At 37.8% G+C, this 273,590-nt stretch overlaps 1 protein-coding gene and 1 long non-coding RNA gene across 2 annotated transcripts; both read left to right on the top strand.

The window, feature by feature from the left end:
• The first annotated feature begins 69,184 nt into the window (after positions 1-69,184).
• Positions 69,185-219,576, top strand: crhr1 (corticotropin releasing hormone receptor 1). The gene is made up of 14 exons (XM_065252717.1): positions 69,185-70,110; positions 104,433-104,520; positions 119,276-119,326; positions 120,607-120,726; positions 142,710-142,795; positions 174,833-174,939; positions 197,637-197,757; positions 205,273-205,426; positions 205,771-205,831; positions 208,410-208,482; positions 208,696-208,781; positions 209,841-209,976; positions 212,681-212,722; positions 218,631-219,576. Exons 1-14 carry the CDS (start codon positions 70,087-70,089, stop codon positions 218,769-218,771), a joined length of 1,290 nt encoding a protein of 429 aa, XP_065108789.1. The 5' UTR covers positions 69,185-70,086; the 3' UTR covers positions 218,772-219,576.
• On the top strand, positions 135,707-140,040 carry LOC135733921 (uncharacterized). Its single transcript, XR_010527057.2, has 5 exons — positions 135,707-136,027; positions 136,687-136,814; positions 137,021-137,163; positions 137,255-137,351; positions 139,451-140,040. It is a non-coding gene; the product is annotated as an uncharacterized lncRNA (long non-coding RNA).
• Positions 219,577-273,590: the final 54,014 nt, after the last annotated feature.

The raw sequence follows: 273,590 nt of genomic DNA, 5'->3' as shown, positions 1-273,590 counted from the left end.
TATGAATGCAGAGGTGAAAAGAGTAATACAATTTTCTACTTAAGTAATAGTAAAGTTACTTTAATAATATTTTACTTAAGTAAAAGTAAAGTTACTGGTCTAAAAATCTACTCAAGTAAAAAGTCATTTTAATTTTAAGAGTTACTTTTTTACAGCGGGGAGAGGTTTCTAGTATAGTTCACAAAGGAAGGATATATACATCTCAAACTATGTTTTTAATTGTAAACATCTCTACAATTAAAGTGCAATAACAAATGTTAATAAAATAAAAAGCTTTTTATAACTAAGAAACATTTATGGAATTATTTAATGATTTTTACAGGTGAGTTATGCACTTTTGAAGCAAAAATAATATGAGGTCAGCAGCTAGTAAATACAATCATTATATGAAGGTTGTAATTGATGTATTGCTGGTAACATACATTGTTATTAAACTATATACATAAATGAACATATAATGAGATGAGTGCCATGGCTATACACTATACATCCTTTACACGTTTATTAGCTCCCAGACCTGTGTACCTGATGTCTTTCAATCTATCTCTCTCGCGCTCTCTCTCTCTCTGCAATGTCTAATGATCTGCGCATTCTCGAGGACGTTCTCAAGTTGTTTGACTTGACGCGAAGCTGCTAGACCTCGGAAGATAATGCGCATGTATTAAAAATGCATCGTGCAAATTAGCGGTTAAACACGGTCGGCAATTCTCAAACTCCGTACTCAAGAGCATGAACCCTACCTGAATGAAACAATCGCTTTGCGTCAATGGCCAGGGGTTTCTTTCGTAAGAATTGAATTGAGGGTCTGCATTAGCCTGCGCCTGTCTCGTCCCTCTCCATGGTTCTTTTTGCGCGTTCCCCCGCCCATCAATCAATCATCCGACCGTGGCGCGTCTTTATCACCTTACTTTTTTATTTATTTTTACTCAGTAACGGATATGATTTAACATGTAGCGAAGTAACCAACAATACTTTAAACATACTTAAGTAAAAGTAAAGTACAGATTTTAAAAACTACTCAAAGTAAAAGTACACAAAAAACTCAGTTACAGCAAGGTGAGTAAATGTAATTTGTTACTTTCAGCTCTGCCTCACCTCTGCATGAATGCATAAAAATGTTTTCTTGATCGTTTATCTGCTTCTGTTCTCAGAAAACGAAATATGTTCATGTTTATATGTCAAAATAGTCCAGTTTTAAAACATATGAGGATAAACTGATAAGTGATGGGAAACGTTGTATTGTATATAGCTTATTAACGCGTCGGCTCCGTACACTTCTCTACCACCGGAATGTGTGGTGGTGGGGTAAAAGGGGCGTGGGCAGTGGACCAAACCACTGTGAGGCAAGGGAGGGGGAATCCAAATATTTAAAAAGTTTTTTTGTTGTTGCTCCGTTTGCATTTGTATTGTTTCACTTCTTACACAACTAGTTTAAGTATTATAAATCATTAAATTATTTTCAATACACATATTCTAATGATAATTTAGGGGGGACAACCCTCAGATAGGGGGGGTCCTGTCCCCCCCGACCCCCCCGGGATTTCCGCCCATGTAGCCGCGACGGCGTAGGTTCCGCGTCGGTTTTCATTTATACTTGTGCGTCGCCGTCCGCGTCGACGTGCAAACACACGCGAAACCGCTGGTTGGCAGTAATCACGCGTGTAACCACAGTAGTCGTCAGAGAAGAAGAAGCTAAGCAAGTTAACCCACAAACGAAAAAGAAATAGCAACTTGTTGTGTATAATTTGAGAAGACCAGCATTGATGGAAGTAAATAAACAGCGACTTATGTTGCAGTTTGAGTTAAATCACTCCTCAACTTGGCTCATCTTTGTTTTCACCGTCTCAACCGGAAATACCTATGACGCAGTTTTTTTTACCTGACGGGAGGGGTTCTGGTGGACCAATCACAGAGCTTGTGGTCCGCGTAGAGCCGACGCGCTGTTAGGAATTTTGTGAGGTGCGCGTCAGGCTACGCAGAGCTACGCACAGGCTACGGATAGCCTACGCCGTAGCTACGGCGTAGCACCTACGCACGACTATAAATCGCCCTTAAAGATGTGTTCTTGACTACCCATGACTTAATGGGTAGTGCATTGCATTAGCATGCAAAGGTTAAGGGTTTAATGCAAGGGATAGACCGATTGAAGTCACATTAAAAAAATCAGTAAATCTATTTCATTAGATTATGCTAGTCAACACAATCTCAGGGCAATTTGTAACAATAAAAATAAATTCACCCCAGTGACAGTCATGTTTGAGGTGAACCTTCATGATTGTTTTTTTAATAATCATACATTTTTGTACAATTTGCATCATATTCACTGTAAAAGATTTATTGGTTCAACTTAAAAAGTAAGTGTTCATGCTGCCTTAAAATTTTGAAAACTGATAGTTGACTCAACATTTTTACTAGGTTAACTGTTTTTATAAGTTGAATTAACTCAAAATTTTAAGTTGAACGTGCAAATCTTTATAATTAGGCCTGTCACGGTACACTGAAAAAAATTATTAATTCAATTTACTCAATTTCAAGTGGTTGCAATCAATTTATTTAAGCTACATTTAAACAAAAGTGTTTTGGTTTTGTGTTGTATTCCCAATTTTTTGTTTAAATGTAGCTTAATTAAATTGATTGCAACCACTTACCTTAAAAAAATTGAGTAAATTGAATTAATCATTTTGTTCATGTTTTTTCAGTTACTTTTTTTTATTATGTCACAGATATAATAATAAAATAGCATAATAATGCAAGAACATCCTTTCTAAGAACACAACTTTGATTTTTAAGAATATTAAGATCAAAAAAATATTAAATATTAATCTGCTATTGGAATGCAAGAAAAAAACAATATTCTAAATATTTGAAATAAATATTTTAAAATATGCATTTCAATTTTAAACCGCTAATAGACTGTTCAGTATAAATCCTAGCCTCACAGGGTTAATTGCTTTAGAGCAATGCGCCATAATGCAGCTATTGTACACCTCAGATCTAAACACTGGATGTTATGGTCATGTTTCAGATGACTTTTATTTTGTATAGCTCTTTTCATTGCCTCAGTTTTTGAACAATAGATGCTGGCTTGTTTACGCTAATTTCCTCTCCTCATGTCGGAGATGATTCACCATAAAAACATGAAGCAGAAATAAAATTTCGCAATCGTCTAAAATGCTAATTACACAAAGAAACACACTTGTAAACACTCTGGTAATTTATCACCTAACGTTATGTTCACCTATCACTTGATAAGTCGATATAATCATTATCACGACAGGCTTACTCATAATGTATAGATATAGGCTCATTGGAATTATAGCAGAATAACATCATACTCCAGTAACTAAATGACTAACTAACTAGCTCAGGTGCTATATATATGTCTGCACTGTAAAAAAATCTTACTATTAAAGTCTTAAACTTACTATTATTTATCTTGACTAGAGATGAGTTGCTATAACTTATAAAAATGAGGTTTACTTTTTTCAGCTATATTTTATAAAATAATCATCTCTAGTCAAGATAAACAATAGTTAAATAGTGAAATAACTTGTAAATCTCGTAGAGTTGATTCAGCAAAAATATTTGAGGCCTTCAATGAGGACATATTGCGCACAGCCCTCTTAAAAGATCTACAAAAGTTTTATATTTAAAGATGCATTTTTTCTTTATTTATATCTTTGTATCCCTTTTAATCAAAAAGATTTTGTAATATAAACATCTACATTAAATCTAGTCCAGATGCCTTGACATCTGTTACACACAAAACAACAATTACAACCAGTCTACAATAAAATAAATGTTGTGATTTTCTCAACATGTGCTCCAGGGACATTTTGTACACTAAATACATTCAACGTACCATTGCAGTATTTGTCTTTTTATTCAGTTTATCTTTCTTTTTCAAATCAAAATAATTATTTTGTGTTCGTCTGTTTGAATATTTTTCAACCATTTGAGCTTGAAAATGACAGCAGGTGGTCTACATGAGAACATGATGTCCTGCAAGATACACAGCATAATCGCAGCATGTTATAATGCTGTGTGTCTACTCTTTTATTCCTTATCTAAAAGATAAAGAGAATGCTTTTCACAGTTTTTTGTCAATACCACAATCGCCTAAAGCTGTCAAGCTAAAAATAAAGTCATAAAAGCACCATAGTGGTCCAGTGGACTCTTGTAAAAAACAAAAACAAATGTAAAGCATACAGGTTTGTAATAACACAGGCTACATAAATATTGACTGAATTGATTTTTTTGAGGTGAACATCATCTGTTATTTCACATATTTTACCATATAGTTGCTTAAATCATGTGTATGTTTAAAACTCTGAGATGCCTACCTAAACAACTGGATCTAGATGTGTTAAAATTAAAAATTTATATTTAAAGATCAACAGTTTGAACACTTATAAACACCTGTGAAGACTGAATAGGCAGCTCATAGGTTTTGAAACGCAGCCGTTGTATGTGTGTATTCTGGGACGTTTGACTCAGTCTATTTTTGTGTGTGCGTTCCACTGGGGATTTTGTTTAGCATCAGGAGCTGTTGAATAAGATTGCGAAAGTCCATTGAGACCGCACAAACCAACGTTCCAACACAAACCAAGATGTGTATTTTTCAAATAATATAACCATTTGTGGCCATAGTGTAATGGGATTTATTTGTTTACACTTGTCACAGTGTCTTAAAATAACCACTTTGTTCTTGAATATTATGGAAAAAAAGTTACTGTGAGAAAACCCTGGGAAAGTGTTGTGAGACTGATGAACTGCTTGTGTCCCAGATTTAGTGTGTTAGAGTATGACATCACCGGATTGCTCAGTGTGTCTCAAAGTGTGAGTCTGAGTGTTGTGTTTGTGTATGCATCTCCAGTGTTTTTGTTTCTAACACATAACACATACACAAAAGTTTTAGATGCAGTTATGTAAACATTGTATTTTTTAGTGTGTGTATGTCATTTTGTGTGACCTTTTGGCCGACCCCTTTTCAAGCATTAAACTGGTATGAATTAACAGCCAAATTTATTACTACTGACAACCAGTCTTACATTCTCCATAAATATTTCAGTCTATATCAAAAACCTCTTTGATCATTCTCCGCCTTGTTGATAGATTTTAGTGTTATTGTCAGGGTTATTAGTATTTACGTTAAATTTGTGTTTGTGTGTGTGTGTGTGTGTGTGTGTGTGTGTGTGTGTGTGTGTGTGTGTGTGTGTGTGTGTGTGTGTGTGTGTGTGTGTGTGGACAAATGTGTTGGCCATGTGTTGCTGCAGGGTTCTGCCCAAAAACTGTATACAGTAAATATGCCTTTATCTGAAAAGTTCATTTCTGTACTCTGTAAACAAAGCGTCCACATTTCACCACAGGTTCAAATCAATACAACCATCATTGATTCATACAAGGGTGTGACCGCAGAAGGCCACTTACAATTTTTCTAATTAAGGATAGAAAACAAACGATGTAATATGTGAGGAACACAATACAATATTTTAACTAGCAATACTGCTTTTGGTAAAATAAATTATGATCCCGTAAATGCATTTTAATATGCAGGCTAATTTAACCACAAAGACTAAGGGCTCTATCTTACACCCGGCACAATGCAGCACAATGCGCGACGCAAGTGTCTTTTGCTAGTTTCAACCCAGCGCAATTATCATTTTCACGTTTAAATAGCAAATGCATTTGCGCCCAATTTTGCGCCTATGGGCGTTCTGGTCTGAAAACAAGGTGTGTTCAGGCGCATTGTTGGCCCGTTGCTATTTTGAGGCAACTAAAATAGACTATGCCATTGACCAACTAAAACCTGGTCTAAAGTCAATGGCGCAATATGTTTTTTTGTTATTTAAAATTAGTAAATATGTTAGTAATATGCGCCTATAAACGGGACGACATTAAGGGTTTGCTTATCACATACATGAATGCGCAGCAGCACAAAAACGCTTTTAAATATGAAAGATTAAAGAATTGAATGTAAAAGATTATTATTGAGTCTCTTGGACATAAATGAGGATCGATTATGAGACGTTAGAAGGCGCAAAGAGCTGCTTCACCTGCAGCCTGGTAAGTAAATAAATGCTTTGCTTTAAAAAAATGCATCTGTTTTAAAATGTTTTTTTAATTGCTACCCTACGGATTTATTGTATATGATGACACTGTACCTGTGGATATGGTGAGATGAGAAACATTTTAGGTAATGCTTTTAAAAATCCCATGGCGCTGTCCGAGTGCTGAAACTCTTCGGCTCTCCGGACGTTAATAAATTCTTTATCTCTTGTTTGTATTTTTAGACAAACCTTTTCTTGCATATTTGCAAATTATTTAATGAGATTACAATGATTATGTAGAATATCAATACATTTACAACAATTAAGAGCCTGCTATTTGTACTTCTGACTGAAAGAAAAAGACTTTTAAAGGTTTTAAATCCCAAAAAATGTATTTCCTTACTTACGTAACATGAAATAAATTGTAAAACACAAAAGACCAAAATAGAAAAACCTCACCAATACTACACTGTCATTTTTTTTTGCTTTAGTTATTCAGCTGTTTGCCAGTAACTTACTGTAGATTTAAATGTAGGTTATTTCCTGGCAACAGTTTGTTCAAAGTTAAATGAACATTATATATTATGGTGTGGTTTCCTGGACAGTAATTAGCTAAGTCAGGACTATGCCTTAATTAGGCCTCAGTTAGGAAATATAACTTGTTTAAAAAACATGCCTTACTAAAAACATTACTGGCTTGCATTTCAAGGCAAATATGCTTATATACCAAAATAGTGTTTACAGGACAAGGTCGTCAAAGAACATACTATTCATAGAACATACATTCCATCAACAAGAACAGCCCTTGGTAAAAAAAAAACTTTCTTAGCATATATTTCCAAAAGTCAGGAATGAAATCCAAAACACCTTAAATCTAGTATAACTTCCATCTTTTAATACTTTTATAAACCTTTTAAAGTCAACTCTGAAAATTGCTTTTAATAAGGTGTAAACAGGGAACCAGAAATCCTCATCAACCCTTTTCAGTTTTTTTCTTCAGATTTTGGTTTGCAGAATGCTTGCATGAGGCTGTTATTTTAGTTTTATTCTGTAAAGGTAAATATTTTTTAATGTTTAATGTTCATTTAACTTTAAACAAACTGTTACCAGTAAATAATATAAATATATATATAGTAAGTTACTAGCAATTACCAATTACTAGCAGCCAGAAATAATAAGACTGGATTTTAAACAGTCAACTTTGAGTTTGTTTATGGAGAGACATTGTAAAACAATAAATCTGCGGTTGGTGCCATTCATTAACATTTGACCCCCAAGTGGGGCTGTTGACCCTCAGGTGAGGCTGTTGACCCTCAGTTGGGGCTGTTGACATGCATTCGACCCCTTTGATCTCAACTCAGATCCTCTCAGCCTAAATCTTCCCCCAAGCCTTCAGGCTCACATCATTGGGTATTTGCTGAATATATAGGATCTTATGTATAAATTTTGTTCTGAGAATGTTGTTCTGTTGTTCATGAATTTTATATTCATGTGTGGTATCTTTTTAAAATTCATGGTGCGATGGGTAAAAGGTCTAATCTGTTATTCTAAGACAGGGGCAGGCAACATCAGTCCTGGAGTGCCGATGTGCAGCAGATTTTAGCTCCAACCCTGATAAAACCTACCTGTTGTTTTATGGTGACTTTTTAGACCTTGATTAGCTTGTTCATGTGTGCTTGATTAGAGCTGGAGCTAAACTCTGCAGGACAATTGCGCTCCAAGGGTGTGTTTCCCAAAAGGATCGTTAGCCAACTACTGTCGTAAGTTAGGTCGTTACTGACGAAGGTTAAGGATTTGGTGTTTACCGAAACATAGTTCAAACAAACATTCCCAAGCTGCATCGCAAACTTCTGTGGTTTAAACGACAGCTCTTCACCCGTCGTTAAAAGCATAGTTCCTTGTTATTTTAATATGTAGACTTACGTTGATCATGCTTTTGAACAAAATAAGCAAAAAAACATGTAGAACATTGTATATCCATCATTCTAAATATATATAAATGTATTTTACATCTTTAAGTTTGTAAACAGAATTAAAGCGCTGCATTTGAAAACTGCGCATGTGCACAGTCATACGAGCTTTAAGACCCTGGGGAATCCCTGGGAGGAGTTACGTAAGAGGGAACTTGTGCATTAATAAAAAATCTTGAAAAATAAACAACAGATAACTAAACCACGATAACAAAATCTGCAGTCTTCCAATGCAATATATGTTATTTACAGCAATAATCTGACATTAAATCGATTTGCACAGATTAATTAGTACTTCACCTCCCATGTGACATCATCAATGTTGTTAAACCAGCATGGTTTAAACGACGAATGTGCGACAGAGTTACTATGCTTTTGGGAAATAGTCGTGACAAAGTAGTTAGTTTCTCCAACTTTGCATCGTACTATGTTGGTTCAGCAGCGAGTTACGACGTTGTTCGGGAAACGCACCCCTGGACCGACGTTGGAGATCTAGTTTACTAGTCTGTGATTTAGTTTGGTGCCTCTGGTCAATAGAACCTGACCAACCAAATCCTGATTTGGGAGTATTATGATTTCTTTGTGTATATAAGGTGGCCTGGCAAAATAGTCTGGTAAGCATTCTTTAGCAAGAATCTTCCCCACACTTTATGTGTGTATTAAAACATAATGGAAGAAATCTTTAACAAGAATCTTCCTAGACCACTTTGTGTGTCTTTGATTACCAGGTATGATTTTGACTTTGTGACCGTTTATTTTCTATGCTGATCTTTTTAGCATAGGTGTCATTTACACTGGGGACGCTGGGGACATGTCCCCACCACTTTTTGAAATGGCTGATTTTGTCCCCATCACTTTTTAAAAGCATTTGGTTAAACTGTTCTGAAAAATCAAGCAATACCTGTGCGACTTACACTGCAAAAATGACTTTCTTGCTTAGTTTTTTTGTCTTGTTTTTAGTAGAAATATCTAAAAATTCTTAAATTAAGATGCTTTTTCTTGATAAACAAAATGACCTAAGAAAATAAGTCTAGTTTTTAGACTAAAAATATAAAATTTAAGTGAATTTGTAATTAAAACAAGCAAAAATATCTGCCAATGCGGTGAGAAAAAAATCTTAAAAAAAGATTAATTTAATTTAAGCAAAAATGTCTCACCCCATTGGCAGATAATTTTGCTCATTTTAACTAGCCTTATTTTCTTACATCGTTTTCTTACATTTAAGAATTTTTAGATATTTCTACTGAAAAAAAGACAAAAATAATGAGTAAGAAAGTCTTTTTTCAAAAAAAAAAAATTATTTTCAAGAAAAAAAATTCTTAGTATTTTTGTCTTGTTTTCAGTAAAAATATCTAAAAATTCTTAAAGTAAGATAAATTAAGAATAGTTTTTAGACCACAAATATCACATTTAAGTATGGAGGACAGTCCCGCATAGCTAAACACTTACATCCAAATCCTATTACAATGTATTTAAATATAGTTCGAGGTTGGTAAAGAAAATGTTTTATAGGAAGAAAGAAAAGAAAAAGAAAGAAAGAAAGGAAAAAAGAAAAACGATCAGCCAATAGAAACAAGTAATCTTTATTTTCCTGCACAAAGTCTCTCCTGTTCTTTATTAAAGAGAAATGTTGGCTTATGTCATCTGCTCTTGACAGTGATGACTGAACTGGTCCCTTCAGTCCATATACAGAACATGATCAGCCAGCAGGCGAACACTTCATTTGTCCACATAGTTTAAAAAGAGCCATTTTGTCAAATTGTGCTAAAAGGACTTTGGGGGCAATATATATATTTTTTAATTCTCTCCTTTCACACAGTCTTCGATTGTTGTCACTCTGTAATGGCAAAAGATCCTGGAGCACAATTTTAATCTCATTGGAAATTACTGCAGCAGTAAAAGGAGCTGGGCAGATTTCCTAAACTCAGCTTAAATAAACAGATATGCTGCAATGTTCATGTTTTACAATAGATTTATTTGCATTTACATCTTTCCACTTTAGCTATTTAGAAACCTGCCAAATATGTAATAATGATATAATAAAATATATTTAAAAACATACAGCACGTTTTCACAATTGACCTACATGGTGGACAAAAAGTTTTTTATCAGGGAGTGGTTACAGTTTAGGTGAGGTTATTGACTTAATGCATTCTATTTATTTAATAATTTTTCAAGCAAAGATGCTTTGAGACATTGCAACATTGTAAACAAAAGAAAATAAATATAACATGAATAAAACTGAGGTGAGGATGCACATGCAAAATAGTTGCTATATTTCTTTATGAGATGGTCTTGACATCCATCATACATCAAACAGTCTCTTTATACAACCAAATGCATTCATACAAAGCCTTATACTGTATTGTGGAGAGAAATAAGTCTCATTGAAAAGAGCATCATAATTAAAGTACAAAGCAAAGGGATCTCAGCAGCCCCCAATGATCAGTCAATATTATTGGAGTTTTAGGAACAGACATTTTGAAAATCTGAAACCCCTAAAGGCCAGATGAAAGGAGAAGAGACACAACAAAGCTTCCTCTGAACTACTACCCTCTGTTAAGATAGCAGATCCTCCATCTATGACAACAGAAGAGTTTGCAACAAAAAACTTCATTATATTTCATAATGAAGTTTTTGTAGATCTCTGTGAACTTGAGGACCATGCTGCCAATAATCATGTTTTAACTCCGCTTTACTTTGTATCTTAACACCATTCAGCCTTGATTTATTTAGGACACAGCACTAGCCTCAAATACATTATTGCTTTTATAAAGTGGTTATCTCACAATACAAATATTGAAGCAAAACAAATAACATAAGTGTTATTGTGTCAACATAACTTTCATAAAGTAAAATCACTAAAAGCATTCCTTTCACTGAAAAAAGAATCACTGACTGACTCAAACAGCAACAGAATGTTTCACATTTATTTACGTTGCTTAGCATGACAGTGGCGCTCAAATGGGGGGTGCTCAGGCCCCGCCCCCTTAAAGTTGGCCAGAGAGGAAAGCTGCTTTAAAATGTTACCATAAAGTTAAACATATGTGACCCGTCACGGAAACCAGGGACTCAAGTCGGCAGCACAAGTTTCGAGAAAATGAGAAACAAAGTTTTTTTTTCGAAATTTGTGATTTTCGTTTTATTGCAGAATCTGTTAGTTGAGATCACGAAGAAGCCTCTCCATGTTTGAGATAGCAGTTTTTGTATATTTAAAAGCGTACATTTTGCGGTTAAAATAGGCTTGTTTTTCCGGAGATTCTAGCGTGCAGCGGGGGCGTCATTGTCTGTGTGTATATTTACATACTGTATAAGCTTGTGTTTTCGCCTCCGCCCCCAAAGGGAACAGCGTGACTACTAAATAAGGATAGTTCGCCCAAAAATGAAAATAATGTAAGTAATGACTCACCCTTATGTCGTTCTAAACTCGGAAGACCTCCGTTCATCTTCGGAACACAGTTTAAGATGTTTTATCGTTAGATTTAGTCCGAGAGCTTTCCCCTTCATTGAAAATCTATGTATGGTTTCCATGTCCAGAAAGTTAATAAAAACATCATCAAAGTAGTCCATGTAACATCAGTGGGTCAGTAAGATTGTGTTGATGCATCGAAAATACAGTTTGGTCCAAAAATAGCAGAATTACGACTTTATTCAGCATTGTCTTCTCTTCCGGCTCGAGCGTGAAGTCACGTGACTGTAGTGACGCGCTGCCCTGTTCCTCAGATATGTTTGCCAAGTTTTTTTTTTTTTTTCAAACTTATAGCCTGCGTCTCCCCAGACTGTAAAGCTCGGGCGCACAAAACAAAAGAAAAATAAAAGAAGCTGGGGCGGAACAAATAACAGTCAGCCGCATCGTACGTCAGCCGCGTCACTGACTTTATGCGGCGCCGCAGTCAAGACGTCAAAGTACCGCGAGAGCTCTTCAAGAAATCTTACGGAGTAGTTTAATTTCGACTCGCTCTCGCGGTACTTTGACGTCATCTGTATGTCAGTTCTTGCAGCGCAGCATGAGTCCAAACACACAGAAGTTACACAGATATCGTTGTATTCTTCATATAATTGGCTACATGTTTTGTCTATCAATATTTTCCATGAAGTCATTGGCTGATGGAGGAACGAGCGAGCCATTGGTAACCTCTCTAAAGGATGTCACGTTTTCGACGGCGCTGTTTGGATGATCTATTATACTACTTCCCTATTTTAAATACAAACTTTGAAGGCGGGTTCATGTGTTTAACGGAGTGTAAGCTCATATACCCTTACATGTTACGATTTAAATAGTCTTCAGATTATATATTATATTGTATTACCAGACATTCATGCGAAATCTGATGTAAACAATCTATATTTCACGGATTATACGCATTTGTGGACAAATATGGTCATTGGATAATCTGAAACAGACTGGATTCGACTTGTGATCCCCACAAAGGTAAAAGAGTCATGTTTATTTTTGCGGGTTGTCATTTGGTCATAAAATACTACATATGATGCTAGAACATCTCAAAAAGGGTTTTACAGGGGGCATGGCTTAGCTAAATGAGATGTAAATGAGCCCTATTGTCTCCCCCAGCTGAAAAGAAGAGTCCCTTTCGTCTCGATTTTCTCGGTTTGAGTATTTCTGAGTTCCTATATTCAAATGGCCACAACTTCTCCAAATCTTATCAGATTTCCATGTGTTACACATCGTTGGAAAGCTTAGAAACTGCACTTTCAGAATCTGTGAATAACTCAAAATGCCCAGATCCGACTTGTGTCCCTACTTTCCGTGACTGGTCAAATATAGTGCAAAGTAATACAAAAGAAAATAATTTAGTTGTACTATTTCACGGTTCATGTTATCTTTTATTAAAAAAAATCAAAACTAAGTTTGTTGTGTGTGTGTCATGTGTGTGTGTCTGGGGCACCACCCAAACGAGTATGTACTGTAGGTCAGTAAATTTGTTAAAAGCATGTGACTTGAGGCTAAGCTCTAATTGGCTGGTTTCAGATCTGCCTTGGGGCGCAGCACTGTGCACCCCAAACCCTCCCACATTTATTTTTAGCAGATCAATATTTTTTTTTTTTTTGACCTCATGTGATTGGATCGTTCTCAGAGTCTCATAAATGCTTTGCAGAGTGTCATGTTTGTGATTTTATCCTTACAAAATCATACTTTAAAAGGCGTTCAGTTGAAGAATAAATAAAGGATTAAGAGTCAAATGATTGCAGTCTGTGTGCTTCCACCACTTCTTATGGCAAACAGACTTGGCTAGCTGGATACGATGTAAGTCATGCCTTTTATTGTTTTCTATGTTTGCTGTTTTAAAGTTTGAATGTGTGATAGACTGCACAAAATTGTATTTTGCGTTTGAGCTGGCTTTGCGTGGACATAATGAGAGCGAGAGCTCAGATAATACAGCATAATCCATGGCTTGGTCGACATTGTTGCATATGGAGTTTAAAAGAGCACCCATGAGAATGCCAGTTAATTTAAGGGTGTTTTCAGACCTGACCATTTGCACCTGTTCCTTATAAAATGTCTTCTAATTGCTCTTCTTCGCAATAGGTATATGGTAAGAAAGTTGTCATACCTAAGTTTTGATTCCTGCTCACAATAATGAAGTAGTATAACCACATTTACCCAAAAAGGCCTGTCTCAAAACTCTCTTGCGATACTTTGATGTCATGATCATATGCTGATAGGTCTGTGCATCACTGCTACAGTTAAACACTACAGTGTAATGTAGGAGCGCGAGATCATTCTCAAAAACTAAAGTAAAACTGTAACTGTCTGATGTAAAGACACAAAATCTAATGCAGATAGAGTCTGCAGTAATCTGCCTTCATGCATTTAATACACAAGATGGTTTCAGATACATTGTCATTAGGTTAGTTCAATTCAAAGTTCAAATATTTTAATCGCAATATTATTTTGTGATTTGATTTCTTCATATTTTTCTCTTCAGCACAGAGTCATTGTGTTTTATTGCCTCCGCTGTCACTGCGAGAAAAATTATTTATTCATCTGCTTCATGTGATGTTAAACATGTAAAGTGATGCACAGTCTCTGTTCATCTGTTCTCTTCACAAATAAATAAAAACATTTCAACTAATATGCTCGTCTTGTAAGTTCATGATTAGAAATTAAAGGGGACAGAGAATGAAAAACCATTTTACCTTGTCTTTGTTGAATAATGGCAGTCTACCCACATTCACAAACATACAAAAAGTGCTAAACATGCTAAACATCTCAGTCTCATAGTAATTCCTCTTTTAGAAATGTCAGCTAGAAAACAGCCCAATCTGAAAAACTGATGCTTATGACATCACAGGCATCTCACTGCCTACATTTTTTGAGTGGCAGCAAAGTCAGCCAATCAGTAATGAGATTGCAAATTAAGCCAGTAGGGGGAGCCAAATAGGTGCAAAACCACTTGTTTAAAATCCCCCACCCTAATAGAGCTATCTGAGAGAGGTTTTTAGGAAGCTTCTAAGGCATTACAGACCCAAACAAAAAAAAATTGTCTACATGTCACATCACAGAACAAGGATAAATACTCTGTTCAATCATTCTATGTCACCTTTAACATGTGAACAAAAACAATTAGTCTCTGGTAGTCTCTGGAGTGGTTTTCTTCTTATTTGTGTGACAGATCCTTTTGTGTGTCTGCAAATAATATTCTGTCCGAGTTGACCCTATTGTTATGTGGAGTACCTCAAGGCTCAGTTTTAGGTCCTATATTGTTTTTTACTGTACATTACTCCCCTTGGTATAATAATTTGTGGTTTTAAAAATGTGTCGTATCTCTTTTACGCTGACGACATTGTTGTATTGCAGTTTTAACGAGTTAGAGTTTGGGAAGATAACTGACCTATTGAAATGCCTGTCATCTATTAAGACTTGGTTAAACAATAACTGCTACAATTAAACCCAAACTAGACTGAAACCCTAATTATTGTTCCAGACCAAAAGATACCTTTAATGAAAAAACACCTCTGCTCTTTAAAATCATCTGTCAAACCGAGCCTAAGAAACCTTGGTGTATTGTTTAACCAATGTCGTTAGATGGTCATTCTAGACTGATGGTCAGAAATAGTTTTTATCAGCTGAGAAATATCTTAAAATTGAGATCATTGCTGCCTAAAGCTACTTTGGAACTGATTATCCATGCTTTTATTTGCTCTCCCCTCGATTATTGTAACACTATTTTTACCTGTTTTAACAAATCCTCCCTAAATCGCTTCCAACTTGTGCAAAATGCTGCTGCTAGGCTTTTGACAGGAACAAACAGAAGGGCACATATCACACCAATTCTATACACACTCCATTGGCTTCCAGTCAATTTAGAATTGATTTTAAAATTTTAGTTTTTACTTTTAGAGCGCTAAATGGACAGACCCCTCAATATATCACAGATTTGCTGACCCCGAACTCTTTAACTCGCACTCTTCGCTCCTCGAATCAAAACCTTCTTAGAGTCCCCAAAAACATCTAAAAACCCAGGGAGACCTGTCCTTTCAGACAGTTGCACCAAAGCTTTGGAATGCTCTGCCCTTATTGCTACGTGAAGCTAAATCCATTGAGTATTTTAAAAAGCAACTGAAGACATTTCTATTTAAACAATTTTTTTTTAATTCTCTGTGTATTATTTTTCTTCCATTTTGTAAAGCACCTTGTGATATTGGGTGCTATATAAATGAACCTTACTTACTCACTCATTATTATCATTAAAACATGAAATGACGTATAATAATTGACTATGACGGAATCTTTAAGACTCAAAAAATTACGGAGATTGAAAAAGTATTGTGCAACCTCTGGTGTGTGTGTGTTTGAAAGATTACCTTGGTTAGTTTTATTGTAAATAAAACACAGCTTTTGGCCGACCAGAATCAAGGAATGGAACTAACTAACTGATTAAAAAATGCACATGCGGCATTAAAAAAAAATATATAAAAAAAAAAACATTTGCCAAAAATATATAGCAAAATATGTAAAAAAAAAAAAACAACAACATACAGGTATACAGTATTAACCCTAATAAACAATAAATACAACTATTAACATCATACTTTGTGAGAAATAAGAACACCAGTTAGTCAGCCTGAAAGTCATGTGAATATTAATAGCACAAGGTTGATGTTTGAATCTTGGCCAGAAATGCTGCAAAACTATACGTCTTCATTCCCGTCTCTCAGCTTGCTATAAAAGCTTCCGTCCCTGAATCTTGGGCTAGATTCCCAGGCTCAAAGACTGCTGAACAGGGAGAAAATGGCTGCTATATTTAGCCCACCTGGCAAGCCTTGAAACATCAAGGATGGGGGACGAGAGAGAGAGAGAAAGAGAGGAAAGAGAGAGTGTTTTGTCACAGGAGCCATTCCATGGATGGACTGTTTTATATTCGTAATTTACTCAAGCTCCTTCAGAAGTCTTAAGGAGGTTCTTTAGAGAAGCAAATTGCTCTGCAGGTTGATTCACCTGTATGCACCATAAATTTTGCAGATTAACCTGGTCTGCCTCTTAATGAATGCCACATGGTGGCTAATTTTAGAGCAAGACATTTCTCTAAGAATGTCATGTTGTTCATTTGTTCGTGATGTTGAGGTTCAAACAGATGTTTTCTTCAAACTAAAAAAGTATAGGATCGTCTTTGTATAGGATGAGCTGTTGCAATTACAAAAATCATCTTTCACATAAAAAGCAAGCTGGCATTGTTCAGAAGGTCATGGTGAAAGACTGCTGTCAACGTTCTCACCATGTTTATGAGATGTAGAGCAGCCATGTATTATTTAGTTAGATCTTTGACCTTTCATACCCTAAAAGGCTCCTGGCTAAGATCATAAAATCAATAAAAACAAAGGAATGGGATATTTATGTTTGACGGCTTTGAAAAACCAATACTAATTTCTAAAGTAATAACGTTAACCAGTATAGTAGACATTCACAACCCATGAGTTATTACGATTGTAACGTAGAGCACATGCATTTATTTTAAGACAGCGCTGGTGCGCACCAACAGGTAGACAGCATGATTATAGGGCTACCCGATTATGGGCACAATCATAATCACGTTTTTTTTTGGGGGGGGGCATAATTGTGATTATTTAATATGATTACTTTGTGACTTTGAAAACATGCATTTATTTAACCTTTTATTAGGTAAATGTTGCAATAGGCTACACGGGTGGTGTCTTCGAAGGGCCTTACATTTATCCAGCAGCATGCAATTTATATTTTAATTGTGCAACAATTATCTTATGCTACGTACACACCAAATGCGGGGCATCGCGTTACTCGCTCTAGATTACTCACGGGATTTAACTTCGTGTCATGCGAATTTTTCACTATAGTTGAATATTTTCAACTTGGGCGAAGATGCGTTTGAGGTGAAAAGCACGTGTTTTTGCAGCAAACGCGCCGTCCATATCGCGTCATTAGCATTGCCCCAGGCGAGGAAGCGTCTGATCGCGTCTTTGCATTGACTTTGTATGTAATTTACTCGCGCAAATCGTTGAACTCCACTGGTGCGAACCCACAGATACTTCGATTATCTTGTTTCTATAATTGTTTAAATCAAAAATTGAAATTGAAAAAACAATTAATTGCACAGCCCTACATGATCATGTGTTCTTAATGTATTAAGAAGCGTAGAACAAAGTATGAATGCTACTAGATGTTGTTTGTCATTTTTATTTGTATAACTGTTTAAAGCCGTTTTACAGGAACTCACTCCCTGCAGTGTCTTGATTAAAAAGAGTCCCTGTTGAGCAAGTTAACATTATTACCTCAATGCTTTTGTCTTTTGTATCTACTGTTGTGTGGTGTATGTAGAGTCTTTTACAAGCCTACAGGTGTGGTATTGAGATCATTTAATTTTACTTCATTTGGCTCGTTCTGTTGCAGACAGCCCCATGCACACGTATGTTCCTCCTAAGAAATCTGCAATGAGGCCAGATGCCTTACTCAAGAGTTAATGACCTCAAAGGCCACTTGACAGCAGGCCACACTTCCAATTAGCTGGTGATGAATTCGGTTAATGATACGTGCTGTGACTGCGTGAAGAAATTAGGTTTCAAGAAAATATGGCACGAGGAAGGTGAAGAAAAGGGAAATAAGTCCCGTGAACCATGAACCAGGCTGACCGCAGGGAGCATCTATTCTTCTAGCCCAGTCAATAGCTGTCTGTGATTAGTCACCAGTTAAATAGTGGCCACCCTGAGGACATGAGCTTCTTATCTCCAGAGAGATGAGCCAGAAATGATTCCAGACCACTGCAAGATGAGCGATTGTCAGCCTGGTTCCAGTCAGGAATGTTTAACCCTTCCGAATGCTGAAAATGTCAGCTAATAAAAGGCTGTTTTTGTCCGTATTCCTCGATGATGAATATGCTGAAGACAAGTGATCGCTCTTCTGAGCAAAGTGCTTGTTTTCTTATCATCTTTATAACTGTTAAATCTCAAGGTTAGGCACATGTGCTTATGCATTGAATGAATCAATAAGGAGCATCTGCATGAAATGAATGCGACTGTTACAAAAGAAATGGCTGCCTTCAAAAGCATCTATCTGTATAAAAAAACATTGCATGTTTTCTTTACAGGAGATGCAATCCCATAAGACATTGCGTTTGGATCGGTGAATAAAAGCAATCCAAGGTAGACAATGAAGTGAGAGAACTTACACTTAAAATGCATTTATTGAAAAGCATTGATTTGACAAAACAGTTGAATCTAATTTAAAATGGACTACTTAACTCAATATTTGTGTGAGCTATTTTGTGGCCATTATACTCTATACTCTAATTTAATCTATTGAACTCACACCTTATTGAAATCAATTGGGAATCTAATTTTCCATGCGCTTCATGTAAGCAATGTTATTTGTATCACCAATAGAGCTGCTGCCTATGTTAAATCGAAAAACAAATGGTCGCTCATTACGTTTCCAGTTAAAATAGAAGATAGTTGCCTGTGTAGATAGAAAACACATTTTTTATAGAGAAAATTTTTAAAAAATCAGAATCACCTTATTTTATTTAAACATGTAATTTTGAAGACAAGTCCGATACTCAACGCAATCTCATGGCAATTCTTATTAATTTGTTTGAAAACATTCGCTTTCGTCACTGTGCCGTTAGGGTTGAAGTTGATTGTTTTTATAATAATCATATGTTTTTGTACAATATGCTTTGTAAGAATTCGTATAAATTAAAATTCAAATGACGAATTAGTTCAGACAAATTGTAAAATACATACAAATTTCTGTGAGATCTGGATTAGGCTGGTCATCCGGTCCTCCATGATTCTGTAAAAAAAACCATAGACTGGAAAAAATATGTACTGTCTGTGTCTGTGATGTCACCCAGAGGTTTGTGAAGAGCACCTTTTAAGCCTAACGTAGACAGCAAGTTGTTTCTATCTTGACCGCTCATCACTGCATGTCACTCACGGATAACAAAATATTGCCAAAAAGGTGGGATATGGGTGGACCTAAGGTGACTTCTTTCTGAAACCACGCCTCTGCCTAGCTCAACGAGCAATTCACCTGTCACTCAAGTAATCACGCCCCTTAATTATGCAGAACTTTAACGTTGAAATGAAAAACTGTCATTTGTTTTTAAATATTGTGGTTTTTTACAAATGACTTATATGTAGCCTCATTTTTTTTATTCATATGGCCTCATAATCTTTAATCAAAATCGCAAATCTCCTCCCTCCTCGAAACGATCTCTCTTACGGTCATAAATTATGGCAGATGGGCGAAATCTGGAATAAGACCGCAACAATTAGCAATAGGCTTTATGCCCAGCTGCACTACTTCCTGAACTTCAGCCAGCTCCTTGTTTCCTGTCTTCCATTATTGGACAAACTGATTAATTCAAGTGTGCCTGACCTCAGTAGTCACAACAACCATAATCAGACACACCTGGATTAATCAGTTTGTCCAATAATGTCAGACAGGAAACAAGGAGCTGGCTGAAGTTCAGGAAGTATTGCAGCTGGGCATAAAACCTATTAGATACATGACCCAACTTCAAACGATCCAATCAGTTCTCGATGGACGAATTCAAGTCAAATTTTTAAGTTCAAGTTTTTCTTCATTTCAGAAGCTTTTTTACTTGAATATACGTTATCAAGGCGAAAATAAGACAATCGCTATTTACGTTTCATGGCGAAGTTAACACTTAAAGCAACACTATGTAGTTTCCATGTAAAAATGACTTACATCTCCCCCATGTGGTTGAAAAGCACAACAGTGCCTGGTATCAGACACTCTTCTGCAGGCAGGGGGAGGGGCGGGGCTGTGTGCTCTACCCTCCACCACCACTTTCAGAGTGTGCTTGTAGCAGCTAGGAGGCTGCTCAGGTTGCAGCAACAGTACAATTTGTCCAGTTAAAAGTTGTTCTATCACTGAAATAATTTTAGAGACATTGTTTAAAGGTAAAAAAACTACATAGTGTTGCTTTAATATAATAATAAAAAAAATAAAAAAATGACCCCCTCAGTTGTCATGAAGGGCAAAATTTGCTATATCCACACTATTCCTAATGTAAATGCGGGCGACGACATCTTTGAGCTCAGATGGGTAAAGCTTCCGGTGAGCCACTACAGCTAATGGTAGTCATATTGCGAGGGATAAGAGTCTGCCGTTTTGACTGGCATTTTAATGCTTATTATGAAATCCAGGAAGACCGGCATAACTTGTGCAGTTAGGGGTGTCCATAATAGATGATACAAACACAGTAAATCTCTACAAAACATTTGTTTTAACTATAATACATGCACAAGAACTAAATGTGTATGTGGTGCACGTTCATCTATTATCCACACATCCATCCAGTAAAACCTTTCATAGAAACTGACAGTGAACAATAAATACAATAATTATTCAAAAACAACTAATATTATGCTGATAAAATTATGCTGATTTATTTATTCTGCTACTATATATTATTACAAAAATTAGATTACAGTACAGAATATATAGCCTACGGCATTTATTGCTTATTTAATGTTTATAATAGTTTGTGATGTGTTTACGCGTAACGTTCCTTTTGTTATGTTTTAAATGATTTTTAAAAATAAGCAAATCATTTCATAAGCTCGTCTTATCTACTGCATAATAATATTTTCATAAAACGAAAACAATGCTGAAAACATGTTATAGTAGTTTAATATGTTTATTATGGTTTGTTTCAATAACTTACAATGTGTTGAATGAGAAGAATATTGATGCTGTCGGATCACGTGAAGCTTGATGTGTCGCCATAAAAATTCACGTTGATTAAAAATTGCCGTTTAAAAAAAACTCACACCAGGGACAGTTGTAACATTTTAAACCATCACCTGAAAAGGTTAAAAACAAGAAGTCTTTGTATATTCCATGTATTAAACACTCCACTGACCGTCCCACTGTAGAGATACTGGCATGTCTCTGTGCTTTTACATTTGCGCATTGAAGACCCGTCACCCCTGAGGAACAACATGAAACGATTGAATATATCTTCATATGATGTATCAGGACACTTCTTAATTTTATTCTCACACTGGCTCATACATGAAATTATGACCGTAATCATCATGGAAAACGTCGGCTCTGGTTCAGTGACAGTACACGCCGGAAGTCGCACCCATAATTCGCGCAAAGCGTCATGGGGCCTAGGAATAGTGTGGATAGACAAAATCATATAGCAGTGAATGGACGGACAAGAAGCAGATACTTAACAGTAACTTAAATAATTATTTTAATCAATTCAAGTTTTATTTTATTTTTTGTAGAAATCCAATCTATGATCAGCTTACAACTTTAGGCTATTTTAAACAATGTCACACATTACCCATATTACAGTACATGATGCCCTCCTCTAGATATGAGTATTTTGCATTGGGCAGAAGAGAGACAATGGGCCCTATCTTGCACCCAGCGCAATTGACTTTGTCAGTGACGCATGTATCATTCGTATTTTGCGCCGGCGCACAGCGGGGTTTTTCCCTCCACAGATGCACGTCAGCAAACTAGGGAATGAACTTGCGCTCCCTGGGCGGTTCAGCGCAAAAAGGAGGCGTGTTGTGGCGCAAACCATCTCTTATGCTATTTTGCAGTTTCAAAAAACAATTGCGCTACTAACCAAAAAAAACTAGTCTAAAGTCAGTGGCGCGTTGCGCGTGGTTCATTATGCTATTTTAAGGGCGCATGCTTGACCATAATGTATAGCGTGCACAACGCACACACACTTTGCTTATCTAATCTACACAGATGCAACAGTTATTTTTGCAAATCATAAATTGTTACACTTAAAAATATTAATACACGAGATAAGGGGAATCATAGTGGTGAGCATTGTGGTGATAGTTTTTATTTATTCTCATGCAAATAACGATTAAAATATTTTCATAACTTTGTTGTGTGGCTGTATTACGTTTATTTTATGTAAATAATAGTTAAAATGTTTTCATAAGAAACCTTAATGTATATGAACTTGATTTGTAAGAGTACTTTGGGGTTGGACCTTGCTTGCGTTTCTTGGGTCCGATTTCAAAGCCCCCAAACCCTTTCAGCGGTGAGGGTGGACGCAGCGATGTCCTCTGCTGGCGTCAAGTCCTGAGGCAGATCCACCTCCCGTTACACGGCGTGCCCGATTTATGCTGGCAAGCGTGCGATTCCCCCGTACAAGGACGTCGGTCTCCTCGGCTGTGAACCGCTCCTGGCGTGCGCCTGGTAAATCCGTCATAATAATAGCAACCCGCCATGGAACTTGCGCCCTTGCGTTTAAAGGGAATGTTGGCTAGCGTTCTGATTGGTTTATTTGACGTTACGCCCAAACCACACCTATGAATAATGAACCTACTTCAGACCAACCCCTTATTGATTTGCGCCCGGCACAAGAGTTATTTCTCACGCCGGGAAAATAGCAACAGCGCCCAAGATCCGCCCACAAACTCACTTGCGCGTTGCGCTTCGCACTTGCGTTTCAGATCGTTAAAATAGAGCCCAATGTGTTCACAGATCTTCACCATGAGAAGACATTTCTATTTGTCCTTTGACCTTGAGAGTAACAGGGAGAACTGTTTCACCCTTGGGCCAAGCAATAACCCCAGTTTGTCCCAGTGGACTGTGCTTTCATTTTCTGTATTGTAAGTTGTTTCCGATAAAAAGAGGACATTGTAAAGGCATGTATCTGAAGTATAATTACATCAAGACTTACATTACATACATGCACATACCTCTTAGGTATTATTACATTAACCTTTGAGTATTAAGTAATTGTGTGACCTAAGGGAACAGGATAACTCTAACCTTAATTCCTTGGTTTAATTTAAAGATTAATGTGTTTTGATGTCAAAGCCATTTTGAGAATGGCTTGTAGTTATTAATGGTAATATTAGACTTAAAATGAGTCATGTAATGTTTAGGGTTACATGCTATGGACTGAATCCTGAGGTTAGATATAAACGTGGCCTTGCAGGAGGATTTCTTTCTGAGTATACAGATTTGGATGCTTTTGAAAGAATTTGGTTACAAATCACTCAAGAAACCAGAGCAATTTCCTGAAATAGTTGAATTCTCAATGTTGTCATTTATTGCTGAAGACTTGGATACTCAGTGAATTCCAAATGTACTTCAGAATTTACTATGATATCCAACAGTTCATCATCACAACGTCTTACTGTACCATATAATTCAGACATCTGCATTGTTGGTCAAAGACATTTTTGTTTATCTCACTTTGAGTGTTTCTCAACGCGAGGCAGCTTTCTAGCAAGGCTGCTCAGCTGCTACTCATCATGCTTCATCCTCCAAGCCATCCAAGTTACACATGTCCATTATTTTTCATACAAACACATATTCAGATATTTTTGAAATTACCAATACATATGATACTGGTACAGAGATTAAATGCATAGTTTTTTTTATTTTATGGAAAATAGGTCCTAGCTCTTCCTATCTTTATAATGGATGACTAAGGGGTCTACCTCCTTCAAGACCAAAGAATGTGCATTCATCCTTCGCAAAAAATAATCCAAACGGGTCCAGGGGGGTAAGTAAAGGCCTTCTGGAGGTAATCAATGCGATTTTGTTATGGAAATATCCATATTGAAAACTTTACAAAGAAAATAACTAGCTGCCATCTTAGACTTCTCTGCATTAGGGAGAAAGTATCAGCGTAGTGTCAATAATGGTTCTTATGACATCTTTGTAAAAACCTTTTGAGACCCTTTATTTATTTTTATGAGTGTACTTTATATGTATGATCAATAAATTATGATATAGCAGGGGTGTCCAGTACATCGATCGCAAAGGAAATGCCGGTGGATGGCATATAAGTTAACTGTGTATGCTGCTCCACGAACTTCGGAAAACAGCGCGCGAAATTGGCATTATGGTCTGTGCCTTTCTTCTCAAATGTGTTTTTATAAATCGTATACCTGCCCTCTGCAGCTCAGTCGTCTAACTTCCGAAATTTACCAGGATGCACATTCTTGCCTTTATGCAGGAGCTGATCCGAGCGCACGGTGTGTGTGTGTGTGTGTGTGTGTGTGTGTGTGCGCGCGTGCGAGTGAGCAAACGAACGAGAGAGAGAGAAAGAGAGATAGATATACTGTTGTCATTTTCTAGTTTGTTTCACTAAACCGCATCTCCGCTATTTAAAGGAGTACTTGGCATGTACTCAAGGATTTTTCAAAAAGAATGGATTAATGGTGACAGCCCTAAATTCAATGTAGAGATATGCAGTATTGTCCTAACACGCATTTAACTGTGTTTTTAGCAGGTAGATCTTGTCGACTTTATCATTTTAAAAGTAGATCACCACACAAAAAAGTCTGGAAACCCCTGTGATATAGTATCATTTCAGAAATACTGTGCATTACACATACACCAAAAGAACTAATGTGTCATTGGTTAGCCGCCAGTGTCCCTGATATGGCGCTGACATCTTGGGTCTTGAGTCTGCGCAGTAGTGATTTTGGGACCAGTCCTGCGCAGTAGTGAGCAGGAAGTAAAGCCGCAAAATCAAGGCCCCGCCCTCGCAGAATGCACATATCACAGCTGTCAGTCATGACATGACACCACTGTTTTTATAGCATAACTAAAAACAAACTTATTTTAAAAATGAACACTTGAATGTACAACGGTGATAAAAACTACAGTAAATGACAGAAACCAGCTTCGTAAAAAAGATAACTGAAGTGTAATTAAATTGTTTAGTTGGTCTAAAAAATTATATGGGGGAGTCGGTGTTTATGACCTATACTGGGACCAGTCACTGGGGGGCGATCAAGGAGTTTGGGCTTCACTTTTCAGGGCTTCCACCCTTGGTATTAAAGACACACTCCACTTTTTTAAAAATATGCTTATTTTTCAGCTCCCCTTGAGTTAAACATTAAATTTTTACCATTTTGGAATCCATTCAGCTGATCTCCGGGTATGGCTGTACCACTTTTGGCATAGCTTAGCATAATCCATTGAATCTGATTAGACCATTAGCATCACAATAAAAAATAACCAAATAGTTTCGATATTTCTCCTATTTAGAAATTGACTCTTCTGTAATTACATTGTGTACTAAGACCGAGTGAAAATTAAAAGTTGCGATTTTCTAGGCAGATATGGCTAGGAACTATACTCAAGGACTGCACAATGATATTATGCACTGCCCGATAATAGTCCCCTGCTATTGACGTTACCAAAGTGGAGTGTCCCTTTAAGAAAGAAATTATTATATTTTGAATGGTTTTTCAGAATAGACCATTCATTTGCTGCATAATGCAGACTGTATTTAAACCTTATTTGAAATCAATTATCTGACATTCAGCTTTCTCAGAGAGGGGAACATTTTAGCAAAGAGTGGCTCTTTGTGCTAAAAAAGGACGGGACTCGCTTACTTTGTGTATTGTGTCACCTTCTTTAATCTAGAAAATAAGTAAAAATGAATACAAAAAAACTAATACCATAATGAAACTGAAACACAATCTTTTATATGAAACTGTATCTTACTGTATAACATCCTACAATAAAACAGATTACAACAGAAAAGATATCTGTTCACCTGCACACCAAACTGGGTTTATTTACGACTGCTGTGTTGACCCTTTCAGAGGTGGTTTTGTTATAAATACTACAGGGGTGACAGCAGAAACCCAACCGTGCTATCCTCCGAATGTGAGTTATGTCTCAACCTGTCTCAACTCTTGTGTGGGAATTCAATTATCTCTATGCACAAAACAGCAGCCCTGCAAAAATGGTCAGTAGCTCTTGATTAAAAATGGGATGCGGTGAGTCACAGGGTTAACTAGGTGTTATTTTTGACACGCAGGCACCTTCACTCTACTTCCCGAATTTAAATAACACTGGCTGTGCTCACACAGCATATAAATATGGCTATCAGTCTTATTTCAGGCTACATACATAATATATGGCTGCATTCACCCACAGCTAAGTAAGTATTGAGAATGACAACATATTATATAACCGAACAGATGCCCTACCAGAGAATAAAAAAGGACTTACTTCGCTTCTTTCATTCATACAGACAGTAATCGATCTGATCCTGTAAGGTGCTGTACTGTATGAAAAAGACAATTCAAGAGTCACATCGAGAAGCTTGAGAGCCATAGACTCTAACAAGACACTTTAAGAAACAAGATAAGTGCTTTAGATGTCTGAGCATTCACTGGAAGTTAGCACAGTTACAGAAATGACAAAGTCATCATCCATAATCGCGTTACATTGTGAACGCTGACACTGCATAACACCCACAGCAAGAGCGCTGAACTTGTAAAGACATCAATCGGACAAAACAAGATGTTAGAGCAGAGCACGACCGGTGAGCTTTTAAAATGCTAATCGAATTCAAATAGGTTTGTATGAGATCAATAGAGTTAGAGATGGCAAGGATCACATTCGTAAACAATCGGACGAGATTCATTTACATGTTAAGTGGTTCCTAGCAAAACAGCAAACATGGTCGTAGGAACTAATGCATTTTATTCATGGACATCAGACACTAATGCTGCACCCCCATACGGAAATGTAATATATGACATATATGTCCCTATATCAAAACCGATCTTGGCATATATGTTACATATATATGCAATATATTAATATCACATATATAGATCCTCTGGATATATGAATATATAGGTTTAAAACATATATGAAATACTCATATTAAAATGTATATTAATACATATATTAATATCACATATATAGATACTCTTGATATATGAAGATATATGTTTTAAACCTATATGAAATACTCATATTAAAATGTATATAAATACATATATGAATATCACATATATAAATAATCTTGATATATGAGATATATTTTTTAAACCTATATGAAATACTCATATTAAAATGTATATAAATACATATATTAATATCACATATATAGATACTCTTGATATATGAAGATATATGTTTTAAACCTATATGAAATACTCATATTAAAATGTATATAAATACATATATTAATATCACATATATAGATACTCTTGATATATGAAGATATATGTTTTAAACCTATATGGAATACTCATATTAAAATGTATTTAAATACATATATTTAAAATATGTATATGTATGAATTCTTATATGGGTTTGTATTTTACAACCATATAAGATGGATTTTTACATGATACTGTATGCTCCAACCATATGATATCAATATGTTTTATGTCTAGATTTCTAAAACAACATAGCCTATATAGGTCTGTAAATATATTGTTTAAAAATTATTAGGGTCATAACATTATAACCCTGCCTAGTTTCAAACTGCATGCATTTGGCACAATACTATACTTTTATTATGGAGTTATACTCCATGGGGGCGGTTTCCCGGACAGATAGACTAGTCCTAGACTAAAACATTTTTAAGAGCTGTCCAAACTGAAAACAACTTGCACTGACATATCTTAAAATACATCAGGGCCCTTTGTTTTGCCTCAAAATGCATACAGGTAATGTTTTTAGTAAGGCATGTTTGTTAAAACTAGTTATATTTCCTAATTAAACTAAGGCCTAGTCCTGGATTAAGATAATCCCTGTCCGGGAAACCGCCCCCATATTACTCAATGTACAAGCTAGAAATTAAGCTCTGCACAGCACAGGTCTACTAAAGGGTTAATGGTGCCACATGGTGATCAACAGTAAAAATGACAAATTTGACCTCTTTGCAAAAGGAAAAACCACCAACATTAAAAAATGCATGATAACAAGGTGTCATTGCTCTGCAATCAAAAAATGTGGTTATAATGGAAGTCAATGGGGCAAAAACAGCCACTAACAATAAATGAGGAAGAAAACAATAATCAAAAGCCAATGTTTTTACTTTATATTTGACATGCCCAAGACTGCGAAAAAGGTTAAAAAAATCCAGTCTACAATCACTTTTTGTATTTAAAATTTGTCATTTAGATTTTCCCCAAATCCACTTATGAACTTGGCAATTAAAGAGTTAAAATCATGGAATTTTTGTAAAAATTTGGTAGTTTTGATCAGAACTGACTAACAAATTTATGCAAAAAAAGTGAAAAAATAATCTGATACATTTTTACAGATGTTTAATTTAGTGGATGTATTAAATTTGAACAATGCACAAGGGTTAAATTTGCACTGTGTACCCCGCATAAAATAAAAACAGGAGGAATAATAAAACGAACACTGTAAAATACAAGCTAAACAGCGCCTACTTCAGTAACACACAAATAGCTTAAGTTGTTTACCACTCCCATCCAACTGCTGGGTGGATCAGTGGATAGCGTGGACGACTTTCAACGTGAGGACCCGGGTTCGAGGCCCGACTGGACTCATCAGGTACATTACAAATTATAAATTGTGTTTGTGTGTTAAGTTGTGTGAATGGGTTGTACGGCCTACCTGTGGTCTGAAACATGCGAAAAATAGATAAAAACCACAGTTCAAATTTAATTATTTTATGATATATGATAAGTATATGTATGCAACATATATTAGACATATATGTGAAGTCATGTATGTCACATATATAAATAATTATATAGATGACATATATGTCTATGTATGTTTTTTGCACACATAGACATATATTTGTATGGGATAGACATATATGTCAATATATGAAATTGTTCCATTTTCGAATAGGTGTCATATATGGTTGTACATATATGTACATATATGTTTCTACTTTATATTACCATATATTTCATATAGGGATATTTCATATATTCACATATATTACATTTCCGTATGGGCCTGGAGGACGAAATGCACTAAAAGGAATTTGCCATAAACATTGTGTTCAGAGCTAAAAAATACCAACTTGTTATTTACTCACATAATGGACTGGCGACCAAATACTTGTAGACCTGTTGCAGTTCATTTAAATTGTAATCTCACCAGAGTAAATTACTTTACCAGCTCTGCAAAATTCTAATGAAAGCATCGTATTTACATACGCCTGAAGTCTGAGTGGTTTTGAATGAATGCAGGACAGTGAATCGTGAAGGCCAAATATATGAGAAGCGCTGACCTGCACATTAAATGTTGATAGTGATATACATGCTGTTATGAGCTCCCTTTAATGAACCTCTGTATGCTCCCTACAGTATATGCGATTCTATAAAATGGCTTCTACTATTATCATAAAAAAATGTAGATTAAAGGAATAGTTCAGCCAAAAATGAAAATTGCCCATGATTAACTTACCCTAAAGCCATCCTCGGTGTATATAATTATCTTTTTCAGATTAACACAATCAGAGTTATATACGAAAATGTTGTGGCCGTTCCAAGTTTTATAATGATATTAAATGGTGCTTCTGATTTGAAGCCTAAAAAAACCTGATAATTTACTCACCACCATGTCATCCAAAATGTTGATGTGTTTCTTTTTTCAGTCAAAAAGAAATGAGGTTTTATAAGGAAATATTCCAGGATTTTTCTCAATTTAATACACTTTATTGGATCTCAACAGTTTATAGTTTCAATGCAGATTAAAATGGCAGTTTCAGCGCAGCTTCAAAGGGCTCTAAACATTCCCAACCGAGGCATAATGCGGCTTTCACATAGGACGCGGTGTGCGCTGCGCTATGAAACCCATTCATTTCAATGGCTTGCGCCGCGCGAGGGCGTTTTTTTGTTTTGTCGAGCCAGGCGCGAGCGATCACGTCGCGGTCAAATTCAAAATAGTTTAACTTTTGCGCTGCGCTCTGTGATGATTACCCGCGTGGCCAATAAAAACAGGGCATCCAAACAAGTAAAATGGACGGAAAGCTTATACTCGGAATTCCCAGAGCTTTATAATACAAGTTTCTGCTCCTACAGAGACATCGGAAGGAAAGCCGTGTCTTGGAAACACGTTGCAATTCAAGTTGGCATGTCAGGTGTGTTTTAAGTCAAGTAGCTTGTTGTAGGTAGGCAGCTTAAAGTTACATGAAATGGAGATGGGCAACATCAGTCTCTGTATTCCTCATCGACTATTTAATGCAAATATAAACACTGTAGTAATTTATTGAAAGCCCCGCCTACTTTGGTCTGGCCATCAGAAGATAAATCGCTTGGCTGCGCTGAACACAGTGGCGTGCGCAGCGCACACCTCATCCTATGTGAAAGCCGCATAAGGGTTTTACCGAGCAAAACAATTGCCATTTTCCACGTAAAGAAAAGAAAAAAGAAAGAAAAAGAAAAATATTCACTTTTAAACCACAACTTCTCGTCTTGCACTAGCCGTGTGATGCGCCAGCACGACCTTACGTATTGTGTAAGCACGTCCACGCATGACGTATGTGTGGAGAAAGAGGATCGTTTCCATGTTGTTGTATATAGATTGATACTAATTAATGTCTTTGTGTCAGTTTATTGTTTAAAATGGTCCACAAAAGTGTGTTTCACGTATGTGACGCGTGACCTTTCAACGTGCTTATGCAATAGATATATATATAAAAATTTTGCTGGCACGTCACACAGCTGGTGCAAGACGAGAAGCTGTGGTTTAGAAGTACTATTTTTTATTTTTCTTACAGAAAATGACAAACGTTTTGCTAGAAAAGACTCTTATGCCTCGGTTTAGAGCCCTTTGAAGCTGCAATTTTAAACTGCATTGTTGGGGTCCAATAAAGTCTATTAAATTGAGAAAAAACCTGTAATGTATAAAACTGAATTTCTTCTCAACTAAACAAATAAAGACATAAACAACCTGGATGACACAGAGGAGAGTAAATTATCTGGATTTCATTTTTATGAAAGTAGAATATTCCTTTAATCCTTAACAGAAGTAATCCACACGGATCCAGAAGGTAAATAAAATCTGTCGAGACAATCAATGTGATTTTGTAAGAAAAATATAAATATTTAAAACTTTACAAAAAAAACTAGCTTCTCGTAACAACCAACGCACGTTCACAAGATAATTTTTTTCAGCATATGACATAGGATGTAGCGTACAAGATGTACAAAGAGCTGCTTCACCTGCAGCCTGGTAAGTAAATAAATGCTTTGCTTTAAACAAATGCATCTCAAATTTTCTTAAATGCTACCCCACGGATTTATTGTATATGATGACTCTGTAACTGTGGATATGCTGAGATGAGAAACATTTTTAAGTAATGCTTTAAAAAAACTCATGGCGCTGTTCCGGTGCTGAAACGGTTCGGATCTCCGTACGTTTGTAAATTCTTTATCTCCTGTTTGTTACAAATAAAGCATTTTTAGAGTGCTAACCTTTTCTTACATACTTCCAAATTATTTTTTTATTATATTGGATAGCCATACATTTACAGCAATAAAAAGCCTGCTATTTTTACTTAAATGACTAAAAAAAGTTTTTAAAGGTTTTAATAAAAAAAAGAACAATGTCAATACAAGTGAAAAACAACACAATTATTTAACATTAATCTTAAACTGGGGGTGTTCTTCCTCTGCTTAGTTTTTCAGTTTACAAAGTCCGTCATCTAAATAGGGATTAGACATAGTGCCAGCGCGATTGGCTTTTAAAGGGGATGAGAGATTAGACTCTCATCACAGCAAAATCACCAGTGTTAAACCTACACTGCTGGTGTTTATATGTACATTTAACACTGGTGATTTTGCTGTGATTGGTTTATTGCACGTTACGCCCAAAACACTCCCATTACTCATTAAAAGAAAATGAACAACCCTGTTCTACCGTGTGCTCAGCGCACAAACCATTTTCCCGTCGTTAAATTAGCAAAAGTGGATTCGGACACGCCCATTTAGACCGTGCGCAGTGCGCTTTAGACAATGCGCTTAGATCGTTAAAAGAGGGCCGGATATGAGATGAGAGAGATGAGACACTACGTCCTGTACGTCATACTCTTGTAAACATGCGGCTGTCGTTACCAAAAGCACCATTTACTACCATTATAAAGCTTGGAACTATTTTTTAACTATTCGAAAAAAGATAATCACATACATCGATATGGTAAATTTGGCTGAACTATCCCTTTCACTAGACTTACATAGCCAGAAAATCAGGTGCTCAAGAAAATAAACCAGAATAGTTGTTCTTTTGGCTGGTCGAATTGATGGAATCTGCTCATTCTACTAACCAAACGTGAGGTAATTTTGATAATACACTGTAACATGAATTGAACACTAATAAACAAGATACTATCAGGACTGTTCTGTAGTGTTAATAATAACATCACAATTATAACATAACATCTTCCTCTTTCTCTTCCTCATGCAAACACATACAGATTATCATGTGCCGTGCTTCGATTTCACAATGGGCTCTCACACAAAACATTAATATCTTTTTCACTATCCTTGTAGACTTTAGCAAACCATTTCTTTCTTATATGTGGCCGTAATAATAACCCTTACATGAACGCTTTTACCAAGCTAACTGATAAACCCGCACACACTGCAGCCAATGTTCTTGCAGTAATCTTGTAATCTTGCAGTTACACTTACAACAAAAACTGAAAACAAATGATTTCCTCCTCCTTTAACACTGGGGGCTTCTGTTACTTACATACAAAATTATCATTTGCAAATATAAATCCTTTACTTAAATATCATTTTTTTTTAGTACATAGCATAGGGATTCATCTGAAAGTGATATTGTTAACAAAACTAAAAAAATATAATTATTATAATGACGGCATAATCAGAAGTGATTGTAAGCAATTTGCATTCATTCATTATAAAAAGCCATAATGAAAGTAAATATAAAATAAAACTGCAAACAGTGCCTTGTAGCACTGTGTGTTGTTTTGTAAGCAGGTGCAATATGATTGCAATTTAAAGAAAGTCTACTCTGTCTCTTACGTGAACTCCAGATCTTTCAGTTATGTAATTGCTTATAGCTTCACATGCTGAGGTTAACCCAGAAGTTGACTTACCAGCTGTAACCAGAGAGATACAAGGTGAAACAGCATGCAGAGGACAGTGGAGAGATTGAGCTGCATGCATGGAGGAACAGATCTAAATGGTTCTGTACATCCCATACATAAAGTACAAGGCTACATCATTGCCTTACATTACATCCAGCGAATGAGGCAATATATTACAGATGCACTATAAAGTATGAAGATAGCATGCAGTAGATCATGTGTATAATACTAATAATAATAATAGTCAGCCACGTTGGGAGAAAGTGAATTAGCTATCAGTAAGATATACTGTGGATGTATGGGCTACAAGATTATGTTTGAACAAAGGTACTTGATTTAACAAGATTGAGTACTCCTATTACAATGGGTGCATCCTAATTCGAAGGCTGGATCCTTTAAAGGACGGGACCACCTTAAGCGGGACCACCTTATGAAAGGACTTTAATTTTGTACACTTATAGAAAACATTTATATGAGGTAAACAAAACAACAATGACTCATGGTTCCTGTGTAGCATACATAAATTCTGATACATTTCTTGAAGAAAAGATTATGTAAAATCTTTTTTAAACATTTTGGACATTTTTAAAATCATATAAAACTGAACAAAAATGCTCACATGTAAATAGCACAAAGTTTTCAAAAAACAATAGCAAAAAACTGAAGAACAGATGGCACACCGCAGCTCCAAAAAATCATTCTTTAATACATGTTTTCACCACAGGTGACGTTTCAAGCCGAATGGCTCTTCATCAGACTGATTCGGCTCGAAACGTCACCTGTGGTGAGAACATGTACTAAATAATGAATGAATATCAATCCTGATGGTATGATTATATGTGTTCTTGCTATAAATAATCAATCCATATAATCAAGAAATGTCAAGCATTCCAACACTACAGACATTGTTTCTGCTTATTCGTTTGGAAAATGTAGAGGCAAATCTCTCAAAAGCACTGGTATTTACCGGTACTGGTAGGTATTTCTGCACATCACTCCCTAATGACTATAATCCATAACAAACAGCGAGAAGATCGGCATTATTACTACCTCACCGGTGTTAATCTGACTCACAAGGGGCCAGAGCCACTCCTGTTTAATCTGCCTGACATTAGCACAAATGACTTCATTCATCTTTGTTACGTAAGAGGTTTCCTTCTATTTCTTGTTTGTTTATGAAAATACTAGATAGATTTACCAAAAACGTTTGTGATGTACACCCTTTTGAATGCAGAGATGCAAATTACAGACAAATTATATTTGAAGCTGAATCAGAATCGCTGTGCTGAGCTGGTTAGGATAGACAAACAGAGCCACCGTGTTTACACTTTTTAAGGAAATCAATCAAAAACGCTTTGTGGGTTGCTTTTGCATATTATGTAGAGAAGAAAGCAAAATGTTACTCATTTTCTCCTTACTTTTTGGCCCCAAAAATGGATTTGATGCAAAACTCTTTAAGAAATACTCCTCAGATTCCAGCCTTATCTTTGGCGGCCAGTCTCTGGTTTTTCACCGTAAATTACAATGCTAGCATTCCTTACATCAGAAGCTCTATTATCTGGATTTGACATAAGCTGCATTAGGGATGAATCTTCTCTTGTGTGTGGGAAAAGCTAATGAGATTCTACACTGATCTTGAATTTGTACACAATGGGACTATACAATACACACTATACTGGACAGTAACCCTTTTATGGTAATTTAAGCTCATATTATATATTATATTATGAGTCAGATTTACTAAACTGAAAAATTAGCGCAAGAGCGAAATTCCAAAAAAGCAAAGATGGGTGTGGTAATATCTGTAGGTACATTTACTTAAAAGGTGCAAATTTCCAAAATGACCAACGCAATCTACCAAGATCAGCGCAAATTAGTTCAGGGTCGTGAATAAGCAGAGCTGATGAGTCGAGTTCAGCACCACGGACATCCCAGCTAATGAAGCCATAGTACACCCAGAAAGAACTGGAGGACAAAAAGATGAAGGTTTATAAGTTTTAAAACACCTGCTATTGTGTGACTTTTCCTAGTGACTCCTCTTTTATTTCATCCAGCAGAAATAACATGGCTTGGCAAACAATATTTTAAAATTATATGTTCCTCTGGCATTGCAAATAAACTGTTACATGTGGAAAAAATCCCCTGCATTGTTCCAAGCGCTCTTTGATCTCTGTAAAGCCTTCTCCTATTAACTACAATTGCTGCAATTTCTAAGCGGAAAATGATTTTTTCGTGTGTTAAATAACGGCGCAAATACCTGCAATATCACATGCGCAATCCTTAGTAAATCGTGTTGTGTGAATCATTTAAATAATCTCGTTCTATACATTTTGAGTGTGAAAGGAAAACAAAAAATGCATATGCAATAAGGTCAGTTGCAAAAATAACTAGGCCACACCTTTTTAACTCTAATTATCCATTGCGCGTCTAAATCTCGACAGTCGTTATTTAACGCCAAAAGTACGGTTTGCGGTGGTGCAAACTTTAGTAAATCTGACCATAAATATCTAAACATTAGCATTTTGTCCATAACTGCACAAATACTCGTAGTTTAGCTATCATTTCATCAACTCAAAAATTCATTTAAGCTCTCAAGCGGTTTCTGATCTTCTGATTTTTAACAAGGCAGAAACTACACTCACCTACTGTAAAGGATTATTGTTCAATTTCTCATTAATGCAATTATCTAATCAACCAATCACATGGCAGTTGCTTCAATGCATTTAGGGGTATGGTCCTGGTCAAGACAATCTCCTGAACTCCAAACTGAATTTCAGAATGGGAAAGGTGATTTAAGCAATTTTGAGCGTGGCATGGTGGTTGGTGCAAGACAGGCCGGTCTGAGTATTTCACAATCTGGTCAGTTACTGGGATTTTCATGCACAACCAAAGAATGGTGTGAAAAGAGAATGGGAACAGGACTGTATGCGGCAGTCCTGTGGACGAAAATGCCTTGTTGATGCTAGAGGTCAGAGGAGAATGGGCCGACTGATTCAAGCTGATAGAAAAGCAACTTTGAGTGAAATAACCACTCGTTACAACCGAGGTATGCAGCAAAGCATTTGTGAAGCCACAATACGCACAACCTTGAGGTGGATGGGCTACAACAGCAGAAGACCCCACTGGGTACCACTCATCTCCACTACAAATATGAAAAAGAGGCTACAATTTGCATAAGCTCACCAAAATTGGACAGTTGAAGACTGGAATCTGATGAGTCTCAATTTCTGCTGAGACATTCAGATGGTAGAGACAGAATTTGGCGTAAACAGAATGAGAACATGGATCCATCATGCCTTGTTGGCACTGTGCAGGCTGCTGGTGGTGGTGTAATGGTGTGGGGGATGTTTTCTTTGCACAGTTTTGTCCCCTTAGTGCCAATTGGGCAGCGTTTAAATGCCACGGCCTACCTGAGCATTGTTTCTGACCATGTCCATCCCTTTATGACCACCATGTACCCATCCTATGATTGCTACTTCCAGCAGGATAATGCACCATGTCACAAAGCTCGAATCATTTCAAATTGGTTTCTTGAACATGACAATGAGTTCACTGTACTAAAATGGCCCCCACAGTCACCAGATCCCAACCAAATAGAGCATCTTTGGGATGTGGTGGAACGGGAGCTTCGTGCCCTGAATGTTCATCCCAAATCTCCATCAACTGCAATATGCTATCCTATCAATATGTGACCAGTCACGGAAAGTAGGGACACAAGTCGGATCTGGGCATTTTGAGTTATTCACAGATTCTGAAAGTGCAGTTTCTAAGCTTTCCAACGATGTGTAACACATGGAAATCTGATAAGATTTGGAGAAGTTGTGGCCATTTGAATATAGGAACTCAGAAATACTCAAACCGAGAAAATCGAGACGAAAGGGACTCTTCTTTTCAGCTGGGGGAGACAATAGGGCTCATTTACATCTCATTTAGCTAAGCCATGCCCCCTGTAAAACCCTTTTTGAGATGTTCTAGCATCAAATGTAGTATTTTATGACCAAATGACAACCCGCAAAAATAAACATGACTCTTTTACCTTTGTGGGGATCACAAGTCGAATCCAGTCTGTTTCAGATTATCCAATGACCACATTTGTCCACAAATGCGTATAATCCGTGAAATATAGATTGTTTACATCAGATTTCGCATGAATGTCTGGTAATACAATATAATATATAATCTGAAGACTATTTAAATCGTAACATGTAAGGGTATATGAGCTTACACTCCGTTAAACACATGAACCCGCCTTCAAAGTTTGTATTTAAAATAGGGAAGTAGTATAATAGATCATCCAAACAGCGCCGTCGAAAACGTGACATCCTTTAGAGAGGTTACCAATGGCTCGCTCGTTCCTCCATCAGCCAATGACTTCATGGAAAATATTGATAGACAAAACATGTAGCCAATTATATGAAGAATACAACGATATCTGTGTAACTTCTGTGTGTTTGGACTCATGCTGCGCTGCAAGAACTGACATACAGATGACGTCAAAGTACCGCGAGAGCGAGTCGAAATTAAACTACTCCGTAAGATTTCTTGAAGAGCTCTCGCGGTACTTTGACGTCTTCCGACTGCGGCGCCGCATAAAGTCAGTGACGCGGCTGACGTACGATGCGGCTGACTGTTGTTTGTTCCGCCCCAGCTTCTTTTATTTTTCTTTTGTTTTGTGCGCCCGAGCTTTACAGTCTGGGGAGACGCAGGCTATAAGTTTGAAAAAAAAAAAAAAAACTTAGCAAACATATCTGAGGAACAGGGCAGCGCGTCACTACAGTCACGTGACTTCACGCTCGAGCCGGAAGAGAAGACAATGCTGAATAAAGTCGTAATTCTGCTATTTTTGGACCAAACTGTATTTTCGATGCATCAACACAATCTTACTGACCCACTGATGTCACATGGACTACTTTGATGATGTTTTTATTAACTTTCTGGACATGGAAACCATACATAGATTTTCAATGAAGGGGAAAGCTCTCGGACTAAATCTAACGATAAAACATCTTAAACTGTGTTCCGAAGATGAACGGAGGTCTTCCGAGTTTAGAACGACATAAGGGTGAGTCATTACTTACATTATTTTCATTTTTGGGCGAACTATCCTTATTTAGTAGTCACGCTGTTCCCTTTGGGGGCGGAGGCGAAAACACAAGCTTATACAGTATGTAAATATACACACAGACAATGACGCCCCCCGCTGCACGCTAGAATCTCCGGAAAAACAAGCCTATTTTAACCGCAAAATGTACGCTTTTAAATATACAAAAACTGCTATCTCAAACATGGAGAGGCTTCTTCGTGATCTCAACTAACAGATTCTGCAATAAAACGAAAATCACAAATTTCGAAAAAAAAACTTTGTTTCTCATTTTCTCGAAACTTGTGCTGCCGACTTGAGTCCCTGGTTTCCGTGACGGGTCACATATGGGCCAACATTTCTAAAGAATGTTTTAGCACCTTGTTGAATCAATGCCACGTAGAATTAAGGCAGTTCTGAAGGCGAAAGGGGGTCAAACACAGTATTAGTATGGTGTTCCTAATAATCCTTTAGGTGAGTGTATATTATATTATTTGTATTTTTATTTGATTGTAAAGGCTACAACAGTCTAGCATTCAAATACAATATTAACAACATGTACAAACCACAAATTGTATTGCCATGTTTACATGCATGTAAAGGAATCACTGTAAAAAGATTTGTTGGTTCTACTTAAAAAAGTAAGTTACCTGGTTGCTGCTAAATTTTGGGGTTAATTACACATAAAATATTAGTTTACACAACAGTTTTTCCACAACTTTTTTGAGGCAATTAGTTGAACTCAAACTTTTAAAACAACCAGGTAACTTACTTTTTTAAGTTGAACCAACTAATCTTTTTACAGTATATCCTTATGCCACTAAGAGGAAAAGACATCAAGTAAATAAAAAAATGGGTTAGGGTTTTTAAAATGCAGGGATGAATATATTTATTAAATAAAACTGAGGTGTCACAGAAAGAAATGTAATGTAATTAAAAATTGATATACTTGATATACATGCACATGTTTTTCACCCAGTCTTTTTGTCATGCATAAATATGTACAGTACATTGTTAAACTAAAATATTATTCACTTTTTCCTCATACATACAGTATTCACGGTCTAGAGAAAAACTATCAAACAGGGATTGGCTTACTTAACTGAAAAGCCAGACATTCATTCAGGTAGATCTGAAGTTTATTTTCTCAGAAATATAATCAAATGAATCTGACTCAATATGTAGGCTACTTACTGACATTGTTGACATGTAGAGTATACATGTAATCTTTTTTTGGAAGACTTTGAATATTACTTTTTGAAATACCTATATGTAGCTGATGATGAAATAGGAAAGAAGTCCTTCTTCTCAGCCATCCACTTGAATAATGTGGTATGGCCATATTTCTTGCTCCCTGATTTCTCACATGTCAGATTAAGGAAAAGCTTTCTCTGGGAGAAATGAGGCAGATTTCAGCTAAAGGTGACTCTCCATTGGAATTGCACACCATTTGAAGGAGTCCTTCATTATTATTGAGCTATACACCCTATAACCTGTCAGCCTGATTGAATGTAGTATTCGGACGGCAGGTATTCAGTTCAATGAACCCGAGTCTTATTCGTATTCAGCTTGCGGCATGATGTTTTTTTTTATTTCTGAAAGCTAATAGACAATCTGGTTTGATTTTATTTATTTCATTTTTGTTTATTATTTATTTCAGTCTTCCTGGAAGCGGCTTTCTGCTCACGTACTGTACGATGATAAACAATTCTGTGGAAGTCGGTTGATAATATTCACCTACCAAAAAAGCCTTTGTTAAATTGGGATTGGGAAGTATACAAATACAAATGAAAAGCTTTCGGATTGAATTTTCTAATTTAATGCAAAAAAAGTGCCAGAATTAAAGTGCCAAGAAAACATGGGGTATAACATGAAGTGTTATTTGCTATATGGCCACAATACAGAGGCGTCCTTCACATTTATTCAAGTGATTTATGCAGAAACAAGTGTTTAAATATGAAGGTGAGGCAGTCACATCAAAGAGATCATTTAAAGGGCACGTGAATCATGTTTAAAACTCTCCTCTCCTCCTGTTCTCTGGGCTGCTGTGGAGGAACAAGCAAATAAGAGGGTTTCAATGTCATTTAAAGTGGGGATTTGTGTATCTCCCATTATCATATTAATTGCAGAGCATTACTCATTCATTTTCCCACGCGCCCATTTAGTTTTTCTCGATCCCCTGATAACAAGGTAAAATATATATGTGAACAAATAGATTTCTCTCGCATGCAACAGAAGGTTAAGTGATAGTTGAACACAATAGATAAACACACCACACATTAAGGCTCCTGTCATGCACAAAGCACGATGCAAAGATCATGCAGCATTTGCCATTTAATTCATGTTCATTAGCATTCTGAATGAACCATGGGCTTTTAGGAGATGCCTGTTCATTTAATTCTATTACCGAGCCATCTGCATAACTCAATAATGAGTATTTTTGGTTTGTTTTCCAGTAAAAAACTGAAACGTTTTTAACAATACAATGGTTAAAGTAAAATTAAAATATGTGTTCATTTGACAAAAATGCTGCATTTTTACAGTGTATAAACTGTGTACCTTGTAAATTTTTTGTACTTTTTTCTATGTTGGCAAATGTTTCTTGTTTAAAAAAAATGTTCAACTTAAAATGAAGAGCTCTTTTCCAAAACGCTATAAATCCTTTTCAATAGTTTTCATTTTGTGAATATTCAATTTATTAATGAATAAGTTAATTATTCAGATAATTACTACACAGAAAGACCTCCCAACCAAGGGCCTTCTTTCTCTTTTATGCACTGAGCCATTGAGATGACCCCCCCCCAAAATGAAAACGTTGTCATCATTTACTTATATTTATTCTTCTACACTCCATGAAAGGATGGTAATTTTTAACACATTTTTTGTGTTATCCTATTTAAAGAGCACCTATTTCATTGCTAAAAACTATGTTATTTTGTGTATTTGTTATAATACAATGTGTTTACGTGGTTTATGGCAAAACACACATTATACCGTAAATTTTTGTAACTCCAGATTTCCCTCTCTTCCTAAAACGCACGGATTTGAAAAGCTTGGTGTCCCTGATTGGCCAGCTAATCTGTACGTTGTGATTGGCCTGTATACCTCTGACGTCGTCTCGAAATGTGACGCTCCTTACCATGTTTAAATGATTTGTCACAATGCGATGCTAACAGGGGTTAATTTACAGGCTATGAGACAAAGCGGGAGAAATTATAATAATGTCGGTCTTGTCTACATCATCAACCTCAGGAAGTAAACTGTTGCCTACAATCCGTGTGATTAAAGAGATTTACGTTGGAGACAGTAACTCATGTCATCGTTTACTTTGGGGTTTGTAGCCTACCTTTTGCATATCGCTAACATGTACTAAAACACACTTACAAAGCAAAGGCACAAGATGTGTTGTTTTAACACATTCATTTTAAGAGTGTAAACTCAAAGAAAGATATTTTGACCAGTGCTGTTTTGGAGCACCATTAACTTCCATAGTATTTTTTTCTTACTATTGAGGTCAATGGTGCTCGAAAACTGCTTGATTACAAACATTCTTAAAAATATTTTCCTTTGTGTTCAGCAGGACAAAGAAATGTATATAGATTTGTAACAACATGAGGGTGAGTAAATGATGACCAAAATTTCATTTTTGGGTGAACTGTCCCTTTAAGATAAAAGAAATTGTATCATAATGAAATGGTACCACATTGTTGAAATATACAGTATATATTTATATTTGTCAATGAGACATTTTGCAATAAAAAAAAAATGATTCAAGCCCTTCTTAGAAATGACACATTAAAATTGTGTTCAATAAATGTAAAATACCTCATTAAGAGCAATAAGTATATATATTTAATTAGTATAACACAAAATAAATATGTACTATAATTTATTGATTTCTTTTTTATTGCGTTAACACAATTAGTTTGAGTTTGGGTTCTGGAAAAAGAATTTCCCAGCATGCTTTGCATGCAACTGCTTTTGGAGAGTAATTTTTTTAATTAAGTGTTATTTTATGCATTTTTAGGTATAGAGAAAGAATTCATAGTGTCTAATGTCCGTTTATCTTATTGATTTAGAAGCGTTTGTGTTATATTTTTTCAAATTGTTTGATAACCATCGTGCAGAAGAGTGGGGCTTGCGGTTAGGTTGTGGATGTGACATATTTCTCTCAATGAGCACTGACTGTGTTAATGCCTGTTTGGAGATCAGTCTCTTCTCACATGCTCATCCAAAGTATCATATGTTATTATTATTAGCATGCTAACATGTGCTTATGCTAATTAGTATGATATAAAAACGTTATATAAAATAACAGAATTGAGTTCTTCAGACTACACTACATTGAGTTATTCAAACTATGCTTAATTAAGTTATTCAGACTACACTAAATTGAGTTGAGGCAACTAATTGAGTCTTGCCATTTTCTTTAAATTGAGTTGGATCAACTCAATATATTTTATTGTGTAAAGCAGTTTTTTATGAGTTAGGGGTACACATTCATATTGGATGGAAATTCTGCCCACAATTTTATTGAGTTAATCCAATGAATATTTTTTTTTTGTGATGTTTGCTTCATGTTTCATGGTAATGGTGTAACTGTCTTCATGGCAATCATCCCTGGTTTTTGTGTACTATAAGCTGTTTAACCTGTTGGCATACATCAGCTTTGTTACGACCTATTAAAATCCCTATAATGGCAAAGCACACAGATAAGTCTAAAATCTGCGGTGGCTACTAAAGCGTTTAAACTGTCTAAAGCTGTACCTACCCACATGTAGCGCTCGTATTTTCTTATTAAGCCCACACTGTTAGCTGCATCTCTCCTGTGGGTCTTATCATCATGGAAACAGTTGGCATGGCTTTTGTGCCCTGTTGTCCCTTCCCCCATCTGTATTTAGACAAGCAAAGAATTTGGCAACAAGAATGCCCAGTAAATAAAAAGCGTTTACAGTATCTCTCAGCTCTTGTATGCTTTATGACCCACAGTTGTCATTCTGGGAAAGAAGGTTTGAAGGGGAACGGCATATTGGGTGCCAGGCTGTCGTAAAAAAGATCAAACAGGAAACGAGTGAGGTTTGCCTGAAGTTTACCATCACCATGACCTTGTTAAATCCAGCCATGTCACAGCTCAGAAGCTTTGCTGACCCTTAATCTGCATGTCATTGTTACGTGATGATGAAATGTCTAGAAGAGCAATGCATGGTAACTTGTTTAGAAGGAAGGCTCAACAATTCAGAAATCTGTGTTTTTTTGGTAACACTGAAGGGGTGTTCATAAAACTGACATGATACCTTCATAATCATGAAATGACACGTGTCATGAGTGCACTGTCGAAAGGGGTTGTTCCTATTCTTTTAATGAGTAATGGGAGTATTTTGGGTGTAACGTGCAATAAAACAATGAGAGTCTCAGCTCTCATCTCCTTTAAAATCCCGTTGCGCTGGCGCTATGTCTAATCCCTATCTAGAAAGCAGAATTTGGAGAATGAAAACCTAAGCGGAGGAAGAAGACCCACAGTTTAAGAATAATGTTAAATAATGTTGTTGTCTTTCACAAGTATTGAAATTGTTATTTCTTTATTAAAACCTTTAAAACCCTTTTTGTTTTAGATGTTAAAAATAAAAACGTCTCATAATCAGTCCTCATTTATGTGCAAGAGACTCAATAATAATCTTTTACATGAATGGTTTACTTTTTCATATTTAAAAGCGTTTTTGTGCTGCTGCGCATCTATGTATGTGATAAGCAAACCCGCTTTGTCGTCCCGTTTATAGGCGCATATTTCTAACGCGCTCAATAAATAACAAAAACACTATTGCGCCGTAGAGTTTAGACGAGGTTTTAGTTGGTCAATGGCGTAGTCTATTTCAGTTGCCTCAAAATATCAAAGCGCCAAAAATGTCCCTGAACAAAGCTCGTTTTTAAATCAGAACGCCCACTGGCGCAAAAATGGACACAAATGCATTTGCTATTTAAACAACGTGGCGCTAAACGTGAAAATGATAATTGCGCCGGGTTGAAACTAGGGCTGTCACTTTTGAGAAAAATCAAATTCGAACGGATTTCGAATATCATGCAATGTATCCGAATATATTTGAATATCTAGGTGCCCCCCCCACGCGCATCAAAAAATCTCACCGTAATGGAGATTCAATCACAAAATTATTAAAGGAGCATTTCACCCGTAGAAACATTCATCTTTATTAAAAGTGGATCATATTTGTAGTTGAAATGTAACATACATTTAGAATTTTGTGCCTATTTGACCAAGTAAAGGGGTGTTTGTAGTCTCATTCCCTCAACAAAGATATTGGACTTCCTTCTTTCAATGATGCAAAATGATGATTTTTACATCATTGAAAAAGGAAGTGCAACACTGAAATCTGTATTTCTCCTGTCTCAGCGACAACCGAGAAAATTATGCATGACCATTCAAAAACATGACTGGGGTTCTAACTATACAAAGCTTAATGCAAATGGGTGAAGTGTCCCTTTAACAGTGACAGTCATAAACAGGGTTGTCTGGATTACTTTTTTACTTAATGTTTGAAACAGCAGGTTATCAACTTATGAATAACAAACTTATATATATATATATATATATATATAAATGATTCAGAACAGTTACAAACAATAACGTGACAACTTAAATAACTGCAGGAGTATATAGGCAGACGCAAACGGAATTCGCGCACGCAGATTTCGGCAGAAAACTCCGCGGAATTCTGCGGATTTAATGCCCGTCATTGACAAGCACACATATCCCGCGCTTGAGCGTGTTGGTGACCAGAACTGTCATTGACAACAAGCACACATACAAAGCCTATTTCACGCGTTTGTGAGCCGTCATTCACAAGTACATTAACCCTGTGCGTGCTGTTTGCTTGCCCTTTTTCAATGATAGAGAGCACAAACCCTTTGATACTTGGGATGAAATTAAACTTATAGATTAGTTAAGCAGATCTCACTTGACCCTGTCGTCAATGTGACGCGCAGTAGTCAGCATATTATCATTTCAAATCCGTTTACAAGACAAATGCTGTTGTTGTTTAATATAAAGTTTACATTGCATTGTAAAAATGATGAAATTATCTTCATACATGCTAATTTCATAATGCGAACGTATTAACACAAGCTTTTTATTCTGCTATAATATTTAACACTATAAACAATATGTCATTTTATATACAAACTGTAATTCTATCTTGACATGCACATGAGGTTCATTTTGGTCCCATTTGATTCCCTCTCTTGCGCACAGTTGTCATCGTCGGTCTCACTCTCAAGCCGCCTTTCCACTGCACACGACAAACGACGGCCGTTAAGCCGGAAGTCATTCATTTCCTATGGAGAGTCGCAAAGGGTCTGCGTGAAGTGCCGACCATCTGCGGATGCGTAAATATCGGATCCGTTTTGAGCGTTGGATCCGTTAAAAAATTTGAACTTGCGCGACTAAACCGCATGCGATATTCCGACCGGAAGTTATGTATTTCATTGTATTCCAATCATAAACTGTTTGTGAGGTAAAAATGATTAATCCTTTTTATTTAACTTTATAAGTAACACTTAAATCCTTTAAAAAAAAAAACTTTTGATTACTGATAATAAATACATTATTCATTTAATTTGTGTATGTAATTATTTTAATCTTGTCTTCATATGTTCTTTTAAAAAATATTGGCAATCTTTGTCATATATGCATAGCTGTTTATTGTTTCATTCATTTGCATTAATTTATTTATTCCACCATGGTAAATATATTAGAATGAAGCCTCTTGCGCTGGAATGAGCTTTCCTCCCATATACGATTAAACTGAAACTTCATTATGACTGCCACTAGGGGGAGAACTCCGACTGTCGTTTCCGTATGTCGTGTGCAGTGGAAAGGCGGCTTCAGTCTCCTTCCTATTACGAGGTGTAACTGTAAAAAATGCGCTACACGTGGCATTTAAAAAAACGGATGGTTTATTTATAGTTCGAATACGGATATTTCACGTCATGTTCGAATGCATATTCGAATATCGAATAAAAAGTGACAACCCTAGTTGAAACTAGCAAAAGACACTTGCATTGCGCTGCATTGTGCTGGGTGTATGATAGAGCCCTAAGTGTCATTTGTTCAATTATGTAATTTTAATGCAAAGATGACGTTGTATGAGATGTCTTTGTTATGACAACTTGACACAAACTAGTACATCATAACTCGTCATAAATCTGTCATTAACATGACATGGCAGAAGTATCATCAAACTTAAGAAACTACATAGCTTTATAGGTTAATATATATATATATATATATATATATATATATATATATATATATATATATATACTATATATATATACTATATATATATATATATATATATATATATATATATATATATATATATATATATATATACTATATATATATATATATATATATATATATATATATATATATATATATATATATATATATATATATATATATAAATATATTTTATAATACTGTCAAATTATTTGAAATTCCTTAACAAAATGTAACAGACACGTCAAAATAGTACTTAACTTTATGTATGTGCACAATACATTGACAACTAACAGAACTTGTTCTTCCTCACACAGAGAGTTCTGAAATTCTCTGACATAGAAGAACAAAACATTTAATCAATTTAATTTAATGTAATTAACTTATTTAATGTAACGTGGCTTAACCCATTATTGTACTGTTTTCATTTAACTTTAGGTAAATCGGTCTCCAAATGCAATAAAATATAATTTTATCAATTTACATTATTATTATTATTATTATTGTTATTATTATTGAATGATTTATTTTTATTTTTTATTTTTTTATTAAAAAAACATTATGAACAGAAGAATATTCATCACATTGTTATAAAATACAAGGTATAAACACTCAATGACATTTTAATGATAAATTATATTTTTACCACTGTAGTTGAAGTAAAAAATTGCGCAAAAATTAAATACTAAAAATCATCCAAAATGTAAAATCCACCCATTAACTAAAATTTCCCAACACACTTCTATAAACTACGTCACTTATGGAGAAACATCCATTAGACAATTTCAACTTGAATGTCATCTCTAGGACTTTGCATTAGATGACTGAATAATGAAGATGCCTGACTGAATATGAATGTGTCTGACAGCCATTCATGATTATTCAAAGAATTAAGATCTTCTCTGTTCTATAAGGGAAAGCAAATGAAGTTTGACAGAGCTCAGGTTCAGACATTAAATGACTGGACAAGGATTCCCACTGGCCACCAAGCAACTGAAATGTGTGCACCTGGTCGAAAAACAGAAATTGTCATAAGTTATTATAGTCATGTTTCAGATGGGAATATATAGTGTCAAGATGTCCAGGAACAAAGCCTTCAAAGATTTCCGTCAGGCGTGATTTAATATTCATATCTGTGATGATAAATTAACCTTTGGTGACTTAGAACGTGCTCGCTCCTCCTCAGATATTTAATTATTTATGCGCATTTCAAATCTTGTTCAGCTCTTCAGAACGTATATTGTGACCTAGATAGTATAGCTGTAAAATTTGACTTGGCTTTTTACACTAAAGCATTTTGTTTGGTAACTGTTCAGTTCCCCTCACCACCGTCTGCAATTCAAACATTTCATCCATGATTTAAAGGGGACATATGATGAAAATCAGATATTTTTCAATTTTAAGTGCTATAATTGGGTCCCCAGTGCTTCTATCAAACTAGAAAATGTGAAAAAGATCAACTCTGTAACTTAGTTTTGGTAAACCATTCTCTGCAAGCATGTGGAAAAATAGGTCATTAAAATTTTGCTCCCCTTGTGATGTCAGAAAGAGATAATACCACCCCTTAATCTGCACTATCCAATCACGGCACTGTACATACGTACTCTGGGGAGATCTTAAAGAAGTCTTGTGAAATGTCCCCTTTAAAATGTTTTATACAAAATAGGACAATACGTTTTTGATAGGTTACAAGGGCAACTGGGAAGCCTTCTCCTCATAGAGGGCCATATCAGGTTCTTCATGACAATGCTCCCAAGATACGTTGACTAACTTTAAAATCATGTTTAAAAACCAACTTTGTCATAAAGCAAGAGGATAAGTATGTACTGTAGCTTTACAAGTGTATGTGTTTGTACAGTAAAACTTTCCTTGTCCGAGAGGCTCAATTAGTGCATCCTTGAGTAACTGAAATCAATGAAATCCAAAGCAGAACATTTTATATTATCTGGACGACAGACTCATTACAGTGTGAATAAGAGCCTGCAGGTCACATCATCTCAGTGCTTGCTGGCGCACCGAGACTACAGTCACATTCTAACCAGCTAGGAGGTCTTCAATGAGAGGCGATTTGTTAAGCTTTGACTGTAAAATCACTGCGAACAATAAGGACCTACTTCAACGCAAAACAAAACGATCAATCCCAAATTCAATGCTGGGAGAACAGTTGGTGTGTTGATTCACTAGGTGCTTAATAATTAAGCAATAATACGCAAGTATTTTACAGACTAAGGTCCCAATTTACCAAATGAGGCAAATAAGCGTGAAATTACAAAAAAGTACCAGTGGGAGTGGTAATATCTGTGGGTATTTACTAAAAATTACACTGCCGCAACAGCTGATTTTCATAATGACCAACGCAATTTACTAAGAGTAGTACAAATTAGTTCAGGGTCGCAAATAAGCAGAGCTTATGCTCCTGCAGGTGATCTACTAATGCACTTGTTTTATGTTTAGCACCAGAACATCGCAACTAAAAATGTGTGTTGTGAAATCACAGCTAACAAAGCCATTGTACACTGAAAAGAACCGAAGGACAAAAAATAACAAAGAATTTTGTACTTATGGAAAAAATCCTCTGCCTTGTACCCTGCACTCTCTGATCTCTGTAACCCCCAATTTCCACCGACTGCGGAAAGGCTACGGATCTGCTGCAGAACGGCGGCGGAGTCAATAGGTTTCCATTCAAGTCTATGTGTGTATTTTCACTGACTGCGTTCCGAATCCATCACAGCTCCGGCCATTCGCAGCCCTCTGGCACAAATATGCAGAGCTACTATTTTGGCCGGATGCTGGACAGCTCCGCAGGGCGGAGCCATGACTTTATCCCGTGATCATACCTGAATTCGCAAGATCTCGTGTTGTGATCTGGGCTGGTAATATCCCAAAATGTCTTCTATTGAAACTACTGTTAACTTTTTTATTTTATATGCTTAATTCTTCATCCACAAACAAAAATCTCCTCTGTAATAAGATCCATTGTCTCATCTCTAATAAAAAACAAAAAAATTATGCTATTTTTGAAATGTTATGATGATTTATTTAAAGATGTGGCATAAATTATGCACTTTTTCTTACCCATGTATTGAATTTACGACGGTATAGCTTAACCTCATGCAAACCAATTACTGATTGTGATGTTTAATTTATCTTTTATATTTTTGTATTGTTACTTGAATTGTCTGTAATTAAGTGTGCTTGCAAAAGCACACTTATTGTTCTTCTTAAGTTTTATTATTATTTTTCCCGGGTAGATTTTTTTGGCCAGCCCTAGCGACTAGACCATTTGACACAGAGACACCGTTCAAACTTTAAAATGTTCGGGCAGTACCGGTGTAAGTTGCTTGAGAAGATGACGTCACGGATCCATGTCGTTCTTTCCCCATATTGGATAGAACAGAAAACCTTAAAAAAGTTTCACAGGTCACAAATTTTTTCCAAACTTCACGAAATTTGACGTACATGATCCTTGTACCAAGCCTCACAAAAGTTACTAGAAGGATTTCTGATTTTCGGAAGCGTTTGCCCGTCACAGCCCAAACTAAATGTGCTAAATTTTACGCCGCCAAACAGGAAGTACTTCATATCTCAGGAACGCTTTCACGTATTGAAACCAAACTTTGTACATGAATTTGGGTCTCCAATGTGAGGATTCACAACATCAAAAGAACATTTTTTTTTTCTAAAATTTTACGCCGCCAAACAGGAAGTACTTCATATCTCAGGAACGCTTCCATGTATTGAAACCAAACTTTGTACATGAACTTGGGACTCCAATGTGAGGATGCACAAACTAAATCGCTGCACCAGAGCAAGCACACTTTTGCAGTTCGTCCCGAAATGCATTTTCTAGTTTAACAATGATTTTCTTTCCCTGAATGTATTTGTACTCTTTATATCCGTAAATAAAAAAAAATAACAAAACAAAAATCTGGGCTGGTCCAACAAAACGTCATAATTTAACGTCATAATGGGCGGAGACAGATCTAGATATCGCGCGATCATCATGTGAATTTGCGAGACCTCATGGGTCCTCGTCACTTCAGCATGCAGGCAGAGCCGTAACGCAGCTGAGCCGATCTGCAGCCGCCCCACAGTTGGTGGAAATCCGGCGTAATACCTCCTCCTATCTGCAACAGTTGCAGACATTTCAAGCGCAAAATGGTTTAAGACATGCTTTTTCCAGCGTTAAATAATGGCACAAATAGCTCTGCTCCTGGCCTTTTAAAAACCACAACTGGGTCAGCAGCACCCCCTTACCTGCAATCGCTTATACAGACTTATGTACTCTCTAGATCCCTGTGCTCTGCTGCAAAGCGACAGCTTGTGGTGCCATCCCAAAAAGGGGGAAAAAATCACTACTACTACCATGAATCTTCTCTGGTTCTGTGTAATGATCTGCCTGGTTGCGTCAAGATCTGCAGACTCTGTAGCAGTCTTTAAGAATCAGCTTAAACCCCACCTATTCCGCCAACACCAAACTTGCTTATAATGTATCTTTTCTTTTTATTATATTTATCTTCTCTGTAAAAAAAATTAAATAAATACTAACATTTGGCTATGTATACTGTGTTAGACTTGATGTGCCTAGTTTTAGTGCACTTATGTATTGCTGTTCTTGTGTTGCTTTAATTGCTCGGTTTAAAAAAATCTCCGCCTACACGAAAATGCATAAACACGCTACCTTTGACCAAAAGGTTCATTGATGAACCCCATACATTTTTAAATTATACCTGTATCTGTCGAAAACTCTTGCAAAATCCCACAACTTCACTCAGCACAAACAGGCAGACTATGAGTTATCCTACTGTTGGTATTTTATATAAAAGTACACTTGCAATTCTCCATGTCAAAAAAAAAAGAAAGGACCTTAACTGTTGTATAATAAATAACATCACTGTGGGCAGCAGCTTAACCATCAGAGAAGGCAACTAAGTAACTGCTGGACAGCCAGTGGGGATATTGGAGACAAGTGAATGGAGAATACAACCAGAACAGCTCATTACCAAACACTCGAAGGTATGCAGTGACAAGGACCCTAAAATAGGATATTTCTACAGGCCTTTCTGAAAATGTTTCATTGTACTGCCACATGCAGAGTTTAACAACTAACATAAATGACTCCATAATGCCGCAGGCCTGTCCTCAGGTGACTGTGAAGAATTAATAGACAGGAAGTACTAACAGCTATAACGTTTTCATACTACCAGAACCCTGCAGGAAGAGCATGAGCAGTAAACCTTTCAGGCTGAAACCATTTAAAGCTGTATGTCTGCTGGAATAAGCTTAGACATTCCTGTCAGACAGTACATTTTGATATCCGTAACTTAAAAAATGAATAGTCCTATGCCTGTTTTATAATTTAAGGAAGTGTATTAAGGAAGTAAGCACATATTAAAAGTATTTTTACAGTATAAGTCTCAAGCGTGCCTAGAATGTGTCTGTGAAGTTTCGGCTCAAAATACCCCAGATTATTTGTTATACAGTAGCATGTCCAAAATGCCCCAATTTGGGTGGGATTCATGTGTGTACCTTTAAATGCAAATAAGCTACTGCCCTCACTCCCTCTTGATTCCTGTGAAAACAGTCTGAGACAATAGTATAGACAGTTTCAGCAGTAACAACATAAACAAGCGGCTTTCGTGGAACACACGTATATTTTTATAGTTTTATCTTATTTTAAATCTTGTTTCTTCTTATTTAAAAGGCCTCTATCTACTTTAAAAGTTTGTTGAGTCATATCCCCTGTTTGAGCAACACTGTTTTAAAGAGACAGTAAGTATAGGGTTTAAAATGTGTTTTATAAATCAAAACCAATGTCTTTATTCATAAATATGTCCTCATTGGTGTTAAATGACCTCTGCCAGTGATCTGACTTTTCTTTGTAAGCTTAGAATTTCTCCTCTTAACTTACATTGAACGGGTAAGTCCAAGGAGGCTTCCATGTCGTTCCGCCGTATTGATAAACTATAATAGCAGAGAGGGACAAAAAGCACTAGCCTACCAACACGTTTCCACAACGCGTTTTTATTCAGAACACGTGAACCAGCTGAAACCAACAAGGAGATCAGTGATTACATAACGGCTACCGTAGTTGCAACACGCATTTGGAAAAGCGAGGCGCTAGAGAGCACTGTTCGTTTGAGTGCAAAATTTCACCACTAGATGGGGGTAAATCCTACTTATACCCCTTTAAAGGAACAAACATTTAATTAATTGTAATGAAGCAAAAAGCAGATGCACCATTGACATCCATATTAGGAAAAATACTACCAGTGGCAACCGGTGACTTCTCTCCTGAGGGGCGTGAATTCATAATGTGTGTTTGGAGTGAACCATGTGCATCATGCGTCTTGTCAAAATACGAGCCTGCTGCACACGCGTCGAAAGGATTTATGTTCATAAAATACTGGCAAGACACTAACTTAACACTAAACTCAGATTACACATGAGATTAAGCGAGTATCTGGTAAACACGTGCATCTCTTTTATCATAAACCCTTTAGACACGTCTGGAGCTTATTTTGACACCACATGTGACACACATAAGTTTACATGACGCGGCAAACGCATATTTTGAAATGAGGAGCCACACACGTGACGGGCTACATACATGTTGTGACGAGCTTTGCATCGTGCGCTCTCGAAAAGAAGTCACCGGCCACCAGTGAATGCTTCTGTGGAAGTCAATGGTGCTTAAACATTATTTTAATAATTTTATCTTCCTTTATGTTTAGCAAAAAAATAAAAAATAATTAATACAGGTTAATAACAACGTGAGGGTGAGTAAATAATGACAGAATTTTTGTTTTTTGGGTGAACTATTCATTTAGTTCATTCTTAGTTCCTTTCAGACCTGAATGATTTTGCATCCCTCTTTTACATTGTAAATGGAGAATGTACTGTCAGTCTCAGTCTCCATTTAAAAAGCACTGTCAACTTTCTTTAGAATTGCTCTGCGTGTGTCTCACAGAAGAAACTCAGTCATATGGGTTTGTAACAGCAGGAGGGCGAGTAAATGATGTTTGTGACAAATGACAACATTTTCATCTTTGTGTGAATTACTCCTTTAGGACGTATATGATAGGGACATGAAAATGTACCACACGAATAACCCAGCTGGTCTCCATCTACAGTGGCAGTAACAAACTGATTGACTGATGTGTTGCAGAGCTCTGCACTTCATTTCAGGTAGAGTACATCTGCATTGTCTTTACTCTTCAATCCTTCGGCATCTTTTTAAATTAGCTTTGGCGTTTTGTATGGAGCTGTAAGGAAAATCAGTTTTCTTTGATTGTAGAGGCCAACATTTTTTATCCATTGTTGGAATGTGATTGCATTTTGATGACTGCTATGTTTTTGCCCCATTTCTGACTCCAATTCCAACCCTGTAACCTTTTTCCAGACGCATAGTACAGTATGATAGATAGGACCGATCACTGTGATTGCCACAAATCTCTTGGGGGTGGGAACTGTGTCAGGGGTTGGTTTTGTATGTCAGTCTATAGCCCGCTCATGTTACGCTGTGGTGCATAAAACGGGGTAATTGAATTGCACAACGTTGAATAAATCAGCAGAAACCCGATACTAAAATGTGTGCGGTGGGCAATTAGTCACAGAAGAGTTTATTGTATAAACATGCTCTTTGTTTTTCCACTTTGTTATGATGGATCATACAGATAAGATGTTGGGATGTGTTTTTGATGTAATTGTACACAAAGAAAAAAATCAGATGTATTAACACTAATCTATGCAAATTAAATGTTTAAGTCAGATTTGTCTCTAGACACAAAGGAGATGAGACAATTGAGGAGCTCAGAAGCAAATGCAAAAATCTGAAAATGATATTGACCGAATGCTAATCAGTTTAATCCCGTTGTTAAGCTTTTACTATGGGCTTTTACTCAGGAAGAAAATATGAGTAGTCAGAAACCTGAATAGTTGTCATTCACTGTCAATTACTGTAAATCTCATCATCATCTTTGTATACAGTACGTCATTGTATTTCTGATAACAAAGAACTCACTTTTGAAGTTCAGCGTGGTCACTGCCATATTTTGCACATTGGCGTAACAATGCGTGAATATAATAAGTCTTGCATTGTTGTGTTTTTTATGATTTTTTGTGTGTTTCATGTAAGCAGTGAAAGTTGAGTAAAAATGCCTCCCATGAAAGGCATGTAAATATTGTGCACAAAGCCTTGCATCTTTTTACAGAGGATGTTTGCAGTATCTATGACTGAATGGTTTACACTGTTGGAGACTCTGTTGTAATATAGCAAGCAAAACACTTCATTGTATTGATGTTAATGAAAGTTTTAAAGAAATTATTTTAACAGATATAGAGGGTTTCATCGGACGCACGTGCGGTACACGGTTAGGCTCTCGATTTTGCCAAGTGCCAACATTATGTTGACCCTGGGACAACATTTCAATCAACCAATCAGATTTCAGAAATAAGTTTACAGTTTGTTTTAAGTTTAAGCTTACAACCAGGATTAGCTGTTTCTAGACCATTGTTTTTGACTTATCATGTCCCTCTGATTTTAGTGTTTGATTATGGTTAGGGTGGGGGTTTGGGGTGGGTTTAGGTTTTATTTAGAAAAATTTTGTCCTTGGGTCAACACATTATGTTGACCTGAGGACATCATCCACTTGGCAAAATAAGTTCGAGCTACACAGTTACGCGTCTGGTCGGAACTTTACTTCTGGTTTCTGTTTGTTTAATGATCTAAATAGTTGTTGAAACAGAACTCTTAAACAAATACCTCGTTGAAAATAACAAATGTTTTGGTTTCCTAGGTAATCTACGTGTTGTTTATTTTGTTTGTTATATTAATAAACTACTTTAAAATGACTTTGTTGTTATTTATTATTTACGGAGTTTACCGGAAGTTACGTGTTTTCCACAAAAGCCGCTTCTTTATATTTAAATCTGAGATCTAATATTGCCACACAAAACTTAACCTTATTCTTTATTATTACACGGCTCTCTGGAATGCTTGATTCTGATTGGTCGGTTGAGACATTTGCAGGTTCATTCTTTTCAAATAATAACCGCTCCAAAGTAATAACGCATAGCCGGTACTAGAGCTGTAATCGGGCCTTAAAAGTTAGGCCCGAAATGTCCGGAGCCCGACAGAATGCAGCCCGAACCCGAACGTACATTTAGATTGACAGCTTTTTAAAAGCCCGAACCCGTTTACAGCCCGACATTATTTAAATGTGCGCACACACACAGCTATTGTCAAGAATGAGAAATTTACACAGGTTTTAACATTATTTATTCATGACTAATAATCTACACGCCACTTGGAAGTTGAAACAAAGAAATAAGTAATCTGTAACATTGTAACATCTCATTCTAAATAGGCTTATGCAATACACTATAAATATGCCAATAAAATTATTATTTCTTAACGAATTAAATTAAGATAATACATTCTGAATTAAGATGGGTATTTGGCAATAACGAAATTAAGAGGCAGGCTCCGCGGGATTTGCGTCGGCACTTCTCTCCATTACTGCCAACATTAGTCTATATCCTCTGTCTAATTTATGTAAGACTCGATTCATATTTAGTTATACATTGAAAAACCTACTCACCAAGATTAGGCTACATGTTTTTGATGAGGAAAATCATTAAATCCACTGTAAATGAATTCAGCGCGATCCTGCGCTACTGATTTGAACTTGACCGCTCATTTACCTCACAAAGCCGGAGCGGAAGCCCGAGCCCGCCCCGAGCCCGTGTAAAATGTTAGAAATGAAGCCCGAACCCGCCCGAGCCCGTCGGGTCCCGACGGGTCCCGTCGGGTTCGGGCAAAGATCTTCAGCTCTAGCCGGTACTACTTGTACGATTAAAATCGCTCCGCGCCAATAAAGATTACTGTTTGGCGCCATCTTGTGACAAACACTGGACAACCACAATTGAGAATTGAATATTTTGACATTAATTTTAACATGTACGGAAAAAACAAAACATTTAAACAGTGGATAGAAGAACGAACAACGACAAGACACAGAGAGCTTACTGAGACTGAACTTGACAAAATAGAGCATGACAGCTACGAAGCCAACACACAAAAAAATACAGGTTGGGCATTAAAACTTCTCAAAGACTGGCTAAAAGAGAAAAAAATGGAGACAGACAAGTATGAAGCAGAGGATCTTAATAAGGTATTACGATTATTTTATGCATCTGTGCAAAGTTTCGCAGAAGGATAAAAATGTTAATTTAAAACAAATATGCCAATAAAATGTTTCAAATTCATATTCATGTCCAGTTTTTTTTCTTATGTGGCAAGTAGCCGTGTAATAAGCGGGATAATGTAGAGGCAGCCTGTAGTTATCTGGAAATAAGCCCCTTCAAACAAGACCCTCCGCTTCGCGTCGGGTCCTGATCACACTGTCGGGGCTTATTTCCCGATAACTACCGGCTGCCTCTACATTATCCCTTACTTGTACTGTCACAGGTAAGCAGTAAGGTGCGAGAGGTTCAAAGTTTGCAAAAACAGAAAAGAAAACAAATGCGAATTAGGTGCGTTTCTATCCAGTTCTTTGAGTGGATAATAGTGGTATTGGTAACCTTGTATCCATCCCAACTGGAAGACTACATCCTCCCAATGGTTGTATTTGAAGGCCAATGACGTTATCGCGACAAAAGCTGTCCCAATTCAGAGGCTCCTTAAAAACCCTCCAAATATGCGGCCTCCAAATGCTTTCTTGGTTTCCTCTGACACGAAGGATCCATCAGATTCACAACCTTGGCTATCCCAAGATGTAATGCGCATCTGTTTATTTTATCATCTGGGTATTAAAAATACAAGAGCAAATTAAAAGGTCACTGTTTTCCTATTATAAATGATATTTTAATGATGTGAATAAATATTATTGCTGTAGTATTGTGCATCTTACATGTAACATTTGTATATTTCTAAGCAGTGGTGGCTGATGACTGACTCAAGGTCGCATGATGCAAAGCTCGTCAAAACATGATGTGTAGCCCGTCATGTGTGGCTCGTCATGTCAAAATATGTATTCAGTGCGTCATGTGAACGTCTCTTTTATCATAAACCCCTTCAAAGCATCTGCAGCAGGCATGTATTTTGACATGATGCACATGGTTCACATGACACTCGAACACATATTTTGAATTCGCACCCCTAGGAAGAAAAGTCACTGGCTGCCACTGTATCAATGTGTCACATTTTCTAAAAAAAAAAAAAAAATTCTGGCACCATATTTATTTTGAAATGTCTGAAACGTCTTTGTTGTTGTGTCCTGCTGTGCAGGAACTGGACTTGATGCAACTCCCTCCATAGGCTAGACCGTCTCATTTTGAGTTTGCTTCGTCAAATGCATTTTCATCTCCCGTTATTCGCCTTAACTATTTTTTTTTTGCACAAATAAAACTACCTCAAGCGAGCGTAAAAGGTTTTTAAATTTGCCATTTCCATCACTCGTTTCTAATGCATTACTTCAAAATGCACATAAAGACAGGGCGCTGTAAAAATAGCTGAAGGTCGTTGTTAGGCATAATGCAAAGTAACTTTTTTATTTGGTATATATTTTATGTTTGTGCAACCTTAATTGGCACAAATACAACACTATGTTGCATCTGTTTGGAAAAAAACGTCTCAGACCCTGTCAGAGACATTCTGGTCATTTCCTGCTCTTGAGAGACATCATTCTCCACCTAAAAACTAGTATATATTATATTTGCATGACATATGAGTCACAGTCAGTTTAGTTTAATTGTTTCTGGAATTTTGTTGCGTGTATAGAACAGGTTTCTGAAATAAGATGACACTGGTACAACAGTCATAACACTAAAACTTGAACTCAGCATAATTTTCAGATATAAGAGACGCATTAAATTAAGATCTCACAATCTCTGCTTGACGCTGCTGGTTACGCTCTGCAAACAAAAATGATTGTATCTTTCAATCATAAATATCTCAGGTGGCACAGAAATGTTGTTTGGCAAAGCTTAGCAGATAAGGACGAATGGTAGAGGACGGTAGCTTCACCTTGTTTTTCTGTGGCATGTTGTTGTGGAGCACCTCCAATATGCTACTTGTCACCAGCACATTCATAAAAATACTAAAAAAAGATTTGATGGACATATCTGTGTGTGCTTATTTTAAGTTGAGAGCCAGGTTTATTTATGTTGAATACATTTCAACATATATATCTTTCTACTTACAAATCCTCTGCAGATTTTATTTCTGAATGAATGTTGACCCAAACACACTTTTACATGCTCCACAGTAGTTTGTAAATGTGTCATGAACTGCCCACCCGGTCACTCCGAGCGAGACAGCGGGGGAAGAACCCAATCACAGACGAGGTTGAGGTACATGAAAGACTTTATTTTAAGACAAACACAAAGCAAAAACTCACGATGGGGAAAACCGTAAACAGACTAGACAGGACTGACTTTAACAAACAGAACTGAAACATGGACTCAACCCAAACACGGACTAGACACAAGCCATTTGACGGGATCAGGGAGACCTAACAAATGACGCGACATGATCAAGGACATGATATATACATATAAATACACAACGCACAAGCACAGGACAACAGGGCATTATATAAGGGAAAAAATGAAGAGGAAACAGTGGAAACTAATCAAACAATGATGGGAGAGCTAACAAGGAGACGAGGGGGATGGGGACATAAACGAGACACGGCAGCACATGGCCCAAACAAAGGCCATGTGCTACAACACAAAGCATGGGTACCGCCACGATCCTTCCACTATATTGATAAAAGGTTCGATTTATTTCCGCGAGTCAACTCTTTTCGGACAGTTCAGCTCATTGAACCCGTTCAAAAAGCAGATTTACCGGATTCTGACGTCATCAAGAAATGTACATCACTGTGCATTTATTTTTTTCTCTACTTGTCTCAATGAAACATTCAAATAAAGTTGTTTGTGTCAACACATCAAAACATTCAAATAAAAAGCTGTTTTTGTTAAGGCATAGCTGATTTATTGCCTTTCATTCACAAGTTAGTAATGTTTGTGGTCACGGTTTCAATTGCGGATCGTAAATGCCAGATACAACTGACCAGTTTTGACTTGCCTACAACTTGGTTAAGATTCCTAAAAGACACTGATGCACAATTGCAGATGTGTTCTACATATCCTTTGTATAAAGAATAAATAAACTTGTCTTTTAAACTCAGTGGTTTTCCTTAAACAACTAAAATATGATTTGCATGCACAATTAATTTGTACTAAAACTAAAGCTTTTTAATAAAGCAAGCATATCAAGAAACTAATAAAACAAGAAACTTCGCACATCAGGCTCGTTCGAATCCTCGGTGAGACACATGGACTGTCAGCAACTCATCCGTCAGAATCGTCAGCAATCATCGCCTCGGCCATCATCGATAAACTTCGAAGGGTTCTTTTTGAGTCCGACATGCTATTTTGGCTGTGCGTCCTGCGTAATCAACCCAGAACCTATGCCCAAAACTAAAGTTCGATTCAGTTTGATTTGTGAACTGGCTCGACCGGTTACTTCCTGAGAACCGGCTCAAAAGAACGATGCGTTCACTACCTGCCACATGACAATAAACAAATAGGAATAACTATGACAGGACATCAGGATCATGACAGTATGTATGTGCAGGCATGTGTGTATTTTGCCAGAATTGCTTATAAATTTTGTGCTGGAAGTCTGAGGGCATCAAAGTATTACTTTCACTCACTTGACCTCTGGCCAGTGTGCTTACTAGCCTGTGGCTAATTCGGGTTCACTTACATTTATTACAAATGTAGATACGTGTACACTGTCCCTTTTTCAAATAAATAAATAAAATAAAAAACGTTCATGTCATCCTGTATCCCTTAAATAAGCAAGACCAAGACAAATTTAACAAAATAGCCACTCAAGCCATAAACCTGCCATGCTTCAATTTAAGTTATTTTATGTTTAAACTAGGGCTGTCAAAAGATTAATCGTGATTAATCACATCTAAAATAAAAGTTTGTGTTTACATAACATATGTGTGTGTAATGTGTATAATTATTATGTATATATAAATACACACACATTCATGTGTATATTTAAGAAATATTTGCATTTATATACTGTATAAACATTTATATAATTTATATTATATAGAAATATAAATATTTTATATATAAATATAACCAATTTTTCTTAAATATATACATGACTGTGTGTGTTTTTATATATAAATATTAATTATACACACTACACACACATATGTTATGTAAACACAAACTTTTATTTTAGATGTGATTAATCACGATTAATCTTTTGACAGCCCTAGTTTAAACAGAAAAAAATCCTTGGCCTATTCCATTTAAACTGGCGGTTTTCTCTTATCATTACATAGCTTTATACACTGTGTAGTCAATTACCTGTGCATGGGATAAATAGTATCCAAAATAAATAGTATATGGAACAGATATAAGAACATGTGCACTCCCAAAAATAAGAACTCTCAATGCAAGCCGTAATGAAATGCAGACCCCGGTCTTGTTAAGCATTAAGGATTTACTGTAGTGATATTCAGATAAGATAAATTAAACCAAACATCTTAATTTCACTGGTGTCTTTGCATGCCTGATAAAATATCATAATTCTTGCAAGTTATTTTGGCAAAAACAAAATTTTATTAAATTCAAGGTTATTTTGGGCTAAACATGGTTTGTTCGTAGTCGGTCTATGAGCTAAATAGTGGCTATGTACGACGGTGCATAAAACACTTTAAAGAAATTAAACAAACCTTGTAATCGCTGTTAACTTTGCTTACAATGAAATATCATACATCTCATTTTGGCAAAAACCACATGTAATTAAATTAATGGTTATTTCTGGGCTAAACGTGGGTTATTCGTAGTCGGTCTATTTGTAAGCTAAATAGTGGCTAGTACAGACGGTGTATAAAACACTTTAAAGAAATGAAACAAAATACCTTAATCGCTTTGAACTTTGTTTACATGATTAAATATCATACATCTCACAAATCATTTTGGCAAAACAACATGTAATTAAATTAATGGTTATTTCTGGGCTAAACGTGGTTTATTCGTAGTCGGTCTATTTGTAAGCTAAATAGTGGCTAAGTACAGACGGTGAATAAAAACTTTAAAGAAATGAAACAAAATACCTTAATTGCTTTGAACTTTGTTTACATTATTAAATATCATACATCTCACAAATCATTTTGGCAAAACAAAATGTAATTAAATTCATGGTTATTTCTGGGCTAAACGTGGTTTATTCGTAGTCGGTCTATTTATGAGCTAAATTATGACTACGTGCAGACGATGCATAAAACACTTTAAAGAAATGAAAAGAAATACCTTGTAATCGCTGTTAACTTTGCTTACATGATAAAATAGCATCCATCTCCCAAATTATTTTGTCAAAAACCACATGTAACCAAATTAAAGTTTAATTGGGCTAGAAGTGGGCTAGGCACAGCCCGGCTATATCGGGTCTATACTGAAACGAGACGTTGAAATGACGGCTATTGCTTGCTGGGATGTCTGTCCTTTAAGGAGCTTGCGCAAAATCCTGCTCAGTTAAAGTTGCAGTTAAAGTTGCATTTGGGTGAGATGAGTTTAGAAATGACCCAGCGTTGACAGGTGAATGAGTCATGTATGTCATGTAGAAAAGTGCAGCAACGGATGACAATGTGTCATTAAAAAAGTGATGGCATGTCATGATGTGAAAATATGAGATGTATATGCAGCAATTGTTGTGATAATGAATAGGTTTGCTGTAAATGGCTCTCCCGGAAAGTGTGGGGAAGCATAAAATATTGTTTTTATGACAGTTTTTGCTCTGAGTCTATCACTCAAAGTTTATAGTATATTCAATATCTTATAAAATGGTTTAGACAACATACATAATATTAAGACCAATACATAGTTAAAAAAAAAAAAACGTAGCTATGTATGTGTTTGACTTGAGACTAGTTTTAGTTCACTTATTTTTTGCTGTTTTTGTGTTGTTCTAACTGGTTTTATTGTTTACCTCATTTGTAAGTCGCTTTGGATAAGAGCATCTGCAAAATGACTAAAAATGACTAAATGAACTTTATATTCAGTGTTTGCCTCAAGTGAAGTTTTGCAGTTGTTAAAGTAAACCATTGTAATTTGGCAATGTGAAGGTTTTTTTCAGTCAAACAAGATGAAACATTTTTTTAATAATATTATTCTTTGCAATCATATTTGCAGATGAGTTAGGCACAATTACATCTGGAAAAGGTATTGAGATAGGTTTGGTGTTGACTTTTAATTGTGTTTTTGTAAGCCTCATAGCTGTGTCACATTTTTCAGCAGCTGCCTGGACTTAAGTTTCAATATTCCTGCTATTATTTTACTATGCATTACTTATTATATTATTAGTTCAGCATTATATTTATTTATTGTTAAATGATGCAGCTGAGTTTTGGGTAAAATCTCACAAAAGCAGATACACAGAAAGGATTTAGGGGATCAAGTTTGCAAAAAATGAAGGGCATTAGTAAACCTGACAGGCTTTGGAAAACGGAAGATTCAAATATTAATATTGGTTATGATTATGAAAAAGATGTGTTTTGAAAATACGCACTTCAATAAGCATGCATCAGAGCAGCCAAGAGTGTAAAATAGACTTTTTTATTGCTACCTATCGTCCTGCATTGATCACTGTCATCAAATCCTAAGCCAAACCTGCCGAAAGGAATTTCAGCTGTGACCAGATTTAGTCTATGCCGGTTTGCTTCAAAGCAAGTTAGTAAAAACAGAGAACAAAAGCAGCTTGACCAAAAAATTTAACTTTTTGTAAAGCATGTGAAAAGATCGCATGACAAATTGCTATATGACACTAAGCTCGTTCCCCTTCGAGGGAACTCGAGCTGCGTCGCCGAAGCTACGCTATGGGAACGCCCTCTGCGTGATTGCGTCTGAAGCACGTATGTCAAATCAGTCCAATGGTCAAGTGACACGTCATAGGCGGGTGACGTGGGAACCAGGAAGCTATAAAAAGAGCACCCAGCAAGCCAACTTCAGCTCTTTGTGCCTCAGCAAGCGAGTGTGTGTCATTATCATGTCTAAGTCCAAACAAAGTTTTAAGGAGTGTGCTTCCCCGTGTCCTCGTTTCATTACGAGCGAGGACTCGCATCATCTCTGTGTTATGTGCCTCGGGACAAAACACGCACGATCATCTCTTGAGAGGGGTGGTTGTGCACATTGTGATAGGATGCCGCTCCGTACGTTGCGCTCGCGGCTCGCACTCTTCGAGGAGGGTGGGGAGCCGCGTGTTCCCCACGGTTCTGGCCCCGCTGCTGCCGAGGCAGAGCGGAAGCTGCGATCGTGGGGATCACAACTAGATCTCGCGGACGAGCTTGAGACGGGTCTCCCCCTTTCTCAGCCTTCACCCGCGGGATCTAGTGCCCCGTCTCTGGATTCGGAAGCACGCGCTGCGGTTTCTTCCGCCCAGGGTGGGAGCCCAGATTTGCATTTATCGTCGTCCGAGGAAGTCGATATTATGTCTGTCGACGTGGTGGACGCTGAGGAGCCTTCTCATTCGTCCCCCGCGTTCGATGATTTGATGGAGGTTGTTACTAATGCCGTGGCTCGCTTAAAATTAGACTGGCCGGCGGAGACTCAGAGCGCGCGTCCTCAGAGTATGTTAGATGAGCGCTTTTTAAAACAGAAACCTCAACCTTCGCGGCGCAACATGCCTTTCTTTCCTGATCTCCACAGCGAGCTGTCGAGATCATGGAAAGCTCCGTATTCAGCCCGTGTTCATACCCCTCACGCCACCATGTATTCCAACATTGTGGGGATGGGTGAGCACGGATATTTAACGATGCCCCGGGTGGAGCAGACGCTTGCGGGCTATCTCTCCCCCGCTGCGGCGTCATCATTAAAATCGCCTTCGCTTCCCACGAAACCGGTTAGGTTAACCTCATCTTTAGTGGGTAAAGCTTATAAGTCTGCAGGGCAGGCTGGGGCTTCACTGCATACCTTAGCTGTCTTACAGGCGTACCAAGCAGAACTGCTTAAAGATTTAGGTGCTCTTGATTATAGGGCTGCTGGGCGGGAGCAGCCATCGACATCATATAGAGCATCGCAAAAGCATAGTGTTGCCACTCGTGGTCCCCCTCAAAAAAACTGGGGTTCGGGCGGTCGCGCTCAGACATCATCCAAGCAGAAAACAGACCTGAGGGCTGTTATTATGGCGAGGAAGGCGTCGGCTAAAAGAAGTCCTGAGGGACGTAGTGTCATATTTCCGAGGGCAGCCCCCAATCGGGGAGAGCCGGCAGTCACCTCACAACACGGTGCCCGTCTCTCCTCGATGCCCTCGGGATGCCAGTGTGTTAACCCCGCCGCGGTGTGTGTTTCGGGGCACAGCGGCTTCATATTCTTGTGTGACTCGTGCGCGGGGCACGCAACACCTCTCTCCGAGGAGGGAGGCATTAATATCACCCAGGTTGAACCCTGCCAGTTTGGTTCAGGGCACCGGGAAAAGTTTAAGCAGTACACAAAAAGCCAGTCTCGAGAGGCTGGTCCCCCTTATAGAAAATTTGGCAGCGTGGAAACTCCTGCCAAACGTGTCTCAGTGGGTTCTGCAAATAATAGAAAAGGGCTACAAAATTCAGTTTTGCAACCAGCCACCCCAATTCAACGGCGTGTTATCTACCATAGTGGGTGCTGGGCAGACTCTAACAATGGAACAAGAAGTAAAAACTCTCTTGTGCAAGGAAGCCATAGAATGTGTTCCTCCTCACAACAGGGAGTCAGGGTTTTACAGCCGCTATTTCATAGTTCCAAAGAAAGACGGGGGGTTACGGCCGATTTTAGATCTACGTCATCTGAACCGGTCTGTTGCAAAACTAAAGTTCAAGATGTTAACTATAAAGCAGATCGTCACACAAATCAGATCCGAGGACTGGTTTGTGACGATAGATCTAAAAGACGCGTATTTTCACTTATCTCTCCTCCCGCAACACAGGAGATTCCTGAGGTTCGCCTTCGGGGGCGTGGCTTACCAATATCGGGTTCTCCCTTTCGGTCTATCTCTGTCACCCCGTACATTTACAAAGTGCATGGATGCAGCGCTGGCTCCATTACGACTCCGGGGCATCCGTGTCTTAAACTACATAGACGATTGGCTAATTTTAGCCCAATCAGAGAGTATGGCAGCGCAGCATCGAGATGCTGTGCTGACCCACATGAGAGAACTGGGGTTAAGGCTAAATGCAAAGAAAAGCATGCTCTCTCCAGTACAGAGGACAGCTTTTCTTGGCGTTATATGGGATTCAACAACAATGCAGGCACATCTGTCCCCTGCTCGTGTGGAATCCATTCTTTTGGCTGTAGGCAGAGTGAAGTTAGGCCAGTCACACACTGTAAAACAATTTCAGAGGTTGTTGGGGCTCATGGCAGCAGCGTCCAATGTGATACCCCTTGGGCTGCTTCACATGAGACCGCTACAGTGGTGGCTCAAAACCAAAGGGTTTTCCCCGAGGGGCAACCCGTTCCGTCTGATCAAGGTCACGCGCAGATGTCTTCGTGCCTTAGATCTTTGGAAGAGACCATGGTTTCTCTCCCAAGGACTGATGTTGGGGGCTCAGTTCCGTCGAGTTACGATGACAACGGATGCTTCCCTCACAGGCTGGGGAGCAACTATGGGGAGCCATCTGGCTCATGGATTATGGGGGGCCAGGCAGCTCAGCTGGCATATAAATTGCCTAGAGATGATGGCAGTGTTCTACGCCCTGAGATGTTTCATCCCTCACCTGCGGGGCCATCACGTGTTAGTCCGGACAGACAATACGTCGGTAGTCGCGTACATCAACCACCAGGGGGGTTTGCGTTCACGCCCTTTGTACAAATTGGCGCGCCATATCCTTCTGTGGACACAGGGGAAGTTGCTGTCCCTCAGAGGAGTGTACATTCCCGGGTGTCTGAATCAGGGAGCAGACGTCCTGTCGAGACAGGGGCTGAGGCCCGGGGAGTGGAGGCTCCACCCTCAGGTGGTGGAGTCCATCTGGGCGAGATTTTACCAGGCGGAAGTGGATCTGTTTGCGTCCAGAGAGACGACACACTGTCCGCTATGGTTTTCTCTCACACTTCCAGCACCGCTGGGACTGGATGCCATGGTTCAGCCGTGGCCGAGGCTACGGCTGTACGCTTTTCCCCCGATCGCTCTGCTCCCGGGAGTTCTGGAAAGGGTTCGTCGCAACAACGTCCGCTTGTTGTTGGTTGCCCCACTCTGGCCGAACCGAATATGGTTCTCGGACCTGGTGTCCCTCCTCGACGGCTCACCTTGGGAAATACCCGTCAGGAGGGATCTCCTCTCTCTGGCGGGTGGCTCGATTCTTCACCCCCGCCCAGAGTTATGGAAACTGTGGGTCTGGCCACTGAGGGGGCCAGACTCATAGAATCTGGTCTCTCAGCTGAGGCTGCTGAGACCATTCTTCACTCCAGAGCTCCCTCCACGAGGAAGCTTTATGCCTTTAAATGGAGAGTCTTTACTTCCTGGTGCAGCAAACACCTGCATGACCCTGTGAACTGCCCAATTGGTACAGTCTTGGAGTTTCTGCAGGAAAAGTTCACCGCAGGGTTATCTCCTTCTACACTGAAGGTGTATGTGGCGGCCATCTCGGCTTACCATGTTCCTTTGGTCGGGCAATCCCTTGGGAGAGACCCGCTGGTGGTTCGCTTCCTTCGTGGCACTCGGAGGCTGAGGCCTGTAGTCCGACCCAGGGTCCCAGCTTGGGACCTGGCCGTTGTGCTGGAAGGTCTGTCCATGGCTCCGTTTGAGCCCATTGAGACCGTTCCAGTCAAGTTTGTGGCACTTAAGACAGTACTTCTGTTGGCAGTCACTTCTCTGAGGAGAGTGGGTGACCTTCAGGCCCTGTCGGTTTCCCCTACGTGCCTTGAATTCGCACCGGGGATGGTTAAGGTTTTCTTGTACCCAAGGCCCAGCTATGTGCCTAAGATACCGACTAATGTGCCACGACCTGTCGTACTTCAGGCCCTCTGTCCTCCCCCATTTAGGGATAGGAATCAGGAAAAGCTTAACTTGGTGTGTCCAGTGCGAGCACTGGATGCCTATGTTCACAGATCTTCTTTGTGGAGGAGGTCTGAGCAACTGTTTGTGTGCTTTGGCTCGCCCAAGAAAGGCCTGCCGGCGACCAAGCAGACACTCAGTAAGTGGATAGTTGAGACTATCTCTCTGGCTTATGAGACCACTGGACGGCCTTCACCTATCGCCGTCAGGGCTCATTCTACCCGGGGTATGGCAGCCTCTAAGGCCTTGTGGCTAGGGGCTTCAATGCAGGATGTCTGTGATGCGGCAGGCTGGTCCTCTCCGCTCACATTCGTTCGGTTTTACGAGTTAGATGTTGGTGCTACGCCTGGAGCCCAGGTGCTCATGTCTTAAGCTGTGCGCGTTTTTACACACAGACAGGCATTTGGTAGTATGGTGTTTTGGTACATCGTTCCCATAGCGTAGCTTCGGCGACGCAGCTCGAGTTCCCTCGAAGGGGAACGTCTCGGGTTACGAATGTAACCATTGTTCCCCGAGAAGGGAACGAGACGCTGCGTCTCCCTGCCATACTCCCTGCATCCCTGTCTCGCCTTGCTTCGGCACAATTTAGCTGAAGTTGGCTTGCTGGGTGCTCTTTTTATAGCTTCCTGGTTCCCACGTCACCCGCCTATGACGTGTCACTTGACCATTGGACTGATTTGACATACGTGCTTCAGACGCAATCACGCAGAGGGCGTTCCCATAGCGTAGCTTCGGCGACGCAGCGTCTCGTTTCCTTCTCGGGGAACAATGGTTACATTCGTAACCCGAGACGTTTTATCTGTCTGACAGCGCGCGGAGCCAATGCGTCAAGCGTTAATGAACGAACGGCGTGGCCCGTGAGCAAAAACGCATCCATTTGTGATAGACAAGAGATCCAGTTCAATAACTCTCCTTCAAGCAGAAGCTGTTTTTCATAATGTACTTCATATGAATGAGACAAATGATCACTTCTCCATTGTCAACCGACACTGCAAGTAGAGGCAAAAAAGCTGCATATTAGATTGGATATCAAACCATTCTCATTTTAATATTTGCATGACAAAACAACAACCTAGGAGCATATATTACCAGACGCAGAGATGGAGACATTATGTAACTCTTGCAGTGCGTGTGATTTAAATTGTGTCATGATTTTAATAGTGCACTATTTGTATCATTATGTTGAAGTTTTATTTTGGAGATAATTTCCGCGCAAAAAACACTCGTCTGAGAAAATAATTGCGCACATTTTTTTATGAAACAATCTGCAAATCAAACCCACTTGTGCAGGTATGGTTTAGTCCCACACTTAAAATCAAACCTGCCACGAAAGCAAGTGATTACAAACTGTGTTTTTAAAGATGAGTAAAATTAAGGTGGTGATCAGCAAACGAGTCGATGCTTTGATACTCCTTGGAGCGCGAGCGAGTGCGCGAGACAGAGTGAACCGGTTTGGATAGGATAAAGACGCGCAGCCCGCGCACAGAGTAGTTTAGTTAGATTTTGTCTTCACGTATTTGCTGGACATTTATCCATACGCGTGCAAATTCGGAGCTGCTATTTGTTTCTTTCGGGCGCAGCGACGCCTCCTCGCTGTCACGCGGGGATTCATATGTGCGCGCTAGAGATGACCGATGGGACACAATCAGAGGGTCACCCGGCGCGAGGAGACGCCGTAAAGAAGAGCAGCTGCGTTTACAACAACGAGTCGTTGTGAGAAAGATGAAGAGCGGATTTTAATCAGTACTTTGGGAGAAGTTGAGTTTTAGTCACAGGGGAACAAGACGAAACGTTTATCGGGTTTTAACAGGGACCACCGGCTGAGCTTTACGCATGACGGGAGTCGCGTCTTTTGGGCATTTACATTGTATGCGTTTTGTTGACGCTTTTAGTCAAAGTGACTTACGTAGCATTCGATATATGATATACATTTGATCGAATCATGATCTTTGCGTTGTGAACGTACTGCGCTAACAATTGAGCTATACAGGAACACCAGGAGAGACTGAAATAAACATTTTGCACCTGCTTTCTTGGACCTTGCAATACTTAAATACTGCAAAACGGGAAGGATTAAATGTTCATCTGAATTTTCAAATAATAAGGATATATGAAACTTAACCACTGAAAGAAAATGAAGGAGCGCTTCAAACGCGCACAGAAATCTCCATGACACACATTTATTCTTGGTTGTAAGTTCTGATCATCCTTGAGGGTGCTCTTGTTTTTAAAGCTGAGGTCTCTCACCCCGAAGCCGAGCATCCGGACAGCTGCGCTGTTTCAAGCTTACTGCAGAAGAACACTGGAGCGATGAGTCGCATCATTCATCCGCAGGTACCAATATAAGCTCATAAACGCGCATATTTTCTCAATCACATTTCATTCAGTCGACCTATATTTTAATCTCAGTACACGGACGGCAGTTTCATTTACGCTTTAATATTTTTGCTTATTCTTCGGTTTTTTATGAAATGCATTTACGCAGTTTAAAACTTTTAAAACTATTTGAAACGATACCTTTAGGAGGTTTTTTGCTGTCAGTAGGGAGCTGTCACTAAATGTGCCTTTAATTAAAATATAATCTCTTTATTTAGCAGATGTAATAAAATGTGTTATTATGTTATGGAAAATTACCAATTTAGAATGCATTTTACCGAAGCGCACAGTGACATTAGCTATCTTATATAACATTTATACTTTAAAAAAAAATTAAATCGTCAAACTAACTGGTAGTTATTGAGGGGTGTTATTAAAATGATTTGGAGATTATAAGGGAAACCGTGGAGGTAATGAACGCCTATCAATGGCATTGTGAGTCAGCAGCGTGTGGGTGGATTGAATGCTGTAGACGGTAAATAAGGCAGCATCAGGAGTCAATCCCCCCTGTCCCAAACTATTTAAGGAATGCAAAATCATCTTATTATAAAAAACTTCCATTGCATCACGTGCTCTTTCATCATACAGTGCATGATATAAATTACACGACTGAAAGGTAGAGGTAAAGACCAGAAGCGTATTTTTCTGGCAAGTTCAGTCCCCAGTCTGCATCCTGGAGGGCTGCCTAGTTTGGCACCACCGTGAAATAATGTGGTGAAACTCTGACAGTCCTAATGTACAAGCCCGCAGGGCCTTTTAATTATTATTAAATTACTAAGCATACATTTCACGATTCATCATAGTAAACTGCTTAAACAACAGAGATTATTTTTCCCTGAAAACTATTTGTAAAATGTTTATTCGAAAAATTGTACTTGTACGTTTTGCAAAGGTTAATGTTTTGTTTGGTTGCCAAAGGCACTGAAGATGTAAAGAATCAATACAACTGATATTTATTTAAATGAAAAGAGTATTTTTTTGCACCACTGCAGCACCATAAAACTCATATGCCATTGCATTGCCACACAGACGCCCCAAGCGTACACCATTGTTTGACCCAGCGCTGCTATTCACATAGAGCATTTTTTTTATCACCAGAGAACCATATCATTTACGTATTTTGGGGTATCAATCTACGAATGTGGCTTACTTACAGATGTCTCTTCGCATTAAGCAGAGAGAGAGAAGAGTACTTTAACATCGATAAAATTACATACTTCCCCCTTAACTTTTTCCAGCTTTGGCACATCAGCCTGGTCACTGTGATCTATGAGGGAAAATAAGTTCTTGCAGGTGATTCAAATAATGCAACACCCACTTTTCATTCCTGACACTAGAGATGATTGACAGGCTGTGTGCTTGAGGATTATAATAATATTCAGGGCAGAAGAAAACTGACCCATTCTGTAAATGGAAAAAGGCCGAAGGGCTTCTGAACATGTACTAGATGTTATCCGGTCTTCTTTAGTCATTAATGACATCATTATCATGTCTTTCCCCTCCTTCCTTGCCCTTTAGAAAGCATGTTCCCATCACAATTCCAATGGCTGCTTACAAGCCATTCGCTTGTCCTTCATTTACACCCTGGGTGCTAAGAAAGCATCCTATTTATGTCTTTAAAGCAGATTTCCTATAGGAAACATTAAGTCTGTGAGGTCATTCGCCCCTGGGCTATTCTTTTGTGCTGTGTGTTGATATCACCCCAAGAGAAAATAATGATTTCTAGCATACACACAATTCCTTGTTGCTTGTACTTTGGCCGGGTTAACCACAAAAAAGCTTTTGTCAAATTAAAGTCACTCAAGCACAGTTCGATAAGCACACGACTCTAATTAACTCATCACGGAGGCGTGAGGTGCAAGAGGTTTCGCGCTCTCCAAAGACCCAGAGACTTCTGGGTAAAGGTTTTAGATGAACAAACAGAGGCACGCGGGGAGCTTGTCAATTTCTCCTCAAAACATCGGAATTAAAATGTCAGATTCAGAGGAACGATGACTATTTGCTACTCTTTGGCGTGTCGGGTCCATTGGTACATGATTCACTTTTTCCAGATGTATTTGGTATTTAGCTTTTCTCTCGTAATGATTGAATCGTGCACATAGCTGTACTCCTAACTTTTGTCTTAAAATACTGTAGTAGCTTTTTTACAAGACACGACTGATCTTAAAAATTGAAGAGTTATATCTGCGCTGGAGTTTCTTCTCCACAAATCACTCACTAAGCAAAACTCTCTTTCCATAACACATTCTTTGAATTGCCTGCAGTTTCGAGTGCTTCCAAATTTATTCAGCACCGTGTCTTAGCAACGGCAGGTGCACCCCATTATTTTTTGGTTTTAATATCCCAGGGGTCAATATCAGGTCTATAATTTAGCATGCGCCAGGCACCGCAGTGTCTTTGCGTGACTAAAAGTATGAGTAGAGTATAAACACAGATGAAGTATCCCACGGCTGAGAAACTTGTAAGATGACTCTTCAGCACTGGACTTTTGCATTAAGTCACGTCTCCAACAACCAATCGTGGCTTTTTTGTACCACAATGAAAACTGAGGCTTATTTACCGCTAAAGCCCTGGTAGGATTTTTCTAGCAGTGCAATGCCTTATTTGAGTGCTCTTTCAATAATTGCAGCCTCGTCTCCTGGAAATGTATCTCATAATAACACCGTTAAGCCATTTAGGAGTTGCTTTTTACAGTATGTGTCTTTTCAAAACCTTTTTGCAATTCTCACACTTAAACTCTTGAAAACTTCTAGCTGCTGAGAATTCTGGGAACGTTATTTTGTGTATTTAGTGTGATGTAATGTGTTTACACGGTTTAAGGTTCAAAAAACACATTATTTTCCACGTAACGTACCTGGCACAAGTCGAGTCCTGCAAAACGGTCAGGCTGAGCTGGGAATACAGTAGCCCGATAAACAAAACAGATAAAAGGAAAGGTTGTAAGGTTGTAAACAGTGCCAACATTTGTGTGTGTGTGTGTGTGGGGGGGGGTATAAGCATCAAAGCTTAAATCTGCTTTATACATGTTTAATGAGTAACCAGTTGTGATTTGGCAAAAAATTCAAATAATTAAATGCCAACACTAATAGCAAATTACTGAGCATTTAACAAGATTTGTTGTTTAATATAGACCTACAGCTATGCAGGGAAAATTTTGGGCTTATAAAATTAGCCCCATTTGCACACAGCCTAAAGCGAAACAAAACGGCTGATTAAATGTTTTCTAACCATATTTCTCGTTCCTTTTGCAACAGTTTGAACAAAAACTCTGAATCTCCCATGTACGTCATCCATTCCTGGATAGGACACAGTTGTACATAATGTATAATTTGCTGAATATATTCATTCGGTATGTGACTATCCCACTATAGGCTTTAGGTTGACATGTACAGGCATATGTCTTGCCCTTTTGACTTTTGAGCCAAGCCGACCTTACATTTTTCTAAAATTGAGCTGAAATTAGTCCTCATCTAAATCTGCTCAGTCCAACTAAGTAGCATTTTCACAGATCATTTGCTTCAAAGTCAGTTCACCCTCCTCACTTGTAAAACCCATTTCCCTGTAGAACTGTAAAGGAGATATGGCACTAAATGTCCTGCCCTCTGCTATTCATTAATATAATGCATTATAATCAATAGCTGTTTAGTTTATTTGGCATTTTTATTGATTTAGGAGTTATATTAGGAGCTTATATTAAAGCTTAAATCGGACTATTGCTAAGGTACTGCATACCTTACAACTATACTAGGCTATTTTCTGATTATGTGACTGGTTGTTTACAATTTACAAGGGTTTGTGTCACAGTTTTTTGCAGTGCCGGCCCGATCCTCTTAGGGGCCCTAAGCAGAATTTGTTTGGGGGACCCCCTCTCAACAATTTATAAAAATAAAGAAATTACAAACATTTATAGTTACACATTAAGTAAGGGCTAAAATTAGCATTAGGTACAGAAATCAAATCAAATGAATGATAAAACTGTCTTTATTGTATGAATAAAATATAATTATAATTTTTTACAATTACAATTTTTTTAAATTATCTTGTGTTGTTTGATTAACATTAATGACACAGATTTGAGTAGATTAATTGAGGTTACTGTCTCTTTAAGAGAAGCACGGATCTGGTTTCTGCCTAATCTATACATAAACCTGGAGATCATTTTGATTGTATGTGCCCTGTTAAGAACAGAAAGATTTTATGTTCACCTGCTTTCTGAAACGCGTCTCCATGTGTGCACTACTGAGTGCCCTTGCGTGCGCACACACACACACACACACACACACACACACACACACACACACACACACACAGACGGAGGACGAATTACAAACGGTGCAGCATAAAAACGTTACATTGTTTTTCAGTGCTATTTTCCTCAAATGTATGTTAATGGACTACAGTATGACACACAGTAGCATAACTCTCTCAAAGTAAAAAATCAAGTGTTCTGATCTATGAAGGGCATAGTGAGGATCACGTCTGACTGGAGCTGGACTGGACACATTCAACTGCATGTGCGTCCAGAGAGCTGCTCACTTTAGTGCCTTTTTGCAGGTTAAATAGTAAAATCACTTGAAATGTTTAACATTTGCAAGCCTTTGGAACGTTTGAAATTTAAACTTTCTCTATTTAAATTTGGGTATTAATCCGCAAATCGCATGCGAGCCGAGTTGATCACGGATCAACTGTGATCTGTCACACCACTAGCTTCTCCTGCACAACTTACTGTAACATGCTGTAAATTATCATGCAAACACACCTTTATCTTGCTCTTCTCCTCCTCTATCCTTTTCTTCTTTCTCTTTTCGACACCAGAGGGATACATACTTTTTTGTGACATGGCTCATCATTTATTACAGTTACGCGCACTTGCACGACGGCGCGAATGGTCAATGCACGTGAGGTGTCTATATTGTGCATGACTCAAACGCTAGCACTGCAGACACAAAGAAGTTGTCTGCAAATCAGATTTTTTGTCTTTAATTATTCATTTATTCATTCGTATTCATTCATTCATTCATTTATATTACTTGTTTAAGTTATGTAATTGTAAAAAAAACTATTGGGGGGCCCCCTGGTGGCCACGGGGCCCCAAGCAGTCGCTTAGTTCGCTTATGCCTCGGGCCGGCCCTCGGTTTTTTATGTGTGTACGGAGTTAAGAGCTTAACAGCTTAAAATTGTAAAAAATAAATACAAATGTATGATACCTCTGTGTACAGGTACTAATTAAAGGTGCAGTGTGTAACTTTTATAAGGCTCTTTTGACAGAAATGCAATATAAAATACATAACTATATTTTCAGTGGTGTATAAAGACCTTTCATAATGAACCGTTAAGTTTTATTACCTTAAAAGAGACGTTTTTATCTTCATAAACCGAGGGTCCGCTTACATGGAAGTCGGCATTTTGTGCCGCCATGTTTCTACAAAAGCCCTTAACGGACCAACTTTCAGACGATGACATGTTTGTCTGGTGGCGACTGCCGTAGCTTCTCTATGCATTTCGGTAAACGGTGGACTGAAACATTGGTTGCTATTCGTAACCTTACCACTAGATGCCGCAAAAGTGTACACACTGCACCTTTAATGGATTTAATTCAGTTCAGTGGTCCAAACATTCTTGCATGAAGTGTATGGAATGCAGAAAAATTTCAGTGGACTGTCATTGAACGCTCATTTTGGCTTATGCATGACAATGTATCCTCGGATGTATACCTTGGTTTGTTGTTGAGAAATATAATAAAGTGCAAGTATTAATCTCCACATCTGAAGGAATCCATAGCTCAACATATTTTTCCACTTGTTAAACACAATCAGATAATTTTTATCATGAAGCACTACATTAATTCTATTATTTCTGGCCACTAATAGTTTCAGAACACCAAAAATTAAAGGTTATAAAGTGGTAATTGATTTATTCAATCAATCCAAGTATTCAGGTCTCTCTTTAGGAATCTTTCACACTGATATAAAATATTCTGTTAGTTAACTCTGTCTATATTGTCTCTCTCGTTGAAATGAAACGATTGAATTAACTCAATTAGCTTGTCAGTGGCTCCTCACATACAGCTGCTACCTGGCAGATGTTGTGCATACATAAAAGACAAAACCTCATTAATCCATTTCCAATCGATTTTCTTTTTCCATCCGACATTTTCACACCCAGAGTTTGTGTTCCACTTTAAATCGAACGCATTTACATCTGAGGGTTTCGCAATGGTTCCCAAAGGGCATTTCTTTCTTGGTATTGTTTGATCAGGGTTCTGCACCATTAGGAGAAAGACTGATGTTCTTGTTTACTTCTTTTTTTTTACATTTTCGGGGAGAAATGTATTCTCAGAGTAGATTAGGCATGCAAATTAGCGAGAGCTGTTTGTTGAGAGGAGACTAAATTAGATCTCTGTTGAAAGAAATTTTGGCATTTGGTATTTTTCTATACTGTGACTATACTTTTAGTTTGAAAAGACGTAATCTGTTTAGTTGTCAAAAACAAGATTTAATTATGAAAAAGTACAATTTCGGCAATACTTCAGAGGTTTCATCACATCTCTCTGTTTTCCATTTTTTCGTTGCTGCATCTGTTTCCTTTCATTACGCTTTTCGGTTTTATTGCCAGGACAACTAATGCCACTTCATGCACATCAGCTGCGAACAATACTGAACAATGAACTCAAAATAAATTAATATCAGTAAAAGCTAAATTTTTTACTAGACAGCATGCATCCTTTACAGAGAGGGCAATCCCATAATGCACCGTGGCCAGTTCAATATTTATGTGGAGTTGTTGGTTATGCAGAGTAGTGTTTTAAAGCGGTTGCGTATGAGAGTCCTTGATGCCACCTTAAAATCCAGCTTTCTGCATATAGGCAACAGCTAATGTCCTGTGAATATCTGGCCATCCTTATGATCCTATGATAGGTGTACCAGGAAATTCTTTTTTTTTTGTCTGCATTTTGAACAATATGTGCACTTTATTGTACATTATTATGCTTTTTAAATAGTCAACAACATGCTAGTGCTTATAATGCAGGAATGTAACTTCAAAAGCACTTGTGACCTTCTAAGCCACGAGAACAAATCTGCAGTGAATTTTACTAGGTGTTTAATAGCCTTAATAAAATAATTTTATTTGAATTGGAAACTTCAATTCAGCCTTGCAGAAAAATATGTGTACAATATAAATCTCAATAGAATAAGATTTATGGAAAAATCCTCTCTTTCAGGCATACTTGAGCTGTGTGTCTGTTTTCATGGGCATGTTTAGAAATCCTAGCTATTATATATGGACAAATTTACTTGCATAAACATACTCACACACACACACACATGCCTCCACACAGAAACCTGAACTCTCTCTCTTTCTTTCTCTCATGGGATTAATAATAAGATATGCATGCACGACGTAGGGCGCCACATCCAAGGGTCTTTCATAAATTACCCAGCATTGCCTGTGTGCAGCGCTGGCATGAAAGATATTGACTCCTTACGCTAAAACTGCAGCCCGTGTCATCTCCATTTATCACAATTAACAACCCCACAGCCCGAAGTAAAGCCAAGCAGTGTGACCTCAAGGTCAGAAGTCCAGAGCACAGTATGGATTATGCGGGTAAAACCAAGTAAACAAGTTGTAAAAAAATAAATACATTTGATTTCCATTAAATTGTGGTACAGCAGTATGGAGGAAACATGGTTTGTATAAATGGTCCTGTAAGCATATGTTTTGGGAGATATTTTTATCTATAAAACAAGTCATTAGTTCAATTCCCACCCTTAAAACATAATGAATAAATGTATATCTTAAATGCATTGTAAGTTGCTTTGGATAAAGCATCTGCCAAATGCATACATGTAAAAAATCATTATATGTTAAGTGTTTGTTTTTCTTGGCCTCAATGCAAAGCTAAAATTTGCTGCTGACTGATAACTTTAGCAATGAAGTGATGCATCTACTAACAGAGGCACCGATTGGGCTATGGTTATATGGGATTAGGTTGAATTTATTTTTAAAACTAGGTTAAGGTTAGGAACTGGATTAAGCACACATTGTGTCAGCCTGCTACCCCTTGCTCTAGTTGTTCTAATTTTAGAGGAGAATACATAATGCATAAAACTGATGCTGAGGGCTGTGTCTGTTCATGTCCTGTCAATGAGAGCATCTGGGGATTTTTAGGGGCAAGTTAACCAAAAAATGAAAATAATGAATCATCGTACTTTGAAACATAAAATTTGAGGATCATTTTATGAATATCAATGCAGTAGCAGTACATTAGGAATCAAATTAACACTTGAAGACTTAAACTTAAAGTTCTTTAAAATTTCCATATTAGTTTGATGTGTTTATGGAAATTTGGTGGGGCATATTAAGTGCCCCTCCCCCTTTAAATAGCCAGTCTGGAAGTTGAGAAGTGCAGAATGATGTGTTGATCCATATTGGGGAAGGAAAGAGACTAAGTTTTGAATGCTTATACAGAATTTACATTTCTGGGTGATCAATACTTTTAAGTCAGAAACTGAGAGCAGTTTCTTCCTCATAACTAAAATCAAATTCAGTCGGGATTTCTGTGTAAGTGTAAGATTCTGTCTGGTTGATGTTAAAGGCCTGCTTGTACGTTTAGCTGCTTGTCATCCTCAAACTAGCCCGTCGGGTTCTTACTCCGATCGTAAAATGATTTTACGCTACTGCCATGATAAATCACCAACTACATTTCCTTTATATCTGTAGACAAGCCGCTCACAACTATAACACTTGTACGCTCTGTTCAAATGCCACACATGGTTACTCATTCAGCTGTGTCCCACACACACGCCAACCGCCCCAAGTCTGCAGACGCGCGCACGCGCAGTTGCATCACAGGTTTGTCCGCGCACTCTGGCATAGATTTGCAGTTCACACAAGCATCCGCATGAACTTGCGTAGCACCCATGTCCTCTATGTATTGCCTCCTGAGTAAACACACATACAGAGTGCTCGGATTATCATGGGGTAAAAAAACATTAGGGTTAGAGGGCTGCCTGTGTAAATAATTTTGCAGTCATAAACAGGATCCTTAATGCAGACACAGTGGAAAGCAGATGCGTGGTAAACAAGTGAATAGAAAGCACTTTCAATTAATACAATTTTGGCATCCTGGGATTAAAAGCACAAATCCTATTTATTTATTTATTGGGAGCTCTAGTAAACAGGTTTATAAACTCTTAACAAAAGATCATTCTAGCATACACTGGGTCAGTAAAGGACAAACCCAGCCAATAGGTAAAATTAACCAAGATAATGTTTATATTTGACCCAACAATGGATAAAAACAACCAGGCATAGGTTATATTACAATACAATACAAAGGGTTCGGCTCATCCCTTTTTGAACCAGCACTGGGCTGAATAAAACCCAGTGTGTAAACTTTAAAAAATATCATTTTTCTGATTTTTTCCCAATGTGTTACAGCATGATTTTCACCTATTAAAATTAGGGCTGTCAAATATAGAAGGTATTTTTGGCCTTTTTTAAATTAATTAAATAAATAATAAAAAGTAAAATCGCAAATTATGTCCCAAATTTGAAAATTAATGCTAAAATAAAAAATTAAAACATTTTAATTTTATTTTTGTTACTATTATTGCGTGAGCATTAATAAAATGCTTTTTTAAAACGTATGTTTTAATTTTTTTTCACGTTTCTTATTTAATTTTAATACTGGCAGTCTTACCTCGAGATTGTATTGAAAATGAAATATCAAATCATCATTTGCATTTTATTTTTCAATTTGGCAGGAATAATGCTTCATCCATTGTAAATGAAATAATTTAAATTAATGTTTACATTTTTATTCTAGCTTTTAAATTGCGATTTTTTTTTTCATTTAATTAATAATTTTAAAAAGGCCCAAAATACCTTCCATAGTCAAAAGATTAATCACGATTAATTGCATACAAAATAACGTTTGTGTTTGCATAATATATTTGTGTGTGCATTGTCTGTTGTTGTTATTATTATGTATTTATAAATACACAAATACATGTATACATTTAAGAAATATTATTATATATTATATGAACATGTATTATGCAAAAACAGAATTTTTTTGTATGCGATTAATTGCGATTAATCTTTTGACAGCCCTAATTAAAATATAAAAATGTATAATGGTTTGTGATATGCAAAAACTATCATCATTATTTCTATTCATACCATTTTCAAGTTTATACTAGTACCCAAGTCTGTTCTTGGACCCGAGACCAGTCTCTAGACCGATTTCTGCTTTCTCGGACTCGTCTCAGACTCGTTCCTTCAAAGACTCGGTCTTGACTCGGACCACAGTGGGACGAGAAGGACTCGTAATTTCAGACCGAGTCCTCGAGACCAGTGCATTTTCATATAAAAAAACACACAACACATAGCAATAATAATAAAATGCAATGTTGACGTGCATTATTTGAAAATGACATCCCATGGTGCAATGCAAAGATAGTGCCTTCAGAGCCGTTTATTTATCTCTAGAAAAATAGGCAGAAGATGCATGTGGTAGGGAATTTTTAAATGATATTAAAAGCATAGTTCAGATTAAGACATTAAGACCGCTCCTCTAAACAATTTCCAATCTAGCTTAGTCTGTAGGCCTTACTGTTGATTATCAACTGGGGTGATATTAAATCATGAATATGAAAACTGACATGTTTTTATGGTCTTGGTCTCGACTCCTAAAGGACTTCGTCTCGACTCGGACTTGCTTCCTCAAAGACTCGGTCTTGACTCGGACTCGACTCTATTTGAAAACCAATGGACTCTGTCTCGACCCTTTATAGACTCGTCAAAGGCGGTCTCGTCCCCATCACTAGTTTATACTTATAACATTTTAAAATTATAAAATAAGCCAAAGGTACTCTTAAATAGCTAGACTTTTTAAACTAAATATAAGGTGCCCATGCCACTTCATTCATCTTCACATCAGCTGTCTTTTTCTGTTTAACTTATGGACACTTTCAGTGTCAGTCTGAGCCAAACACCTCCCCCTGTCATCTCACACTGTTAAACCTTGCTTTTAGATTTCTGGGTAAATAACTGTAAAATTGGCAGTATTTAGCTTTAACATCGGTGAAAGGTATTTTACTCTGATATGGGGTGCAGTTATGCTGCACTAATAATAAACTACAGTAAATTACTCTTTGCACCAATTAAGGGAAATAACTGTAATATTATCTGGTAAATTACTGTCCTCTACATTCCCCATGATGCACTACATCACAATTTATTGAAAACTGTTTACATCTTCAGTCAGAAAAGAAGGATTAATGCATTAACACACACATACGCACACATACATGTGCATGCATACAAACAATTCATCCACAGGTGCAGGTGTCACCAATTTGCCTTGATAAACTTGTTTGTTTGTTTGTTTGTTTGTTTGTTTACCCCGGAGCGTGCTGTGTTTAACAATATAATAGTGGATTTGTATGTTTAAAAGCTGAAAATGGATCACACAACTATGAGTAAGTATACTGTTAAAATATTTGTGAGTGTCTTTAAAACACATAAAGTTAAGATTCCAAATAGCTTCCTGATTATAAATCTGTTAATCAACCTCAGTACTGATCAAAATTACCAAATATTTACAAAAATTCCATGATTGTAACTCTTTAATTGCCAAGTTCATAAGTGATGTTACTTATTTGGGAAAAAACACAAAATGACTTATTTTCAATTTAAAAAAAAAGTGATTTTGGCCTGGATTTTTAAAACCCCTACAGTCTTGGGCATTTCAAAGATTACAAAAAACATTGGCTTTGATGAATTTTTAGTTTTTGAGCAGCATAATATTTTAAAAAAATTCTTCTTCATTTATTGTTAGTGGCTGTTTTTGCCCCATTGACTTCCATTATAGCAAAAAAATTTTGATGGCAAAGCTATGACACCTTGTTATTGTGCATGTTTGATTATTGATAGTTTTTCCTTTTGCAAAGAGGTAAAATTTGTCATTTTTACTGTTGATCACCATGTGGCACCATTAACTCTTTAGTAGGCCTGTGCAAAAAACACTAATGCTTAATTTCTGGTTTCTACTTCGAATTATATGGAGCTTTTTTGTTAAAGCTTGAATAGCAAGGATATAAGAAGGTCATGCAAATTATGTTGAATTACTGCAGGTTTGGAATAACCTGAGGGTCAACGGTGACTGAAATCTTTTTTTTTTTTTTTTTAGGGTGGGATTTGACATGATTTTGTTAAGTGTCTTAAAAGCATTTGTCTATTTGTATTTATCTATTGTCAGGATCCTGCCAAGGAGTCTTGTTTTGTATTTATATCTAGTCATGATGGCAGGGTTCTGGCAGTCCCATGCTCTATGTGGAGGTTCATGGTCTTGTTTATTGGGTCATGTGCCTCCGGTGTCTTGTCTCTTGTCCCCGCCCCCTTGTTCTCCTGCTTATTAGTAATCATTGGTTTTCTCCCATCACCTGTTCCCCCTCGTTATCTTGTTTGTTTGTTTTCTATATAATGTCATTTTGTCCTTAGTTCTGTGCAGGTTCATTTTGTTTTGTTCTTTTTTTCATGTGGTTATCTAGCCGAGTTATCTTGTCAAGTTTAGTGTTATCTGTCTGCTTACGGTGTTTCATGTTGTGTACCCCCTCGTGGGTTTTGTTTTATGTTAGTAAATAAAGTGTTTTCTGTTTTCCCGACTTCATCTGTGATTGGGTTCATCCGTCCTCTGATCCTGACATCTATTGCCACAGTAATAAAGTGTATTTGTCTAAATATTTTGGTTTTTTTTTTTTAGAGTACCACAATGAGTACGGCATTTTATTTACTGTATATACAGTATTATATTTGAAGCATGTGGTACCGTACAGTAATTAACTGAAATCACTGCTGCCAGTTGTTAACTGTAATTCCTAACCTACAGTATAAAACTGGCAACATTGTTGCCAGTAAGACACCGTAATGGTACAGAGACAGTAAATTACTGGCAACACTGTTGCCAGTTATTCACTGTATTGTCATAGACACAGTACTATACTGGCAACACTGTTGCCAGTAAGTCACCGTTACAGATGCTGTACAGTAACTAGTTGGCAACAGTGTTGCCAGTAATTTACTCCTAAAAAGCCTGGTAAGGTTTAACAGTGCAGTTTTCATGGCGTCCATGATGCCTGGCGACTGGGCGACCGCTCAACAGCATCACTGTTGGTGTCTGTCTTAACTGCAGATTTGAGGAGGAGGATCATTTTCTCTCTGAGTGACTGAGCCACGTGACCATAGAGAAGCTAATCTAGGACCATCTGTGAGGATCGCTTTCTCATATCAGCCAAACACCCCTGTGTTGGCGACATGTACCCTTAAATCCCTTTTTAACAGCCTGAGCTTGGGAGAACATTTTAGTGCAAAACCGGACTAGACAGGGTTCATTTCCAGTGGTTACTAACAGGTTTTAGGAAGTGTTGTCCATTCTGCAGATCGGTTTAGTGGCTTCACAATAGGCTGACCTACATTATTAAAACGGCTGCATTCTGCCTGCAAAAGCTATCAACAGGGGCATTCACATGAACCAGATGGATTCACAGCACGATTTTTAAGCCTCTTGATTTATAAGCAGTTTGCTCCCCTGTGCTTCAAACAGTTGGGCGATACCTGCATTAAAGCTTTTGAAGGCCCGAAAATGTGTCTGTTGGTGTAGATACATAAGCTATTCATCACTGTCATTGTGTATACAAGTGCATTCGGTTCCTTTTTGTACTTTACCTGTCTAGTTTTGTTCCAGCTTGGAAGTATTGTTTCTGTCATAAGAGAAGACAGTACGAATAGAAAGTCTCATCTCTCACTCCACAGTCCCAGGAAGTTCAAAGTCAATTTTAATCTTCTGAACTCCAGCAAGCGTCTGCATTCTCCTCATCACGACTATTTTGTTCTTGAACTCGTGAGGTTTCTTTTATTTTTTTGTACTTTGTTTAATGCTGGAAACTTTGAATAAGTCTTTAAAGTCTAACTTATGAGCTCTCCTTACTTAAGGATTCTTTAAAAAGGATAGTTCGCCCGAAAGTAAAAATGACTTATGATTTGCTCAAGCCATTCCAAACTTAGATGAATTTCTTTCTTCTGAGCACAATAGAAGGGAATGAATAAAGACCGAAGCTTCTTGAATTTCAATAAGGACACACAAGCACCATTAAAATGTTCATGCGCTTTGTCTTCTAAAGCCATACAGCGAAATATAGACTGAAATATAGGTCATTATTAAGTGAACATGCTGAAATAAACCTTGGCTCTTCTTTTCACATTTATGAGTATGAGAGGAGTCCAATTCATGAATTTTTTTATTCAATGAATTGCTTGATCCTGTTCACACAACTGGTCTGAGTAATTAATTTACAAAACACGCAGATCCATTCACCTCACTTAATCTGTTCAGAGTGATACTGTAACTCAATAATTACAGTACATACATTTTCTGTTTTTCACTCCAAGCTTTCATACAGGGTCAAAAGACTTGAAATATTGTAAAGTAGTTGTATGAACCACTTCCATGATTTTTTTAAAATCCCTTTAAAGCTTCAATGCTTAAAATAAATTTGCAATTATTAAAAATGTCTTTATGTGTTACTGTACATCAAAGAAAGAAATTGGTGGAAAGGTTTGGACCAACATGACTAATGACAATATATGTTATTCAGAATCTAAGACATTGTTCAAACTGTCAGTCCAAATCCGATTTTGGTGCATATCTGATATGAATCCAATCACATTTAGAACGTGTTAATGGCAAAAACCACGTGATATCCATTTTTTCTAATCCGTTTCAGGCTTCATACAGAGGTGGTTTGAAATCCTTTTCAAATCGCATTTTCGGAAATCGATTTCAGTCTGACCGCTCTGATCGCATTTTCTGTAGCTTTTCGGTTATATCATGCTGTCACATATACACGTTGGACGTCAAGGTAGATTGTTGTGCCAGCGTGATGTCCGGAAAATGGCAGAACGCTACAGGGTGCACATATCGGATCTTAACAGTTGTGATACCAGCCTGATCTCACAAATTTCCGTGGGATAGTCGGAATTTTTCTCTAGCATTCTCACGGATCTCTGCATTTTTCCGTAGCCCTTCTATGGACTGTCTTTTTCCGTGGCATTCCAATGGATTGGTTACTAAACTGGACTCATTTTTTTTAAAGTAGGACCTAAAATAAAAGATGGTGTATCATTTGTGGCTATCTGAGGTAGTTCATGCTTAAGTTTCACATAAATTTACAAAAGACCATTTTTTACCTTATTATTCATTCAACGATTGTTGGATATGTGTAGATAATAGAACAAAAATAATGCTGTAGCCTTATTCCTGAGAATGAGAGCTTTCATTTGATATAAGACTTGCCCATGTTTGTCATGTTTGAAAAATATGAAATATGTGAATATTAGATGATATAAAAAATATGGGGGGGTGATAGTGTAAATAAAGTGTAAATAACTTTCTAACAGTCAAAGATGTCTCAAAGTGATGCATATCTGCAGAAAGTAGAGACCCTAAGCTTTCAAACAGTATCTCATATGTGTTACTGGGGTCCATGACAGACCATTAAAGATTAAAACAGTATTTTATATTAAGTTAAAATTAGGGATGCACCGATACCGATACTGGTATCGGGTATTGGCCTCGATACCACAAGTACTCGTACTCGTTAAAAGTCCCCCGATACATGGAATCGATACCACGGTCTGAGAAATGTCTATGTTTGAGCGGCGTGTAAGGGGTTAATGCCTCTTCTGTTGTCCAAAGAGGCAGAGTTTATAACAAACTGGAAAACTAGTCCTTTGTTTTTTTGTTAAATTATATGACTAAAGCTGTTACCTGTAAATTTAAATCATGTTTTTTTATTAAGTACTTGGTATCGGCAAGTACTGAAATGCAAGTACTCGTACTCGTATTCCAAAAAAGTGGTATCGGTGCATCCCTAGTTAAAATACGAAATTTTGGACCCGGGACAGGGCCCTAGGGTTAAAGAGGTTTTAAATGCCACTCCTATTTTTGATCATTTTAATTTTTTCACTCTAACAATTTAATGCTATTTTTAGGGATGCACCGATACCGATACTGGTGACGGCCTCGATACCACATTTTCTAAAGTACTCGTTAAAAGTCCCCCGATACCTGGGATCGATACCACGGTTTGAGAAATGTCTATGTTTGAGCGGCGTGTACGGGGTTAATCCTCTTGTGTTGTCCAAAGAGGCAGAGTTTACAACAAACTGGAAAACAGGTCCCTTGTTTTTTTGTTAAATTATATGACTAAAGCTGTTACCTGTAAAAATCTTTTAAATCATGTATTTTATTTTATTAAGTACTCTGTATCGGCAAGTACTGAAATGCAAGTACTCGTACTCATACTTGTATTCCAAAAAAGTGGTATCGGTGCATCCCTAGCTATTTTAAATGTCATCTTGGCCTTTTCAGATATTTAATCCCAATTTTGTATCAGCTGTTTAAAACACTTTTAAATGGCATACAGTGATTCAAATATTTCTGATAAAGTTTCATCCTCTTTTATAACATTCCAGAAGTACATAATAAAGAACCCTGCCTTGTTCCATTGTCATATTGAAAGCCTGGAAATGAAATTATGATTTAAACCTTTCTGAATTCAGGCACAAATAGAGTGGTACATTGCTCCGGAACTCATTTTTTGAGAGATCATTGTCTCAAGCATCTCCAAGCATCATTTGGTAACCCACCTGCCTTTCACATAAAAAACGTCCTCAGAGACTGACTCTATAGCTTCATGAATGACATTTGACATTGAAAGGTTTTTCCTGTTGTTGCTTTATTCTTACTGTAAGCAGAACAATATGACATAAAGAAAATACAAACTTGAGGAAGAAAGAAGAGGCACTCCAATTCTAGTATTTGCTGTTAGGCTCTATTGATATGTTTTTTTGAAGACTTACGGTGTAAGTCTCAGCTAAACCCAAAAGTATAAAGTATTAAATATATTAAGTCTTCATCTAGCGATCCCAATTCTCTAATATAGTCATTAATTATCTAAAATGATCTTTATTTATACGTGTTTTGAGAGGTGTACCATCCTAAATGCTTAAAGATGCGGGTCTATCCACATGCACATCTGACTTTTTGGTTTCAGTTTAAAACATGCAGGAATTTGAAAATAGAGTGCAGGACTGGCTTGATAATAAAAGAGTTATAAAGTGTGGGACCTAATTGATGTTAAAAGAGTTGTTAAGAGTAATAAGAAATGAAAACGCTCTTCTTTTTGCTGACTGACAGATCCGAACCATGTGCAAGTGCACATAGACATCTGCACAAAGTTACAGTTTAAAAAATATATGTTTTGACAAGAATTCCAGCAGATATAGGCGGAGTGCATGATCTCTGAAAGCCAATGTTGACTTTGAAATCACCTTAACAAACAGGCCCCTTCCCCAATAGAATCTGGACCTTCTTTTGATAGACCCGCCCCACACATACACAACCCAGGCAATGATGTCTGTTAGTAGACACACCCCTTAAGCCGCCTTTCCACTGCACACGACAAACGACGGCCGATAAGCCGGAAGTCATTCATTTTCTATGGAGAGTCGCAAAGGGTCTGCGTGAAGTGCCGACCATCTGCGGATGCGTAAATATCGGATCCGTTTTGAGCGTTGGATCCGTTAAAAAATTTGAACTTGCGCGACTAAACCGCATGCGATATGCCGACCGGAAGTTATGTATTTCATTGTATTCCAATCATAAACTGTTTGTGAGGTAAAAATGATTAATCCTTTTTGTTTAACTTTATTAGTAGCACTTAAATCCTTTTAAAAAAACTTTTGATTACTGATAATAAATACATTATTCTATTTGTGTATGTATTTATTTTAATCTTGTCTTCATATGTTCTCTCAAAAAAATATTGGCAATCTTTGTCATATATGCATAGCTGTTTATTGTTTCATTCATTTGCATTCATTTATTTATTCCACCATGGTAAATATATTAGAATTAAGCCTCTTGCGCTGGAATGAGCTTCCCTCCCATATACGATTAAACTGAAATTTAATTACGACTGCCACTAGGGGAAGAACTCCGACTGTCGTTTCCGTATGTCGTGTGCAGTGGAAAGGCGGCTTTAGCGCTTATTGGCTACAAGTGTGTTTTGGTAGTCGGCCCGACTCCCTTTTACATAGTTTTTTTCAAAAATCATGCCTTTAAGTGAAAGTTTGGTTGACTATTGGGAAAAAATATCTGATGTGTAACATTATATTAAATCGTTGCATTACAGTAGATCCAAAAGCAGTACTGTGTCAAAGTCAAGCAATAAAATTAAGAAAAAAGTTGAACAAATATATTATCCTATAGATATTGTTTTCAACTTTGTGAGTGCCAAATCTGTTATTACCAGTGATATTATGGTATGGGTGCGATTATTTTGCTTTTAAACCCTCAAAAAAATTAACTAGATTTTTCTCAAAATTGACTTTGTTGACTCTATCAACTGCAAAGAACTGTAGCTCTGTATTTTTTTGTCAGATTTCAACAAATCATACATCGTTTTGAAGGTTTTTTAATAGAAAATGTCAAAATATAAATGACAAATGTTTGAAAATGTGCTCATTCTGACTCATTTTGCCAGCACAATTGTCTTTTAAGGCAACTGACTTGTAACTCATTTTGCTAACTTCCACAAATCCACGACATGGCTGTGCTACAAAATCAAATGTCAGCAAACCTGAATGTGCAAACTTTATTCGCATGCAGAGAAAAGTTCTGATAAAAAGACTGTTTTTATTATTTAGGACTCACACAGGGACATGTGATTTTTCAGGAGACCATTTCACTGATTTATGACAGGTAGAAGTGAGATTGTGCTTGGTATTGCAAAACAAAATAGCCTACAGGTCCTAGCAATAATACTGGTCTCTATTCTGTGAAACCTCCAGAACGTTCAAATATGCTAATCTACCGTAAAGAAAACTTGAGCTGTTCAAAAGATTCAAGATCTTAACTTTAAATCTACTCTAATTTACTACGGTGTGTGTGTCTGTGTGTGTGTGTCTGTGTGTACCTGGTAATTATCACGTTGTGGGGACCAATTGTCCACACAAAGATAGGAATACCAGTGTTTTTGAGACCTTGTGGGGACATTTTGATGTCCCCATGAGGAAACAAGCTTATAAATCAAACAAGATGATGTTTATTGAAAATCTACGGTACAAGAAAGGTTTTTGTGATGGTTGGGGTTAGGGAATGGGGCAGGTAAGGGGAATAGAATATACAGTTTGTATGGTATAAAATGCTTTACGTCTATGGAATGTCCCCACAAAACATGGAAACCAGAATGTGTGTGTGTGTGTGTGTGTGTGTGTGTGTGTGTGTGTGTGTGTGTGTGTGTGTGTGTGTGTGTGTGTGTGTGTGTGTGTGTGTGTGTGTGTGTGTGTGTGTGTGTGTTTTGCCAATGCTTTCAAGTCTTGTGGACCTCATTTGTAGAGATGAAAGTAGAGGGGTGATTGGCTCTTTTGCTACTAAACAGACTTTACATTTTCATTGTCGTGTTTACGGCTTTAGAGTTTGTAATTGCCATAAGAGCATCACCTATCAGTACTTACTTTATCATTACAAGAAAATGATTTTAACTTCATAGAAATGTCTCCCTCATGGAGCGTAAATACACTGATCCGGATTGGAAAAATCTGTAGAATATGACAAATGGAAAAACTAAGAAATAGGGGCAGGCTAGGCAAGTTTTAGCAGGTTTTAGGAAAAATACAGCAAAGAACAAACACATGTTACAGTATTTTTATTTGTATTAGGGTTTAAAGTTTTATTTAGTACATTTGAATATCACTTGCACAATAATGTGCCCCATTACAGCAACTGGAAAACAATGTTTTACCCTATGTTTTACTGTGCTGGCATGTATATCAGCTTAATCAAACACGTCTTTCCCAAAGTTCAGCTGGCACCGATGTAATATTGATGCCAGAGAGCAGACAAACCGTTGGAGGGAAAGAATGGCTATTTTTATCTTGCTTTCATAGACGTCAATATATTCTCATTCATGGACTATGAAGTCCAAAATGAGAATAGCATCTGTTAAAGCTCTGAGACTTATTCAGTAAACTCCTGTTTTCCTGTTTGATTCGGAGCCAACTCTGTAGTTTTTTAGAGGCACGGGAACAACTTGTGACACCTCATTAAAGGCTATGACAAGTATAAGCTTTATACTCGTGAAAATTTGAACATGGATTCCCAACATGCACTGACGTCTACGCTGAATCCAGTTTCAAGAGTGCAATCTCTTTGATCCTTTAATCTGCTTTATGTCCCATCAGCTTGATTCCTTATCATTTAGCCATCGTTCATGAAAGCGGATGAGTTTTTGGTGTGACTGTCCTAGAAATCTGCTGAGAAATCACACACTCGCACATTCAAGCTTAACTCAAATGTATTTTTGTGGCTAGTATACAGTATTTATATCTTTGTGCATAATTGAATGGCTATTTTTTTCTTATTATATATTGATAATAGACAGCACAACTTTTCACTGTGTCTGTAGACTGCAAAGCTAACATACACAAAGTTGTTTATTCTTTGCTGAAATATATCAAAAATCTGTCAAATTATAGAAACAATGCATATTGTGTTTGTGGCTTAATGTAGAGCATTGTGTTAGCAACGCAGATGTCGTAAGTTTGATCACAAAGAGCAAAAGTAATATAGATTCAACGTACTGTAAGTCACTTTGGATAAAAGTATTGAATTATTAAATATATTATTATAAGACATATTGAATTTGATCATAATGAATGATATACGAATTTACAAAGAAATTATTTACCATGTTAAATAATGTACCAATTATTATTTTTTCTTCTTTGTTCCACTATCATTCCAGTCCCATAACAATAGGCTTGGTGCTAGATTTATAATTCACTATATCCATTACTAGCCTAAATGAGTTGTGAATGTGTCTGACAAGCTTAGCTTCAAGCACTCATTCACAGAATCCAAACAACTCTTTGATGAAGTGTCAGCCTCCTACGGGATGAATATTTAATATATAATTAATATCAACTACACTAATTAGCACCATCCCAATTATCATCATTGTTGATAGGGATGTTGTTTTTAACCTAAACTTATTATGGCATATTTAAAATAACTACATATAATGGAAGCATTTATGATGGGGTATTTGGCTAAAGTGAATATTGATACAACATGAGCTTGTTATAAAAGTGCTTGATTTAAGCAGGTATTGTGACCCTGGAACAGAAACAAGTCATAAGTCGCATGGTTATATTTGTTTCAATAAATGGGTGAAAATTATAGATTTTTCTTTTATGCCAAAAATCATTAGGATATAAAGTAAAGATATTTTGTTAATGCCCTACCATAAATATATCAAAATGTATTTATCATTTATAATATGTGTTGCTAAGGACTTCATTTGAACAACTTTACAGGTGTTCCTCTCAGTATATTATTTTTTTCACTCTTGGAAACCAGATAATGGAAATAAATACAACAATGGAAAGCCTTTATTCAGCTTTCATGTGATTTATAAACCTCAATTAAAAAGTGGACCCTTATGGTTGTGGGTGACAAATGTGATAAAAGCAAAGTGCTGTACATGGTGAACTAAACTGATCTCATGGGAAAACATACACTCGCTAACTAAATTAGGTACACTGTATAAAATATTGCTAAATAGCACTTTAAAGGGTCATTTCAATTTTTTTGAAAATAGGCTCATTTTCCAGCTCCCCTAGAGTTAAACATTTGATTCTTACCGTTTTGAAATCCATTCAGCTGATCTCCGGGTCTGGCGCTAGCACTTTTAGCATAGTTTAGCACAATCCATTGAATCTGATTAGACCATTAGCATTGCACTTAAAAATAACCAAAGAGTTTCAATATTTTTCCTATTTAAAACTTGACTCTTCTGTAGTTACTTCGTGTACTTAGACCGATGGAAAATAAAGATTTGCGATTTTTTTTAGGCAGATATGGCTAGGAACTATACTCTCATTCTGGCATAATAATCAAGGCTACAGTCATGTTATATCAGCAAATTCCTTGATTATTACGCCAGTTTGAGAGTATATCTCCTAGCCATATCTGCCTTGAAAATCGCAAATTTTAATTTTTTGTCGGTCTTACACCGTCAGAAATAAAGGTACAAAACTGTACCTTTTCTGTCACTGGGGCTGTACCCTAAGTTTCCGTTTGATACCTTTACAGAAATACAAAACAGAATTCAATTTTGGGTAGATTACCGTACCTTTAGGACCTACATTGTTAGAAAAAAGTCAAAATATGTACCCTATAGCTGTCAGTGGGGCAGCACCCCTTAAAAAGGTAATTGTATGGACCATTAGGTACAGATATGTAAACATTTAGTAACAATATGTACCTTTGAGATACTAATATGTATTTTTGAGGTACTAATAAGCTTTCTTTGGTCCCAGAATGTACTTCTGAGGTACTAAAATGAAATCATTACGTGCGAAGCTGTACTTTTTGGAAGGGTACAGCCCCAGTGAAAGAAAAAGTACAGTTTTGTACTAGTGGCTAAACTGAACTCTGGAACAAATACCTCGTCGAAAAATAAATGTTTTGGTTTCCTAAAGATGAGGGAAAACGGTCATCATGGATCAATGCTATGTGAAGGGAGGATTGACAGCCGATCTGTAGAGTAGTTAACATTTGTATACATAAATTTTACACAGTAATGTTGGCTCAGTGTAGTTTTTGATATGCTTTAGCTATTTGGAAGTTACGTTTGTTCCACGAAAGCCGTTTGTTTATGTTGTTTCTGCTGAAACTGAGGTGTTACATATATGAGTTGATCTCTGCACTAAATGTCAGTGCCGTGGTTGGAAAGTGCAGATTAACTCTTTCACCGCCAGCGTTTTAAAAAAAAGTTGCCAGCCAGCGCCAGCGTTTTTCATGATTTTCACCAAAGTTTAATGCCTTCCAGAAAATGTTTTTCTTTAAATATATAAACATACAATATACCAAATGAAAGAGCAGACCCTCTGCTTTCGAACAAAAAAAAAAAAAAAAAACGGTTTCATCCTACCTTCAGTAGTTCTTTTGTAATCAGCTTTTGAATATGGGTAGGTTTCTGCAAAAACACCACATTTTGAGCAAAAAGCAGAGATGATTCAATTTTTGTGACGGACTTTTCATAGGGATCCCATTCAGAGCGATCTTTAAAACAGACACGGACATGCAGCCGCTTGCCACAGGGCAATACTTCCGGGTATAAAAAATTTGCGGAAGGGATAATAGCGGTATTGCAGAAAGACAGAAAATCTCGTCATTGGCGGGGAAGCATTTTCTCTTAATTGACGAGATATCTCGTCAATGGCGGTGAAAGAGTTAAGGGGTGGCATTATCCCCTTCTGACATCACAAGGGGAGCCCAATTTCAATGACCTATTTTTTCACATGCTTGCAGAGAATGCTTTACCAAAACTAAGTCACTGTGTTGATCTTTTTCACATTATCTAGGTTGATAGAAGCACTGCGGAGCTAATTATAGCACTTAAAATGGTCAGATTTTTATGATATGCCCCCTTTAAAATAGTCATGCAATCATGTTGGGTATACATTTTAGCATCCTCGGTATATGATAGTTTAACAGCAATCTTTATATTTTACTTATTTTAAAATTATCAATTAGTTACTTTCCATAACCCATGTCTAGAACACTAATGATGACTGGCACTCATAGATTAAAAGCAAGCAATAGCTCTTGAGGTCATAATTACATTGCTCAAATTTTCCCTGCAAGTAATTTGTGATCTTCATAGTTTGGGGTCACATAGCTCATTAATTCATGTCAGTGGAATAAAATGAAGTCACCAGTAACATTGCACGGTGATTCCCATTGGTGGTCTTCAATCAGATAGCCAATAAATTGGGATGTTGTTTCTCTTCGGTAGCAGGGGTTAAAAACTCAAATTGCATGGTGACACAGATGCCTGTTCCCTGTTTCTAGTCACCCTTGACAATACCTCTACATACTAATTAAGTGTTCAACTAATCAAGCGTGCACACATGCAGTACATATTTGAGCCATCCTCATCAGCCATACACAGTAACCAGAGCAGACTATAACACAAATGAACAAACAGGTACATATCAACATTTTGGATAAAAAAAGGAGTGACATCTTCCTCGATATGTTTAAGGATGCTTTAGGCATCCCAAGATAAAGGATGAGAGTTTGTTCCTTTTAAACCCTCTAAATAGCACCCATAAGTCAACCACTATTCAGGCTGGTAGTTAAATTTTAATTTGCAAATGCTTGTATGTAGAAGTAGAGTTTGTAACAGAAAGGTCATGGGTATCATCCATCCCCATATCCTAATAAGTTGTACAGTACTGTATATATAAATTGCAAATAGGAACAGCAATTGGGATTATGTAGGTTTCTTGTAAATGTAAAGTGAAGGTTTTTGAATATTACAGGTGAGCAAAACATTATTTAAGATCATGAGGCACATGTAATCTCTGAATATTTACTCACTTATATAAAACAAAGTAGAGATGAGCTTACCTTTAGTATTTTTTGTGATTGATTTTCTCTTTATGGATGGGAGCTGCAAGAAATTAAATTATTCTGGCTTTTTAACATCCCAAAATAGCTTTTACCCCCTGACTATTTGGTTTGTTTAAGTTGTTGAGCAAAGAACTTACATTTGTTGTAAAATTATATTTGTTTCTTGACAGTAGCCCATTTGTATTTTAACGTCCCAATGATATTTATAATTTAATATTGTAGTGTTCATTATAAAAAAAATCCATGTGGGTTGTTTATTTATTCATGTCCCCTTATAAACTGTAATCCAAATCTGAAAATGTACTTTTGCCCTCGTTTGACGGCTTGGGAAGAGCATATGTTAACCCCGCCCCCTCCAAATGTCATTCTGCTGCGAGGTCCATTTCAGAATGAAACACCTACATCCTGCATCCAGTCATTTCACTGTGGCAAACCCAAGCCATGCCCACTATCCTCATGTGATTTTCTGTTTTGCTCAGAAATACGTCACAATACGGAGGTAAAGTCAATCGCGACAAATAGCGATTATTCTGTACAGTAGGCGTTATTGTAATACACGCTGCAAGGTTTAAAAACCATTAAACCACCAAACATGATAAAAAAATGGAAAAGGTTCCCAGTCCCAGTGTTGCAATCTCGTTCACACTCTCCTGCGTTGGCATCACATACTGTATTCTGTCGGCCATATGGTTGTGGTGTGGTCTGGGGATTGGCATCAAAACAGGTACTGTAGAAGCAGATGAATGGAAGTGGGTTCAGCAGCCTTAAGTCGCAATAAGAAGAGCAAGCTGAATGCAGGATCTGAATAGTAAAACACATCAGCATTTTAATTTAAATAGATAAGACAGTAATGCAACAGTAATTTGTGTAATGGAACCGTGCAGGTATTGCCTAAATTGGATAAAAGAGAAATTGACCCTTGAGCTTAAACTGCCACGTAAAATTCACTTAATTTATTACGCAGAATGAAGAACATCTCGGTGTTTCAAATGTTCTTGAAAGTATATTAAGCTATATTGCATCTGCTCAGCAAATGAAGATTCAGGAGTATTAACAAGTACAAGACTGTGTATCTGTAAGCAATATCTGCTGCCTCACAACATCATTTATCAAAATATGCTGCATTTCGTATAAGGTGATGTGTTTTATAATGCTTTATAAATCGTGCAGCTGCTGTACCATGTTTTGGACAGTAGATTGAATAGTATTTGTGTTGAGTCATTTTTTCATAAAGGGTGGAAGAGATACAGTAAATAAACTTGTGATTAAGTTCCGCACTAATAGCCAGAAGTTTTCATGTCCATCCATATTTATTTTCCATTTTATTAAGATACAAACAGAAAATACAGGAAAGTGTACAAAATTAAAAAAATAAAATTTTCAGGACTAAATGTCTTCTTTAAGCATTGTCTGTGTTAAGTGTGACCTCTCTTGGCACGAAACACATCTTGAGCATTTTTGAGCAGAATGAAGTAAAAAGACCCAAAGTTTTCATAATGGTACCTTTGAGGGAAAAGAGTTTTGAAAATCATCCAAAGCGATTACCATGAATTTTATTTAAAAGCACATTTTTCTTTTTATAAAAGCATGAAGGTTTCAAAGCGTACGATCGTATTGGTATCAGACAGCATTAGTGACCTTATCAACACACATTTCTATTAACCCACCGAACATTCAAACCAACTTTATTGTATCTCTGGCACTCACGCTTAAATCCCCAAAAGACCGAAATTGTCAGATGGAGCTGTGGGATCAGAATAGCTTTACTCTTTCTACTGGCAGTCTGGTATCAATCCCTAGGATTTCTAGCCTTTGTATTCCAAGATCATCCTTCCATTGCAGGCCTGAGCTTTCCAGTGCCTTTGGCTCTGCAGCTCACCGTGGAGTGTTTTCTGGAAGGGTTGGGGCTTATGTTCGCACAGGACACTGCTTCAGACTTCATGGCCTCAGGCTCCAGCCAATAAAGCTATTTGTCTCCGCTCTTTTCTAAAAGTATGCTAAGCCTGAGGAGAAGCTTGTGGATCACACCGTTACGTACGTGTTGTGTTCCTGTGTCCAGGGCTATTGTTAGAGCAGGATTACACATTACCAACACCGCTTCCAGGGAACAGCCGTATCCTCGGTTGACCTCAGAACTGACCACAAACCCTAATATCTAATTTCTGACCACTGCAAACGAGGTCAACAGGCTGGTTAGGGTTGTTGTCATTATGAGAACTAAATCATTTGTTCCGCCTGTTGAAGTGATGTACAGAACACAATGTTTTTACATTGGACCTGACGAGTTCGGTTTATCTTTTTTGACCCAAGACTGGGTTGAAAATAGCATTATAGATACTGTAATTGTATATTTGAAAAGTTGCTTTTATATAATTTAGAGAAGATTTTTATTATTTAATGTTGGAAAATACAGAAGTACAGTGACCTGTTGACTTTTGAAAGATGGAAGAGTCTAATAACAGCCACCATTTGAACTCTGTATGGCAGGGATAAGAGGCTTGTGACCGGGTCTGGTGAATGTTTCCCTGAATCCCACTGCTGTAATACCCACAACGGCACAAATCATCCTCTACAACACCTCCTTCAGTCTGCCGGATTTGCTCAAACATTTCAGTAGAAAAGGCAACTGAAGAGTGAATGTGAAGGAACACTGAGGTAAATAAAAGAAAAACGAGAGGAAAAGTAGGCAGAGAATAATAAACAAAAGAGAATCAAAATAAAGAAATGGATGTTGTTCAGTGTAGATTGTCTGTGGGCGGTAAAAATGTGTCATCTTTTTCCTTTTGGACCATAAGCAGGATTGTATGAAATAGAAATATACATGCTTGTAGGCATGCTCTATTTGTGAATAATTGTTTCCTATCGCCAAAGGTATTAAAGGGACATTCCACTTTTTTTTAAAGGTGACATAGAATGATTGAACAGGGTTTTTTTCCTTGTTCTGTGATGTGACATGTAGACAAAAATTATTTTGTTTGGGTCTGTAATGCCTTAGAAGCTTCCTAAAAACCTCTCTCAGATAGCTCTCTTAGGGTGGGTGATTTTAAACAAGTGGTTTTGCACCTATTTGGCTCCCCCTACTGGCTCAACTTGCAATCTCATTACTGATTGGCTGACTTTGCTGCTACTCAAAAAATAGCCAATTATTTTAAAGTGGAGGGGGGGTGAGATGCCTGTGATGTCATAAGCATCAGTTTTTCAGATTGGGACGTTTTCTGGCTGACATTTTTAAAAGAGGAATTTCTATGAGACTGGGATGTTAAGCATGTTTAGCACTTTTTGTATGTTCGTGAATGCGGGTAGACTATCATTATTCAACAAAGACAAGGTAAAAATGTTTTTTTATTCTCTGTCCCCTTTAAATATGCTCATTTTCCAGCTCCCCTAGAGGTAAACATTTGAATCCTACCGATTTTAAATTCATTCAGCTGGTGCTAGCACTTTTAGCGTAGCTTAGCACAATCCATTGAATCTGATTAGACCATTAGCCTCATGCTAAAAAATAACCAAAGAGTTTTGATGTTTTTCCTATTTAAATCTTGACTTTTCTGTAGATACATCGTGTACTAAGACTGACAGAAAATTAAAAGCTTTGATTTTCTAGGCAGATATGGCTAGGAACTATACTCTCAAACTGGCGTAATAATCAGTGACTTTGCTGATGTAACATGGCTGCAGCAGGCGTAGTGATATTACGCACTGCCCAAAAATAGTCCCCTTGGTTACTTTCAATGGCAGGGGACTATTTTCAGGTGCTGCTTAACATCATTGTGCCTTCTGCAGCCATGTTACAGCAGCAAAGTCCTTGATTATTACGACACAATGAGAGTAAAGTTCATAGCGATATCGGCCTAGAATATTGCAACTTTTAATTTCCGTCTGTCTTTGTACACGATGTAACTACAGAAGAGTCAAGTTTCAAATATGAAAAATGTCAAAACGCTTTGGTTATTCTTTTGCCTAATGCTAATGGTCTAATCAGATTCAATGAATTATGCTAAGCTATGCTCAGAGCCGGCCTTAAGCATCTGGTGGCCCGTTTCAATAACTAATAGGAGGCCATACCCACATAAAACATAAGCATAATAGAGCAAAAAGCAAGGATTCCTGTTGGTTTGCATCAGTGGTATATTATTTTATTACGTGCACTTTTAGCTTCACGAACAGGCAGCTCAAAAGAAATGATCCAACCTTATTTAATTACAACTATACAATTATAGTTGCCTCGCCCTTTCATGGACGCTAAATTCTCTGCTTAATTGATTTGCGCAGTATATTTTCAGCTGTCTGGGCTGACTTTAAAAAAAAACATCTCAAACATCCCCTCAACTTGAATTATTTAACAAAAGCAAACAAGACAAGTGTCTGACTGACACTGAACCGAACTTATAAATAAGGATGGGCTCCGCGTTTTTTCAGCACCGTAGACAGCTCACCTGGCGGCGAGCCTAGATTTCACCTAAACCTTATTAGAAATCCACCTTTCTGTGTTTGGGTGCTGAGAATTCCCTGATAAGTTTATCTTTGTCCAGCGATTTTGTCACCTCGTGCTCAATAAAAATCTGAACGAGACCTGACGGCATCTATGTTCAATAGGCTATTATAAAAACAGTTTACATTGTTATGCGGGAGCAAAACAAAAATAGACAATTTCCAAGCCACTGTAAAAAAAATCACCCCTCATTTATCTAAAGTTCTTGGTCATTATGTTCATTATGTTAATTTAATGGAACATTGTGTGTATGTTTTATTTTTGTATAGTGTTGTCTCTATGGACCTTTGTGTCTTGAATAAAGTTGATATGATGTTGCGTTAGAGGAAAATGCCGTCATGCACAAAATATATTAAAGGCAGTCAGTAAATGCACACAGATGTTATACACATATTTTAAATACAATTAAATACTGCATTAAGGTTAGTATAAAATCCAATAATATTATTTAAAAAAAAACCCATTGAAATCAGTCCCTAAAATAATGTATTATTAAAAACCTGGAATCGCACTTGCACAGACAAGCCTGATGAGAGAGAGCATGGTCGAATTCAAAACTGCGTTTTTGCGCCCTTGAAGGGCACTTAGGGACGGGAGCCGCTTAAACTTTCACTCCAGATAAAATGAAAATGACGTTGCTTTCATTGCTCTATTCTCCAAGTGTATTTTAGCGGTCACAGTCACGCAATGAGACACAATTGCGCAACTCTCTGCACAGCTCTGATATTTGAAGGGAATAAATAGGGCATATAGCGATGAGTACTTCAAATGGATATTCTCTCCATTTGTGACGGAAAATTTGTCGGAATGAATGCGCACGGGCTAACTACGACAGGTAACACATTTAAGAAATGTCGGTTTTCACAAAAATAAGGCTATTAAGCTCTCGTCTAGTGATCCCGATGCTAAAGAATAATTAAACCTCTAGAATTATCCACATGTGCACGTTTTCTTAGAGTTTTTATGAAGCACTGTGATGCTGCTGTAAACGATTCTACATTGATTTATAAAAATGAAAGAAATTACTTTTAAAAATAATTTAAATGACATATAATAAATATTAATGCAGTTCTATATTTTTTTTATAAAATACATTCATTTCATATTAATAATCCGATTTCTACAGGCTAAAGCGCGTATGAACGTCCGAGAGAAAATAAAGAGCAGAAATTAATTGATTTAAAATGAAAGATATGTGATTGCTTAACATCCACAGGCACTGACAATGTGAGCTCCCCCGTGCAGGAATCATAGCCCCACGTTCAAACATTCTTGCGCCTGGCTGGGGCCCTCCTTTAGGGCGGGGCCCGTTTCAATTGAAACGGTTGAAACATAGCTAAGGCCGCCTCTGGCTATGCTAAAAGTGCTAGCGCCAGACTCTGAGATCAGCTGAATGGATTCCAAAATGGTAAAAATCAAATGTTAACTCTAGGGGAGCTGGAAAATGAGCATATTTTCAAAAAAGTGGAATGTCCCTTTAGGTTCTGGTATATTAAGTATACAGTGTAGGTAACGCATTTTCTTTAAATGCTATTTACAGGTCATGTAAATTTAAAACGTCACTAAAGCTGTTCAGTTAGCCAGTAGGTAAATATTAAAACATCATCATCAATTTATCGTTATCTCATAACTGGTTTATTTATTGTGTCAGACCTTATGGTGCATTGTGTCAAATGTCAAATCTCATTCCTGGTTAACCAACCATTCAACTGTTTAGGTCACAGGTAACATTTATTTTTTACATCCCTTAGCCAAATAATCGTTGTGACCATTATGATTTTTCATGCGTAAAAAGACAGGCCCAGTGGGTAAAAGAACAGGTTTTGTGTTTCCTCACATAATTGCTATTGAATACCAAACACAAATCTAAATTTAATTTCTTCAACATGTTAAATCTTCCCTCGGGTACCTGCTTATTATTGCAAATTGTTACAGAGCTGTTATCCCACAAGACACATTTCCCATTGTGCCCCATTGCATTCATCCTTGCTCTGTTTAAAGCCTGGATTTGTTCGGCTCGATCGGTTTTGCATTCTTCCCTCGTCCGCTGTTTTATTCGTGAGGTTCGAGCGTTCCTCCGAGGCTGATCTCAGACAATTTCTCAGGAGAGGTAAAGGAACCTGGCGATGCGATGTAGTGGACAGAAGGTTAGAGAAGGGTCTATGCTTGTGAAATGTGAGAAGGGATTTAGTTGTCACACATGTGCTTGTAGGGAAGATGTATTAAACACAATAGTTTATTTCTTGGCCTGGTGCCTTTTCTATAGTCTCTTAGGAGAAGCACCAGAGAGGCTCTTAATAGCTTCACAGTGGAGTCTGTTGTGTTTTGATAAAGGGGAAAAATGAATGAGCGTGCTGTACTGTTCGTACTTGTCAAGAGATCAAGGATATGTGATGTCCTCTGGAGTTTAAACTTGAATATGCACACTTGCTCTGCATGCAGAAAAGACCAGCTCGGATCACCGTGCATTTTCGGGTTGGTTTATTATGGTTAACGTTGGATTGGTGCTGGTCTAGCTATTGAAGTTTTATGTTGGTCACCAGCAACACAACTGTTGAAGCTTGGCGAGCAGATTTCAATGCCAAATGTGCTGCAATGTCAACATGGTATTTATTATCTGTTACTGCAAAAAAAATTTGTTTTTGATGATTCTTCAGCATTTTAATGGCATCCCTACATCCAAAATATATAGCGATGACCTGTTTATTTCAGCAAGCAGCTCTGTGTCTGTTAAGTGTCGTGTGTTTGTGCATGTCGAAACCCTCAAGTGTAATGCTGTCAAGCACTCTGTGTCTCTGTGTCTGTAAGGCTTATATGCTGGTGTTACAGCGGCTGAGGGCGACGAAGTGAAACTGTTCCATGTGACAGAAACCTCTGCAAGCACAACCGCCCATGGATATCGAACTGGGAATTGGGAGAGAGGAAAAAAACATAACGAGTGTTTGAAATATTTCTGGAAGAACTTTCGGAAAAGTGAGTTTAGGGCTTCAAGAAGATTACTGTTGAATGAGCCAGCACCCAAACAGCGAGACGAGCCTGCCAGCTCATAAACTTACCAAGGGCTTTATTCCCCCCTCCCATTCCCGATTTCTTTCTCCTGCTAGTTCGGGTGTGTGGTGTAGATGTCTTTCCGGCTGTCAGTGCAGAACTCTGTAAATCTGACAGAGGTCAGAAATCATCAGACAGTGCAAGGCAGAGTGCCTTCGGCTGTTCACCCCGCGCCGGTGGAAATTTTCTGTCATTTTTTTTAACCTCAAGCTATGTTTTCAGCACGTAAATACAAGTTGTCCCTCAGCGTGACGGTTCTGCTGTCTGTTGACATAATGCATCTTTGTGGATAGTGTACATTTTCATGGTTTCGTCATGGGGTGTGGAGGTGATCCGGAGTGATGGCTTGGTCCTCGGCAAAGCTGGAAGCTTTTAGAGGTCATGCGATCATGCAGGGTTTTGCCTGCATGATCAAAGTTTGCAAGTCAAGCCCTCCAACAGTCTTTTATGTGTTGAATTCGGTCATAGCCTTTATGCTTTATTGTCCATTCTGGTTTTATAATTCGATTTTTATGAATTTGTTGTAGTATTTGTGAGCCTGTCTGTGAAATTTAATCTTAAGTCTCAGAATCTAATATGAGATTTGGAGCATCAAAGTTTAATTTCAATAATTGATTTCACATTTATTTCAGTTTTGACATGACCTTCCTCATTTAATATTAAATATATCAAGGGTATTTTTCACAGAATGTTTTTTGCATTATGTAGTGTGATGTATGTAGAAAACAGTAAAGATATTATTGACTTTAGCTGGGTTTTTTTAATTGGAATAAGGTCAATCTTACAAATAATTCAACAAATCTTACATTTACATTTATGCATTTGGTGGATGCTTTTATCCAAAGTGTCTCTTCATTAAAAATACAGTATACCTTTTTTTAATATTTGTGTTTCTTGGGATCAAACCAATGACCTTTGGTGCTAACACAAGGCTCTATAGGAGCATTTCATCTGTAAAAAATAAGAAATTATTCCAATTCTGATTGTTCAGATTGTGTTTTCCATCATAAAACCCTCCTGATCTTACGATTATTTGTGCATATTTTATGAGTTGGCTAATGCGTGTAAATTTGTACGAAATGAATTGACAGAAACATATGATTATCATAAAAAACAACAATGAAACAACAGGGGCAAATCATACAAAATATACGAATGTGACTTGCCGTTGGATAAAACAATAATAAATGTGAGGGTAAATTTAAGCCCTACTGTTTATCATGTCTTTACATTTATTTACCGCACCTGAGTTAGAAAAGCTTTTAGAAAGCTTTTATACTGTAAAATATTTACTGTATCCATTGTATCTAGGTCTATAAACTAAAGCCAGCAGACTCGCACTAATAACAAGTCAAGCACGTAGCCTTTCCATTTCTCTCTTTCTCTCTCTTTCTCTCTCTCTCTGTCTTTCTAACTATTACTAGAGCCATTAGTCTTAAAGCTGTTGTTAAATAAAACATCTCTAATGGATTCAGCTTGAAAAATATAAATGGCATTTAGTCCTGTTAGAGTGAATCATTTAGCCGTCATCATGTTGGGGCACAAGGGTCCAGTGATTTTCCTTTGGTTTTGTGAATGTGATTGTTTAATACTTTATTCTTCTGGACATCGAATTCTTTTAGGTCCAGTGTGGTCGGTGTCATGGATTTACTGCTTGTGCTTTTCAAAACTGAGTTAAATTGATCTTTATAATATTTTGCTTAATGGAATTATTAAAAAGCTTAAAAATCAACTTAATCTTAGCCCTATGTCATTCAGAAATTCAGTTTTGTTGGCAGAATCTGTTAAGAGTCTGATTAAAAACATAATGTATACATTTATTTAATATATTTGAGTGTACCATTGCAAATCAGGCTATTGTAAGAACACAGATTTGTTTTGAACCAGATTGACTAAATATCACATTTTTATTTACTTTTAACCAAAACATTATGTTTTGCCATTTTAATATAGTATTATATGTATGCTATCATATCTCTAGCTCTGATTCCCACCAGGATAAAAGTCCATGTGGTGTCTGATCCGGTAAGCAATGTGTGCCTCACCGCACTTGTGTTAAAAAGCCGGAGACAGATGTTGACCTCCTTTACTTTTCCATCACATGCTGTCTCATCACTGTATGTCCAGATGGACGCTTTTGTTTTTTCATTTCCCCTCTAAAGTTTTTCTCTCTTCACAACTCTGTTACAGGTGCTGACCATCTGGGTTGCGCTCATCTACAGTGCGACGGCAGACCTGACCTGCGACGCTCTCCTCCTTCTCTCTACAAATCTTACAGGTAAGTCTCTGTAACTGAAATAAGTTGCTCTGTATGATGTTAAGCATCACTGTAGCTTGACAAGTAATTTTTCCAACAGGGAAAGTAAGAGGTTGCATTATTGCTGGTTTTCACTGGACAGGAAACATTTACTTCTAGTGTTTTCAGCACACTCATGTTTGGTATTCATATTATTGCTCAGAAGAGGCAACGTGAGGAAATGTGATGACTGAAATCAGTTTTGTGCTTTCACTGTGCTTTGAAAATTTCAAGACTTTACTGAGGTTTATTTTGGTCACAGTAAAAGCAGAGCAAGATGCAGGAGTGTTGAAATACACAGCGGATCTATTTATGTTCGCAGCTTGGTTGCAACTTAGTGAGTGTAAATTGGTGTGAGACTCTCGGAGGATAATTGTGCCCTCATTTCCTTAAGAGAAATAAAGTGGGACAAAAGTAAACAATTGCTGAAATACACCCTTACATTTTTAATACAGTTTTACTGAAGTCCCTGGTCCAGATCTTATAGTTCAGTCTTGAAAAAATTGAAAGAGAAATATGAGTTTTTCTTTCCCTGCAGTTGACGAGTTATCTCCCTACCAATGATGGTTCCCTGGTGAGATTTACGCCAATCTATATTTCCACTATTATCAACTAAGTGGCGCTCTTACCCAACTTATAAAACACTTAAGCATCCACTGATACAAAAACAGTTAAAACTGTGTATGTTTTTCTAAATCCAAACTCTCAAAAAATACCTTAACAAAAGCTTTTTTGCTCAATTTGTTATTTTTTAAAGAAACACCCATATTTGAAAGGTTATAGATGGTTTCAGCAATAACAACCTAAAAAAGCGTCTTTTGTGGTCAACACGTAACTTCCGGTAAACTCCGCTAAGAATAAATGAAGAGTTTTGTTCCAAAACGCAATAAATCCATTTTGACTAATTTCGGCAAAATCATGTTTTCTATAACAAGAAAGTGACAAGATAAAAACCACTATTTTCTGTTACAAACTTTCACATAGCGTCTTTAGGTCATAAAAAAATACAAATCCAAAATTTTATTTTCAAAGATTTATTATAAAAGGATTCTTTTTTCCACAAAATGCACTTAATCTATTGAATCAACATATAAATGTGCATTCATCTTTGCCATGATATATTCATTTAGTTGAATAGTGGTATACACTAATAAAAAAAAAACATTAATGGCATTAATCAAAAACCTTACACTGTCATTACTGCGGTTATACTTGGGACATCATCGATAAACTTTTTTCATAGCGATCAGCTGTAAAATGTTTTGGCTCTGCTCGATTTTCGTTAAATTCAAGTAAAATAATGGAAAGTTTTTCATAAGATCCACTGGGGTCAATGTGTTAGCATGACAGAAGCTTGATGCTGTCAGGAGAACAAGCAACTGGCATTTTTCCATCTCCCGAGTGCCTCTCATGTAAATTATTCAATGTAAAAAAATTGCTGTAATTATGCAGCTGGTTGCCAGTAACTTACTGTAGAAGATAAAGACTGAAAATGTTTCATGTTCATTTATCTAAAGTTCTACCAGAAAGACTCGACGATAGGTTAAGAATTGATATGAGTTTATTTAACAGTAGTTAGCAACCAAGGCTGGAATGTAACACAGTATAGTTCTTTGGCGTAGGCCCCGACCATAGTTCAAATCCGGGGTCACGGATTCTTGCGGTTCCTGTCTGAAGATGAAGACAGGCCAGAATCTAATCCCCCTCGAGTATGGACGGAACCGACCTGGTGATGGTGGTAGGGAGGGTGGGTTGTAAATGCTGGCATCAGTATCTGCGAACGCAAAGACAGGTGAGTGCAAGGCTTATAAACTCTCAGGATCAGGGATGATTGATTGAACCTTGTGAAATGAATGACGTAACATTCGAGTTTCCTGGTAGAACTTGTGCTACGCTACACTAAGCTAACATTTCTCAGATATTCACACATTCGAATAACAGACACACTGTAAAAATATCTAAAAATCATTTCAACTTACAATTAAACATTTTGACTAGTGATGAGTTGCTCTAACTTATATAAGTGTGTTGTTTTAAGTTAACTTGCTAAGTTAAAGTATAGTCAATAATAATAAGTTGAAAAGACTTCAACAGGTCCAAGAGATCAGCTAAAAGCAATCTCTTACACACGGTAAGAGATTAATCCTCAAAACTTAAAAAAAAGCAAATCCCTTCCATACGGTGAAGTTCAGTCTTTCTCTTAAACACAGACTTTATCAAGTTTTCACTTCTGAAGTTTATGTGCAGAGTACAGCATGTTCATTTAGCCAGTGGCGGCTGGTGACTGCTCATCCGAGGGGCGCTAATTCAAAAATAAGTGTTCGTAGTGTCCTGTGTGGTTCCCTTTTCTAAATATGTGTTCTGCGCATTGAGAGATCCTGTGTGCATCATGTGTCTTGTCAAAATAAGTGCCTGCTGCACATGCGTCAAAACCATTTATGATAAAAGAGACGCTCACTTTCAAAAAATACACACAAGACCCTCTCTTAACAAATAAACTCTGATTACGCATGAGCTTATGCGATTATCTGGCAAACGCGAGCATCTCTTTTACCATAAACCCGTTAGACGCATCTGCAGCAGGCACTTATTTTGGCATGATATGTGATGCACACAGGATCTCTCGACGCGACGAACACATATTTTGAAAAAAGGAACCACACACATGACGTGCAACATACTGTACATGTTGTGGCGAACTTCGCATCGAGCGCCCCCGAAAAAAGAAGTCACCGGCCGCCACTGCATTTAGCATATCAATAGTCAGGTCTTTAAGCTGCTATCACTTGCAGTTCTTGTCACATATCTTTTATTTGACTTGCATCACTAATACGGTAATAAAACTAAATGATTCAGATAAAGATTTTCAGAAGCAAGCCAAATATCATATTTTTTTTACGGTTGTCTATATAACGTGTTATTAATCTATACTGAATGCCTGTAAAACCAAAGCCTATCTGCCCCAACCAAGTGATGATATAATTACACAAGTGTTGAGGAATTTAACCGCTAGCTTAAAGCACAGCTGTGGCAACAAAGCCTCCCGGTGCCAATACAACAAATGCAACCACACACAGCGCTAAAATCAATGCTGGGTAATATTGTTACATAAAAACATGCGCTCGGAGAGCTATTTAGAATTTTTTTTTTGCTGAATAATGAAAGTTTTCGAGGAAGGTTTTGTGTGTAAGAGCCAAACAGACCGGGGTAGTGATTGTCTGGGGGTCGCAGTGTCCCTGTGGGGCAATATGTGAAATGCAGAGTAATACCTTTATCCCATCTGTCATGCTCGGTATCGACGAAGAGCAGATGATGATGTCAAATGTTACTGCCTCACCCTAGGTACCCTAAACAACATACAAACACCTACACAGAGCGTACAGAGGGCTCAGAAATTTAGGAGATGCTGAGCCTCCCTCTCAAAGAATATTGGTTTTTAAAATTACGGCAAAAGATGAGGTATATAGCTGTTTTCAGAAATGTCATCTACATTCGAATAAAACTTTCTATTATTTGAAATGAGAAAAACATAATTGAAGGGATACTTCACCCAAAAAATTATAATTTATTCTCCCTTGTGTTATTTCAAATGTTATGACTTACTTTCTCTTGAACATATACAAAGAGCGTTAATAATACTGACACATCCACAAATAACAGTGGTGACCGAATCCTGAATAATGCTAGGATAAGCCATATCGCAAAGGCCTTATTAGTTTAGGACATTTAAGTAGTGTTTTTTTTTTTCAAAAAAAACCCTTCAAAAAACAATACTGGTGTGCATCTTGAAATAAAATAATGGCACTGATACATTTTAAGATATGTCAGTACAGTGTTTTGAAATTAAGGCAGCTCAAACCTGTATTTTAGTCTGGGACTAGGATAAACCCTTTCCGGCAGGGACGTGCACAGGATTTTTTAGGGGCAGTTGACCTATATAAAGGCCCCCCCCAAATTTTTTTTTTTAAACTCACGGCCTATATGAAGGACTGAGAATAACAGGGTCTTTATTAAAATCAGCAAACATGTTTGCCTAATGCCTACCAAAAAAATTGTAGCCTAGGCTGCTTGTCTGCAAGCTATGATAGCTAGCTGCTATCTGTCTGATTATTTAGGCTTAAACGTGGCAAATTCAGCCTAGATTCATGAAGATTTTAACAGAGGTGGAGCCAAAAACTTTACTCAAGTAAAAGTACAAGTAACTAGATAAATAATTACTCAAGTAGAAGTAAAAAGTATGCAATGAAAATAATACTCAAGTAGCGAGTTACTAGTTACTCATGAAAAAATAAATCTAGATATACACACGCGCGCGCGCACACACACACACACACACACACACACACACACACACACACACACACACACACTCTGGTTTCCATGTTTTCTGGGGACATTCCATAGACGTAATGCATTTTATACCATAAAAAATGTATATCCTATTCCCCTTACCTGCCCCATTCCTTAACCCCAACCATCACAAAAACCTTTCTTGTACCTTAGATTTTCAATAAACATCATCTTATTTGATTTATAAGCTTGTTTCCTCATGGGGACATCAAAATGTCCCCACAAGGTCACAAAAACACTGGTATTCCTATCTTTATGGGGACAATTGGTCCCCACAACGTGATAATTACCAGGTACACACACACACACACACAATACAGTGCCCTCCATAAGTATCAGAACTGTAAAGACAAGATTTTTCTGTTGCTGTGGAGACCAGAAATTGGTAAGATAAATATATGTATGTCAGACATTCTATGTCAGAAGTTTAGAATGTCACATTTTATTAACCTTTGTTTATGTTTCAACACATACATGCTTTAACAACAAAGAACAGCATTAAATGCTGACTTATGTATGTTGTACACAAATGCACATAAGTGAATCAAACTGATCCTACACATTTTATGCTTTTCATCTGTAAACAATCAGGACACAGCTAAGTGACCATTAAAAAACAGATTCTGTTCTTTTGACTCATGTTCATCTTTTAATGTTTAGACATTTCTTGACTCCACAGCAAACACAGGAATACTTATGAAGGGCACTTCTACATTATGTGTAAAACTGCAACATACACAAACAGTACAGAAAAAAGAATACAAACACAGAATAGACTAGCATTTCAAATTAACTCTAGTCTCAATGTTGATGTAGCTTATAGCTGAAATATCAGACAAGTAAACTGACAACAGTTTTGCATATGTATAAAGTTAGAAATCTCCTAAGATGGTCTAAGGACATTGACAGTTTACACTTACATAAAAATGATTTTAGACAAAACTCATGTTTTCTTACCTTGTCATGTCACGTGTGTTTTGTGAGAATCACTTACATCATACAGTACAGACAATCATCAGACGTCAATCATCGATGTATTTTCTTCAATCTGTGCTACAATCCTTCTGGAGGTTGCACGCGTTTAACTGTGTCTGACGACGAACAGGTCGCGTGTATGTAATGGCGGGTACATGTGTGAAGTTTTGATTTTAGTTAAAAGATTGGTAAATTCATTTCCACGTCACCCAACACTGGTTATATTCTGCGTGTTTCTACATAGGTTACGAGTAAAACAGCTTCGGACGATTACGTTTTTGCAGCGATCTGAACAATTCATTCAAACTGATTCGCGAACCAATTTAAAACGTTTGGCCCATTCGCTTTGTAATGAATCGACTCAAAAGACTCATTTATTTTCAACACTTTGTAAGGAATGGACTCAAACGAGTCATTAAAGGCGGAGTCCACGATGTTTAAAAAACGGTTTGGAAAAGGAGACGGGCCGACTACCAAAACACACTTATAGCCAATCAAATCAAATCAAATGCCGGGTTGCGTATGTGTGGGGCGGGTCTATCAACAGAAGGTCCAGATTCTATTGGGGTAGGGGCGTGTTTGTTTAGGTGATTTCAAATATCAACATTGGCTTTCAAACATCATGGACTCCGCCTTTAATTCGCGAATGCGCCAGAAACACAAGATAGCAATTTAAAAATAAAATACAAATTTCGTAATTAATTAAAATACAGTAACGAAGGAACGCTGCATAGTGTAAACGAAGTAAAAGTACAATTTATTTTGTTCCACCTCGGAAGGGCAACTTGAGTCGAGAAGGGCATATGGGCAGTTGCCCGGGCAACCTGAGCAACCCCCCTGTGCACGTCCCTGCTGTCCGGACAGGGATTAGCTTAAGCCAGGACTAGACCTTAGTTAAATTAGGATATTTAAGTCATTTTTAAAAGCATAATTTCTAAACATTATAAACAATAAATAAACATTACTGGTGTGCATCTTCAGACACAACACTTGCACTGATATATTTTAAGGAATGACAAAGCAAGTTGTTTTCGGGCAAGACAATACTAACATTTAAGTTAGTCTGGTAGGCCCTGTCTGGGAAACTGCCAAATAGTCTTTAACTCTTTCACCGCCAGCGTTTTTTATTTAAGTTGCCAACCAGCGCCAGCGTTTTTCATGATTTTCACCAAAGTTTAATGCCTTCCAGAAAATGTTCTTCTTGAAATATATAAACATACAATATACCAAATGAAAGAACAGACCCTCTGCTTTCAAAAAAAAAAAAAAAAAAACGTTTCATCCTACCTTCAGTGGTTCTTTTGTAATCAGCTTTTGAATATGGGTAGGTTTCTGCAAAAACACCACATTTTGAGCAAAAAGCAGAGATAATTCCATTTTTGTGACGGACTTTTCATAGAGATCCCATTCAGACCGATCTTAAAAACAGACACGGACATGCAGCCGCTTGCCATAGGGCAATACTTCCGGGTTTAAAAAGTTGCGGAGCCACCTGGTGGATAATAACGGTATTGCGGAAAGACTGAAAATCTCATCATTGGCCGGGAAGCGTTTTCTCTTAATTGACGAGATATCTCGTTAATGGTGGTGAAAGAGTTAAGTGTCACTTTAGGAACTTGAAATTTCCTTTTAGAGGAAAGCAAATCAGGTTTGATTTAAATGATAACAGAATATTTTATTTGGTTACTATATAAAAGTATCTATGCCTTTAAATTTTGTGAAAACAAAATCTACCAGATGAAAGTAACCAGAAACCTGTCACCTTACTTATTATGTTAAGTCTTTGATTTCTTATAGCGTCTGTGTTTTTTGTAGTTGTTTACAAGCCACAAATGTAAACCCACAGTTCTTCACCGTCCTGTTTTCTAATTAGCTGTAAACACTTCACACTAACTAGCAGAAAACAACACCAGTCTTTGCCTCGGTTCATTTGTGCTTTCAGGAAAAGGAGAAAGTTTTAAAAGAGTTGTGTTAAAGTTAAATAAATACGAATCAAGTGTTTCTGACTAACTGGCTTTATCTGCTTTGTGTGTCTGTGGTAACCTTGGTGATATTAATTGAGAGACTTGGATGAGAGACGTTTACGAGTCCTTTAACAAGCTGACCTTTCATCACAGCCTGTTGTTTTACAAGGTGCTATTTGTTTTTGTATCAGAACTAACAATTTTACCAAACCGTTTGCGGACCCCATTCACTTCCATAGTAGGAAAAAAGAATACTACGGAAGTAAATGGGGTCCACGAACGGTTTGGTTTGAAACATTTCTCAAAATATCTTCCTTTGTTTTCATCAGAACAAAGAAATGTATACAGGTTTTTTTTAACAACATGAGGGTGAGTAAATGATGACAGAATTTTCTTTTTTGAGTGAACTTTCCCTTTAACAAACATTAGGAGGAATGAATAAATGCTGAAAAACTATATTGTTCATGTTAGTTAATGCATTTACTAATGTTTACTAATACAACCATATTGTATAGTGTTACCAACACTTATGCTGATGCTCATGAAATCTCCTGGGGCCTCATTTATCAAGCGTGCGTACGAACAGAAGTGTGCGTAAAGTGTGCGTAGGAACAGTTTTACGCAAAGTGTGGAATTTATCAAATTGCACATATACGTAGAAATGTGTGTAAATATACGCACACCTCGGAGTATGCGTACGCAGAGCATCTAGTGGTAGAAGAGCGATACTACACAGGACCGTCCATCCCCAGCGTTAAAAGAACACTTTGCCTATTTATTATCCACCCCCAGGTGTTAAAAATGATTACTGTTAAAGGTGGGGTAACAGATTTGATCCTGAAACATTTTTAGTTATGCTGGTTAAAAGTCTCCTCACATTCTGATAGCAATCACTGTGTTAAGTTGTTTAAATGTATTTGTAAAAATTTATGTCATCTGTGAAAGGCGTAGGACCAAAAAATGTTCAACAAATCATAGATTTCGGTCCGAACGGACGTTTCCTTTTATGTCCCTCATACGTAAGCGTAATTTGAATTCCCACCACGCAGCGAGTCCACGCAGATACCATACGTCATCGGCGCGTTCACGTGCGCTCTGGCTGTAAACAGCGAGAACAGCAAACTTTTCTGCTGAATTGACAACCTACACAGGAGCAACAAAACTAAATGCATCTTTTATAACAACAACAGCAAAAACTGCCTGGATCAGCAAGAGCAAAAACCCAAATTAACATCTGTAACTTTATTGCTTTACCGCGAGATGCAAACAGCTACAGGAGGCAAAGGGTCTGAAAGGGTCGTTGCACTGTTTATTTTGGTAAGGTAGGTACGCGATATGTTTGTATTGAGATGGATTCAGATATTCTACTTTGTTGAAACGTTGTGTTGCTTATGAAATTTGTGTTCGTTTTCCGGATTAGCATAACGATATAGTTACTACGTCTACACAATCGAACGTGTGCTTAAACTAATTCTGATGTAAACCAGTTGTTTATGTTGGTTATTTTGGAAATGTTATTCACTTTGTACTGCAAAGTTTTCTCACTGGTGAATGAGACATGAGATGTGACCGTCTGATCTGTGCGTGTTCATGTGTTTGGGAAGAGGCGTGACTTTGGATGGCGATTTGACTTGAGGGTGGGATCGGGATTTCATTGCTAGACGGCTACCGTTAGCATTTTTCAAAATGTGTTACCCTACCTTTAATAAAGTAACTGCAAATCAGTATTGAAGTTAATTAATGAAATAAGTGTCTAACCCTATATAAGAAAGCTCCGTCAAATGCTTGACACAGTGGCTTATCTTGCATTATTGGAAGACTTGGCAAATCATCCATTCCGCCGGGAGCGCGTTTCAGATATCGCGCCGATGATGCTGGTTATGCGGCTGTCCAAGGAAAGTTCTGTCATTGTCTGTCCTACAGATTTCACGTCGGGGTGCTGTGACGCGTTTTTTTTTTTTTTGGCTGATAATTTAATGTCAAACCACTTTTTTATTTCTAGAAGTGTTCTCATACCCAATGGAATTAAACTCACTGGTAACATGTTCCCATGCAGATTTGTTTTCTTTTGTTAGTCATTCCTCCCGCACTAAGTGAACCAAACAGGATTTGTTATTAGGATTTAACCTCATCCACCAGTAACTCAATTTCTGTGTCTGTAAAGTTCCTCTTTTTTGCTCTCTTTGCCATTATTGCGATGAGGGAAAAAGCACAACCACGTGACTTATAACGGGAGGTGTTGTCACCATATATGGTTCATTGGAGGCGTTTCGGAATGCAAATGACCATGAACGTGCACGAGCATGGTGCTTAAGAACAAGTGGGATTTATCATCAAGGATTACTTACTGATGTGCGTACGAACCCGGTGCGCACGTTTGATAAATCCTGATTTTTTTGTACTTTCATTCGTAGGTACAAATATAGAACATTTTCTACGCACTGTTGATAAATGAGGCCCCTGGATTTGGTATTTTATTGGATGATATATTATCAGGGATTGAGTTGATTAAATTTCATGAGCCCATGCTATTTTTTATGGTTATTTGTTTATCCATTGTTAACATTAATTATGAAATATCAAACATTCACACATCCAAGCCTGTGTGAAGTTCAGGGAGCTTTTAGGAACTGAAGCCCACTCGCTGTAATTAACACAATGTATCAAGAGACCATTCGCTCTCTGGCATGTTGTCATGGTAATGATGAACAAATTTCTGTGATATGATGTGATATAGCTATTGTATAAATGTACTGATGTGAATCTGATGTTTACTAAATACAAAATGAAAGATTATTGTCAGGTCAACTAAAGATTTGATAATTTACCAACAAAACAAACTTTAATCTGTATTTTTACACATTATGATTTTTGAGGTTATGTGAATTGAGCCATGTATGAGCCTAGTTTTATCTAGAAATAATTTAACAGAATTATCTAATTTGAAGTTTGTTTAAACAACTTTGTTTAGTCTCTCTCTCTCTCTCTCTCTCTCTCTCTCTCTCTCTCTCTCTCTCTCTCTCTCTCTCTCTCTCTCTCTCTTTAATATTGAACATCAGTTGATGTTAACATTACATCTGATATAAAAATGCATCTGCACAAAAACATCTGCATAAAAAAAACTGTCTGTTCACACTGTGAGCTGTGGGTGTCTGTAGCTTCATTTTGTCACTGGATTCAGTTTTTGAGACTGTGTACTGATCTAACATGTAGTTTGACCCCAAACAGCAAACACAGTTGGGGATGAAGATCTTGTTTCTTGGTTTTCACAACATGCAAATAACCATGTATCTGAGTATACTGAAATAGAAAAGCCATCTTTCAAGATGTGCTACATCACATTTAATCCTAAATTAACATTGATAGCCCTGATATGATGTGTGATTATGTACGCTTGTTTATATTTTGTAATTGTTTGTATTTATATATAGTGTTATGTCTGTGTTTTTTATATTATGTTATGTGTTTGTATGAGTGTCTGGTTTTGCTGGTCAAAGACAAATTTCAACCACGGTTGATAATAAAGTTGTATTGTATTGTATTGTATTGTATTGTATTGTATTTTTATTAGTTATAGCGATGACCTGCATGGGGACTGCGCAGTATTTTGTAAGAAGTGCAGATAGGAAGCACTTCAGTACTACTGATGTGAGAAATTGAAAATGATTTAATGCGTGCCATGATTCTACAGCTGCTCAGAACAACAACTGTGTTAAGACATTCATGAAATTACAGAACCCCAAGCTATCAGCGGAGATTTTCGACTATTGTAGATCATATCCAAAAACATGGATAGTGTTTCCTGAGCGGCATCCTGCAGCCAACACGAGGCCCACCGGCATCTTATGTTTATCTCGCACTGCTCCTGAGAGGCATGTTGTTCCCATTAAATCTCCAAACTAAATACAACACAGAGCTGTTAGAAAAAATTGGACAACAGTGAGCTTCATTGTTCTGCCAAATAAGAAAGCTTCAATCGTAGGGTGGACCATCATTTATGAATTAATGTGTTCTGAGAGCATGGCATTTTGGAGGGCATCCATTAATGTGTTTCATGTGAGACAATAAAGTTGCTTGTGCCAATTATGAATAATTTAATGTTGAAATGTATTCGGCATTTACTGTATATATCACGTCTAGAGGACATGTAGACACATGACTTTGAGATTTTATGTGTTGTGCTCCAGTGCGATGGTGGCGGTCTAACTGACCATGACTTCTGTGGGGTTGAAGATTAATAGATGTGTACTTGTTTTATCTTGCTGAACAGCAGACCAGTGGGTCAACAAAGAAACAATTTTAACCAGGAAGGGACTGGAAAAGACAACACAGATGTCTACAAGTAGATTGTTATGTTTAATCAATGATGGCACAATATTGTACCGCCAAGTTAGTTGTACGTGTTTCTAATTTTGTTACATTTGTTTCTTTGTAAATGCTTATAGCCCAGAATGACCAAAATCATGCTTTGCAAAATGCATTATGTTTTTGCAATGCTTACATGTTAGGAAATTTTGTAAACAACATATTTGAGGCAGATACACAAAAATCTGATGTAAACAACAATGTGGTTGCGGTTCAGCGGCTTTGTTCACATGCTGACGAGACCAACTTAGACAACCATGGATTTCCAAGATACCTTTGTCTTGTTTTTATTACATAGAAACAGAAAGGAATGATCAAACTAGCTTGTAGGCACAGAGAATGCCGCATTCATTTTAAAATTTTATATTTGTATATTTTCCTTTTTTTTATGTTTGCGTCTTGCGATCACAGACGATAAATGATCAGAGAGCATGCGGTCACGGGAGCTTATCGGGGGCATTATTAAAAACAGCCCTGGATGCAAGTTCAACTTTTCATCTTCCCGATGTAATTTATATACTGTAGATTGCATCGGCATGCTTTGATCCTTTGTCAGCAAGAAAGCAAGCTAAATGTGCGCTGTAAATGAAATCCGAAGACGGTTCCTGGTGAGATGAATGAATTTGTGATGGAGGGGGGTGTTTGTTAATGTAACTCACTCGCCAAGGACTGTCATCTTTCACCAGTCATTATGCACTATACAGGGTTCCATTAAATTATAAGACAGAGAAGCTTCTAGAAGAATGTATAATTTAAAAGAATTAGCATACATGCATTTTTTCACAGAAGATGATATTAACACATATGAAAGCAAATCAGAGATACGGTCTGCTCAGTATCTCAATTACTTTTCATCAGTGAGATTGAATGGAGAGCAAATAAAAACTTTTTACTTAAATCTCCTTCTGAGGGAAAGACACAGACCTTTTACAAATCTCTATTTAGAAGAGATCTCAACAATGTCAAAAATATGAGATTTGGCTCAGATTGAGCAAGACTGCAATCAAAAGTCAGTATTATTGAAGATTTCGTTATGAACTTTCCCAAAATCGAGATTATTTTACCTATATAATCTACATTAAAGATCACCAATTATCCGATTCATAATTTAACATTTCCTTTGGTGTGTAAGTGTGTATTAGTTCATGTTAATGATTTGCAAAAGGTACAAACCGCAAAATAAACAATGACGTGAGTTATCGTCTTCAATTTAATCTCTTCAACAAACACATGGATTGTAGGCAAGGCCGCCTTAATGCACGGGCTTACCTGGGCTGAAGCCTCCCAAGTTCACGTTCATATTGTTTTGTAACTTGTCAGGTTATCTGTCAATCACTCTAACTGCACGTTACATGGCTGCTGATTGGTCCGTGGTAACTTACCGTGAAGTAAAATATTTTAAATATATATTCCGCATAATGTAATTAAGTGCGCGTTGTCAACTTGCCATTCCTGCATGTTAGACTGAGTGTGACAGAGAAACGGGAAATAATCCACCATCAAATGAAAGAGTAATTTCTGAAATTTCATAATAAGTTATTGTTTCTATTTTTATTTATTTATTTATTGGTTTATTTAACAGGGACAATGCAGTATACATTGCTACAATTTCAACTAGCCGATGCTCTACATATTACCGAGCCCCTAAGGTGACATTGGAGTAAAAAAAATCTAAGGTTTAGTTTCATGTGAAACTTTCATGTGCTCACGCAAAACCTTCATGTGCAGATTTTTTTTTTAAGTTTAGTTAAAAAGTGTTAGTGAAACTATCACGCGCACATACATGAAACTTTCGCTTTCACATGCTCGCGCGAAAGCTTCACGTGAGCACGCAAAACTAAACTTTAAAAAAAATTCTGCACATAAAGGTTTTGCGTGAGCACATGAAAGTTTTGCGTGAGCACATGAAACTAAACTTTATTTAATTTTTGCTCCATGTCCCCTTAGGGGCTCCGTAACATATAGGCTTCTAGGGTAATAATTTTAGTAGATTAATAATAATATTTTAATTCCTTAATAATTTTAGTAGAAACACAAGACATATGAAAGGTGTGGGAAATGAAAAAGAAAACCATGAAATAAAAGATTGTAAAAGATGTACTTTACATTTTAATTAGAATTTGTCACTATTATTGCATGAGCATGAATAAAAAAATTATTTGCAGTTTGTTTTTCATGTTTGCCTTTTCATTTTATTACTGGCAGTCTTTGCAGTGAAAATAAAATGGCAAATCATTATTTGCATTTTATTTTTCAATTTGACAGGAAAGATGCATTATCACATTGAAAAGAAAATCATTTTATTTAATGTTCAATTTTGGCACATATTTTTTGTAAAATTTTCTAAAATGAAATGGTAAATCTGGTTTAAATTTAAATTCTTATCATTAATTAATTTATATAAATTTGGCAGAAAAATCTTTCATAAAGATGAAGTTAATACACTCTAAAAACAAACGGTCCTAAATAGCACTAAAAGTGGTTCACTGGCTCGTAATCATAATTTTTATATAGCACTTGTACAATATAGCACCTCTGTGAAACCATATATTGTGCTATAAATAACCATTTCTTGTGCTATAGTGGTGCTTTACCACCCCTGGATGGTTCTTCATATGTGCTTTATACAGTAGGCGCTATATAACACTAAAAATGGTTCCCCTATGATTACGAGCTTTTAGTGCTATTTAGCACCATTTTTTTTTGTAGAGTGTACTTACATGAAAAACTCCCAAAAGAGCACACTTTCTAAAAAAAAATGTTTGGTCTTTTAGTGGTGCCTGTTTACTTTAAATTTACTTAAGATTTATTTTACATAAAAATATCATTTGCTCTCCCTCATAACTATTTTTCTCTTGATTTAGTGTAACTAAAAATGTGATTTTACACTGAATGCTACTGTAGGGAGCAATGCTCTTTTTTATACAGTACATTTAAAATGAATGGTGACCAGAAAAACCAACTTGTCGGGACAGAAACTTTAAAAAGTTAACTTTAAAATCAAAGTTTTTAGGTAAATAATAATTTTCACATGAAGACACATTCAATAAACATGTTTGTTTTTCTGTTTTGTCTTTTCCCAGCTCGCACTTTAATCCTGTGGAATCTGACGTCCACTCCCACCAACTCCACAGGTCAGTTTTAATTATTGGGTATTTACAAAGTTCATGTGACATGACATGACATCTCAGTGTTTCAACAGCAGCCATGCCCGTGGAAATCCCAAGAAAATCTATTGTCAATGATTACAACATCAGATCCAAGATTAGAATCGAATCCACGTCACGATAATCAAAAAATCTGATCAAATGCAGTTTCTCATTTTGTTGGAAGCAGCAATGCTTACTTGATTCTACAAGCTCTCAGGAGTTAATTAAGAGATGATAGTAGGAAGAGCAATAATCGAGTTTGCATGGTTTCTCCAGCTGTGTGTTAATGTAACTCAGTGTGTAATAAGTAAGCGTTATTTTTTCTTACATTGAACACAGTATATGACTTATGAGAAGGATTTACTTCATAAACAGCCCTCTGAAACACACCATATGATGAGAATGATGAACAAGAGCATCATTAGCAAAAGTCAGTAGCACCTGACTTTTCCAGGTCAGAGGTTAATGTTTAAATTAGCAGGTTGCTAATGCGTAGGCTTCTCTGTTTCTGTTTTTTCCTGTTATGGTTCTACAAACAGATTGTCCCATCCTATCTAGATTCTTTTTTGTCAAATGTCTCCAATATGATCAGGTTGCATGCGTGTAAAAAGATGAAGCCCCAAATGCTTCTGATCCACACACATTCTTATCAAAACTTGCCACAGATGCAAAGGATTACACATATATATGATAAAGTCCTTAAGGATTAGAGGCCTTTGAAATACTTTTTAATCTTTGCTGAGCTCCACAGATCTGCTTCGATTAAAAAGAATGTGCCAAAATGGGTCATGGAAAGGAGGCAGATTCCAAAGATACAAATGTGGCCTCCAGCTAGGACAAACAGAGAGAGAGAAAACTAGCAGAAATGAAGATATATGGAGAGATACTGTTGATTAGGATGATTGAAATGATCTCGAAGAGTACAGCCATCACCACTAAAAGCTTTAAGTGCTTATGTCAGCACCCCTGAATATGTTTATTGTCCTGTTTTAAATAGAAAGCATTTCTTTAGGAAATGTGAGACTAGATGGTTGAGATACCACATAGAAAATAACCAGTGTTAAATGATCTCCCGTAGAGTTAATTTGAAACACTTGGAGCTGCAAGACTCAATTTAAAACTGTAGTCGACGTACCGCAAAAACACAAGCTAATACGCAGATCTATGCTTAATCTGCAACCACAAAAAAATGTCACTCTATCATTAACACAGTTGTACATTTCAACACTTTTATTGACAGTGATCTCAATGTTTTTGTCTTGCAGGTCTGTTCTGTAACACGTCCATTGATGGCATTGGGACGTGTTGGCCCAGGAGCGGTGCTGGAGAAGTGGTGTCCCGTCCATGTCCGGAGACCTTTCTCGGGGTCCGATACAATACCACTAGTAAGTACCTAGTATCCGCATCGAGCCATGTTATGTGTGTGCACGCGCGTGCGTGCGTGTGTCTTTTTATTTTACATTTCATCTTTATTTAATTTATTTAATTTATTATCTTATAAGATTTTCAAAATGTGATGGATCACAAACATGAGGATAACATTTTTTAGATTTAACCATTTTGCTCCTACAGTGTGTGATGTGCAATGATGTGTCAAAGACAGCACACCACACACAAACAGATTTTCAACCAAAGTCTCGACTGTGAACACAGGAAATCTCGCAAAATCTCGCGAGACTTCATAATAAGCATGGCGGATGATATGCAGGAAGAAATTTCAATGATAGTGTTTGGAATGATTTCCAAAATTCAAGGAAAAAGTAAAGAGTTTGGGTGAAGTCGTGGAGACAGCGGGAACATGGTCTCTACAAGTTTACTTTGCATCAATTTCACTGTGTGCTGCGCCATGACTCACACATCAGGATTTCTGATCGTAAATATTAAACGTTTAATATTTAGGATTCGCGATTGGGGCTTTAACGTTCTTCCGATCAGGTTCGGACACTGTTAACACACCACACACCAAGGGAAAATCTGATAAGATAATCTGTAGAACCTGCAAGACATAGCTAGGATTGTGGGAAGGGGGGAAATCAGCCCGATTATATTTGGGTGTGTACCCAGCATTAGTGGTACAGCTATGCCTAAGGGTTACTAAAGGTCAAAGGCTCGAACACACATACTGATAAAAATGTAATTCGCTTTGGATAAAATCACTTGCCAAATGCATAACTGTAAATGTAATCTTCATGTTTCTTAACATTCATGCACAAAAGTCAGAGAAAATTCACAGCTCATACAGCATACCATTTAATTTGATGATTTGTGATGACTAAGCACTTCGTCTCTTCATTGCTTATTTTTGAGAAAGTGTCAGGTCTGTTGCTGCACGCTGTTCATGAAACATTACTCAAGCTCGTCTCATCTTCATTTGCACATGCAGCCTGTTATTCTCCTCTGTTTGATAGTGGGTTTAGCCGTTCCTCTCTCTTTTATATTATGTTCTTGTCAAGTCAGTGTTGTTGGACTTCACAAATTGGCAGATTTCCGAGGATATTTCTTTCTCCGACACGTGGAAGTGAAGTTTTAGGTGAATATAAACTTGGCATGGCTTGCTAGGAACAGCAGTAGTCAAAAGATCAGAACTAAGATGACAGCTGAAAGATTCATAACAAGGTTTTCAGTTAGCATTTGTGTGTGGGGGGGATGTAAAGAAGGAAAATGTGAGTATATTTGCCAAATTGGTCTGTGTTTGATGGGATGTACATGTAGGTCAATATTTCAGAGTTACAGTATATTTTGCCAATACTAACAAGCAAACTAATTGTTTTGCCGATGTAAGTGCTGCAATGTATCTTCTGGAAGAATGTGCAAATGTGATAAAGAGTTTTTGTGTTTAGTAATAAGTAAGACATCGCTGTGGTGTAATAGTTATCCCAGAAGACTAAAGAGAAAAATAATAACGTTTCAAATGCTTTACTCTACAGTGGATATAGTATAGGGTTTAGATGATAAAACAACACTTCCCTGTCATACTTTAATGTCAGATCTCACTTCTCATCTTCTCTATTCTGTGCTGTTCTTCTCTCATCTCATTTCCAAAAAACTAAAAAAGATTTTTGTTGGTGTATCCTAATGGTTTATTAAATCATATAAAAAAAATATTTTAATAAACCATTTTTATGTAAACTGGTTAGTTTAGATGTTGACGCATGAATTGGCATATTTAAATGATCTTAATATTTTTATAGTATCAATTTGAATTAACGCTGTATGTGACTTCTGTACAGTATGTTGCCATTGCAGTACAACATAAGGAAACATAAACATGAATTTAAATGTTTAGTCGAATGGTTCTCAAACTGGCGAACATGCCCCACTGGGGGCCCCGAGATTGTGCCAGGGGGCCCAAATTTTATAAAATATTTTATCAAATGTATTTTTATAAAATACATTAATTTATTATTAATTCTGTGTAATTAAACCTCATAAAAATATGGCTATAACCAACAGCACCACACTGTATATTTTTTAAGTTTTGTTTAATTCAAATGTTATGTTTTAGCATGTTTTATGTCATAAATTGTCTTTGGCGAGGCCACAAAGGGGACAAGTGAGGCCCACCATACAAAAGGGGGGATGCACGCGAAAAAGTTTGAGAACTACTGGTTCAGTCAAACTTTACATTCTGTCTGTCTCTTTTTTTATTTCTCTTTATTTTATTTTATTTATTTTATTCAAGGCTATCATAAAGCTATTGTCCATTTTAAGGAACACATGGTAGTTTATGGATAAAAATAAAAACAAGTAGATGCTTAAGCAGGTATGAGACAGAGGAAATTCTAAGGCCAAAGTCATTTTCAAAGATAAATTATATAAGAATATGGATGAGGAGACAGGGGACATTGAGCACTGATGTGAATAATGGTTTGTTTGAACTGTTTTGTCTTTAATAATAATTTCAATTTCTCCTGCATCTGAAACAAAGCTCAAAAAGACCATGAAATGTGCAATAAAGCAAAACACAATAGGCAGGGAACATTCTTGCTGTCACTGGATCATATATATTTGTTCCGGTTGATAAACCGATGGAAAATAAACTCTTTCATACACATAAAAGAAGGCAGCACAGTGGATGTACAACCATGAATTCTTCTTTATTTGACTTTGTTTATTAAGATTTACTGGAGCTGATAGCACAATTGATTTTAAAGCCCCACTGAAGCAGCATATTGTACAGCTTCAGCCTAAATACAAAGAAAATTAGTAACTTATTCCACATTCACATTACACTGCACTCGGTCTGTGCTCTTATATTAGCTTTTCTGCTCTGGTTTGTTATTAGAGCACCTTAGAGTCCTATTACACTTACACCCATGCTGTATTCCATGTTTTTAGTTTGAAGAAGTATTAAATTTGTTATAACAATGTATTTTTCAACATTAAATTAAGCTATTTGTATCCCTATATTAAATTATAACAACATAATGACATAATGACACATATTAGGGTGTTAAAGTATTTAGATATCTTAAACTTTGAAAAAATATTGAGTTTTAACCTACAGTTGGATAAATAGAATCAGCCGCTGGGTTATAAATGAACTATTCTGGATTGTTTAATCCCATGGTTGAGTACCAACAACAGGACAGAGGTTTATTTACAGTGTAACCCAACAGTTGGTCATGTCTAATATTAACCCAACCATGGCTTAAAACAACCCATTATTTCTGTGTAGATTTTGGTAAGGCTGAATTTTCAATGAGTGCACCGATTTAATGTTTTGACTTTCTTATTATTATTTTTGTTATTAAAACTCCTATTTGGATTTGTATATTTTCCAAATGGTTATTTTTATGAATATGGTGTATGTGCATTATTTACAGAAATGTGAAGTGTGTACTTTGGGATTGAATGAAATGACATTGAGACATTTAGCTGAATTAAATAGCATATTTACTTTTGTGGGTTTTCTTCTTGCAGCATATACCATATTTCTTTAAAAAACTTACCCTAATGAAAAGAAAGTACATTGGCATTGAATTATTTCTCAAAATGACTAAATAGATTTTACCCCAGCAACTGTATAAAAATAAACCAAAGCAGCATCACTATCGATCATCTACTGTAATATTGGTTGTGGGTGGAAATTAGAAAAACTAATTAAGAACAGCTTCAGTACAGAGAGAAAAAAGATTAATATCTAGAAAAAAATGGGCAGGCTGGAATGCAATCAGCCATCTAATTTCTACAATATATATACAGTATATGCATTCATCATATTTAAAGTTGTACATAATATCATTGAGGAAATATTTGAGGAGGTCAGATGCAAAAGCCGTTAAATGCCGTCAAATGCTAGACTATAAAAATAAGTTTTTAGGCCAGATTAAAAACAGCAAGTGTTTGAGCCTGTCTAATATAAAGAGTTATTACACGGCTCTCTGGAATGCTTGATTCTGATTGGTCAGTTGAGTCATTTGCAGGTTCGTTCTTTTCAAATAATAACCGCTCCAAAATAATAACGCATAGCCGGTACTACTTGAACGATTTAAATCGCTCCGCGCCAATAAAGATTACTGTTTGGCGCCATCTTGTGACAAACACTGGACAACCACAACATTTTGACATTAATTTTAACATGTACGGAAAAAACAAAACATTTAAACAGTGGATAGAAGAACGAACAACGACAAGACACAGAGAGCTTACTGAGACTGAACTTGACAAAATAGAGCATGACAGCTACGAAGCCAACACACAAAAAAATACAGGATGGGCATTAAAACTTCTCAAAGACTGGCTAAAAGAGAAAAAAATGGAGACAGACAAGTATGAAGCTGAGGATCTTAATAAGGTATTACGATCATTTTATGCATCTGTGCAAAGTTTCGCGGAAGGATAAAAATGTTAATTTAAAACAAATATGCCAATAAAATGTTTCAAATTCATATTCATGTCCAGTTTTTTTTTTTTGTGGCAAGTAGCCGTGTAATAAGCGGGATAATGTAGAGGCAGCCGGTAGTTATCGGGAAATAAGCCCCTTTAGTGTGATACAAGACCCTCCGCTTCGCGTCACACTGTCGGGGCTTATTTCCCGATAACTACCGGCTGCCTCTACATTATCCCTTACGTAAACTATTCCAGAGCTTGGGTCACTCTTGCTCTTCAACTGTACCCGTGGTACAGCTAGAGGCAAATGGTCAGCAGACCGAAAGTGCTCTTGGTGGAGGATACAGATTAATCAAATCAGTAAGATACCTTGGTGCTAAACCATTAAGAGATTGAATAATGAACAAACGTGTATTAAAGGGATAGTTCATCCAAAATTTAAAATTCTGTCATCATTTGCTCACTCTTATGTTGTTGCAAACCTGTATAAATTTCTTTGTTCTGATGAACATGAAGGACGATATTTAGAGGAATGTTTGTAACCAAACCAATCATGACCCCCATTCACTTCTCAATATAAAGAATGTCTGTAGAAATTACAGTATTACTACAGTATTACTAGCAGCTGGTTGCCAGTACCTTACTGTAGATTTTACATTTATGTTATTTACTGGCAACAGTTTATTCAAAGTTAAATAAACATGAAACATTTTCAGTCTTTATCTTCTACAGTAAGTTACTGGCAACCAGCTGCATAATTACAGCAATTTTAGTAGTAATAGGAGAAAAAAGAATATTATAGAAGTGAATGGGGCTCACGAACGGTTTGGTTACAAACATTTCTCAAAATATCTTCCTTTGTGTTCATCAGAACAAAGACATTTATACAGGTTTTGTGAGGAAATATGGACAAGAAATGAACACAGATGCAGACGTGAACAAATAAGTGATTTAATAACAAAACAGGGGAAAAACAAAACCCACGAGGGGGCAAAACAAGACATGGCAAGCACAACACTAGACTAATACTAAACTAAACAGGAAATTAAACAAACTAGACTAAATGACTCTCAAATACTTACAAAATGCAGACACAGGAACCGACAAGAAGCAACAAGACGCACGAGCACAGAACTAATGATTGACACAGCTGAAATTAATGACAAGTAAGGGAGCGGGTAAAAAGTGACGAGACCCGGGAAATGCATGGTCAGAATAATTCAATACTAAAACCACGCATTTCCCACATAGAACATGGTACTGCCAGGACCCCGAACACAAAGACTAGATATAATTAAACACATGATTTTGACGGATCCTGACAGGTTTGTAACAACATGAGAGTAAGTGATGACAGAATTTAATTTCTTTAATCTCTTTAATGAACAGTTTTCTTTAATATTTAATATTTTTTATATTTCAGCATTATTCCAGTTTGAGGAGTAGTTCACTTTAAAATTGTCCCCATTGACTTGAACATAGGGGACCAAACTCCTTTAAAAAAGCTGTCAAAAATTGTTGTGATTTTAGTTTGTGATACCTAATGCATTACTACCCATATCTCACGGCAAGTCGTGTTATAGTCACATTTTTTTATTAATTTATTTGTGCTATTGACACGATTTTCCACTTTTTTCTGTGCCCCTGGAGCACAAATGTTTTTTTCGTGGCACACAGCATGAATTTGTAGAAAATGTTCTTTATGTATCGTGTCATTTGATATTTTTTTTAATCATTGTTTTTCCTATTTTAAAATCATTGTTGCTTTGGGTTAGGATTAGATTCGTGGTTTGCATTAGGATGAAATTTTATGTATTGGTTTCTACATGTTTTTCGTCAGCTTTTAAAAACTATTCTCACCTGGAGTTGGGGTTAGTTGGGGTTTGGGTTAGGATGTCGCAGAAAGTGATTCTAACCCTAACCCCAAGCGACAATGGTAAAAAAAGGAGGACTAACAATGAGAAAACAAAAATATAAAATTACACGATACAGAAAAACGTGCCACTGTTTCTAGAAATTCATCCTGTTTGCCACGAAAAAGACGTTTGTGCTCCAGGGGCACGAAAAAGAGCAGAATTTTGTGTCAATAGCATGAATACATTCATCAAAAATATCGTGACTATAACACTAATTTCCATGAGAGTGCATTAGCTGATAACAAATGTAATGTAATGTAATCTTGTAAAAGTAAAATTGATATGATTGTCAAGATTTTCCATACACTGCATATGCCAGTTCTCACGCAAAGGTTGTGATCTATAAAAAACTAACTTGATGGGAAAATGGGCTTGCATTGCGGGATCTGAGGATAATTCATGTACGCACACTTGCAGATGATCTGTAATTTTTTTATAAAGGGAACATTGCTTTGTTTTATAGGTCTTAATATTTTTTGGTTGATGCAATTTTTGGCTCTTGTGCGTACGTACAATTTTAGTAGGGATACACACAATTTTATAAATGAGGCCAATGTGACTTCTGCAGTGAACACATGTACTGCAAGTCATGAACACACACACAAACACTTGGAGCTATTACTGCTACTGGGGAAAACGTCTTGCTTAAGGGCATCTCTCAAAACCGGTGATCTTCGGGTTACAAGCCCAACTCTCTAACCATTAGGACATGACTGCCCTAAAAATGTGGATTGGTTGCTGATTTTAGTATGATGCTTTCTAATCTATGTTCTCTGCTGAAAATCTGCTTAAAGTTCCAGCACCAATTAATTAACTTGCACCAGCTAAATAAAGCCTTTGTTTATTTAGCTTTTAGATGCATAGCAGATTTGAGTACTCTTGGTGTAGATAGAGCCACAACTGGTTTATTGTGCACCATTAAATCAGAATAATGTATGAAGGCTTGATTTAGAACACAAGGGCTTACGACTTCAACTTTCTAGTTACCACCTCAGGGTAAGTGTGTGAGTTAATTATACTCTTCTTGTGTTGTAGAAGGTGGGGGGTGTTGCGTGACATGACATAACTTCTCATCCACCATCTCCACCTCACTTATCCTGCCTTCCTTCAGGCACTGTCATTCTCTGTCTGACCTTCATAGACTCTTTTATTGCCTTGGCTTTTTGCAAAAGCAGCAGTTCAGCAGTGTTTCAGAGAGCTCTTGTGACAGGTAAAGATGCTTTGGTTGGGAGCAAACCTGGGGCTAAGTGACAATGGCCCTGCATGGGTCACCAGTGGAGCGATAGATAGATAGATAGATAGATAGATAGATAGATAGATAGATAGATAGATAGATAGATAGATAGATAGATAGATAGATAGATAGATAGATAGATAGATAGATAGATAGATAGATAGATAGATATGGGCATTTAGAGATAGCTCACCATGTAGCAACTCCTCTGTTTCATGCCTGGTTATGTGATCTATGGAGCTGCCATTCTCCATCAGGTGCTGAATCAATATTGCCATGGGCAAAAAAGTAAAGAAAAGAAGTTGATTGATCGGCTTAGCTTCACGGAGCATGTTGCCAGCACCGCTCGCTCTTGTAGATTCATCCTCTACAATATTAGGAAAATTAGACCTTTCCTAGATGAGCATGCTACGCAGGTCCTGGTCCAAGCTCTTGTCCTGTCCAGGCTGGACTACTGCAATGCGCTACTGGCAGGAATTCCAGCCTGCACGACCAAACCCTTACAGATGATTCAGAACGCAGCGGCAAGAGTGGTCTTCAATGAGCCAAAGAGGGCGCACGTCACTCCTCTCTTTGTCAAGTTACACTGGCTTCCTATAGCAGCCCGCATCAAATTTAAGGCTTTGCTCCTGGCCTTTAAAACCACCACTGGGTCAGCACCCCCTTACCTTCGCTTGCTTATAGAGCCTTTTGTACCCTCTCGATCACTGCGCTCTGCCACCGAGCGACGACTTGTGGTACCATCTCAAAAAGGGAAGAAAACACTAACGCGTACCTTCTCAGGAACTGTCCCACAACTGTGGAATGATCTGCCGGTTGTGACACGATCAGCTGACACTGTAGCTGTCTTTAAGACTCGGCTAAAAACCCATCTCTTCCACCATTACCTAACTTCCTAATTACAGATTTACTATCTTTATTTAGTTACCCTTTTCTTTATCTCTTTCTCTATCTACCTTCCTCTTTATCTAAAAAAAAAAAAAAAAAAAAAAAAAAAACTACTAACATACCCTTGGCTATGTATATTGTGTTGGACTTGATGAGACTATTTCCAGTGCACTTATGTATTGCTGTCCTATGTTGCCATAATTGCTTCTATTGTTTACCTCACTTGTAAGTCGCTTTGGACAAAAGCGTCTGCTAAATGACTAAATGTAAATGTAAATGTAAGTTGGTGAGAGGATAATAGAAATAGCATTTCCTTCCCTGTGGTAAGCATTTGGGTTAAGCTCACACATCTCTTTAAGTTTTAAGTGAGTTTGTGACACATTTACATAGTATAGAGGCTTCTGTCTATTCATCTCTGGGTTTCTTTGCTTTTTAGAAGTTAAGTTTAGGTTATGTTTGATGGTTTAAGCTTAAAATTGTAGCAACCTTGTCTTTGAGATGATGATATTAACTTTTGTCAGTTCCATTATGTTTAGTTATGTTGGCTTTTGATGTTAAGTCAACAAAGCAGTAATGAATCTAATCAGCCTGTGGCATCCCACTTAACATTAATATTTTAATATGTAGCTAATCTTTTTTCCTTCTGGTTTTATATTCATGGTCTTTTCTACCTTTATGAGGGAATATTTTTCTAGCAATAGACTAATATGCAGTGTCATCCTTTCATGTTTAATAAATTAGTTAATATAAAGTCAAAATTGATTCATGTGTTATGTTAAAAATATAACTCAGCATGAAATGGAATATTAAGGGGGCGTGCACACTAAAGCTTTAACGCCCGTGGCCGGCGTATGTTTTTAATTGTTTCCAATGGAAGCTCTGCGTTTTTCAAATAAGCTACCAGTGTTAGGAACGACAAACACAAGGATCCCAGCGCAGAGGTGTTTTATTCAAGGTATGTATAAGAGATGACACCAATATGAAAGTCAATATGTATAAGAGAAGACACTCTGTGTTCGTGGAGATGTAAGCGAGGAGGAGACAACTCAGGCGAGACGGGCTCAACGGAATCCCTTCGGGAAAGGCTCAGAGTGGGAAACACAGCACAGCCGTAGAACATCCACTCACACATCCAAAATCCTCAGAGAAGAAATCCTGGTGGGGCACAGAGAGAGAGAGAGAGGCGGTCAGAGTCTTCAGCAGAGTCTGTGCTGGACAGCGCACAGCGGCAGTCCGAGCCTTACGCAGAATTACGCGCCCGAAAGCGCACTGCTGCTGGACAGCGCAAGAGGTAGACTGGCGCTCGGAGAATCCACAGACAGAGAGAACACTGAGGCTTGACAGTGACACACCACTCGGGAGAGGCTGACAGCAGGGCTCGAAGTCTAACGGGGTAAAGGCAGCAGAGAGCACGGTGAGTAATACAAAATGAGAACAAGAGACAGAAACTAAGGCACGACAGGACTAGAACTAGACAAGCTAGCGGGCAGGAACATACTAAGACGAACTTGCAAAGAGCATGGGAAACGAAGGGAATTTAAATCAAACCGGATGGGTAAACAAATGAGAATCAGGTGTGGGACGCCGGTGAGAAGAGTCAGAGATAATGAGGTCACCAGGTGGAAGGCGCGCACGCGTGGAGCTGTCAAAACATAAACACAACACAACACATGGTGAAACAAAAACAAAGCGGCCAATGAGACCGAAATCATGACAGGACTCCCCTCCCACGACCGTCACCGGGCGGTCCATGAGGAGGCTCACCCCGTCGCCGGCGGAGATCCTCTATCAGCCCAGGGTCCAGGATGTCCCGGGCCGGTACCCAGCACCTCTCCTCCGGACCATAGCCCTCCCAGTCTACAAGATATTGAAATCCCCTACCCCGGCGACGCACATCTAGTAGGGACTTAACTGTATACACGGGAGCCCCATCTACAAGCTGAGGGGTGGGAGGGGCAGGGGCAGAGGGAACGGGGTTGAGGTGGGAAAAAAGAACCGGCTTAAGTTTGGAAACATGGAAAACGGGGTGATTCCCGACCGAGTGCTGGGGGCAATCTGAGCCGAACCGTCACGGGGTTAATAACCTTCACTATGCTGTATGGCCCAAGGAATCGAGGAGCCAGCTTGCGAGAGGGCTCACGGAGAGGTAAATCCCTGGACGAAAGCCATACTTTCTGCCCACAGATAAAACGGGGCGCAGGTCTACGGTGACGGTCGGCCGCGGCTTTGGTTTGTCTGGAAACCTGACGTAAAGTAAATCTAGCCCTCCTCCAGGTGCGTTTGCAACGACGGACGAAGGCCAGCGCAGACGGGACCACCGCTTCAGGTTCTTGGGACGGGAATAAAGGAGGCTGAAATCCCATGGACGCCTCAAAAGGGGACATGTTGAGAGAGGAAACAGGGAGAGAATTATAGGCGTATTCAACCCAGGGTAACTGTTGGCACCAGGAGCTCGGATATTGTGATGTCAGACAGCAGAGAGCTCTACCTAAATCTTGGTTAGCCCGTTCACATTGCCCGTTGGTCTGAGGATGATACCCCGAAGACAAGCTAGCTGTGGAGTCTATTTGTCTACAAAATTCCTGCCAGAAACGAGAAATAAACTGAGGACCCCTATCTGAAACAACGTCTGTGGGCAGACCATGTAAGCGAAAGACGTGTTCGATCATGACCTGGGCAGTTTCCTTAGCAGTGGGTAATTTGGGTAAAGGGACAAAGTGAGCCGCCTTGGAGAAGCGGTCAACAATGGTCAAAACAACAGTGTTTCCCTTAGAATTAGGCAAATTGGTTACAAAATCGATAGCGATATGTGACCAAGGACGAGAGGGAATGGGTAATGGTTTAAGCAGACCAATAGGGGCTTGATGAGAGGCCTTGTTACGGGCACAAACCTGACAGGCTAACACAAACTGTCTGACATCGGGACCCATAGAGGGCCACCAAAAACGCTGACGTACGGTAGCTAACGTTCTCCGAACCCCTGGATGGCAAACAAACTTGGACTCGTGACCCCACCGGATAACCTCGGAGCGAAGCGCATTCGGAACCCACAATCGACCCGCTGGGCACCCCTCTGGCACTTCCCCCTCCCGGCCGGCCCGTCTCACCCGTTGTTCTATTCCCCAGCGCAGGGCACCCACCACCCGCCCCTCCGGGAGGATGGTTTCGTCCCCAGCGGAACCGGGGCTTTCGAACAAACGAGAGAGAGCATCGGGCTTTGTATTCTTGGAACCGGGCCGGTACGAGAGGGTGAAGTTAAATCTGTCAAAGAAGAGCGCCCAACGAGCCTGACGAGAAGATAACCTCCTGGCTGAACGGATGTATTCGAGATTCTTATGATCCGTCCAGACCAGGAAGGGCTCCGAGGTCCCCTCTAACCAGTGACGCCACTCACCCAAAGCCAGTCTGACCGCCAGCAGCTCCCGATTGCCTATGTCATAATTTCGCTCTGCTGGGTTTAACCGATGGGAGAAAAAGGCACAGGGATGCACCTTGCCATCCTTAGCAGACCGCTGAGACAAAACGGCGCCTACCCCGACATCCGATGCATCCACCTCCACAATAAATTGAGCAGCCGGATCTGGAATAGAGAGAACAGGAGCAGAGATAAACCGGGACTTTAAATTATCAAAGGCATCCTGAGCACTGGAATTCCAAACAAATCTCTCCTTAGTGGAAGTGAGAGCAGTAAGAGGTTGAGCAATCTGACCATAATTTCTGATAAATCGCCGGTAAAAATTGGCGAAACCCAGAAATCTTAATAATTCCTTACGGGAGTCGGGGGCTGGCCATTCGGCCACCGCTTTGATCTTGGCTGGGTCAGGACGGATCTCACCGGGGGCAACAACAAAACCCAGGAACGAAACTGACTTACGATGGAATTCGCACTTCTCCGCCTTGACATACAGCTTATTTTCTAACAGCCGGCGTAAGACTCGGCGGACATGCTGAGTGTGTTCCTGCATAGAGGGAGAAAAGATGAGAATATCATCTATGTACACAAAGACAAACTTGTTAATCATGTCTCTCAGCACATCATTGACCAGAGTCTGGAAGACAGAGGGGGCGTTACAAAGGCCGAACGGCAGAACGCAGTACTCAAAGTGTCCGGTAGGGGTGTTAAAGGCTGTCTTCCATTCATCTCCCTCTCTTATTCGCACCAGATGATAGGCGTTGCGTAAATCTAGCTTAGTAAAGACCTGCGCCCCCTGCAGGAGCTCAAACGCAGTAGACATTAAAGGAAAGGGGTACCTATTCTTAACAGTAATGTCATTTAAACCCCTATAGTCAATACAAGGGCGCAGGGAGCCGTCTTTCTTGCCAACAAAGAAAAACCCCGCCCCTGCGGGCGAGGTGGAGGGACGGATGAGACCGGCACGCAGGGCATCATTAATATACTGGTCCATAGCCTTTCTCTCAGGACCCGATAAGGAATAAAGTCTACCCTTAGGCGGAGAAGTGCCGGGGAGGAGATCAATAGCACAATCATATGGCCGGTGAGGAGGAAGGGAGGTGGCCCGGGCTTTACTAAACACCTGAGCGATATCCGCATACTCCGCCGGGACCCCGGTCAAATCGACCGCCGGAACCTGAGGAAGAGAAAGAACAGAACCAGAAACAGCAGAACCAAGACAAGACACATGACAAGACTGGGACCAAGACAAAATAACACTATGCTGCCAATCAACGTGAGGATTGTGTTGCGCTAACCAACCATGCCCTAAAATAATAGGAGACAGAGAAGCATGAAGAATATGCAACACAATCTCTTCACGATGATTGCCAGACACAGAGAGACTCACAGGGGGAGTGCAATGTGTGATCCGCGCCATCTGCTGCCCCTTTAGGGACCAGACATCCAAAGGGGATTGAAGAGGGACAGCCGGGAGATTCCAGGAGCGGACCAGAGCCTCGTCAATGAAGTTGCCCTCCGCACCAGAGTCGAGGAGGGCGGTGGACGAATGATCACGCCCAGCGAAGGACAGCATGACGGGGAGCTGGGTGCTGGAAACAGGGGAGAGTTTAGAAGATGTAGCGCCCACCAGGACTCCCGGACTCACTGGTGGGCAGCGGCTTTTAACGGGCAGGTCCTAGCAAGGTGTCCGGGTCTCCCGCAGTAAAGGCAGAGGGCATTCTGCAGCTGCCTCTCTCTCTCTCTCTGTGACAGGCGCATGCGCCCCAGTTGCATAGGCTCAGGTTCGATAGGTGGTGAGATCGAGGAAGAGGACGACACCGTAGGCTCCTCCATGACGACCCGCTGGCGGAGAGAGCGGCGCTGATTACGAAGTAGCCTCCGACCCTCGACCCGGAGAGCTAAATCAATGATGGCCTCTAGAGAGGGAGGAAGATCATGGACCGCGATTTCGTCCTGGAGAGCATCAGACAGCCCCTCAACGAACTGCGCACGAAGAGCCGCTTCATTCCAGTGGCAGGCAGCCGCTAAGGTCTTGAATTCTATGGCGTACTCGGTGACAGTGTGTCTTCCCTGAACCAAGCGAGCCAACCGAGCCGCGGCGGCGTCCCCGCGCACTGAGCGTTCGAAGAGCTTTTCCATCTCTTCGCGGAATTCGTCGAAGGACCGGCAACAAGGATCACGGGCATCCCAGACGGCCGTAGCCCAGTCACGTGCCTTTCCGACCAGAAGGGTGATTACATACGCCACTCGGGTGCTCTCAGAGGAATAGCGGCGTGGCTGAAGTGCAAATACCAGGGAGCATTGTGAGAGAAACGCTCGGCAGGAGGCTGGATTGCCATCATACGGTGGTGGGGCTGAGGCATGAGGCTCCGTCTCCAACTGCTGACTGGTCTGTGAGGCTTTCTGCTGAACCTGGTCAAGACGGGAGGAAAGGTCGGACATGCGCGTGAATAAATCCTCGACTTCCTGTGAAGTGGTGGTGAGACGGGCCGAGTGTTGGCCTAACCATGAGCCTTGCTGCGTAAGTGCCTTCCGGAGCGCGTCAACCTCCGCGGGATCCATTCTTGGCAAGTTCGTTCTGTTAGGAACGACAAACACAAGGATCCCAGCGCAGAGGTGTTTTATTCAAGGTATGTATAAGAGATGACACCAATATGAAAGTCAATATGTATAAGAGAAGACACTCTGTGTTCGTGGAGATGTAAGCGAGGAGGAGACAACTCAGGCGAGACGGGCTCAACGGAATCCCTTCGGGAAAGGCTCAGAGTGGGAAACACAGCACAGCCGTAGAACATCCACTCACACATCCAAAATCCTCAGAGAAGAAATCCTGGTGGGGCACAGAGAGAGAGAGAGGCGGTCAGAGTCTTCAGCAGAGTCTGTGCTGGACAGCGCACAGCGCTTGCCGGTTTTTCCGCGCTCTGCGCTGAGCGTCGAGAGTTGAAAGAGATTCAACTTTAGGTGAAAAGCTCCGCTCGTCAATGTCAGTTCTCACATGGACGTCCAATCACAGTGGAGGAGGCGCGGGACAAATATCACAACATCCAACCGACTCACAGTTCAAGTATCGCAGCTACACTGAAAAAAGTGCACAACGCATGTCATTACTCTAAAGAAGTTTTTATATTTGATCTAACTCAAAAAAATACATTTTCTGTCCAGCCATCAGTTTTATGTAAAAAATGTGTTTGATTTAAATTAAAAGTAAGTCCTGTTGGTGTAAAGTAAATAAATTTCTGTAAATTAAAGTAAAAATATTAGTTTCCATTGTCACGTGACTTACGTAACGTCATCCTGGTCGTGCGTGAGGACGTTCAGCTGAAGTTCAGCTTTCCGCCATCTTGTTATACACTGCACCGATGGATGAACTCCGCGTCGTACAATGGGATTCAAGAAAATTGGTAAGTAATTTTAAACATACGTTTTGGCGTATTATTAACATTATACATGTGTGATTGTACTGTTGTTTTACATACGGTTAGTATTACTTAGTGGTGTACCGGTCGGATCGCAGTTGATTGAGCATGACGGTTCGGCTCACATGCGATTCGCGGATTAATGCGCAAATTAAAATAGGAAACGTTTAATCATTTGCACGTGTTTTAAAGGCTTGCAGATGTTAATACCAAAGTGATTTTAAACAATTTCACAGCAAAAAGGCGCTAAAGTGGGCAGTTTATATACGCATGCGGATGAAAGTGTCTATATGCCCTTCAAAGATAAGAACTCTTGATGTGTAAACTTTAGCGACAGTTTTTCTACTTTGCCTCATACTGTAGTCGATTAAAATGCATTTGGCCAATAGAGCAATGCGACTGTTTATGCTGCATCTCCTTCCGGAAGCGCTGTTTGAAATTCGTGCTCCGTTTCTGTGTAATATTATGCACTCAAAACTGCACACGTGGAGAGACGAGCAAACATAAAATCTTTCGGTTCTTGACAGGGTCCATACAAACAAAATGATCTCCAAAGTATTCTTTTTTTTAAATAAAAACTTTTGTTTATGTCACAAGATGTAGTGAACATGTAAATGTCTAGCAATTATCTATTATTTGTTCAGGCCAATCATATCCCATCCCTGGAGAGACATCAGCAAACATTATGACAAAGACGTTTGCCTTACGCAGACAAGAGATTGTGGAAAACCAACCTACTGTTCAAGAACTGCAAGAAAGATTGCCAGAGGAGGTAAAAGCATTTATTTTATTATAAAATGTTAAAATGTGACTTGTACTGAATTAACCATAGTTTTTACCATAGGATGTAGTGCTTTTGAAAATGTCTTAGATGCTCTAATTATATATTCATTCAATGTTTTGTGTGTATATCTATTTTACAACTAGTTCTAGAAATAATTTTTTCAGAAGTGTATTTTCTGTTTCTCTTACTTTCAGATTAATGCAGAATTGCGCATCACGATCTTACCTTGAAAATCAAGATTTATGGCCTCTTTAGACAGACAGAGCTCTCATGTTATTAGGAGCAACGGTGGAGTCCTCCATGAAAAACTAAGGACACTATTAAAGTTATGGATCAGGTATTGGTTGCATGCGAACAAAATTGCTTGTGGCAATTAATTTAGTAGTATTTTGGTCTAAAATAAACAATACATCTTGAACATTTTGTAGAGTCTGGACGTAGAAATCAGAAGAGAAAGCCTGCTGAAGTGCCTGATTCATGTACGATTCATGTGAAGATGCAAGCTGTCTGATCAAAGAATACCAGGTAATGTTGACAATGCAAACTACTGAAATTTTCTCCAACCATGTTTGCCTTAAAGGGATAGTTCACCTTAAAATAAAAAATCTGTCATCATTTACTCATCCTCATGTTGTTCTAAACCTGTATGAATGTCTTTTTTTTGATGAACACAAAAAAAATATTTTGAGAAATGATGGTAAACACACAGCAGATAGTGACCATTAACTTCCATAGTAGGAATAAAAAAATATGATGGAATTTAATGGGTACCGTCAACTGTGTGCTTACAGTCATTTATCAAAATATTTTCTTCATTTATCACAATACTTCCAAAATATTTTTCCTACTATAGAAGTCAATGAAAACTATGCTGTGTGTTTACCATCATTTCTCAAAATATCTTCTTTTGTGTTCTTCAGAAAAAATACATTTATACAGGTTCAGAACAACATGAGGATGAGTAAATGATGACAGAATTTTCATTTTAAGGTGAACTATCCCTTTAAAGGAAAACACCACAGTTTTCCAATATGTTATGTTCTTACCTCAACTTAGACAAATTAATCCATCCCTATCTTTTTTCAATAAGTACACTTAATCTTTGTACAGTGTGTCGTAAATGTGTTAGCATTTAGCCAAGCCCTATTCATACCTTAGGTTCCAAACAGGGATACATTTTGAAGCCACCAAACACTTCCATGTTTTCCCTATTTAAAGACTGTTACATGAGTAGTAACATGAGTAAGTATGGTGGCACAAAATAAAACGTGATTTTCTAAGCGGATAAAAAGTGAGAACTATATTGTATGGCGGAAGAGCACTTAGTTTGCAGCACTCTGACCTCGGTCGCAGTAACATCATCAGAACTCTCCCTCAAATTCTAAAAAAAGGGGGACTAGTCAGGTATGATGGTGTAACTGCATGCTGTTTGGATCCTAAGGAGTGAATGGTGCTAAGCTAAATGCTTAACATATGCACGCTACAGCAATTAAAGTATTAGCCCACTTCTGAATTAAACATTCCTCATAATTTACTCACGTCCATGTCATCTAAGATGTTCATGACTTTCTTTCTTAACTAAATAAAAGAAATTAAGTTTTTGATGAAAACATTCCAGGATTATTCTCCATATGGTGGACTTCAATTACACACAAATGGCTGAAGTATTCTTCAGAGAATTTACGCTGTATGTCCTACGCCTTCCCTATTCTACTTACGGAACAAACGCTCGCAGCACCAGTTCTGTTTTTTCTGTAAGTAGAATAGGGAAGGCATAGGACAGGGCTATTCAAATCTTACCCTGGAGGGCCAGAGCACTGCAGAGTTTAGCTCCAACCCTGATCAAACACACCTGAGCAAGCTAATCAAGGTCCTCATGATCACTAGACAATCACAGGTGGGTAAGTTTGATTAGGGTTGGACCTAAACTCTGTAGTGCTCCGGCCCTCCAGGGTAAGATTTGAATAGCCCTGGCGTAGGACATACAGCGTAAGCTCTTTGAAGAATACAGAAAGCTGAAGCAAGGCGATCATTTGTGTCTATAAACCAAATACAGTTGTATTTTTTTTAAAGGGCCGATCATTTCTTTGATAAGACACTTATTCCTCGTCTGGTATAGTTTAAAGCCCTTTAAGCTGCACTGAAACTAATTTTTGTCGCCTTGGGGTTCTGAGCATGCGTCAAAACCGCCGCCATCTTATATCAGGGGCCTTGTCATAGGAAGTATCTAGGTAAAGCAGCTATCTCCGCCTGTACTTCGAATTCATGAACGATGCCAGACTTTTGTGCTGCGCATGGATGAAAGGGCTACTAGCACTATGCATTACAGTTAGAAAAAGTACATTTTCATAAAATCAAAACTTATTTTTTCCTGTACTAAAAACATGTCTGACTGTTGAAACGAACCAAAAGAAAACCAAGAAAATCGCGTTCATGGCGATTTATGGTGATTTTATTTCTGTTACACCATTGCGTACAATGACGCCGATGCGGGATTCCCCTGTTTCAAGATGGCGGCTCTGTTTGACGCATTCGGTCCAATGAACTGCCGTAGCCAAGGCGACATCTAGTGTACATATATATGCACAGTCCCTAAATTGGTCTCTGTTCTTGTATGTTTTTAGGCTGACAAGAGGGAAGAAGCGGAGAGGGAATTCAAAAAGACCATCATGGAATTTTTTGTGATCCGTGAAAGTGATGCTCCTAATCCTGCACTGGACATTTTCATTGATGATGTGGAGTAATAAATGAGTTGCCCTCTGTTGCATGTGCATGTTTGGACTCATTTGAACTGAACTTAAAATATCCTAATGGACTCAAATATACCTTTAAAGCCTTTCAAAAAAAAATGTCATGGACGTAGACAGTAAGCAGATGAGCCGAAGGGTGCAGAACCCCTCTTCAAAACTGCAGGAGTAAATTTGTTTCCTTTGACCCAGCTACTGAAGGTACATTTTTGAGCCTTTTATACAACATTAACTGTAATACTGTTTACTAAACCTGATTTGTTTTATCTTGATTAAGTTTTATGGTTTATCTATCAACCATAACTGATTCTTATTTAGAATTTACATTTTATCCAGTGTGTCTACAAATACTAAAAACTGTTATACAGTATGTGTTTTTATAACAATACTATACATATTGTTGAAATGTTTTATGACAAATTGTCAAGATTATAATGTGTTGACACTGTTAGACAGTGTGTATTTGTACAAAAAAATGTATATTATGACAAAATAAATTGTCAAAAGTTTGATGCTTGAAGTCATTCATCTTAGACAGATGGTAAAATTACACATTCTGAAAGTAAATAAATTTCTTTATATTAAATTAATATTTTAAATTGTATTTGGTTAGATGTAAAGTAAAAATTTTGCGTCAACTTGTTGAATCAAATACATTTTTTAAGTTTAATGAAATGTCAAATATACTTTGTCTTAATGCATTAACGTAATTATTTTACTTTGTATTTGGTTGGATATTTGGTTTGATGTAAAGTAAAATAATTAGGTTAATGCATTAAGACAAAGTATATTTGACATTTCATTAAACTTAAAAAATGTATTTGATTCAAAGATACTTTTTGCTTTGGCTAAGTAATGGATAGTTCATTTTGTTCAAAGTAAAAATTTTAGGTTGATAAAAAGTAAAGTAATTAGTTGTAACAAGTTGACGCAAAATTTTTACTTTGATCCAATGAAACACTTTTTTCAGTGTACCAAAGAAAGCTGGCGCTCAGCTGAAAAACAGCTGGTAATAGTTGTCATCCAGTCGTTTTCAGCCGTGTTTAAAAGTTTTGGTGTCCACAACCCCTAAGAACTATATCAAAAGTGCACCAATTGACTTTGTCAGAATTTATTCCCACCTTAATTTCTGATCTGGTTAGCATTGTATCTTCTTAAATCTATGTTCTGCTTACCCACACAAATTGTAGTTTCAACAGTTTCCATGGAAACTAAACGTACTAGGATACTCCTACTTTACAGATTATGGATTGCTTCTATGATAGCTATAGCAAAAAGATATCATTTTGATTGTTCAGATATGTTTGAAGATGTGTAGTACGTTGACCTCAAGACCCCTGGGGAAATTTTTAGACATTACCTGCTCCAGTGGATTTCTGAATAGCAGTCAAACTAAATTGAGCAGTTAAGAGAAAAGTTGGGTTATATTCTTTAAATCTGGAACTGGTGAGCTGATACAACACAATACAATACAAAACGCTTATCAACTTTAATACTGTAGTGTAATACTCTTACATTCCTACAAAAACTGATGTAAGTGACTTTAGATAAATCACTCATGGCTTTTGTTTTAGCACAAGTTCTCTAAATAGATCTTTGCCTCAGATTCTCATCTTGTTGGATTTAACTTTGGAATTTTTGAGGTAAAATTTACAAGGATCTAATAATACCCATTAAGGACACAATATGGGTCTTGTTGAAAAAAAAATCACCACAAATGCAAAATATAAAACCTTAGCTCCCTTTTCACATCCACACTCAGAACTGATGTATCGCTGTAGTTTTATGTCCCATACAGTATGATATTTGTTAAGCAATAGATGTCTTAAAGGGTTAGTTCATCACAAAATTTAAATTTTATAATAAATAACTTACTCATGTGTCGTTCTAAACCTCCAAGTCCTTCGATTGAACATTTTTAGATATTTTTGATAAAAACCAGGAGGCTATAGTGACCCATAAACTGCAGTTGGATTTTCACAATCAAGCTCAGAAAATAATGAAAGACATTGTCAAAAAGGTCCATGTTCCATCAGTAGTTCAATAATAATGTTATGAAAGACGATAACACTTTTGTTGGCAAAGAAAACAAAACTAATGATTTATTCAACAATTTGTTCTCATCCATGGTCGTTCAGTGTGGGTTCATGAGCAGACTACGTCTACGACACATGCGTAATCGTGCATTTATACGGGCTGTTACAGTATTGTTTAAATGTTTGTATAATGGCTTAAATAAAAAAGGGGGAAAACATCAGCAGGTCACGCCAACAGGTCACGGGCATGCCTGAAAACATGTTCTGTTCACTTTTTAATGTCGTTGAAGAAATATTCACCCACAACTATATGTTCATATGTTTTTTTTTGTCTATATTAAATACAGGACAAAGTGCGTCATGGTGTCATGATAAAAAATGAAACCTGTCAAATTATGACTCATCCATTCCCCAATACACACTAAACAAGCTGCAGACGCATGATGCTTGCGTGTGAAACTGTTTAATGACTTTTCTATTGAATGCCGAATTCGGAAAATATGACTTTGGGAGATAAAAGCAAAAAAGCGTCTGTCTGGCAGCAGGGAAAATTAGTCGCCAGGCTGCCGGCAATTGTTTCAGTAATCCTGATGATCGGGGCCTGGACCTACGTTTTTCTCTCACACGTGGGATCAACAATGGAAGTCGCAAAAATCAACCGGTCGATCGCGCTTGATGTGTGCGACCACTTCTCTAAAGGATACTTGGATTTGTTTTTGAAAGTCAATTTCTGTCTATAAACATACCTTCAGTTCTATACATTTAAACCTGAACGCTTATCATTTTATCATTATTACTCTATGTACAGTAATTGATCCTATTTTCGAATAAGTGCGAAATTTGAAAAGTAACAAAAATATTCAAGCATTTCAAAAGAATAAATATTTTTTTCATTTAGCAACCCATGTTGTTACCAAAAATAAATATATTTTTTATATATTTAAATATACAAAAATACAGCTAGCTTTCCACAACCTAGCATTTATGAAAATTCCCTTGTACTTACAACCATGGTTCAGTTTTCGGTTAAACATTTGTTCATTAGTTGACAGATACATCTGCAATTCTAATTGTGTGCATGTTTGTGTTTTTTTTTCTAGATAATGTGTACAGAGAATGTCTTGCCAATGGCACCTGGGCAAAGAAAGGAAACTATTCACAATGTCAAGAAATACTCAATGAGGAGGTATGTGGTCAATAGACGTTGTTACAGATATTTATATATAGCTCATGATTGTTTAGATCATGATTGTGCATTAAACATTTTTAGCTGTTCTATTGGTAGACTGTGGTAGTGTGAAGCACCCATCATGACCCAGTTCTCAGAGCCAGCCTGCAAGAATTGCATTGTACAAATTGCACCAATTTTGTGGCCACATTTGCGTTACCTGCTTTGCATAATTCCTTCAGTTAACCAGGCAGTAAAATAACACAGATGGCGTGCGCAAATAAGCAGCACTATCAGTGGGCACAATCCATCCTTGGTAAATTTTCTTCTGAATATACGTACATGTTATATTAAGATGACCTTTGATGAACTGAACGGAATCAGATTTAAATCTAATGTCTCTATGTGAAAGAGTTATTGATGAATGAAGGACACTTAGGTAATGTTTCAGTAAGGGTTTTACTCATGTTGTAAAATTCTGATGACAGACCTTGTGCATTCATGCTAAGCGTCATAACTTGGAATAATGCAAGGCTGTCATGCTATGCTGATGGTTATAAAGTGTGGCTTATCTTTGTGCTGTTTAAAGTGTTTTTATGTTGTTCATTTCAACATTTACTTATACGGATTTTTACAGTTCTGATTAATCTCAGTATCTGTTAATCTCTGTTATTGTAAACTCCACTAAGAATAAATAACAACAAACTCTTTTTAAATAGTTTATTTATATGACAAGAAACATAAACAACACGTAGATTACATAGGAAACCAAAACATTTGTTATTTTCGACGAGGTAACAGAAACCGGAAGTAAAGTTCCGACCAGATGCCTAATCGTGTCCCCGCATGTGCGTCCGATGAATCGTCTATAGCAGGGATTCCCAAAGTGTGGTGTGCGCACCCCCAGGGGTACGCAAGCTGCCACCAGGGGGTGCGCAAGAGGAAAAATGTAATGGCGGTCTGTTTTTTTAAGTGGGATTTTTCCATACAGTAAATAAATAAAAAAATGAACAGTAAACATTTCCTTTGTAATCAACTATAATGAATTAGTTTTTGATAGAAACGTAGAAGACAGCTGCTGTCTTTTTCTACGCACTGCTCTTCTGTTATGCACTGCAGCCGCTGGCGCTATATGCGTGCCAACTCGTTTCATTAATTCCATATATATTATAAATATGCTTAACTGGCTGAAATCAGGGAAATTGTCAAGTGTGGGACGTCTTATGATAAAGTTGTTAGTCACGAAGGAGGAGAGGGACCAATAGAGAGAGACTTTATGGCAAAAATAGAAATAATGGGTTAGGGCACGTCTAATGCACAGGATACGCGAGCAATGTGTTTTCATGCATGGTAAAGAGACCGCCAATGAATTATATAATAAAATACATAAATACTTACAAAGACACTGTAGAGAACTTATTAAAAGCTTTCATTTAATTTTGTTTTAAACTTGAGCTGTTATAATGAATCTGCAAACTATTGTACACCTTTTGTGAATGATGGGTCTGCACATTGCACACGCATCTAGAAGGAGAGCGCACTGGTAAACATGAGGAAACTCTCAAATATCATCTATTAGCTGACGGCAGTAAGTGTACGTTTTTACCATAGTAAACTCGAATGGCATCTAAATATCACAGTGGTTAAACGCATACACGGGGGCGCGCATCATCTACGCTGAGCGTAGCTGCGTCTGGTCGTAGTTTCAGATGGTGCAACACGCGTAAATATTTTTCACAATGTCAGACGTAGCTAAGTTCGACGTAGGACTTACACCCAGCTTCTTAACGTCCAGCTGTTGCAACCGGCCCCTGGTTATTTGCGCATGATTAAACATGAGTCTTTAAAAACAAATCTTTTTAGCGTGGGGATTGGGGGTGCGCCAACCCGGTTGGGACATAGAAGGGGTGCGCAGGAAAAAAAGTTTGGGAACCCCTGGTCTATAGGTCATTAAAATGTACTTCATTAAAATAAAAATACTTTACTATTGTATTCCATTGCTCTGTTGGAAACACACACACACACACACACACACACACACACACAGAGTGTGGCTATTTGGCAGAGACACTGATGCTCCATGTCTGCAAGATTAATTGGCCATCCTTTGTTGTAATGGAAGTAACATGGGAGGGATTAATAATGCATGTACTTTTATCTGAACTCAAAGGAAGCAATTTAGGAAGGCGTGCTATAAGCCACTTTTCACACGGACTGAAGAAATAAGAAATCTCTCATCCAATCACTGGGGACGGAAGGGTCGGCTAGAAAGTCCAATGTTCAGATTTTTTATTTAGACAGCGGGGAGATTTTCCTCCAAAGCCAGTGGCTTTCTGAAGCATGTGAATGCTCATTGCTGAGCGAACTGTTGGAATTTATGTTCGCATTGTGTTTAACAATACAGCAACAGAGACCCTTTCAACAATGTCCTGCTATTACATTTACATTCAAGTCATGGACTTGAAGTTACATTCTCCAGACATGTTGGATACTGTAATGTTCATGCAGGAAATAACACGTTAATAAAAATGATCTTTAATTACATTACAACAGAAAGGCTAGGTTTAAAGGTCCGGTGTGGGTTTTTTCTTGGCATTTATTACACTGAAAAAATTATTCATTCAATTTATTTAAGCTACATTTAAAGTGACACCATGTAATTTTTCAACCTTCATAATAAATTTTCAAGACCCTTGTGATAGTACATCGACTTTAAATAGGTTGAATGACATGTCTACCATAGCCTGACGGGGTCTGTATCACTTTTACTCGTATTTTAAAATTTAGGGTTTCTGGTAGTAACCAGAGCACAAAAAAAACTACAAAATTCGACTGTTTTACGGCATACGTCACTTCCTCCACACTATTTGTTTTTAACGTGAATTTTGCTGGAGGCTACTTAAGGAGTGTAGAGAGCAGTTTCTATTATGTGACTCTGTGGCACAGTCTTTAGTGTCACGGACCTATGACACGGGCGACCCGGGTTCGATTCCCCTTTAAGGCAATTTTTTATATAAACTGTTGATTCATACATAAATGCGATGTTCTTTATAAATTACGGCGATTATATTGCATATAGTTCCCTGTATTCAGATGCTGTGTTCACGTATTTACCTTTCTTTTACTGTGTCTATGGTATTTACATTACAATCCAAGATGCTACAGCAGTCAAACTTGCTCACAGTGTAAAACCAAACCCTACTCATTCACCAATCAGATCCGAGCGTTTCTCTCTTCCTCATTTGCTGCGTTCCGCTGTCATTCACGTGACGTATTACAAAGCGGCAGACCTAAACGCATGGGTTTACTTGGATTTGGAGCGATTTTCACACAAAAAACAGGAATAACGAGCGCCATTGCGGAAAATCCTGGTGGCGAGGGAGAGAGAGAGGATGCAACAATATTTGTTTGGAAAAAGGCAAGGAAATACGTCTGGTCGTTTCTGAATTGGAAGGCTGCAGCCTCCGGAGGTCAAATATGCAGGCTGCACACGTCATCAAGCCTGGGTTATTAAGGTAAACTGAGCATTACATTCGCAAGTCATAAGCATACTGCAACAATTTACGATTAACTATGTATAATAGTCAACTTTGTAATTGTTAATATTGTGAAATAAGAGAGTCTTGATGACGTATACGGCTTAGAAATACGACATCCGGAGGCTGCAACCTTCAGATTGAGAAATGGCTTCTGCCACGACGAGTTCCTCATCAGAAAGTTGTAACATGACTGCGTTTCTCCCTGTTGTCTCAAAATGCTGATCGTTTAGCATTTTAAATGTTTAGTTTTTAGTTTAGTTTTAAGGTTGGCCAGTTCCTTTCCTTTGCGACAGTGCTGCGGCGCTTGTGGGCTCTAGGGGCGCTAGAAGTGAAAAATACGTGTCTAGCACCCCCTAGTGGCCAAAAAGTTTCATGGTGTCCCTTTAAACAAAAGTTTTTGTTTTGTTTTACTTTTTTATTTTCTTTTATTTTTTTAAATGTAGCTTAAATAAATTGATTGCGACCACTTACCTTAAATAAAAATAAAAAAATGAGTAAATTGAATGAATAATTTTTTTCAGTGGCTATGATAGCTGCCACACGACAAACATCTTGTCATCTGAGACAACGTAGGGATGAAACTCGCTCTGTTGAACAGTTTGTCTGTTTAGTGCTACTGTAGAAACATGATGGCGACTTCCATGTCAGGGGAACCGCGGAGTATGTAGATAAAACGGCTCATTAAGGTAAAAAAAACAATACAGTTCATTATGTAAGGTCTTATTGATAAGATATATTATAAGTTTTATAGATTATATTGCATTTCTGTCAAGACATCCTTCTAAAAGTTACACAATGCACCTTTAAATAAAATAAAAACTTTTATTTTTGTTGGTAGTGTAGTTGGTAGAAGAAAAAAAAAGAATTATTTTATTTGGTAAGAGTTGTTTAAGTTATTGTAAAAGAGGCATAACAATGCAAATGCCACTGATGTGTCAGCAAGTTTTGGTTCTAGGTCTTTATTTTAAATAATTTATTTTTCTACACATTCAGTACAAGTTTAGTGTGAAAGAGAAAAGGCTACAATTGTCAAAGATTTCTCTAGAGCAAGTTTTAAAGCATAATAGTGTTGTGACAAAGTCATATTATATCAGCAAAGGCCTGGCTGGCATTTTGACTCACCACTGGGTGCTGAATGAATTAAGGTTCTTGCTGTTGGATGTTTTAAATGTGGTTGTCAAAAAATATTTACATTTACAATTATTCATTTAGCTGATGCTTTTATCCAAAGCGACTTACAATTGATATATGTCAGAGGTTGCACGCCTCTGCAGCAACTAAGGGTTAAGTGTCTTGCTCAGGGACACAATGGTGTATCACAGTGGATTTGAACACGGATCTCTCGTGTGTCTTATCCACTGCGCCATCACCACCCCATTTAAGTTATCCTTTATAATATGAAGGTAAATAAGTAAAATATAAAGGATGCTTTTCATACTAATACACCCAAAGTGACAAAACTTTACCCATGAGTGAGGCTAAGAAAGAGGGTTTGTTGTAGCAAAAAATCAACACTATTCTTTCTTTATAATAGAGGTGGATATTGTACAGTATGTGCATCTATAATAGATGTATATTTATACATCCGTTCCTTATTTATTCATAATCCTTACATTATGCATTCTTTAAAGTGATTACAGTGATGCCATAGAAGAACAATGTTTGGTTCCTCAAAGAACCATTTAGTCAAAGATTCTTTAAAAAACAATTCTTTATATATTTGATCATCTGAAGAAAGGTTTTTAAGGTGCTTTAAAGAACCATTTAGACAGAAAAGGTGTGGACGGTACATACATTGGATGTGACATGAGATTGCAAAATTAAGACATATTTGTCAAATATTTGATGTTTTCTTGATCCAAGCTACCAGTTGCTAGAAGTTGCTGATGTGTTTTAAAGTGGTGCTATGGTTTAGACCAGTGATTCCCAACCGGGGGTACGCGTACCCCAGGGGGTACGTGAAGAGTTTCCAGGGGGTACGCGAAAAGATTTACATTTTGCTTTGATCTCATTTACTTTTAATAAAAATGTCTTTCGATTGTCCAGTCATTTACCTAAGATTGATTTTTGTGAGGAAAGCATTGTGAAAAGGACAACTTTGTAATTTTAATCTTATCATTAATATAATTAGCCGTCAAGAGTAAATGCGCTGCACGATCCAAAACGCAATAGCGATGTCCAACTCAAGACAGATCTGACTATTTTCAATGAACCTGGATAGTTTCTAAAGACACAAAGTTTATTAACTATAAATAATGTTCAAATAATGTTATAATAGTATTCATTCCCGCTGCCATTGCATTTTCAAATTATGCAAAAAACGTTTGCATTGTTTTTGGCTAACATATTTTGTCCCGTATGATGTCTTTTGTATTTATAGAGAATGTCTTAACACATTTTGTTTCTCTTTATATTTGAACAGAATAATATTTGCACACTTTAATTATCAGTAACTTAAATTGAGATTTTAGTAAATTTAGGGCATTTACTAAAAAGGACGTGAGAGCTCAATTCCAAATAAGCGCCGGAGTGGATAATTTGTGTGTGATTTACTACAAAGGCGCAAATAAAATACACAGGCACAATAATGTCATTTCTATAATGACCATTGCAATCTATTAGAGCAGCGCAAATTAGTACACGGTCGCAAATAAGAGAACTCGGCAGGACATCGCAATGAAAATGCGGACTGCGGAGTGTGAAATTCCAGCTAAGTGAAAGTAAGAACCGGAGGACGAAAGATGAACGGTAAAAGTTTTGAAATACCTGATTTGACGACTTCTCGTGACTTCTCCTCCTCTTTTCTCCAGCAAATTAAACATAGCATGGCTTGGCAAACTATATATATATTTTTTAAAGTATGTTCCTCTGGCAAAATTTAATACTCTCCTCGCATTAATGTTGCTTCTAAAAGGAAAACTTCCACAAATGCAAATGCAATAAGTTCGCAAAAATAACACCTTTTCAGAGCTAAATATCTACTGCGTGTCTTTAGTAAGTTCAGTCGTTATTTAACGCCAAAATGATGGTTTGCGCAAGCTGTTAGTAAATCTGGCCCTTAAAGGGGTCATATGATGAAATTTTTTAATTTTTTAAATAAGTCTTTGGCGTTCCCAGAGTCCATATGTGAAGTTTTATCTCAAAGCACCCTACAGAAAATTAATTATAGCATGTCAAAATTGCCATTTTGTAGAGCTGAGCAAAATGTGCTGTTTTTGTGTGTCTTTTAAAATGCAAATGAGCTGATAAAATGCAAACACTGATCGAAATGATAGTTGTTTGTTGAAATAAACATGCTTCATCAGTCAGTGCTTTTTACTTTAATGTTTAAAATTAATAAATATTACTAATTATTTGTCTTTAAAACACAACTTAGGTTTAGTTTCGATGAAGGGGTACTTGAGCCTTACTGATAGGGCTGTGGGGGTACTTAGGGCAAAAAAGGTTGGGAACCACTGGTTTAGACAACAAGACTTTCACAGCTAAATCAGAAAATCTGAAATTTACCTTCATGCCACCAAAATACTTTTTTTTCATCATAATAAACTTGCTAAAAATCTTACTGACATGGCATCCGTCTAATCCTGCTCCCCATAACAAATGTAAAATATTCCAAGTTTGGTTGTCATTGTGTGGTGTTGTTGGAGTTTTGGACTTAATGTAGACAGATAAATTACTTAACAAGGGAAATTGTTATTATTAAGACACTGCAAAATGCTAAAAACATTTTAAAAGCAAGAAATCTGAAAAAAAAACACACTTTATGATTTAACTTTGGAGGTTTTCATTTAGACATATGGGGCCTTTTTACCCGTTTGTGTTAATTTTTCATCATTAGATGATGTATGGAGTGATGCACTCCTTTTTTTTTTTTAGAAAAAGGTACAAAATTTGTCACTAGGGCGATACCTTTTTAAAAGGTCCCAATATGTACCATTTTGGTACAGATATGTACCTTTGAGGTACCATAAATACCTTTAAGGTACCATATGCACATTTTAAGTATAAGTGTACTTTTTAAAAAGGTAAAGCCCCAGTGACAACTTTTTTACCTTTTGGTAGCTTTTTTCACAGAGTGTGCTATAGTCGTGTGTCTTAATCTAAACTGAAAGAGCATTGAAGTAAACATTGTTGTGTGATAACAAATGCTTGGGTTAAACAAGAAGTGATGATGGCTCATTAACACTTTGGCTCTGAACATTTCAAACAGCGTTCAGCAGGAAAGTGTTAACCACCAAATAATACAATTATAAAATTAAAAGCAACTGCAGTTCCCTTTCAGTCGGTCACTACGACGTCACGTCGTGACCGACGAATTGGGAACTCGCTTAGAGAGACCAATCTGCTTCGAATACTACTAAAACGCCAATGAACTTGGCATTGAGATATTTGCATAATGCTGGCGCCGCCCCGCCAGGTGCGTATATAAGCAGCAGGTGCAAATGAGGAAATTAGCTTTTTATCGCTTCGAAAGCCGGCAGTATCTGCTACTGAGAAGCTACTCTACTCTGGTGGGATTCGATTGCTGAAGTTGGTTGGACTAGCAGTACCACAGCGGACGCTTCGCTTAATTCCACGACTCTACATCTTTATTTTGTTTTGAGTTTTGTGTGTGCGTTGCCTTCCTGTGCGCTCATCAACTAAGCATCTGAGTGAATTTCCCTAAAAGAGTGATACGAGAGAGCTTTGTGCCTTGTTAAAGGCAGCCACTCTCTCGTATATCCGGACATCAGCGTCCTTTTCAGGATGGCTTTTCGTCCGTGCGATCTTGGGTGCGGCAAGTACATGGGTCCGAAGGACGGTCACGAGCGTTGTCTTTCGTGTTTGGGCATCGAGCACGCAGAGGCAGCGTTCGCTGGGGGTAAGTGTTCTCACTGCGAGAACATGTCCCTTGTGGATTTGCGCAGACGGTTGTCTTTCCTCCGGGAAAAACGCAACCCTCGTCATGCGAGTGCTGAACGCCGCCACGGTGCGGCTGTGAAGCTCTCAAAAGACGACCTGCGCATCACTGTGCTGAGCCGAGCGGGGGATTCGTCCTCAGGCTCTCAGCCTCCTCATCCACAGCCGGTTGATGTGCCGATGGAGACTTCAGCATCGTGTTCTACGATGTCTCTAGAATCCATCGTGCCGCCCTCCGGGTCCACCGACGCCGCAGCATCCGAGGGTGGGCCTCCTCCCCCTGACGTGGACCCCGACGCCCTTCCTCCCTCTGGTCGGGTTGGGACGCCGGAGTTCGATCCAGAGATGGTGGCCGTGCTCGCTCGAGCGGCGGAGACCGTAGGGTTAGAGTGGGTTCCCCCCCCTCAGCCCGAACCGTCCCGCCTGGATGATTGGTTCTTTGGAGCTGCCCGGGTTTCACAACCCTCTCCACCGGTGCCTTTCTTCCCCGAGGTGCACGAGGAGCTGACTAGAACCTGGAAGTCGCCGTTTTCCATGAGATTACGGCCGTTTCAGCCCTCCCCCCTCACCTCCCTCACCAGCGGAGCCGCTAAGGGTTATACGGGGATCCCTCCCGTGGAGCGTGCTGTCGCGATGCAGCTGTGTCCGGCACACGCTCCCTCTTGGAAGGACCGCCCAACCCTCCCCTCTCGTGCCTGCAGACAGTCCTCCGGTTTTACGGGCGCTGCCCACCAGGCATGTGGAGAGGCGGCCTCAGCCCTGCACGCAATGGCGTTGCTGCAGGTTCACCAAGCCAAGGCCTTGAGGGATCTGCACGAGGGAGGACACGACTCGCCTGTCCTTTCGGAGCTCCGGGCTGCCACTGACCTGGCTCTTCGCGCTACGAAGGTGACAGCGCAGGCGATTGGTCGTGCCATGTCCACGATGGTGGTCCAGGAACGCCACTTATGGCTATGTCTGGCTGACATGTCGGAAGCGGACAAGAACAAGTTTTTGGACGCTCCAGTGTCACAGGCTGGCCTCTTCGGTGAGTCGGTGGAGTCTTTTGCCCAGCAGTTCTCCGCCGCCCAGAAGCAGACAGAGGCGATCGCACAGATCATGCCCCGGCGCAAGCGACCTGCATCTCGCCCTCCAGCGCCGGCGGGCCCGTCTGCTCCTCGCCGAGGGCGCCCTGCGGCGGCTGCCTCCGCCCCCCCCACTAGAACATCTTCCAGGCCACGGAGGGGGAACAGCCGCCGACAGCCCGCCCCGCCCGCCCCACCCGCTTCCCGTGGTAAACGGAAGACGAAGCGGCCCTGAGACGGGCGACCTGGATTGGGATGGGATCACTCTACGGGAGACGGTGATGGCATCGCTCCCTCCACCGGTAGAGGGCCGGGTGGAGAATCTTTGGTTTCCTTTTGTTTCTGTTCCGCCGGCTTTTCAGCCGGTACCCACAAAACCACAAAAAGAGTGCATTCCTATTCCTTCTCCAGGTCTTCAGAGGATCGAGAGAGATGTGAGCGGGCATTCACATGCTCTTCCTCCCTCTCCTCTATCGCCAGCGGGTGTTCTGAGGAGTTCCAGCTCTCCGCTGAGGAGACGGGACCACCAGCACCCTCTTCGGAGTCTGTGCTCTCCGCTGAGGAGACCAGACGACCGTCACCCTCAGCGGGCTCAGGTCAGTGTCACACACACACATACTGTAGATACTTATGCTGTCCCAGCAGACGTACCGGCAGTACCACCTGTCCCGCTCAGCCGCCCCACCGCGGGTACCCCGACAGTGCCGTTAATTCCCCTCGTACGGTCCCTGGGGGCGTGGCTTCAGCTTCCCAGCCCGTCTCGTTGGGTTTTACGCACTGTTCGCCTCGGTTACGAAATTCAATTCATCCGGCACACACCCAAATTCTCGGGCATTCGTTTCACCACGGTGAAAGCGTCCGATGCACACGTACTGCGTGCAGAGGTCGAAGTCCTGTTGGCGAAGGACGCGATCGAGCCGGTCCCTCCAACCGAGATGAGATCGGGCTTCTACAGCCCGTATTTTATAGTACCCAAAAAAGGCGGTGGGTTGCGACCGATCTTGGATTTGCGCGTTCTGAACAAATCTCTGCAGAAGAGGTCCTTCAGGATGATAACACCGAAGCAAATATTCAATTCAATTCGCCCCCAAGATTGGTTTGCGGCAATAGACCTGAAAGACGCGTACTTTCATGTGTCCATAATCCCTCGTCACAGACCGTTTCTCCGGTTTGCGTTCGAGGGACGGGCATACCAGTACAAAGTTTTACCGTTCGGGCTATCCCTCTCTCCCCGTGTGTTCACGAAAGTAGTGGAGGCGGCGTTAAAACCCCTCAGAGAGAGCGGCGTTCGCATATTGGCTTACCTCGACGATTGGCTTATAATAGCGCATTCTCGACGGACGCTGTGCGAGCACAGAGATTTAACGCTTCGGCATCTCGCCCGTTTGGGTCTTCGGGTCAACTGGGAAAAGAGCAAACTCTGCCCCACGCAGAGGATCTCTTTTCTCGGGATGGAACTGGACTCGATCGATTTATCGGCGCGTTTGACAGAAGAGCGCGTCCAGTCAATTCTGACTTGCCTCGGTTCATTCCGAGGGAAGAATGCGGTCCCGCTGAAACAATTTCAGAAGCTCCTGGGGCATATGGCTGCAGCAGCGGCCGTGACACCGCTCGGACTGCTCCATATGAGACCGCTTCAGCGTTGGCTTCACGATCGAGTCCCGAGGAGAGCGTGGCGCGCCGGCATCCATCGTGTAACCATTACACCTGCGTGTCGCCTAACATTCCCCCCGTGGTCGGACCCCGCGTTTCTCAGGTCCGGTGTGTCCATGAGACAGATCGCTCAGCATGCTGTTGTACACACAGATGCGTCCGACACGGGCTGGGGTGCCACGTACGACGAGCTTACAGCTTCAGGGGTGTGGACAGCACCCCAGTTGCACTGGCATATCAATTGCCGAGAGTTGTGGGCAGTATATCTGGGACTCGTACGCTTCGCTACGGAGCTGCGAGGGAAGGATGTACTAGTACGCACCGACAACACTGCGACCGTTGCGTATATCAACCGTCAAGGCGGTTTGCGCTCCCGTCACCTGTCGCATCTCGCTCGTCATCTCCTCCTTTGGAGTCAGAAGCATCTGAGGTCCCTTCGTGCCATTCACATTCCGGGCTCGCTCAATACAGCGGCGGACGCGCTTTCTCGAGCGGCGCGCCCCGGCGAATGGCGACTCCACCCCCAGACGGTCCAGCTAATTTGGAAGAAGTTCGGTCGTGCGCAGATAGATCTGTTTGCGTCGCCGGACGATACCCACTGTCGCCTATTTTATTCACTAACCGAGGGCAGCCTCGGCGTGGACGCATTGGCACACAGCTGGCCTCGGGGGATGCGCAAATACGCATTCCCCCCAGTGAGCTTAATCGCACAGACACTGTGCAAGGTCAGGCAGGACGAGGAGAACCTTTTACTGATCGCCCCATATTGGACGAGCAAGAATTGGTTTCCAGAGTTGATGCTCCTCGCGACAGCCCCTCCCTGGCGGATTCCCCTGAGGAAGGACCTTCTTTCTCAAGGAGGGGGCACATTATGGCACCCGCGCCCCGACCTGTGGGATCTCCATGTGTGGTCGTTGAGCGCGCGCAGGGTTTAAGTGATTTACCGCAAGCGGTATCTAACACAATCAACGCGGCACGAGCTCCGTCTACGAGACGGGCTTACGCGTTTAAATGGAACCTTTTCGTCACCTGGTGCTCTTCGCAACGCGAAGACCCCAGAGAATGCCCTATTAACACCGTGCTTTTATATCTTCAACATAGGTTAGACGGTAGGCTGTCACCCTCCACCATTAAAGTTGATATCGCTGCTATTTCTGCTCATCACTCACTTATTAACGGCAGAACAGTTGGCCAGCATGATTTGGTTGTTAGATTTCTAAGAGGCGCTCGTAGGCTAAACCCCTCGCGCCCTCCTTCTATTCCTCCCTGGGACCTGTCCATGGTGCTGAAAGCCCTGCAGGCCCCCCCGTTCGAGCCTTTGCAGTCTGTGAGTCTGAAGCTTTTATCAATGAAAGCTCTGACCCTGCTAGCATTGGCCTCAGTGAAGAGAGTAGGGGATTTACATGCATTCTCTGTTGACGACTCGTGCCTTCAGTTTGGTCCTGCTGCCTCAAGCGTAACATTGAGGCCCAGACCAGGTTACGTGCCCAAAGTTCCCACTACTCCTTTCAGAGATCAAGTGGTGAGCTTGCAAGCGCTGCCTCCGGAGGACGCAGACCCAACCATGGCTTTGTTGTGCCCCGTACGCGCACTGCGACTCTACGTGGATCGCACGCAAAGCCTCCGGACCTCAGACCAGCTCTTTGTTTGTTATGGTGGCCAGCAGAAAGGGAAAGCTGTCACTAAGCAGAGGATGTCTCATTGGATAGTTGATACTATCGCCCTGGCTTATAATCTTCAGGGTATTCCTTGCCCCTTTAATTTGAGAGCGCACTCCACACGGAGCGTTGCCTCATCTTGGGCTCTAGCTCGTGGTTCCTCGCTAACAGACATCTGTAGAGCTGCTGGTTGGGCGACACCTAATACGTTCATTAGATTTTACAGTGTTCGTATTGAGCCTGTATCCTCTCGTGTTCTTTCCTCACCAGGGGGAGCACGGAGAACAGTCTCACAGGTCGGCTTGCAGCCTCCATCTGATGCTTCATAACTGTATCAGTATGGACGGCCTTCAGAACAAAAATGCGTAATGGTTTGAATTGTTCTTCCTCCGCTGCCTTGGCAGCCTTTGTTGCGGAGCATTGGCTGTCAGCCTTCACTAGCTGCATCCTCGCGAACCTACGTGTTGGCTCGGGCTCCACATTGTGTCCCACCGGGTTCCTTTGTGAGTATTTTCCGTGGGGTTAATCCTACTAGCCCACGTTTCCCTTAGCAGAGCACTGCTTTGCTTACACAGCCACGGCTGTCATTTTTACCTCAACTACGGTTGACTTTCGCCCACCATTAACCCTTAAGACGGGTGGTGGCTTCCGCAGCGTTCCTATCCCGCTCAGGTAGGGCGCTTCCCAGTCGCTGGCACTTCCGTGGGGTTAAAGGAACATCTAGTGCCCGGCCTTCTGCCTTAAAACCTAATTCTCCTTATCCTTAAGTGGAACCGGAGGGCTTTACGCAGACACTGGAAGAGGTCAGCCCCTAGTGGCGTTTTGATAGGGATTCCCAATTCGTCGGTCACGACGTGACGTCGTAGTGACCGACTGAAAGGGAACGTCTCGGTTACGGATGTAACCCTCGTTCCCTGAAGGAGGGAACGGAGACGTCACGTCCCGTCGCCACAGGTGCTGCCACCTGCTGTTACGGCCGGTCACACTTTCCGGCTTTCTCAGCGAAAAAGAAGCTAATTTCCTCATTTGCACCTGCTGCTTATATACGCACCTGGCGGGGCGGCGCCAGCATTATGCAAATATCTCAATGCCAAGTTCATTGGCGTTTTAGTAGTATTCGAAGCAGATTGGTCTCTCTAAGCGAGTTCCCAATTCGTCGGTCACGACGTGACGTCTCCGTTCCCTCCTTCAGGGAACGAGGGTTACATCCGTAACCGAGACGTTATCCTCTATGGATTTATGCGATACAAATCCGCCTGCTGGCCAGCTGGCACAAAGTGCGGCTGAGACACGTGACAGATCCTAGGTAGTCTAACCCCCACCCACTTACCTACAGTACACAAACACACAATGCCAGTTAGACGAGTGTTAGATGCCCGCTATTTGTGCCATCTGTTGCCAGCAGGATTGTTGATTTAATAATTAATAAGTTTGCTCACAGGAGAACATGTGGTGGCACCGTGGTGCTCACAGCTTAAGCAAATGTGGAAATGGAGTCAGCAGGGATGGCCACACTCGCGTGGGTTTTGCCCAGGGGAACATGAACGGCCAAGCGGGTTGAGTAAACCTACAATCACTGTGCTTCAGGCGAAAGAGAAAGTACTAGAGACAGTGTACTGTGGCAGCTGTCATTGGATTTAGACAGCCTGCCTTTATTCATTCATAATGATATTTGGGATATCTATGTACAGTACTGTTTGCTACACAGTTTGTTGTGAAAAGATTTTTTTCACTTTTTGCCCTATGGCTTTTTAGAATAGGAACTCTCCTGATGCACATTTTTAAACACAACTGATAGAAAGTTTTTTTTATTTTAATTTAAAAAGAATAACTCTGTTTTTATTATTGAACTTCTCATACATGTTGCTTTTTAAAGCATCAGTTTTTTTTATATTCAACAGTTATCATGCTTTTGATATTCTAAAAAAATGCAGATAAAAAAATGAACTTACAACTCTTAATCAACCGTGACATTTAAATTAACCCTGAGAAAATATTTTAAAACACACCAACAAGTTTATGTTTAAATGTTTACTCTTAAAACATAATTTTAGTTGTGCAAATCAACATACACTGCCATTTAAAGTTTTGAAATGCTTAACTGAAATTATTTTCATTATTGTATCTTATATTTATTTTATAAGTACAGTATACACTGTAAAAAATAAATTGTTGGCTCAATGAATAATTTTTTAGTAACTAGTTCCACAGAAATTTTACGTTCACTCAATTTCTGTCTCCAAAGTGTTACTTGATGTTTTTTAGTTGGCCCAAACTTGACTCAAATATAAAAAAGTATGTTGGCTCAATAAGCTTTATAGTTCATTCAACTAAAATGTTTTAATCAGTTGAATCTTTAAAAACTTACAGTAAAGACTCTGTCAATTAAAATGTGGGTATTTACTCAATGTTTTATGTTTTACTTCAATTCATATTTATTATTTGGAAATTTTTAATAAACTTTTTAAAATTATTTATCAAATAATTTATGCTGGTGTTTTTAACAAATAATTAACTTCAGTCCCATAAAAACAAAAGCTTTATTCACTTATCATACAGACTGAACATACAGAATTAAGTCTTCTCTAAATAGAGGGCATAAAACAGTCCAAAAGCCCTCCAAAGTCAGTCAGAACATCTCCAGGGCCATTTAGGAGAACTTCTTTCGCCACGTAACATTCTGGTCTTCCTCTCTCCACATCATCACCGCTCTGGTTTGATAAACAGAGGAATATAAATACATACATAAATACATGTTTAATATAATAAAGCTTGACGGTGAAAGACTTTATACCCTAAAATTGCCAAATTTCCCTCAGACATCACACGTAATTGAATTAAACACTATTGGGCGGTTTTCTCGAACAGGACTTATCACTGACTAAAATACTGACATCTCTTAACATATGAGTGCTATTGTTTTGTCTCAAAATGCACGCCAGTATTGTATTTTATAAGGTTTGTTTGTAAAAATGTCCCAATTATATTTAAGACGGAGTAATAAACCCTGTCCGGTAATCTTAACTAAAATAGCTCCACTTTAACTCGGACACATAACATAACACACCTTTATATAACTTATATCTTTACAAAAACGTTGAGTATTTGCGTCTTTGCCTATTAATATAGTCTAAAATTAACATTTATTTACAAACACTTACCTGACGTGAACTTGAGGAAACAGCTGATGACTTGTGTCCTGTGAATCAGTAAGTGATTCAGGCTGTTAGGTGCGGATTGATCTCAGATGAAATGACCTGTGATCCAGATCCTTCCGAGTTAAGACATTTTAAATTAACGGGTACACACACGGGTACACACACGGGTATATTTAGAAGTTTTATTTAAGATTGTTATGATATTGGGACTATTTCTCCACCCGCTCCTTCAGCTCTGATCAAATTCGCATGCAGTCCGGTTATAAAGTAAAAGATATGAAACATCACTCAACAGCGATATCAATTAAGTGCAATCTTAAATATGATTTAAAACATAACTCTTTCATTGTTAAGTATGAGAAATTAAAATGAATTAAATCACGTTTAAACGCCACAGAGATATCAGAGCCAGCAGTCGATTTCCGATGGGCTTGCCGAGGCGAGGCTGCGCTGAGCGGGGTGTGAGCGCTTAAGCGCCGTTGATTTTCTGGAGCTCTTCTGGAGCTCATCTCCGTCCGAAAGTGTCCGAGCACACTTTTAAATAGACGCTATCTTTATTAACCGACCGCATATTTAAACTTTAAGCACATACATTCACGCCTGAACAACTCTTACAATTACATTTTGTGACCAAATAACAGTAATATTAGGAGCATTTTGCTGTCAGGAAACATAGCTGTCATAAGTCCACATATTGACCAGATTTGTCTTAATTAGTTCAGTCAACATTAGCCATTCTGAATGTTGACTGGATTTGAAAATAACCATTCATTTAATGTTTTAAACACAGATTTATCTAGACTTAAAATACAATGTCTTCTCAACTAGCTCAAACAAAAAAATTGGTTTAACTGATATATTTTTGCCCGTCCAAAATTTCATTAATTGGATTTTTTACAGTGTAGTCAAAAATACATAAAATGACCAGCCTGATCTTTTTAATTTGTATCAATTCATACGAAGTTAATCGTGCGAAATCATACAATTCTCGTGAAAAACCAACAACGAAACGAAACCCCTAACCCCGCACCTAACCCCAACGTCACAGGGGTCAAGGCCAATCAAACCAAAACTTACGAATGTGGTCGTATGAATTAGCCAACTCATAAAATATGTACGAATTCTCGTGAGATGGTGTTAAAAATGACGCATAATGTGTTAAATAGCATACAAAATAAACATATTGTGAACCCGAGCACACTACCCCTGCGTCCTGGGAGGACACACCCCCATAGTCCCGAACAGGTTAACTGACAGCAAAGTGACATGTATGAGTGGTAAACGTCCCGGTCACAGGATTTTTTTATAGGCGCCTTTCTGCAGGCGTCCCGTATCATCCAACATCCCCCGCTCCCACTGCCCATGTCACCCATGCCAAAAGCCGCCACTGGTTACAGTTGTGTTATTCCATAATTTTTCAGAGTTTACTATTACTTTAAAATGTAAAAAAATAATAATAAGTGTTCCCAAACGTTTGAACAGTACTTCAAAAAGTTAATTTGAGTCATCCTTTAATTCGCTCCTGCCCCAGCCATGGTGAGCCCAATTGGACTGTAAAAACACAAATTTTATGGTACATTAAAAAAATATATCTACATTTCTTATTTGTGCGTATGTTGAAAGTCATCAGAAATGTAAAATTAATTAATGACCTTTTCATCTGTTTTTCAAGTATGACACTACTAAAGTTAACCCATCCTTCGAGAAGTCATATAACCAATACACTAAATGTTTTGATGAAATTTAAATAACAACCTTTTGGAAGTCTCACTAAACAGCTACTGAAATCCCTAAGAGGGAATTAATCAAGCAGTAAAAAGCAACTTTGTTATTTACTTGTGAATTTTTGAGTCCTCTAAAAGACAGAAAGAAAAAAAACACACAGAACCAAAAAACATTTCAGACACCATTAAAGGGGTCTCTCCACAAGCAGAGCAAGTTAATAAAAACCAGTGCCCAATGAAATGATTATCTTTAGATGTTTAATGAGGCACAGGACACTCTCTTACAGTATCTCGCCGTTTTTTTAAACGAGGGTGGAGCATTTGTAAAGAGATAACAGATTGCCTTTATCGCTTCAGCAGTTGTGAGTCTTTACATATTAAAATTTCCTTTCGGCTAATGAGAAACAGGTTTAATACTGTGTTTCAAATGAGTGCTTTCTTATTGCAGCAAGGGAAACCACAACGAAATGACACAAGATATGATGCCGTTTAACCTCAATGAGCAATTGCCCTTAAACCACCTGGTTATGTGACAAAAATGTGTAAGCTTGGTGTAGTGGTGCATGAGCCAATCTGTTTCCTGTGAGTTTTCTAAGTAACCTGTAATGTCAGGCAGTCTTAATATGGAAAAAGATTTTTATTGCTTATGTTATACTGATATTGCTTATGTAAGAGACTTACAGTCGGCTAGTCATTATCTTGAAGTAAACGCAGACAGGTCTTGTGTCATCCTAAAGGTGTTTGTTTTGCAATACTCGCTATTGCTGACTGTGCATTATCTTATGCTTATAACATATATAAATAGACAATAATGGATATGAAAGGAAGGTTAAATATTGATTTGAGTTGACATTATTGGATTATGTATACAGGACACATGGATGTAGCTCAGTGTGGGAGACACAACTGTCAAACTTACAGTCTGAAGCATTGAATAATGCAGTCCTGCATGGAGGTGGCATTGGAAGTTTTGAGAGTTGCCGAAACTCATAACACAAAAAACACCTCGCAAATGAATGGATGTAGATGCAGGACAGTTTTTTGCATTGAATTTGTGATCATGACAGTGAACTTTTGTAAACAGAAAATGTTACTTCTCACCTTACAGCACATTACAAAAACAGTAACATTATGTATTAAATACAATATATTTATGTTTTATATCTGTTTTAAGTTTTTTTGGGGGGGCATGCAGATTTATACAAATATTTATGTTATTTGAGAATTCAGACATTGTGCGTATTGAGAGGGATCATCTTATCAGACTTAATTTGGGATGTTATTGTTTCCATGGTGACTGATGCTTCTCTAATTGGTGATTCTAAGGAACCACCCACTGTAGGATTATAGATTTAATGTAAGAAATAATTGACTCCGGTCCTTTGAATTTCTTGAAAATAATTCACACCCGCAGTGGTAGTTACACAGCGGGTGTGCATTATTTTTAAATAATTTAAAGGACCGGAGTGCTTAAGCATAAAATGTATAACCCTAAAGTGGTTGAATCTTATAAAAGTCACATCAGAACTTTGACGATTTACTTAAAATCTTACTGACATCACATCCACAGTCCAGTTATGCTTCTCATTACTGTACATAAAATTATAAATATTTTAAGTTTGGTGATAAAATGTACCTAAAATTGATACAATTTCACCATGTGATGGATTTTCCCAGATTGCATCACATTATGACAGTTCTCTCTTAATTAATTCATCCTTATGCCATCCCAAATGTATATGACTTCATTCAGTTACACAAATTAATAATTTTATATTAAAATGCTGTCATGTTATCTTCTTATATGGGGGTCAACATGGTGAAGCTTCAAAAAGCACATACATCCATCAATAAAGTAATATATGTGACTCCAGTCTATATAGATTCGTTTTCTAATCCATATAGTTATATAGTTTCAGTTTTCTGAACCAAAGTGATAAATTTGTAGGAAAAAACTATTCAGAGCAATGTCTCAGGTTAGGTATGTAACTCTTGTTCCCTAAGAAGGGAACGAGACGCTGCATCGCCCTTGCCATACTTCCTACATCCCTACAGCCCTTCGGCAATATTTCAGATAGTGAGGGCGTTTTTTAGGTCTCCTTTTATACTTCCTGGCTCTCACATCATTCTACCAATGACGTTACGCCCCACCATTGGTTGAGTTTGATACACATTCAGATGCACTCATGCCAGGAGGCATTCCCAAAGAGTCACTACGGTGACGCAGTGCAAGTTCCCTCGATAGGGAACTATACTTACTCTGAGAGTATATATACAGTATATACAGTACTGGGCAAAAGTCTTAGGTCACAATGGTACAATTCGATTTTTTGTTTTTGCAATTGTATACAGTAGTGATCATATATATTTATTTCTCAGTCTCTTTATTAGAATACAACCAGAAAATACAGGAAATGTGTATGTATTGTTAAAAACAGTATACAAGTATAAGCTGAAGTGCCAAGTATTTAGGGTAAACTCCCCTTCCACTTGAGCAATAGCAGGATCTCTTAAACCTAAAGTAAATTAAATCCTAATTTCTAATTCTAATCGAATGACTTCTGGACTTCAGTCTCCTAAAAAACGCTCAAAATGTGTTTAGTGCCAAGAGAGGTCACACTAAATACAGACCAATGCCTCAAGAAGACATTTACTTACAAAAATGGTTTTGTTTTTAAATTTTGTGTACATATTTCCTATATTTTCTGTTTGTATCTTAAAAAGATTGAAATATAAATATCGATGGACATTAAAACTTTGTTAAAACAACAAAGCTGGTAATGGTGGGCTAAGACTTTTGTACACTACTGTATGTATACTTCAAATCGGCAAAATAAGTTCAGTTAAGGCAACATATCATTTAAATCGAATCTCATTGGTTCTCATGTGTCTTTTGGGTTGTTGTACTACTGTACATGTGTTTTGTTATGAAACACACAAGAACTAATGCACTGAAAAAAACTTCTGGACATTGGCTGCACATGATTAAATTAGGTTTTCTTAAAATGAAATTAACATTAATTAAAATTCATTTTATTTTAAGAAAACTTGATTCAATCATGTTGAACTGCTGTACATAATTAAATTACTTAGATCCAACAATTTTTTCTCAGAAAAATTATTTTAAGAAAACTTAATTCAATCATGTGAAACGTCTCGGTTACGGATGTAACCCTCGTTCCCTGAAGGAGGGAACGGAGACGTCACGTCGTGACCGACGAATTGGGAACTCGCTTAGAGAGACCAATCTGCTTCGTATACTACTAAAACGCCAATGAACTTGGCATTGAGATATTTGCATAATGCTGGCGCCGCCCCGCCAGGTGCCTTTATAAGCAGCAGGTGCAAATAGGGAAATTAGCTTCTTTTCGCTGAGAAAGCCGGGAAAATGAGACCGGCCGATAAACAGCAGGTGGCAGCACCTGTGGCGACGGGACGTGACGTCTCCGTTCCCTCCTTCAGGGAACGAGGGTTACATCCGTAACCGAGACGTTCCCTTTCAGTCGGTCACTACGACGTCACGTCGTGACCGACGAATTGGGAATCCCTACCAAAACGCCACTAGGGGCTGACCTCTTCCAGTGACTGCGTAAAAGCCCTCCGGTTCCACTTAAGGAGGAGGAGGTAGGTTTTAAGGCAGAAGGCCGGGCACTAGATGTTCCTTTAACCCCACAGAAGTGCCAGCGACTGGGAAGCGCCCTACCTGAGCGGGATAGGAACGCTGCGGAAGCCACCGCCCGTCTTAAGGGCTAATGGTGGGCGAAGTCAACCGTAGTTGAGGAATAAAGACAGCCGTGGCTGTGTAAGCAAAGCAGTGCTCTGCTAAGGGAAACGTGGGCTGGTAGGATTAACCCCACGGAAAAATACTCACAAAGGAACCCGGTGGGACACAATGTGGAGCCCGAGCCAGACACGTAGGTTCGCGAGGATACAGCTAGTGAAAGGCTGACAGCCAATGCTCCGCAACAAAGGCTGCCAAGGCAGCGGAGGAAGAACAATTCAAACCATTACGCATTTTTGTTCTGAAGGCCTTCCATACTGACACAGTTATGAAGCATCAGTTGGAGGCTGCAAGCCGACCTGCGAGACTGTTCTCCGTGCTCCCCCTGGTGAGGAAAGAACACGAGAGGATACAGGCTCGATACGAACACTGTAAAATCTAGTGAACGTATTAGGTGTCGCCCAACCAGCAGCTCTACAGATGTCTGTTAGCGAGGAACCACGAGCTAAAGCCCAAGATGAGGCAACACTCCGTGTGGAGTGCGCTCTCAAATTAAAGGGGCAAGGAATACCCTGAAGATTATAAGCCAGGGCGATAGTATCAACTATCCAATGAGACATCCTCTGCTTAGTGACAGCTTTCCCTTTCTGCTGGCCACCATAACAAACAAAGAGCTGGTCTGAGGTCCTGAGGCTTTGCGTGCGATCCACGTAGAGTCGCAGTGCGCGTACGGGGCACAACAAAGCCATGGTTGGGTCTGCGTCCTCCGGGGGCAGCGCTTGCAAGCTCACCACCTTATCTCTGAAGGGAGTGGTGGGAACTTTGGGCACGTAGCCTGGTCTGGGTCTCAGTGAGACAGCAGGACCAAACTAAAAGCACGAATCGTCAACAGAGAATGCATGTAAATCCCCTATTCTCTTCATGGAGGCCAATGCTATCAGGGTCAGAGTTTTCATTGATAAAAACATCAGACTCGTAGACTGCAAAGGCTCAAAAGGGAGACCTGAAGGCTTCAGCACCATGGACAGGTCTCAGGAGGAAAGGGGGAGGGCGCGGGGGGTTTAGCCTGCGAGCGCCTCTTAAAATGTAATAATTAAATCATGCTGGCCAACTGATCTGCCGTTGATAAGAGAGTGATGAGCAGAAATAGCGGCGATATCAACTTTAATGGCGGAGGGACAGCCTACCATCTAACCTATGTTAAAGATATAAAAGCACAATGTTAATGGGCATTCTCTGGGGTCCTCGCGTTGCGAAGAGCACCGGGTGACGAAAAAGGTTTCTTTAAGCGCGTAAGCCCGTCTTGTGGACGGTGCTCGAACCGCGTCGATGGTGTTAGATACCGCTTGCGATAAATCACCTAAACCTTGCGCGCGCTCAACGACCATACATGGAAATCCCACAGGTCGGGGCGCGGGTGCCATAATGTGCCCCTTCCTTGAGAAAGAAAGTCTTTCCTCAGGGGAAATCGTCAGGGAGGGGCTGTCGCGAGGAGCATTAACTCTGAAAAACCAATTCCTGGTAGTCCAGTACGGGGCGACTAATAAAAGGCTCTCCTCGTCCTGCCTGACTCTGCACAGTGTCTGCGCAATAAAGCTCACTGGAAGGAATGCGTTTTTACGCACCCCCCGCGGCCAGCTGTGTGCCAACGCATCCACGCCGAGGCTGCCCTCGGTTAGTGAATAAAATAGGCGACAGTGGGTATCGTCCGGCGACGCAAACAGATCTATCTACGCACAACCGAACTTCTTCCAAATTAGCTGGACCGTCTGGAGGTGGAGTCGCCATTCGCCGGGGGCGCAGCTCGGGAAGCGCGTCTGCCGCTGTATTGAGCGAACCCGGGATGTAAATGGCACGAAGGGACCTCAGATGCTTCTGACTCCAAAGGAGGAGATGACGAGCGAGATGCGACAGGTGACGAGAGCGCAAAACCGCCTTAACGGTAAATAACGCAACAGTCGCAATGTTATTGGTGTCGGCTAATACATCCTTCCCTCGCATCTCCATAGCGGAGCGTACAAGTCCCAGATATACAGCGCACCGCTCGCGGCAGTTGGGGTGCTATGCACACCCCTGAGACTGCAAGCCCGTCATACGTGGCTGATCATCCCGTGCTGAGGGCATTGCAATATACAGAATGCCAGGAGACCCCTCAGGGGCACATCTTCTATCGGAAATGCCGGGTCTACCACGGGGAAAAATTGAGATGACACGCAGGTGTAATGTTTACACGGTGTATGTCGGTGTGCCACGCTCTCCTCGAGACTCGATCGTAAGCCAACGCTGAAGCGGTCTCATATGAAGCAGCTCGGGCGGATGTCACAGCCGCAGCATGCTGTCATATGTCCAGGAGCTTCTGAAATTGTTTCAGAGGGACCGCGTACTTCCCTCGAATTAAACCGAGGCAAGTCAGAACTGACTAGGTTGCGCGCTCTTATAAAACACGCCAATTAGTCGATCGAGTCATATTTCCATACTGAGAAAAAGGATCCTCTGCACGGGGCAAAGTTGCTCTTTCCCAGTCGACCTGAAGACTTAAACGAGCGAGATGCCGAAGCATTAACTCTCTGTGTTCGCGCACGTCTGCTAAGAACAGGCTATTATAAGTCGACGTACATAAAAGCAGAATGCGGACAACGCTCTCTCTCTGATATTTTAATGCCGTGACTAGCACACGGAGACACGGAGAGAGAGAGAGACAGCTCGAATGGTGTACTCAGTATTAATATGCCCACCCACGACGCAGAGCGAAAAAACGGTCTAAAGCGAGGGGAGATGGACACATAAAGTACACGTCTTACAGGTCTAAGGCTGCAAACCGATCTGAATATTGAAATACGAGCCTCGGCGTTATCATCCAAAAAGAACACCTTCGTAGAGCCGGTGCGTAAATCAAATCGATCGTAACCCGCCGCGTATTTTGGGTACTATGAGATAAAGGCTGGAAAAACCCTATCATCATCATCATCTCGGTAAGAGGGACCGGCTCGAACATCCTTCGCCAACAGGATATCGACTTTTGCACGCAGTACATGTGCATCGGACGCTTTCACCACAGTGAAACGAAAGCCCGAATTTTGGGGAGTGCCGGATTCGTAACCGAGGCGGATCGTGCGTAAAACCCAACGAAACGGGCTGGGAACTGAAGCCAAGCACCCAGGCACCGTACGAGGAGAAATAACGACACTACCGAAGTACCCGCGGTGGGGCAGCGAAGCGAGACAGGTGGGACTGCCGGTGCGTCTGCTGTGACAGCATAAACATCTACAGTATGTGTGTGTGACACTGACCTGAGCCCGCTGAGGGTAACGGTCATCTGGTCTCCTCTACGGAGAGCGCAGACTCCGATGAGGGTGCTGGTGGTCCGGTCTCCTCAGCGGAGAGCTCGGACTCCTCAGGTCACCCGCTGGCGATAGAGGAGAGGTAGGGGAGCTGGTGTGGACCCGCTCACGGCTCTCTCGATCCTCCGGAGACCTAGAGAGGGAAGAGGAATGCACTCTTATGTGTGGTTAAGTGGGTACCGGCCGAACAGCCGGTGGAACATATGCAAACCAAGGGTTTTCCACCCGACCCTCTATCGGGGGAAGGAGCTCCATCTCCTGAAGAGTGATCCTCTGCCAATCCGGGTCGCCCTTCACTGGCCACTTAAACTCCCGAATTCCACGGGAAGCGGCTAAGCGGGCGGGGCGAGCTGCTGACGACCGGTTCCCCTGCGCTGCCGAGATGGGGTCCGAGGAGGGGAACGGAGGTGGTCGCCGCAGGACGCCGACGGCGAGAGGCAGACTGAGGAGCCGGCGTGGTGGACCAAGGGCAGCTCTCTTCCGCCGGGGCATGACCTAGGAGATCGCCTCAGTCTGCGCAGCGGAGCTGTACGACTCCCCTGGCTCGCCGAAGAGGCCGGTCTGTGAGACAGGAGCATTCAAGTTGTTCTCGTCTGCGTCCGTCATGTCAGCCAGACACAGCCAAAGGTGGCGATCTTGAACCACTGTGGTGGACATCGCACGACTGAAGGTCGCGGGCTCCCTCGTAAATCCTTGTGAGCCTGCAGCAACGTTATTGCGTGCAGGGCCGAAGCCGCCTCTCCGGCATGCCTGATGGGCAGCGTCCGTGACCGGACAACTGTCTACAAACACGGGAGGGAAGGGTTGGGTGGTCCCTCCAGGAACGCATCCCGCTCCACTGAAAGGGTCCCCGCCCTTAGCGGCTCCGTTGGTGAGGGAGGTGAGGGGTGAAGCTGAACAGCCGGACGGCCGCAAATCACGTCAGCTCTTCGTGCCGTCGGGAAGAAAGGCACAGGAGGAGAGGACCGAGAGGCCCGAGCAGCTCCGAAGTACCAATCATGTGGGCGGGACGGTTCGGGCGGAGAGGGGTTAACCTTTCCAACTCTACCGTCCCCGCCGCTCGCGGGCACGGCCGCCATCTCCGGAACGACTCTGCCTCGGAGGAAAAATGGACACCCCTCTGATGCTGCAGAAGTGACGGGACCAGAAGGAGGTCCAATGGATTCGGCAGACATCGTAGAACACGACTCTGCAGTCTCCACCGGAGCCTCAACCGGCTGAGGATGAGAAGGCCGGTAGGTGGAGGACGCATCCTCCGTCCTACTCAGCGTAGTGACGCGAAGGGCGCCCTGCGAGCGCTTGACAGCCGCACCATGGCGGCGTCAGCACTGCAAAGGCGCGGACAGCGTTCCCGTAGAAACGACAGTCGTCTCCGCAATCCAAGAGGTTTATGCTCTCACAGAGAGAACAGAAACTCTCCACGAACGCAGCCCCGGAGTGCTCGATGCCTGAGCACGAAGACAGCGCTCGTGACCGTCACTGGAACCCTATACTTCTCGCATCCAAGATCGCACGGGTGAAAAGCTATCCTGAAAAGGACGCTGATCTCCACATATACGAGAGAGTGGCTGCCTTTAACAAGGCACAAAGCTCTCTCGTATCACTCTTTTAGGGAAATTCACTCAGATGCTTAGTTGATGAGCGCACAGGAAGGCAACGCACACACTAAACTCAAAACAATAAACAGATGTAGAGCCGTGGAATAAGCGAAGCGTCCGCTGTGATACTGCTAGTTCAACCAACTTCAGCAATCAAATCCCAACAGAGTAAAGTAGCTTCTCAGTAGCAGATAAAGCCGGCTTTCGAAGCGAAAAAGCTAATTTCCCTATTTGCACCTGCTGCTTATAAAGGCACCTGGCGGGGCGGCGCCAGCATTATGCAAATATCTCAATGCCAAGTTCATTGGCGTTTTAGTAGTATACGAAGCAGATTGGTCTCTCTAAGCGAGTTCCCAATTCGTCGGTCACGACGTGACGTCGTAGTGACCGACTGAAAGGGAACCGGAGATTTTTTTCAGTGATGTATTGATGCACCAACGTGACAAAATTTTAATATTAAATTATTTGTTTGTGTTTAACTGTAGAAAGTCAGTTATATGCATACCGGATGGATGAACTTTTCCTTTAAATACGAATTTTACTCATTTAGTTGAAACCCCTGACTAATGCCTTCAACAGAAGCATATATCATTTAAACAACCTTGGGTCTGTTTTTAAAGGCTTTTCTGTTTTTGTTGAAAATCAATTTCTCTGTGGAGAATATGAATGAGACTTTTTACTACAGAAGCCCGAATGCTGCTCCCTATTGCCTCATGAAATTTTACACTGTTGTTAAAAGACACTGATAAACCAAAGGCCATGAGCCAAAGTACTTTTTCCCTCTTTTCGATTGCTCTAAATATTTTGCATGCTCTTGAAGTGCTAAGACGTCAATGCTAAACGCTAGTGCTCTCAACACAAAAAAGCACTCAACAGAAGTCTTTTCAGAAAGTGTTAGAAGACAGCCTTGGCGATACGACTGCCATTGCCTACACGCTTCCTTCAGACGCCATAAGAGATGGTGTGTTAATGCAATAATGTAGTCAGTCCTATCTCAGCTACTGTAGCATCCACAGAGACCTTGCACACCCTTTAGGTGAAACTCCATGCATTTTTTAAAGTAGAAAATTTGATATGGGGACCATGGCTCCCCCCAAAAACCCACAAGAAACCTTGCATTCTAAAAACGAAATGACACAAAAATTGTAAATGCGAAAGCAAGCATTCCCACAGGCTTGTTGGGTGCGAAACAGTCTGCATTTAGACGACTCGAGGTCTAGCCAGGAGACAGCAGCAGTATCCCGAGGGGAAATGCTTTGCTCTGTTTTGGTGGTTGTGTTGGTGGAGCGAATCTCTTCCTAAAATAAGACAACCTTAATACAATGCGGGGATCAGACAGGGGAGGCTTTAAAGAGCCCTTCTCTTGGGATTTAGCTAAAAGAAGTGGCATCAGGGAAAAAGCGTAAAGCTGTGCTCAAGTCGAAATCAAAAGCAGGTAGAGGGTGATTTTAGTACTTTAGTTTGGCTTCAGGAAGCTGAAAGAGACACTTTAATAGTGAAGTGTGTCATTTCTGCACCGGGGAGAAGATGGACAACAGATAATAAATGAACTGGATAATTTTTACATGTTTGAGCTGAAGAAGCAATTTATGATTGTATTGTTGTCAGACTTTTATGCTAATATTATGTTTGAAGTGTAACAATTTTAGTTTGTTCAAGCAGATTTGTATCTGCTGTTCAATAGTTTAGAAACACTTGCTTGTTTATTATGATCTATATATAATATAAGGATGCTTAACGATTAATCATGATTAATCTATAGCAGAATAAAAAATTTTGTTTACATCATATGTGTGTAAGCTGTGTATAATAATTGTATATATATATATATATATATATGCACGCTTGCATTTATAATTATAAGAAAAAAATATATTTATATATTAATTATTTATATATATATAAATTAAACAGAAATATACAAATGTACATGTAAACATTTCTTAAATATATACAGCATGTCTGTGCATTTATCTAAACAGAGTTATTATACACAGTTCACACACCAACCCTGTATCACGAAATTACATACCTATAGTCACATAATTTCATGAGTGTTTTACGTGACACTGACACGCTTTTCCGCCCATTTGCGTGAACATGTCACGTATTTCTGTGAACGTGTCACTGTCATGTATTTGTTACTCAACTGTTTTGTCTTATCAAGTGTTCGTCCTTTTCCGCCACAAATCGGAAAGCCTGTTCTTTCTTTTATAAATCTGACATCAGGAAAGACGCTTTGGACATATGAATGATGAAATTCTACTCTATAGGTAAGCAAGATTAACATTGGGGGACCTATTTTAACGATCTGAAACGCAAGTGCGAAGCGCAAAGCGCAAGTGACTTTGTGGGCGGATCTTGGGCGCTGTTGCTATTTTCCCGGTGGGAGAAATAACTCTTGCGCCAGGCGCAAATCAATGAGGGGTTGGTCTGAAGTAGGTTCATTATTCATAGGTGTGGTTTGGGCGTAACGTCAAATAAACCAATCAGAACGCTATCCAGCATTCCCTTTAAACGCAAGGCCGCAAGTTCCATGGCGGGTTGCTATTATTATGACGGATTTACCAGGCGCACGCCAGGAGCGGTTCACAGCCGAGGAGATCCACGTTCTTGTAAGAGCAGTCAAAGACAGAGAAGTTGTTTTGTATGGGGATAGGAGAAACCCGCCCAAATCAGCGTAGGTTAAACAGGCGTGAGAGGAAATAGCCACAATTGTCTCATCAGCTGGCATCCCCATCGTTGCCCCAAGGGCTACAATGATGTCAGGAGACGGGGGAATCCCAAGCTTGCCAGCATAAATCGGGCACGCCGTGTAACAGGAGGTGGATCTGCCTCTACACAGGACCTGACGCCAGCAGAGGACATCGCTGCGTCCACCCTCACCGCTGAAAGGGTTTGGGGGCTTTGAAATCGGACCCAAGAAACCCAAGCAGTCCAACCCCAAAGTACTCTTACAAATCAAGTTCATATACATTAAGGTTTCTTATGAAAACATTTTAATTATTATTTACATAAAATAAACGTAATACAGCCACACAACAAAATTATGAAAATATTTTAATCGTTATTTGCATGAGAATTTTTTAACGCAGCCACACAATAAATAAAAACTATCACCACAATGCTCACCACAATGATTTCCCTTATCTCATGTGTTAATATTTTTTATTGTAACAATTTATGATTTGCAAAAATAACTGTTGCATCTGTGTAGATTAGATGCAAAGTGTGTGCGCGTTGTGCACGCTATACATTATGGTCAAGCATACGCCCTTAAAATAGCATAATGAACCACGCGCAACGCGCCACTGACTTTAGACTATTTTTTTTTTGGTCAGTGGCACAATTGTTTTTCCTGGTTTGTGCCGGAACAAGCCTCCTTTTTTGTGCCCAGGGAGCGCAAGTTCATTCCCTAGTTTGCAGACGTGCGTCTGTGGAGGGAAAAACCCGCTGTGCGCGGGTGCAAAATACGAATGATACATGCGTCACTGACAAAGTCAATTGCGCTGGGTGCAAGATAGGGCCCAAGATTGGCAAAAACATCTTGTGTTATGTCAGCTTTTAAAATAATTATATTTTTGAAATGTATAACTTGGATCAAATAATGTAGAGAAAGCATCTAGCAGATGTAAAGACATAAAGAGAGGCTACCTTGAAGATGCAAAATCAGATGTTTTAAACATTTGAGACGCTTAAAATCGAACCCATTGCTTTCCAGATGATCTGCACGTTTGCACTTTGGGGACTTCTGTGTACTACAGTATCTAAGCTCTTTTTTGAAATTCCCCCTTGTGAATGAGCAAAAATTTTAACACTAAAGCAATAAGCAGATCCATTCTTAGACCTGGTTTGTTCATCCAGTCCTGTAAGACTTGTAGATTTCAGTACTGACTGTAGTCCCTGTGCTAGTTTGTAGAGTCTGTTCCTTTGGTTGCTGTGGTCCAGTGGGTTTGACCAGTGGGGGCTTTGCTTCACAGGCCTATGAAAACCACAGGAAATCAGCAACAGATTTTTGCACCAGGAGGACGCAGTTAGAAGCAGGAGAAGAAAAGGTCCCGGACCCATGATGCCTACTGTATATGCTCACACACATATGTGCCATAACCTGAATATTACGTGATCAGCATATGCCTTCAGAAATACGTTGTCGCTGGGGTGCTTCCTTTTTAAAGTACAACTTTTGTAACTTTTACATATTGTAGCAAGTTTATATTGACTTCTTTGACTTTCAGTAGCTGTCTTTGAAATCAGTTTGGGACACTTTAAAAACCGTGTGCTTTATGTATGTGCAATGAGCAAGACCCTTTGATGGCCAAATCTAATCGTGTTATTGCAGGAATTATGTCAGGTTGGCAATCATAATGAAAGTGGAAACTCTGAACATCTGCCTCCCTCATCACTCGGTAACATATTTATAACATGTGGAAACTGGTGGGATCATAAGCTTGGCTTATGTTAGAATTAGTTTCAGACAGTGGCGTGTAAACTGATCTTCATGTGCAAGCCTGGTTCATATAACAGTTGTTTGTGTGTAAGCGGGTTTACGGTCAGCTTGGCTGCATGTTTAACTTGTTTTTTGCTATTTATTTCTAATTCCCTCCGAGGCAGAAAAATCTGATCTGGAAAGTTCTTAATAGAGTATCAATCCAGACATTTGACAGATTAAACAACGTATTTTCAAGATATCCAATCAGTGGTAGAGCTCATATTAAACAAGAATCTAGAATTGTTTGTAATGTAAAATATCATTAAGAAAAATAATTGATCCTGCATGTACTGTTCAAACTCCCATTGCTCAGATAAAGTTTATTGCATGCCATTTTTAATGCAAAATGTGACTATATATCAATACAGCATTGTGCCATTCATTTATAAAGTAAATTGATTTTGCATGGAAGACTCCAAGTTTATTTCCTGGCAAATTAAACTGCAATTTTTTTCCAGTGGTTTTGACCCTGTCTGAGATTTTTTCTGCACTGTGTGGGTCTCATTAGTCAATAAGTTGAAAAATATATATTTATTTCTTTAAAAATAAGGGTGCATTTCACTCAATAATAAATATCCTGTCATTATTTATTGGACCCTTATGTCATGTCTTAACCTGAATGCTGTTTTATTTTCTAATCAACAACAGTTTCTTGTGAGCATATATTTCAAGCTGAAAGTAGAAGTATAAAAAAAGAAATTCAAAATAGTTTATGCATGTGTGTGCTGCATTTCAAGTCTTGTAAAAGCAAGCCATTATACAGTATGCCTTCAGATACTGTAATTTGGTACATTGCAAATAAGTCCTAAAGACTTTACTTTCCTCATGCTTTTATAATGCTATTTCATCCATTGTTGACAGATATGGTCATTATGAACTATCATCTATCTATAAGAAATGGTCCAAAAGCCAATAATAGCAAACAGATTTGGAGTTTTATATGAGTTTTAAGACATAATGATGGGGCTTTTCTTTATTGGGTAAACTGTAGATGTAATAGTTATATGAAGGCCAATTGGTTATTTTTGACAAAATTGTAATGCAAAAAAAAAACAAAAGTAGAGTAGCTTTTTCCAAGATGTAATCTTTTCCTTTTAATGCCCCAAAAAGCTTTTAGCGCTTCTTCCGTGTTGGGATTTAGATGTCACATCTGCAAAAAGTCTCTCATCTTCCTAATGTGTCTCTCTGTGTGTCTGTCTATGATCTTTCAGAAAAAGAGTAAGCTGCATTACCACATTGCGGTCATCATAAACTACTTGGGACACTGTATATCGCTGGGAGCCCTGCTGGTCGCCTTCATCCTCTTCATGAGGCTCAGGTGGGTGAAGTGTGGAGCGTGTGGAATTGAGCGACATGTGCATTAGTCACACCACTGGACATGTACAGTATGAGACAGAATTATATGGGCCGCTCTACTTGGTTTTAAAGCGAGTGGCACCGAGGCAACTTGGGAATATAAAGCAGTCAGCTTTCACCTTCCTATACTATAACTTTGAGGAAAATCTCTGATGTTGCTTCTTTATAGTTCAAGTGACTTAACTGAGTACTGGTATGGATTATTTATAGGTGCTGTGTGTAGATTTTAGAGGCTTCTATTGGTGAGATTGCGAATTGAAACCAACTGCTCCGTCCACAGTTCACCCCTCCCTTTCGAAACGCATAGAGAAGCTACAGTAGCCGCCACAAGACAAACGTCAGTGTCTGAGACAACGTAGTGACAAAACACAATCTTTAGAGCAGTTTTTCCGTTTAGGGCTACTGTAGAAACATCGAGGGGCAAAATGGAGACGTCCAGGTAAGGGGACCCACGGTGTATGGAGATAAAAACGGCTGATTGTAAGGTATTTATATATATATATATATATATATATAAATATATAAAAATATATCAATTGAAAGAACAGACCCTCTGCTTTTAAACAAACAATAAACAAACAAACAAAATGGGGAAAAACTTTTATCGTATCTATATTTTTTTCTGCTTATATACTCTTAAATATGGGTTTTTTTTTTTGAAAAAGCTGAAATAATTGTTTTTTTGTGAAGGAATTTTGTTAGAGATCAGATTCAGAATGATTATCAAAACATACACAGAATTTAAAATTAATAAATATTTTTTTGCTTCAGCTTTTTTATAAATTGGTTAATTGCTGTATTAGGGACAACCATAAAAACTCATCAGGACCACGTTTTTTCCATGCTAATGTTTTCTATTAATTGACATGATAACTCATCAATGGTGGGGAAGAGTTAAAGGATAAAGTGTATATTTTCTGAATTACTCAATAAAGCAATGGTTTTTTTTCTGTTTATTGATCTTTTACAAAAATATACAGGAGAATCATGAACAATTTTTTTTTAACCTCGACCCACCCCCCCTAAAAGAGCAAAAACAGAAAAAATTAAAAATAAATAAAGAAAAGAAAAAAAGGGGGAAAACTATATTAAAGTATATTCAAACAGACTGGATAAAAAAATGAAAATAAAATAAAATAAATAATGGTAATAAATTAAATAAGTGAATAAAACGCTCAATACATATTGAAAAGCAATAAGTGTCAAGACAAATGTCCATTAACTTAATACCTATGTTGACATACTCTAAGAAATATTGATATTTTCAGAAAGATAGGCAATGAAGGGATCCCAGACAATAAAGCAATGTTTTAATACTACAAATACATCTTTATGTGTTATTAAATGCGGAAATTAACATAAACAAAGCTTAATAAATGTTTTAAAAAACTATATAGCTCTTTGTTAGTTCATGTTAGCTAATGCATTAATAAACATAATCATACAACCTTGTTGTAAAGTGTTACCAATTTTATAAATTTCTGCAAAAACTCTCCCCACAGGATTTCCCACAAATACTCACTTTTCTGGCCAGCTCCACAAAAATGCTCATTGTCCTTAGCATCGATCAGCTTTTCATAAGTTTAACTGAGTGTGATGTGGGCCTCATCCCCAACACAAATATAGGCTGTCCTCCTGTCACATCCAATCAGTACATCGATTGATTTTCCGTGACAGTTAACTTTACATCAGGTGGCCAACTGAATGAAGTGATGAATAATACAGTATATGCTTTGTGACCGCGAGTGACGCTTTAGTGACAGGTCCTCCTTGAGATCTCTGGGGTTCAAGGATAAACCGTCCAGGTTATATCTCACTTGTCATCGAGCGATCAATAAGCCATGGGTCAGCAGACTGCTGTTCGGCAATGGGATTTTTGAGTTGTGGTGTAGAAATTAAGACAGCTCAGCACTACATAATAATAATAATAATAATAAATTTAATTTATATAGCGCTTTTCATGAACTCAAAGTTGAGAGACCGTGAGGGTTTGTATGGGGAGAGGAGGTCAGTGAGGTATGAGGATGCCAGATGGTGAAGGGCTTTGTAGGTGAGGACCAAGATTTTGTAGGTGATCCGATGGGAAATAGGAAGCCAGTGGAGTTGTTTTAAGACTGGAGTGATGTGTTGCCAGGATTTGGAGCAGGTGATGAGTCGAGCAGCCGCGTTCTGTAGCAATTGGAGTCGGTTGATGTTGGAGGAGCTGATGCCAAGGAGAAGTGAGTTGCAGTAATTCAGTCGGGAAGAGATGAAGGCGTAAATGAGTCTTTTACTGTAGCAGAGGAGGGGTGTGAGAGAGGGTCTGATTTTGGCGATGTTGCGGAGGTGAAAGAAAGAGGTTTTGATGACATGGCGGATGTGGGGCTTAAGGGAGAGGGTGGGATCCAAAATCACGCCAAGGTTACAGGCCTGGGAAGATGGGAAGACAGTGGTGCTGTCTATGGTGGGAGTGGGGTTATTGGTTTTGCTAAGTGTTGATTTGGAGCCTATGAGTAGGAATTCAGTTTTATCGCTGTTCAGTTTGAGAAAGTTGTGTTGCATCCAGGTTTTGATAGCCGACATATGACATACTCGTATGACTCTGTGTTTAATTATTTCTGTGCAGAAATATCACAGTTTAGGAATTGTAACTGAAGGGTTTTTTTAAGTTGTTGCCATTAAATAATGCTCAGTCAAACTGAGAGGTTTGTCTTTTAGATGAGGTGATGTCACTTCTTGACAGCTCATATAGTTACTATCTGAATTCTTATATATATATATGTGTTGTAATGTTTTAGTTGTGTGGCTTATTTCTATTGTGTTTTCAACTGTGCTTTGCTAATTGTGTTGTGAAGCTCTAGGCCAATATTATCTAGTGTTATTCAGATGACACATCTTCAATTGACAGGCAAGATTTATTTTCTTAAGTATTTTTTAGTGTGCTATTAAAATTGTTATTGATTTTTTTTTACATTTTTTACCATTGCAAACATTACATTTCAATTTTATCTTGGACTTCAAGATAAAAAGGATAGTTCACCCAAAAATGATGGTCATCATTTACCCTCATGTTTTTCAAAACCTGTATGAGTTTCTTTATTCTGTTGAACACTTCTGTTAAAGTAGATATTTTATTTAAATGATGGTAAGCACAGTTGATGGTACTGTATCCATTTACTTCCATAGCAGGAAAAACAAATACTATAGAAGTCAATGAGTATCGTCAGCTGTAAATGTTTGGGTGAACTTTCCCTTTAATTCAATTAACTCTATCACCGCCAGCGTTTTAAAAAAAAGTTGCCAGCCAGCGCCAGCGTTTTTCATGATTTTCACCAAAGTTTAATGCCTTCCAAGAAATGTTCTTCTTTAAATATATAAACATACAATATACCAAATGAAAGAACAGACCCTCTGCTTTCAAACAAAAAAAAAAACGTTTCATCCTACCTTTAGTGGTTCTTTTGTAATCAGCTTTTGAATATGGGTAGGTTTCTGCAAAAACACCACATTTTGAGCAAAAAGCAGAGATAATTCCATTTTTGTGACGGACTTTTCATAGAGATCCCATTCAGAGCGATCTTTAAAACAGACACGGACATGCAGCAGCTTGCCATAGGGCAATACTTCCGGGTTTAAAAAGTTGCGGAAGGGCGCCACCTGGTGGATAATAGCGGTATTGCGGAAAGACGGAAAATCTCGTCATTGGCGGGGAAGCGTTTTCTCTTAATTGACGAGATATCTCGTCAATGGCGGTGAAAGAGTTAAACAGAGACTACAATGGAGATCTAAGTCCACGTTCAGGTCTATCTAGAACATGAATGCAAAAATAACGTGCATTAGACAAGACAAGATGCTTTCCCTCGATTAAAAAGTCATTTTATTTGTAAGTCTTAAAGGAAAACACCACCATTTTTCAATATTTTGGTATGTTCTTACCTCAGCTAAGACAAATTAATACATACCTATCATTTTTCAATGTGTGCACTTAATCTTTGTACAGCGCTTTGTGAATGTGTTAGCATTTAGCCTAGCAAAAACTTCTGTCAATATTAATGCACCCGAGGTCGAAGTGCAGCAAACTAAGTACTCTTCTGCCATAAAATATAGTTCTCATAGTTCACAACATAGTCTTTAAATAGGAAAAAGTGTTGGATTCTAAATTCATCTCTGTTTGGAATGCAATAAATGCTAACACATTCACAATGCGCTGTACAAAGATTAAGTGCACGCATTGAAAACAGAAAGGTATGTATAAATTAATCTAATTTGACGTAAGTACATAGTAAAATATTGACCCACGGTGGTGTTTTCCTTTAAATGGCAAATTCTTATAGCGGCAGTTCTTCTCAAAGAAATACTGTATCACACCATCGCACCCCTGTCAGGAGAGTCTCACCCACCCCTTCAGTCATTCTCAGAAGAATGGGTAAAAAGCAGTTGCTCACCGGTTTACTCAGGCATCAAAGTGTGAAAGAAGAGCAAAGCTATAAGGACGGCACTATAGGTCAATATAACAGAGACAGATCCCTGTTGGCATCAGCTTTTCTTATCCCATTTTTGACAAATCCCTGAACTGGGAGAGCACCTACCTGTCGTCGTTGACGTGAAAGACTCCTTACAGGTGCCTTTAGGGCAGATACAGGAGGAATACAGAGAAGCTATAAAATTTGACAGTACACATCATGTCATTTTTTCTGCATTTGTATTAGTAGGGAATGCTTCAGAATAAACAGAGGCCTCCATACAAGTCAAACATTGAGGCTGTTTACATTATCTTCCATACAAGGCAAGATTTCATCCATGATCCTGGGAAAGTACAGCATATAATTTTCGTTTAAAATTTCTATAGTAATGTGGTTTTGATTAAGTGTGTTTATCTAAATTGGGTGGCACAAGTGGTTTCAAACTTTTATTAAAAAACAGATCCAATCCAGAAGCTGTCCAGGAACGTTTTGTATTAATTAGCATAGCATGGGACCTTTTAAATTTTGCCCATTAGATCACTAAATAACCAAATAAAAATACAGGACAAAAAACATATTGTTAAAGCTGCCCTTTTGTGGCTTTAACTTTGTAATATCTTTCTGTTGATTTTTTTTTTAAATGTTATGAAGTTACATGGACAGATGTTAAAATATGGAGTGACAAGGGAAAATTGGAAAAACAATTAGGTTAGTTTTGAGTTTTTATAACTTTTTTTGTTTGTTTTAGAGATTATTGTTCTTTTGAGTCTCAAATGGTAAAGCATTACATTAGCACAGCACAGGTCATGGGTGTTATCCCAAAATAAAGTTTATTTTCCTTAATTAAACAAAGCGAGCCGAGCTGATACCAAAATGTGACGCGAAAACACTGTAGATCACTGATTGGTCTGAGAGAATAGAATCGTCACTACCAGCGTCATCGCTATAATGTAAAAGATTAGCTTTACCTTCGTGCTAGCTTGCGCTGTCTCAAGTAAACCTGTTGTCATCTGTGCTTTGCTGAATGTTCCCAAACTCCCTTTTAGTGGTGAAAAACATCCACAGGTTGAGAACGATGCGCACGTCCGCATATTTGCTTAAATGCAACTTAAATGAGGCTCAGCGGAGCGGGTCGACTGACGCCACAGGGGTTTGTACATTGTACAAAATTTCTAAAAGTAAGAATTTTTATTTTAAACTTAAAGCTTCAATAACTTTTGCCTCTCTTATGCCATCTCTGTTTGAAATAAATATTGCAGGTTATTTTGCATGTTAAAACCAATAGAATTTCTTGTGAAATCTAACCTGACAACTTAATTAATAAATGATTATTATAAGCTTAGCACGCATTGTGATTCGTTGTAGGAAAACATTGCATTGTGATTTTGAGTGACATGCCCAACACATCTCCTTAAACATTTTACACTAAACGTTTTTCTGCGACTTTAAGTAGCATAAGATAAGGAGGACCTCTGCTATTCTATTTTCATCCATGCTTACGCAATGAGTTCAGCAGGGTGATGGAGTCAGCAGATCTCCAAGCACATGGTCACCGTATGAGGCGATGGACCTCTGCCAGCATCCCCAATGTACCGTACGACTGGACAGACAGGTCGCTCGTATTGGACCCCAGCAGGGGATGATACCAGTACATCTGCACACCATTTGGGCTTAAGAACGCTCCAGGAGGTCCGTGTCTCTAGTGCTGCAGTCGCTGGACACAGTGGTCCTGGCTCATTAGTATCGCCCCCTTCGTCGCGAGGGGCCCTAAACCACACTGAGCATACCGTTTTAGTTCCCAGCAGTTTTTGATTATTGATACCATGCTGATGGCTTGAGATTGCAACACTCTATGACTTTGCCTCTGACCCCTTTCAGAATTAGCTGTGGAGGATCAGATTGTGCATCCAGAATGGTGCAAGTGGGCGATTATTCATGAAGGGACATCTCTTGGGGGGAAGCCTGGTGCAGTGGATCAATGAGAAGTGAATGATGAGGGAGAAGTCTTGAATAGGCAGCTGTGATAACATGCCTCTATTAACACAGGCAATGTGAATGCTAATAGGCAAAACGTTTGAGGTTGGGAGCAGGCACTGGAACGCCGCTAGACCCATGCAGAGATTGAAGGCATGTGGAAGAAAAGGCCGTACCTAAATGCACAATATATTAAGTGTTTTAAGAAAATCAAGCATGTTCTTTTTTGCTTTTATTATGAAACACAGTCTGTTGTTCTTTCCTGTTGGTCAGCTTAATAGCAGTGCAAACTTTAAGAGTTATGGGGTATTGAATGCTGAACGCTCTTTATGTAATCCCCAAATGAATAAAACACCAATGAAATCCTGTGGAAACTTTTTAAAGGACCCTTTACAACGACCTCTTAAGTTAAGCAAAGCAGTGGTATGTGAATGGACAGCTTTAGTAGTGTAATGATCAGATCTTTTCCTGCCAACCTAGCTGGCCTGATATGAGAAACACAGGCCTCTGGGCACTGACTCATTCTTGTTCTGAGACCAGCACACACACTGCCAGACCGCCACCAACACCTTAGATATACAACAAACCTATAATGTTTTCATCTTATCAAGCATGTTTATTTTCAGACGACAAAAGCAATGATGCAAGGTAATCATTTTAAAACATTTAGCATTTGAAAGCATGCATTAGCATGAAATAATAGGGAAGATGGCACATATTGTACTGTGTGACGTTTGAGTGTTCATCGGTAGCAACTTTGCAATGCAAAAATATTCGCATACGAGCATGCTGAGTAACAATGCCACTTAGAGCATTAATATGCAGAAGAATTCAACTGAAGTGTTATCTATGCAGAGATATTAAAATGCTCATACCAGGATATAATATTTTGGTGATATTGTCCAAGCCTGCTCAAGATTAACATTATCTTTATTAAGCTGAAGGTTGGGTCAGTTTGGAGTTCAGATGAGCTACAGTGCAGTATTATAGGAATTAAATTTCATTCATTATCCTGTAGCATGAACAGGGCTGTGCTGGTTGGGAGTGCTGCAGTAGGCACACTTCCAGGTTTCCACTGGGGAGAACTTATGTCCACTTGTCACCAGTGCTGCCAGCCTGTACCACCCCAAACCCAACCCCCTATCCTCAGCTGCCACGGTGATGGTTTGCAAAAGATGCCGCTCTTACCCTTGTGTGTAATTAAAGTGTGCATTAAACGGTGAGATATGCAGACATACTTTTGTATTTAATACATGGAGTGAAAACAATTTTAAAATGACATTGTTAAATTTGCATTTATACATTTGGCAGATGCTTTTATCCAAAGCAACTTACTGTGCATTCAAGCTATACATTTTTCATCCATATGAGTGTTCCCTGAGAACCGAACCCACGACCTTTGCGTTTCTAAAACAAGGCTTTATCAGTTAAGCTACATTTTTAAGGAATAGGTGTTATGTTGTTTTGAAGGAGCTATTGATCCGTTACATTTTCCTTAAAATTTAATAAGAAGTTTGTGTATAATTTTATAGTAATAAACATAAGTATTTCTTTAATGTACCAAGAACAAAATGTACATATTTATTTCTTTAATGGCATAAAAGCCTCATCAGAGAAGCGGGTTTCTGTTCTAATAAGTAAAATGGCTGCAAATTAAAAAGTCAAAGGAATGATCATAGCTCGTGCAAAGCTATTATAGGATAACTACTCTAATCATCAGCTTTTTAAAAGTTTTCTGCAGCCTAAAATATAAATCAGTCATAGTTTCTCTCCTTATCTGCTTAGTTATACTTTACTCTTGACAAACTGGAATTGGTCTTATTGGTCTTATGCTGCATTTACACCAACCACGGTAGAGGCGTTAAGCGCGAGTGATTTCAATGTTAAGTCAATGTGAAGACACGTTGACGCACGTCAGGAGGTCCCGCGGCGCGGAAGGGGCGTTCGGCGCGGAAGATGCGTTTCCGCCTCTTTCGCGCGTGAAGCTCGCGCGAATTGAGCATTGTGCTCGGTACGCGCGAAATGTGCTTTTTGTGCATCTTGCGGTTCACGCGAATTTGCGGCTGATGCCCGAGTTGAAATATTTGAACTTTGGCGGAATTTCGCGCCGCGTTAACCAATCAGGAGCCTGCTTGCTGCTGTTGTGGCAGCCCCGCCCGGAGTCACTCATTCAACCAACGCTTGATATTGTCCATAAGCAGTCACCCGTAGCTATACGACACAAGTTCTTATTATTTCTATAGAGGAGACAGGAATAAAAAGGACCTCGCTTGGAAGACTGTCAGTGCGGACATTGGGCAACCTGGTAATTGTAATACACTCTTCACTTTTGAGTCACTTGACGTTTATCGACCCGCACTGTTTATTTTCCCCCTATAGTAAGGTTACCAAATACAAACTGGTAACTCTCTCGATAAATAAACAATCAACATCAGTCATTTTGCAAACAGACAACTGCATAGCACTTGCCCCTCCCACAAGAAGCGGAGTTTGCCTCTGACGCGCGTCAAATGCTTGCTTTTTCCGCGCGTCTACTCCGCTCTACACGCGCGAATGCATACAAATTGTTCAAGCGGCAAACCACGCGCGGTAGACGCGATTTTGACGCCCAAAACGCGTTTGGTGTAAACTCAGCATTATGCTTCCAAACATTAATAGAGGAGAACCGGGGCGAAAGTAATCCGTGATGAAAGTAACAATGCAATTTTCTCAGAGCTCTGATTATATTTGCATTCCAAACTATGACAGCATCTTTAGCACGCAACCCTTGACAGAGCTGACAAATATTGTGTTATTTCGTCATCATTTTGCATGTGTAGGTAGTAGTAGTAAATTCCTAAATTGGTAATTTTTTATTATAGCGTGTTTTGTTTCCTGTTTTATGTGTCACAATATTGATCAATGTACAGGTTAGTAGTCCTTATTTTCTCAATGTCAAATTTCTAACTGACATGTCACACAAGTTTGAATAGTAGACCCTAATCCCTGTCTTGGACTGCACAGTGAGCCATAATACACACATCCTCTTTAGATAGGAAGCAAATGTAAACAACTATTAAGTTGAATTTCTTTTATCTAAATCCTGTGAGCCGAACCTCATCATCTCTTGTTTGTGCTCGTTGATCGGGGTGGGAGTTTATCTATCAGACAATGTTTTTCTCATCAGAGATGGATTATCCACAGCTTGGTTTTTATGTAATGATGAACTATTCGAGTCGTTCACTTGTATGTGACGATATCTCTGTAGTTTCTCTCGCAAAGCAATGATATTAAATGGAAAGAAAATAAGGACTGCTTGCTAAAGGGATTCTGAGGTTTTTTACTAACAACACAAAACTGTAATCTCGCTCTCGTCTCCTGTAGACTTTCAGAATAAATCTCTCACACTGTGCTCTAATTTGTAGACTTTGTAATCTTGGCAAATCTAGGTCAGGGATTTCGCCCATCACTTCGCTTCAGAAAACATTTAATAACTGTATGGATTAGTTTTTGATGGATGGATATGATTTTGGAGCTTTAAGAATGAACTATCCAGTGCCATTATAAATCTGAAAAGAGCCAGGACATTAATATAACTCAGATTGTGCTTTTTTATTTTGGGGCAAAGTACTTATTCCTTTATGCTGTGGCTTCCATATGGGTTGTCTTTTTTGTTTCAGTGAGAGTTGTAAGAGGAACATTTGTGAAAAAGAATTTACATTGAATACATTTTTATTATTATTATTGTTATTTTATTATTGCTATAAAATTGTTTAATTTCTTTTTGGCTCTGGGTAGTATCAAAACATTGCTTTATTTGTTATGCATCCCGACCAGAGATGCAGTACAGTACTGTAGTAATATTTCTCTGGGTTGGGATTAACTGTTTGATTGACCAATAGTTAGCAATATTTTTGCAATTCTGTTCACTAAAGCCAGTGATGCAGAAATGACACGCTTCATCTTTACTCAGCAAAGTCTCTTGAGCTATGAAAGTGCAACACACACACAAATACGATCACTCAGCCCTTCATGTCCAGATGATGTGTGGCTTTTCCTGTTGGGCTCTTTGGGAGTTGGAAGCTGGTTTGGGGCATTAATGGGGAAGGGTGAGAGAGCTGGAGCTTCTGGGTGGACGGAAACAGGGTCGGTCACATCACACTGCAGTAAAGACAAAGTGGACTCCATCCATGTGTTAGATTTGCTGGAGAAGGTCATTGGGAGGTAAGATTCACTCGAAATGTCATTGAGCTTTAGTGAGTTGGTCTCAATGGAGTACAGACACTGATTACACTTTATTAAGTAAAAATTGAATTAAAGTACAAGTAAAGCCTACCCAAAAATGGTCCTCTACGATTTATTTTAAGAATTATTACATAGCTTCACACAAGACAAGAACATTTTTACATCTTTCTGTCCTATATGATACAGTGTGACATGGCTTAGGGTAAACCTTCAAAGATGTGTTTCAAAGTGCAAGATTTTGAAAACGACACCTTGTTGTCTCTGTGTAAACTATGAAAATGTGAATCTGTGATAACGGTGCATTCATGTTGTGCATGTGTTAATTTTAGTCTGTATACATGCACGAGTATAACCAAAACAACAATGGGGACCTGCAGGACTGTGCTGCCCAAGATACTGAGTACAAATTTGGTTGCTTTACTACAGGGTCACTTAGTTAAAACTTACCTCATTGTCAGTCTAAACAAAACCGATCGATGCTTGTATTCATTGTTGTATTTATCTCTCTGTAGAGGAATGCGTATGTGCACAGTAGTGTTTCTTTACAACATAAACTTACCCTTTGACATTTCTTAAAGGTTTAAAAGAATAAATAAAAATACCTAGGCTAAACCACACTAAGCCAGATTTGCAAACAATGTGCCCGCATGTACACTGACTGTGTGTGTGTGTGTGTGTGTGTGTGTGTGTGTGTGTGTGTGTGTGTGTGCATGTGTGTGTGTGCGCGCGCGTTTGTGAACGTATCACCCCGTAACTAATGAGACAGTAACGTCAGATTTCGCTGCTCAGTGAGTTGTGTGAAGGAGGTCAGGGAACTGCGGAAATAACGGATACTGTTAACAGCTCAGAGCTTGTGTTATTGTACAAGGGCAGCACTGGCCTTACAGCTGTTCTTCCTCCAGATAAAAGTCTTCTTCTTAATCCGCTCTCACTATGTGTCCGCATTTATCCATCACAGTAGGAACTGTAGTGCTTATCAATTAATTGGGTTGGGTATTTAAAGGAACAGTTATCATTTTGCAGCTTGACGCCCCCAGTTCTCATTCACTTTTATTATATAGAAATAGACATTTACCTTTCTTATACAGATGAAATACAATAACTATATTTGCATACAAACTAGTAAAAAAAATCTTCATTTTAGGGTAAACTATTGCTTTAAAGTCCCCCTGTGATGAAAATCAAATGTTTTGTTTATTTGTCTATGGTTGTGATGCTTTAAGAAAAACAGAAAAACCAATTCATTACTGAGTATTTTTTTCCATAAAATAGAAGTTTCCAAAGACATGCACCGTATACTAAGTGCCAGATTTACTAAACGGAGCAAATTAGCATGAGAGCGCAATTACAGAGTGGTAAGTCTGCAGTTTATTTACTAAAAAGGCGCAAATTAAATAACACAGGGCAACAGGTGATTTCCATAATGACCAACGCAATCTACTAAGAGCAGTGCAAATTAGTTCAGGGTCACAAATAAGCAGAGCTGATGAGGTGCGTGTGATCTACTAACGCCTGATGCACTTGAGTTCAACACCACAGACATCATATCTATCTAAGCCAAAAGACACTGAAAAGTGAAAGTTTACAATGAGTTTTGAAACACCTGGTGTTATGTGACCTCAAGTGATTTCCTCCAGCAAATAAAATAATGGCGTGGCAAACAATATTTTTGAATAATATGTTCCTCTGGCATTCAAAATAAACTGTTACATGCTAAAAAAATCCTCTGCATGGTATAAGTTAAAGGAACATATTATTCAAAAATATTGACTATAACTAGACCACACCTATTAATCGCTAATTACCTACTGCGCGTCTTTAGTAAAACTTTAGTAAAACTCATTATTTAACACTAAAATTATGCTTTGCGCTTGCGCTATATGAGAAATAGATTTACAGTTACATTCAACCTGTTTTAAAGCATTAAGAAATTATTGTCATGTGAAAAACTTACATATGATGCTCAAAAATGAGTTTTAAGTGATAAATTATTGATTACAGGGGGACCTACTGTATAGTCATAATACAAATGAATTTTTATTGACTCGTGAGGGGGTTTGTTTGTTACAGCTTTACAAGTGATGATGTTAATAATTGGATTGCATGAAGAAGATATGAAAGGAGAAACTCAATTGAACCCTTGGCTCTCGACGAAATAACCTCTAATACTCAATTATAACCCAATGCCACTATTCATACATAACAGAGTGTAGCTTAAAGGAATAGTCAATTTTCTTAAAAGAAAAATCCAGATAATTTACTCACCACCATGTCATCCAAAATGTTGATGTCTTTCTTTGTTCAGTCCAGAAGAAATTATGTTTTTTGAGGAAAACATTGCAGGATTTTTCTCATTTTAATGGACTTTAATAGACACCAACACTTAACACTTAACTCAACACGTAACAGTTTTTTTCAACGGAGTTTCAAAGGACTATAAACGATCCCAAATGAGGCATAAGGGTCTTATCTAGCGAAACGATTGTCATTTTTGACAATAAAAATAACAAATATACACTTTTAAACCACAATTTCTCGTCTAGATCCAGTCCTGAAAGCGTCAGCGTGACCTCACGCAATACGTCATGACGTCAAGAGGTCACAGAGGACGAACGCGAAACTCCGCCCCAGTGTTTACAAGTGTGTTGGAAGAGGACCGTTCCGACGTTGTTGTATGTGGAATGATACTAATTAATGTCTTTGTGTCAGTTTATTGTTTACAATGGTCCGCAAATGTGCGTTTTATATATGTAACACGTGACCTCCCTACGTCACTACGCATTTACGTTAGGTTGCGCTGGACCGGATCTAAACGAGAAATTGTGGTTTAAAAGTGTATATTTGTTATTTTTATTGTCAAAAATGACAATCGTTTTGCTAGATAAGACCCTTATGCCTCGTTTGGGATCATTTATAGTCCTTTGAAACTCTGTTGAAAAAAAAACTGTTACGTATTGAGTTAAGTGTTAAGTGTTGGTGTTCATAAAAGTCCATTAAAATGAGAAAAATCCTGCAATGTTTTCCTCAAAAAACATAATTTCTTCTCGACTGAACAAAGAAAGACATCAACATTTTGGATGACATTATGAGTAAATTATCTGGATTTTTCTTTTAAGAAAATGGACTATTCCTTTAAGTATATACGTCAACTCTTTTCACCATCTCAGCATTCACAGATCTCTGAAGTTTGCAATTATCATTCCTGAAACACCAGAAGATTTCTCATCTGTCACCAGGAAAATGTCATTATCATTTTCACAATTCATCCATCCATTGTGCAGATGCCCCCTTCCCGCTGTTTATCACAGATAGTTTTAATAGACAGGTGTTTATGTATCCATTCGTACACTTCATTTTACTTCCTTGATCCTGCTGGTCATCTACAAGGACCTGTCAAGAACCTCTAGTGCATCTTAGACATGTTGTCTTGTAAATGAATGGATTCTGCCAACAAACCAGTATTTCTGAATTGCCTGATTAAACAGATTTGAAGCAAAAGTATTTGATGAACGTATATGCAGAGAGCATTCGGTTAATGTCATTATCTAATTTTTGACAGAGGTGGTGTTTAGTGGATTTTGCATCTAAGCTGCTCGATTAGACCCCCTCATGCACATAAATGTTTTTATTTTATATGTTGAAGGATGTAGTCTAGGTAAGCAATGGTGACTTTAGATCTGTATGAAAGAGGCTTTCACAAGAAGCATGCTTATAATCTTTATCCAATCCTAGACCTCTAATGGAGCTCCTTTCTGATGTCAATTTCACGACATCTAATGTCTTTGATATGTTATCATTAGAGCTGAAAGAGCGTGTATGTCACAGTGAGGTCTACAGTACCAGCACAAAGCTTTTCCATTCATCTCAATGGCAGTTCTTGTGATGGCTCAGGAGCCTTATAGCTTAGTTCTGTATGCAGGTTTTAAAGCAAACCATCTGAGCAGTACCTTTTCTGACTCATTACTATGGAGACACAGAACAATTAGACAATTCTGAATGACTGATGGCACTAAAAAAAGACGTAGCTATACTGAGCAGTTATGTCAATAGTAAAAAAATTACGCATTTTGAAGTGCCTGCCCCCCTCTCGGCTTGCCTGACACATATAGGAGTGCATCTGAAGTTTATCTGTTCTGCAATGTTTTTTGTTGCCTGCAAATTACAAACCGGCTCGTGTGGATTTTTATAACTCAATCGGGGACTTATTTCAGAAGTTGCGTCCATCGGAGGTCACATTTATGGGCCATTGCTGTCTCATTTAAGCACCCGTGATAACTGGCAATGATCACACGGACCAAAACACAGATGTATTGACACGGAAGGCGCATTTCAAAAATGCATGGGCTAAATATCTTGTTGGGAGACATACTGTTAACACATTAATAGTAAGATTGATTGTATATTTAAATCCTTTATGATTTCCTATTTAAATTTCTCACAATATTCTGGAGATCCTGCATGGATCTGCCTATAAGTCAAGCATACTATATAAAGGTGTATTTTTAAACGTATTTAAAAAAATGTTATAGGAATTTAGTTCTCTTTATTCTTTTTCAGTCATTAAAGCACAGGCAATAATACAAAGGCAGACCTTCGCTGCATGTCATAATTTGTTGCCCTGCGTCCCACATTCATAATAAATGAATTTCCACACACTTTCATCTTCCTGCTGAGATAAATGCAGAACTGAGGAGAATTTTAATTGCATATTCATGAGTGTGTTTTGTGCAAGGGTGAACGTGCGCACTGTATGCTCATGGATGTCTAGTGAATGTGTGATGTCTCTGGCACGAACATTCAAACAAGAAGCTTTATATTTAGAAAGATATTATTTAAGGATAATACAACATTTCAGTTTAATTAATCATTTATAAATGTATTAAAAGTCAATGATCTCAAAATTATTTAAATAATAAAAAGTGAATTGTGTTAGCATTGTGCTCATCAGTGGCGGCCGGTGACTTCTCTTTCTGAGGGGCGCGAATTCAAAATATGTGTTTGTTGCGTCATGTGAACCGTGCATCATGCGTCATGACAAAATACGTGCCTGCTGCACACGCGTCAAAAGGGTTTATAATAAAAAATATGCTCACGTTAACAAAATACTCGCCAGACATTCATTTAAGACTAAACTCTGATTATACATGAGATTAAGCGAGTATTTGGCAAATGCGGACATTTCTTTTATCATAAACCCTTTTGACGGTTTGTGCAACAGGCACCTGTTTTGACAAGATGCAGGGTTCACATGACACGCTGAACACATATTTTGACATGATGAGTCACACACGTGACGGCTAACTACATATTGTGACAAGCTTCCCATCGAGCGCCCTCAAAAAAGAAGTCAACAGCTGCCGCTCGTACTCATGTGGTAAAGCATTGCAATAACAGTTCAAAAGGTCATGGGTCATTTAAGCCAAGGAACACACATACTGATAAAAAAAATGCACTGCAATTTGATTTGGAGAAAAGCGTCTGCCAAATGCATAAATGTAAATTTATATGTACACTGCAAAAAATAAGTGCAGAATGGTTATGCAAGTTAGTTCAACCTACTATTTTAAGACATGATAATTTGACATAACTTACTGTATAAAAACAAGTTAAAATTATTTAAATTAATTTGTTAAGCTTAAGTAACAAAAAAAATATGTTGATTTGCTATATTTTTTTACATTGTAGAAGTGCAAAGGTCATGGGTTCAATAAATACCCAGGTACACACACATTCTTATAAAACAATTTATACAATAAATGTCCTGTCACTTTGGACAAAAGCATAAATATGTCTGTGTGGAAAACAAATCTGAATTACTGGCAGGTGCAGTCAAACTGTACACTTTGTTTTTCATCTGTGTCTTGATAATAACTTGGATGTACACTGAGTTGGCATATCCTTGGTGTACAAATCAGATTTTATTTTTAGACCTTGAAGCGTTTCTTTCATGTCATCTGACTGAAAATGTGATTGTTTGGAGACAGAATCCTGAAAGTGACACATTAATAGCTTGAGGTCAATTTAACAAAGCCTCGTCTCTTTTTATTTTACATTCCCTTCCTTTGAGCTGTCATCGTTAATTGGAGAAGAGGTCAGAAGCTCAGACACAGAGAGAAAGTTGGATATTAATCTACCTTTAGGGCGAACCAACTGTGATGGCAACATTACGGTCCTGTCTAACAGTCTCTCAGAGTTAATATAATCAATAAAAATGATGAAATGGGTTAAATGAGTGATGTAAAATCGTATATATCTCTTCATCATCCCTTAATAACCTTAACGATTTAAAGTTTCAAGAGCAAAGAGAAAACGCCCATGTTTCATTTCATTTGCTATAACTTTGCTTTATGCATCCATGAAGAAAGCAGTGGCGATGCTACAAAAGGGCCAGGGTGGCACTGGCCCACTCAGATTGATGGTTGGGCCACCAGGTCAAAAGAGACATAAAATATTTTTTGTGGAAAAGCAGAGGAAATCATGCATAAATATATCGCTCAAATCAGCATAATTCAGAAATAAATAACTATTTATATATAGAAAGTTTATCATTTGCATGTGTTTTTTTATAACCTTGCAAATGTTGACATTTCAGCAATTTTAAACCATTTGAATGCAAGATAACATTAAAGTGAGCAGTGTTTACCCACCACGCAAACCACGCAATTGCGTGGGGCCTCGTGGGCTTGGGGGGCCCCCTACTGGCCACAAGGTGTGCGAAAGTATGTCACGTTTATTCAGACCCCAAATCTAAGGTACGGCTAAAGCACGCGCGAGCGAGAGATGTGCGAGTATGCACGTAGAATAATATTTGCGCTCATCCTCGCGAGGTCACATATAGGCTACTTCATGAGCGAAACTCTATGGGAAAGCGCACCTCTGCTCATCGCACACAAATGCAGCCACACAAGTGCTGGAATGAGCGCTCGCTCGACTCTCTCTATGCTCTCGTACTGCACAACATTCAATCGATGGTCAAGTTTACTTTAAAGACTTTGGGCTTCACACTTGTGATTGGTGGTTTGGTTTGATGACATGCATCTTTTGTTCCACACTCGCACAGGTATAAACATGATAAAGACACCACGCAGGGGTTTAACTCAGGTCGAAAATACATAAATCATATTCTGTATCTCATCATTGTCATTAAAATCTCATCTTTAGTGTATTTCTAGTCTATATCCTTGTTGTATCTCACAGTAAGTTTGTTTTTGCAATATGAACATAAGAGTTTTATGTGATTCCCATCCATAAATTCAAGCAATAACCAACTTACAATGTTGTTTGCTGGTGTTTGTTAGTTCAGTCTGTTATGAATCTTAATCTAATGCTTCATCTTTTTCCTCATTTAGTTTTTTTTAGTAAGATTTCAGACACTGAAGTTGCAGTTTTAATTACATTGTTTTAAATACATCCTATAATACATAAGCAAAAGATATATTTGAAAGGGGCATGAAACATTTTTTTAAACCAAGAATTTTTGTCATACCAAACTAACAATTTAGTGTTATTTTAAGCAGTGTAAAACAAAATAAACCAGGTTTATATATCTCACTTAAGTCTATATACTGAATATTATTGTTATGCAATTCAAATGAAAAACCTTGGGCAATGCTGGGGCATGGGGGGCCCCAGTTTTTGGACTTTGCAAAGGGCCACCAAAATGGTAAACACGCCACTGCACAGACGCACACACATACTCAAATTGTATAAATCATAAGCTTGCACATGGTGACGCGCATTTAAAAACCATGAACAGAATATCATATCTATGCACTTGACAGGACACATACATGCAAAATTATCTTGAAATATCACAGTATTTCAAGTATTCTCATAAAAACAGTCAGTTATGTCTTAAAGTGAACGCAAACAGTTCAGAAAGAAATCAGATGTGTGTGTCATGACAGGTATAGATTCGTGCTTATTTAGTCTTAAACAGGCAGTACCCTCAAGAAATCTGTTCATTCAAATCCGTAATCAAGGAAAACCACTTATGTAGCTTTAAAAAGATGTATTATATTTAATTTATAAAATAAAAAAGTGTATACATTTGATTATATTTTTGTACCTACCACTGTTGTACTTTGTTTGTACACTGCAAAAAAAGATTTTCAAGAAAAAAATTTTTTAGTATTTTTGTCTTGTTTACAGTAAAAATATCTAAAAATTCTTAAATTAAAATGCTTTTTCTTGATGAGCAAAACGACCCAAAAAAATAAGTCTAGTTTTTAGACCCAAAATATCAAATGTAAGTGATTTTGTGCATAAAACAAGCAACAAAATCTGCCAATGGGGTAAGCACATTTTTCTTGAATTTTTCTTGAATTTAGTGTTTAAGAAAAATTTTCAAGATTTTTTTCTAACCCCATTGGCAGATTTTTTTTTTTTTTGCTTTTTTATGCACAAAATCACTTAAATTTGATATTTTCGTTCTAAAAACTAGAATTATTTTCTTGGGTCGTTGTGCTAATCAAGAAAAAGCATCTTAATTTAAGAATTTTTTGATATTTTCACTGAAAACAAGAACAAAATACTAAGAATTTGGAAAATCATTTTTTTGCAGTGTATTTGTTTTTTTCTATTTCCATATGCTTAAAATTAAATTTTCCTTATTAACTCTTTTTGCTGATCCAATTCTTTTTGTATTCATGACTCAAAACACGTAATGTAATCCATTTAACAATATTGTAAAATTATGTTATTTGAGAGTAGGCCTTGATTTCACAGAGGTCCACTCAGTTTAAAATTTCTGGCCTCGCCACTGGAAGAAAGCCAAGCTCACTTTCCATATGAACTGTAAATGTGTCTTAGAAGATCATTATGAGGCCAGAGATCATTATGGAGATGACTGCACCATACCCTGACATCTCTGCAGAGAGGGTGAAGCATCTAAACGAAATTTACACATTAGCCTATTTTTGGCATGCCCTAGAGGAAATGTTGAGCGTTATGAGCATGTTTTCTACGGTGAAAGTGTAATTTGTTCTTTATGAATTTTGCAAAGTTCTTAGTTTTAGCAGAAAACACCATTCCTTTCAAGAATCAATTTGACTATGTTTTAATATAATCTTGTCTTCATGTCATGATGCTCTGGGGGTTTCTGAGAACTTGCATGTAGTTTAAAGAAGGTCAATTTAAAAGTTTTATGGCATCTAACTGTCAAATCTTTAGGTAAGAGATTTAAGAGTTTTCGTTTAATTGTTTTATCTAAGACCAGTTTGTTGCTCGTCTTATTAAGATAAAAGCTTGGATTTAGAGGGCAGTGGTGGTATCTCAGTCATAAATACTGACTCCAGCCTAAAGCTGATATCACAGCCAAGTCGACCTTGCAGTCGCAGTAGTGTGAATATTATGAGAAAGGTAAACAAGAATAACTGAATCAGCAATAAAAAGAAATTACATAAAGGAAATTAGGCTTTTTTTCCAAAGCAACTGTGCATTCAGGTTATACATTTTATCAGTATGTGTGTTTTGTAAAAATTGATCCCTACCCCTTTGTGTTCCCAGCTGGGCTAAAAGGAAATTGAGAAGTGTTTTCAGTGCCAGCTCACATGCCTTTCTGCATGCTAAAACTCTAGATGCTTTTTTGCTATCAGCAGTTAAGTGTGTTTGTGTAGATCACATATCATCAGAACAAAGTACAGAGGCCAAATAAAGGTCATGACAAAATTTCGCTCGGTTTTTCTGTCACAAGGCAGAACAAAACAGGGTCAGTGTTTAAATTTTAAACAGATTTGTTGGTGGAAATAGAAGCTTTCAGAGAAATGCTGTTTGTACTAACACACTACAGTAACTCTAAGATAGCAAACTAAAAATGTTCTGTGATCAATATTCTTTGGCCTGTCTGTGTTTACCATTAGTGCATTTCTTACTTTACATATATATAAATCTGTCTTCACACATGCTAGTCAGGTTTAGTGAGACTCTCATGGTTTTTAGAAGAGATTCCTCTGTATCCTAAAATTATATAGATCTCATTTGATTCATTGTAAAAAGTATATTGACAGAGTAATATATAGATTTTGATAGTGATTATCAGGACAGTGTGTTTTTCTGATATGAGTGCTGATTATGAAATATGAATTAGATGCATTACACAGTTGGTGAGCTATTTGAAGATAAACAAAACAGAGGCGCTGATGGGAAGACACAGAGAGGAAGATCAATGGCACACTGGATGTATAGCCAATAAAACAACATGAAATCTGATGTTTAATCGTGCAGCAGAGACAAACAAAACACAGCACACAAACATAACTTAGGCCTTGATAAACAATGTTGTTTATCTAACAACTAACTTTCTTTTTTCTTTCTTTCTTTCTTTCTTTCTTTCTTTCTTTCTTTCTTTCTTCCACCCTGTATTCTTTTTATTTTTTCTTCTATTCTTACTTTTTCTTTCTTTCCTCCTTCCTTTTATCTTTCTTAACTCATTCCTTCCTTCTCCTTTTCTTTATTATTTCTTCCATCCTGTCTTCTATTCTATTATTTTCTTTCTTTCTTTCTTTCTTTCTTTCTTTCCTTCCTTAATTTTTTTCCATCTTGTCTTCTATTCTTTTCTTTCTTCCTTCCTTCCTTCCTTCCATTCTTCCATCCTGTCTTCCCTTCTATTCTGTTCTATTCTATTCTATTCTATTCTTTCTTTTGTCTCCTTTCCTTTGTTCCATCTTGTCTTCTATACTATTCCTTCCTTCCGTTTCTCCATCTTGTCTTCTATTCTATTCTTTCCTTTCTTTCTTTCTTTCTTTCTTTAATTTTTTCCATCTTGTCTTCTATTCTATTCTTTTTTCTTTCTTCCATCCATTCTTCCATCCTGTCTTCCCTTCTATTCTTTCCTTTCTTTCTTTCTTTCTTTCTTTCTTTCTTTCTTTCTTTCCTTCCTTCCTTCCTTCCTTCATTTTTTCCATCTTGTCTTCTATTCTATTATTTTTTATTTCTTTCTTCCCTCCTTCCATTCTTCCATCCTGTCTTCCCTTCTATTCTGTTCTATTCTATTCTTTCTTTTGTCTCCCTTCCTTTCTTCCATCTTGTCTTCTATTCTTTCTTTCTTTAATTTTTCCTTCCTTCTATTCTTACATCCTGTCCTCCCTTCTATTCTATTTTCTCTTTTTTCTTCCTTCCTTCCTTCCTTTCTTCCATCTTGTCTTCTATTCTTTCTTTCTTTCTTTCATTCTTCCATCCTGTCTTCCCTTCTATTCTATTCTATTTTATTCTATTCTATTCTTTCTTTTGTCTCCCTTCCTTTCTTCCATCTTGTCTTCTATTCTTTCTTTCTTTAATTTTTCCTTCCTTCTATTCTTCCATCCTTTCCTCCCTTCTAATCTATTCTATTTTCTCATTTTTCTTCCTTCCTTTCCTCCATCTTGTCTTCTATTCTTTCTTTCTTTCTTTCTTTCTTCCTTCCTTTCTTTTTTCCTTTTTTCCTTCCATTCTTCCATCCCTTCTTCCCTTCCATTCTATTCTTTCTTTCTTCCTTCTTTCCTTCCATTCTTTCATCCTATGCTATTCTATATTTTCTTTCTCTCTTTCATCCTTCCTTCCTTTCTTTCATCCTGTTCTCCTTTCTATTCTATTTTCTGTCTTCATTTCTTCCATCTTGTTTTCTTTTCTTTCTTTCTTTTTTATTCCTTCCTTCCTTCTTTCCATTCTTCCATTGTGTCTTTCCTTATGTTCTATTCTATTCTATTCTATTCTATTCTATTCTATTCTATTCTATTCTATTCTATTCTTTCTTTCTTCTTCTTTTATTTCTTCTATCTTGTCTTATATTCTTTTTTTTTCTTTCTCCCTTCCTTCCATTATTCCATTGTGTCTTTCCTTCTGTTCTATTCTATTCTTTCTTTCTTCCTTCCTTCCTTGTATTCTTCCATCCTGTCTTCCATTCTATTCTATTCTCTTTCTTTTTTCCCTGTTTCTTTCTTTCTTTTCCTTTATCATCTTTATTTCTTGCTTTTGTTCCCTGCTGTTCTTTCATTTCTTCTCTCCTCCTCCTCCTCCATCTTTCTTCCCCCATCATTCTCAGGAGTATCCGGTGCCTGAGAAATATCATCCACTGGAACCTGATTACGGCGTTTATCCTCCGGAATGCTACCTGGTTTGTTGTTCAGCTCACCATGAATCCAGAGGTGCACGAGAGCAATGGGGTGAGTGCACAAACACATAGACCAATGCACCCGAAAACACACATGCCTCTGTCCTATTACATGTCCTGTCAAAATACACAAACATTGAGCACTTAATCCATGTTCCTTCTAACAAAACACACACACCCACTCTATTGTTTAAATCCATCTGTTGTTCACACTCAATATGTTCCTCCTTACCTCACTGTATCATTTCACACATACACAAAGAGAAGCACAGGTTTCTCTCTTCATTAATTGAATTGAAAACCTCTGACCCCTGGAGTTTTATTTCTGCGCTTTTGTAACAGAAATTAAAGCCTGCTTGGTTTCAGTGTGCGTGGTGTAGTGGGCACTAGATGTGGGTGTGTGGGAGGGAATGCAAACAGCTTGGCATCTTAGTCACCATTCAGTGTGCCTTGTAGAAAATTAATCACCCTTCAGATTTCTGGGCCTCCTTAATCAACTCATCTGTGCTGGGTTATTAATTCATCTACTGTCATGTCAATATCAGTCCCTAAGGGTCCTTACCAAGCGTGCTTTAACCGTAAACACTGGATTTCACATTCAGGCTTATATCAGAATTTATAATGCGCACAGCCTTTGGAAGGTATTAGAATTAGTTTCTAGCGAGTTTGACCTTGATTCTGCATCTTTTGTTGTTGCCAAAGCATCATTTTTGTCTTTGTTTATCAGTGTTTCACGCAAGGCACAATTAATTGCCTCTCTATGCTCGTATTGTGTAGCAGTGCATTAGTTCCACCTCTGAGGTGCCGTTCCCCTGAAGTGTGTTACTTTTTAAAAAAAGCTAAAAAGTTGAGGGGGTTTTAAGGTGAAGTAATTAAACATTCTTGCAGGTCTTTGTCTAACAACGATGGCCTAATTCTCCTACTTGCTATTCAGTGACGGGTCCAAAATCTTTTGGGGTTTTTAAAGCTGCAATCTGTAACGTTTTGCCTCTTTGTCGCCATCTCTGTTTGAAACATAAAATTACAGGTTGTAATTCTACATCTTTACGTGGGTTGAAGTTCGGCATTGCATCAGAGCAAGCAGGGCCCTGGTTTAAAGTCTTTCTGTGTGGAACTGCATTTTCTCTGTCTCAGTGTGGGTTTACTCCAGGTAATCTGGTTTCCACCCACAGGCCAAAGACATGCAGGTTAGGCCAAATTGTCCTTTCCCGACTTAACTTGTGTGCGGATTAACCCGTTTTCACCATGAGTATAGCCATGGATGCTGGAATTGCATAAGAAAACAAACAAATACTACCTCAATCCTACACTCACTAAGAAAGGATGTGTTCCTTTTTTTACACATTTTTATGCTATTAACGCATAATGTGTCATTTTGTGTTAAAATAAATAAAAGTGACAACACAAGATGTTAAAAGTAACACAAAATGTGTTGTTCCAATAATAACACAGAAAAGCGTCTATTTTGGGAAAACAAATAGTGTTAGTTTAGGGACAACACACTAAATTTGTGTCCCAGAATACACATATCTCTGTGTTATTATTGGAATAACACATTTTGTGTTACTATTAATGCAACTTGTGTTTTATTTTAACACAGCATCAACACAAAATGACACATAATGTGTTTAAAGCATAACACAAAAAATGTGTAAAAATCCTTTCTTTGTGAGTGTACACTGTAAACAGTAAAAAATTTTCTTAATAATTGTATTGTAGTTGTTACTGTCATATTTATGCACCAGTACACCAAGACAAATTCCTTGTACATGTAAACCCGCAGTACATGGCCATAAAGATTCTGATATGGGTTGAAATTCAATGACGTCAATTTGACATTTTCTGGGAAATCCAACCTGACAGCTCAAATTATAAATCATTATTATTATTATAAGCTTACACAAAAAAATGTTACAGATTGCAGCTTTAAAACCACTGATTTGTGAGCGAATAGCTATGGTGTAAAATAGACCCATTTAATTTTCACCCTAAATTTCTATTTATTTCTTACAAAAATATTATATTATACACTACCAGTCAAAAGTTTTGAAACACTTGACTGAAATGTTAAATCTTAAAAATCTGAAGGTGTATAGTTAAATGCTTGACATTACTTTCGTAGACAATAAATGACAAACAGATTAATTTCGATTATTAGAAAAAACATTTTAATTTTTTTTATAAATGGCAACCTAAGCTTTTAAACGCGGCTGAAAACACCTGCAGGATACCGAATGCCAGCTGTTTTTATCAGCTGAGCGCATTGGTTGCTGTGATACTCCAGCTTTGTTTATCAGTCGTTGTACGATGCGCCGGTTAGTTGTTGTGATATTTGTCCCGCCCCTTCTCCACTGTGATTGGATGGCCATGTGAGAACTGACATTGACAAGCTGAGCTTTTCACCCAAAGCTGAATATTTTTTAAAACTTTCGGGGCTCAGCGATAAGCGCAAAAAAACAGAGCGCCAGCTTTCAGCACGAAAAAAACATCAAGCTTCCATTGGAAACAGTTGAAAACATACAAACTTTGGTGTGCACGGCCCCTAAAGGGGGTCGCACATCGGAGGACAAATCCCGCATCGCACCATGAATTTAAAAACAGAACACATTATTTTCTATAAATGTGCGCACAGCGTGACTTTGGACACTGCTTAAATCCCTGTCACGCCACAAAGTGCCACTCACATAGTTTAACATTAAAAAACATTATATTTGTCCCAAATCATTAGCGATTAATATTGGCTGCTAACGTATATTTTAGTAGACGCTATTTGACTAAGCTTGAGCTATTTAATGTGCACTACAATACCTACAAGTCTACAATACCTTCAAGTTGTCCTAGACGTGACACGGCGATGCGCTTCTCATTCGGTGTGCGATCTCCTTTAGACTAAATAATGAAGGAAAAGCAGCCAATTAAAGCCCAGATAAAGACAATATTCTTTAATAATCTTCCTTAGGGGAATCTTCAAGAAGCTTCTTGATAAAATGAAATGAGTACGGTTTTGCAATTTCTAGGCAAAGAGTGGCTGCACTTCAGATGATAAAATATAACAGTTTTGTTTTATTTCGGATGTTTTTAGTCACCAACATAACTCCCACAGTTACATTTGCGTTACGCCATAGTGGCAGTGGCAGCTTGTGACTCACAAATTCAAAATAAGTGTTAGTGTCATGTGTGTTGCTTACATTTTCAAAATATGTGTTTGTTGCGTCATGTGAATCATGTGCATCACGTGTTTTGTCAAAATAAGTGCCTGCTGCACACGCGTCAAAACCGTTCGTGATAAAAGAGATGCTCACGTTCACAAAATAAACGCAAGACACCCACTTAACAGTAAACTCTGATTAAGCATGAGATTATGTGATTATCTGGCAAATGCGAGCGTCTCTTTTATCATAAACCCTTTTAGACGAGTCTGCAGCAGGCACTTATTTTGACAAGACACAAATATAGGATCGCTCAATGTGCAGAACACATATTTTGAAATTACGAACCACACACATGATGGACTACATACATGTTGTGACGAACTTTGCATCGAGTGCCCCTCAAAAAAAGAAGTCAGCGGCTGCCACTGCATAATGGACCAATTTATTATTATTCTGTAATATATAAATATTAAAAGTGTATATATATATATATAAAGAACGAGTGAGTGTTTCAAAACTAGTTTTCAAAACTGTAGTGTCTTCCAAAGACTTTACAAAATGAAATACATTAATTGTGTTTACGACTAAAAGAGTCATGAAAACAACAAAGTATGTTTTTCTTTATCTGGAAGAATCCTTCAAGTGTCGCTCTTTACCTTTGTGTCCTTCAAGGCTGTTTGAAATTCGCTTATTACATTTTAACAGACATGGTCACTACAGTATGAATGTGCGCTGCATAAAAATTTCTACTTTTGTGTTTCACCAGAAAAACATTGTGCTTGTTTAAAGGTGAATAAAAATAACCGAACTTTCAGAAGAGGTTCAGTTTTGCCTATTAGTGTCCAATTAGTTGCACGATGCATCCATTTAGAAAATGCTTTTTCTGACAGATTTTATATTCCCACTGAGTCGGGTTTTACAGCACATTTAAACAAGCACATTTATTGTGTGAAATGCTACTTTGTGAAGAATTTACTCGAAACCAGTAAATGAACAACACTGTTCAGTAAACAACTGCAACATTAGCAATAAAGAGAGAAGCTTATAATCTCTGCAAGGTCCTAAATTCTTGTCACACCATGGGACTTATAATGAAATGCGCTGTAAAATTGTAGACAGACGAAATGTTTCAGAAATACTTCTCTAAGCTGGAGGATTTTATGACTCCGGGAGCTTTCATTTTCAACCCTCTATTTCACATGTTGAAACAAAATCGTTAACAAAGAATATATGTAATGGTCTATGGACTATTAGCTGGCCAGTTAATGCCCGGAAAATATGAGTCTTCAATAGTTTCTTAAGCCCACAAAGCTGAAATAAGTGTTAGTTTGGATTTCCCTAACAGTCAGTGGAAGAGGGGGAAAGTGTGTCACTCCTTTTATGGCAAAACCGAAGGTTTGCTACTTTAAATCTTTAGGTGTCACCTCAGTCATAACTCAAACTGTAATCTTCAGTCTAGTGCTGAGGCCGACAGATTTTTATCTTCTCGTGGGACATCTTGACAGAGCCTAGTTATGAAATATGGTCAAAACAATGGAGATCCCTGGAATTAAACAGTGGGGTACAAAAGCCTTAGACCACATTGAAAAAAACAAACAAGCAAAAGTAATTCAATAGATCTAATAATGTAGTATAAGCTAATTGTGAAATGTCAACTGTTAATGGTTTACAAATACTTACCAGGGGTCTCATTTATAAAGCGTGCGTATGCACAAAACAGGGCTGGAAACGTGCGTACACCAGTTCCCACGCAAAGGTTGTGATCTATAACAAACTTGACGGGAACATGGTCTAGCAAGGTGGGATCTGAGGATGATTCATGTACACACACTTGCAGGTGATCTGTGATTTATAAAGGGAACACAAGTCTTATTATTTTTTGCCGTATGCCATTTTTGGCTTTTGTGGGTACGTAGACTTTTAGTAAGGATACGTTGCACAGTTTTATAAATGAGGCGCCCAGATGTCCTACACTGTCAGATAAAAAGGTACAAAATTAACCTTTTCTTTTACTGGGGTGGTACCATCAAAGGTACATTTTTATACATTTATGAATATACTACACATTAAAATGTTGTAACTTTGGGGGTACAATATTATACCCTATAGGACCTATTGTGTGCCTTAAGGAACAGTCAAATTTTATGGGGACAAAACAGTTAACTGTACCTTTAAAGGGGACATTTCACAAGATTTTTTTAAGATGTCAAATAAACTTTTGGTGTCCCCAGAGTACATCTGTGAAATTTTAGCTCAAAATACCATATAGATAATGTATTAGCATGCTTAAAATGTCACTTTGGAGGTGTGTGCAAAATTTTGCTCTTTTGGGTGTGTCCTGTTAAATGCAAATTAATGATCTCTGCACTAAATGGGAGTGTGACGTGGTTGGATAATACAGATTAAGGGGCGGTATTATCCCCTTCTGACATCACAAGGGGAGGCAAATAAAAAAGTTCACATGCTTGCAGAGAATGGTTTACCAGAGGTTATTGTGTTGATCTTTTACTCATTTTCTATGTTAATAGAAGCACTGCGGACCTAATTATAGCACTTAAACATTGAACAAGTCAGTTGTCATGATATGTCCCCTTTTAAAGGTACACAATAGATTTTTTCTGACAGTGTATCTTTTGTTTGAAATCATGCTGGGATAACATGGATCAGGTTTGCTTGTGGACTTCATTCCAGCTCTTTGCAGCAGTATTGTTTGTACAGCTTTTGTTAACATTAAATTAGATACACTCAAAAAAATGATTCATTGGATTAACTCAATAAAATTGTGGGCAGGATTTCCATCCAATATGAATGTGTACCCCTAACTCATAAAAATCTGCTTTACATAATTAAAATATATTGAGTTGGTCCAACTCAATTTAAAGTAAATGGCAATACTCAATAAGTTGCCTCAACTCAATTAAGTGTAGTCTGAATAACTCAATTTAGCGTATTTTGAATAACTCAATGTAGTGTAGTCTGAAGAACTCAATTAAGCGTATTTTGAATAACTCAATGTAGTGTAGTCTGAAAAACTCAATTCTGTTATTTTATATATAACGTTTTTATATCATACTAATTAGCATAAGCACATGTTAGCATGCTCATAATAATAACATATGATACTTTGGATGAGCTTATGAGAAGAGACTGATCTCCAAACAGGCATTAACACTGTTAATGCTCATTGAGAGATATATGTCACATCCACAACCTAACCACAAGCGCCACTCTTCTGCACGATGGTAACCAAACATTTTGAAAAAATATAACACAAACGCTTCTAAATCAATAAGATAAACGGACATTTAACACTATTAAGTCTTTCTCTTTACCTAAAAATGCATAAAATAACACTTAATTTAAAAAATGACTCTCCAAAAGCAGTTGCATGCAAAGCATGCAGGGAAATTATTTTTCCAGAACCCAAACTCAAACTAATTGTGTTAACGCAATTAAAAAGAAATCAATAAATTATTGTACATATTTATTTTGTGTTATACTAATTAAATATATATACTTATTGCTCTTAATGATGTATTTTACATTTATTGAACACAATTTTAATGTGTCATGTCTAAGAAGGGCTTGAATCATTTTTTTGAGTGTAAGAAAGCAAAATAAAAGCATTTTTTGAGCCATTGTGTGTACAGTGTAAGCCATACGTACATTATGCACAGTATAGTATACTATATGTGTATTATTATGTCAATATTGTGTGTTAAACAAAGCTTTTGGTCTGTTTGATGTTAGTCAAACCCAGCTTTGAAGTCATTTTTGTTATTTATTGTTTTCTGCATAAATGAATGTAAAGAACATTCTGTGAATATAAAACTTTGATATACCCTGGATATGAACTTAGAAGGCTTCAGTCTAGATTTCACAGGAAGGGTTGCATGGAGTACGCTTAATAAATCGCTTTTGAACTTCCTGTACAACTAAATTCAATATTAAATCTACAAAATTTCAGATGGCGAAACAGAAGCTCATGAATAGAGAGCTTTGATTTTGGTTGTGACCATATGTAATGGGTCCTGAGAGGTGTACTGCGCTTCGGATGGTGCTGTCATGAGAACTCATAGTCCTCTTCCTTTCATCATACACTTCTATCTAAATCTGCTCCATCCCAGTGCCTTGTTTCAAATTCCCTGTCCCACTCAACTCATCTCTCATGTCCACTCTCTTGGAAAAGGCAGGTTTTGTACTCCCTGCTTGTTATTTGAATTGGGCTTCGGTCGTAAAGAGTAGCACACGCACACATACCAAAGCTTTCATTTCCCAAAGCTGTTGTAATAAAAGAAGATTTAAAACAGCAAAAGCTAACAAGAACTGACATAGTGATTTCCTCGGGCTAAATTCATGGCAGTTTTTAAACATCTAAGTGGATTTTCTCTTTCTCTTTATCTTGTTTCTCTTAGATCTGGTGCAGGCTGGTAACAGCAGCGTATAATTATTTTCATGTGACCAACTTCTTCTGGATGTTTGGAGAAGGCTGCTATCTCCACACAGCCATCGTATTGACCTACTCCACTGACAAACTGAGGAAGTGGATGTTCATCTGCATAGGCTGGTGTACGTATCCCGTGATAAATTAGTATTTTGCGAAAGCCCACATGATGTAAAAACATAAAAAATCACATATCTGAAAGTTTAGGACGTGTTATGCATTCACTGTCAGTTTCAGTAGTACTGTAGATGATTACTTTAATGAGGACTGCTGCTGGATCAGGTTTACTTCTTAGCTGTTGCAAGTTAATTATGTAAAAAAATATGCCTTGCATTTATCTCATAAAAATTAAATGGTACATTAAAGTCTTTGCCGAAGTCTTATCTCTTTCCTTTAATAGGATCAATTATACTGTTTGTGTAATGTCTTTGAATTTCGAAGTAATGAGACTGTTTCTGTTTTTTCACAGGTATTCCATTTCCAATTATCGTTGCATGGGCCATTGGAAAACTTTACTATGACAATGAAAAGTATGTTTCTCCTTGTATGAATCACCTTCTTTCCTTTCTTCTATTTTCTCTCTTTTCTAATGTGTTTTTGTGTTATTGCTGTCATCTACACTCTAAAAAAGATGAGTTAAAAACAACACAATCAGCGTTAGTTTTGGGACAACATATTTTGTGTAATACTGTGTTATAGTTTTATTTATTTAAAATTAACAGAAAATGACACATAATGTGTTAAAATGACACATAGGGCCCTATTTTAACAATCTAAGTGCATGGTCTAAAGCGCACGGTGCACAGTCTGAACGGGCGTGTCCAAATCTACTTTTGCCAATTTAACGACAAGAAAAATGGTTTGTGCGCCTAGCGCATAGTCTAAAAGGGTTGTTCCTATTCTTATAATGAGTAATGGGTGTGATTTGGGTGTAACGTGCAATAAACCAATGAGAGTCTCAGCTCTCATCTCCTTTAAAAGCCAGTTGCGCTGGCGCTATGTCTAATCCCTTTTGAAATGACTTTGTAAACTGAAAAACTAAGCGGAGGAAGAAGATCCCCAGTTTAAGATTAATGTTAAATAATTGTGATGTTTTTCACTTGTATTGAAATTGTTATTTTTTATTAAAACCTTTAAATCCCGTTTTCTTTTAGTCATGGAATTAAAAAGCAGGCTTTTAATTGCTTTAAATGTATGGCTATCCAATATCATCAAAAAATTATTTACAAGAATGTAAGAAAAGGTTTGTACTCTAAAAATACTTTATTTGTAACAAACAGGAGATAAAAAATTTACAAACGGCTCTCCGAGCATTTCAGCACTCGGACAGCGTCAGTTTTTTTTAAGCATTACTTAAAAATGTTTCTCATCCCACCATATCCACAGGTACAGAGTCATCAAATACAATAAATCCGTGAGGTAGCATTTAAAAAAAAAACCTTTAAAAACAGATGCATTTGTTTAAAGCAAAGCATTTATTTACTTACCAGGCTGCAGGTGAAGCAGCTCTTTACGCCTTCTAACGTCTCATAATAAGTCCTCATTTATGTCCAAGAGACTCAATAATAATCTTTAACATTCAGTCCTTTAATCTTTCATATTTAAAAGCGTTTTTTGTGCTGCTGCCCATTCATGTATGTGATAAGCAAACCCACGTTGTCGTCCCGTTAATAGGCGGAAACATATTGCGCCATTGACTTTAGACTTTAGACCAGGTTTTTGTTGGTCAATGGCGTAGTCTATTTTAGTTGCCTCAAAATAGCAACGCGCCAACAATGCGCCTGAACACACCTCGTTTTCAGACCAGAACGCCCATGGGCGCAAAAGGGGGCGCAAATGCATTTGCTATTTAAACAACGTGGCACTAAACGTGAAAATGATCATTGCGCAGGATGGAAACTAGCAAAAGACTGCAATGCGCCGGGTGTAAGATAGAGCCCATAATGTGTTAAATAGCGTAACACAAAAAATGTGTACAAATGAAAACGTCCTTTGTTAGAGTATACCCTTGCTTCTGGTCATTAAGCAATTAATCCAGAAAAATGTATGCTCCATCATTTTAAAAATCTTAAATTAGTCATTTTCTGAAACCAGAAAGCCTGGGCAGTTTGGCAATGTAAATGTTATTTGTCTGCATGTATGAGCTGTTGTAAATTACGGGCTCTGGATCTCTACAGAGATAAATGAATTTCCCACATAAGTTCAGAGAGTCTCTGGTAGCAGTTGTAACAGCTTACGGGTCAGGACCTTAAAATGGATTGCGGGTCTGTTCACAGAGAGCAGGGAAAAAAAAAATTTGTTACATGTAAATAAAGTCCAACTAACTGTGTATTCATGCGTAAGCATTTAATTCATATGTGAACATGCATCATATTCTTTGTTGCTAACGATATGGCTGATATGGCTGATTTTTAATTGCATTGGACCTACGCCATAGCCTCTACGAAAAGCGCAAATACTTATGAGGAAATATGACGCAGTGACTTTTATGCATATACAGCGTAGGTCTGACGCAGAAGTATACTTTAGGTTTAAACTGTGCATCATATTCTATGCTTTTGGCACAATTTCATCTTTCACTTGATAGTAGCTCGCAAAATTAAGCATTAGTCAACAACATGGACAGGTCACATCATGACCAGACTTTATTATATACTGGTTACGTTCATATCGAATGATTGGTTCAATACAGCGAATTGACATTCGCTGTAAAATATGCATCCTGAAGCAAAAATCCTTGGTTAAACACCAACACACATTTTATAAACGTAGGACTGTGTTTTTAGCCTGTTTTACATGAATGAGCCTCTACATCTGTTTGGTCGAGCTCCACTTAAGACAACATTTTGCAATTTAAGCATATTCCCAGAAGCCCTTGCTCTCTCCCTTCCTGTAAATTTGACACACTCAGTTGAGTCGAAAGTCTGTCACTCTCAACTCGGCTGAAACTGTAAAATGAGCAAAACTGCCCAAGGGACCGCACACGTCTTCCACTTCTCCACGTTGTTATTTTTGTTTATTTTGAAATTTTTTATCACTATATTTTCTTGGCTGAACAAAAGACATGTTTCATTTGAAATCTTCATTTGAAATCTGATTTCTATGCAGATGCTGGTTTGGGAAGCGGGCAGGAATTTACACTGACTATATTTACCAGGGTCCTATGATTCTGGTTCTTCTGGTGAGTCAGAGCACAGTAATTACATGAATGTTTCATGAGATTTAGTGTTTACGTGGGGGGGTGACAGAACAGGATTTTTGTGTTTTGCTTCTTGTTCTGTCACAAGGCTTTTCGTGTCTATAATGACAATTCATAGCTAGATGTTAGCATGATAATGTACATTATGCTCTTTGATTTGTTTTTGCTCATGTGTTGTTGTTTATTTCTCTCTAGATTAACTTCATATTTCTATTCAACATTGTGAGGATCCTTATGACTAAATTGAGGGCCTCCACAACTTCAGAGACCATTCAGTACAGGTGAGACAACTTCAGGTGGGACACAACCTTAGGTGCTGACCTTTTAGTACAGGTGAGACATAACCTCAGGTGCTGACCGTTCAGATTTGGTGAGACCAATCTCAGATACTGACCGACCGTTCAGTAGAGGTTGAAGTGTTAACAATTCTGAGAGTAATCTGTTTATAAAATAGTTATTTATAGTTGTCTCTGAATCCCAGCTTAATATGCATAGACTTACACACACATCTCATTTGTAATTTTGTCCTATGGGATGCCATGAAGATTGAGCGGGATGATTAAAATGAAATTTTGATTTTAAAGGTTTTTTGCTGTATGAGAAGAGGGAAGTAATAATTGATGGGTGAATGATTGATGTATTGAAGATGGGAGTTTGTGTGTGTGTGTGCTTAATGCTCATATTGCCTTCATCTATGACGAATGTCTTTGACAGCGCCAGTTAGTGGGCCATGACAAATGCAATGCAAACTGAGTAAAGTAAATTCTTGTCAATGTTATCCTCATTGTTTATTAGGCACTGTGACTGTGTAATATTATTCAGACAGCACAATGATAAAGAAATATTACATTCATCACAGTTTACTTAAAATTAATTCCTTACTTCATGGTGTCCAATTTGATTAAATAATATGCCAATCCTAAATAAGACACTGTCTTTTACATTATCTTCTGGAAGTGGACTGTTTAATTTTTTCTTGATGCTGTGTTTATCAAGTCATGGCTGTTCTTCTACAGTAGCGCTCATTTTAATTGGATGATTATTTGGGTCGGTAATTTAATAGCCTCCTTTTGATTTATTTATGCCCATATTTTTAGGCGATATAATCATATTTTTTTAGGTAATGCATTAAGAATTTTTCTATCTAATAAAGTATGATAAGAAAAAATTTGATTAAATAAATGTTGTAAAATGAATAAAATACAGCAGATATGATCAAATAATTTTCTCTACGAGCTATTTAAATGAGTTTTTCTAATATTGTGATTTTCGATACTGTAGGAATCATTTTATTAATTTATTTAGTTGTTTTTCCATGTCTTTGTTTTTGACCTTCACAGAAAGGCTGTGAAAGCCACATTGGTTCTTCTGCCTCTGTTGGGCATCACCTACATGCTGTTTTTTGTCAACCCTGGTGAGGATGAAATCTCTCAGATCGTCTTCATCTACTTCAACTCCTTCCTAGAGTCCTTTCAGGTGGGCAACCTTTTTGTTGCGTTAAAGCTTTAAATCTGTGCCGATCTTCCAAAGTAGCTTGTTTTGTCGGATGAGTTGCACATAGCTACATACGTCTTAGGTTTAGTTTTGTATTCAAGTTTTGTATAGTTTTGTATAGTTTTGTGGGGAAAACTTAAACATATTAAATTCAAGCTGGGGAGGAAATTCAATAAACAGTTGCATTTAAGATTCCAACCTAGGCTCGCGAAATTTCGTTATATAGTCACGTCAATTTTTTATTCTTTTTTCATGATATTATCACGAATTTCCAAGTTTTTTCGTGCTCGTATAACAAATTTATGTTTTTGTGTGATTATCACGTATTGGTTACTTAACTGTTTTGTCCTATTTTCTTACCATTGTCGCTATGGTTTAGGGTTAGATTTACATAAAATGACATCCTTACCCAAACCCAACTCTAACCATAACGCCAGGCGACATATAAAAAAATAAATCAGAAAAAATTGTATAAACCAATACTTAAAGTGACATTCTAATGCAAACACCAAATCTAACCCTAAACCGAAGCGACAATGGTTTGAAAATAGGAAAAAGCAGTTGAGTAACCAATATGTGATAATCAAACAAAAACAGAAATTCGTTATACGATCACGAAAAACGCGGAAATTAGTGATAATATCACGAAAAAAAGAATGAAACATTTAGGTGACTATATCAGAAACCTCCATGAGACTGTGTAGAAGATTAAAAAACGAAACGCATTTTAGTAATGCACCGTTACATCATTGTTCGAAAGTGTTGTTTTTTATATTTTTATTAAGGTGTCAAAATTAACACAGTAATAATGCATTAACGTAAATTAATTTAAATTTAACGTAAATAAATTTTAATTTTATTAATGTGCGATTAAAGCAATGAACAATTTCTGACCCTTGGCCTAGCCCATTGTTGGATTAAATTGAGATGCAGCCTTAAACAGTAAATAGTCATCAAATGTCTAAAAAGATCTTTATTTGTACATTTTATTAGAGGTGTACTGTCCTAAATGGTTAACTAATACAAATGATGCGTGTCCATTCACTTGCGCGTCTGAGATTTTGGTTTTTAACTCTTTCCCCGCCATTGAGGAGTTAACTCGTCAATTATGAGAAACCGCTTCCCTGACAATGACGAGTATTTCCGGCTTTCCACAATACTGCTATTATCCTCCAGGACATATACAACCTGGACGTAACGTCTCATGTGAAAGAGTAAGAACTCTGTGTATGTTTTGAGGATCATGCTGAGTGGGATCTCTATCAAAAGTTCTTACAAAAATGTAATTATCTCAGCTTTTTGTTCCAAATTTGGTGTTTTTGAAGAAACCTACCCATATTTGAGAGGTGAGTACAAGAGAAATAATAGGTAGGATGACAGCAGAGGGTCTGTTCTTTCATTTGATATGTTGTTTGTGTATATATATATATATATATATATATATATATATATATATATATATATATATATATAAAGAAGAACATTTTCTGGAAGGCATTAAAGAGATAGTTCGGCCAAAAATGATATTAAACCCATGATTTACTCACCCCCAAGCTGTCCGAGTTGCATATGTCCATCGTTTTTCAGACAAACACATTTTCGGATATTTTAGAAAATGTTTTAGATCTTTCAGTTGATTAAATGTAATGTTACGGGGTCCACGACCTTCAAGTCCAAAAAAAGTGCGTCCATCCTTCACATATTAAATCCAAACGGCTCCAGGATGATAAACAAAGGTCTTCTGAGGGTAATCCGTGCGGTGTTGTTGTAGAAAAATCCATATTTAAAACGTTATTAACGAAAATAAATACCTTCCGGTAGCTTGTCACAACATGAATGTAGCCCGCCATGTGTGTGGTTGTCTTTTTAAAATATGTATTCTGTGCGTCAAGTGAACTTATGTGCATCACCTGTCATGTCAAAATAAATGTCTGCTGCAGACACGTCTAAAGGGTTTATGATAAAAGAGATGCTCGCGTTTGCCAGATACTCGCATAATCTCACGTGCGAGTTTACTTGCAAGTATTTTGTGAACGTGAGCGTCTCTTTTATCATAAACGGTTTCGACGCATGTGCAGCAGGCACTTATTTTGACTGGACGTATGATGCACATGGTTCAGATAACGCAACAAATACATAAATAATTGAAAACACGAGCAACACACATGACACTCTGAACACATATTTTGAATTTGTGCCCCTCTGAAGAGCAGTCACCAGCCCTCACTGTGATTAATATAGATTAAATATTTTAATTGATTGACAGCCCTAATTTTAAACATTGAAATATCTTAAATTCAGATTTGATCAATTCTGATGTTTATGATGTTTATATCAAGATTTATAGCACAAGGGAAGGTTTTCTTTGTGATCCATCTGTGAAATTAAGACTTTCCATTTTAAGGGCATGCAAAAATGAGGCATTACAATCAACCTCAGCTGTTTCACAAACTTATGTTAATGTAACCTTGACACAAACTGAGAATTGATTATTTTATGATTGTTGGACGATAATTTTAGCAGGGCTCAAATTCTTTCTGTAACATGATAATCATTGTTGTGTCACAATAATTACTTTCTGAGTTGATATCATTTACAATTCATATTAAGCTTGAACTCAAAATGATCACACCATACTTAAATTTGTAATCTCGCTCTCTCTCTTTCACTTTCACTCTCTTTACAGGGCTTCTTTGTGTCGGTGTTTTACTGCTTTTTAAACAGTGAGGTAAGTAAAGCTCATATCCTGGTACCTTTTGTCTTAAGAACACACTTTTAAAACCTCTCTCTCTTTAAATGACGAGTCCTGGCCGTCTCTGACTGATACAGTAGGTTCTTTGAAGTGTAACACAAACAGACTGAGTTATTCAGGCATTGCAGATTCCTTCAGCCATTGATCCCCAATCCGACATGCCCTAAAAATAGAAGCACATTGAGACCCTCTCAACACCCAGTTAACCCAAAACCTCCCTTTCATCAGCAAGTAACCATAAAACAGTCTCAGCTATTAAATATTAATCCCTTGAAGGGCTAAAACAGGCTTGTATTACATGCCCTTTTAAAAGGACAGTAAGCCTTTGGGAATTCCAGACAAATATTCCTCTTCAGTACCGAGCCCGGATTGCAAACACAGACCCAGGTCGCGCATCATATTGTTCCCCGAAGCAGACATGCTTACTGTAGTCGTAAATGGATATGGGATCAGATCACTCGGGTTGTTTTGTTTGTCATTTTAGTCAACGGACAACTCGGAAGGAGGCAGAAAAGTTGGGCCTGCGTCTGAGGTCACCCCTGAATCGCAGACAGATATCAAAATACACAAGCAAAGCAAAGAAGGGCAAGAGCGTACAGTTAATGTGATAATATTGATCTGTTCCCGGTATACATATGTAAGAGACTCCACGCTGTCAGACGCAAGTCTTCCATAAAAAAACAGAAGCCATCAACACTTTAATAGTTCAGAGGAAGTCTTTGGTTCCACAAAGTATGTTAGAAAGTGAAAAACATCGGTACCAAATTACAGTCACAATGACAAACAGTGACGCAAGTTACTGGAAGACAAAGGACAATAGAGAAATAGTCTGACTTGGAAGCGCAATAGCACAAATACTGTAAATAACACTGTAGAAGAGAGACTATTAGTCAAGCGGATGGAGATTTGGTTAGTTTATGTTCATGTATTTATAATTTTTTGCATTCTTAGTTCATTGACAGCACTTAAGCAATAAATGTCACTTCTCATAGCCATGGCCGTAGCCAGGGTTTGACAATTAGTGAGGTCCAGGGGTGTTAAGAGTTAAAAAATGCTATCCCAGGAGAAAAAAAGTGCACTAAAATATACTTTAAGTACACTCAGTAAATGTACTATTTTGTGCACTCATTTTGTAGTAAATATGAAAAATAAGTCTTTAGTACGTCTTAGGATAAACTTAAAAACATCTATGTGTACTTAACTGTGCTATTTTCAGACACCACTTATTTCAATAAACTAGAAATCTATTTAAGTATTAGTGGTATTGTATTGTGTACTTTTTCAGGTGCATTGAAGTACTCAAGTAGAATATACATTTTATTAGTATATTTGTAGTGCTTTACTTTTACAAAATACTTATTTAAAGGGACACTTCACCCATTTGCATTCAGCTTTGTATAGTTAAAACCCCAGTCATGTTTTTGAATGGTCATGCTTCATTTCCTCAGTTGCCATTGAGACAGGAGAAATACAGATTTCAGTGTTGCACTTCCTTCTTTCAATGATGTAAAAATCATCATTTTGCATCATTGAAAGAAGGAAGTCCAATATCTTTGTTGAGGGGTTAAGACTCCAAACACCCCTTTTCTCGGTCAAATAGGCACCAAATTCTAAATACATTTCAACTAGAAATATGACACATTTTCAATAAAGATTAATGTTTCTACGGTTGAAATGTTCCTTTAAATGTAGTTTTAGTACAGTCAAGTATCCTTTATTTTTTACCTGGGATCTTATGTATTCTGTCTGAACCTTTTTGCCATTTACACTTTAGGTACACACTCTGTTTATATGTTTTGGGGATGGACATTGTTATATTATCCCCTATTTATTATATCACAATTTGTAAAAACTTTACTGTTTGGGTGGATAATTAATTTACTTTCATGCAACAGTGCTTATTATAGCATTATTTTAATCGTTTTAATAAGCATTATTAGGCTATATAAACATTCATACAGTAGTGCTCTTATGAATGTTTTTAGCATGACTTTCATACCCAATGCTTTTTCACAATAGGGTGATTCTCACAAAATTCAGATTTAGAAGGATCAGATTTTTTTTAAAAGCCCTTGAAGCCATTAATTTTTATTTTTTTGCACATAATAAGATTAAGGTCTGAATTTACTATAACCATTATTTTTTTAGGATTTAAAAATATTTCCTGTAGAATTATTTACATTTTTTAGATTATCATTATCAAAAATTATCATTACAGCAACATGATATAACATTAAATATATGCATTTACAAACTCATGTTTCGGATGTTTAATGAGAACTAAAAAGTTGTCTAGGTACTATGACAAACAAAATTTCAACTTTTATCTGGAGAGAAAAAATAAGAACTGCTTACCTGGTAGCCATCTTGTGTGTCACTGTCAAATATGTCCCTTCCAACAATTTTTTTTAAAATGTTAGTTCCTTGAGTGCTAAAATTGTTGCGGATGATGAGAAAATTTTTCTTGGACAGATTTATATTCCTTATTATTGTCTCTACATTTACCAATGATCAGCAAATACCACATGTTTCTTTACTGTAAATGTTTATAGTTTATAGTAAAACACTGAAGCATTTTTTTTTTATTAAATAAATATTTCCATGTCAAAGAACTCAAATCCAGTCATGGACACATGGCGGGAATGAAAATTTCCCCCTTAAATGTGGACAAAACAACAAAATTGGTTTGTATGATGGCATTTGAAATCGTGGGCAAAATAGTACATGAATAGATGTTTATAACTGTACGGTACTTCTTATTTTGATACTCTTACTTTGCATGTGGTTTTTTTATCAAAATGTTTCATGACACCTCATAAGTCAAATTTTGCGAGAATCACCCAATAGTACGGATGTAACGGTATAAAAAATTCACAGTGTGGTAGTATTTCGGTATGATGCCCACAGTACGTTAATTACTGAAACATTTACAGAAAGGAAAAAACAAATGAAGACTTGGAAAAATTGCCATAAGTGTTTAGTAAACTAGACTGAACATTACAATGTACAAAGTGTGTTGTTTATGTAGTGTTTACAATGTTCATAAAAAGGAGAACTTCAAATATTATTTCTTTATATGAAAAATGTACAGAGGTCCGGACCTCAGAGCCCCCTCTATAGAAGACTACGGGCATACTTATAGCCTAACAATTTGTGTTGTGTCACAAGATGAAAGCCATATTAAACACAGAAAAAAAAAAATTTTTTATTATTAATGCTAATGTGAAGAAGTGGTTGAATGATAATGATAACGATAACCCTTTAACCAATTTCTACTAGATTCAATTAAATATTAAAATTATTAAAACTGATTTTTAAATAATTTTACTCAAACATATTCTGCCTCTGTTATAATGATGAATGACAGGACAGTTTAATCTGTTTGTGATTTGATCTAAATGTTTATTTCAGAGATTATTTTCTGAAAATTGTAAAGCTACATTTTGCAGTAAATCAGCAGTGACCTGAAGAGAAGCACTTAATACAGAGAAGCAATGCACTAATAAAGAGTGAGCTGATCTCCAAGTGAAGCTTCAAAGTCATGTTTTACAAACTCCTCTAGATTGGCTTTTGATAGTTTGACATCATTTTGACCTCTGATGCTCTTCTTTTAAATAACCTCTATTTGACACGCAACACTGGTTAATTACACACAACAGCAGATCTGTATGTTCTCTTCTGAAGTACTGTACTGTCAGATTAACCTTCGACCTCTCATGAACACAAACAACTAATTCATGATATTTCATGCGCTGAGGAGAGCTATTGAAGGGCCACTTCCAATGCTGATAGTCTAAGTGAAGGTTTTAGTTATTGGATCTTGGTTAAGATATAGACATGTTAAATATCACCGCTTTTAGCTAAGGATGCAACTTCAGAAGGCGATTGCTCAGTTTTTAAAGTGGTGCCTCCGAAGTCTACGAAGAGAACTGAAATGAGACGTCCGGAGGACCCATAATTTGCATCACCAGCTGTACGCTCCCACTGCGCCTGTCAGCAGGACACAGCAGAGACGTTTCTAACGTTTTATATTTATTTTAGAAAATATAACACATTAATGTAGATTAAACTAACCAACAGTATATAAATGGTAAATGGACTGCATTTATATAGCGCTTTTAACAGACCTATGGCCATCCAAAGCGTTTTACAATTAGCCTCGCATTCACCCATTCACTCACACATTCATACACCGACGGCAGTGTCTGCTCAAGGACACCTCGACACTTGGTCCGGTGGAGCCGGGGATTGAACCACCAACATTCTGGTTTGTAGACAACCTACAAGATCCACTGAGCCACTGCCGCCCCAAATGAATCAACTTTACAAATATACGCAACATACACTGAATAATATTTATAAAAAACTTAGCTTATATAAAACAGTGACAAGAAACTTGTTTCTGCACACTTTTATTTAATAAAGGTTTTAATGGTTTATATCCAGCCTTTATATTCAGCGGTTACAGGCACGCAATGAATCTTGGGACAGCGTAGGCTGTAAATGATCCATTTGTTTTATCCTTAGCAGCATGGAGAATTAAGAACGCATTTTGAAGCTTCATTTTAAGCGTCCTTCGAATTGGGACGGCCTTACTAGCCTTAAGTCGCGTTGTTGTGACGCAATCAGTCTTAAAATAAGTCCTTAGAAGGTCGCAGCCTTTGAATTGGGACACAGCTTTTGTCTTTCCATTTTGGGTCATTATTTAACGCCTAAAAGCATGTCTTAAACCCTATGCCAATTTGCGCTGCTCTAGATTGCGTTGGTCATTATCGAAATTAGATTTTTGCACCTATGTTCTTTAATGTGCACCTTGTCAGTTAATCACCAGCTGAAATTTCCCATCGATTTTCCATCAATTTCCCATTGATTTCTCACAGAGCCTTTTTTTTATTGCGCTTTCACACTAATTTGCCATGTTGAGTAAATCTGGCCCGTAGTTATTTAAAGGTTGATCTGCACGTGTCGATTATTTACTAGTATGAATTCCACCAGACACTATTGTTGACACAGGTTCGAGCGCTCTCTTGTAAAGTGTATTGAATGCAGTGGGATGGATAGAAGGTTTGAATGTTTACTCTGACATCAATCTCATTGATTTGTAAAGAGTGAGGCCTTTTAAAAGGATCAGGTGTGTCATTCTGAGAGCCACCACATTGATTAAATGAAACGCTCTCTTCAAATTACTGTCTAACGCTCCCTTGAATCGTCCAACCTTCATCTCTAGCACTGTAGCTTTTGGTTACCTTCCCTGTATTTAAACCGTATTTGCCATTTAAGTCCTCTAAATACTGTAGACGTTTCAACCTCTACTGCCAGCACAACTCAGGGAAATGCCATAGGTTTGGTTGTTAGACAGAGAGCACCATTGTTGCTATGTTACCACACTTAGTATGCAAATGATCTTCCTTTGTATTTCTGGCATATATCAGATTGGTATAATATAAATGTTAATGGGTTGGTGTTGATATCATCTTTTGCTAGTAGAAGATCTTGTGAGCAGTAGGCATAAATCCAGTCATCCAGTATTTCTCATACTGCAAGAAAATAAAATATTGCAATGTCAGTTTCACTCCAATATCGTGCAGGCCTAGTTGGGTCCATTATATGTTTGGGAGCAATCTCTCACCCTCACTCGCCCAGTTTATCTATGTCTCTCAGCCCTTCTGTAAATTAAACCTTTCTCTCTGACGCACACTGTCTATTAACACACACATACACAAAGGCGCTAACCCACACAGATTCACACATCCTTATTTTTCTATTTAACAAACATACACCTCCTAATGCACAAACACACACACACTGGTAGGATTTTAAATGATGAGTATAAATTTGTATTTGGCGAGCCACAGCCTTGTCCTTTTTCTTTCTCTGCCTGTAGGTGAGGTCAGCCGTGCGTAAGAGATGGCATCGCTGGCAGGACAAGCACTCCATTCGGGCACGGGTGGCTCGGGCCATGTCTATTCCTACATCCCCCACGCGGGTCAGCTTTCACAGCATCAAACAGTCGTCGGCCGTCTGACCTCGGCAGAAATGATGCGTCTGCCCCCTTTTTTCTCCTGCACTCGCTCTGACCGTCTACATCCTCACACAACCCAGGGATAATAGCTATGGGCCAAACAGGGTATAATCCTCCTCTGAAACACAGACAGCGAAGTCCACCCACCGAGAACTTAATGAAATACGAGTGGTCTTATTTAATGAATGTGGCACAAGAGATCAACACTTATAGCCTGGATTATTTTGTTAAATTGTCAGATATATATTTCATATTCTTTCCTCCAGTTATTCCTAACTGGTGTCCAGAACTATGATAACATGGAGCGTACGCTACACGGGCCAAAGCCAGGAGTATCACTGAACATCTTTGAGATAAGTTAAAAAAAAACACAGACTGTGACCTCACTGATGTTCTTGCATCTGAAGAAAATCAAATCTCCAAAGCCATGTTTGAAGATCTCGTATGAAGCCCTCTTAGAAGCAATTATATCAGCAAAGAGAGGACCAATCATATTTTATTGCTCGTGGTTTTGAAATCTAATGCTCAGCACATATTGGTGTCCACAAACATTTGGCTATATCGTGTATTAAACAAAGACAACAAACTTTGTATATCTCAGATCTCTCTGTGAACGCTCCGTCTTGGTGTTGACTTTCTTGATTGGATAAATATCACAGACCTTCAGGTTGTTCAGATCATGATTAATATATATTTTTGTTACACTTTCCTTGCTGCTCTACGATGTCCAAATGATTGCAAATAGTGATAGATCCCATTTGTTCCCAACAATCCCAGTATTTTTGTGAGTAAACGCATCCAACATTGAGGATCTGGTACAGTGAATCTATTGGTGTATTTTGCAATTCAGTTTCTTCAAAAATGAAAGCTATATGTTGAGGTATATGTTGCTGTATCTTGGGACTTATTGAAGAAGGAAACTCACAAGTACAGAAGACAATGGAGGTACAGTTTGAACAAACAATGCATTATTTTAAATAAGGGGGTCTAGAAAAACATGTTGGTTTTATCCCACATCACTTGGAGCTTCATCCAAGTGGGTGATTGAACGGATTCATTTATCTGTTTCTTTTTTAAGCAGCATTATTCTAAATTCCCATATTTCCAAGTAGCCCTAGAAGCTTCTGGAGACACACACTTCCAAAATGGCTCACTGTAATCACAAATGACCCGGCTGAAAGTTGCGAATGGTTTTTGTGTGGATTGTATTGACATCTCCGTTTCACAACAGCCTTAAAAACCTCCATCATTTATTTCTACCAAGGTACATTTGACATTTATGTTGCTATTGATGTTATAGCTTAAGGTATGAATTCTGGACAGCAGGGAAAACACATTATTTTCTTAATCGTTATTTGTGTCTTGTTGTTTAGTAGAAATCTGTATTGTGTATATATACACAGAGTTTGGTTCTAAAACGCAATGAATCCATTTTGACTAATTTGGTAAAAACTTGTTTTCTATACCAAGAAAGTAACGAGTAGAAAAACACTTTTATCTGTTACAAGCTTTCAAATAGCATCTTAAGGTTATAAAAACATAAAAATTTAGATTTATTAAATTTAAATTTAAAGATTTATTATAAAAATGTATTATTTTTTCCGCAAAATGCAATAAATGCATGACACGTTTTTTTTCTAAATGCTATAAATCTATTGAATCAATATATAAATGTGAATTAATCTTTACCATGTTATATTTATTTAGTTGACTAGTGCTATACCCTGATTAAACATTAATGGCATTAATCACTTTGTCATATTAAGAACACTGTCATTGCTGCGGTTATACTTGGGATGTCGTCGCTGAACTTTATTCACAGCGATCACCTGTAAAATGTTTTGGTCCTACTCGATTTTTGTTGACCTTGAGTAAAATAATGGAAAGATTTTTATAAGATCCTCTGGGGTCAATGTGTTAGCATGAGAGAAAATTGATGCTGTTGGGAGAACAATCAACAGCCGGCATTTTTCCGTCTCCCGAGTGCCTCTTGTGTAATTATTAGATGTTGATAGCTTATGTTTCTTTCCTGTAACAGAAAACCACCACAGATTTTTCAAAGCCATCAAAGTATTAACTTGTTTTTGTTTGTTTGTTGGTCACAAAGTACAAGATGAGGAAAACTAGGATTTTGTGTGTATTCCACGCCGCCATTGTTGTTTATAATGCTAGAATGGTGCGTTGTGATTTGCTGAGAGGATTTATTGCATTCTGCAGAGAAAGAGGACTGGCGTTTGTTGCATTTTTGAAAAAAGAGGGAGAAAAGATGACAGAATAACATGGCGAATATTGTATTTTGCGTGAAATTAAGAATTTACTTTTAAATACTGACCTGATACAATATTTTTTTATGCCGTTTATCGCGTTTTGGAACCAAATTCTTCACACATATTCTTCACACTCTTTTTCAAGCTTCTGAACGGCTGTGTAAAAAGTCTCTATATTTGCTTTTTTGTGGCAATCTACTGTAGGACCAGATATTCCCATTTATATCCCAACCATAACCACAATCCGAATCGGATGTAATGTCATCCCAAAAGAACAGCCTCAACAAAACCTGCTGTATATAATCATAGAGTCAGGACACATCTGCATGCATTATTTTGCTTCATTAAACCTCCATCCTTGTGTTAAAAATCTCCCTGAGCCTGAGCCACCAATGACCGCGTCCTGTGACCGCTCACTGCTGACTCAGCACTATAAAGCAGATATGCCTTTTGTGCTATACCTATCCAATCAATCACATTTGATAGGAATAGAAAGAGAGCAAGGTTATTCAAAACAAACTGACTCAGGATCTTCATTTATGCCTATGTGCTCTTCTGACCTTCTCGGTGCACTCGTGCCAGAATCATTTGTGATCTTTAGCTTTGACATGAACTCATTCAGCCATGCTTCTTGTAGACACGTCTTTTATAATTGTAAATGCGGACTTAGCCATCTAGTTATGTACATATAAGTTGACTAGAATGGTAGATTTTGGTATTGTATAGTATTGTGTTTATCTAAAAAACAGGTCATGACCAATCCCATAATTCTGCTAGGGAACAGAAAGGTTATATGTGTAGGACTTAAGCTGGAAAAATTATATGCGCACACCGCCGGGTTTTTGTAACCGCGCATCCTTTGTACGCATAGTTCGCAAATGCACCTACAGGAAAATGTGTCCCATGTAGCCCATGAGATGCATTGCATTGCGTTGCAATGCGTATGCATCGAGCCTTTGTGTATACGTACGAGTCAAATGAACTATGCTTTGCATGGCTGTGCATACGTTTGCGTACACGTAAAGAAACAGACTATACTCTGGACTAATACAGTGCCTCAAAACAGGGTGTTCCCTTTCGAGGGAACTTGTGTTGCATTGCCATAGTGACGCTTTGGAAACACGTCACTATGGTGACGCAGCGTCTCGTTCCCTTCTCAGGGAACAAGGGTTACATAGGTATCCTGAGATGTTTTCTTCTACAATAACTTTTTTCCGCTCACACTGAAGGTTAAACGTTTTATTAGTAATCACAGTTTATTTTATTATGCATGGCTGTGCGTTTGACTGTGCGCATACGTTTGCGTATATGTAAAGAAACTGACTATACTTTGGACTACTACAGTGTCCCAGACCAGCCTCAGAACCAACATGATCTCACAAAGTTCTGTGGGATCGTCACAGAATTTTTTGCTCATTTTTCTGTGGCATTTTCACGGATTGGTTACTCAACTGCTTTTTCCTATTTTCAAACCATTGTCGCTTCGGTTTAGGGTTATATTTGGTGTTTGTGTTAGTATGTCACTTTATGTATTGGTTTATATTATTTTTCTGATGTATTATTTTATATTTTCTAAACTTTAATCAATTGTCGCCTGGCATTGGGGTTAGACTTGGGTTTGGGTAGGGATGTCATTTTATGTAAATTTAACCCTAAACCGAAGCGACAATGGTAAGAAAAAAGGACAAAACAGTTGAGTAACCAATCCGTGAGAATGCCAGAACAGGACGTTCCCTTTCGAGGGAACTTGCGCTGCGTTGCTGTAATGATGCTTTGGGAACGTGTCACTATGGCGATGCGGCGTCTCGTTCCATTCTTACAATCTCAGAAATAAAGGTACAAAACTTCAGACAGACAGATTTCATTTTAGTACCTCAGAAGTACTTTCTGGGACCAAAGAGAGCTTATTAGTACCTCAAAAATACATAGTAGTATCTCAAAGGTACATATTGGTATTAAATGTTTACATATCTGTACCTAATAGTCCATACAATTACCTTTTTAAAGGGTGCTGCCCGACTGACAGCTAGGGTACATATTTTGACTTTTTTCTAACAATGTAGGTCCTTAAGGTACAGTAATCTACCCAAAATTGTATTCTGTTTTGTATTTCTGTAAAGGTATCAAACGGAAACTTAGGGTACAGCCACAGTGACAGAAAAGGTACAGTTTTGTACCTTTATTTCTGACAGTGTAAGGGTTACACATGTTTCCTTCTATCAGAAACTTCTCTGCTCACACTGAAAGTAAAACATTTCATTAGTAATCACAGTTTTATTGCACTTTTCTGTCTAGTGTTACTTATTTTAAAAAGCCTGATGAATGGCCTTTAGCCTAAATTGCAGTGACCAAATAAATCATCACCACTTTATTTTGCTGAAACTCCAATTATACTTTAAAATAGTAAGCATGACTCAATTGCTATACTGACTGATATTTATGTATAAAGTCAGTATCTATACAAAGCAGTTGGGAAACTAAAAATAGCTGATTGCTGAAAGCTCCAAGATGCAGAGAGAGACGTGATGAAAAGAAGAGAAGCTTCAGCTACAACATTAAATGAATCTGTTTACTAGTGCATGTGAAATATTGTCACCTCGGGTTAAATTTAGCATCGCTGTCCTGAGGACTTTCACAGCACAGCTAAGACATACAGTACATTAACTTGACTATTTAAAGCAATTATACTTATATTAAACAGCTCAAGTGTTACAAACTTAAACACGGTCACTGGTAACAGATGCCCTTTAGAGAAATAGGTGCAATACAGTATATACAAGATATAGTATATTATATAAATTTGTAACTAATGTGTAGTGAATTAGATGTTCGCTGGATCCATAAATCTATTGCTAAACTACAAACTATTCATGTTACACATATAAGAGCATAGTGACATAGATTCATTGGCATTAGATGCATAATGCTGGTTTCACTACTATGTTCTTTGTCATAAGCTCAACCAGCTCTTATTTAAAAGTGTAAAGTATGTCATTTTCCAGTGTTAATATAGTGTTAAGGATATAATCTATGTTTACCCAATGCTTTTATACTACAGACATGAATGATACCTCAAACTGTGCAGCTTGTTGAGATGTGCTGTTACTTACAGTACAGTCGGATGATGGATAAGAAAAACTGATTTGCTATTTGAGATTCTGTGGCTTATGTGCAGTGCTCTTCCGCTCCCAAATCATTACTTTTTCCTTTCGGTTTGGCTTTTGTCTTGTATGCTGGTCATGTGACCACCGGACAATAGCCGACAATAATCATTCCATAGGGAACCACTGTCATCCACACCTACGATATTCCAAAGAAAGGCATACACGGATCCTCAAACATGCCTTAAAGACATAGCTGTTAAAAAACAGTTTCTCCTTATGGCTCACCATTTAATAATGTAAATACATTCTAATGCATAAAGATAAACATTCAGACCCGCCGTTCTTGCTTGGGTCAGTGTCTGTATCAAATTTGCTGGGCGACACAGCGCAGACAAAATTGTTTCCAGTACTCATGTTGTCTTTTCTGTAGCTGAGCATCTTTTTAGTCCTTGATGTCTATAGTTTCAAGAAACACTGCTGTCCGTATTTATTTTTGTTTGTATTATTTATACGCTTTTATTGTGAAGTTCTTCCAAATTTGTGACATTTATAGAGGGTCAGAACAAGTACGAGCGTCGTAGCTGTATATTAGTGACAATGATGTCAACAGAGATTTTTCTCGGGTATTCCTGTTGCGTGATGTGAAAGTGTACAAAGACATTTTTATTTATTTATACATATACGACACAGAAAAATCTATTTATCTCACTATTTAAAAATAGAGGCCGGAAATACACAAGCCCGCACGGCCGACTCATATTGGTACAGTATATTCATAACCTTAATGTCCAGAATGGGTGAAAAATGTAAACTTGTGTGTCTTGCTATTTTGTGTTTCTGTGAGACAATCATGCCATCGTTTCTGTCATATTTTGCAGAGCTTCAAGAACATTCTATTTATTACTTTTCTCATGTGTTTCTCTTTGTTTTATGACTGTGTTTGATGTTTGAGAGAATTTAGGAAATGTACAGAAATTTTTATGAAATCAACTACACAAAGATTGAAATGTTGAAGGCATATAGTACTGTGCTGATCAAGATGTGCATTAAATTGTTTTTCTTTTATAAATCTTGTTTTGTGACATTTTTACGTGCACATTTTACATTTGACTGAAAAATAGTCAAAAAATTAGCTATCACTGGGGCATTGCCCTTTAAAAAGATCATAATGTGTACCATTTTTACTGCTTTTCCATTGCGTGGGTCAAGCCGGGTCAGTTTACCTCACTTTAGCTTGGTTGGCTTTTTCCATCGAGTTTAGTAACACTTCGGAGTGGGAGGGATTATAATTGTGTCCTCATATTTGCGCTGCCTACTGCTGTGACATCATACAAGTATGAGCGTCGTTGTACATTCCCATACATTCATTTATTTCTCAGTCCGCAACAAAAATATGTTTGCACATCGCGTTTATCACTACATCTGTATCACATGACAGTTTCTGTACAAACACACGTGGTGTTGGTCGACGCGCTCCGCTGAGCCTCATTTAAGTTGCATTTAAGCATATATGCGACGTGCGCATCGCGAATGGGCCGCCACAAACTGCAAGTCTGGAAAAAAACTGTTATGGTGTTCCTAATTCACAACCTGTGGATGTTTTTCATCACTAAAAGGGAGTTTGGGAACTTTCAGCAAGCACAGATGACAACAGGTTTACTCGAGACAGCGCAGGCTAGCACGAAGGTAAAGCTAATCTTTTACATTATAGCAATGACACTGACACGATTCTCTCAGACCAATCAGTGATCTACAGTTTTTTCAAATCACGTTTTGGTATCAGCTCGGCTCGCTTGGAAGCCCCACCTAGGGTGGCCATTCGTGCCAGTTCCGACGGACACGTCCAGAACATGTTTTCGGGTTAAAGTCGCGTTGCTCGACCCCATACGTCATCGAGGTTCTCACATTTCAGTTAAAATACATAACAAAATTAAGATTTTTTTCTTTTAAGACAATAATTGTAGTTTCATTCTTACCTTAAAATGTAACGGTTGCTTTTCTGAAATTGAACCTGAATTATTAAACCTTGATAACGTATGCGGTCGACCAACGCGACTTCCGGAGAACGCACCCGAAAACATGTCCGAGATGTGTCCGGCGGAACTGGCATGAATGGCCACCCCTAGCCCCACCAAGGTGGTACTAAAAAAAGTATTAGGGACTATGTACTGTATCCAGTGGAAAAGCCCCAAAAGTAAGCTGACCCGTCCCCAAACTAAACCAAACCGTAGGGTACTATGCAATGGAAAGAAGCCATTTGGGTACCAATGTTTACCTCTGAAGTACGAATATGAACTGTATGAACTGTTTATGAAAGTGTACTTCCAGTGACAGTGAACATTTTGTCCGACAGTGTAAAAATGCTTTACAGTACGCATTTCTTTAGTAACATAATATCCCCTGATCTTTGAAAATGGGATTCTTTGAAATGTTATTATCTTGAAATATGTCATTACATCATGTTTTTGTAGTTCTAGGAAATGTTCTAATCCGTCTTTATGTTGAAGTGACACATGAGCTATTGCGGATATGCATTCTCAATGACAAAAGTTCTTTATAGCCCTCAAACAATATGCAATCTAAGCCTAAGACATAACAACATGAGGTACATTTGGCTCAAAATAGCATCTCTTATATATGTGTGCTCAGGTTCCCCTGGTTTTTCTCATTATACTGAAAAGCATTTTGACACCCAAATGTCCTGCAGCTTTTCACTTTCCTCTGTTTTCGTGCTTTTCCACTGACGTGCCAACGATTGGGTTCATTTCTATGCATTCCTATTGCTGAAGTACGCCTCGAGTTGCATGCCTAACAGCTGAGACAATTTATAACAAATAATACTTAAATGAATCAATCCAGCAAGAACATTCAGATGTCCTTTACACTCTTAAAGGCTCAGCTGTCGAAGGTACATCACTGACCAGATGTTAAAAGTATTTGCGTTCCAAAAACAGCAATGTTAAAGATATTTTCCAATAAACTGAGTTAAGTGAGTTAAACCCAGGTGCGTTGAAAGTTTTTGGACATTATTTGGAAAATTATAGACAACGAGGAACACCTGGCATTGAGAAAGCCTTAAACTTTTCAAATCTTGTGTAATAGTCGTCCTGCGGTCGAGTGTTGTTATACTTAAATCTTTCCAAGCAAAGCTGGAGAGATTTTTGTAAAAAGTAAATGTCAAAAACTATTTATTTTGGATCAGACATGCACACACACACACACACAGAAAGAGGATAAAAACGCATTATCCATCCATAGTATCATTTCAAACACATTTCGCTGAAACAATTTCATGACCAAAACCCCCTGAAAGAATAGCACTGACTGAATAAATCAAAGGAAAATAGTTATAAAATGAATTAAATGGGTCATGTCGGTTTACGTTCGAAATAAATATTCTGGATCCTGGACTGGATCCATTAGTATAAAATGCATACATGGATTTTTGATTTATTTGTTTGATTAACCTGACGAGAGATACTGAATGGGTTTGTTTTGTTTTATTACAGGTACAGGATCATTTTCAAAAGCAATAGCAGTAATGGTCCTGAAGTTCAAAAATCATTGTTGCCATTAGCATACAAAAAAAAGAGCTAATGGATCCACATAAAAAAATCACTATTGTTTTAGCCGTGTTTACTCATTACAGATATCTGCCCATGCTTTTATTTTAATGGCAACTAACTTCGTCATTCACAGTGGTTGGTAATTTGGCTTTAACACAGAGCAGATGCTATGACTATGAGGAATTGAGAGAGTGCTTATTTATCTATTGGCTGAGATTTCACAAACTACTGCTTGAGAACTTCAATAATCATCACCGAGATCCATGTTCTTGGCTGATGTCCTCTTCACAGCCCCAGCAACTTTACATAAGAGCTTTCCTATTTGTGCTGGATTATTGAAATTCTTGATGTCTGCGGCTATTTCACTCAGAATTAAATTTCCACACAGACTACGAAAGTGGTCCCCGTTGCAATGACACCGACAATTCTCGGTTAAGAGATTGGATTTCTCACCCCGGACCACACAAAGTTCAGTCAGGATGTATGCATGTGGCAGACGCATTGATCCAAAGTGACTTGCAGTGCATTAACATTTTTATGTGTGTTCCATGGGAATCAAACCCATAGCATTGAAAATGATTGCGGATGATGACATCAATCCAGTGGCCATTATGATTCATTTTTACCAGATTCACAGCTAGTTCAGAACTTTATATAAAAGCTTGAGTAAACATGCAACAATGCATTTCAACAGTATGTCACCCTCTTAAGATCTTTAAGAAAACAACTTCAACTGATTGTTCCCTGTGTGGGGGTCACCTTTACCTGATCTATTTCAAGGTTCTGCTCCACTAGAATAAGAAATGTGTTAATAGCCTGTTGTTTGACTTCACCTCCACATTTATATTTAAACTTCTGTCCGAAAGAGGACCCGAGAGGGCAGATTTATTTCAGATTCCAGTTTGTGATCCTGATGGATTACATTCATTGAAATCAAGATAACACTTTAGAAATACTTTTAATGTGTGTGTGCTTATGTGTGTGTGTGCACTGTTTTATTCTAGAAAGTATCTCAGTTTAGCCCTCTGTTTTTTCCGAGCTGGGTCGCTGCAAAGGTTAAATGCTCGGGTACAGGCCTTACTGAAAACATCTCTTATCTACCTGAGGAGCACAAACACCCTGCCTGCATTTTAGTGGGCATACTGCTTCATAGATTAAATTGCTGTGGTTGGTCGATAGCTGCAGATGAGGAATGTCAGATAATCCTGTGAGACGTCTGGAGAGCAGCTGAATCACTCAGGTCTGGTTTAGGGTAAGAGTCTAACAGCACATTGGAAGTCATTGTATGGAAAATGTTTAGACAGTGTTTTACTATACTAAAATTAATATACTATATTGCAGTTTACTATAGTAAATACAGTAGTATATTATTTTGTAATTGTTGATGTTTATATATAATATAATCACATTACATTTGCTGACTTTCTAAGAAATAAACATAAGAATTATTATTAACTGATTATGGAAAGGGGTTTACAGCACCTTGGTAAAACTATGGTAAACTTACTGTGACTATCTGATGGGCTTGTAATGACATGGGTGTAAGCAAATGATGTCATTTTGGGTGAACTATCCTGTATCAAACGTACTGTATGTGTCAGTGTAGTAGGCATGAATTCAGCTTACAGAAAACTGACAAATATTCAATAAAGCATTTGTCAGTCCAGCAACTATGAAAGCCATCAGATGATTGTTCAGGTACAGCAGCAGGTCATTTCAAGCTGCATTAGATTCTCTGTAGAGGTGTGAAACCTCAGGGGACACCGGGCAACAAATCCCCGAACAAATCCTTTCACTGGAGCCATTTAATATAACATTTACTCATTTTGCAGAAACCGTACAGTCAGTATAGATAGATACAGTATTTGGCTGTGGCTCTTAGGATAAATTAAACAATGAATTGTAGATGTGCCTTAGGTAAAGGTCATTGCCATGTATTATTGTATGTTAACACGAGGTGTAAAATATTTAACCATGGTGGCTTCACCTGTTGGTATGGTACAGTGAGAAGTACTAATTATTGAACTTGACCCTATTAAATTATAAACACTCACCTAAAGGATTATTAGAAACACCTGTTCAATTTCTTATTTATGCAATTATCTAATCAACCAATGGCAGTTTCTTCAATGCATTTAGGGGTGTGGTCGTGGTCAAGACAATCTCCTGAACTCCAAACTGAATGTCAGAATGGGAAATAAAGGTGGTTTAAGCAATTTTGGGCGTGGCATGGATGTTGGTGTCAGACGGGCCAGTCTGAGTATTTAACAGTCTGCTCAGTTATTGGGATTTTCACGCACAACCATTTTTAGGGTTTACAAAGAATGGTGTGAAAAGGGATAAGCATCCAGTATGCGGCAGTCCTGAGGGCGAAAATGCCTTGTTGATGCTAGAGGTCAGAGGAGAATGGGCGGACTGATTCCAGAAGAGCTGATAGAAGAGCAACTTTGACTGAAATAACCACTTGTTACAACCGAGGTATGCAGCAAAGCATTTGTGAAGCCACAACACGCACAACCTTGAGGCGGATGGGATTCAACAGCAGAAGACCCCACCTGGTATCACCCATCTCCACTACAAATGGAAAAAGAGGCTAGGAATTTGCACGAGCTCACAAAAATTGGACAGTTGAAGACTGGAAAAATGTTGCCTGGTCTGATGAGTCTCGATTTTTGTTGAGACATTCAGATGGTAGAGTCAGAATTTGGCGTAAACAGAATGAGAACATGGATCCATCATGTTTTCTTGGCACACTTTAGACCCCTTTGTCCCAATTTGGCACCTCTACCTGAGCATTGTTTCTGACCATGTCCATCCCTTTATGACCACCATGTACCCATCCTCTGATGGTCTTGAATCATTTCCAATTGGTTTCTTGAACATGACAATGAGTTCACTGCACTAAAATGGCCCCCACAGTCACCAGATCTCAACCCAATAGAGCATCTTTGGGATGTGGTGGAACGGGATCTTCGTGCTCTGAATGTGCATCCCACAAATCTCCATCAACTGCAAGATGCTATCCTATCAATATGGGCCAACATTTCTAAAGAATGCTTTCAGCACCTTGTTGAATCAATGCCATTTAGAATTAAGGCAGTTCTGAAGACGAAAGGGGGTCAAACACAATATTAGTATGGTGTTCCTAATAAACCTTTAGGTGTATAATGCAATGGAAAGATATCAACAGCAATGCCTCTACTTGCTGTGTTAGTAATTTTTTTTGTTATACTTGCTGGAACTGAATGTTATATATATATACACAAAACCACTTAGAAACTGTTTTTAATCAGGCAAAACCAGGCAATCAACTTTGTCAGATTGATTTGGTAACCTGCAAAAAGAATCAATATTACAAAGCAAAGCTGGTATTGATGTATTTGAACTGGATGTAATGATTATACAGTATAGCATCTGCATTGTGTGAATGCTATTGAACTATAGACTAACCCAGATGTTGATGGACTCGTCAGTCAATTTTCAATGACAATAAGAAGGGCAAATATAGCCTTGTACCCTGATATACCAAGAAATGGTGTATTCTAGATCCATTAAGTGTATTGGCTCCCTGAAAACCTTAATATAGAATCTTGACCCTGCTAATAAAATGAGTCAAATTTCTTTAACCTCCTAAGACCCGGATGCTCACATACGTGGACATCACATTTTTTTGTTGTTTGCACCATAATACTTAATTCTGTAACTGTTGTACACAAACATGGACAAATACACTGCTTCATGTTCTAAGAAAAAATTTTGGTTATTATATTTATTGGTTCTTCCTAACCCCAAAATAGCTGAAATCTGAAAAAAGACAACCAAAGCTCGGGTCTTAAAGGAAGATATTGGGTTTCTCTGTACTTCAAAGGCAACAATTAGTGTAAATTAGAGATGAAATGGTATTTTATTTTAACAGACCAATAATGTTGTTGACTCGTGGACAAGTTTGTATTAAATTGAATGCTTTCTAGAATGAAAATGCCATGAATTTTTTTTTTTAAACAATTTTTTTAAATGTTAATAGATTCCTATTTTCCTAGCATTAAACGTTATCAGTATCGTGCTTGTGTTGAAACAAACAAGAAGAGTTTATTTATTAACCATCTGCCTTTATTTAAATGCTTTTGTTTGAAAAGATGGTCTGCATGACTGTTTGAAGCCTGAAGTCTTGGAGAGGAAAGAAAAGGAGATTTCACAGTAAATTAAGATAACAGTCAGAGCTGAATATGAAACATGACTGCATTAAAGCTATTTGGACAAGTCAGGCAGTGACACAACCGTGCTGGATTTATTTACCAAAACACAAAGCCTAATGGGTGATGTGTCAGATTAAAGCCTGCCAAGTTATATTAATAAAACTGGCTGCAAAAGAAACATGCTGCTGTTCATTTTAGGAAAGACCCAGCTTAAATACCAAACTCATGAGGGATGGTTCTTATTCTAAATGCCAAATTTCCTTTCAAATTTGTCAAATGTATTTGTTTAACCGGTTCTGTCTTAGTGCTACTTGATAACTGTCAAGAGAAATATTGACACACATCAGTCATGGCCAAACAGAATACTGACTGGCATTTAAAGCGAAGGTCATAGAGGCAAATTCGAACAGACAGCTGGTGAAGGATATTTTCTTATATGCTTTAACAACATACAGTATATACTAGTTGGCTATATCACTCTGTCTCCTAATAAGCTGGTGTGTGGTGGGCATCTGGTGCAATATGGCACATCTTCCAGGTGGGTGCTGCACATTGGTGGTGTTTGAAAAGATTCCCCCTTTCATATGTAAACTGCTGGGAGTGCTGCAGAAAAGCGCTATAGACCCTTTTACTGTTTGTACACAATGATGACATGGCAACGTATGTACGTGCATTTAGGCAACGGAAGTATAGCGAGAATCAGCAGTGAAGCAACACAGACAAAGTTATTTAAAAAAAATTACTTTATCAACTTTTTCAACACAGCTACCACATCTGTGTACTATAGTGGAGTGGATAGAAGACGTTAGGAGATGGCCAAATATAAAGTTGCCAGATACATCTATACATATATTAGTATATTATATTAATGCAACCAAACGCAACAACCAGACATTTTGATGCTGGGAAACCATTTTGATAACTTTCTGAGTTGCTACCACCTTAGAACCACTGGGGAACAACACCACTTCCGTTGCCAAACTGCGCGCGCAGGCTATTTGATCATGTGGGCTGTAAAAGGGTCTATATAAATGTAACAAATTATTATTATTTCCATGTAAGATGGATAGGCATGTTGAGTTAAATATATGATGTCATTCATCATATCAATTGACTACATGTTTAATAGTCAATGAAAAACCTATATGCCTATATGCCTATTTTTACCTTATACATCAGATTAGACACATCAAATTTTATGAATTTGTTAATGTAGAAACGGTTTCATAAACATTTATGGTTTTAAAGATATTTTGGAGCATCTAACCCCACCCTCAACCTTACCCTAAACCCAACCACTTCTCAACCATATAACACAACACACAAGTAAAAGTCACAGGTATTTATTGCATAACACAGTTTAAAGGTATTACAAACCACTCGCATTGCAAACCTTGCAACTGAAGCCATACGATTACTTTAAATGAAGAACTATGTGATCAAAACGCACAGTCAGATCTCATTCAAACATAAACCAGCATGACATAGTCGGTCACAAGAGCCAATAGCGCTTCACAATCAAATTTGTACTTAACGTAATGATGCAATCGGTCTCGAGAGCCAATGCCTTTTATACAATCATGACGTATCATCGCTTTTTCTGGCGGCAGTTTTTGAATCGGTCTACACCGGATCTGATATTTACAGCGGATTGTCATCACTTTTACATCTTTTCTTCAAATAAATTGATCGTTTGACCTCGGTACACACTTGGAATATTTTAAGTACATTAAAAAGTTGTGACTGTTTTGTATGCTGTGTTTATATCATATAATAAATAAATGGGTACGTTATTTGCCCTAAATGCCTGAATAGTGTAAAGTGTAATAAAATACAATTAATCCTGGCAGTTTAAATTGAAAATCTTATCCCAGTACATGTCATCACAGCAAAATGACCCCGCAAAATGTCTTTTTTTTACCTGAATATATTAAGTTTCACCTGCTGCCTAAATGTATCTATTGGTCATATTTGGTGAAATGGAAAAACGACCAAAGTAATCGTATGGGTTGAAGAATAGGTCGATTTTTTCTGAGACATGAGAGGCATGTCATTTATTTGAGCGTTTCAATAATTCATACAATTTCAAGGTATGGCTGGTTTTTAAAACATTTGAACAATTTTAAACTTAACTCAAATCCTTAGACAACATAAACATGATAAATGTTTAACTTTGTTATATTTGCAGTTAATACTTTGACATTACAACAGTTTCATTTTGTCCAGTGTTCTTCAGACAGTCATAACAGCTGTGGCACACAAGTTTGTTTTTCTATCTTGATGGGAACTTTCCATTGACTTCTGTTGGTTTAATCGCGAGCGCGCGATTCTCTCCCTTACCCTACCCTTAAACATGACCTTTGCTATTTTACATTTCTAGAAAATGATGTGAACATTGTCACAGTCCTGTCATCCTTGTATGTGTTTTTCCACAGTAGTTTGTTGTGACAGGATCGTGACAGGCTTGTTTGTTAGTCCTTCTTGTGACTTCTGTCTGATCCAAATTCATTTCTTCTCAGTGTTAATTCCTTACATGTTTTGTTGTGTTTTTGTGTTTGTGTTGCGTCGTGCTCTTCTGTGTTATTTGTGGAAGGCGCATAGCTCTTGTTTGTTTTTTAACGTGCCATGTGCTCCCCAGTCATCAGGTGGCCCCTCCCCCTCGTTTCTCTGTTTATTATCCCATTATAAGTTAATGCCCTTCACCTGCTTCCCATCATTACCCTGCTAAGTTCCTTTTCTACTTAATCCCCTTGTGTTTGTTGTTCTGTGCTGAATTGTCTCCATGTCCTTCAAGACAACGTCATGTCAGTTTATTTATTTTTGTTAGGTTTCCCACCCTCTTATGGGTTTTGGTTTCATCCTGTTTTGCTTTTTCTGTTTTTCTGCCCAGTTGTTTACTTTGGACTTTGATAATCAAGATAAGTGTTTTATGTAGTGTCAGGGTGCTGTCTTTATGAAATCTGATATACTCATTGTCTGGTTCCAGTACAGTATTATGTATTTTTAGGTGCTTTGACATTATACAGTATAGCATTTACAATGTCAGGAAATGTGATATTATGTAAGAAGAACTATCATGTTCTGTCTTTCAAATGAAGCAGAAACTGCCTAACATCCCAAAAGTCAAGTGGTGCACTTGGGGACTGTTTGTCAAATGCTAGTGTACAGCACATCCGCCAACTAGTGGACTTTTATCCCAGTGAGCAAATGTGATGATCATCTTAAGACATTACTACCATACTACAGTTTCAAAAATCTAATTCTGAGATATTGAGCATCAAAGTCTGATTTTAGCCATTTATTTCATTATGATTTCAATCTTTGACGTGATCTTATTCAATCAATATTAAAGATATGAACTAAAATAAATGTGCCTGTCGTATCAAAAATCGTGTGTCTAATGACACACGATTTTTGATACAACAGGCACATTTATTTTGTTGGCAGCCAGCAATCATTGGTGTGTAGCCTATTTAAAACAACGGCAAGAATTACGCTAACTTTAGCGGTTTTTATATCGTAATGCTGAGGGGTTAGTTGTAACACAGCGTTACAAATAAACCCCACTCTGAGAAAATATTTTACCAATAAAGTTGCTAAGAGCTGCAGACATATTTCAATATGATGCTATGTTTTAGTCAACAAGACACTGATTAATATGACTTAGCATTGGATTTGGTATCTTACCCAACTTAGAAACCGGGAAAAAAAACATATGATGAAAAAAATTACTTACATGCCACCAAAACACTCGTTCATCAATAACTCTCTGGAAAAACATTATACATTTCCAATGTAGATCGTCTTTTGGCAGCATGAAAAAAATACAGGTGAAACAAAATGCTCAACCTTGTGCAACAACTAACCCTGCGTTAGTTTTTGCCCAGCGCACCCCTACCCTTTCAAAAGGGTACACCTTTGTACCCAAAAGAGTGCATATTAGTACTTCAAAGGTACCTACTGGTAGTTGAAAGATAAATATTTGTACATAAATGGTACATATTAGGACCTTTTTTTAAAGGGTACTGCCCAAGTGACAGCTTTTTATTTTTGATAGTGTCAATAAGTTTTAGATGAAAACAAGACTGATTGAATAGAAGTTTTATTAAATTTCCACTTTGAAATGCAGCCAATAAAATCCTTAGTTGTCACATTTTGTCACTCCTATCTTGTGTCATGTTTTTTGTGAAATCCTTGAGATAAAAGTACTAAGAATGTCTTAAGGGTAGGCTACCATTTTAGAAAGGCAGAGACGGTCATTTTTTTACAATGTTTATTCATACTATAGTTGACCTGTTCACTTTTTTAAAGGAGACAAAAAATAAGGAGATCCAGAGGAACATCTTAAATCTGTGTTTCTTCATTTGAACACCTACAGCATAGCCACATCTCTCATTTCACCAGTCCATGTCCAGTTCAGTCCATCAAAACACCCCCTTAAGATGAATATTGTCAGATTTAGAGTTTCTCTGGTGATGGTTGAATGAAGGTTGAAAGAAGATGCTGTTGCTGGACTGTGGCCATGGTGGGAGTTGAGCCAAAGCTCTCAATGACAAACACAAGGCCATCTGTCTGTTTCTCGTACACATGAGAAACTTCCACCAACGGTCGTCCTCAGGGTAAGAAGCCCAAGCAAAGGGAGTTACTTTAGTCGCCTTAGATTTAGGCGGTATGAGATCATCCGACTGTCAAGTGATAACACCATTTCAAATGGATTCAGACAGGGTGGAAACATTTGACTGGAGGCACTTCAAGATGTAAGATCAGTTGGCTGATTTTAAGTTACACCTGCCTGTATTATAAGATGAAACAAAAGACAAAAAATCAAAAATATTTTACTTCTATCCCTCTAGGCACTGCTGTTTTGGTAGTGATATAACTCCAAGTTTAACAGTTACACATGTGTTAGTGTATTACATTATCCATGTTTTATCAACTACAGTAAATGCACAGTATAAGGGTTGATTTTGGATTATAGTTTTGCACTCATAATTTGGCAAGAAGTCTAAAATTACAAAAAAAGAATCATAAAATTAAAATGAATTATGGAAGTGTGTTTGTTATAAATGACTTATCTTTGTGCTTCCTTTAAAATAAAATCTCAAGTATTTTTGTAGCATTGCATTTTTGTTATGTCAAAGATTTCATCTTTAAGCAGAAGCAAAATCATGTCAAAATGTAATTTGCGTATTGCGTCCTAATACTTTTCTTCTTTGTATGTTTGATTTATGGTAAATTTTTTAACTATAAAAACAGTGAGGCATCCAAATCCACTTTTATAGTGAAAATTGCGAATGGGATCAGAGTTCTTTCCCTTATAATATTCATCTCACTGCCTAATACACCACAGCACAGCATAGTGCTGCCAAAGCCAATGGACTAAGAGGCATTTACTTGTATCATTTACAAAATATATGGTTTTCTACTTAGAGTTATGTCAATGTACTGTATTTATGTGCATATCCCTGCAATGCATTATAGCTGTCATGTAAGTCAAGTCGAAGCTATTATTTGTGAATTTAGCATTTAAAGGAAGGCTTGAAAGCTTTGTTTCAACATCTGTCAGCACTAGTTCACCCACAAAGCTGTTTGAGACATAAACCCGTAGTTTCCATCAAAACCGTGTTGTCACTACATTACTAATGTCTTCACCAGAGAACATTTTTGCATAGATGGCAGAAGCAGAGAAGAACAAAATCAGACATTTCTCCTGGATCCAACAATAGCATGCTGTATTGATCTCTCTGGCTCTCTCTCTCTCTCTCTCTCTCCTCTATTGGCATGCGATTGGCCATTCACAGGCAAAAACTAGAACCTTTCACAACATAGTAGCATCCATTAAGTTGTCAGTCAACCCATAAAGGTGACCACAAACTGTTGGGTAAGTTACTCAAAAAAGTAATTAGATAAAAACTTAAAATTATTAGTTCATGTTGTGATGAATACCCATAATCCTTTGCGCCTGAATATTTTGATTCTTTTCTGCTTTTTCACAGAATAAAAACTGATAATAACTTTCTCTACTTAAATATTTGTTAATAAAATGTCTAATAGGTTCAATCTCTTATATTATTGATGTTGTTTTGTTGTAAATACATTCTATTGTATTTCTCTCCACAGTACTGACAATGTATGTCAAAAACACAGTTTCGTGTGTGTTATGTTTCTGTGGAGAATCATGGGGCTGTTTACACTTGGTATTAAGATGTGTTTTCATCGATCGGATCACAAGTGGACGAGAGAGACACATTACGTTTACACCTGGTATTTAAATCCGTCTCTTTTGTCCACTTTCGACCGCATCTGTCCTAAATACTGTGAGGGGGTGGTCTGTGAGACGGTGGGCGAGTCTCTCTGCTGTCATTCAAACCCGAGCGGGAGTAATTATGAGTTTATATGGACGCAAACTAATATTATGTCGGAGTCCACTGCTTGTTTAGCAAGTAAACATGCTGCACAGAGTTTTGTTCGTGTGTATGTAAGAGCTTTCTCTGAATTTTCAGCGCAATTGATGAAGTAGGATCGCGCAACTTTCACACGCTTTCAAAATGAAACTACGGAGATCCTCCGCTTTAGTTTTATCAATGAAAGGCTAAAAATAGCGCTGTTCACCATATGTTCACGCCAGAAGTCAAAAAAGACGTAAAACTTGTGTTTAATACCTCAGATTAGATAAATGGGCGGAGAGAAGGCGGTCGCGTGTGGCTGTTCGAACACATTCAACCACATATGCGTTCCGCAACTCCAAAGCGATCCGATCGAAAGTGGTTTCGACTACCTCTGGATGTGGTTGAAAGTGGTCGAAAGTGGACGAGCTCAAAACGTTTTGAACACCGTTTACACCTGGCATTAACGTCGTCCACTTGTGATCCGATCGACGAAAACGCATGTTAATGCCAAGTGTAAACAGCCTCCATGTTTATTCAATGATCGACTTAAAGTCAGTCTTTAATTTTGTGTTATACCATTTATAACATCAAAAGTAATATAAAGTGATAAAAACTAAAGTTATATGCAACAGGTTTCCTCGCAAATTTCTAGTAATGTCAACTAATCCAGGTTAGGAGTGTGGGAATATTATAAGAAATTAAAACATTAAGTCTATTCAACTTAAAATTGTTGTTAGAACAACTTATATGTTTAAATAAACTTCATTAAAAGTTTTTAAGTAATCATTACTTACATTTTCAGGGCAACAATTTTTTTTACATAAACTCAACTTATCCAGGCTTACAGTGTGTGTGCATCTAATGTGTTGTCCTTAACTTAACACATCACTTTTATATTTTTTTTATTTTTGGAACAACACACTTTGTGTTGTTTTAGCACATCTTGTGTTGTCCTTTTTATTTGTTTAAAGAGAAAATCAACACGAAATGACACGTGTGTACAATAGGAAAACAAAACAATGTGTTACAATTAACACATCCTTTCTTAAAGTGTAGTTGTTAAGTTTAAGTATTGGTGGGAATTGTGTAGGATTAAGAATGAAGAATAAAGTTTTGCAGAATCCGCCAATATCTCAGTAATATTAATACTAATAACCAACCAGTTAATAGTGAGAATTGAAAACTACACCAGAGTGTTACCATTATTCATTTTAACTCGTATTTTAAGTGAGAAGTATACATAAAAAACATGCATTTTACCTTAGACTTTAAGGGGCGGTTTCCCAGACAGGGAATAGGTTACACCAGGACTAGGCCTTAATTTAATTTGGAAATATTAATAAATAAAGTTTTATTTAGCCTGAAATTACTGTTTTTAAATTGTTTTTATTTTATAATTAACTGTGGTTAAATAAAACTATTGAAACTTACTCTCCATCAAGCCGTATATAAAAATCTAAAGTTTAAATGGTGAAAACAAATGTATCTTTGCAGCTGTTTCCTGGAGGCATCTCTAAGAGACCATCACCCCTGATCCTCACACATCTGACACTCCTGACACCAAATGCAATCCACCTATTGTATCTAAATGACAGCTTCCTGCGTGTCCAATCCCATCAGTTCTCACATGCTCACACACATAGCTTTTTCAGCAGTGAAAATGCTTTGTGAAGGCCACAAGTCAATATCCAGGCCACTGACAAAAAGAGATAAAAGGACACAAAGAAAAGGTGAGAAGAGTGTTGCTTAGATTTTTTTTAAGAAAGGTCAGTGCCTTCATCTTATAGCTTTTCAAAACCTAATAAAGCAATATATGTGCAAAAGTCGAAGTGAAACCAAGATGATTTTGTATTTAAAAGGCAGCGTTTATGAAAGCAAACATGTTTTTTTTATCTTTTTTGTGTCGATGGCTGAATTCAGGTCTGGAAACTATTCAATGACAGCACAATAACACATTCAGGTAAACATTTCTGAAAGGATCTCGCAGTATTCACTTGCACATCTCAGAATGGATGACTAGCAATTGCTATAGAAACCCAAAAATACCTCTAATGCTGCAGGTATGGCTGTGTAAGCTAAGCTGCAAATGGCACCCAGACCGCAAGGAGTGAACAACATAGGATCCAAGCAAAGATAAATGTATAAATCACAGCCTAAAATAAGTAATTGCTCAATGGATATTGTGTGAATTTTACTTTAAAATGTTATGGATTGCAGTTTTAAATGGGTAGTTCACCCAAAAATGAAAATCTTCATGTTGTTCTAAACCTGTTTGAATTTATTTTTTCTGATGAACAGAAAGGAAGATATTTTGATAAATGATGGTAAGCACACAGCTGATTGTAACCATTGACTTCCATAGTAGGAAACCAAATACGATGAAATTCAAACAAATACGAATTTATCAAAATATCTTCTTTATTATTTATCACAATACTTCCCTAATATTTGTTTTCCTACTATGGAAGTAAATGGTTAAAATCAGCTGTGTGCTTACCATCATTTATTAAAATATCTTCTTTTGGGTTCATCAAAAAACAATGACTTTTTCAAATGAATTATCCCTTTAAAGATGCAATTTGTATAATCTGCACCGCTAGAGGGCGCCAGATCAAAACAATAACAATGACGTAGATTAATGATGCTCTAAAGCAGCGTGGAATGATGGGATTTGTTGCCTTTAACTCAAACGCTGTAAGGTTTCATGTAATGTTCAAAATGCAATTGTTAGTCATAGATTTTACAGTATTAGTCCAATACGATGGTGTGTTAACACAGCACAGAATTAAGTGTTCAGATTAACAAATTTACCATAAACAAGCGAGTGGCCCGACAGATGCTATTACTTCCACATTTGTCCACGACACTGTTGTCATGTGGTCTTACGTTAGTAAAGGTGGTAACAAAGGGTAATGTAGATATTAACGTCATTGACAAGCGACTACACTGCCCTGTGTCACTGTTTAGAATGGCAATTTTCTAGTAGTTGAAAACATTAGAGATATTGTTAGTAATCAGTTGGACAAAATATATAACACTGGACTAGTGGTTTTTGGATAATTGTAACTTTCATTTAAAATTTTAAAAGCTAATGCAACACAATTCATGGTAAACAAAACATTTTATTTAATTTTGCCCTCATTTGAGTGTTTGTATTTTGAGATTTCTGTGTGTGCAAACAGCCTGATATCACAATCGTTAATCGTACGATTATCATAAAAAACAACAACAAAAAAACCCAGCCCTAACCCCACCCTAGCCCCAACGTCATAGGGGTCAAGCCAAATCATACAAAAATGTACGAATGTGGTCGTACCAATTAATACCAATACGCGTTGATGCAGCCAGACCATAACTTACAGGGTGGCACGCGGCTTCCAACGGGGGGACATGAAATTAGCAACAATAACTTGCAAAAACAAGGCATTAAAACAACAAATACAGTGCAAGCACACACTCATACAACTGGTACACACTGTCAGCTCATTTCCCGTATAAAGTGAAGAAGATCACAAACTAATCAGTATTACCATAATCATGTCGCAATGCTGTTAACGGTATAGCCACATTTCACATTTAGGCTTACGTAAATTAAAACAACGCTAACTTACCTTTAAAAAAGCTGAAGGTGGTGTGTGCAAACATTAAACTTTCTTAAAACAGTGTCCTGTAGATTAAAAAAATTCCACCTCAACCTCTAATCCCCGATTTTGAGCCAATCGGTGTTTGCATGAAGTCAGATGGAGCAGGCGGTGCTGGTTCATTCTAAATGTTCTAATATCCATATTTTACATGATCCATAAAATGCCGCGAAACACACGTTGCTAGTATCAAGTCACATTAATATGTGACGCATGAGATGCCGCAATACAACCAATCAGAGAAACAAAAAAACATTTATCAACTATATTTTCCTCATTTGATTACATTAAAAGTCATGTAACATTCAATGTTTAATTTATTTTAATTATTCCTGATTAAATTAATAAAAATTACAACAAACTGTTTGAAGGGGCACGGCCCACAAATCCCCCCCCCATTCCCTGGGTGCAGCAGACTGTAAAGTGATGGCTAAAATTCAAAGAGCATTTTTATGTAAATTCTACTTTTCAGACAAAATAAAGACTGGAGAGAAAAAGTTTTAGTATAGCTACACCCAGCTAGATCGATTTCATCTTTACAAGCACGCCTGACTCCATCTGCTCTCGTCTCAGTTGCCTTTGTCTCTCTCTCTCTTTATTCTTAGTCTCTCTCTCTCTCTCTCTCTCTCTCTCTCTCTCTCTCTCTCTCTCTCTCTCTCTCAAACTACATGTTCAATCCATTGCATAGAGTTCTGAAGAAAAAGCCCTGATAAAAATTAGCAGAAGATCTTGCAGAGGAGTGGTAAGAGATTAGAAACAGTGCAGATGATGTAAGTTCACTTTGTTTTCATTGTGAGATTGTGAGGCTGAACCAACAATGACCTTCGTGAAGACTTGAGGTCTGTACACACGAAATCCAATGTTTGTTCACTGAAAAAAACAGTACCTTTTTAACCCATAATGATGTAACCTATAAAAAAAATGATTTATCAACGATTTATCAATACAGTACAATATTTTAGATTGTGCGTAAAGGTATTCATAAAGGTGCATTTTAAAACCTTGACTTTGTTTCTTGCCATTTTCCTTGAATAGACCTTATCGGTTTCACAATGTGTGCATTTGAGCCATCGTCACTATAGACTACGTCATAACGAATAGGAAGCAGTCATTATAGTGGAAATGTTCATTAACCTTTAAACACCAACTCCCAAAAGCGTCTTGTATTACAGTCGGGCCGAGCTGCTTCTCTTTATTCCACGAAAGCGGTGGTTTTGTGAATCTTTCAGAAAGATGTGGTACAGCGCAACGGCACAGAGGGAAGTGCTGCAATCTTCATTATCCAGCGATGAGCCACTGGAGGATGACCTTTTAAACATGTGCACGAGGAGATTAATTCATATGTCAGAGGAGGTTGAAAACCTCAGGCTAGATTACACAGATGTGTGTGAAGGCGAACATCACATGTTCTGTTGGGCTTTTTTAATGTAAAATGAATGAATATCAGTCTAAAGCAGACTCAATACCTAATATTTACTGACAGTAAGGGGGCGTGCACACCAAAGTTTTTACGCCGACGGCCGGCGTATGCTTTCAATCATTTCCAATTGGAAGCGTAGCGTTTTTCAAAAAAAGCCAGCAACTCGCGTTTGTCACGTTCAAAAAGGCAGCAGATGCAATATGCAAGTAAAAAGGTTTATTCTCAAAATGTCACAGACAAAACAACGCAGGTAAGGTAATCCAACCACTGCTGACAATAAATCAGCCAGAATAGTCTGTGTGACAAATCGAACCAATAATCCAAGAGACGTGGAACAGGAGGGAGAAACAGGCAAAAACACAAAACATGAGTAACGCGTCGACAAACTCCTTAAAGAATATGCGGGGTTATATATGTGAGAGATAATGAGGATTAGCTGGTGATGGGTGATGACATCAGCAGCTAGACATGTGATTCAAATGATCAGACACAAGTGCACATGCAAACACAGACAAGGAGAAGATATCAGATTTAACAACCATGACAGCGTTTTTCTTTTCGACTCCTGGTGGTTTTTCCGCGCTGAGCGGTGAGAATTAAAAAATATATTTCATTTTGGGTGGAAAGCTCAGCGTGTCAATGTCAGTTCTCACACTGCCGTCCAATCACAGTAGAAGAGGGGCAGGACAAGTATCAAAACAACCAACCAGTGCATCGTTCAACGGCTGATAAACAAAGTAGAAGTATCATATAGAAAGCTGTCTGTTGAAAAAAGCTGTCAGTTGGCATCCACCGGGCGTTTTCAGCAGCGTAAAAAAGCTTTGGTGTGCACGCCTTCTAATAATTGCACCACCAGAAAAACAATTAAGTTGCTTTATAATACAGTAGTATCAATTTTGTCTCAAGATGTTTCTCCTAAAATTCTTAAGGCAAATAAAAGCTAAGAATAAGGACAGTAATGTGGCGTTCACACCAGCCGCGGTAGAGGTGGCAAAAATTAGCTATTCACGTGTAATTGGACGCTTGCCTTGAACATTTTGAGTTTACTCGCTTCATTCGCTAGTCATTCGAGACATTCACGTGGAAATTCACTTCATGGGAGGGGCTTCTGCGACTCTGCTCGCTCCCTGTAATCACATCACTACTAGAGCAATCTCCTGATTGGTTAAAGCATTCCGTGTCATTTCGCATTTTTGCATTGACTTAACATGTAAATTACTCACGCTTGCGGCCTCTTCCGCGTCTGGTGTGAATGCCACTTAAGAGTTATGCTGAGATGTATTTCCTCTGAGGAGTCTAATGAGAAATGTTTGATTATGAAAATGAACATTGTTACAAGTGATTCATTTTCTTTATTCTTGCTATGTTTTTAGAAACAGTGTGAAAGAAGTCCATGCCCTTTAAACTATTAGAGACCAGCATCCCCCTGTGAAGCATGCACAAATGTGTCTGTAAACTGCACCCTGGCACATGAACAACAAAGACCACTAAAAGTTTGAATGAAAAAACAGTAACGGTTGATTGTGAGTGGGCATGTGTTTTACATCTCTATCTCACCGCTTGCTGTTGATGATTATGTTTCTATTGATTTGGATATTTGGACAGTTTTAACTTATACATCACTGGTAGAAAAATGATCCTAAGCAGGACCCATATGTAGGTAGTATAATATGTAGAATTTAGGTATACAGATTGTATATATTTGCACATTTGGGGTACACTCAAAAAAAACTTTGCCAGTTTTACTTAATCCTTTCATATTGTGATTACTTAAAATGTGTGAACTTAATTTAATTGAGTTTATTCAACGAAAAGGTGTGTCTTGTCAGCTTTACTTAAAAATTATTTGTTCAGCCAACATAACAGTGTTGTGTAAACTTAACATATTAATAAAACCAATACAGACTGGCATCTCATTAGCTGATGATGTTGCAGTATATTATGGGTTATTGTTGTTGTTCTGGCACCCTCTTGCAGAAGTGTAGCACCATTAGATAGGTACCTGTGGCCAACTATGAGTGAATTAACTTGTTCTGATATATTATTAGAACAAAAACAAACAAATTAATGGTTTGAAATGTAACATTTCATTTCAAATATATTTGTGATGTACTTGATAAGTTATAATTAAGAGGCTTGTATGATTAGTTGTATTAAGCATCTGCACTATGATTGATTGATTGATTGATTGATTCAGTGTAATGGAGTTATTAGATAAAAGGGGTGGAGTTTATAAAATGGCATTATTCAAATTTTTGTCATCATTAATTAATTTTTTTACGAACAATCAACTCAACTATTGTTTGTTAAGTTTACTTAATCTTCTTTTGTTAAATGAACTAAACTATTGTTCGTTGAGTTTACTTAACAAATTATGTGGAACCTGTTGACAAAATATTTTTAAGTAAATCCAACATTTCATTTTTTTGAGTGTACTAATATGCACTCTTACCAATATGTAATTCTGAAGTATAAACTCTTTAGGTGCAAAGGTGTACCTTTTGAAAGGTTACGGTAACACTTTATTTTACGACCCGCAAAGTACAGCGTAATTAAACCGAATTTACAGCGTACCTATTTGTAACAACAGGGTACCTCTACAGTACGTACTTGTAGGTATAAGGGAATAATATTGTAAGTTTGGGGTAATAAGGGGGTAAGAATATGAAGAATTATAAATTATTTATACTCTAAGTATTTTATAACAACAGGGTACCTATTGTAATATTACGTGGTATGTATGACTTAGTCAAGTCTATGGGGAAATTATGTTTAATTTATTTTTTATTGTGAATTTTTCATATTGACTACTGAATGTTGTATACAGTCAATGTCTACGAGCCACATCGGCAAACAAATATAACAGCATATCACTTTTATTTTAGTAGCCTATATTACTTGCTTTTAATAACAAAAGTCCAGCTGATTTAATGTGGTTATCTTTTTTTTTAAGGTAAGTACAATAAAAATAGCAACTTATTCCCTATTTACCAGGAAACTCCTACATTTGCGGACATATTTGAAGTGGTGCTTTGCAATTTATTTACTGTAAACACAAGTATTTTAGCCAAATATAATGTATGCAATGGCAAACCAGAATGAAACAACAGCAGATATCAGCTCCCGCTAAAGCAAAAGACGACTACATGCGTAGGCTACTGCGCAGGTGTAGAACGCGCGGCCGTATACAGGAGGTTTGCTGGAACGCGATCCTGAGGTGAAATTTCTTTAAGAGGTTTTAAAAACGTTCTCCGAGGAGTACATCTGTGAGTGATGTTAGCAGGATCCGCATGCTGGATAAGGTGACTGGTTTTGTTAATACATGACTCACGCATTTCAAACAATGTTTTTTCAAGAAAGTTGCCAGCTAACGGTAGCAGGTTAGCTAGAACATAACGTAACTGGCTCAGAAAACTCTGTTTCTGTCAAGGCACAGTGAAGAAACATTAACTGAAGGCTTTCATTTATGTTTTTTATATGTAATGCAGAACAGCATTTGTGAGACGACATCAACTCATCATCCGAGTGGACAAGAACACCGACAGAGGAAGCCAAACCGCAAAAACAATGAAAAATTGTCATGACTTTTTATTTTAAATAAAAGTTATGTGATAATAAACATTAAGTGTTGGCTCAATTATAGTGTTTTAAAGATGTTTTGAAATAAGTTGTTTTAAAATAAAAATAACAATATTCTGTATGTTTATGGTATTTACCCTATAACATTTATAACAAGAGGTGAACAAAGCACCACTTTAGGTTACAGCCCGCAAATATGAGAGTTACCTGGTACATACACAGAACAATCGGGGAATAAGCCCCACTTTAATTTAAAGCCCGCAAATATAAGAGTTACCTCTTAACTCCTGTATACATATACAGATCAATCAAAGAGGTAAAAGTTGCTATTATTTTTATTGTGTGTTATATTTTATTTGCCGACGTGGCTTGCACTGTAAAAAAATTCCGTAGAAATTACAATGTTATTGCAGCTGGGTTGCCGGAAATTTACCGTAGATTTACGTGTATGTTATTTACTAGCAAGAGTTTGTTCAAAGTTAAATAAATTTTAAATATTAACAAGTCTTTATCTTTACAGAATAAAAGTATACAATAACAGCCTCATGCAAAGCATTCTGGGAACCAGAAATCATCATCAACCTTTTTCTGTTTTTTGCTTCAGATTTTGTTTCCCAGAATGTTTGGCTTGATGCTGTTTTTTTAGTTTTACTCTGTAAAGACAAAGACTTGTAAATGTTTAATGTTCATTTAACTTTGAACAAACTATTGCCAGTAAATAACATAAATGTAAATCTACGGTAAATTACCGGCAACCCAGCTGCAATTTCTACTGATTTTTTTTACAGTGTGTAGACATAAACTGTAGGCTATACAAAACACTTCATCAGGTAAGTAGCAAATATGAAATGAAAAAACATATTACACATATTACCCATAGACGTAAGTCATACATACCACGTAATATTACAATAGGTACCTTGTTATAAAATACTTAGAGAATAATTTTCCAGATATTCTTACCCCCTTATTACCCCAAACTTAAAATATTGTTCCCTTATAACTACAAGTACATACTGTAGAGGTACTCTGTTGTTACAAATAGGTACGCTGTAAATTCGGTTTAATTACGCGGTACTTTGCGGGTCGTAAAACAAAGTGTTACCAAGGTTACTGTGACCAAGTGACAACGAGGGACCATTTTTTGACAATTTGTTCTGACAGTGTGTTGTAAGTAGATAATGAAAAAAACTGATGATAATGAGTAAATACAATGCGTCTATACAATGCAACATGTCCCCGAGTCATCATAGGTGTACATAAACTGTTGTATTATATTATTATCAGAGTAATACGTTAATTCCCTGGTAGAAATGTAGCTGAATGAACTTTTTTCTTGTACTTGACCTGCAATAAAGAAGAAATGCATAATATTGGCTATTCCCCCTTTAAGTAAACACCTTTTTACAGAGAGCCAAAGAGTGCACCTGTGTCCCTTATATCTGTTTCCATTTGGGTCTGTTCACAGATTGGAAAAGCCTTTTTAAATGACTGACTCAGTCCTGTGTGTCATAGGTGACGGATACTGCAGGTATTTACAGAAGCAGAGGAAAATAGATGTTTTAGTCTTCATTGTTCCTACGGTGAAGTTTAATGGTTGGTTGTTATCGATGGTGTCAGTCAAACTGCATGCTTGTTCAAATTTGTCAGGGTAACAATAACATGATTAATATAAAATGCGACTTTAATGCCAGCTCTATTGTCCCCTCACAAAAACATTTTCTTGTCAGCAGGATAATAGCTGTAGCTGTATGAAACTGTAATTAACCTACTGCTACATCAAATCATAGAGCTTTAGGGGGTGTGCACACCAAAGCTTTTAAACGCGGCTAAAACGCCAGGCGGACGGCGACTGGCAGCTTTTTTCAGCTTATTGACAGCTTTTATCAGCTAAGCGCTTTGGTTGCTGTGATACTTCTGCTTCATTTACGATGCGCTGGTTGGTTGTTGTTATGTTTATCCCGCCCTTCAGAGATGGGTGGATTCTGGGATAATACATTTATTGTGTTATCCCAGAATCAACAATAATGTGTTGTTTTTACACATTCGTTCTAAGAGTGTAGTTGTAAACCTTTGTGCATGGTAGTAGCTAAAGCATCCTAGAAAAAGTGTTTTTTGTGCAGTTTGAGTAAAAAAACATGGTGCAATTGATGTTTGGTTGGAAATATGTTGTCTTATTTTGACCTTACCAAGAAATAGCTTTCTTTCCACTTCTATGCTAATAGGACTTGTTCTTGTTTGACTGAAATCCGGTTGTTAAGTCTCAATGCAACCGCTCACAGATGTCATAGAGAAATAACAAAAAATCAACTCGTATCATGATAAAAACTAACAAAAACACCCAATCCTAATTTTTATCTCCATAACAAATTCCGTGATGACCAGACATGGATTTATGGACCTGGATTTTTTCATGATTTATTAATATAATGCTGTCTTTGATTCTGGGAGCCTGAGACTGCAATTTACACGTGAGTTTATAAAATTTTCGCTTAAATGTGTGTTATGAATAAATAGTGCCCATAAATGCTGTTTAAATGTGGTGGCTTGGAGTTGGAAACGGTATTTCTTACATCATGACTTAACAAGCAGATAGCTGCCTGGGGGCATTTACGGCCACCAGTTATTTCTTAACAGGACTTTGAAATTAGTAAGAACTATTTGACGAATGTTACATCATTTAATTAATATTAATTTAGATATCAGACAACTAATTAAGAATTATATGTTTTATTTCATGTGTCTTTCTAGTTCAGCTTTAATATCTTACAACGAATGACGCAAGAGCATTAAAAGCACAATCATACCATCTCCTCACAAATCAATTATTTGTGGAGTTGGTTTTGTCCGGCCCATACAACATACATTTTCAAAAAAAATGTCAAGCCAAGCTGTCAAGGGACTAACATGTACCATTTAGGTACAGATATGTATACATTTAGTCCCAGTATGTACCTCTCGGGTACTAATTTACATTCTTTAGGTGCAAAGGTGTACTTTTTAAAAGGGTACCACCCTAGTGACAGCAAGGGACCATTTTTTTCTGACAGTGCATGTTGTATGGGCCAGCCATCTGTTAAAAGTGATTTACAACACTCACACATTTACATAAAACAATAGCTCATCTTTCATTTCCACTGATAACACTGATCCACTGATCCAGGAAAGTTTATGGGTAATTAAGGCTGGCGTATGTTAAATGTGAGCACTGTGAAATCCAGCTGTGGATTTGGGGAGGGGTTGTAAGTCAGGCACTGGGGCCGTCAAGGGCGATTATTTGGTGCTGGAAGAGATGCTGTCCTTTCCAATTAACCAGAACTGTTGTCGACAGAGCTAAGAGACTTCTGGAGAAAATAAGACCCTGGGAGACAGCAGTGAGATTGTGAAGGTGGAAAAGAGATGCAAGATATTTGGGGAAAGGGTTTTCATGTCACAAAGTGATGAGAGCTGGGTGCCCGATGAGGTGGTCCTGGATAGACTTCTCAGATTTAATTAGCATCCGTATAAACAGTGATGGGGGATATGTTACCATGCTTAAAACTGACAGACATGGCATGAAATCAGCTTGTTGTCTACATTTGTGTCTCTTATTTGCTTTACAGTGACAATCACATCAGCCCCAGGCATGACTCATGTTGCTTTTCACTTTTGTTTTGCTACCCATCAAGGCATATTAAATATAATGCAGTTTATCCATCGATGGGGATATTTCAATTAGAGAAACATTTTTGATACCTTTAATACTGAAACATTTTTCAGATGTCTTGGATTAAAAATCTTAAAATGCTTAGCTATTATAATCCTTTTAAACTTTCATTCATTTTAAAGCACTGGTCTATAAAATCATACTAAAGGCCCAAAACGTTTGTCCAATTGAAGTCACACAGATAAAATGTGATGTTATGGAATGAGTTAACATGATAAAATAAAGAGATAAATGCCAAACTCTTCTTCTTTTTCAAAAGATTTCACAGATGTGTTATCCGTATGGTTTTTATATGGCTAACATAGCATAAACATGGAAGACATCTATTGGAAAGAGATGTCAGTGAGTTCATTGAAAACTGGAAAGATGGGGTTATGCAAGATGTCAGTATAATTTAGTCCAGCCATGTTATGTCACTTTGCATGTGTCCAATCTAGGCAGGAGGACTTTTCATTTTAGTTTTTTACCAATGACCATTTAACTCCGAGTCCATCAGAGTTAAATCTGAAAAACCGCTGAAACATTTCACAGCTCTGCGGTTAAGTTGACAGCTTGATATAATAAACGTATCTATTTATCTGAATAATTTTTATATGATCGTTTTCAAATTTTTTTGTCAGATGAGGCTCTGGTCAGAGTTTTCCTTGACCCTTGCAGGCAAATCCTAAAAACAGATTGTTGTGTGTATTTGCTTTTCTATTCAAAGTTGCTTAATAACTTTTATTGACAGAAATGCAATATAATAAACATAACTATATTTTCAGTGGTGTTTAATTACCTTACATAATTACTGTATGTTTTTATTACCTTGGGTCCCCTTACATGGAAGTCATGGAAATTGTGCACCATGTTTCTACAGTACTCCTAAACTGACAAACAGAGCGCGTTTCGTCACTAAATTATCCCAGACAACAACAAGTTTGTCCTTTGATGGCTGCCGTAGCTTCTCTATGCGTTTCGAAAGAGAGGGGTGAGTGGTGGACTGAGCCATTAGTTGCAATCCTCAAATGCCCTTAAAATCTACACATAGTACCTTTAAAACATGTTTAAAGCTCCTAAAGCTGGGGTCACTGTATTTGGAAATTTCATTGGGTCCATTAGTTTCTCTTTTTGTCTATGTTTTTGAAATGGAAAGCATTTCAGATGAAGTGGCCAGTTTTTCCTAACTGTCATATGCAATCTGCTCAAACCCCCTTCGTCAGATTTTAAGTGATACTTTCTTGGCTTTCTGCTTAGGTGTTGGCTGACGTCTAAAAGCTCGCAGGACTGCTGTTTGAATGAAAGCCCAGGATAAAACGTGCTAACAGAATTCAGTTCTCTATCAGCCTCTTTAACCTGCTGAATTTAAACCATGAAACAGTAGGGGATGTTGGTGGGAAGAGAATAGGCATTAAACTTTTGTGAAAATCATAAAACACTGTAAAAAGTAATACCTATCTAACTTATAAAAAGTGAGGCAAGTGACTGCATGGGAAGTTTTAGGTTGAGTCAACTTGCAACCTTTTTTAAGTATATTGAACACACTAACATTACTTAATATGAATGCAATAAATTTGAGTTGAGTTAACTAATTGTACTAGTATTACTCAGTTAGATAAACCTACTTTTCTTGGTACAGGTAACATATTTATGGTTAGTTGTTGTTTATATGCCGTGAGATGAGGGCTAGAAACATTTATTCAAACAACGCACCCACTCAGTTTCGTTTTGGGCAGCTGTAAAGCGCGACATACTTCAGTATGCAGTCTATGCACAAGCACCAGTCTTCTGAACAATGGTAACTACAATACTCAAAGAAGAAACAGAAACTCTTTCAAATATCGAAGATAAATGAACATTAAACACTAACAAGTCTTTCTTTTTAGTTAAAAACAAAACAAAAAAAGTTTCAATTCAAATTTCACTCTCCAAATGCAGTCCCATGCAAAGCATGCTGGGAACTGCAAGTCCACTGCCTAGTTAGTTGTGTTTACTAAAATAATTCATGTAGTTTTAACACAAAATTATTAAATTAATTTCTTTCTTACAAATTTAAATCGATTAAACATAATAAAATTAAGTTGAATTTACTCAATAATGTGTTCATTTAGAATTAATCAATTTATTCCAATTTTTATTTTATTTTAACTCATATTTTATTTAACAAAACAAGAATTAAATTTTTTTTAATACAGTTTACTCAATTTATTTTTGTTAAATCTACTAAGGCACAGAAACACTTTTTACAGTGTACTTGTCAAAATAAGTGCCTGCTGCAGACGCGTCTAAAGGGTTTATGATAAAAGAGACGCTCGCGTTTGCCGGATACTCGCATAATCTCCTGCGTAATCAGAGTTTATTGTTAAGGGAGTGTCTTGCGTGTATTTTGTGAACGTGAGCGTCTCTTTTCATAAACGGTTTTGACGTGTTAAGTGCAGCAGGCACTTATTTTGACAAAACACGTGATGCACATGGTTTACATGATGCAACAAACACATATTTTGAAAACAGGAGCAACACACATGACACTCCGATTTTTTGAATTAGCGCCACTAGGACAAGCCGAACACTGTTCAAACCTTCATGTAAGCATAATCATGATTTACAATTTAGAGTTGGACATGGGCTTAGATTTTATTTCACAAGATGAATTTGTCCAAACTAATAACACGAGGATGTACATTGGCTTTGGATAAAAACAAATTGAATGACATTTGAAGAATGCGGTGAGACTATGAATTGCAACCAATGGCTCAGTCCAAAGGTCACCCATCCTTTTTGAAACACATAATAAAGCTATGGCTACAGGACAAACACGTCATCGTATGAGACAACAAAACTAGTGATGCTCTATAGGACAGTTTGTCCATTTAGAGTTAATGTATAAATATGACGCCGACTTCCATGTAAGGGGACCTGCGGTGTATGTAGATAAAAACGGCTCATTCTAAGGTAATTAAACATATCTGTTTAATATGTAAGGTCTATACACACTGAAAACATAGTTATGTATATTTAGTTGCATTTCTGTTATGAGATCCTCCTAAATTTCACACATTGCACCTTTAAATATTTCCAATTCAATAAAATTGTATTTATATAGCGCTTTTCACAATTGCTTATTTGTTTCAAAGCAGCTTGCCATTAATAAAAGCAGGAGAATTTCCATGCCAGAAACATTTTTTTTTTAAGAAACACACAAGCGGTTTCACATAGCTCTCTGCCACCGGCAATGACACCCTGTTGCTGGAAATCCACACATTTTTCAATCTACTTGGTAAGCTTTGTAAAAATAACAGATGAGCTATTATTAATCCCAACTATTTCTCTTAGACATCAGTGAGAGCAACAATAAAAAAAATTCTTAAGATTTCATTATTAATTTAAACATTTTTTACCACATTTACCCCAATCCAGATTATATTGTTTTAGGAGAAACACCTGAGACTAAATATAACACAACTAACACGTTCATTGAATCTCCTGAAAGTGTAACATCTGAGCAAAAACATTCTTGCTTGTATCAAGTTGACTGATAATTCAACACGTTAAGGTCAATTTAAAAAGACATGAATAAGAACATAAGCAGTGAGAAAAAAAGGCTTTAATGCTGAGATATCTCAGAAATCTACTGTTTGACTGAACTAAAAATATGATATAAAATTAAGCCTACTGATCCTGTTATTTCTACTTCTGTCTCGTCTCCATGTCTAACATTTATTGTTTTGACTTTATCCCCTTAAACATGTTTTAAAACCCAGGTATTTTCAATTCAGGTTTGAAGGACAACAGATAGATGTCAGATGACACCACTTTTAAGTAATACAAATTCTTACCATACTTAGAACCTATTTGTTCTACTTTTCCTCTAACTGGGGCACTGTGATGTTACACATTGTTTCTCCAAAAACTGTGTAATATACATGGAGAGACTCCACACCTTTGTGTGTCTGTAGACCAGTGAAACCTCTCTTGTGGTCCCCTATTGTTAAAAATAGCCCATAATTAGGTCTGACCTTCTTTGCCACTGTTTTGTTCATGCAAAGTTAGGTGATCCACAGGAAGGGGACATATATGCCACCATGCTCTTCATTGTGAGCATTTAAGCATCCCATAATGATTTATTTGGAGATATTAACTTTTAAAAAACACATCAATGCTATAACCAGAGTAAGAGGTTTACCTGTGTCCTACTTCTTTACAGAGGACATAAGGAGAACAACAAAACAGCCCATAAATTTTATTACAACTTTAGCACAATAATGAGATAAAGACTGAATATAATGCAGTAGATGTAGCCTACTGACTTTTTGATTTATGAAACACTGCTTTACTTAATTTAAAATGTGTTGCTATATACGCAGAAAGTCAAGATGTACAAAGAGCACTCCTAACTCAACGCTAATGTAATTACTGTTTGCAGTTCAGGGCCATGTGTCAAAAAGGAAATGAAGTAGGCCTACAACATTTCATTGTCTTCACTGAAAAATCTTGAAAAGATTAGTTCCAAAGTTTCCAAAGTCATGGTCTGTCCTAACAGTAAACCAATGTTCTCTTACTTTTAATTGAGGTTTTGTTCTCTCATAAGCATTTCACTGTTGCCAATTCAACTTTATTTCTTTGGTGAAGGAGGCCAAGATGTTCATCTACCATCACAGAGACCCATTTGTTGGACTTTCCTGTGTGAATCAATGCATGATGTAAATTTAATTTTACTTAATGGAGAGATGCCACTTGTAATACGCGAATGTTTTCTCAGAGGGAGAGTTTTTCTTCTCAAACATTGGCATATTACAATTTCATTATACTATAATATTCAATATAATTTCAAAGAGGTTTATTGGCATTGTAAACAACCAACTAAATTAGCAAACTGGTAAATATTAAAAAAGATTTAAGAACCGCTAAATACATTTAGTTAAAGTTATATGACTACATTGTCATTTTTCAAGGCCTACTCATGAATAATGCAATCATGGTGAAGAGAAATAAAATAAAAGGATATATATCTGTAAAAGGTTTAAACTTATGAAATGATTGTGACAAATTTAATATATGTAGTTTACTGCATAAATTTAAATGTTAAATTTAATTACTCAAAAACAAATAACTTACTGAAATACTGAGCACCAATAACCATGCCACGCTAAAAATTTCTAAAATCACCTTTTTTTCCCATTCTGACTTTCAGTTTGGAGTTCAGGAGATTGTCTTGACCAGGAACACACCCTTAAATGCATTGAACCAACTTCCATGTGATTGGATTATTAGATAATTGCATTAATGAGAAATTGAACAGGTGTTCCTAATAATCCTTTAGGTCAGTGCATATATGTATTTATTTATATTTATAACCACTGTTTTTCAATATTTTACTATGTTCTTAACTCAACTTAGACAAATTACTAATCTTTTTTCAATGCGTGCACAGTGAATTGTGAATGGGTTAGCATTTAGCCTAGCCCCATTCATTCCCCATTCATGACAGGCTGTACAAAGATTAAGTGCACGCATTGAAAAAAGATGAGGTAAGAACATAGTAAAATATTGAAAAACGGTGGTGTTTCCTTTAAGGTTATCATACCGCCAAACTCTCATACCAGCTAATGCCTATTTATCATATAATTATATTAGTAGGAAATGTGTATTTTGTAGTTATTTATGAATGTTTTGGTTTATTTAGTAAGGAAAGTGACATTTACTTGATTTATAATGAAAAGATGGTAGGTATAATAAACTAAGATTTCAGCCTACACCATTCTGGTTAATATGAATATTATGTAATTTATCATAAAAAATTGTGTATAAGGACCAAAATACATTTTGTCAAGTTGTTGTTTAGAGAATCAAATATGCTTTGTATTTCTCAGCAACAATACTGAGATGTTTTTACAGTATTGGACTAATAAAAACACCCTGAGATCTTCTGCACAAAAGACAACAAGAATCTGAGGAATGGAGGATAGTACTTTTGACTAGAAGGGTTTCTTATGGATCTCATCATGTCATGTTTTACCAACAGCTTCTGAAACCACTAGAGACTTAGTGACAGCTAAGACAACTGTGCCAGGGATTGCAAAATATCATATGGGCTTTTTGGTCACAAGCCTATAACTTAGGAGGGAAGAGGGTTTTAGTTACAAAACAGAGCCCTGTCCTCCGAGGATTTCGACTTATATCTGATCAATGTGGCATATGGAAAAGATTTCTAGAGAAAACATGAGAAGTTAAAAGCATTGCTGCTTTCATCTATGATTGCTATACTGTATGATCATATCATTTTAACTCACACATGATTTTGAAATGAGTTAACTAAACACTCCATTTATTTATATGGTTTAAGTGGAGGATGACCTGCCAATGTGAGCTGTTTAAATGATGCACTTTATACTCTTTATGTCCACAGCTTGTGAATAGGTGTGTGGGTGTACAGGTATGAAGGTTGAAGAGATTGTGGTAAAGTGTTGAACAGCATTCAGACGCAAGTGAGAGAGCTGGATTACTGTGCAGAACGCTTATGTTAAAGTCAACTGACTTCTTTTTTTTGAGAATCTCGAACACATGTATGTAGCCTTTCAAGTGTGTGGTTCGTCATTTCAAAATATGTGTTCAACGTGTCGAGTGAACCTATGTGCATCACGTGTCTTGTCAAAATAAGTGCCTGCTGCAGATGCGTCTAAAGGGTTTATGATAAAAGAGATGCTCGCGTTTGCCAGATACTCACATACTCACAGTTTACTTTTAAGTGAGAATCTTGCGAGTATTTTGTCAATGTTAGCGTCTCTTTTATCATTAATGATTTTGACGCGTATGCACCACGCACTTATTTTGACAAGACACGTGAAGCACATGGTTCACTTGAACACATATTCAGAATTTGAGCCCCTCGGAAAAGCAGGCACCAGCTGCCACTGTGCAGAAATGTAGGCAGAGGTACGTAATTTCAGTAACCCTGTGTAGCTTTTATTTTAGTGCCTGGTACAACCGAGAAACAAATTAAGTAGTGCGTCTAAACGACAATAAAAACCCAATGACTTGTGTTAAAAACGAAACACTTGTTTAATCCTCTTATGTAATCGGCATCTGTTTACTGGCCCTGGTAGATACGAAGTTTAACATCCAAATTAGACTTGCTGAGTGTTGTTGTTTTTAATTGTCATCAAGGACCATGTTTAATGTGCATTTAAGGTATGTGTTAACTCACTGGTGAAAAATTAATTACTTTACAGTTCGTTGCTCCCAAAAGCTTGACAATGGTGACTTATACAAGTGTGGTATCAAGTCACCATTTTTGCAGGTTCAATCCCAGGAAACAATGGGTTAAAACAACCCAACATTTTGGGTTGTAGCAACCCAGTCTCACGAAATTTCGTTATATAGTCACGTATTTTTTTTATTCTTTTTTCGTGCTATTATCACGAAATTTCGTGTTTTTTCGTGATCGTATAACGAATTCCTGTTTTCGTGTGATTATCACGTATTGGTTACTCAACTGTTTTGTCCTATTTTCTTACCATTGTCGCTTCGGTTTAGGGTTAGATTTACATAAAATGACATCCCTAACCAAACCCAACTCTAACCCTGACGCCAGGCGACATATAAAAAAATAAATCAGAAAAAATAGTATAAACCAATATATAAAGTGACATTCTAATGCAAGCACCAAATCTAACCCTAAACCGAAGCGACAATGGTTTAAAAATAGGAAAAAACAGTTGAGTAACCAATATGTGATAATCACACGAAAACAGGAATTCGTTATACGATCACAAAAAAAACACGAAATTTCGTGATAATAGCACGAAAAAAGAATAAAATAAAAAACGTGACTATATCACGAAAATTTGTGAGACTGGGTAGGTTATATTACAGAGGGCTGGGATCGTCCTTTTTGACCCAACGCTTGATTGAAAATAACCCAGCATTTTTAAGAGTGCAGCAACTTATGGTGTCAGTAAGTGTAAATTATTTGTTCTTTAGATGTTTGTTGTTCCTTGGGATTTAGTAAAGAGTGCTCAGCTATCTCATGCTCAACATGATTATCACAGTTGCTTGGTATTCATGATATATATATATATATATATATATATATATATATATATATATATATATATATATATATATATATATATATCAAAAATCCAATTACTTTCAGCTCCCATGGCGCTGCTAAGTGGTTTGCCCAAAACCAGCTCAAGAACTTCTAAAGTGCAATTTAGGATATGCCATAACGCTTACAGTAAAAACAAAATGCTGGCAAGTGACCAGCATTGCATTACAAACATCCCACGTGGCTCATAAGATCAAATTTTTCATGGTAGCCACTGGATGCCAAATTGGAAAAGTTTAAAGTACCGGATTTATGACTAACCTGTGCCCCTATTGGAAGTTAGCCTTGTTCTTAATGAAAGGATAGGACAAGGTTTAATGATAAATGTACCTTTGAGCTAACATTTCAGGAGGTTTTAACTGTAATTATTTCACAGTTTGTAAACACTTAACATGTGCTGATGTTATAATTTGTATTTACATTTATGCATTCAGTAGATATGCCATTTATAGTTATTCCCTAGAAGATTGTGTTAACATTGTAAAGATTGCAGGTTCAATCCCAGGAAACGCAAAAATGTATTTTGAATGCACTGTAAGTAGTTTTTAAATAAATAGGTCTATCCATTGTTATTTACCACATGTAGATTCTGTGTTTGCATTAAATTAAAGAGAAATTGGACTGCTGAATAATTATTTGTGCAGAACAAGGTGAACGGTGTAGCAGTTGGCCAGTATAGGCTATGACTTACATATTGGACTTTTGGTGTACATAAAAGTAAAAAATATTGACTTAAAACATAAATAAACAAAGAGGTTTACCAAATGGCTAAATTGTATTATTGCAGTCCATTCAAGATATTAATTTTATCACTATACGTGTTTTTGAATCGAATCCTCAACTTTTGCACTGCTAGCACAATGCTAAATGCATTATTGCACTGTTAGCTTCCCCTAAAGGCCTCATTTACGGGACAGCTCACACAGATCTGTCTTTAATCCACCCTAAGCAAAACGCCACGGTGTGCGGCGCTGCAAAAACTTTACTTTCTGCATCTAATGATTAACTGGACCAGTTTCAAATATGCTAACTCAGTCCAACTCTGGCTTTTGATAGTTTTCACTTCGTTTGTTATGCCTGCTGATGTGTTTAAAATGTCAACACATGGGTTCTGGCCCATTACTCTCCGGTTTTACCTGAGTCCACTTGTTCAAATGTTCTGTCTACTTTCTAGGGGGCTGTTTACACTTGGTATTAAGATGTGTTTTCATCGGTCTTCTTTCACACTTTCAAAACTAAACTACGGAGATCAGCGCCACTTTAGTTTTATCAATGAAAGGCTAAAAATAGTGCTGTTCATCGTGTGTTCACGGCAGAAGTCAGACAAGTACGTAAAACTTGTGTTTAGTACCTCAGATTAGATTAATGGGCGGAGAGAAGGCGGTCGCGTGTGGCTGTTCGAACACATTCAACCACATGTGCGTTTACACCACAAAAGCAATCCGATCATAAGTGTTTTCGACTACCTCTGAATGTGGTCGAAAGTGGACGCGTTCAAAACGCTTTGAACACCGTTTACACCAGGCATTAATGTCGTCCACTTGTGATCCACAAGCAGAAATGTAGCCTATATTTGGTTGAATTTTTAGCTATGTAAAAATATCAGTTTTTTTAGGACTGAACAACTGAACCAAAACATTTTGCATTTGCAAACTTTATGTAATCACATCTCCCTTATGCATGCAGAATTTCATACTTAGTGCTTGAACAATCATTGGGTAATTGATTTTGTCAAAGACAATTGTGATGGAATACCACGTATTAAGATGTGGGTCATTAACCGTTAGGTTATCATAATCCCCTTGCTGACTTCATATCTATTGCAAGGACGGTGAATTACAATGCAATGATGCATGCAGTGATGAAAAGTTAACCTTCAGGGGCACTTCCCTTGATAATGTATCGTATGTGACTGTCAGTACATGCATTCAGCTACAACCAACAAATGCCAGTGATATGGGCAAAGATCAAATCAATACAAATTGGAAGAAAGAAAATATATATGATACAGCTGACACAAATGAATTTAGATGGCTATACTGAGTGGGTTTGGTAATAAACTGATCTGATCTTAATGTCATATAACATTTTTAATGCATCTGACATTTAAAGTGACTTACAGTGCATGCATTCATGTTATACATTTTTGTTTGAGTATATGTGTTCCTTGGGAATCAAACCTATACCTATGACCTTTGCTCTGCTATTGCAATGTATATATTTGATCCAGTCTGTGAAAGTTATTTTTGTGATTCACTGTTTTCTACATAAAATCATAATCTAAAGTAATCTAAAGAATGTCTATATTAATTTACTAACTAGTAAGCCCATGTCAAAGATTGAAATCATTGTGAAATCAGTACTTTGATATTTCAAATTTTATTATTAAATTATGAGACTTTAGTCTGGATTTCCCAGACAGGGTCACATATTTAAATCTGTATTTTAGTCTTCTGAAGCCATACCCAACATCTATTGTGCAGTTCAAATATCATTTGAGCATATTGCAAGCTTGGCATATTAAGATATAAAAGCATTTGGGTGTAACTCGTGTTTTAAATTCAAAGCTGTTTCGTGGATCAATCTAAAAGGGACTAAGGGCTAAAAATCACACATTTATAAAAGTAAATCCACAACACCACCTGAGTAAAAGATGCCACACGTCAATATCGTTATGTGTACCGAGGCTGTGCATCTCTGATTGGCTGTGCTCTCTCAGACTGATGTAGTCCAGTACTTCAACATGTCCTCAGGGATGCGGCAAATTGCTTCCTTTTTATCAGATGCAGGGCTCCAAAGGGTAACACAGATCAGATCAGCTCTTTTCAAGTCTGAATGAGAGCAGCACAGACCCACACGACTACAGGAAGGGTGCAAGGAAATCAGAAAGGATAGAAGAACATGATAAATTTAGAAAAATGCAAAAACTGAACAGAGAGTTTTAAAAAGGGAAAACGAGTAATATTAATAAATCCTCTTCAACCCTGAGGACCCTGTCCCGGGTCCAAAATTTCGTATTTTGACTTAATATAACATATTCCTTTAATCTTTAATGGTCCGTCATGGACACCAGTACCACAAATGAGATACTGTTTGAAAGCTTGGAGTCTCTACTTTCTGCAGATATGCATCACTTTGACATAACTTTTACTGTAAGAAAGTTATTTACACTTAATTTACACTATCACCCCCCCATAATTTTTTAATATCATTTAATATTCACATATTTCATATTTTTCAAATATGACAAACATGGGCAAGTCTTATATCAAATGAAAGCTCTCACTCTCAGGAATAAGGCTACAGCGATCAACACATATCCAACAATCGTTGAATTAATAATAAGGTAAAAAATTTACTTTTGTAAATTTACAGTATGTAAAACTTGAGTGTGAGCTGCCTCAGATAGCACAGATAGCCACAAATGATACACCATCTTTTCTCTTAGGTCCTACTCTAAAAAATGAGTCCATTCACAGCATTTTCTTTGGTTGTGTGCATAATTAATCCCTTGCTATTTATTATATGTGCAAAACAAAAAATTAATATTTATATGAAAAATGTATTTTCGCACCCTTCAGTAAAATAAGAATATCTTTTGAATGCGACATGCTAAAGAGTTCATTCTTTTTTTGGGTGTTTACTGTCTGCTGCTGGTAACAACCAGAACTGTCTGCAGTCTGCTAGAGCATCCAGAACCAGAGTTATACACTATCAAAGGCAGTGTTTACAACATAAAAAAGAAAATTTGGTGTTTTATCATATGAAAAACGCTACCCAGTCTCACAAAGTTTCGTGATATAGTCACGTATTTTTTTTATTCTTTTTTCGTGCTATTATCACGAAATTTCGTGTTTTTTCGTGATCGTATAACGAATTCCTGTTTTCGTGTGATTATCACGTATTGGTTACTCAACTGCTTTTTCCTATTTTTAAACCATTGTCGCTTCGGTTTAGGGTTAGATTTGGTGCTTGCATTAGAATGTCACTTTATATATTGGTTTATACTATTTTTTCTGATTTATTTTTTTATATGTCGCCTGGCGTTAGGGTTAGAGTTGGGTTTGGTTAGGGATGTCATTTTATGTAAATCTAACCCTAAACCGAAGCGACAATGGTAAGAAAATAGGACAAAACAGTTGAGTAACCAATACGTGATAATCACACGAAAACAGGAATTCGTTATACGATCACGAAAAAACACGAAATTTCGTGATAATAGCACGAAAAAATATAACGAAATTTCGTGAGACTGGGCTGGAAAAACAACATAAATAACACTATTTGTCACAAACAGCAGCTTTTTATGTAACTTCAAAGGGTTTTCTTTAAAATGATATAAAGATATTGCATTTATTCCACTGTATGTGGTTATGGTAGCACTTCAAATGTTTTAGGCAGAAATTGTATACAAAAAGGGTATTAATCCACCCATCAGTTGGAGTAAAAAAGCTTTTGCATATATTATGATAGAGAAAAAATCCTTTTTCCACTGTAAGCTGACAATTGCTGGAATCAAACAAAACTGTCTGCAGGTAGCTGAGGCACTCAAGGCCAGAGTTATACACTTTCAAATAAAAACTTTAGAAAAAAGCCATCAGCCTATTTATTTTTGTGTTTATTAGAGGACTAACAACACATACAACCATGTTGAGCACTTTTAACAGTGTTTTATGTAATTTCAAAGGGTTTCCTGTAAAATGATACCAAACTTTTGTATGTAAACCTCTGCATGTGGGTATGGGAAGCTTTTGAAATTGGGTAGGCCAAATCCAGGCAGAAATCCCCAAAATAGCTTCAGGGTGGAAGAAGTTAAGGAAAATGTTTTAATTTTAAAGAGTTTCGATATTTTTTCCTATTTAAAACTTGACTCTTCTGTAGTTACATCGTGTACTAAAATCGACAGAAAACTAAAAGTTGTAATAATCAAGGACTTTGCAGCTGTAACAATGCTGCAGGAGGCGCAATGATATTACGTGGCAGCCGAAAATAGTCCCCTAAGTAAATTCAATGGCAGGGGACTATTTTCGGGCATTGTGTAATATCACTACGCCTGCTGCAGCCATGGTTCCTGTTTCAGTGATTTGGAAATGTATATATGCCTTCCTTGTTAAAATAAAGTTTCAGATATGATATGATGTTGCTTCTCACGTGCCCCCGGGGACAAATAAATAGACATAGTAAATGCAGTCTCTCTGTTCTAAGCTTTGGGATTGAATTCATCCGGTCTGTGCTAACAGCACCCAATGGTTCTTGACCCGCTGTCTCCCATGCAATCGTGTCTCCGGAGTAAGAGGTTGTGACCCCAATCTCATCATTTGGATGCAGACATTACTTTGACCTTTAAAGATGTGTGCATTTGCGTGCATTCATGGAGAAAAGGACTGTACCTCTAAATGCATTCATACCTGCCTGTTTCTTTTGTCTCAAAGTATTTGAAGTTTTTTTCACAAAACTCAGGATTAATCATGGATGTATTCATCCCTGAGCATACTCAACTACAACAAAACCGCTTTCACAATTTTCACATTATAAAACAATCCCTTTCCTGACAATCATGAAACCATTTATAAATTCGTCCTTTAAAGGGACACTCCACTTTTTGGAAAATATGCTAATTTTCCAGAGTTAAACATTTGATTCTTACAGTTTTGGAATCCATTCAGCTGATCTCCGGGTCTGGCGCTAACACTTTTAGCATAGCTTAGCACAATCCATTAAATCTGATTAGACCATTAGCATCACGCTAAAAATAGTAAGAGTTTGGATATTTTTCCTATTGAAAACTTGACTCTTTTGTAGTTACATCATGTTCTAAGATTAAAAGTTGTGATTTTTTTAGGTTGATATGGCTAGGAACTATACAACTATACATTCTGGCATAATAATCAAAGACTTTTCTGGTATAACATGGCTGCAGCAGGCGTAGTGATATTACGGACTGCTCGAAAATAGTCCCCTGCTATTAAAAGTAACCACCGGTAGTATTTTCGGGCAGTGCGTAATTGGTTGGTTATTTTTTAGAACAATGCTAATGGTCGCAATGCTAATGGTCTAATCAGATTCAATGGATTATGCTAAGCTATGCTTAAAGTGCTAGTGCCAGACCTGGAGATCAGCTAAATGGATTCCAAAACGGTAAGAATCAAATGGTAAGAATCAAAACGGTAAAAATCAAATGTTTAACTCTAGGGGAGCTGGAAAATGAGCATATTTTCAAAAAAAGTGGAATGTCCCTTTAAGGCACTCAAGTAACCTAGAAATACAAAAAGAGTTGTAATATCCATCATTTTTGCATTTATTGACTGGTCTTGTTTTGAATCATATCCAGCCAAATGTGGATGTATTTGTTTATATAAATGTGCTGATGGCATTGACTCGAGTCTTTCCACATGTATTGTTTTACATCAATAACACTAAAACAAGACACCATTTCTTTTAAATGCTGAGCAGAGGAAATCAAAGTTGCTTGTTGAAGCGAGAGAACAAGAGATCTTGCCTTCTATTTAAAGGGGCATCTCATGCCAATAGCACATTGCCTTAATGAACAACAAGGTGTCAAAACAGCTTAGATGCTACTTTGTGATTTTTTCTGGGTTCACAGAGCTTCCAACCACCATCCACCTTACTTCCCTCTTCTAACAGCCTGGAAAATTGACCCTGGAGCTCCAATGTCATGCCAAGCCATTCTCAGACATAACACGGTGCTAACGAGTAAACATCATAAACATTGCTTTTTAAATGCACTTGCATGAGGTCGAAGATCAACAACAAGTGAGCCATGTTGATGAACCGGTAGATTGTGGTGCTAACAACACAGAGGTCATTGGTTGGATGAAAATGCACAATTTATTAAACTATCCCAAGATTTGAAGTAGTTGCAGTTGAATCTGTAAGGGATTTTTGGTTGTATTTACAGCTTTCTGTGTTTTGACCCTTCTATACCTTCAAATAAATAATGTGCATGGGACCTCTAACAATCTCAGATCTTGACATCCCACCACATTATTCATACACTAAGATTACCTTTGATTGTGCTGAGATGTCAACATTTTTCATTAAAGAAGATAGTTAGTAATGTTAGTAAGGTGCTCTTGATGTCTCTGCAAATGGTACGCTGTAGCTGCATTTTGGTAATTGGAGAACATTTGAAGTGTGTGTGAAAATGCTTGTGTGTGTGCTTACTCAGCTTTATAAAAGTATATTGGGGGAGGTAATTGCAGACTCTGAGACCCAGGTGGGTTCTTCATCTCAGGTTTAACCCAATAAGCAAACTTTAGTCCTTTGTGACATCATTAGAAAAAAACTGCAAATGCTGCAGGTTATCGCTTCACGTCCCTAGAAAGTGCCCACAGGATAGAAACGAACAAATGAGATATATTTAATATCTAGATTTGGTGTATATGCTTCTTTTACACACCAGTGATAATAAATGGAGAACAAATAGAGAATCCAACTCAAGTTTTTCTGTTTCTCAGATGTTGATGTTATTACCCACATGTGTCCCCAGGAATTATTTACAAATTTTAAAGTCTTAAACTTTAGATTATTAAGATACAATCTTTAACTTTTTGGGCTAATAAAAAATAAAAAATAAAAAAAATCAGTTTTGAGCAATTATAGGGATAGTTCACTCCAAAATTAAAATGTTGTCATCATTTTCTCACTTTCATAATGTTACAAACCTGTATGAGTTTCGTTGTTCTGATGAACACGAAGAAAGATATTTTGAGGAGTGTTTGTAACCCAACCGGTCACGCGCCCCATTTATGGAAGAGAATGGAACCCATGAAAGATTTGTTTACAAACATTCCTCAAAATATCTTCTTTTGTGTTCATTAAAATTAAGAAATTCAAACAGGTTTGTAACAGCATGAGGGTGAGTAAATGATGACAGAATTTTCATTTTTGGGCAAACTATCCTTTTAAGCAAGTATGTAAAAAAATCTCCATACACAATACTAAGCTTATAATAATGATTTATAAGCTGAACTGTCATCTTGGATTTCATGTGAAATGTCAACAAACGTAAAAATTAAGTACGTAAAGTAGCCTGCAGTTTTTAAACAGAAATTGCAATAAAGAATTAAAAAAATCAAACTTTCACGAAAGTTTCATACCGAGCCCCTAAGGTGACATTGGAGTAAAAAAAATCTAAAGTTTAGTTTCATGTGCTCACGTTAAACTTTCATGTGCTCACGCAAAACCTTTATGTGCAGAATTTATTTTTAAAGTTTAGTTTCGCGTGCTCGTGTGAAACTATCGCGCACGCACGTGAAAGGTTTCGCGTGAGCACATGAAAGGTTTTGCGTGAGCACATGAAAGTTTCACGTGAGCATATAAATATAAAAACATACAAATATATCAAATGAAAGAACAGACCCTCTGCTTTCAAACAAATAATAAACAAACAAACAAACAATACAGGGAAAAAAAGGTTTCATCCTATCTATATTTTGTTCTCTGCTTATAAACTCTTAAATTTGGGTTTTTAATACTATTTTTTTTTTTTTTTAGGAAAAAGTTGAAATAATTGCATTTTTGTGAAGGGATTTTATTTAAGATCAGATTCAGAATTTTTTTTAAAAACATACACAGAGTTTAAAATTAGTAAATAATTTTTTGCTTCAGTTTTTTATAAATTGGGTAAGTGCCATCTAGTGGATAATCACGGTATTACAGATTAACATAAAACCTCATTAGGAACACTTTTAATGTTTTCTCTTTATTGACTAGATAACTCGTCAATGGTGGGTAAAGAGTTAATAACACATGGTATGACAAACTTAGAACACATTTAAAGGGCACCTATGGTCCGATTCACGATTTTACATGTAAGTGTGTGTTAGTACATGGTAACGATATGCAAAAGATGCAAACCCCAAAGGAATTATTATCATAATTCCTCCCACTTCAGACCTGTAAACTAACTCCTGTTGGCATTGCCTTGTGAGCAAATCTTTCAAACATGGTGGAACATTGTTTTTTTAGCAATGAAATAGGGGCCCTTTAATATCTGACTTTACATGGACTTTCAAATAATTTGTTTTCATTAAAAGTGTGTTATTTAGTAAGTTTGCAACACTTTTTTTGGACTATATATTCAAAAAACAGCAATGCTTATTCTGTAAAAAGGCAGATCCAGATGCGATATGATTTATCATCACACTTCTTAAAAATTTTAATCATCAGATATCAGCATGATCTAAAAGAATCATCAGCTGCTCTGAATAGCTGATGGTGAAGGAAAGATGTCTGGAAACCTGAGTCAGAGCACTTGCTGAGCGAATGCCTCGCAAATGACATTGATCAATAAACCCATAATTTAGCACTTCTGACACCTTATGCTCCCAATCACTTTCCAAGTATCTTCACTGCTGATTAATAAGTGCTGTGCCTGACAGCTCTGTACAGAAATGTATAAAGAGGACTTTTCCAAAATTGTTCATGGTTTATTTAAAAAGCACTTATATTTAAATGTTTATTGAGTTAAAATATAAGCTACACTCGTCAAAAAGGGATGAGCCCAGCCCACTGGGTTGTAATTTAACCCATTCGGGGTTGTTTCAACACAAAATTCTGGGTTGTTTAAACCCATTGTTGGCATTTTTAGAATAGGCACTCTAAATAGAGCTGGGTTGTTTTTAAAACAGGTTAAACCTTAGCAGAGGTTAAAAATAACCCAGCAGATTTAAGGGGTTATGCAAACCAAAACTTTTAAACGTGGCTAAAGAGACCTGGAGGATGCCGAATGCCAGCTGTTTTTCAGCTGAGTGCCAACTTTCTTCAGTTGAGCGCTTTGGTAGCTCTGATACTTCAGCTGTGAGCCGGTTGGTTCTCAGTTCTCACACTGTGATTGGACGGCCGTGTGACAACTGATATTGACGAGTGTAGCTTTTAATGCAAAGTTGAATCACTTTTAATTCTCGGTGCTCTGGCCGAAAAAATGCAGAGCGCGGAAAAACCGCAGAGCGCCGGTGTTCAGCGTGGAAGAAAACCGCTAGCTGCAGGCTTATTTGAAAAACGCCGTTTCCATTGGAAACAATTACAAACATGGGCCGGCCGCAGCTGTAAAAGCTTTGGTGTGCACGCCCCCTAAGGGATTGTGCACACCAAACTTTTAAACGCGGCTGAAAACGCCTGGAGAACGCCGAATGCCAGCTGTTTCTCAGCTGAGTGCCAGCTTTCTTTAGCTTTGGTAGCTGTGATACTTCAGCTGTGAGCCTGTTGGTTGCTGTGGTAATGCCCGCCGCCCCTCCATTGTGATTTGACGGCCCCATGAGAAATGATATTGACGAGCTGAGCTTTTCACCCAAAGTTGAATAGTTTTCAACTCTCGGCGCTCAGCGCTGAATGCGGAAAAAAAACGTTCAGTGCGGAGAAGAAAACCGCTAGCTGCTGGTTTTTTTAAAAACGCAGAGCTTCCATTTGAAACAATTGAAAACATGCGCAGCCGTGGGCGTAAAAGTTTTGGTGTGCACGCCCCCTAAGAGTGTAAACATTCATTTAAAGCAAGTGCCAGGTGTCCTGTAAAACATGATAATTTTATACTCTTGAGTTATACTGAGGATCTACAAACAAGTCCTTTAGGTTAATGTGATTCTGAAAAACCACTTAAAAATGCATCTCTTTTAAAACTATGACTCCTGGAATTAAAGGCACTCATGTGTCCTCCTCCACGGGGTCATGGTTGGCTTGCTTGTTTTAATTATAAGTAGTCCATACTAATTAAGGCTGAAGTTGCTAATAGATTTTCAAGTTCTTTGAGAAAGCTTTTTGCATTTTCACTTACTAAAAATTACAGTTGGAGTGAAATGAAACATTATGCACAATGCTTCACCTTGCCTTTTGTGTTGCTCAGCGGATCCATAAAAACTGGTGCAACAAAAGACTTTTTGCATTTAAGAATAAGATGCAATTATTCAAAATATTTGAATTAATAAGAATTATAAGTGATAATATGTCAGATATTTATACTAAGTGAGAAAGGTTAGCTAGGGGGCTTTTTGGTTAGGGTTGATTACTTTGCATGTCTTTAAGCTGGGCTTCTTAAAATAGCCTATACATGGTGTCAGCTTCTGCTCCATTTGATTTTATCATGAGCAATATCTTCTTAATTAGCAAGTATTACAGGCTGTTACACGTCACAGCATTCAATTCTAAGAGGGCAGCATAGAGCGAAACTAATCTGGTTTGAGCTTTGATTGTACTGGGCAGCTGAACAAGAAGCCTGGCGTGGGAAGAAATGGACCTGGTTTTATTATCCCCTGAAATAGGCCACATTCACCGCATATGGATTTGAGATTACCATCTTTCTCCCATGTATGGATGAAAAGTCTACCCGAGTAAAAGGGAGAGCAAAGTGATATCATATTTTCTGTATTAAAAAAAAAAAAAAACGTTTGGTGGGGTATGGGCAAGGACTGCTGCTTGATCATGTAAGCTGATAAATGTGTCTTTTCTTAGCATTGGTTTTGCTCTTTAATTGATTTGCTCTTGTTTTCTGTTATGGAACATTATAAACAAATGCCATTGGGACCAAAAATACTGTCAGTGTCATCTGATTTAAAACCTTCTCATGGTAATACAACATGGAAACTCATCTCATATAATGGACAAAAATTTAAAGCTGATCCAGAATGGGTTTAAATTGTGTGGAATGGATGGTAAATGTGTTAAACCACATACTCAGTATTAATACGAGAAAATGTGACTCCAGGCTTATGTCTCATAATGTAATTTTACGATTAGGAGCATCAAAGTTTGATTTCAATATTTGACATGACCTTACTCAGTCAATGTTAAATATAACAAGGTTATATTTTTACAGAAAACAGTGACTTAAGATGGGTTTTCACAAACTGAGTCACAAATGATAGCAACAAAAAAAAAGATATTTATTAAACAATTAATGAGCATTTAATGACACTTCAAATTCAAAAAAGTTTTTCCACCCTATGCAGATGGATGCAAATTCTGACCAGATTTGTGTCAGCAATTTTTGATTTTATACATTACCAAAGACATTTCCTTTCTTTCGTGTTAACAGCAAGTAGGTATATTGTGAATGATTCTGTTGTTTTTGTTGTTGTCATATTGACTTTTCACGTGTCATTTACCCTGTAGTGCCCTCTAAGTGCTAATATATTTGCAAATTTGGTTTAAACAAATGCAATTAGCTATAATTAGCGATAAAGCTGACTCAATAAAAACCAAGTGTCCCTGAACATGCCCCAAACTTTAATTAAAATCAGTGAGCCAATCGCCTTGTCACAATTTTGTTCATGAGCACGTGCCCTTAATTTCTCACTATTTCAGGAACTATGTTTAATGCCTAAAGCAGAAATGACTAAGATACACCCAAACCCTTACTGACTTTCATCAGAAATGAAAAAGAGCAAGAGTCTTTGAAATGAAGGTACAGTGGTTCTGCAGTGCCACCAAGTGTATAAGCAGTCTCACTACCAAATCAAGCAATTAGTATTAAAAACAAAAAGGCATGGGTTGGCTGGTAGATACTGTACCTTTTGGGTTTCAAAAAACATCTTTTTCCATTGATGGCCATGCCAAATTCAGACAGTGAACTGACTGAAAAAGGGTTAAAAATGGTCCCTAACTGTCACTGGTGCAGTACCCTTTTAAAAGGTCCTAATATGTACCATTTGTATGTATACATTTGATACCAGTATGTACTACTAATACATATCTTAGTGCAAAGGTGTACTTTTTGAAAGGGTACTGCCTGATTGACCGCATATTTTATATATCTGGATGTATTCTTAACTAATTCAAAGAAAAAAGAAAAAAAATTGAATGCACACAAAAATGTAATGCTTATATGTAAATGTAGATTATTAAATAAAAGTTGAATCATTTTTAGAGGGCTCCTAAGCCATTGAGATTAATGGCATGCTAATGAATAGATTTCTCCAGGTATTATCTTTAGGCAACCTCATTTTAAAATTGACATATAATTGCATAGCTTTTGTTCACACTGTGCCACACCAAATGTGAATTAAAATGCTTTTCTATCTAATTGTTGTAAATGCAGCACCAAGCTGAACATACCACAGCTAAATTACTTATCGACCCATGTGTCTCATCAATCCAACTCAGCGTGTCACATCATCAGTGCCGATGTGCCCTATAGGTCCATGTCCCTGTATCCTTCTCCGAGTCCATCCAAACTCCTAATTAATTAAGTGTGTGTCACTTTAACTGAGGATAGTAAATTTAGAGGAGAGTGCAGAATCTGATATATCCATTGAGCCTACAAGAATTCATTAAGCTTTTATTAGACCCCGGAGGATGTGTGCCACCACATTTAGGCCTAGTAGTGTAATGTGTTAAAAGACTTTTTAAGGAGTTGGTTTTGCTAGACAGACAGACAGACAGACAGACAGACAGACCTTATTGCCAGATATTATTAGGAAAACTTGTAATTGTAGTGAGGTCATATGAAATTAGATTTAAGATCAGCAGGCATCTTTTATTTTATTATTATTATTATTTTTTTATTGTGCTTTAAACAAGAATACAACAACAATTTCAAAGCATGACAGTTCTTCAATAGTTTCAGTGAAGAGTGAAATAGTTTAAATTCACTCATAAAGTGTTGAAAACATGGGTGAGAATTTCTCCACTTGCAGCAATGGATATGATATTTACCAAAAAGAAGAATAATGTTCTGATAATGGATTATTTAAACCATCAACGTAATATAAAATGTGGTGTATGTTAGGATGTTTGGCATTTTTGAAATCGATCAGCAGGCATCTTGTTCAGTGGGACCATTGCTGGGAGAATAAAGAAAATTCCCGCAAAGATGCTTATGTATAACAATGCTGCCATCTAATGGAGCAAATCTGTATCCACTTTTGGTGATAGGGTGAGATTTAACACAATAAATGTAGTCAAATTAAATGCTTTATATTAGACATACTGTATGTAGACAAACTAAATTCATGTGGAGGAAATTTTAAGAGTATTGTATACATTTTAACCATTTATCATTTTCAAAACATAATTTTTTTTTGCAGATTTAATATTTTTTTATTGCCCCAATAGGCTTTATGCCCAGCTGCACTACTTCCTGAACTTCAGCCAGCTCCTTGTTTCCTGTCTGTCATTATTGGACAAACTGATTAATCCAGGTGTGCTTGACCTCAGTAGTCACAACAACAATAATCAGACACACCTGGATTAATCAGTTTGTCCAATAATGGCAGACAGGAAACAAGGAGGTGGCTGAAGTTCAGGAAGTAGTGCAGCTGGGCATAAAGCCTATTTATTCACCAAACAGTGATTTCATGCCATAGGTACTGTATGTCAACAATACAAATGCATTCAGAAAATTCTCCAATCAGCACAGTTCTGTGTTTTCCTGGAAATCATTTATATTCCAGCACGACTATGAATTGTAACCTTTATTACAGTGCATTACATTTATGTACATGTAGACCTGTATATACCAAACATACGATAGGCTATGCTTGAAAAAAAGAAGAAACCTGCTGTTGTCATCTATCACTAGTTAATTATGGAAACTAGAACCATATTTCCTTATTAAATTTATAGCAGGTTGTTTCTATCAGCTTGGAAAAAAATAACATCAGAATAAACAAATAATTGCACACATGGAGTCCTGTAAAATTTAGACCTGAAGCATTTTACTTGTAATATTTTTCAGAAGAGCTTAACTTATTGCTCAATAATCAGTTCACGTTGGATAGATTTTTTACTTATACTGTAATATTCCTGCTCATTTTCTTTCTTTATGAAAAGACTTCCTGTGCCCTCTGAAACTGACTTAAGTAGACTATTGTTCATTCAGTGCATGTGTGGGCATTAATACACTTGTTTGGG

The sequence above is a fragment of the Paramisgurnus dabryanus genome, chromosome 3 (assembly GCF_030506205.2).
Source record: "Paramisgurnus dabryanus chromosome 3, PD_genome_1.1, whole genome shotgun sequence".
NCBI classification, from domain to species: Eukaryota; Metazoa; Chordata; class Actinopteri; order Cypriniformes; family Cobitidae; genus Paramisgurnus; species Paramisgurnus dabryanus.
The sequence above is the reverse complement of the archived record's forward strand: the minus strand, read 5'-3'. Positions and strand labels throughout refer to the sequence as shown.

What these genes read in the sequence shown, in the direction of transcription:
- crhr1 (XM_065252717.1), top strand. Translation starts at nt 70,087, where the DNA reads ATGAGTCGCATCATTCATCCGCAG. An exon ending in GTCGCATCATTCATCCGCAG is followed by an intron (nt 70,111 to 104,432) that starts GTACCAATATAA and finishes ACTCTGTTACAG; the next exon opens with GTGCTGACCATCTGGGTTGC. An exon ending in GGTCCGATACAATACCACTA is followed by an intron (nt 120,727 to 142,709) that starts GTAAGTACCTAG and finishes TTTTTTTTCTAG; the next exon opens with ATAATGTGTACAGAGAATGT.